General features: G+C 46.2%; 3 protein-coding genes across 6 annotated transcripts; 2 read left to right on the plus strand and 1 right to left on the minus strand.

Annotated features, from left to right (window-relative positions):
• The first annotated feature begins 119,288 nt into the window (after positions 1-119,288).
• On the plus strand, positions 119,289-131,388 carry PLK3 (polo like kinase 3). Its single transcript, XM_088455590.1, has 15 exons — positions 119,289-119,525; positions 122,096-122,203; positions 122,756-122,872; positions 124,422-124,551; positions 124,640-124,727; positions 124,877-124,972; positions 126,260-126,458; positions 126,542-126,668; positions 127,261-127,370; positions 127,663-127,783; positions 127,874-127,957; positions 128,192-128,354; positions 128,475-128,604; positions 129,274-129,384; positions 129,512-131,388. The coding sequence occupies exons 1-15, from the start codon at positions 119,367-119,369 to the stop codon at positions 129,704-129,706; spliced, it is 1,938 nt and encodes a 645-aa protein (XP_088311716.1). The 5' UTR covers positions 119,289-119,366; the 3' UTR covers positions 129,707-131,388.
• Positions 131,389-136,037: 4,649 nt separating this feature from the next.
• DYNLT4 (dynein light chain Tctex-type 4) lies at positions 136,038-160,020 on the minus strand. 2 transcript variants are annotated; one of them, XM_088455660.1, is made up of 2 exons: positions 159,854-160,020; positions 136,038-136,760 (listed from the first exon to the last, which is right to left on the minus strand). In XM_088455660.1, the coding sequence occupies exon 2, from the start codon at positions 136,749-136,751 to the stop codon at positions 136,038-136,040; it is 714 nt and encodes a 237-aa protein (XP_088311786.1). In that variant the 5' UTR covers positions 136,752-136,760; positions 159,854-160,020. The 2 variants fall into 2 exon arrangements, with proteins under 2 accessions (XP_088311786.1, XP_088311785.1); XM_088455659.1 differs by lacking the exon at positions 159,854-160,020 and adding an exon at positions 153,677-153,780 and having other exon boundaries at positions 136,038-136,755.
• Positions 160,021-160,027: 7 nt separating this feature from the next.
• On the plus strand, positions 160,028-217,167 carry BTBD19 (BTB domain containing 19). 3 transcript variants are annotated; one of them, XM_088455656.1, is made up of 8 exons: positions 160,028-160,304; positions 185,816-186,044; positions 196,986-197,039; positions 209,500-209,559; positions 211,564-211,632; positions 215,587-215,718; positions 216,668-216,793; positions 216,881-217,167. In XM_088455656.1, the coding sequence occupies exons 1-8, from the start codon at positions 160,201-160,203 to the stop codon at positions 217,013-217,015; spliced, it is 909 nt and encodes a 302-aa protein (XP_088311782.1). In that variant the 5' UTR covers positions 160,028-160,200; the 3' UTR covers positions 217,016-217,167. The 3 variants fall into 3 exon arrangements, with proteins under 3 accessions (XP_088311782.1, XP_088311784.1, XP_088311783.1); XM_088455657.1 differs by lacking the exon at positions 160,028-160,304 and adding an exon at positions 173,695-174,828; XM_088455658.1 differs by lacking the exon at positions 196,986-197,039.
• The last annotated feature ends 71,191 nt before the right edge of the window (positions 217,168-288,358 follow it).

A 288,358-nucleotide genomic window follows, 5' to 3' on the forward strand; every position in this document is an offset into this window, starting at 1 on the left:
CCCCCAAAGCATAACTGCATCAAAAAAATCCTAAAAAAAAAAAAATGAAGAACATCCCAACAAATGACTTTGAAAAAGGGTGCGAAAAAGACCAAAGTTGGGAGTACAAACTTAAAAACTAGCTAAATAAGCTTTTAGGGGGTCTGCAAGAATGGGGGAGGTGTTTTTTTGATTGCAGGTGTTTGCTGAAGCTGCGTTTTTACGAATTTTAACACTTCACTTTTGCAAATTTTAAATATGCATGCACCCATTTTCATGTACCACAAATTTGCTGGGACTAGTTGCTAAATGCTATTCTTCACCACTTGTACAAAGACGCTAATTAGCAGCTATTGAGAGCATTTAAGTACCCAAAATACCTTCAGCAGGGCTATTCGGGGATATCCAGAGAGTCTTGATATAGGGAAAATATTTATGGAAATCAGACAGTCTGTGCAAAAACATATATGTTTTTTGTATGTTTCCTTCCAGCTTTTAATAAACAATCTCTGTAGATTAAATCATGATGTGATGTCGGCTCCTATTAACATATTCAGAAGCATGTATTTCAAACTGCGCCTGTTAGCACTTCCACCGCTAATCCGAAAATTGAATAAAAATAAAAATAGTTCTCTTTGCAATAAATACAGCCTTTCAAGGCAAAGTGGTAGGTGCTTTGTAGGCAATTTGAAATTAGATACAGCTCGTGCAGCTGATTAAATAAAGTCTCCAGCCAAGACTTGTGAGTAAAAACTTAGACACGGATCGTCCATAGATGGAGGAACTCACGGTATGTAGAGAATGGGGGCCCCCTTTATTCTCCTCACCTCCTCCGTCTTCTGTGTTCCTCCTCACCTCCTCCGTATACTGGTGGTTTTACATCTTTTGGGTGATGGCAGGCTGAATTCCCTAAATCTGACAGCACTTTTCACCTGTTTGCGTTTCGCCGGGTCCCGTTTTCGCGTCCTTTGGAATTGAATAGGGTGAATAGCGGGGTCACGCCCAATAAGTTTCCACGTCCAAAACACTGCTCTTCCTGCAGCATGTAATAGAACGCTCTTCCTGCAGTATGTAATAGAACACTCTTCCTGCAGTATGTAATAGAACGCTGTTCCTGCAGTATGTAATAGAACGCTCTTCCTGCAGTATATAAGAGAAAGCTGTTCCTGCACTATGTAAGAGAACGCTGTTCCTGCAGTATGTAATAGAACGCTGTCCCTGCAGTATGTAAGAGAACGCTGTTCCTGCAGTATGTAATAGAACGCTCTTCCTGCAGTATGTAATAGAATGCTCTTCCTGCAGTATATAAGAAAAAGCTGTTCCTGCAGTATGTAATAGAACGCTGTTCCTGCAGTATGTAAGAGAACGCTGTTCCTGCAGCATGTAATAGAACGCTCTTCCTGCAGTATGTAATAGAACGCTGTTCCTGCAGTATGTAATAGAACGCTCTTCCTGCAGTATATAAGAGAAAGCTGTTCCTGCAGTATGTAAGAGAACGCTGTTCCTGCAGTATGTAATAGAACGCTCTTCCTGCAGTGTGTAATAGAACGCTCTTCCTGCAGTATATAAGAAAAAGCTGTTCCTGCAGTATGTAATAGAAGTAGAACGCTGTTCCTGCAGTATGTAATAGAACGCTGTTCCTGCAGTATGTAATAGAACGCTCTTCCTGCAGTATGTAATAGAACGCTGTTCCTGCAGTATGTAATAGAACGCTCTTCCTGCAGTATATAAGAGAAAGCTGTTCCTGCAGTATGTAAGAGAACGCTATTCCTGCAGCATGTAATAGAACGCTCTTCCTGCAGTATATAAGAGAAAGCTGTTCCTGCAGTATGTAATAGAACGCTCTTCCTGCAGTATATAAGAGAAAGCTGTTCCTGCAGTATATAAGAGAAAGCTGTTCCTGCAGTATGTAATAGAACGCTGTTCCTGCAGTATGTAATAGAACGCTCTTCCTGCAGCATGTAAAAGAACGCTCTTCCTGCAGTATATAAGAGAAAGCTGTTCCTGCAGTATAATAGAGAAAGCTGTTCCTGCAGTATGTAATAGAACGCTCTTCCTGCAGTATGTAATAGAACGCTCTTCCTGCAGTATATAAGAGAAAACTGTTCCTGCAGTATAATAGAGAAAGCTGTTCCTGCAGTATGTAATAGAACGCTGTTCCTGCAGTATGTAATAGAACGCTCTTCCTGCAGTATATAAGAGAAAGCTGTTCCTGCAGTATGTAAGAGAACGTTGTTCCTGCAGCATGTAATAGAATGCTCTTCCTGCAGTATATAAGAGAAAGCTGTTCCTGCAGTAGGTAATAGAACGCTGTTCCTGCAGTATGTAATAGAACGCTCTTCCTGCAGTATGTAATAGAAAGCTGTTCCTGCAGTATGTAATAGAACGCTCTTCTTGCAGTATATAAGAAAAAGCTGTTCCTGCAGTATGTAAGAGAACGCTCTTCCTGCAGTATGTAATAGAACGCTCTTCCTGCAGTATGTAATATAACGCTCTTCCAGCAGTATGTAATAGAACACTCTTCCTGCAGTATGTAATAGAACGCTCTTCCTGCAGTATGTAATAGAACGCTCTTCCTGCAGTATGTAATAGAACGCTCTTCCTGCACTATGTAATAGAACGCTCTTCCTGCAGTATGTAATAGAACGCTCTTCCTGCAGTATGTAATAGAACTAGTGATGAGCGGTTCGGATTCTGAGGAATCCGAACCTCTCCGAACAGGTGGAATCCGAGTCCACCCGAACGCAAGTTCGGGTGTTCCCGCCTGACTCGGATTCCACCTCGAGGCCGAACGTCACCCGTCCGGCGTCGGATTCTCGCGAGAGCCGAGTGACGTTCGGCCTCAATAAAAAGGCGCGGCGCCCGGCAGTCGGCGCCATTTCTCGCGTGACGCGTAGTTAGGTAGTTAGCTAGTGCGCTGTCTGTTCTAGTGTTAGATAGATTAGAGTAGGCAGTGCTCTGTGACTTTACTGGGCATAAGCCCTTGTGTGTGCTCCGTGACTGGGCATAATAAGCCCACTGTGTGTATGTGTACTCTACTACTCACTGTATTATACAAGCTCCATGACAACTGACAGGGCATAGCCCACTGAGTGTATTATACAAGCTCCGTGACAGGGCATAGCCCACTGAGTATTATACAAGCTCCTTGACAGGGCATAGCCCACTGTGTCTATTATACAAGCTCTGTGACAGGGCATAGCCCACTGTGTCTATTATACAAGCTCCGTGATAGGGCATAAGCCCACTGAGTGTATTATACAAGCTCCGTGACAGGGCATAAGCCCACTGAGTATTATACAAGCTCCGTGACAGGGCATAGCCCACTCAGTGTATTATACAAGCTCCGTGACAGGGCATAGCCCACTGAGTATTATACAAGCTTCTTGACAGGGCATAGCCCACTGTGTCTATTATACAAGCTCTGTGACAGGGCATAGCCCACTGTGTCTATTATACAAGCTCCGTGACAGGGCATAGCCCACTGAGTGTATTATACAAGCTCCGTGACAGGGCATATGCCCACTGAGTATTATACAAGCTCCGTGACAGGGCATAGCCCACTGAGTGTATTATACAAGCTCCGTGACAGGGCATAGCCCACTGTGTCTATTATACAAGCTCCGTGACAGGGCATAGCCCACTGTGTCTATTATACAAGCTCCGTGACAGGGCATAGCCCACTGGGTCTATTATACAAGCTCCGTGACAGGGCATAGCCCACTGAGTGTATTATACAAGCTCCGTGACAGGGCATAGCCCACTGTGTCTATTATACAAGCTCCGTGACAGGGCATAGCCCACTGAGTGTATTATACAAGCTCCGTGACAGGGCATAGCCCACTGTGTCTATTATACAAGCTCCGTGACAGGGCATAAACCCACTGAGTATTATACAAGCTCCGTGACAGGGCATAGCCTACTGTGTCTATTATACAAGCTCCGTGACAGGGCATAGCCCACTGAGTGTATTATACAAGCTCCGTGACAGGGCATAGCCCACTGTGTCTTTATACAAGCTCCGTGACAGGGCATAAGCCCACTGAGTATTATACAAGCTCCGTGACAGGGCATAGCCCACTGTGTCTATTATACAAGCTCCGTGACAGGGCATAGCCCACTGGGTCTATTATACAAGCTCCGTGACAGGGCATAGCCCACTGAGTGTATTATACAAGCTCCGTGACAGGGCATAGCCCACTGGGTCTATTATACAAGCTCCGTGACAGGGCATAGCCCACTGTGTCTATTATACAAGCTCCGTGACAGGGCATAGCCCACTGAGTGTATTATACAAGCTCCGTGACAGGGCATAGCCCACTGTGTCTATTATACAAGCTCCGTGACAGGGCATAAACCCACTGAGTATTATACAAGCTCCGTGACAGGGCATAGCCTACTGTGTCTATTATACAAGCTCCGTGACAGGGCATAGCCCACTGAGTGTATTATACAAGCTCCGTGACAGGGCATAAGCCCACTGAGTATTATACAAGCTCCGTGACAGGGCATAAGCCCACTGAGTATTATACAAGCTCCGTGACAGGGCATAGCCCACTGTGTCTATTATACAAGCTCCGTGACAGGGCATAGCCCACTGAGTGTATTATACAAGCTCCGTGACAGGGCATAAGCCCACTGAGTATTATACAAGCTCCGTGACAGGGCATAAGCCCACTGTGTCTATTATACAAGCTCTGTGACAGGGCATAAGCCCACTGTGTCTATTATACAAGCTTCGTGACAGGGCATAGCCCACTGAGTCTATTATACAAGCTCCGTGACAGGGCATAAGCCCACTGAGTGTATTATACAAGCTCCGTGACAGGGCATAGCCCACTGTGTCTATTATACAAGCTCCGTGACAGGGCATAGCCCACTGAGTGTATTATACAAGCTCCGTGACAGGGCATAGCCCACTGAGTGTATTATACAAGCTCCGTGACAGGGCATAGCCCACTGTGTCTATTATACAAGCTCCGTGACAGGGCATAGCCCACTGAGTGTATTATACAAGCTCCGTGACAGGGCATAGCCCACTGTGTCTATTATACAAGCTCCGTGAAAGGGCATAGCCCACTGTGTGTATACAAGCTCTGTGACTCCAGTTCATAGTGATAAAGTAATATGGATCACGAGAATGAACTGAGAGGAGAGCAGAAACAACATGTAAATGCTAGCATTGCAGCGGCTGGAAGTCCATCACTTTTATCTAAAGCTGATGCTCAAGGGCGTAGAGGCTTTAAAACCTTAGGGAACCTGAAATCAAAAAATTTAGATTTTACAGGGGTAAAGACAAAAAAAAAACCTCTAAAGACTACTACTTTTGCAGAGAAACAGAAAATTGGCAACATACCATTCACCACACGTAGCGGCAAGGAAAGACTCAGGCTTTGCCCTTTATTTCTGAGTGGTGGTTCTGCAGCTGTCAGTGAGGCATCTTGTGCCTCTCGTGATGATAAAAGACCTTTTCAATCAGACTATAGAAGTGTGAAAAAATTTAAAACCAATAAGGCAGTCGAACAAACTGTGTTTTTTGAAACACAAATGTCAGAAATCCCTGAGGAGAGTCTAAGTGGGTCCACAAGTGGCATTTCTATGTGTAAGCCTGACCTTTCAGAGAAGCCGCCCTCCACAGTTTCTTTTCCATCTGTAGTTGTGGGGATGAGCAGTATTGCCGAGGACATAGAAATTGAGGATGCCACCGTGGAATTGCAAGAGGATGAGAGGAATATATGTGCAGCTGATGCTGGCACTAATGAGGATGTTGAGGATGAGGATATTATTTGTATAAGTCAGGCACCAGTGGAAGCAGCTCTTGGCCAAGATAAGAAGGCCATTGCCATGCCTGGGCATAGAACCAAGAAATCCACATCTTTTGTGTGGAATTACTTTTACCCAAACCCTGACAACGTTTGTCAAGCCATTTGTAGCCTCTGTGAGACCACAGTTAGTAGAGGTAGGGACGTTAAACATCTAGGAACCTCTACGCTATTACGTCATCTGCAGCGAGCTCATGACAGGTGTTTGATAACAGAAACTACTGCAAAAAAAATAACAACAAGCAGTCCAGCATTAGCTAGATGCCTTCTCTCTACTAAATCCCAGCACCTGCAATCTCCACCGACAACACCTTCCTCCTCAATATCCTCAGGAATGATCAGTGGTAGTACAACATCAAATTTATTAGTGCTAAGTCACGGTGACTCCTCCAATTTCCAGGACACCTCAGAAGAAACTGAATCTTTGAGCGCTAGGCCTGCTGCTGCTGCTGCTGCTGCTGGTGGATCTTCATCCCAGAAGTGGACAAAGAAGACTACTAGTAGTATACCAAAAAAACAATTGACTGTTAAAGAATCTCTTGCAAGGGGAAGCAAGTATGACAGCTCTCACCCTGTCGCACAGCGGATCACTGACGCCATGACAGCTATGCTAATATTAGATCTGCGTCCAATATCCTCAATTAATGCAGTGGGATTTACACAGCTAGTTGAGGTCATGTGTCCCCGGTACCAAATTCCATCTCGGTTTCATTTTACCCGAAAAGCCATTCCTCGGCTGTACCAGGACGTTAAACAGAACCTAATTATTGGTCTGCAAAATGCTATTGTACCCACTGTCCACTTAACCACAGATATGTGGACAAGCGGTAGTGGACAAACTAAAGATTACATGACTGTGACAGCCCACTGGGTGGGTGAATCGCCTTCAGCAGCAGCAGTATCTAACAAACAACACCAGCTCATTCAGAGGCAGGCAACTCTGTGCATCACCGGATTCAATAAGAGGCATACCGCTGACAACCTCTTAGAAAAACTAAGAGATGTCATAGAAACATGGCTTACCCCACTTGGACTCTCCTCAGGATTTGTGATTTCTGACAATGCTACAAATATAGTGAAAGCATTACAGCTGGGTGAATTCCAACACATCCCCTGTTTTGCTCACACAATAAACTTAGTGGTGCAGGGTTTTTTAAAAAACGACAGGGGCGTTCAGGAGATGCTGTCTGTGGCCCGAAAAATTTCGGGACATTTTCGGCATTCAGCAACAGCGTGCAGGAGATTGCAGCACCTGCAAGAGCAGTTTAATTTGCCCTGCCATCAACTGAAGCAAGAAGTGGTAACGAGGTGGAACTCAACCCTGTATATGCTTCAGCGGATGGAGGAGCAGCAAAAAGCCATCCATAGCTATACGACAAGCCATGACATTGGGAGAGGAGGGGGAATGTACCTTACCCCAGCACAGTGGAGAGTACTTTCTGTCTTGTGCAAGGTGCTCAAACCATTTGAAGTTGCCACTTGTGAAGTGAGTGCTGACACTGCTAGCTTGAGTAAGGTGATTCCCCTGATTTCGCTTTTGGAAAAGCAGCTGGAGAAATTGAAGGATGATATTAAACAAAGTGATTCCGCAAAGTATGCTGGACTGATAGATCAAGTCCTTTGTTCGCTTCGCCAGGATCCACGGGTGGCCAAGATCTTGAAATCTGATCATTATATTTTAGCAACCATTCTTGATCCTAGGTTCAAGTCATATGCTGTGTCTTTCTTTACAACTGACCCAGATCTTAAAAGAACCAAAGCGCTCCTGGTGAGCAAGTTGGCAGCTGAAGTGACACATGGCACTACGATGACGTCTCCTCCTTCGGTTTCTGCAGCAGCAGCCAGAAAAAAATGCACCTTTTCCAAAAGACCCAGTGGTGATGCAGATAAGTCAAGTCAACATTTTGACATCTGGTCGGGTCTAAAAGATTTGCCCAACACCAGTGACACCTCTACCGCAACTCCATCTAATACGATTACCATCCAAAGAATGGTGGAGGATTATTTTCAGGACACCATACACGTAGACATGTCACAGAGTCCCTTCGAATATTGGAAGAAAAAAAAGGCAATTTGGAGACCCTTGTATAAACTGGCTTTGCATTATTTAAGCTGCCCACCCTCCAGTGTGTACTCGGAGAGAGTTTTCAGTACAGCCGGGAACCTTGTGAGTGAACGACGAAGGAGGCTACTTCCACAAAATGTAGAAAAAATGATGTTCATTAAAATGAACTGGAAATTTCACGAGGAAAACCTTTCCCACCAATCACGTCACAGTACAGATACTTCTGTAATGGTAGATTCCAGCGGGGATGAACTGATATTGTGTGAGGAATCGGATGATGTACACACTGATGAGGGTGAGGATGGCAATGATGGTGACATCATGCCACTGTAGACCTGTTGCCTTTAGTAGATTGGAAGATTTTTTTGTGGGGGCCCAAACAAACCAAGCACTTCAGCCACAAAGTGGCAGTACCTGTCGCTGAAATGCTTTGTTTGTTAAAGTGTGCATGTCCTTTTTAAGATCCAACATAAAGGGTGGGTGGGAGGGCCCAAGGACAATTCCATCTAGCTCTACCTTTCATTTCTGCCACTGCTGTGTGGCATAGTTTCATAGATGTGCTTTAAACTGTGGTGTCTGTGCCACTGCGCCGCTGCTCTGACGCTTGGTCACCAGTCAGCTCACTGCAACCTTTGGCCAATAATGGTGAAACGAATAATTTAAGCTGTGAGGTGGTCTAAATTGACTGTAAATGACTGGAAATTAATGTTATTGAGGTAAATAACACTCTAGGAAGAAAAAAAAGCCCAATTTATGTAATTTTAGCTTTTTTTGCCAATTTTGGCAAAAAATCCAAATCCAAATCCAAATCCAAAGCCAGTCACCGCAGTTTGGCAAATCCAAATCCAAATCCAAAGCCGGATGACGAATTAGAACCAAATCCAAATCCAAATCCGCCAAAAATGGTCCGGCGCACATCCCTAAATAGAACGCTCTTCCTGCAGTATGTAATAGAATGCTCTTCCTGCAGTATGTAATAGAACGCTCTTCCTGCAGTATGTAAGAGAACGCTGTTCCTGCAGTATGTAATAGAACGCTCTTCCTGCACTATGTAATAGAACGCTCTTCCTGCACTATGTAATAGAACGCTCTTCCTGCAGTATGTAATAGAACGCTCTTCCTGCAGTATGTAATAGAAAGCTGTTCCTGCAGTATGTAATAGAACGCTGTTCCTGCAGTATGTAATAGAACGCTCTTCCTGCAGTATGTAATAGAACGCTCTTCCTGCAGTATGTAATAGAACGCTGTTCCTGCAGTATGTAATAGAACGCTCTTCCTGCAGTATATAAGAGAAAGCTGTTCCTGCAGTATGTAAGAGAACGCTGTTCCTGCAGTATGTAATAGAACGCTGTTCCTGCAGTATGTAAGAGAACGCTGTTCCTGCAGTATGTAATAGAACGCTCTTCCTGCAGTATATAAGAAAAAGCTGTTCCTGCAGTATGTAATAGAACGCTGTTCCTGCAGTATGTAATAGAACGCTGTTCCTGTAGTACGAAATAGAACGCTCTTCCTGCAGTATATAAGAGAAAGCTGTTCCTCCAGTATGTAAGAGAACGCTGTTCCTGCAGTATGTAATAGAACGCTCTTCCTGCAGTATATAAGAAAAAGCTGTTCCTGCAGTATGTAATAGAACGCTGTTCCTGCAGTATGTAATAGAACGCTGTTCCTGCAGTATGTAATAGAACGCTGTTCCTGCAGTATGTAATAGAACGCTCTTCCTGCAGTATGTAATAGAACGCTGTTCCTGCAGTATGTAATAGAACGCTCTTCCTGCAGTATATAAGAGAAAGCTGTTCCTGCAGTATGTAATAGAACGCTGTTCCTGCAGTATGTAATAGAACGCTCTTCCTGCAGTATATAAGAGAAAGCTGTTCCTGCAGTATGTAAGAGAACGCTGTTCCTGCAGCATGTAATAGAACGCTCTTCCTGCAGTATGTAATAGAATGCTCTTCCTGCAGTATATCAGAGAAAGCTGTTCCTGCAGTATATAAGAGAAAGCTGTTCCTGCAGTATGTAATAGAACGCTGTTCCTGCAGTATGTAATAGAACGCTCTTCCTGCAGCATGTAATAGAACGCTCTTCCTGCAGTATGTAATAGAACGCTCTTCCTGCAGTATATAAGAGAAAGCTGTTCCTGCAGTATATAAGAGAAAGCTGTTCCTGCAGTATGTAATAGAACGCTGTTCCTGCAGTATGTAATAGAACGCTCTTCCTGCAGCATGTAATAGAACGCTCTTCCTGCAGTATGTAATAGAACGCTGTTCCTGCAGTATATAAGAGAAAGCTGTTCCTGCAGTATATAAGAGAAAGCTGTTCCTGCAGTATGTAATAGAACGCTGTTCCTGCAGTATGTAATAGAACGCTCTTCCTGCAGTATGTAAGAGAAAGCTGTTCCTGCAGTATGTAAGAGAACGCTGTTCCTGCAGCATGTAATAGAATGCTCTTCCTGCAGTATATAAGAGAAAGCTGTTCCTGCAGTATGTCATAGAACGCTGTTCCTGCAGTATGTAATAGAACGCTCTTCCTGCAGTATTTAATAGAAAGCTGTTCCTGCAGTATGTAATAGAACGCTCTTCTTGCAGTATATAAGTAAAATCTGTTTCTGCAGTATGTAAGAGAAAGAGAATGCTGTTCCTGCAGTATGTAATAGAACGCTCTTCCTGCAGTATGTAATAGAACGCTCTTCCTGCAGTATGTAATAGAACGCTCTTCCTGCAGTATGTAATAGAACGCTCTTCCTGCAGTATATAAGAGAAAGCTGTTCCTGCAGTATGTAAGAGAATGCTGTTCCTGCAGTATGTAATAGAACGCTGTTCCTGCAGTATGTAATAGAAAGCTGTTACTGCAGTATGTAATAGAACGCCCTTCTTGCAGTATATAAGAAAAAGCTGTTTCTGCAGTATGTAAGAGAACGCTGTTCCTGCAGTATGTAATAGAACGCTCTTCCTGCAGTATGTAATAGAACGCTCTTCCTGCAGTATGTAATAGAAAGCTCTTCCTGCAGTATGTAATAGAACACTCTTCCTGCAGTATATAAGAGAAAGCTGTTCCTGCAGTATGTAAGAAAACACTCCTCCTGCAGTATGTAATAGAACACTCTTCCTGCAGTATGTAATAGAACGCTCTTCCTGCAGTATGTAATAGAACGCTCTTCCTGCAGTATGTAATAGAACGCTCTTCCTGCACTATGTAATAGAACGCTCTTCCTGCAGTATGTAATAGAACGCTCTTCCTGCAGTATGTAATAGAACGCTCTTCCTGCAGTATGTAATAGAACGCTGTTCCTGCAGTATGTAAGAGAACGCTGTTCCTGCAGTATGTAATAGAACGCTCTTCCTGCAGTATGTAATAGAACGCTCTTCCTGCACTATGTAATAGAACGCTCTTCCTGCAGTATGTAATAGAACGCTCTTCCTGCAGTATGTAATAGAACGCTGTTCCTGCAGTATGTAATAGAACGCTGTTCCTGCAGTATGTAATGGAACGCTGTTCCTGCAGTATGTAATGGAACGCTCTTCCTGCAGTATGTAATAGAACGCTCTTCCTGCAGTATGTAATAGAACGCTGTTCCTGCAGTATGTAATAGAACGCTCTTCCTGCAGTATGTAAGAGAAAGCTGTTCCTGCAGTATGTAAGAGAACGCTGTTCCTGCAGTATGTAATAGAACGCTCTTCCTGCAGTATGTAAGAGAACGCTGTTCCTGCAGTATGTAATAGAACGCTCTTCCTGCAGTATGTAATAGAACGCTCTTCCTGCAGTATGTAAGAAAAAGCTGTTCCTGCAGTATGTAATAGAACGCTGTTCCTGCAGTATGTAATAGAACGCTGTTCCTGCAGTATGTAATAGAACGCTGTTCCTGCAGTATGTAATAGAACGCTCTTCCTGCAGTATGTAATAGAACACTGTTCCTGCAGTATGTAATAGAACGCTCTTCCTGCAGTATGTAAGAGAAAGCTGTTCCTGCAGTATATAAGAGAAAGCTGTTCCTGCAGTATATAAGAGAAAGCTGTTCCTGCAGTATGTAAGAGAACGCTGTTCCTGCAGCATGTAATAGAACGCTCTTCCTGCAGTATGTAATAGAACGCTCTTCCTGCAGTATATAAGAGAAAGCTGTTCCTGCAGTATATAAGAGAAAGCTGTTCCTGCAGTATGTAATAAAATGCTGTTCCTGCAGTATGTAATAGAACGCTCTTCCTGCAGCATGTAATAGAACGCTCTTCCTGCAGTATGTAATAGAACGCTCTTCCTGCAGTATATAAGAGAAAGCTGTTCCTGCAGTATATAAGAGAAAGCTGTTCCTGCAGTATGTAATAGAACGCTGTTCCTGCAGTATGTAATAGAACGCTCTTCCTGCAGCATGTAATAGAACGCTCTTCCTGCAGTATGTAATAGAACGCTCTTCCTGCAGTATGTAAGAGAAAGCTGTTCCTGCAGTATATAAGAGAAAGCTGTTCCTGCAGTATGTAATAGAACGCTGTTCCTGCAGTATGTAATAGAACGCTCTTCCTGCAGTATGTAAGAGAAAGTTGTTCCTGCAGTATGTAAGAGAACGCTGTTCCTGCAGCATGTAATAGAATGCTCTTCCTGCAGTATATAAGAGAAAGCTGTTCCTGCAGTATGTAATAGAACGCTGCTCCTGCAGTATGTAATAGAACGCTCTTCCTGCAGTATGTAATAGAAAGCTGTTCGTGCAGTATGCAATAGAACGCTCTTCTTGCAGTATATAAGAAAAAGCTGTTCCTGCAGTATGTAAGAGAACGCTGTTCCTGCAGTATGTAATAGAACGCTCTTCCTTCAGTATGTAATAGAACGCTCTTCCTGCAGTATGTAATAGAACGCTCTTCCTGCAGTATGTAATAGAACGCTCTTCCTGCAGTATATAAGAGAAAGCTGTTCCTGCAGTATGTAAGAGAACGCTGTTCCTGCAGCATGTAATAGAATGCTCTTCCTGCAGTATGTAAGAGAAAGCTGTTCCTGCAGTATGTAATAGAACGCTGTTCCTGCAGTATGTAATAGAACGCTCTTCCTGCAGTATGTAATAGAAAGCTGTTCCTGCAGTATGTAATAGAACGCTCTTCTTGCAGTATATAAGAAAAAGCTGTTCCTGCAGTATGTAAGAGAACGCTGTTCCTGCAGTATGTAATAGAACGCTCTTCCTGCAGTAAGTAATAGAACGCTCTTCCTGCAGTATGTAATAGAACGCTCTTCCTGCAGTATATAAGAGAAAGCTGTTCCTGCAGTATGTAAGAAAACGCTCTTCCTGCAGTATGTAATAGAACACTCTTCCTGCAGTATGTAATAGAACGCTCTTCCTGCAGTATGTAATAGAACGCTCTTCCTGCAGTATGTAATAGAAGAACGCTCTTCCTGCACTATGTAATAGAACGCTCTTCCTGCACTATGTAATAGAACGCTCTTCCTGCACTATGTAATAGAACGCTCTTCTTCCACTATGTAATAGAACGCTCTTTCTGCAGTATGTAATAGAACGCTCTTCCAGCAGTATGTAAGAGAACGCTGTTCCTGCAGTATGTAATAGAACGCTCTTCCTGCAGTATGTAATAGAACGCTCTTCCTGCAGTATGTAATAGAACGCTCTTCCTGCACTATGTAATAGAACGCTCTTCCTGCAGTACGTAATAGAACGCTCTTCCTGCAGTACGTAATAGAAAGCTGTTCCTGCAGTATGTAATAGAACGCTGTTCCTGCAGTATGTAATAGAACGCTCTTCCTGCAGTATGTAATACAACGCTCTTCCTGCAGTATGTAATAGAACGCTGTTCCTGCAGTATGTAATAGAACGCTCTTCCTGCAGTATGTAAGAGAAAGCTGTTCCTGCAGTATGTAAGAGAACGCTGTTCCTGCAGTATGTAATAGAACGCTGTTCCTGCAGTATGTAAGAGAACGCTGTTCCTGCAGTATGTAATAGAACGCTCTTCCTGCAGTATGTAATAGAACGCTCTTCCTGCAGTATATAAGAAAAAGCTGTTCCTGCATTATGTAATAGAACGCTGTTCCTGCAGTATGTAATAGAACGCTGTTCCTGCAGTATGTAATAGAACGCTGTTCCTGCAGTATGTAATAGAACGCTCTTCCTGCAGTATGTAATAGAACGCTCTTCCTGCAGTATGTAATAGAACGCTCTTCCTGCAGTATATAAGAGAAAGCTGTTCCTGCAGTATGTAAGAGAACGCTGTTCCTGCAGTATGTAATAGAACGCTCTTCCTGCAGTATGTAATAGAACGCTCTTCCTGCAGTATATAAGAAAAAGCTGTTCCTGCAGTATGTAATAGAACGCTGTTCCTGCAGTATGTAATAGAACGCTGTTCCTGCAGTATGTAATAGAACGCTGTTCCTGCAGTATGTAATAGAACGCTCTTCCTGCAGTATATAAGAGAAAGCTGTTCCTGCAGTATGTAAGAGAACGCTGTTCCTGCAGCATGTAATAGAACGCTCTTCCTGCAGTATGTAATAGAACGCTCTTCCTGCAGTATATAAGAGAAAGCTGTTCCTGCAGTATATAATAGAAAGCTGTTCCTGCAGTATGTAATAGAACGCTGTTCCTGCAGTAAGTAATAGAACGCTCTTCCTGCAGCATGTAATAGAACGCTCTTCCTGCAGTATGTAATAGAACGCTCTTCCTGCAGTATATAAGAGAAAGCTGTTCCTGCAGTATATAAGAGAAAGCTGTTCCTGCAGTATGTAATAGAACGCTGTTCCTGCAGCATGTAATAGAACGCTCTTCCTGCAGCATGTAATAGAACGTTCTTCCTGCTGTATGTAATAGAACGCTCTTCCTGCAGTATATAAGAGAAAGCTGTTCCTGCAGTTTATAAGAGAAAGCTGTTCCTGCAGTATGTAAGAGAACGCTGTTCCTGCAGCATGTAATAGAATGATCTTCCTGCAGTATATAAGAGAAAGCTGTTCCTGCAGTATGTAATAGAACGCTGTTCCTGCAGTATGTAATAGAACGCTCTTCCTGCAGTATGTAATAGAAAGCTGTTCCTGCAGTATGTAATAGAACGCTCTTCTTGCAGTATATAAGAAAAAGCTGTTCCTGCAGTATGTAAGAGAACGCTGTTCCTGCAGTATGTAATAGAACGCTCTTCCTGCAGTATGTAATAGAACGCTCTTCCTGCAGTATGTAATAGAACGCTCTTCCTGCAGTATGTAATAGAACGCTCTTCCTGCAGTATATAAGAAAAAGCTGTTCCTGCAGTATGTAAGAGAACGCTGTTCCTGCAGTATGTAAGAAAACGCTCTTCCTGCAGTATGTAATAGAACACTCTTCCTGCAGTATGTAATAGAACGCTCTTCCTGCAGTATGTAATAGAACGCTCTTCCTGCACTATGTAATAGAACGCTCTTCCTGCACTATGTAATAGAACGCTCTTCCTGCAGTATGTAATAGAACGCTCTTCCTGCAGTATGTAATAGAACGCTCTTCCTGCAGCATGTAATAGAACGCTCTTCCTGCAGCATGTAAGAGAACGCTGTTCCTGCAGCATGTAATAGAACGCTCTTCCTTCAGTATGTAATGGAACGCTCTTCCTGCAGTATGTAATAGAACGCTCTTCCTGCACTATGTAATAGAACGCTCTTCCTGCAGTATGTAATAGAACGCTCTTCCTGCAGTATGTAATAGAACGCTGTTCCTGCAGTATGTAATAGAAAGCTGTTCCTGCAGTATGTAATAGAACGCTCTTCCTGCAGTATGTAATAGAACGCTCTTCCTGCAGTATGTAATAGAACGCTCTTCCTGCAGTATGTAGTAGAACGCTCTTCCTGCCGTATGTAATAGAACGCTCTTCCTGCAGTATGTAATAGAACGCTCTTCCTGCAGTATGTAATAGAATGCTTTTCCTGCAGTATGTAATAGAAAGCTCTTCCTGCAGTATGTAATAGAACGCTCTTCCTGCAGTATGTAATAGAACGCTCCTCCTGCACTATGTAATAGAACGCTCTTCCTGCACTATGTAATAGAACGCTCTTCCTGCACTGTGTAATAGAACGCTCTTCCTGCAGTATGTAATAGAACGCTCTTCCTGCAGTATGTAATAGAACGCTCTTCCTGCAGTATGTAATAGAACGCTCTTCCTGCAGTATGTAAGAGAATGCTGTTCCTGCAGCATGTAATAGAACGCTCTTCCTGCAGTATGTAATAGAACGCTCTTCCTGCAGTATGTAATAGAACGCTCTTCCTGCAGTATGTAATAGAAAGCTGTTCCTGCAGTATGTAATAGAACGCTCTTCCTGCAGTATGTAATAGAACGCTCTTCCTGCAGTATGTAATAGAACGCTCTTCCTGCAGTATGTAATAGAACGCTCTTCCTGCCGTATGTAATAGAACGCTCTTCCTGCAGTATGTAATAGAACGCTCTTCCTGCAGTATGTAATAGAATGCTTTTCCTGCAGTATGTAATAGAAAGCTCTTCCTGCAGTATGTAATAGAACGCTCTTCCTGCAGTATGTAATAGAACGCTGTTCCTGCAGTATGTAATAGAACGCTCTTCCTGCACTATGTAATAGAACGCTGTTCCTGCAGTATGTAATAGAACGCTGTTCCTGCAGTATGTAATAGAATGCTCTTCCTGCACTGTGTAATAGAACGCTGTTCCTGCAGTGTGTAATAGAACGCTCTTCCTGCAGTGTGTAACAGAACGCTGTTCCTGCAGTATGTAATAGAACGCTCTTCCTGCACTATGTAATAGAACGCTCTTCCTGCAGTATGTAATAGAACGCTCTTCCTGCAGTATGTAATAGAACGCTCTTCCTGCAGTATGTAATAGAACGCTCTTCCTGCAGTATGTAATAGAACGCTCTTCCTGCAGCATGTAAGAGAACGCTGTTCCTGCAGCATGTAATAGAACGCTCTTCCTGCAGTATGTAATAGAACGCTCTTCCTGCAGTATGTAATAGAACGCTCTTCCTGCACTATGTAATAGAACGCTCTTCCTGCAGTATGTAATAGAACGCTCTTCCTGCAGTATGTAATAGAACGCTGTTCCTGCAGTATGTAGTAGAACGCTCTTCCTGCCGTATGTAATAGAACGCTCTTCCTGCCGTATGTAATAGAACGCTCTTCCTGCAGTATGTAATAGAATGCTTTTCCTGCAGTATGTAATAGAAAGCTCTTCCTGCAGTATGTAATAGAACGCTCTTCCTGCAGTATGTAATAGAACGCTCTTCCTGCAGTATGTAATAGAACGCTCTTCCTGCACTATGTAATAGAACGCTGTTCCTGCAGTATGTAATAGAACGCTGTTCCTGCAGTATGTAATAGAACGCTCTTCCTGCACTATGTAATAGAACGCTGTTCCTGCAGTGTGTAATAGAACGCTCTTCCTGCAGTATGTAATAGAACGCTGTTCCTGCAGTATGTAATAGAACGCTCTTCCTGCAGTATGTAATAGAACGCTCTTCCTGCAGTATGTAATAGAACGCTCTTCCTTCAGTATGTAATAGAACGCTCTTCCTGCAGTATGTAATAGAACGCTGTTCCTGCAGTATGTAATAGAACGCTCTTCCTGCACTATGTAATAGAACGCTATTCCTGCAGTATGTAATAGAACGCTCTTCCTGCACTATGTAATAGAACGCTGTTCCTTCAGTGTGTAATAGAACGTTCTTCCTGCAGTATGTAATAGAACGCTGTTGCTGCAGTATGTAATAGAACGCTCTTCCTGCAGTATGTAATAGAACGCTCTTCCTGCAGTATATAATAAAAAGCTGTTCCTGCAGTATGTAATAGAACGCTGTTCCTGCAGTATGTAATAGAACGCTGTTCCTGCAGTATGTAATAGAACGCTCTTCCTGCAGTATGTAATAGAACGCTCTTCCTGCAGTATGTAATAGAACGCTCTTCCTGCAGTATATAAGAGAAAGCTGTTCCTGCAGTATGTAAGAGAACGCTGTTCCTGCAGTATGTAATAGAACGCTCTTCCTGCAGTATGTAATAGAACGCTCTTCCTGCAGTATATAAGAAAAAGCTGTTCCTGCAGTATGTAATAGAACGCTGTTCCTGCAGTATGTAATAGAACGCTGTTCCTGCAGTATGTAATAGAACGCTGTTCCTGCAGTATGTAATAGAACGCTCTTCCTGCAGTATATAAGAGAAAGCTGTTCCTGCAGTATGTAAGAGAACGCTGTTCCTGCAGCATGTAATAGAACGCTCTTCCTGCAGTATGTAATAGAACGCTCTTCCTGCAGTATATAAGAGAAAGCTGTTCCTGCAGTATATAATAGAAAGCTGTTCCTGCAGTATGTAATAGAACGCTGTTCCTGCAGTAAGTAATAGAACGCTCTTCCTGCAGCATGTAATAGAACGCTCTTCCTGCAGTATGTAATAGAACGCTCTTCCTGCAGTATATAAGAGAAAGCTGTTCCTGCAGTATATAAGAGAAAGCTGTTCCTGCAGTATGTAATAGAACGCTGTTCCTGCAGCATGTAATAGAACGCTCTTCCTGCAGCATGTAATAGAACGTTCTTCCTGCTGTATGTAATAGAACGCTCTTCCTGCAGTATATAAGAGAAAGCTGTTCCTGCAGTTTATAAGAGAAAGCTGTTCCTGCAGTATGTAAGAGAACGCTGTTCCTGCAGCATGTAATAGAATGATCTTCCTGCAGTATATAAGAGAAAGCTGTTCCTGCAGTATGTAATAGAACGCTGTTCCTGCAGTATGTAATAGAACGCTCTTCCTGCAGTATGTAATAGAAAGCTGTTCCTGCAGTATGTAATAGAACGCTCTTCTTGCAGTATATAAGAAAAAGCTGTTCCTGCAGTATGTAAGAGAACGCTGTTCCTGCAGTATGTAATAGAACGCTCTTCCTGCAGTATGTAATAGAACGCTCTTCCTGCAGTATGTAATAGAACGCTCTTCCTGCAGTATGTAATAGAACGCTCTTCCTGCAGTATATAAGAAAAAGCTGTTCCTGCAGTATGTAAGAGAACGCTGTTCCTGCAGTATGTAAGAAAACGCTCTTCCTGCAGTATGTAATAGAACACTCTTCCTGCAGTATGTAATAGAACGCTCTTCCTGCAGTATGTAATAGAACGCTCTTCCTGCACTATGTAATAGAACGCTCTTCCTGCACTATGTAATAGAACGCTCTTCCTGCAGTATGTAATAGAACGCTCTTCCTGCAGTATGTAATAGAACGCTCTTCCTGCAGCATGTAATAGAACGCTCTTCCTGCAGCATGTAAGAGAACGCTGTTCCTGCAGCATGTAATAGAACGCTCTTCCTTCAGTATGTAATGGAACGCTCTTCCTGCAGTATGTAATAGAACGCTCTTCCTGCACTATGTAATAGAACGCTCTTCCTGCAGTATGTAATAGAACGCTCTTCCTGCAGTATGTAATAGAACGCTGTTCCTGCAGTATGTAATAGAAAGCTGTTCCTGCAGTATGTAATAGAACGCTCTTCCTGCAGTATGTAATAGAACGCTCTTCCTGCAGTATGTAATAGAACGCTCTTCCTGCAGTATGTAGTAGAACGCTCTTCCTGCCGTATGTAATAGAACGCTCTTCCTGCAGTATGTAATAGAACGCTCTTCCTGCAGTATGTAATAGAATGCTTTTCCTGCAGTATGTAATAGAAAGCTCTTCCTGCAGTATGTAATAGAACGCTCTTCCTGCAGTATGTAATAGAACGCTCCTCCTGCACTATGTAATAGAACGCTCTTCCTGCACTATGTAATAGAACGCTCTTCCTGCACTGTGTAATAGAACGCTCTTCCTGCAGTATGTAATAGAACGCTCTTCCTGCAGTATGTAATAGAACGCTCTTCCTGCAGTATGTAATAGAACGCTCTTCCTGCAGTATGTAAGAGAACGCTGTTCCTGCAGCATGTAATAGAACGCTCTTCCTGCAGTATGTAATAGAACGCTCTTCCTGCAGTATGTAATAGAACGCTCTTCCTGCACTATGTAATAGAACGCTCTTCCTGCAGTATGTAATAGAACGCTCTTCCTGCAGTATGTAATAGAAAGCTGTTCCTGCAGTATGTAATAGAACGCTCTTCCTGCAGTATGTAATAGAACGCTCTTCCTGCAGTATGTAATAGAACGCTCTTCCTGCAGTATGTAATAGAACGCTCTTCCTGCCGTATGTAATAGAACGCTCTTCCTGCAGTATGTAATAGAACGCTCTTCCTGCAGTATGTAATAGAATGCTTTTCCTGCAGTATGTAATAGAAAGCTCTTCCTGCAGTATGTAATAGAACGCTCTTCCTGCAGTATGTAATAGAACGCTGTTCCTGCAGTATGTAATAGAACGCTCTTCCTGCACTATGTAATAGAACGCTGTTCCTGCAGTATGTAATAGAACGCTGTTCCTGCAGTATGTAATAGAACGCTCTTCCTGCACTGTGTAATAGAACGCTGTTCCTGCAGTGTGTAATAGAACGCTCTTCCTGCAGTGTGTAACAGAACGCTGTTCCTGCAGTATGTAATAGAACGCTCTTCCTGCACTATGTAATAGAACGCTCTTCCTGCAGTATGTAATAGAACGCTCTTCCTGCAGTATGTAATAGAACGCTCTTCCTGCAGTATGTAATAGAACGCTCTTCCTGCAGTATGTAATAGAACGCTCTTCCTGCAGCATGTAAGAGAACGCTGTTCCTGCAGCATGTAATAGAACGCTCTTCCTGCAGTATGTAATAGAACGCTCTTCCTGCAGTATGTAATAGAACGCTCTTCCTGCACTATGTAATAGAACGCTCTTCCTGCAGTATGTAATAGAACGCTCTTCCTGCAGTATGTAATAGAACGCTGTTCCTGCAGTATGTAGTAGAACGCTCTTCCTGCCGTATGTAATAGAACGCTCTTCCTGCCGTATGTAATAGAACGCTCTTCCTGCAGTATGTAATAGAATGCTTTTCCTGCAGTATGTAATAGAAAGCTCTTCCTGCAGTATGTAATAGAACGCTCTTCCTGCAGTATGTAATAGAACGCTCTTCCTGCAGTATGTAATAGAACGCTCTTCCTGCACTATGTAATAGAACGCTGTTCCTGCAGTATGTAATAGAACGCTGTTCCTGCAGTATGTAATAGAACGCTCTTCCTGCACTATGTAATAGAACGCTGTTCCTGCAGTGTGTAATAGAACGCTCTTCCTGCAGTATGTAATAGAACGCTGTTCCTGCAGTATGTAATAGAACGCTCTTCCTGCAGTATGTAATAGAACGCTCTTCCTGCAGTATGTAATAGAACGCTCTTCCTTCAGTATGTAATAGAACGCTCTTCCTGCAGTATGTAATAGAACGCTGTTCCTGCAGTATGTAATAGAACGCTCTTCCTGCACTATGTAATAGAACGCTATTCCTGCAGTATGTAATAGAACGCTCTTCCTGCACTATGTAATAGAACGCTGTTCCTTCAGTGTGTAATAGAACGTTCTTCCTGCAGTATGTAATAGAACGCTGTTCCTGCAGTATGTAATAGAACGCTCTTCCTGCAGTATGTAATAGAACGCTCTTCCTGCAGTATATAATAAAAAGCTGTTCCTGCAGTATGTAATAGAACGCTGTTCCTGCAGTATGTAATAGAACGCTGTTCCTGCAGTATGTAATAGAACGCTCTTCCTGCAGTATGTAATAGAACGCTCTTCCTGCAGTATGTAATAGAACGCTCTTCCTGCAGTATATAAGAGAAAGCTGTTCCTGCAGTATGTAAGAGAACGCTGTTCCTGCAGCATGTAATAGAACGCTCTTCCTGCAGTATGTAATAGAACGCTCTTCCTGCAGTATATAAGAGAAAGCGGTTCCTGCAGTATATAAGAGAAAGCTGTTCCTGCAGTATGTAATAGAACGCTGTTCCTGCAGTATGTAATAGAACGCTCTTCCTGCAGCATGTAATAGAACGCTCTTCCTGCAGTATGTAATAGAACGCTCCTCCTGCAGTATATAAGAGAAAGCTGTTCCTGCAGTATATAAGAGAAAGCTGTTCCTGCAGTATGTAATAGAACGCTGTTCCTGCAGCATGTAATAGAATGCTCTTCCTGCAGTATATAAGAGAAAGCTGTTCCTGCAGTATGTAATAGAACGCTGTTCCTGCAGTATGTAATTGAACGCTCTTCCTGCAGTATGTAATAGAAAGCTGTTCCTGCAGTATGTAATAGAACGCTCTTCTTGCAGTATATAAGAAAAAGCTGTTCCTGCAGTATGTAAGAGAATGCTGTTCCTGCAGTATGTAATAGAAAGCTCTTCCTGCAGTATGTAATAGAACGCTCTTCCTGCAGTATGTAATAGAACGCTCTTCCTGCAGTATGTAATAGAACGCTCTTCCTGCAGTATATAAGAGAAAGCTGTTCCTGCAGTATGTAAGAAAACGCTCTTCCTGCAGTATGTAATAGAACACTCTTCCTGCAGTATGTAATAGAACGCTCTTCCTGCAGTATGTAATAGAACGCTCTTCCTGCAGTATGTAATAGAACGCTCTTCCTGCAGTATGTAATAGAACGCTCTTCCTGCAGTATGTAAGAGAGGCTGTTCCTGCAGTATGTAATAGAACGCTCTTCCTGCAGTATGTAATAGAACGCTCTTCTTGCAGTATGTAATAGAAAGCTCTTCCTGCACTATGTAATAGAACGCTCTTCCTGCAGTATGTAATAGAAGGCTCTTCCTGCAGTATGTAATAGAAAGCTGTTCCTGCAGTATGTAATAGAACGCTGTTCCTGCAGTATGTAATAGAACACTCTTCCTGCAGTATGTAATAGAACGCTCTTCCTCCACTATGTAATAGAACGCTGTTCCTGCAGTATGTAATAGAACGCTCTTCCTGCAGTATGTAATAGAACGCTCTTCCTGCACTATGTAAGAGAAAGCTGTTCCTGCAGTATGTAAGAGAATGCTGTTCCTGCACTAAGTAACAGAACACTGTTCCTGCAGTATGTAATAGAACGCTGTTCCTGCAGTATGTAATAGAGAACGCTCTTCCTGCAGTATGTAATAGAATGCTCTTCCTGCAGTATGTAATAGAACGCTCTTCCTGCAGTATGTAAGAGAAAGCTGTTCCTGCAGTATGTAAGAGAATGATGTTCCTGCACTAAGTAACAGAACACTGTTCCTGCAGTATGTAATAGAACGCTCTTCCTGCAGTATGTAATAGAACGCTGTTCCTGCAGTATGTAATAGAACGCTCTTCCTGCAGTATGTAATAGAATGCTCTTCCTGCAGTATGTAATAGAACGCTCTTCCTGCAGTATGTAATAGAACGCTCTTCCTGCAGTATGTAATAGAATGCTCTTCCTGCACTAAGTAACAGAACACTGTTCCTGCAGTATGTAACAGAATGCTCTTCCTGCACTATGTAAGAGAAAGCTGTTCCTGCAGTATGTAAGAGAAAGCTGTTCCTGCACTATGTAAGAGAAAGCTGTTCCTGCAGTATATAATTGAACGCGGTTCCTGCAGTATGTAAGATAATACTGTTCCTGCACTATGTAATAGAACGCTTTTCCTGCAGTATGTAATAGACCTCCCTTCCTGCAGTATGTAATAGAACGCTCTTCCTGCAGTATGTAATAGAACGCTCTTCTTGCAGTATGTAATAGAACGCTCTTCCTGCAGTATGTAATAGAACGCTCTTCCTGCACTATGTAGTAGAACGCTCTTCCTGCAGTATATAAGAGAAAGCTGTTCCTGCAGTATGTAATAGAACGCTCTTCCTGCACTATGTAATAGAACGCTCTTCCTGCACAATGTAATAGAACGCTCTTCCTGCAGTATGTAATAGAACGCTCTTCCTGCACTATGTAATAGAACGCTCTTCCTGCAGTATGTAATAGAACACTGTTCCTGCAGTATGTAATAGAACACTGTTCCTGCAGTATGTAATAGAACGCTCTTCCTGCAGTATGTAATAGAACGCTCTTCCTGCCGTATGTAATAGAACGCTCTTCCTGCAGTATGTAATAGAACGCTCTTCCTGCAGTATGTAATAGAACGCTCTTCCTGCAGTATGTAATAGTACGCTCTTCCTGCAGTATGTAATAGAGTGCTGTTCCTGCAGTATGAGACAGAGATCAGATAGGTGACAGAAATTAAAAGGTCTCCACTCTGTTTGTCCCATCAGCACAGTATTGGCACAATGTAAGCTGATATTCTGCTTTATATTCCAACATACTGAAGATAAGTTGTAAATGCCGCCTATTCAATAATCACCGACTGATAATAAGAATATTTGTATTTACACTTATCTGCTTTTTCAAAGGTGTAATTTAATCCGAACTTATAAATGAGTCCAGGTTTACAGCCCACCTCCCCTCAACTGTAACTGATATATTACAGCAAACCTTGCTAGCATCCCTCAGAGCTGTCCGATTACTGCCCACTGTGGAATAGAGGTAACAGTGACTGCCACAGATTGCATAAAAGGTTTATAAAACTTTCATAAGTACTGTAATTCATACAATTAGTAACTAAATCCAATTGGATATACTCAGGGCTATTTTTCTGGAAAAAAAAGGTTCAGGAACTGTGCGTTGAGCTACTGGTGGTGGAGCTATATAAAACACACACACATAAGTATATATATATATATATATATATATATATATTATATATATATATATATAACATCTGCAAAAAAGGTTTAATCACATAACAGTCAGCAACGTTACAGTGCCACCTAGACTTAGACCTATGTGTAGGTGGCACTGAAAAGTTGCTGACTGTTATGTGATTAAACTTTTTTGCAAGAACCGTGAGTGCCGCATCCAGGTGTTAAGTATATACTTTTTTTTACTTATGAGGGCACCCGGTCACTTACTACTTATATACCTGGGAGAGCCGGACCTGGAGTGATTATATATATATATATATATATATATATATATATATATATATATATATATATATATATATATGGAAAATTAGTGGATAAAGCGCCAGTGAATATTATACCCCTAATCTTATATACCCTAGATAAGATGACTCAACTGCAAACAAGCCCCAGGTGCGGGCGTCAGCTCTTTATCAATTAATAATTAGTAATGGTAAATTACTAGCCATAAATATTTGTACATAAATGTTGACCTTAGAGCGACTAGCTAGTTGGTTAAAAGTTAAACTAATAATTTGTGAAAATCAATCTGTGTAAAAATACATGTACATAATATGTATAATGTACTGAACCAAAAAGTGCAAGTGCTATGAGTGCAATATTAGTGCAAAAATGTGCAATACAATGTTCAATGTATGAGCATATACAAAAGTGCTAGAATTCTCCTGTAGTATAAATAATACACTTATTTAATAAATGTGTAAAATGTGTAAATTTCAATAAAATAGAGTGCAATCAAATAAATATTTAAAATGTAAAAAGATTTAAATGTTGCAGCTTAAAAAATAAACATCACGTGCATAATAAAAGCAAGATACAGAAAAGATTAATTCCAAAAAAATATAAAAATAATTTAAAACACCAAAAAAAGGGAAAGTAGGTAGAGCAGCTTATCTGAGGTAGAAAGTTAGTAGTTCATGTGGCAGGCAATACACAACAGGCTTGTTGTGTATTGCTAGGTAGTCTGGAAAGACAAAATGGTGGCCGCATGAAACTACATGCTGCAGTCTGTGGACCAGTTTCGGACACAGATACGCTTTTAGGAGAGGCAGGACCAGTTTCAGACACAAACACGGAGGCAGATCTTCAACAGTTCCTCTCCACTCGTGGTGACCTGCATACAGCCTTGATAAAGAGCATCCAGCTCGAAACGCGTCGGCGGTAATCTGCAGGATCACATCCATTAAGCTTGTGAGTGTCTGGACCAGGGTGCTATCCGGATCCCCTGTCTCCTCACCTTTATAGACACTCACCTACGTTTTATGGTATGCATTGTTTTTTGTTATGGAACTGATGCTTTATTAACTACCTTGTTCCAGTGACTCAGTGCACATTGCATCAGCCTATACAGTTACATTGATTTTTGCTGCTATACCTTCATTCATTTCTGCTGCTATATCTTCATGTACTGTATACCTTGTTTTTGCTGCTATTTGTTTTTAATTCGTTTTGTGTTAAATCTTGATTTTGTTTTGTTTTTTCATTAAATATTTTACCTAAGCGCTAGTGTCACTTTAAATATTTTATATTGTGTTTTTTACCTTTGGGGAAAGGGATTACCCCATTTTTAAAGTGTCTAAGCTGCTGAAGGTTTTGTTTGCGCTAAGAGATCCACCTTCTTATTTCACTATCAGATAATTCCATATGTGTTCTTTCATAGTTTTGATGTATTCAGTATTAATCTGCTATGTTGAAAATACTTTAAATAAGCAAAAACCATTGAGTGAGAAGGTGTGTCCAAACTTTTGACTGGTACTATATATATAACTGTTAGTAAAAAACAGCTGCCCAGGTATATGTGTCGTAGGTGTAGATGCTTGCGAAGCCGTCCTACACCATACTGCACTCCGGGACTTGGTATAAGAAATTTATTACTACAACATTTCGGAGCGACTAGCGCCCTGTCTTCAGGTATACATAAACAGTAAAAGTGAAAAAAATCTTACCTTATAACCCCACCAATAGTTAGTGAATGGTGCACAGACGCTACATCTGCATTCACGCTGCCGGAGGGTGAGCGGCGCATCTGGATGGCGTCACCGCTGCACACCTTAGGGTGTTGCCATGCCAACCCAAAGCACTTGTACAGACACAGCTCCCAAATAGACCGTGGAATGTGTTACAAATGATAGAAGAATAAATACTAGAAAGAGATGAAGAAACATAAAAACAGACCATAGGTCCGTGTGTACAAAAAGGGAAAAATAGAATTACAAATATATAACTAAATAGCAAACTAGTGTAATCAAAGACATAAAATTAATAGTTATTAGATCAAGTATATGTACCACAAAACACTGTGGGAACAGGGCTCAGAAACTTAAATAGGAAAATTACTGAAGAAAGAGTTGAAATAGCTAAGGAACCCGGCATCAGTAGCTGCTATATTGAGAAGCCCTTAGTCAAAAACAAAATGCAGGGAAGCAGAACACAGTCACTGCATGTTGAAGCTCTATAAGAAGGCATTCCATGTAATTCGTTCGTTAAGACCCTTCGGTTGTACTGTATTAAGGCGTAAAATCCAATGCGCCTCCAATTTTAATAATGCTGCTCCTCTATCATCTCCTCTTCTCAATGGTGGCATGTGGTCGATGATTTTATATCGGAGGGACGCTAGTTGGTGCCCCATCTGTTTAAAGTGCCGGGCTACCGGCTGATCTATATCCTTTCTGGCAAGGGCTGCACGTATAGATGATCTGTGAAGTGCCATCCTTTCTTTAAACATGCGGGTGGTCATCCCCACATAGTAGAGACCGCACGGGCAGTAAATGATATAGACCACATATTGTGAGTTACAGCTGAGTACTTGTCGTATGTTGTACATTTTGCCTGTGTGTGGATGTTTGAATGAATCGCCTGTTTGCAGATAACTGCAGGTGACACAAGACGGGCATTTGTAACACCCTGTTTTTTTTGTAATTTAAAACAAGGGTGGTTTAGGGTCATAATATGCAATGTCCGTACAAACCAGAAAATCGCATAAGTTCTTGCCTCTACGGTAACATGCCATCAGCCGTTTGTTATGGAAAACTGGGAGTTCGGAGTCACTAGCCACAATTGGCCATAGGGCTTTAGTGGCACAGGGGATCCCCGGTACTGGAAGTAGTAAAGGACGTGGTCCATGGGAAGCACTGTAAGTCCATAGAACGATATTTGAATTCCAGCAGATTGTTTCTGCCCAAAGATAATACTTTTTCTTTAGTAGTTAAAAAGTAATTTTAATTTGTAACCTCTGTTTCTGAATTTAGCAACAATTTCATCCAATTTAGCAGGTAGCTCTTCTTTGTTACTTGTGATACGCGCTATCCGTACCATCTGAGAGAAGGCTAATCCCTTTTTTAAGGAAGGTGGACGGATGGTGGCTGCTTGATTGCTGGAGAGTATTCCTGTCTGTTGGCTTTTGAAAAACAGAAGTAGAAATGTTGCCATTATTTACATGTACCATCACATCCAAGAAATCTATGCTCTCTTTGCTCCATCTGTATGTGAATTTGATGGAGGATGAGGAGTTTTTAATCTGTTGCATTATAGTTTCAAAGCGGTCACTGCCACCGGACTACAAAAGGAATAAATCGTCTATATATCGGGAATATAAGATGATATGTTGTTTGATGTCATCCGATGAAAAAAAGAGATCGTGTTCCTGCTGAAACATAAAGACATTGGCATACTATGGGGCCACATTGGACCCTATCACACACCCGGAGAGCTGTAGATAATATGCCCCATCGAAAGTAAAGTAATTTCGAGTTAAGGTCAGTTGTAGAAGGGACAGATACAAATCTGCATCTAGATCTAAGGGAATGGTTAGATGTTGTATGAAATGTTTCATAGCTGATAAACCTGCCTCGTGGGGTATAGATGTACATCCATAACACACAGGATGACATGATCCTGCACCTGACCAGTGTCTCTTAAAAGTTTCAAAAAAGACGTGGTGTCTTTTAAGCAGGCTGTTTCATCACGTGAGGCTGGATAAGTACATCCAAGAACTGTAACTATGGGTTGATACATGGACCCACGGGCTAAAATAATGGGCCTGCCCGGTGGATGATGTTGGTCTGTATGGATTTTAGGAACTGTGTATATGACTGGGGTAATGGGGTGCTGTTGATTTAACGTATCAACGTTTTTTTGAGAAATAAATTTGCGGTCCAGGGTGTCGGTTAACACACTCTTGAGTTCTTGATGAAACATCAGCATGGGATTTGCGGCAAGTTTGGCATAAGTGTTGGAATCAGATAGTTGTCTGATGATCTCTGTTTTATACGGCTGAATATCCTGGATCACAATACCCCCGCCCCTTGTTTGCCGGCCTAATGATAATGCTTTTATCCATGCTTAAGTTTTTTAATGCTGACCTTTCTGCCTTAGACAGATTACAGTGTTTATTGGAGCCTGCTGCATTGAATTTATGTACTGAATCGTCGAGTAAACGTATACATGCTTTAATGGATGCATTGGTCGAGACTCGATACAGGATCATAGTTTGATTTATGGTAGATCTCATGGCATAAAAAGGGTCTAAGGGACCAATTAAATTACTCTGGGGTTGATTTTAGAAATGTTCCACTAATCTCAATTTGCGACTTTTCTTATGGAGATCCACTTGTCAATTTAATTAATTGTGACCTTGTGTGGGTAAAAGGATAAACCTTTGTTTAAGACTCGTTCCTTTGTAGTTGTTAAAGATCGCGAGGATAAATTATATACTAATTCTTCTTTCTGGTGGGTGGCTTTGTAGATCCTCTTGTTTTTCCCGCTGCATCTTGTTTTAATCCTCTTCCTCGTGTTTTTGCCCCTAAAGGGACCACAGAGGTGGCTGCTGGTTCATCGGAGTCAGGGATGGTGAAATCACTATCGTTTCGCGTCGACTGATGGTCTGTATCAGAGTTGTCTTTCCGATTGCGCCAATGCATTTGTCAATATGGGCGGTTAACTCCTTTTGTGTTATCAGATCCAGTAAGCCATCTGTATACTCCTCTATCCTCATAGTCTTGTTGAACTGTATGTAATTTGTTATTTTTAAATTTGAGGAGGTCCCTTTTATAGATGTCGCATTGGGAAATTAATTTAGACCACCAGGCTGAATATGAGGAGTCCGCTAAGATTGAAGCATGTGATGTTTAAACAAAGTCAAGTTTTTTTCGGACATTTGTTAACTCCTTCCCAGTTTCCTCAATGACTAACAGCATAAGATCCAGGCTGCATTTATTTAATACAGCCACCCAACGTCTGCAGAATTCAGGGTTAGTCCTTCCAATGGTTGGAGTGTTTCTAACCCTGATCCTGGGTATCAGTTTTTGTCGAAAGTAATCTGATAAGTATGTTCCATGTAGTAAAAAGTAGGGATGTGCAGGCTCAGATTTACTCGGATCTCAAAACGGCATTTTAGTGGCTATCGCCTATCATGTGTTTTGGATAGCCAATATAATAAATCCGAACTTGCGGTAAAGTGGCGATAAGAACCAAGTAATTCCGAGTAAAACCGAGCCTGCACATCCCTAGTAAAAAGTCGATTTAAGGCTTCTGTGCTTTCAATAACAGATGACAAAGATCTTCAGTACGGTTGTCCGAGTCCTCTTGGCAAGCTCCTTCCGTGAATATGCTACTTGCTTGAGCTTCCGTATAACTTAAAGTCTCTCCAATAGGCAAATCCAGGCCCACAAATTCTGTATTGGTGGGCATATAGGTGCTGGATTACGTACCTTCCATCTTACTACTAGTATGAGTAGTGAGCTAAAGCACAACTCGCTTAACCAGTGGAATGCTGGAAGAGTAAGATGTAATAACTGAATAGTCAGTGCCTTGGCCCGATGGTTCCTCTGAAGGTTCCAAAAGTATATATATGGCAAAGGTCCGGCACTCTAACTGTTAGTAAAAAAATAGCTGCCCTGGTGCCAGTGTCAAAGCAGGTATGTGTGACTTAGGTGTGAAGCCGTCCTACACCACACTGCTCTCCGGGACTTGATATAAGAAATGTATTACTACAACGTTTCGGAGCGACTAGCGCCCTGTCTTCAGGTATACATAAACAGTAAAAGTGAAAAAAAATTCTGCTTCCCTGCATATTATTTTTGACTAAGGGCTTTTCTATATAGCAGCTGCTAATCCCGGGCTGCTTAGCTATTTCAACTCTCTCTTCAGTAATTTTCCTATTTCGGTTTCTGAGCCCTGTTCCCACAGTGTTTTGTGGTACATATACTTGATCTATTAACTATTCATTTTATGTCTTTGATTACACTAGTTTGCTATTTCATACCTCCCAACATGACCCTCTCCAGGAGGAACACAATGCTCTGGTCCTGGACTTCCCTGGTAAGAGGTGGGGCTGCAGGGCAGTTCAAAAGTCAAATAGGGGAGTCACACCAACTGTCATTATACACGCTGCCCAACATCACTGGCTGGGACTCACTGGCAGTTGGTGTGACTCCCCTATTTGAAGCCTCTACCAATCATAAATAACCAGGGAAGTCCAGGACCAGAGCATTGTGTCCCTCCTGGAGAGGGTCATGTTGGGAGGTATGCTATTTAGTTATATATATATTTGTTATTCTATTGTTCCCTTTTTGTACACACGGACCTATGGTCTGTTTTTATGTTTCTTCATCTCTTTCTGGTATTTATTTTTCTATCATTTGTAACACATTCCACGGTCTCTTTGGGAGCTGTGTGCGTACAAGCGCTTTGGGTTGGCATGGCAACCCCCAAAGGTGAGCAGTGGTGATGTCATCCAGTGGTGCCGCTCACCCTCCGGCAGCGTGAATCCGGATGTAGTGTCTGTGCACCATTCACTAACTATCGGTGGGGTTATAAGGTAAGATATTTTTCACTTTTACTAGTTGCTCTGAAACGTTGTAGTAATAAATTCTTATATCAAGTACCAGAGTGCAGTGTGGTGTAGGACAGCTTCGCAAGCATCTACACCTACGACAGATATATATATTTCTACAGATTTAAAAGAGACACAGGGTGCGCCCCATAGTGCATCAAACAACACATTTAATAGGCAACTATAAAAAAAACAGGTTATAGACCAAGTACAAACGGTGGCGTTCAGACCACCGCGAGTGTAAAAGCTTGATTAAAATATACATTGGCATATACAGCATCAACAGCTCGGTACCTCCACCACGGTATGCTCCACAGGATACACCTGCGACTCAATGTCCATACACTAGGCCACGCCCCTATGCGTTTCATCACTGGGACTTCATCAGAGGGCCTCGACCTCTGACAAAGTTCCAGTGATGAAATGCGTAGGTACGTGGCCTAGCGTATGGTCATGGAGTTGCAGGTGTATCCTGTAAAGCATACCGTGGTGGATGTACCGAGCTGTTGATGCTGTATATGCATAAGTGTATGTTTTAATCAAGCTGTTATCATAGGGGCGTGGCCTAGCGTATGGACATCGGTCTGACCGCCACCGTTGGTACGTGATCTATAACCTGTATTTTTTATAGTTGCCTATTAAATGAGTTGTTTGATGCACTATGGGGCGCAACCTGTGTCTCTTTTAAATCTGTAAAAATTTGTTACACCTGATGTGGATTCGAGAAAAATCTTTGAAGGGAAGACGTCGACCTAAGAGAAAAAGGTCTGAGTGCAATCACACCGGCTGTGAGACTTATTATATGAACTGGTGTGAACGAGAGCAACTTGCTATTTTAAACTTTGATTTCATGAAGGAGGACAAATCAGTGTAAGCTGACATTTGCGCACCTATTGTGATACCTATATATAAATTTATATATATATATATATATATATATATAAAAAAAATAATATATATATATATATATATAGCAAATAGAGAAGTCCGGCACTCTCCAATATGTATCCAACATGCCTGGGTGCCAAACCAAATGAGTAGTTTGTGTATATAGAAATTATGGAAGGCACTCAACAGGACTACGCAGCGTGAAGCAACAAACCAGATGTAGCCAGTATCACTGTCAACGTTTCAGCAAACAAGTGCTTTTATCAAGACATACAGATTGGCAAAAATATGCAATTTAAATAACAGGTTACTCACCCATGTGTCCGCCACCTCCACAATCTCCCCAGCCGCAGCGCCTGCTGATGACGTCACCACCTGGGACACACCAGCGTTCGTGCTGGCTTGGGGTGCATGGTCCAATCACCCATGCCATCACCATAACAACCAGATGACAACAGTACAGGACGTCTACACAAAGGATATACAATAAGAGATAATTAGATATCTGAATGTGCGGGGCAGCACAAATGCCAATAAAACTTTACTGTATAAAACTTCAGGAAATCCGAGCGAATATACACAATAATATGAACTCTAAATAGCAAACAATGTGATAGTCAAAGTAATCTGCAGTGTTATCCGGATGGCCACTAACCTAATGGGTCTAGTGTGTGTTAAGACTATGAATAAGTAGGTATACAACCGCACTAATTACAGATAGCAAGTTAGAGATAGATTCCCGTTAAGAGAAGACCCATTGGCTGTACAGTCTGTAATGTATAGATCTATTTGGCCTCTTTCTCTATCTCCTCCTCTGATACTTGGGGGCACCCAATCTATCATTTTGTATCTTATGCTAGATAGATTGTGTTGGTGCTCCAGAAAATGGCGTGCGACCGGCTGATCACAGCCCTTACCCTCCAAAGCAGCACTAATGCTAGAGCGATGCATCGCCATTCGCTCCTTTAGTTGTTGTGTAGTTTTGCCGATGTACATACAACATACTACAGGGGCATCTAATGTAGTACACTACATATTTACTGGAGCAAGTCAGTGCGTATTTGATCCTGAATTTTTTACCCAATGTGGGGTGTGTGAACATGTCACCTATTTCCAGGAAGCTACAGGTAGTGCATCCAATGCACTGATAATTATCTGGCTTCCGAGTCAAGAAATGGCTCGACTTACTTACTGACAGATGACCAATGTCGTTGTGCACTACAATGTCCCTGATACATTTCTCCCCCGTTTAAATGATGGTAGAATGGAAGATCCTAACAATGCTGGAATCTGTTTATCAGTTGATACTATGGGCGTTATTTCCTTAGCTGTTTGCATCACGATATTACTACCTGCAGTGTACATTTGTGTCCAAACATCACGGTTATCTGGCTCCTTTAATGGAGCCGGCAATAATGCATCTTTACGGCTAACCGCTAGTGCACGCTCTCTAGCTTTTATGAGAGCTTTATGATGATATCCTCGTTTAAGAAACTTAATCATCATACTTTGGATTTGTATCCTAGTATCATTAGGGTCACTGCAAATCCTTACCACTCTCAAAAATTTAGAGAATGGTAGGCCAAGACTTGGGATGTTGGCTGTCGGATGATAGGAGAGTATTCCTATCAGTGTTTTTATAGTACATGGAGGTTTTAATACCGCCATCAAGTTGGAGGTGAATGGAAAAATCCAAGAAATGGTCTGAGGTATAGCTGCTTTCCGAGGTGAGCTTAATGGGACAATCACGCTTGTTGATGTCCTCAATCAATTTGTCGAAATCCTCCTTGGTAATAGGAAAATGTTGTCATGTACCGACAGTATCCACAAATCTGTTGTGCAGTGATAGAATCTGAAAAGAAAAAATCCTCCTTGATAGCCAACATGTATATATTAGCAAAGCTCGGCGCTACGCATGATCCCATGGTGCACCCCGAGCGTTGCAGATACTTTTTTTTATCAAAGATAAAATAGTTCCTGGTGAGAGTCCATGTAAGCAATTGAATAAAGAAATCTATTTGTGGACCTTTGCACTCTGATTTCCGTAAGATGTATCTCTGAACTGCTTCTATCCCTTGTGCCTCGGGAATTGCGTTTATAGAGACTAGAGACATCTATAGTACTGTACACATTGTGATTCCTGTAGAGGTGACAACGCCTGGAATTTTAGGATAAATGATGTAGTATCCTTAAGGAAGGTTTTTTCTTTTTGAATGAGAGGCTGTAGGAAATGATCCAGGTATTGTGAAATACTATAAAATAGTGAATCACGGGCAGCTATAATGGGCCTCCCGGGTGGGGAGGTGGCATTTTTATGCAATTTGGGGATGGTATATAGAACCGGAATCTTGGGGTGAGGTTGGACCAGAGCATCCCTCGTATATTGATTGATAATGTTGTCAAGTACCACCTGAGCCAGCAGTGTATCTAGCTCTTCTTGAATAATTTCGTGGGATCCTCAAATAATGCCTCATAGACTGCAGTGTTGTTCAATTGACTGTATACTTCAGTTTTATAGAGTACTAGGTCTTGCACTACAATGCCACCACCTTTATCCGCTGGGCGAATGACGATGTCCTCATATGAGCCCAGATTTCTTAATGCCTGCCTTTCCAAAGAGGTGAGGTTCGGTCTTTTGACAGGACCTGGTCTGTAATTCTCAATGGTGTTGTCCATATAGTTGGTAAAACATTTGATGTTAGCATTAGATGAATGGGGAACAAAAGAAGACTTCTTCTGTATTGGACATTGTTCTCTTGTTGTAGATGTCGAAGCTCGATAATTGGCTGAGACACAATCTGTTTAAAATTAAATCTACACGACACCATTTTACGAATGGCAACAAAACGCCATTTTGCAACTGGCCGCCCAGCGCCATTTTAGCGAATCTAACTCATTATAAGTACATACGGTGATGCTATTATTTAGTGTCGTGCGATTCCCACGCAATAGAAAGATGTTAAAAGTCCGCATTATATAAATACAGACAGTTACTAAAACATATAATATGATCAACCCTGCAAAACACGTACCACGGTGTACTCCACAAAACACATAGTCGCACAACACTAACTAGCATCTTTTCTTAATACCCCAATACACACTGCACATTTACATAAAAAGGTTCCCTGGCATTAAGGTTAATATTTAAGGTTTTATTCATTATCAGTAATGTTGTGAAATACATGTTATTTGATATCTAAGGTTTAGTACATGATAAGCAGACCGTGTTTGGTGTCATTCTAAACCACTATGTCTTTGCAGATTTCCGGTTCCATCGGGGAAGAAATTGCAAGATGTGTCTGCAAGTTATGGATCATAGAGAGTTAGGCATTGAAATGTATCCTGTAATGTAGCCTGTCTAATTTGTTATGCAGCGGGAAAATGGACACAAAGAGCTGTTGGAGGCTGGAATGTGACCATACGAATTGTCCTATGAACTGTACTGTAACAGAAGAACCAGGAAGAAGAACCAATGGAATCATGCCAAACTGTTCTATTGTATTGCCTATCTCTGTAAGAGTATATATGCAGGCTCTCTGAAACTAGATGCTAGTCTTCTTGCTTTGCTGTTGATGGAGGTTTCATCTTTGATGCCGGGATCTGGGTCCAGAGCGCGTGCGTATGTAACGACTGTACCTTGTGTGTATGTATAATTTGTTTGCACTAATTGTATTTAGATCACAGCGTGTATTTATCTATTTTTATGGTGAATAATAACTTTTGTGCTTTGGAACCACAATCAAAGTCTGAAAGCAATTATTTTTTGTGCGACTCATAACGCTAAACAGCGACAATTTTAGAAGGTATAGATAGGTAGGAATCCATATAGATGACAGGCCAAAGTGTTCTTTTAATTTGATGTGACATTCAAATTTAAATAAATCTATCTTATTTTGAAAGACATGCAGTTCTTGGGTGGGGACTAAAGACAGTCCTTTATTGAGTACTTTGAGCTCCATGTCCATCAGTACTCTTGAGGATAGATTGAAAACTACCGTCTCTGATTGTACACTTTCCTTCGCCTACCTCGCCCACTGACCAGAGTGCCTGGTGCAGATTCTCTGGTGAGGTCCAGGGTGGCTCTCATGGCTACCCCTAAAGGGGGCCTGCTGCTGGAGGGGGCTTTGGCTTGGTCTGCACATTCTGCCTCACTGGATGAAGCTACAGCACCTGACTGGTCCGTCTCAAGAGGGAATCTCCTGGATTTTCGAAATTTGGGTCTTCTGTCACGGTTAGATCCACTATTGTATACCCAGCTGTACACTTTCAACTCTGCGTAGTCCCTAAGGACTGTTTGATATTTACATATTTTGAATTGTACAAGATCCACTCTGTATTTATCGATCTGATCCTGTAATTTCTTGCACCAATCCTGTGTGGTGGCAGTTTTGATGTTGGTGAGATGTACAGATTCAAAACCATCAATTTGACCAGACATAGTTCTCTCTGTGATTCCTCTATGACTAATAAAATTAGATCATAGGAACATTTATTTAGGACTGCCGCCCATCGGCAACAGAAATCAGGATTGTGTCGACCAATGGTCGGTATATTCTGTACCCGGAATCCACCGGGAATTTTCTTATCTCTATAATAGTCCGACAGAGATACACCATGAAGGTAGAAATCCACTTCTCTTTACTTCAATCGGACAAGTTGTGCCACCAATTGTTCCACTGTGTCTATACCTGATGAATCTTGCAGTTTGGCTTGAAACAATGGGTCTCATTCAGACCCGGTCGCAAGCACCAATGTGCTCGCAACCAGGTCGATGGGTAGCCCTGCGCACCCGCAGCGGCCCCACTGCGCGTGCGCAAGCCCCGGAGCGAGAGAGAAACTCTCTCGCTCCGGAGCTCGCTACAAAAGGGGCGGCTGTCGATGTTGATCGTCAGCTCACCCCTTTTTGTAGGCGGGCCGGGGGGGAGGTTAATAATAGCATAGGAACAGAAAAACCCACAAATTCTGTGATTTTAGCTGGTTTTATGCTTTTTTCCCAAAAAATACAAATCTAAAACACAAAACCCAGAACCCAAAACACGGAAGGGTGGTTTTGGCAAAACCAATCCAGATCCAAAACACGAAGAAAGATCCAGATCCAAAACCAAAACACAAAAAGTGGCTGGTGCACACCCCTAGATTGTGCATATAGAAATGATGGAAGGCACTCATCAGGACTACGCAGCGTGAAGCAACAAACCAGATGGAGCCGGTATACCTGTCAACGTTTCAGCAAACAAATGCTTTTATCAAGACATGCAGATTGTCAAAAATATGCAGTTTAAATAACAGGTTACTCACCCATGTGTTCACCACCTCCACGATCTCCCCAGCCGCAGCGCCTGCTGATGACGTCACCACCTGGGACACACCAGCGCTCGTGCTGGCTTGAGGTTGGGTACATGCTCTCGCTGCATGCTACATGCTGCAGCGCAGTTCAAAATTCAAATAGGGGAGCAACACCAACTGTCATTTCACACACTGCCAAACATCACTGGCTGGGACTCACTGGCAGTTGGTGTGACTCCCCTGTTTGGATTTTGGACTGTGCTGCAGCCCCACCTCTGGAGCCTCCACCAATCATAAATCACCAGGGAAGTCCAGGACCAGAGCATTGTGTCCCTCCTGGAGAGGGTCATGTTGGGAGGTATGCACCTCATTTATCATGGCTCATTCATCATGGCTCCCTAACAAAAATATCACTTCCAAAAAGCTGCTCTCTTTGCGGAGTCAGCTTTTCGGAAAAGTTATACCTTTCCCCCCTACACCTGCCATGTCCTATGGATTTCCCCACAGCCGGTGCCATCGCCCACCCGCCCGACCAACCATCGCTGCTGTCTCCCCCCCAGTGTCCTCTCTCCTCAGAGCCGGCCCTAGGCGTAGGCATTCTAAGCAAATGCCTAGGGCATCTGGAATGCCTAGGGGCATTCCACGGCCCTGCAGCACACACCCCTCCGCTGCCCGTATCGGAGCTCAGCTCTGATCGGCAGCGCTGCAGTCAGTCAGGTGTATGTCAGAATGAGCTTCTGCAGAGAAGCTCATTCTGACTACACAGGAGACGGGGAAGATGACCGCGGCCGTGGGAGTGCAACTCACGGCTCCACCTCCATAGTAGCTACCGTCCAGTGCCCGCCACCCATCGGACCAGTCCACTCCAGGGCCAGGCAATAAAAGAGAAGACAGACACCAGTCCACTGGCCCAAGAGTCAAAACACGTCCCGGCGACTCCCACTCCAGCCTGGCTGACCTGAGACCACCAGGTAAGAGCAAAGTCTCGGGGTGAGTTAGCTCAGGCTGAGAGACGGCCGGAGCACTCACTGGACAGTGTGTGTATATGTGTAATATATATATATATATATAAAATGTGTGTGTATATATTATATACAGTATATGTGTATATATAATATATGTATGTATATATATATATATATATATATATATACACATACAGTATATATGAATATACATGTTTGTGTATGTAGAGAGAGAGAGAGGACATCGGGGACAGGCTGCAGGAACGGAGCAGGGGGACAGTAGACATCGAGGATAGAGGCTGCGGGCGCAGGGAGAGGAGACACAGGGGACAGAGGCAGAGGGCATGGATAGGAGACACCGGGGACAGAGTATGCGAGCACGGAGAGGAGACACCAGGGACACAGGCTGCGGGCACAGAGAAGAGACACCGGGGACACAGGCTGTGGGAACGGAGAGAAGACACGGGACAGAGACTGTGGGCGCAGGGAGAGGAGACACGGGACAGAGGCTGTGGGCACAGAGAGGAGACACCGGGGACAGAGGCTGTAGGCGCAGGGAGAAGAGACACGGGACAGAGGCTGTGGGCGCAGGGAGGGGAGACACCGGGGACAGAGACTGGAGACACAGGGAGAGGAGACACCGGGGACACAGGCTGTGGGAACGGAGAAGAGACACCGGGGACAGAGGCTGTGGGCCCAGGGAGAGGAGACGCGGGACAGAGGCTATGGGCACAGGGAGAGGAGACACCGGGGACAGAGACTGGGGACACAGGGAGAGGAGATACCGGGGGCAGAGGCTGCAGACGCAGTGAGAGGAGACACTGGGGGTAGACGCTGCGGACGCAGGGAGAGGAGACCGGGGTCAGAGGCTGCAGGCGCAGGGAGAGGATACGTAGGGAGCAGAGGCTGCTTCCAGGGAAAGAAGGCACTGGGCAGAGGATTTAACAACTATGGCAATATAGAATCTTATGCGAGAATGGCCCATATATATATATATATATATATATATATATATATATATATAAAATATCTTTTGGTGTCCACGTATAAACACTAAGATTGGTGGTGAGATTAAATGTTAGGGGGCACCAGCCAAAATCCTGCATAGGGCACCAAAATGGTTAGGGCCGGCTCTGTCTCTCCTCCCCCTGCTGCTGTCTCACTTACCCCTCACTCCTCCCACCGCATCCTCTTCCCCCCAGCTCCCTCTCACCTGCCGCTGCCACCGGGGACCTGGTGGGAGCAATCTAATCCACCGGCTCCCTCTCACCTGCCACCGCCAGGAACCTGGACAGAGCAATCTCTCCCCCAGCTCCCTCTCACCTGCCATCGCCGGGAACCAGAACAGAGCAATCTCTCCCCCAGCACGGGAGCAGATCCCCCTCCCTCTCGCCTACTGCCGCTGCTGGGAGCCTGCATCTCCCGAGCATTCTTTCCCCCCGCTTCCTCTCACCTGCCACCGCCGTCGCCAGGAGCCTGGACTAGAGCCTTCTGTCTTCTGCCAGTGAGTCGGAGCAGAAGCCAGTGTGGGCTGCACAGTCACAGGTCTGCGGTGCCCCGGAGCTCCCAGCAGTGCAGTTACAGCAGGGAGGGATCTGAGTAGATCCCTTTGCTGGCTGCAGTGTCTGCCATATAAATCTTCACAGGCTGCCGTGAGAACAGCAGCATGTGAAGATTATCGGGGGGGGGCTGTACATCATCTGAGGATGGCGAACATTAACACCAAATCGTGCAATATTGGCTCCGTCTCCTCCGACTGTCCCGCTAATCGCTGCATTTTGCCAATGAGGGGGATGGGGCATAGTAGTCCAAAATTAAAATAGGGGAGCCACACCAAATGCCAGCGAGTCCTGGCCAGTGATGTTTGGCAGCGTTTGGGGTGGCAGTTGGTGTTTCTCCCCTATTTGAATTTTGGACTGTGCTGCAGCCCCAGCTCTGGAGCCACCACTGAATCCAACTAAACATGGACTCTGAGGCTGAGGATTAACATCAGCATTCCCAGTGACGCTCCCATAATACGCCCATGAAACTGACCCTTTTTTGCATTCAATTTAGGACACCTCCCGTTCTACACCCTGATACGGCCAGGGATTGTAAACCCCTTCGGACACTTGGGTTTGCACGTGCGCAGTAAGTGTTTCCAGAACTTTTTGCACATGTGCAGTAGCAAAAAAAAAATCGCTGAACTGCAGGGAACATCGATGCCGCGTCCATCTCTGAATCAGGCCCTCAGGCCGGTGCATTCCTGGGTGTGCAGTTATCATATAGAGTTGTACACTAATGCCGTCACATCTGCAAAATTTGTACACAGCTGCAAGGCAGAAATAGACCAATGTCGCAGTCGCCGGGAGAAACCCAACTGCAGCTTTGCAAATCCGAGCATCTACTTAAAATGTTGCAGCATCTGCGTACAAAGATGCAGCATCAGTTGCACATCATTCGAGAGCCCTGAGTAAGCTTACGGTCCCGCAGAATGGCGATGGAAACTGAGACTCTGGAGTCATTCCTTGCGTACGGGATGGCAATCGCACCGTGTGACACGCCCCTGAAACTGTGGTGACACGCCTGCTTTCTTTGCCACCACTTCCCGTTACCTCCCCCAATCTGTCAATCACACTGCGAGTAAATAGTAAATAGTTGCTGTGAGAGACTACAGTAATGGTTCTTGACAGTGGCGTAACTTCATCCCAGGTGCCCGGAGGCAAGATAAATGTTGGTGCCCCCCCCCAAATTAAAATGTACCACCCCCCCAGCACCTATGCCAGCCCCAGCTGTCGCCCCCCTATGCAGATCCCCCAGTAGTGGTCCCACTGTGCAGTACCCTCTGTAGAGGTCCCCCTATGCAGTGCCGCCTATGTAGTGCCCCCCAGTAATGGTGCCCCTATGCAGTACCTCCAGTAGTGGTCCCCCTTTGCAGTGCCCCAGTAGTAAGGGCACCTGTAGTGCCCCCAGTAGTAAGTCCCCTGTAGTGCTCCCAGTAGTAAGCCCCCTGTAGTAAGCCCCCAGTAGTAAACTCCCTGTAGTGCCCCCAGTAGTAAGCCCCCAGTAATGCCCCCTGTAGAAAGCCCCCAGTAATGCCCCCTGTAATGCCCCTGTAGTAAACCCCCCAGTAATGCCCCCAGTAATGCCCCCTGTAGTAAGCCCCCTGTAGAAAGCCCCCTGTAGAAAGCCCCCTGTAGAAAGCCCCCTGTAATGCCCCCGTAATGCCCCCTGTAGTAAGCCCCCATAATGCCCCTGTAGTGCTCTCAGTAATGCCCCCTGTAGTAAGCCCCCAGTAATGCCCCCGTAATGCCCCCTGTAGTGCTACCAGTAATGCCCCCAGTAGTGAGCCCCCAATAATGCCCCCTGTAGTGAGCCCCCAATAATGCCCCCTGTAGTGAGCCACCCAGTGGCGGAACTCCCGGAGACAATGGAGTCATTTGCCGCCGGGCTCCAGCCCTTAAGGGGGCACCTGGCTCCATTGTCCCACGGGACGTTCCGGGCACTGCTATGGAGATGGAGTGCTGCTGATCGGCGCTCCACCTCCAGCGGCGTCATTACAGGGGGTGCGGTCGCACCCCCTATTTGCCGGGCGCCCTCTGAGTGTGTTACCAGCGGGCGCCCGGCTCCTTCTTTCCTCCCCGGCGGTAGCCGGAGGAACGGAGCTCACTCCTGAGCTCCGCTTCTGGGTCCCGCAATGCACTATGGGAGTGACGTCACTCCCATAGTTCTGAGGAGCGGGCGCCGGGGACGGAAGGCAGTAGCACTGGAGCGGGGTTTCAGGTAAGTATTGGTTTTTTTTTGTATGTGTGTGCGCTCGCGGGGGGGGGGCTCACTACAGGGGGCATTATTGGTGGCTCACTACAGGGGGCATTACTGGGGGCTCACTACAGGGGGCAATATTGGGGGCTCACTACAGGGGGCATTATTGGGGGCTCACTACAGGGGGCATTATTGGGGGCTCACCACAGCAGCATTACTGGGAGCACTACAGGGGGCATTACGGGGGCTTACTACAGGGAGCATTACGGGGGCATTACAGGGGGCTTACTACAGGGGGCATTATGGGGGCTTACTACAGGGGGCATTATGGGGGCTTACTACAGGGAGCACTACAGGGGCCCTTACTACTGGGGCACTGCAAAGGGGGACCACTACTGGAGGTACTGCATAGGGGGACCATTACTGGGGGGCACTACATATGCGACACTGCATAGGGAGACCTCTACAGAGGGCACTGCACAGGGGGACCACTACTGGGGGAACTGCATAGGGGGGCGGCAGCTGGGGCTGGCATAGGTGCTGGGTGGGTGGTAGATTTTAATTTGGGGGGCATCAACATTTATCTTGCCTCCGGGCACCTGGGATGAAGTTACGCCACTGGAGCCACCAATAATGCCCCCTGTAGTGAGCCACCAATAATGCCCCCTGTAGTGAGCCACTAATAATGCCCCCTGTAGTGAGCCACCAATAATGCCCCCTGTAGTCAGCCACCAATAATGCCCCCTGTAGCGAGCGCACACACATACAAAAAAAAAAATACTTACCTGAAACCCCGATCCAGTGCTACTGTCATGACATCACTCCCATAGTGCATTGCGGGACCCGGAAGTGGAGCTCAAGAGTGAGGTTCGTTCCTCCGAGACCGCACCCCCTGTATTGACGCCGCTGGAGGTGGAGTGCCGGTCAGCAGTGCTCCATCTCTATAGCAGTGCCCGGAACAGCCCGGGGGATAATGGAGTCAGGTGCCCCCTTAAGGGCTGGAGCCCGGCGGCAAATGACTCCATTGTCTCCGGGAGTTCCGCCACTGGTTCTTGACTCACCCACATTGTGACTTAGATGCATGTGCAGTTTACTGTTAATCACTCACTCCGTAAACATCGGAATAGCGTAGAACTGTGAATGAAGGCCCTAATATGACAATAGGAGAGGCCAATGTTTTCTCTAATACACTGGTGAAGATACATATCAGGATGTTATAAGTCTGGCATTCTCGGGGGAGGGGGTTAATATCCTGAAAGCATTTTTGCAGCTTCTTCACATTAAAATTTATATTTTCTGCGTGCTATAGCAATTTATGCTTTTATTATATTGGCCATGAATACATATAGGCCACTGGTCAGCTATTAATGAGATAGAGAATAGTTATGTATTAGCCCCCTAGGGATCCAGAAGATAAAGTCACGGAAGCGTTGAACAAGCCATGTATTGTTGGTAGAGTTCTGTCTAATGCTATAGAATATGCACTTTGAATCTCTGGCTAAGGAAGGATAACAACCAAACTTCCTGTATAGTGCGGAACCAGAACTATTTCCTGCTGAGTGTCTATGCTTTTTTTTTATGGTACATACATAGTAAAATTTTATTTATCTTTTATATCATCTACAAAGTAATTATAGTTGCTATTATGCTAACTAAAGATTATTATCATTTAGGGTCTAGCTAATGTTCATATAAAACATTCCTTGAAGTTTATCTCCCTCTAGTGGATAATAAGCAGAAGACAAGGACAAGTCAAAAAAGATAATTGAGTTCTGTGTGAAGGTTCCTGGGTCCTGAATAAATAATCGGAAGGAAGGCAGTACTCCAGAATTCTCCAACCTTTAGGGGTATGTTTACTAAAGGTCGATTTTGGCTTTTTGTTGTTATAGGTGTTTATCAAAATTGACTATAAAATCAACTATAAAACCAAAATCGACCATCGACCAAACATTGATACTTTCATATAGGGCCTGATTGTGCAGAGGACGCAGAATGGGGTAATCTTGTAGATTGCCGATTATTGTTAATCTGCGCATGTACAGAATGGGTCCTGTGTGATCGCATGCAGGCCCCCCACGCCTCTGCCTGATTGACAGGCAGAGGAGATTGCGGGGTGGTGCGGGAACGGCATGCGTTCCCGGAAACGGCGGTTTAATTCCTTTGACCCGTTCCTCATACTCATTATAATCCGCCCCCACAGGTGACCCTCCTCCAGTGCTCTGTGTAGAGCGCCTTTCCAGGGTCATCTTGGATTTGACACGGCGTCGGATGTCTGAAAAACGCTTCACACACTGGCGCTTGTCGCATTTTGAAATGTTCAATAGAATTCACCATATGAATTGCTGCCTGCCACATGGCTCGCTTTCTTCTCGCAGATGTACATAGGGCACGGAGACAAAAATAACTGCAAAGTTAGACAACAATTAGTTTACCAACGCACAATTCTCCTCACAGTTAAACCTGACGTTGCGGCCAGATTTAGTTTTGCCAGGTTGAGGCTCTTCTGCTGAATAGGAGTCCTGGCCCTCTGCTTCCTCCATCACACTGTACTGACCAACTGGATCCCTCTCCTCACCTTCCTATCCTCTCTTGCCCTATTCCTGGCAGCCTCCATAACAAATAGGAAAATAAATACAAAACCTACACTTAAAAACTAACACAAAACTACTAAGCCTTGGATGGAGATAATAGTGAACAGAGATAAGGTACCAGCCAATCAGCTCCTACCTGCCATGTCACAGGCTGTGTTTCAAAAATGGCAGTTAGGAGCTGATTGGCTGGTACCTTATCACCGTTCACTTTATCTCCTACCACAGCTTAGTAAATAGACCCCTTAAACACACACAGAAACACTAACAGACTATATAGGTGGAGATGCACTAAGCCTTGTGGAGTGGAGAGTGATAAACTGCCAACCAATCAGCTCCTAACTGTCACTTTGCAGGCTGTGTTTGAAAAATGGCAGTTAGGAGCTGATTGGTTGGTACTTTATCACTTTTCAAGGCTTAGTACATCTGAAGCCTTGGAGAGTGATAAAGTGGATGGAAATAAAGTACCAACCAATCAGCTCCTAACAGTTATTTTTCAAACACAGCCTATAAAGTGACAGGAGCTGATTGGTTTGTACTTTATCTCTCTTCACGTTATCTATCTCCAAGGTTTAGTGAATAGATAAAAATATTTATACAAACTTCAAAATGACAATAACAATACAGAAATTGACAGGAAAATTGCTCAGAAATCACTTTTTAAGCAGCTATATGATATCACCACACTCCTGCTAAACACTCCCTCCTCTCTCTCCTTGAGTGTGCACCAGCCTTCTTATAATGACTTTCTGCGGCTTACAGTGCATGCCGTATGTTTTGGCCATATAATACATAAGGAAATCTAGAAACCCATGCCCTGTCTAACCATTTTAAAACCTGTCATACCTGTAATAGTAATGTGTCAGCCATTAAAAGATTCATAGGACTACAAAATGTAAAGGGTCATTGGCGAAGGAGGGATCTGGCCAATCAATTAGCTCAAGCAGAAATGAAGGATATCTTTAGATGTGGGACGTTGATACCGGGAGGGTTAAACCTAGATTTTGAAGTAAAATGGTTCATTTAACGTGGCACTGCTCTAATTTAGCTTATTTCACTTTTTCATTGCACGCGATTTGGGTTTAAATATTTTAACATTGAAGTATTTTTTTAATTTATTGTATTAATTGATTTTATCTCTATTTATTAAAGATATGTAAGATATGACACCAAGGGCGGACTCCATGTGCAATCCACAAATACTAATGAGTTATTGAAAGAAATACAATAAGCACGGAGGAGTTCTCTGTTTATCATTTCCATGACAACGAAAACGAAAGTGAGACAATAAGGATCTGCCCTTGGGAAGTTAAATACATCGTGATTACTAAGGATACCGGATATACTGGGACCTTTGGACATCTCATTGGCCGGACACAGCAAAGGATCATGGGACATGTAGTTCAGCCTCTGTCTAGGGATCAGCTGTGCCCGCGTCCATATGATTAGATAGAGTATTTAAGGGAGATGAGAAAGTATGAAGGCATCCGCTACCACCTTGAAAAAGACCCCAGCACGGGGTAGAAACGCGTCGGTGTACGAGGAGACGGAGTTACCGCTCAGAGGCAGGCAGCACGTGATCCGGCAGTGGAGAGTGAAGCAGACAACCAGTGAGATATTCCGGACATCACACGTGGTTGTTTTTACTACGAACTCTGAAAAAGACACTTAGCCGGTAATTGCAGCCTTTCCAGCCATTTGGGGATACTCTGTTTTCTCTTTATCTTTTGGATGCCCATTTTTTATGTCTAATTTTATATCTATGTTTGTTTCTATGTATTAAATTGTACTTCACTGTATGTACTTCACTATATGTACCATTTCCCCTTATTTTTGGGTATCAACCCGGGGATTTACACTGAAAACAACCTCACATTTCCTGTGGGGACTTACCTGGGAGAAACCCCAGAGGGAATCTGCAATTGTAATGTATTGTCAGCGCTAGAAAGGAGGTTTCAATATTTTCTGTTGTGCATGTATATCTTGGTGAAGGTGTGGGGACACTTTCGTTTTTGATACCACCTACCAGCAGCTGAATAGCGCACACGTCCACATATCTATCCTTGTTGTTTCTATTATATTGTTACTCTTGATATAGTGGTGGTGCAGCATGTTTGATTATCGTGATCACAGAAAATGTTTTTAGGGAAGAGGGTGAATTGAATCTTATTGATGACAATCTAGAAGGGATTATGAAGAAACTTGAATCTGTCCTACTTAAGGAAAATCGGATCTGGTGGGAAACTGTTACACTGGAGAAATATATTGCCCACCAGATTATCCCTAAAGGTTTAGTTATACATAAAGCAGCCTCCTTTTCATCAGCAAGTGAAAATTTTAAATTAAAATGGGAGAGTATTTTACGAACTTGCTCTTTTTCCCTTATAAATTTAATTATTAATGATAGACGGGAAGATCTAAAGAAATTAGAAGAAGAGATCTCCTCATATAGAGAATTGATCACTCCATTTGCAGATACAATGGAATATAAGGATCTTGATAAGAGAATAGAAAATAGTCTGAGGAAAAATGAGATAGAGGAACTTCTACTCCGACTATCAATATAGATTCGGCTAATAAAAAAGAAACACTTAGGTTTACAACAAATAATACCAAACCCAAGACCAACAGGCCCTATATCCATAGGTACAGATCAGTAAGAGGAATTAGGGGTGAGGAAGAAGATATGATTAAAGGGAGTAGGAATGAAGAGTCTGTCCATCTAGATAAATGGAAAAAGGAAAATTCCAGGAAACAAATGGGGTAATAAACCTTATTTAAGAAAGACAGACAGAAATGAGCAATCCACTCCCATCTGGAGAAATAGGGGTAAGAACTTAAGATGGGAACCAACCCAATATCCACAAAAATTTAGATCAAATTATAATGTTGAAAATTATTTTCCAACAAGAAATAGATATCAATAGCTTGCTGAGGAGTACGAGTCTCCTTCTTCCCCCACTTTTTTATCTCGAGAGAGAGGGAAATACTCCCAAAGATAAACCCCCCCAACCTTTCTCAAATACATGAGAAAACGAGGAAGTAGAGGGGGGAAAAAGAAGAAAAAAATGGATTGTAGGAAGAGAAAAAGAACTGTGAAAAAGCAAAAAGAAACCCCTGTTATAACATATCCAAATGATCCAAATGGGGGGAAAGTTAAGATTTTTAATCTAAGCACCCACATCCTTTCTCTAGAGGAAACGAGGGTTTTGGAAAAAGGTTTAAAATATGCCCCCTCAGTTCCACTAAATAAATTCACAACATTTGTGGATTTAAATAAATTTATAAGAAAATTGACCATTAAAAGGTTCTTTTTAGCTAAAGATGGGAACTTGGATCTGGAAGAAAATAATAGTAGGACCCCTTTCAAACCTAAGTCCATCTTTAATCCTACACATATGAAAGGAAATTTTGTGGATATGTTTTATAATATGGTATATGACGATATCACTAAGATGGAAACAAAATAAATTAAGCACAATTTAACATATAAGGAACGACAGGCATTGAAATCCTTAAAATTAAATACAGATATAGTGATAAAACCCACCGACAAAGGCGGCAGGGTTGTAATTTTAAATAGAGAAATGTATGAAAGAGAGGTCTTAAAGCAGCTGGAAGATAGAGGCATATATCACAAATTGAGAACAGACCCCACAACTGGAATCCTAGAAAAACTTAGGGTGATGCTAGATAAATATAATAAAAATAGTGCTACAACGGAAAAAGAACTAATGTTCTTATTTAACCCTCAACCAGTGATTCCGGTTATCTATGTATTACCTAAAATACATAAAAACCCGATACATCCACCGTGGAGACCCATTGTCTCTTGAATCGACTCAGTGACAGCCAATCTGTCAGAATACATTGACTATTACCTGCAACCAATAGTTTTAAAAAATAAATCCCACTTAAAGGATACAAAGGATTTTTTAAACTTACTAACAACATTGATATGGGAAGAAGGTCTGATCATGGTGACAGCTGATGTCCGGTCATTATACACCATCATTGACCATCAAAATGGAATTAATGCCATTACTAAGAGTCTAGAAAATAGTGATATGGATCAGACCTTACAACATTTTATTGTAGATGGAGTTCGTTTTATTTTAACTAATAATTACTTTGTTTTTAAAGACGTCTTTTATCTGCAGAAGGTCGGGACTGCGATGGGCACCAGGTTCGCTCCGAGTTATGCGAACATTTTTATGGGACAGTGGGAGAATTATTTTATCTGGGACCACAACCCATACGGAGCGAACCTGGTGTCCTGGTCTAGATATATAGACAACGTCTTTTTTATTTGGAAAGGGGGCAGTACTCTTTTAAACAAATTTTTTAATTATTTAAACACTAATCTATTAAATATAGAGTTCACTTTTTCCAGCAGTGAAACAACAGTAAATTTTTGGGATATTACTGTTTTTATTCTCAACAATACTATACAAACTAAAAACTTCACCAAGCCTACGGATTCCCATGTTTACATCCGAGCAGACAGTTGCCATCACTCCATTTGGCTTAATTCAATCCCAGGAGGCCAATTGAGGAGGTTGAAACGCAACTGTATACAGGCGGATGTATATGATATTCAGGCTAAGGAGATGCATGATAAGTTTGTGGCATCTGGATATTCAGAAAAGGGAGTGGGCAAGGCACTAAAAGAAATAAAAGACGTTCCAAGAGAGAATTTGTTGAGGAATGATAACAAAGAAAGAAACAAATCCATTAATTTTGAATGGGCAGAGAAGTCTCTACATAAACATTGGGAGATTTTGCAAAAAGATCCGATAATTGGTACCCATTTACCACATAAACCTAGATGTATATATAGGAGAGCACCTAATATAGGCAACAGCCTAGTTAGAAGTGCTCTTCCACGGGTAGACACCTCAGTAAATAAAAGCAAAGGTTTTTTTAGATGTGGATCGTGTATAGGATGTAGAGAAATAAAAGGAGATTGACAAAATAAAACCATTGAAGCAGTAATAAATAAATCCAATTATAAAATAACAGACTTCATTACATGCAACACTAAAAGCGTTGTATATGCAATAGAATGTAGTTGCAATTTGTATTATATTGGGAGAACCTCCAGACCTTTGAAGACACGTATCGCTGAGCATCTCAGAAATATTAAAAAGGGTCTAGAAACCCATGCCCTGTCTAACCATTTTAAAACCTGTCATAATAGTAATGTGTCAGCCATTAAAAGATTCATAGGACTACAAAATGTAAAGGGTCATTGGCGAAGGAGGGATCTGGCCAATCAATTAGCTCAAGCAGAAATGAAGGATATCTTTAGATGTGGGACGTTGATACCGGGAGGGTTAAACCTAGATTTTGAAGTAAAATGGTTCATTTAACGTGGCACTGCTCTAATTTAGCTTATTGCACTTTTTCATTGCACGCGATTTGGGTTTAAATATTTTAACATTGAAGTATTTTTTTAATTTATTGTATTAATTGATTTTATCTCTATTTATTAAAGATATGTAAGATATGACACCAAGGGCGGACTCCATGTGCAATCCACAAATACTAATGAGTTATTGAAAGAAATACAATAAGCACGGAGGAGTTCTCTGTTTATCATTTCCATGACAACGAAAACGAAAGTGAGACAATAAGGAGCTGCCCTTGGGAAGTTAAATACATCGTGATTACTAAGGATACCGGATATACTGGGACCTTTGGACATCTCATTGGCCGGACACAGCAAAGGATCATGGGACATGTAGTTCGGCCTCTGTCTAGGGATCAGCTGTGCCCGCGTCCATATGATTAGATAGAGTATTTAAGGGAGATGAGAAAGTATGAAGGCATCCGCTACCACCTTGAAAAAGACCCCAGCACGGGGTAGAAACGCGTCGGTGTACGAGGAGACGGAGTTACCGCTCAGAGGCAGGCAGCACGTGATCCGGTAGTGGAGAGTGAAGCAGACAACCAGTGAGATATTCCGGACATCACACGTGGTTGTTTTTACTACGAACTCTGAAAAAGACACTTAGCCGGTAATTGCAGCCTTTCCAGCCATTTGGGGATACTCTGTTTTCTCTTTTATCTTTTGGATGCCCATTTTTTATGTCTATGTATGTTCTATGTATTAAATTGTACTTCACTATATGTACCATTTCCCCTTATTTTTGGGTATCAACCCGGGGATTTACACTGAAAACAACCTCACATTTCCTGTGGGGACTTACCTGGGAGAAACCCCAGAGGGAATCTGCAATTGTAATGTATTGTCAGCGCTAGAAAGGAGGTTTCAATATTTCTGTTGTGCAAATACATAAGGAAGTGTTTGTCGATTTTGTAGGTGATTTTGGAATAGGTGATCTTGGGGGATGTAGTCACCATTCCGGGCGGTCGGGATGCCAGCGCTCAGAATACCGGCGCCAGAATCTCAACAGCAGTCAGAATCCCGTCTCCAAAATCCAGACGGTACGTGTTAGGGGGAGGGTTAGGTTCAGGGTTAGGGTTATGCACTAGGGGGGGGTTAGCCGGCAGCTGTGTTTGTTTTAGCAGCCGATGAGCGTCAGACAGACTCATTAGCTGCTGCGCCCACTGCGGAGCCAGGCTGGAGCTCACTCATGAGCTCCATTTTCCAGCTCCCGCAGTGGGTGATGGGAGAGACGTCATGATGTCTCTCCCATCATGCACAGCGGGCCGGCACGGGTGGACGCCGGACAGAGGAGCAGATGCCGGTGCGGGGATTAAGGTAAGTGGAGTTTTCTTCTTTTTTTTTTTTCTGTGTGTGTGTGTCTGTCTGTCTGGCCGGGGGGGGGGACTACTACTACTACTACTACTGCTACTACTACGGGCACTGCTGGGGGGACTACTGCGGGCACTGCACACTGGTGGGACCACTACTGGGGGCACTGTCTAGAGGGGGATTACTACTAGGGGTACTGCTGGGGGGATTACTACTGGGGGCACGGCTGGGGGGGGACTGCTACTGGGGGCATTGCTGGGGGGACTACTACTGGGGGCACTGCTGGGGGGACTAATACTGGGGGCACTGCTGGGGGGACTGCTACTGGGGGCACTGCTGGGGGGGACTGCTACTGGGGCACTGCAGGGAGGACTACTGCTGGGGGGACTACTACTGGGGGCACAGCTGGGGGGGACTGCTACTGGGGGCACTGCTGGGGGGGACTGCTACTGGGGGCGACTTCTACTGGGGGCACTACATAGGGGGGGGACTACTACTAGGGGCACTGCTGGAGGGAGGAGTACTACTAGGGGCACTGCTGGGGGGGGACTGCTACTGGGGGCACTGCTGGGGGGGGACTGCTACTGGGGGCACTGCTGGGAGGACTACTACTGGGGGCACTGCACTGGTGGGACCACTACTGGGGGCACTGCATAGGGAGGGATTGCTGCTGGGCACTACTATTACTAAGGGCACTGCTGGGGGAGGGCTGCTACTGGGGAGATTACTACTGGGGGCACTTCTGGGGGGGGAGACTACTACTGGGATCACTGCATCTGGGGGACCACTACAGGGGGCACTGCATAGGGAGGGTTACTACTGGGGGCACTATATAAGGGCACTGCATAGGTGGGGGACTACTACTGGGGGCACTGCATAGGGGGCCACTACTGTGGGCACTGTATAAGGGTCACTATATTTGGGGCACTGCAAGGGGGGACAACTACTGGGGGCACTGTATAAGGTACACTATATTGGGGGCACTGCATGGGGGGACCACTACTGGGGGCATTGTATAAGGGGCACTGTATAAGGGCTTGTGTAGCTATCGAGGGTGAGGGGGGCGTAAGGCTGAAGAAATGCCTAGGGTGCCAAGAAACCTTGCACCGACCCTGTATACATATATTGTATATAGGTATATACATGTTACTGTATATAATATACTGTATATAATATAATAATTTAATAGGCATATTATATTTATAAAGAAAATATAAATTAGAGATTCATTAGCAGGCTGTCAGCAGCACAGTTTGTGTCACTCACAGACAGTCACTCCTTTAAACACTGGCCCCACTCCGAAGCTGCTGCCTGCTGTGCCACACGTCCCTCCCACTACCAGTCCCTGCCTGCAGCCCAAAGAAGAGAGAGACTCGTGAGATGACCAGTAGCTCTGCGCATCTGGTGGAAGCCGGACAGTGTCAGTGAGTGACACACAGGTCCTCTCTGTCTAGCGTTTGCCTGCAATCAGCGGAGTTTAAATAAACACCGCGATTTTAAATTGATTTCAGTCGATAAAAATCGTCTCATAAATGGACCTTTAGTAAATATACCCTCAAGTCTCAAGATGTGTGGGTTATTTTACAAAACAAAAAAAGAGGAAAACAAATATAGTGTACACTGTGTGAGGCCAAAAACATTCACTTAATATGATATATGCTCCCCAATTCTTGAATGTAATCAAGCTTTGGGTCATATTGCACCGTTACCCACTGGTGATTGCATTCGTGGCAATTGGGCGCAAGGTTTAGCGAGGAATAAGCCTCTCGCCCAATTTTGGATTACCGCTGGTATGCGCGCTCCCGATACCCACGGTATCCAATTTTTAAAAAGTGGTCACGGGGTTTTCAGCTCTGAAAACCCCGCACCACGTAAAAAAATAAATTAAAAAACTCTGCACTTACCTGCCTGAGGGTATCTCTGGTGGTCTCCGTGGCTACCAGTGACCTCCCCTCTATCTTCTCACTGGAGAGGAGGGGGCTGCTGTGAGTCCCGGGGGCTGCTGGGAGACTCCAGGGGCTGGTGGGAGGGGCAAGGGCTGCAGGGAGATGTAGTTCTCCCAGCGCCTATTCCGGGGGGGCACACTGAACTTGGGGGGGTACACATACACAGGGGGTCACACACATACACACTACATACTCACCACTGCTGCAGGAGACTGGGTCCCAACACTGGATGCAGAAGTCAGCACTTCGGAAGGTGAGTAATTACTGACCAATTATGCAAATTGGAAAATTCCAATTGCTTAATTAGTCATTAGGAGGGGTGCCGCCGAGGTCCAAGAGCAGTTATCGACCCTTTTTCCTAAAATTGGGGATTTTAGGATAAATTGGTCGTGCTCTGGAGGTGCACATAAAAAAGCCTCCTGGCGCGCAACAATCCAAAACCCCCGCTCCTGATTGAATAGCAAAAATCCCGGACCTGCAGGCAACACCCCCCAGGTGTGGGATTTTTGCTATTCTCGCACCTCATTGAATATGCCCCATAGTGTCTGCTGTTGCATATGGTGAATAGGACAAAATAAATCTTTCAGGATCATATTCACCCTTTATAAATGTGTTATTAGCCTTGGACATTCATTTATAATCCCAATGTCTGTCTGTTTAATAGCTGTGGAATAAAGTTCTGTTATCTCATTACCGAGAAACATAAGGACTTAAATAATCTTGAGTGCCACCACGGGCGTTTCCAGAAATAAAACAATTCCCAATTAGGGATGGTCCTACCAATTTAAGAAGAGACAACCAATATATAAATATTTACTATTTATTCAAAGGTGAAGAGACTTCAACCCCAAGTATAAAATAATTGCAATTAACATATTAAGCTGCATACACACACAACGATTGTTTTAATGATTATCGTTAAACGATATCGTTTAACGATAATCGTTTGAAAAAATCGTTCACTTTCTGACTCAAATGATGAACAATTATCGTTCATACGCGTTCACGTTTGTAGTTTGTAGTTTGTAGTTCAGTCAGACTTGTCAACTGAACGATTTTCATTAAGGGAATATGCAAAAATCCTTTGTAGTTCATAAAAATCGTTCATTACACTTTAAAAAATCTGAAAGATAATCTGACAGATAATCTGACAGAAAATCGTTCATAAAATCGTTCATTAAATCGTTGGTAACAAAATCGGTGTGTGTATGCAGCTTTTAAGTATTTAAATAAGGACAAAATATACTGAAAGCAAATAAAAATAATTATTATGAATTAGAAGATGCAGGGGTGAATGGAAATATAGGGGGTCATTCAGACCCACTCGCGAGCGGCAGTACGCTCGCAAGTGGCTCGATGGTCCCCACTGCGCATGCGCACGACGGAGGGAGCTCCGTCGTGCACATGCGCGAGACCCGGCGAGCGAAGGACTTTCCATCGCTCCGGGTCTCGCACCAAAGTGAGGCGTGCTGTCGATGTTGATTGACAGCACGCCCCCTTTGGTGGGCGTGCCGGGGGCATGCCTGCCAGACGGAGGCGTTCCCATGGGAACGCCTACCGTCTGAAGCCGGACCCACTGACATCACTAGTGATGTCAGTGGGAGTGATTTTGGCTCTGATAGAGCCAAAATCACTCCTGGCCTTGCGGCTGGGAAACCCAACCGCAGGGTTTCCCTCGCAAGTCCGATGGTCGCGATGGTCAAGACCATCGCGACCATCTTTTTGCACGATCGTATATGCTGTGGGTGGTGACCCACAGCTATACGAGAGTCAAGGAGGACGCTCCATATTAATGGAGGAGGGCCCTGATTCAGAGCGAGCGCTCTGGTCAGAGCGTCCGGCTCTGAATCAGGGCCATAGTAAACTCAAAATAGCTGCAACACATTTTGCAGATCTCTGCTTTCTTGCCTGAGGAATCTCTCCCCAATCTGGTACCATACATGAAATTAGGAACTAATCCCAGCGTGACTACAGTGGGACCATACTGTATTTCTTCATTACCACAGTAACTTAATAATGAGTATCACCGTGTACAGGTTACACCAACATTTTTCCCTGACGTTTGGAGGGGTTCACCAATTTGGCTTTTACAAAAGTAACCAGGCTACCAAAATCTAACATAGGGCCTGTTTCAGACCCGGTCGCTATGAGCGTACGCTCGCTCGATGCGTATGCAAATATTTGAAAGTGACGCGGCGGGGAGCGATCGCTCGCCAAGGCATAAGCACGCCCATCTTACCTGTACGAGAGTTCGCTTTGTGTATGCAGACTCCCCTTTGCGAATGCAGAGGCGCCCACTGCCCCACGTCATCTCTTGGAAGTTTGCGAAAACATTGGTACATCGACCACTATCGGATGTGAACGCAGTGCTTGTGGTAGCTTTTTTCTACCGCAAGCATTGCGAGGAAAACAGTACAAAAATGGCTGCTGACGTGTACTATGACGCTGCCTGTTAATTATGCACGCCTCTAAAACGGCGTTTAAACAATCAGGCACGCCTGCATTCACACCTCCACTCCCCCGTTTTTACTGGACTGCCCCTGTTACCACCCACAAACGGCCTCTCCTGTCACTCACTCTGCTGGGCTGTCTTTGATCGTCCGGGTCTGAATCAGGCCCAGAGTCTCTGGGCCTCATTCAGAGGCGGTCGGAGGATGCAAGCGGTCGCTCAGAAACTTGGCGGCCGCTTGCATCCTGACCGCCCGCCTCTGTTGCGGTCGTTAGGCTGTGGGTTGACACCCACAGCTCTAACGACCGCTCCGGTGATGTGACCATCGGGGCTTACGACGAGACCCTAGGGTAGGGTCTCCCTTGTCATAAGCCCCGGAGAGCTTCTGGCTTTGTCTGATGGGAACGCCTCCGTTTGGGCTGCCACCCCCCCGGCCCGCCTTCCAAATGGGGCGAGCTGTCAATCAACATCAACATCGACAGCTCGCCCCCTTTGGATCGAGACCCGCTACGACCGGCGCTGCCGGTCGTAGCGAGTATCACGCATGCGCACGACGGCGCCTTCGCCATCGTGCGCATGCTCTGTGGGAGGCCATCGACCCGGTCCGAGCGCATCGGCACTAACGACCGGGTCTGAATGAGCCCCTCTATCCTTTAGCCTTCTACAGTGATCAGGACCGAGCAGTCAGGGTAGGCGGAGCCTCCCCTTTCAGACTCCTGAGATTTGATATAAAAATGATTAGGATAATACAAAGAAGATATTTATAACTTATAAACATCTTCTATGTTTATTGTAATGAGAGCACATGCACGTGTATATCAGTTTTACACTATTCGTGTTGTTTTATTTTCCTTCTATGTTTCCACATTGCGAGAATTATACTATGAAGATCCCCTGAAATCACCAACAGGGAGGCATTGGAATCTCAAGGAACAAAGTGGAACTTTTGTTTTACAGTCAAAGGCCCTGATTCAGACCCACTCGCAATTGGGCGTACGTACGTTCGGCGTACGTAAAAAAATATTTAAATTCAAGCACTCGCTCGTATTATCGTACGCAGCTAAAAATCCGCCCCAAACTCAGCCGACCCCTCCTCTAACTAACGAGCGTGCCAAATAGCAAGCGTACATCCCCGAAATGGCTTGAAGGGAACGCACGCACAAGTACAAACCGGAAGTGGGCCTGTCAGATTCCGATTACCTGCTCATTTTTTCTGCCTACCTCCCTCAATCGTATCATGCCAATCAATGTATCAATTAGCTTAATAGTTGTTTTTTTTTCAACACAATGCAATAAACTTTCATCTTGTCCGTGTTTGTGTTTACTCGCAGAATACGTACGGCTGAAACCTTCGCTTTTATTGTTCAAAAGACATGTTAGCCCCAATTAAACAATTGTTCTATTTGTTTGTATCCCCACAAATTTTCTGTGGTTCATTTCTTTATTTAAATTTGCCTACGCATGTCACTGCATCAAGCCTATCATAACTCTCAAGAGATTTGTGGCCCTGTCGAACACATGACTCATACACTAACCAATAGAATTTGTCCTGTTAATTTCCCAAATACATTAGCCAATCAAATTTTTTTTGGGTGCTTTATTAAAAATAATTTTCTAAAAAAACACCATTGCCATCATGAGATCCGCCGCATTCACCAGGCGCGAACTGCTGGTGCTGACGGAGGTGATGGACAGGCGGATCACCAGTCAGCCTCCACCCATCTCAAATAGCCGAAAGCGTTCCGCATATGCGGAGGTACGTCGCCGCCTGCGCTCCTTCGGCTCACGCCGACATATTGGCCAGCTGGAGCGCAGGTGGTCGGACCTGCACCGGCGTACGCCCTGCTTGCTGGCATGCTTTCGCATGCAGATCGAGGAAAGTAAGTTTTATGGACTGTGGTTTTCAAGTTTATCTTGTGGGCCCTAACTGCGTGTGCATGTTTTCATGTCTGTCCTATTTAGTCATTGTAGTCATATCTGCATGTGCATGTTTTCATGTCTGTCCTATTTAGTCATTGTAGTCATATCTGCATGTGCATGTTTTCATGTCTGTCCTATTTAGTCATTGTAGTCATATCTGCATGTGCATGTTTTCATGTCTGTCCTATTTAGTCATTGTAGTCATATCTGCATGTGCATGTTTTCATGTCTGTCCTATTTAGTCATTGTACATTTTTATTTTTTTATTTTTTTTATTTTGGATTCCTGTTGAAACTAACCACAATATTTTTTTCATCTTTTAGGGGCACAGCAAAGACTACGGCGTCATCGCCAGACAAGACGCCGGTCCCGGCCCCTCTCTCCAACCCCCAATTCCTCAATTACCCCCTCCTCCCCAGACCCTGTGGCCGAGATTTCTGGTCTACTTCCCCTCCAGACCAATTCCCCCTCTCCTCCATCCGCCCCTCCTCCAAATACCCCCTCCCAGGATTCTTCAAACACCCTGCCCCTAGGTTTGGGGAATGTAGCCACCTCCGAGGTGGTCCAGGGAGTGGCTTCTCGCTCTGGCGTTTTGCCGAACGGTATGTTTTTTTATTTTATTTTGGGCACCACAAACTGTTTGTATGTAATCATGTGTCGTCCCCATTTTTGTTGGCTTTCTGTCGCCTTAGGGTATTTTTGGGGGTTGTCTTTACCTGTTCCTGCTGATTTCACCATACACATATCACACCTGTGTGCATTTTTTTAGGGCCCTTGTATTTTTGGCCTAGGACATTTTGGGGTGCTGGGTTTTATCCGTGTAATGTTTTTTTTGGCCACAAGCTTTTAAGTTTTGGTTTGCTTGTTTTGTGTTTTTTTAGAATGTTGCTTCATTATAGATTTATTAATCCCCAATCTTTTGTCACCCACAGAGGAACAGAGGCGTCGGGCAGAAATCTGTCAGTGTGTGGCACGTATGCGGGAGCAAGTCACCGGGCTTCTGCAGGGCCTTGACCATCTGGCGGTCCTCCTTAGGAATTAGTTTTTTTTTTGTTTTTTTTTCTAATTGTTTCCTAATAAATCAGTTTTAATTCAAGCTCTGTCTCATGCGTTTTTAGTAAATCCAAGATTCTTTACACTGACATAAGTAGACTCTTCAAGCAAGGATTGCCACAGAATCTCACTACAGATTGTGTGTTGTATTTTGAAGGCAAACAGGCACAAGAAACCCCTCCCAGTACCAATGTCATTTTCCTTTTTTGGGGTGGACAACATGATAGTTTACAACATTTTTCAGGTTCCTATTTGGTGGCCAATCTGCTTAGGACAATCTTACGAAGGCAACTGATTGTACAGGATTCCTTGGTGTGTTGGTTAGTACCCCGAAAACATATTACATTTTAGCTCCACTTGCTTCATTACTGGGTTACCCCTTAGGTAAAATTAACGTTTGGGAGTTTGTTTACACTTGCTTCTAACGTGCCCAAAAAGGAAACAAATTACACTCTCCAAATATTTATTCACAACAGAAATCAAAATACAAAGTGGTCACTCACAAACAAAACACACAGTGATAATCAGAAATACACCACATACCAAAAACAGGAAACAAACACACAACAAATCAAGAACTGGTTGACGAAGGTCCATGCCCACATGATTTAAAAAATATGGCGTTGCAATATGGGTGTCATAATATATTCCAGAAGTTTCCACATAAAGGTTTTTGAAGGGTAGCAGGAAGTAGTCATCGTGGGAGTGCCAAAGATTATGCAAACAAACAGAAGATGGTGCAAGAATTAATATAAAAAAAGATGAACGCCAAAAAACCGTAACACATTGGGTATACACACTGTTGTTTGGTCAATAATTACCTAAAATATCGGGCCACCACATCATCGCGTAAGGCCCCCCCACATACTGACCTCCGACCAACCTCGGGGGGGCCATCCTCAGGTAAGGCATCCTCTGGCTGCATTGGAACACCACTCCTTATGGTGATGTTGTGAAAGATCCCACACAGGACCACAATTTTCGAAACCATATCTGGCAAATACATGAGCTCGCCACCAGAGTGGTGGAGGCATCTGAATCGGCCTTTTAAAAGGCCGATACAGTGCTCCACCACTTGCCTGGTGGCTGTAAGTGCGGTATTAAACTCACTTTGTGGACCTGGTGTGGGAGCCAAATAAGGAGTGAGCAGCCAGGGCATGCAAGGGTATCCACTGTCTCCTGTGAAAAAGAATAGACAACATCAGGATCACTGTGTATCAAGCTTAACATTGTTATGTACTAAAGGTCTCCACTTACCCAGAAGCCACGCATCACCAGCTTGTAGGTTGTTTAATTTGTGCCATATCCCTGATTGCCGGATGACGAAGGAGACATGTGCACTTCCTGCTAATTTTGCATTCAGGGACAGGATCTGGAGGGAGGCATCACATACCACCATTACATTCAGGGAATGATAGTGTTTACGGTTGCGAAATATTGCCTCCAGCCATGCTGGAGGCTGAAGTGGTATGTGAGTACCATCCACAACCCCTATGATGTGTGGGAAGCCAGCTATTTGGTAAAAATTGGCCTTGGCCACACTAAGGGCACCCATATCCAAAGGCATTTTAATAAAATGATGGAGGTGCTTGAAAAGTGCCTCCATCACTGTCCTCAGGATCCTTGAAAAGGAGGATTGTGAGATGCCCGCCACTATTCCCACCGTTGTTTGAAACGATCCTGAGGCACAGAAATGTAACACCGCCATAAATTGCGTAAGTGGTGGTATTGCTGTAGGACTGTCAATTTGCCACTCAAGATCACTCTCTATTAATGAGAGAGTGTCTATGATGATTTTGGGAGGAAGACGGTAGCGTCTTAAAACCTCATCATCGGGCATTCCAAAAAGGGTGACACGTGTTCGAAATATCTGGGGCCTTGCACGCCTACGATGCCTACGCCTGGGACGAGATTGAGGTTGGTCGGCTTCCGGGAGCATGGCCAGAACAATCCGCCCAAGATCAACCTGAAATGGCAAGATTTGAATGTAAGGCTTTGGACCCACCCCAAAAGAAAATTAAGAACAACTTAGCTTGATGATACCATCCATTGCTGCTTACATGCCGGGGTATTGTCATGATACGTCCAAACTGAAAATAATCCCAATATTAATTTGTAAAAGTTTAGTCTGTGCATTTATGTTTCTAAATTTTGTGCTAGACAAAACATAAAATAGGCGAAACACACATTTGGGCAAAGAGCAAAACGACATTGCACACAGTACATCAAAATGGGTTGAAATGTAAGCCAAAAATGCGAAAGGGCAACCACAAACAATTTTACAGGATTAATAAGCATTTAAAAATGCGCTAATTAGTTTGCCAATACAAGTTAAAAAACAAACAGAGAAAAATGCGCTAATTAGTTCGCAAATACAAGTCACTATACAAACAGAGAAAAATGCGCTAATTAGTTCGCAAATACAAGCTAATAAACAAACAGAGAAAAATGCGCTAATTAGTTCGCAAATACAAGTTAAAAAATGGACTTACCAAGAGCAAATATATAAGATTCCAAATCAAAAGGTCTTTGGGTCCGAAATAAAAAAAAACCTAAAAGAGATGAAATTATGGATCAAAAAATTAAAAACAAGAAGAAACACAATGAGACACCAATTGAACCAAAGTTAGACTTCACAAAACTTACCAAATCAAGAAACGAGGCAAAAAAAAAAAAAGCGAACGGAAAATAAAAACGCAAATCTAGCAAACAAAATAAACTCCAAACGCCAACTCCTTAATCCGCAAACAAGAAACTCCAACCAAGGTAACCTCCAACAATCCAAAAACGCCACCTCGACTCGAGACACACCAAGCCATAAATAGTGTTTCGTTTCCCGCACAAATTAAGGAGGGATCATAGGAACGCACAATCAATGATGCGGCCGCAAAATAAGGACGCATGTATAAATACGTCACGAAAACACATTTAAATTCTGGTGTATTTCTTGTTTGGACCTCAGACATGGCTACAGACCAGGGAAACAATGGACAAGAGTCAGGCGGTAAGTCTTTCATGCATTTTGTCTCAATGATTAATTTGAAACATAAGATTGGGAAAGTTGTGAACAAGAGAAATCTGCATATTTACAGAAATAGGTGAGGAGGATGACATGGAAGAGGCTGCTGGGCCCAGTATTCCGGCCAAAGCTGCAAAAAAAAAAAGGCAGCCACATTTCACAAGAAAGGAGATGGAGGTTTTGATTCAGAAGTGTGTGGACATCCTGCCACAGGCAGACAGGAATATGAGTACAAGCCAGAAGTGGAGAATGTGGGAAGTGGTAGCCGTTGCTGTCAATAGGGTGGGTGATTATGTCCGTCTAGCCCGGGATGTCAAACGGCGGTAAGTAAACACTTGCCCCCCCTAAAAACAAACCCCATTTTAAACAAAAGGATAATGGTTTCCATTTTATCCCACAGATGGGGCGACTTCAAATATCGCCTAAAGCAAAAACTCGCGGACAGGGCTAGGCATGCAAGGGGGACAGGTGGGGGTCCCACCCCTGTGTCATTGGAGTTGACGGATTTAGAAGAGCTGGCACAGGGGTGTGTGCAGCCTGTGGAGGTGTTTGGCGTGTCCAACATGGATACGGACATGCCAGACTTTGCGGCTCCTCATGTTGTCCCAGGTAAATCTTGTGATGTCACCAACTCTGAAATGTTAGTGGGCCAATATGTAGATTCTAATGTGAGTCTTTTCTCATTTTTCCTAACAGAGACACAGGCGGATGAGTCTGCTCCAGAGGGGAGCCTTGGCCGCCGAATTTCTGCTGGCTCTGCAGGGGAGGAACCAGTACATCCGGCTGAGGACCCTGCAGAAGCCAGTCCAGGGCAATCCCCCTCGCAGGCAGTGGCCCTCCTCACAGAACTCAATTTCAAATCGGATTTCCATACGGAGATTCTGCAGAGGATGGACGCCAGTCTGCTACGGGTGGCTGAGGCCCTGGAGCAAAATGCTGCGGCCAATGTGACCATTGGTCAGGCCCTGGCGGAAAATACCAGGGCCAACATCCGCATCGCCAATGCCCTGGAGCAGGTCGTTCGCCAGCACATGGTGGAGCCGACCTCCCTTCCTGCCGGAACATCAGGATCCTCCACCTCTGGCACAACATCAGCCAATCCTCCAAATGTGCCTAGCCCTGTGCCTAGTCCAGAGGCCACAACATCTGCCTCTGGACAGGCAAGCCCGATGACATCCCGGACCCGGTCTGGCGCCCTCCCTCCCCCAGCCAAACGGGTGAAAAAACGGTGAAAACAATGGCGACTTTTCCCACACTCCTTCTGTGCTTGGCTCATATTCCTTTCTGGTCAAAACTTCCCTCTCCTTTCTTGTGAATTGTTTTTAAATTTGTGTTCTACATTTCATAAATCTTTTATGTTTGCCCAATTATTGTAACTTTGGGAATGAACCCTGCAAAAAAACTGCCAAAAATTGTTTTTTTTTTTATTTTTTGTTTGAGCAATAAAAAAATAATAAAAAACTGACATTGTATTCTCACATTATTGTCAAAATGGATTACATTTAATCCTGGGCCAAAAGGCACAAACTGGCAAGAACCACATTTTACATGCCCCCCCAAAAAAGGGCTCTTTAAGGAACGTTTCAAATTTAACATAACGATGCAAATTCAACAGGCCAAAAGAAAAAGGTAAAAACCAAAAAAACATGATGACATTATTGTTACAATAGGCCCTAACCAACAAATTGAGCCCAAAAGAAACTACCACAAATGTACGTAAATTGATTGTGTAATCATCACATTAGCAGCTATGATTTCCACCTGCGTACGCTTTTGTGCTAACACAAAAAACTACTTTCAAAACACATACCAAGCCGGTTTTCAATCCACCACTAATTGCTGTTCAGACCACCCGCGATTAATCGCAGCAACATCGAGGAGTGCCGGGATGGAGGAGAAGGCCATCGCCAATGTGGTCGAGTAATCCAGACCCTAAGCTGTGCGAGCATTTTGAAGGGAAAGAGGACCATCCAGTGACGTATGAGTCGGTCCGTACACATTTTACGCTCGCATCTGCTAATGTATGTACGCCCCAAAAACGCCTCGCCTGCGTTTTTCCATCTCCACCCCCGTCAACACCCAAAAACGCCCTGTTCTGTCAATCACATTTGACATGTCACTTCCTGTACGCTATTTGACGAACGAGACCAAAAAAACTCGCAATCTGCCGTACACACATGCGCAGTATTACACCGACGCAGGCGCGGTTAGTCAACATCGGAACGCAACGAGCGTACTGCTGTTTGCGAGTGGCTCTGAATGAGGGCCAAAGTTTTTTAAGAATTGAAGTTTTTTTGATAATTGGACATTTGCACTACAGGAGCTATTTCTCCACTATTGTTTAACTATTCTACCAATGATTTTCTGAATATATCATTACTTGGAAGTACATAGCAGCCACCTCAAGCATATAGAGGGTGTGCATTTATACTTATAAAGGTGCATACACACACAACGATTTTTTGAACGATTATCGATAACAATATCGTTTATCGTTCAATCATTGAAAAAAATTATTCACTTTCTGAGTTAAAACGATGAACGATTATCGTTCATGCGCGTTCACGTTTGTAGTTTGTAGTTTGTAGTTCAGTCAGACTGACCAACTGAACGATTTTCAGTAAGGGAATATGCAAAAATCGTTTGTAGTTAAAAAAAATCGTTCATTGCATTTAGTAATTGAACGATTTTAGTAAACGATTATCGTTAATTTTTCCCTTGAAAAAATGAACGAAAATCATTTACTAAAATTGTTCATTTACTAAATCGTTGTGTGTGTATGCAGCTATATTCTTAAGTTACACAGTAGTCATGTTTTATTTCCAATTCTTATATATATATATAATGTTTTCCTAGTTGCGCAGTTTTTATAGCTATTTGCGCCACTTACACTATTTAATACCTATATAAATAAATAAATATATATATTGGATAGATATCTAGTATACATGGTAATAATGTGAATCCCTGGCTAACACATATAAGAATATGAATATGTAAAGTTTAATTTACATGGTGGATTAATATGTCTCCATTTTCCAGCCGACTGGGGCCTCAGCAGCCGGATATCCCCCCATTCATTAATGTGAAGCTCTGCATTCAGCTGCTGTCCCCGTGGGTCAGGATGTGGCTGCATACAGGATTTTCCTCGCCTCTTACTGGGAATCTGTAGCTATAATAAATCGCAGAGTGACTCCTTCGGGGCCCCAGATAAAATGGGTTTAGTTCAAATCAGGGACCCTGCTGTGAGTCCTCCAGCAGCCCACCAGCCAGAACAAGGGGGGAACACGCGAAGCTTACAGAGTCCTGTGAAATTATTCCGGCAAATCCTAAATATCTAAATATCCTGCATAAAATGTATGTAATCTCTGGTTCATGACGGCCACACTTACATGGGTGGTCGCTGCGATTGATGTAAAGAGATTGAAAGAAATAAGCAACAGGCGAGATTTAATGGTGCAACATTATAGTCAGACATTTTGGAGCAGCACAATGCAGGAGACCGGACAACACAATAATCTACTATGCTGTGCAATCACCCGCTCCTAGACAAAAGCCTGAAACAGTCACTTGTCTGCAGCAATAAACCCTATTGAGAAAGCATGAAACTCGCCTACAATGGCCGTAATCTCTGGCAGAGGAGACGCTTTCGCTCTTTGTTCCTTGGTCTGAATTTATCTCTATCACTTGTGGTTACAGGGCCTGATTCACTAGAGATCGCTATTCAGCTTATATGCACGCAACGCAGTTGCTAATATCAGCGTGGATATGTAAACGTTAGCATTCGCATTGCGATCGCAGCCTAACATTAAGATGCCCACTTCCCCTTACTCACATCCATATACTTTGCCAACATAGTGAAACAATCGGTAACATCGAGTAACATCGGATCCATACACACAGTTAAGGCAGGTCAGGCCTCACTCAGGAATTGCTTACATCAGCGCACGCTATGAGGCCTCAGGCTACGTATGGTATCACAGTGGCTAATTTATGCACGCCCCTGCAACGCCGTTAAATCTCACTGGCAGGCCTGCATTCGCCCGACTACCCCCCGTCACCACCCACAAACGGCACTTCCTGTCAATCACTCTGCCATGGGTCTGCATATCCTCTGTGATCGCTGTCCTGGTCGCAGTGGCTAGTTTGCGCACGCACACTGCGATGCATGCACAGTACGAAACAACCGGCCAATTGCGTGCGTATAAGCAACTGCGTTCCTTGCTGAATCAGGCCCATAATCCCTATCTGTGTTTATTACAGTATTCGCTGTGCTTACAGGAGACAAATATTACAATGTGACAAAAAGCAATACAGAAAGTTTAATGTTCAACATAACAGATGTATATTCCTTTATATGCTGCACTACTCTTAACAAAACATTAAGGGGTCTATGTACCAATAATCACGGACCAGCTGCGATTATTATCTATCCACCTCGCTGGGGAAATTGTCATTTTTAATAAAAATACCCCCGCTATGTGCAATGGGGAGCTCGGGGGACAGCGGTTTCGGTAACCGCTATCCCTGTGAGTTATATCCCCGGCAAATTGTAGAAGTCTTTCACAGAAGTGAAAGATTTCTCCTGTGGAAACTGACACTGCACATGCGCACAGTGTCAGCTACCGGAGCCGGCCGGGACCTGCGAGTCTAGTACATAGGGGTCAGATCATAATCCCCATTGATAATAATGGGGACTGCGATCTGAAGTGTTAATTAGCAGTTTGCCGGAGATTTCTGTGATATCTCCTGCACTGTCCCATTAGTACATAGGAACAATACATAAAATTATGTAGAAACTGCAGAGCTCTTGTTGGAAAGAGTTCAGAGCACATGTGAGGACAGAGCAAGACTAACAAATATAAAACACCAATTGTTTGCAATGTGATTTCTATATTTTAGACCACCTAAAGATGAATTGGAGGGCACAGCTTAAGCCACCACAGAATTAATACCTACAGTATCACCAAAGCCAGGAAATCAGGAGATTTATTAACAGACAGATACTGGATAAATATACCCCTAAAAAAGTCATTTATATTTACGAAACGCGTTGGTTTTTACTGTAACAGCCTCAAATTGGAGGATTCCCTGCTGCCATAAAAGAGGTACCTACCCAGAACTGGGCTGTGGTAGCAGTTGGAATTTTAACCATCCATGAGATTGCATAAGCTCTGTTGTAAGTGTGATGTAAGAAAAACATTTTATTTTTTAATAAATACATAAAATTAATTTTTAAAATGATAAAGATTGCATCTATTCTCACGTGTTTGGTAAAGGGGGTTTGTTTTCAGAGGAAGATAAGTTGGATTTGTCTCCCACAGTCCATCACCAGAAAAAGGAAAGAGTGAATTTTACAAACTATTGGTTCCTCAAAGTGGAGTTTATCAGTGAATACTGATTATTAAGCCTAAATATTGAAGGGCACCCGAGACATTAATTGTATTTTACCTCTTGGGTCTTTAACCAACAAAATACCACTTGCAGGGTAGCAGCTGAATTATCTATTTACTATCTACTGTTTAAATCTGTTTTCATACAATTAGTGCATACATAATAGGGTTGCTTTAATAAATATATATATGAAATTTCAATAGTTAATAGCTACATTATATATATATATATATATATATATATATATATATTTATAATTATATATATATAATGTAGCTATTAACTATTGAAATTTTTTAATCAAAAAGCATTTTAAAAAAAATTTCAGGAATTTTCTCTTGCTGAAATACGCTCTGGAAAGTTATCGTTGGCGGCAGTAACCTTCTCCTAGATAAGATGAAGCCCCATTTCACTGGAGATAGGGCTTATCTCCAATTAATAAATAGCCCCGCTAATGACAGAACTAGGCATTTGTGTATATTTTATAGCTTTAAGGGGCCAGCACAGATGATGTAATGGTTAGCATTACTGCCTCACATCACTGAGGTTGTGGGTTCAATTCCCACTACGACTCTGTGTGGAGTTTGTATATTCTCCCTGCGCTTGCGTGGGTTTCTTCTGGGTGCTCCGGTTTCCTCCCAAAAATATACTGGAACGTTAATTGGTTCCCAACAAAAATTAATCCTAGTGTGTATGCGGTAGGGAATATAGCTTGTAAGCAGGGGCGCATCTATAATAGGTGCGGGGAACACGGGCCCCTGCGTCCAGCACTGTAAAACGACTGGAAAATGGCCGTGGTGGCCATTTTCCCCTCGTTTGCGCATGCGCAGTACAGGGAAAATGGCCGCCACGGCCATTTTCCCGGTGACCTGTGCATACACTATAGACTGTGCATATACTATAGACTCTGGGCACACTCTAGTGCCCAGAGTCTATAACTCCGGCGCTGGCCGCGCACAGCTCAGTGCGCTGCCGGGCGGAGAGGAGGGGGTCCGTGTCGGAGATTGCACACGGGCCCTCTCCTCTCTAGAAACGCCCCTGCTTGTAAGCTGGGGCAGGACTGATGTGTATGGCCAAATATTCTCTGTAAAGCGCTGCGGAATATTTGTGTGCTATATAAATAACTGGTAATAATTTCCCAGTAACTTCTAAAGTGCAAATTCAGATCATGCGCTAATGTTATTCTAACATCTGTCCAGCACATATAGATTTATTAAACTGTGGAATTAAATCCAAGCCCTTTGCAACACATTCAAGCTCTTTTTGTGAATACATTTTAGATATAAAATGTAGGCCCTGCCCTGATGTGATTGACCAACTATTCTCTGTAAAGCGCTGCGGAATATGTGTGCACTATATAAATAACTGGTAATAAATAATAAATAAATAAATATAATTTTAATTGCATTTCTTCTAGAGTAGTTACAGTCAGTCGTAAAGGATTTTGATGGAAGAACTGGAATTACAGGGACGTTATAATGTCTATTAATGCTCTGTGGAATCGTTCCGCAGAGCAGAGGTTATGCAGCTGTCACCAGGGCAGCGATTCATTCAGTTCACAATGAACTGCTTCCATCATTTATATATGAGGCTCTCTGTGTCACTGTAGGCTGCCATCTTGCGTGAAAGATTAGGGTGTGCTCTAAAATAAAGGCATTAGAGGGCGCTGTTCCATTAATGTTTATGGCTGGTGTTTCACTATGTGTCGGCAATGCTTCTGCTATTCCTGTCCTTTTTCTGTACAGCCATTCACAGCACATGACAGGTTGGGTATTCCCTCATTTCCTTTTTAAAAAAAAACATATTTCATACATAAGGCAGAGCATCTCTGTGCGTCGGCTAAACCGCCTCCCAGGAACGCACAATACATTTTCAAAACATCTCTGATGCTGCGTGTCTCCGTGCTCCTCAACTGCAACTGCCACTCTGCGCACACAAACTCTGGAAACGTGCGCAGAAGAAAAGTATCGCTCCACAGCGTCCGACTCAGAATTAGGCCCCATTTCTCCTGCAAAGTTTTTAGTTTTGTGTTGAATTATGTTTAAACTTTGAGCACTATGAAAATAATTTGCGAGCGGATTAATTGCATCTGAAAAGCGCCATGTGTGACCAGTCCTGTTAGGACAAAATGGCCTCCTATGGCGCAGGATATCACCCCAGTGCTTTTATATCTAGCAGTTAAAAATCTTTGAGCGATTATCAGTAAATTGCGAGTCGCATGCGCTAAGGTACCTTACCATAGTTGCTCTCGTACTGTGATTAACAGTCATGGAGTGTTTGGAGGAGGTTACGGGGAGTGGCAACAATGAACACAGGCGTGTTGTGGCCATTTTGTGGGACGTGTAACATCCTGCGACTGCGATCCCATACACAAGGAATATGGCTTTGCGTCTCAGTTCCCGCGGCCATTCTGCGGTACCATGGGCTCACTCATGACTGCGACAATCGAATGATCTGTGACCGATGCTGCGTCTTTGTACATGGATGCTGCAACACTTTACGCAGATGCTTGAAATTGCGAAGCTGCAGGTGGGCATCTCAATACATCTCCCGGCGGCTGTGACATTGGAATTTTTTCGCATAGTATCTGCATACACAGACGCAGCAGAGGCAGCATTAGTGTACATCTCCGAATCATGCCCTTTGATCCAGAAAATAATATGCCAATATGCCGACTTGTGCGCATCTCACGTGTCTGCGCTCATCTGGTTGACCACAAGTCGTATACAGCAGTGTTCCATTCCTATGCTAGGCATAAGCTAAATGCCTCCAGGTGTATTTTCTCTTTCGTCCACCTCTGCGTTGCCCATATTTGCGCCATCGCGCCCTCACTGAGCTATTCCTACGGCCCATAACAAACTTAGGGCCTGATTCAGACCCGCTCGCTAGCGCTGTGTGCTCGCAAGCGGCCCGATGGTTTGTGAACGCCCATGCACATGCTTCATACTGTGCGTGCGAGAACTACTCTGTGCGATCGCAGCCCGCTCGCTCACCCAGAAAAGACAGCCCAGTGAAATGAGTGACAGGAGAGGCCGTTTGTGGGTGGTAACAGGGGCAGGACACTAATAACTGGGGTGTGGAGGTGCGAACGCAGGCGTGCCTGGGTGTTTCAACGCCGTTTTTAAGGCGTGCATAATTAACAGGCAGCGTCATAGTACACGTCACATGCCTGTTTGTTACACTGAAGTCCTCGCAGTGCTTGCGGCAGGGTAAGTCAACCACAAGCGCTGCGTAGCTTCCGATGGTGCTCGATGTACCAATGTTTTAATACACTTCCTGGAAATGACGTGCGCTAGTGGGCGTCTCAACATACGCTAATGGGTGTCTGCATACACAGAGCGATCACTCGCACAGCCAAAGTAAGTGTTCTTATGCCTTGGCGAGCGATCGCTTCCCATGTCGTCACTTTGAAAAATTTGCATACGCTGGATGCGAGCAATCGCATCTAGCGAGCGGCTCTGAATCAGGCCCTTATTCCGTAGTCTCTTTACCCATTAGTATAGTTGTCATTGAAATACTTCAAACTCTGTATGTGTGTGTGTATGTATATATGTGTGTGAGTCTATATATGTGTGTCTCTATGTGTGTGTGCCTGTATATGTGTGTGTGTCTGTATATGTGTGTGTCTGTATGTGTGTCAGTGTGTGTGTGTATATGTGTGTGTGTCTGTATATGTGTGTATATGTGTGTGTTTGTGTGTGTGAGTCTGTATATGTGTGTGTGCAGGGTTGTATCTAGGGATCCGAGCGCCCCTGGCAAGGTAATGGACTGGTGCCCCCTACCCCCATAATTTCAGGAAATGTCCCCAGTAGTAGTCCCCCCTATGCAGTGCCCCCAGTAGTAGTTCCCCCCAATGCAGTGCCCCCAGTAGTAGTTCCTCCTATGCAGTGCCCCCAGTAGTAGTCCCCTCTATGCAGTGCCCCCAGTAGTAGTCCCCTCTATGCAGTGCCCCCAGTAGTAGTCCCCTCTATGCAGTGCCCCCAGTAGTAGTCCCCCTATACAGTGCATCCAGTAGTAGTCGCCCTATACAGTGCCCCCAGTAGTAGTCCCCCCTATACAGTGCCCCCAGTAATAGTCCCCCCTATACAGTGCCCCCAGTAGCGGCCACTCCCCCCATAACATGCCCCCAGTGGCCCTAACAATACAGTGCCCCCAGTAGCGGCCATCCACCCCCCATAACGTGCCCCCAGTAGCAGTCCCCACAATACAGTGCCCCCAGTAGCGGCCACCCCCCCAGCATGCCCCCAGTAGCAGCTCCTACAATACAGTGCCCCCAGTAACGTCCATCCCCCCCACAAAGTGCCCCAGTAGCCACACAGTGTTCCTATACAATTCCCCCTAGTAGCCACACTCCCCCCTCCGCTGTGCCAGAAAAAAAATACACACAGGAAAAAAAAAAGCAACTTACCTGATCCCCGCTCCTACCGACGACTGACCGCTGTCCACTCCTCAGGGCCCGCTCTCGCTCTGCACTATGGGATGGGAGAGACGTCTCTCCCATCACCCGCTGCAGAGGGAGCCGGAAGGCGGAGCTCATGAGTGAGATCCAGCCGGCTCCCTCCGTGGACGATGCTGCAGCCAATGAGAGTCTGTCTGACTCTCATTGGCTGGCTGCTATAACAAACAGACAGTCGCCGCTGGCAGCTGTGTGTTTGTAACTGTGTAGGGCAGACCGCTCTCACTGCGGTCTGCCCTATACTTGGGGCCCAGGGGACTAGCGGGGCTAGTTCAAGCCCTTGAGGTAGTCCACCCATTGGCTGCTGGTGGCACTGCCGGACGGCGCCCCCCCCCCTTTGGCCGGCGCCCCTGGCGAGTGCCATCCTGGCCAATGGGTAGATACGCCCCTGTGTGTGTGTCTGTATATGGGTGTGTGTGTATATGTGTGTGTGAGTCTGTATATGTGTGACTGTGTGTGTCAGTGTGTGTGTATATGTGTGTGTGTCTGTATATATGTGTGTGTCTGTATATGTGTGTGTTGTGTGTGTGAGTCTGCATATATGTGTGTGTGTCTGTATATGTGTGTGTGTGTGTATATGTGTGTGTGAGTCTGTATATGTGTGTGTGTATCTGTATATGTGTGACTGTGTGTGTCAGTGTGTGTGTATATGTGTGTGTGTGTCTGTATATATGTGTGTGTCTGTATATGTGTGTGTGTGTGTGTGTGTGTGTGTGTGTGTGTGTGTGTGTGTGTGTGTGTGTGTGTGTGTGTGTATATGTGTGTGTGAGTCTGTATATGTGTGTGTGTATATGTGTGTGTGTGCCTGTTGTCTTTCTGTTTTTGTGTGTGTTTGTGTGCCTTCCAGACATGACTGGGAAGCCCCGCAGATTTCAGTAACTAATGACTAATATGATTTATAGGTAATTTTTTTTCTTCATGTGTAATAAAAAGCAAAAAAATGTGACAAATTCATATTCTGTAATGGGACCTGCAATGTAATGAATGTATCACTTATTGATAATGGAATCAATCACTCAGTTTAGATTAATACACACGGAACGAGCATGGAAACTAATGGTGCTTTCAGGCCTTACGGAACAATCTGCATTATTTCTAGACGTTATTTGTAGACTGTATGAAACTCTGGTACATGTAAAGTTAGTGGTTGGTAAAGAAAAAGTACCAGATAAAAAGATGAAAGAGAAAAGAACACATTGAAGATAAAGCCATTTCCTGCCACCTTATATGGTAAATATACAGTATATACTGCTTAATCTGGGGTTCTAAGTACTGGTTGAGTCTCCCATATCCAAATATTCCGAAATACGGAATATTCGGAAATACGGAATATTTTTAGCATGACTGAGATAGGGAAACCTTTACTCTTTAATGATTCAATGTACACAAACTTTGTTTAAGGCACAAAATTATTCAAAATAAAGTATAAAATGACCTATAGGCTGTGTGTATAAGCTGTATATGAAACATAGATGAATTCATGTATGTACACAAACATTGTTTGAGCCACAAAATTATTGACAATATTGTATAAATTGACCTTCAGGCTGTGTGTATAAGGTGTATATAATACATAAATACATTCTGTGTTTAGATTTGGGCCCTGTTCCTAAGACATTTCAATATGTTATGCAAATATTCCAAAATACGAAATAATCCGATATCCAAAATACCCTTGGTCCCAAGCATTTTGGATATGGGAGACTCAACCTGTACAACACACAGTCCCGTCTCTGGCGATAACATGTTCTTATTATTGACAAGCATTGTGGTCTAATGTTAGATACAGTAGTTCTATTCAGATAAGGATTAGAGTAGATTCCCTTCCAGATAATCCAATGTACACTGGGCCTCATTCGCATCTGCACGCAATGCCGATATATACATAGATTGAGCGACTGTTAGCCATGAACGTCGCACTGCACATGAGCAGTGATTGTATTGCGATTATGCTCACACAGACAGTGTCGGACTGGAGCATGTAGGGCCCACCGGGGGAATGCAGTCCTAGGGGCCCATACTTAGGGGTGTGGCCAGCCTCCAGAGAGGGTGTGGCCAGTCTCAACAGAGGCTTGGCTAAGCATTAGAGAGTGCATGATCTGGGTCCCTTTAAAAATACATTTAGTAAAAATACTACTACCAGATTAATAACAGCAATGCATTGTTGAAAATAGTCCTGTGCAGTATAATTGAACATAAGTATAATGTCATTTCAAATGCACAGTCTGGAACCTGATCCTTAGAGTAGAGGGTGAGGCCAGTCCAACCCTGCACTCAGAGGATTCACTCGCAAAGTGAGTGACAGGTAGTCAGTGTTTGGTGGAAGCAACGGCGGTGGTTAGGAAAACACCTGACCATTTAAACACTGTTTTCAGGGCGTGCATAAATTAGCCACTGCGTCCTTGCTCGCACCAGGAGAGCCCTCTGTGTGTCTGGAGACCCACTATGTCTGCGGCCCCTTAGATTTACTCAGAAGGCTGACGGCCGCCGGATTTGCACTTCATGTTTCCGGTTTTGTGCGTGAGCAGCGGGTGTGAGATGCTTTCAGTGGGCGTCTCTAAGCACTGGACGGCAGGTGAGTCACTAGCATATTTTCGCAATTGCGATTCGTGAGATATCGCAGCTGAGATGGTATTTGCGTGCAGATCTAAATTCCTTCTCTTAATGTGCACGATGTAAGTGCAGGTGGATACATTTACTAATATATGATGGGTGTTATGGGGCAGCCGGGCTGAAATGTACACTGAGCTTTACTATTTGGGGATAAAATGGATTTCTACTACAGTAGTGCCTCATATACTGTGGCCCCAGTAGTGCCCCTTATGCAGTGCCCCCAGTAGTGCCCCATATACAGTGCCTCCCTATGTAGTGCCCCCAGTAGTGGTCCCCCTATGCAGTGCCCCCAGTAGTGCCCCTTATAGTGTGCCCTCAGCAGTGCCTCTAATACAGTGCCCCCAGTAGTGCCCCATATACAGTGCCTCCCTATGTAGTGCCCCCAGTAGTGGTCCCCCTATGCAGTGCCCCCAGTAGTGCCCCTTATACAGTGCCCTCAGCAGTGCCTCTAATACAGTGCCCCCAGTAGTGCCCCATATACTGTGCCCCCCTATGTAGTGCCACCAGTAGTGGTCCCCTTTATACATTTCCCCCAGTAGTGCCTCTTATACAGTGCCCCCAGTAGTGCCAGTGGGGTAGTGCCCCTTATACAGTGCCCTCAGTAGATCCCCTTATACACTGCCACCAGTAGAGGTCCCTCCTATGTAGTGCCCTCAGTAGTGGTCCCCCTATGCAGTGTCCCCAGTAGTGCCCTATGCAGTGCCCCTTATACAATGGCCCCAGTAGTGGTCCGCCCTATGCAGTACCCCTTACATATATATAAGACACACACAATATACTTACCTGAATCCCCCGCTCCTGCGCCTGCCACCATCCCCTCCTCTGTCCCTCCGCTCGGCACTATGGGAGAGACGTCATGACATCTCTCCCATCACCCACTGCGGGAGCTGGAGCTCATGAGTGAGCTCCAGCCCCTTAAGCCCCTGTATGATATTACCATTCATAATTTGATGTGGGTGAAGCAGTTATATGAGTTTATTCTGTAAGTTTCATGTCTGGTTTCTGGGCAGGAGATAATATCAGAGCTGGAGACACAGCAGAGATTTCATTGTTCAGAGTTCACTGGGTTTCGGGCAGTTTCTAAACTCAATCACAGGACATTCTCCCATAGGAGATTATCAGAAACTTTGGTTTCTTAAATTAGATTCTGTTTTTTTTTTTTTTTTAAATGGCAAATAACATTACAGATCGTTAACTTTCTTTTTTTAGATGATTTTTTCCATGTAAACCAGGGATAAAATTATAGCAGATTGCTTGAGAAAAAGTAGAACAGTCTGCCCAGTATTGTAAATGTGAGATCATCTGTCTGCTCTTCTACCCTCCAGCAAAGAGAGAAGATGACCGTGTTGTGATCATTTGTATTGTGCCGTGTGCTTATCATTGTGTTATAATAAGTGTTACAAGCCCCTTCATATCACTATATATATTAATAATGTCCCCTAAATGTATTTGTACATTCAGGGCCTGGTTCAGCAAGGATCGCAAGTAAGAATTTGCTCGCAGTTGGCCGATGTTGCGTCTCTGCGCATGCGAGTGCGTTTCAATACAAATGCGCAAGCCAGTCATTGCGATCAAGTAAGGGATCGCATGGCATATGCAGTTAGCACGGAGAGACCTCCGATGCTGATTGACAGGAAGTTCCGTTTGTGGTTGGTGACGGGGAGAGGTCGGGCGGACGCAGGCGTGCCTGTGCATTTGAATAGTGTTACATGGGCGTGCTTAATTAAGCTCGTGCGGCAGCATACGCAGCTGTACGTCTCGATGTACACAGGAAGCTGCCACAATCCTGCGGCAGGTCAGGGGTACCATAGCTGTGCGTATGGGTTCGATGGTTCTCGATGTTACCAATGTTATCACAAGCCTGTGTACTGATCTAACATAGAGTAAAGGGAGGTGGGCTGGCTTTATGTAGTGCTGGGCGTCTGCATCTCGTGTTGCGATTGCCGTGCGTATGCAATCATTAGCATATTCTCGCAGCGGCCAGGTACGTGCAATCTCTTACTTGCCATCCTTGCTGAATCAGGCCCTCAGTTTGTGCCCACAAAATAAATAGTAACAAATTTGTTCCCCATAAAATTAATATGTAATCAGTAATGACTGGCCTCATTATTAATTTGTCTATTGTCTAATTTGCCACCTCTGATATTGTGCATGAAGATTCTTAGCAGGATAGCGGGCAGTCATTTGGAATATACTCTTTGCATGTTGTCAATTTCTGTTTAGAGCCATAGGGGTAAATTTACTAAGCGGTGGGTTTTAAATCACAACTGGATTGCGGCAATTTCTGGCAGTTTTTTGCATCCTGTCACTTTACTCAAAACTATCGCAAAACGGCTTCTAAAACACACTTTAAAACCTAAACCGCTGTCCCAATTTTTGACGGCTGTTCCCTGCTCTGACCAATCGGAGTGCACTATCAGTCTAGGCTTAAAGGGCTTGTGCTGATTACTAATTTGCAGGGAGACCACACCTTATTACTATTATTATTATTATTATTATTACTATTATTATTATTATTCACAAAAATATATATACAGGGCTTTATGGATCCCAAGCATCCATGCAACACTACAAAACCGCCACGGCAGGATTGAAGCGCATTTGTGGCAGGATGGGAGTTTAGAAACCAATGGTGAATGATGCTGGATTCAGATCAGAGGGTCAAAATTACCTTTATTAAATACAGTGGTTTTGAGCATCGATCTGTGGTGGACCCCACTGTTTGTAGACCCCTGCACAACCAATCGGAAGTAAATTTAGCACCCCACAAAAATCATGCAGAGAGGTTAGACCAGGGATTCCCAACCACGGTCCTCAAGGCACACAAACAGTCCAGGTTTTAAGGATAGCCATACTTGAGCACAGGTGACTTAATTAGTACCTCAGTTACTTTGATTGAACCATCTGTGCTTAAGTATGGATATCACTAATTCCATTACTGTTGGTGTGCCTTGAGGACCGAGGTTGGGAATCACTGGGTTAGACAGTGTCTGCTTCCAAAACCAAATTGAGGCACGCTCTTATGAACACAGTGGGCGACAAGCTAGCACATATGAGCATGTGGATATTACGGACATTACCACCACTACCACCACTATAATGCTGGTCAGCTAACCCCCATTACCCTCCCTCCCCCCAAGCGAGCAACTGGGGGCCAGCACATGAACAGTGAAGTCCCACACAAGTTCTACACCAGTGCAAAAACTTGGGTTTTTGCTGGGTGTCCCAGGTCACAGCTCAGTGTAAAAGGGTCCCTAAAAAGTGACCCAGCAATAAAAACCAGGTAGCAACCAGGGATGGACCTGGGTAATCGTGCAGTGTAAACTGTGCGAACCGGGTTATCTGACCTGGGTCATGCCTAAAATGAGCTGATTGGTGGTTGTGGTGCATGCACCTCCCACTTTTTATGATCTCACAGTTTTAGCAGGGCAGACCTGGGTTCAGTGCGAACAGGGCTGACCTGGGAGTAACCCAGGTTGAAGGTGAGTATTATACCCCTTTTACACCTAAATTCCGGGTCTGACCCGGAGTTGGAACAAAGTTCCTATCCGGATCAGACCCGGAATTTTGAATATCCCGAGTCAGCGCCGCTCACACCGCAGTCGGGTCTGCATAGACCCGGCTTTTGCGGAGTGAAAGTGGACGCTTGGAGATGACGTCATCTCCAAGCGCCACTGAAGCCGGACCAATCGGCCGGCTAGCAGCGCACTCCAGGTCTTCGTGACCCAGAGTGCGCTGTTCCCATAGCAGGGTTTCACGGGCTAAGCCCGTGTTAAACCCTGCTAGTTACCTGGGTTGGATTGCCGGGTCACTCGACCCGGCAATCCAACCCTCTGCCCTTTTACACCAGGGAGCTGCCCGGGTTAACCCTTCAAAAACCCGGGTTTTAGCTCCGGTGTAAAAGGGGTATAATTGGGGTCTGACCTGGGTTGGAACCATGTCCAAAAACCGAGGCCGGACCCGGGTTTTGGTGGAAAAGAGGTATTAGAGAGCAGAGAGGGGCTGACAATGCCATATTCAGACCTGACTGGAGATACAAACTAACAGCTGAGACCTAAGGATGGTTTATGGGAGTTGTGCAGTTCATTACAATGGGGCCCATTTATCAATAATTGCATACTCAATGCTATCTGGGCACGATATTAGTACCCATGATCATATTGCAGTATGTGATCATACTGGCCTGATGTACTAAATAGCACCTGCAGGGACAGGGACTCCGATGTGCTGGGAGTGAAGTGACTGCGTCAGCGGTGTCTTCACTGTTGTGCCGGGGCTCCTGCACATGCACTGTCTGCAGACCACGCATGCACTGTGGGTATGATTCAGACCCAGTCGCTATGAGCGTACGCTCGCTCGATGTGTATGCAAATATGCACGCGGCGGGGAGCAATCGCTCGCCAAGGCATAAGCACGCCCATCTTACCTGTACGAGCGTTTGCTTTGTGTATGCAGACTCCCCTTAGCGAATGCAGAGACGCCCACTGCCCCACGTCATCTCCTGGAAGTCTGTGAAAACATTGGTACATCGACCACTATCGGATGTGAACGCAGTGCTTGTGGTAGCTTTTTTCTACCGCAAACATTGCGAGGAAAACAGAGTAAAAAAATGGCTGGTGACGTGTACTATGACGCTGCCTGTTAATTATGCACGCCTCTAAAATGGCGTTGAAACACTCAGGTACGTCTGCGTTTGAACCTCCACTTTCCCGTTTTTACTGGACTGCCCCTGTCACCACCCACACACGGCCTCTCCTGTCACTCACTCTGCTGGGCTGTCTTTGCTGTGCGAGCGAGGGATCTGCGAGCGCACTGTGTAGTTCGCACACGCACTGCGATTCATATGCATGCGCAGATTAGCAACCATAGGCAATAGCGAGCGCACTGCGGATAGCGTCTGGGTCTGAATCAGGCATAGTGGCCATTGCCTAGAAGGGCTCCTCTGGACCCCTCTCCCGGGTAGTTTTGCAATGTATAGCCCATAGGCTACAGCAGCACAACGCCATCTTCTGATGGCGTCAACTGTGGGGGCCAAGCTCCGGAATGCAAAGTATTACGGAGCTTAGTAAATATGACTGCATCGAATCCCCCAAAACCCTGCTGTTGGAAATGGAAGGACCAATATCTTCTACAGTCCCTACGCAAGGGTGCCGAGAGGGGTGGGGGAGCGGGTACATATTACCCGGGCCCGGGCTTCCTGAGGGGCCTGACGCCGCTCCCCCTCCCTCACAGCAGCCCAGCACACAGCGTGTGCTGAGCTGCAGTGGAGACTGCTCGTGGCTGCTAAGCAGCAGCCACAGCAGTCTCCTATGCCTGTGCAGGGGAGCGATCACACTGATCGCGCCCCCCCTGGCTTTGCCCCGGGCTGAGAGGGCTCAGAGCGCCCCCTCTCCCCAGCGCGCTGCATATCTTTGTTTTTTTCCCGGGAATGGGGTGTGGCCACACCTCCTGTGATTAGGCCACGCCCCCTATTACCCGGGCCCACCGCAGCTCTCAGCGGGCCTGTCCCTACGTAATACATCTGGGGGATACTTAATATTTGTGGCTATCCCCCGAAAACAGGTGTTTTTGAGGAATATGCCTCAAATAGTTAATGATAAATGGGCCCTAAAGACACATAAAGAAATCTATGTGATTAGCTGTAACCATAACTGCTCTGCGTTCTACCTCTCTACACTTAGCTCAATTGTAAGCTCTTGGGACGGGACACCCTTTCCCACCTATATACTTGTTGCTCTTTCGCAAATACTTTTATACTTGCACTGTAAACCCACATACGGTATATACAGCGATACACACCAGACTTGCCTACTCTCCCATAACGTCCGGCAGACACCCGAATCCCTGGTGGCCCTCCCAGACGAACCGGAAACGTGGACAAGTATCCTGGAGACCACCTGCGGCCACCAACTTCCCAAATGAAGTGGGCAGCCCGGAGACTTGATGATGCGATTTGCGTTAAATTGCATCACTGTGGGCCCCCCCACACACACACACTTTACAATGCCGATAATCACATAAACATATCGGAAGAGGGGGGGCACAGGGTGTCAGAACGATTTTATGTTGTCCCCCAACATAAAACTGATGCCCCTTCCCCCATATACTGTACACAGAACCTATATACACACATATTCACCTATATAACATATATACACCTTCACACATATAAACACAAATGCTATATTTGTATACTATATATCAAGAGCGTCTTAATAGAGGAGGGGGCCCGTGTGCATTCCCTGTCCGGGGCCCCCTCCTTCCTCCCCGGCGGCCTGCAGCTGACTGACGCGGCTGGCCGGCCACCACAGCATCTGTAGACTCTGGGCACTAGAGTGTGCCCAGAGTCTACTGTCCATGGGCAGTTCGCCGGGGCACTGCCACCATTTTCCCTGCGATTTCATTACTGTGCATGCGCAAAATGCCGGAAAAATGCCCGCGGCTGCCATTTTCTGGTGCTTTGAGCAGCGCTGAGACACCCGATGTGGGACCACGGAGAGGTAAGTTTTAGATAATATGGCTACAGGGTGTGCGCACACCCGGCGCCCATTATAGATATGCCCCTCATATATATATATATATATATATATATATACTTACACATGCATGCATATATACTACTACCTTATAAATACCTATGTATACACTCATATAAACAGCAATATATACACCTAAAAAAATGTCCGTGGAAGACATCATTAGGGAGGAGCTGGTGTTTATGTCTGGAGTAGGATGGAAGAGTCTGATTGGCGATAACGAGGAAATAATTAGACATTTATAAAAGGACAATGCACTAGATGTGGATGTAACATTGCTGTGATGATTGGGTTCTATTGTCATACAGGAAAATGGGTTTCAGCCATGTCCCTTCATTATGTGTTAGTCCAGCAAACACCGGTCCTGTGTGACAGTCACTCTATAGGCCAGGATGTTATTACACCTGCCAGCATTACAATATGAAAACTTCCTGTGTATTGCAGTCACGCATAGACCTCACTGTGTTGTAACCCCTCCAGTGCCACAGACACTCTCCTGACTTTTAATGTTAGGTGTGACTGGGAAATGCAAATCCGCTCTGCACATTACCCTCTATGCCAGTTATCTTTCAGTTGCCCTATCAGTTTAATAATTTTTATTCCAAATAGCTTGTTACGTCCCTTTTCCTTAGACAGAGTTTTCATGGTTAAAACTAATTTTTAAACTGGACAATTTGCTTTCAGCCTAGTGTTAGTTACCCCCCAAATCATGGAAGAAACTGAGGTGGGGTCCCATTGATATCAGGATAACAACTATGCTGGTGAAACTATAAAGGAGGTACCCGTAGTGGTGGGGTTCCCCTACTATGGTTCCAAACCAGCCACAGGTCAGTTGGCACCATGGCTAGTTCCCCAAGGGGTGTCCAGCCTGCAAAACGCGTGTGGCTCTCCCTCCCGGGTATAACTAGCTCTGGTGCCAATAGCATGTAACCTACTTATTTATAATTAGAGTGGGTTTATTTTAACCTTCTTTTTTCCTGAATATATGCAGTTGTTCATAAGCTATATTTACTGTCCTCTCTCTTTATATTAAAACCACTATTTTTCCTTTTCTATTTTTTATATATTTTTATAAGAACGTACATGTCAAAAATAGACACAAATATGTCAAACATACACAATAAATATTTGACACAAACACATCCAATTTTCCTAAATAATATTATAAAACAATCAATACAAACATGGGGCCTGATTCAGACACGTTCGCGAGCGCACAGTCGATGGTCCCCCACTGCGCATGCGCACGTCAGAGCCGGCTCCGGCATGCACATGCGCGAGACCCGGCCAGCGATGGGCGCTCCGTTGCTACGGGTCTCGCACCAAAGCGGGGCAGCTGTCGATTGTAATTGACAGCTTGCCCCGTTTTGGAGGCGAGCGGGGGGGTGGCTGGAAAAATGGAGGCGTTCCCTGCCGTTTGGGGGCGGCCCCACTGACTTCATGAGTGATGTCAGTGGGTGAGCTTCTGGCTCTATTAGAGCTGAAAGCTCACTGGGGCTTGCGGGAACGAGACCCTATCACAAGGGTCTCGTCGCAAGCCCCGATGGTCATGACCATCGCGACCATCACCTGGCCGCTCGCCAAAGCTGTGGGTGGTCACCCACAGCTTAGCTAGCGGCCAGGAGGCCGTCTTTAAAAAAAATCAGGGACGCCCTAATTCAGAGCGAGCACTCTCAAAGAGTGTCCGGCTCTGAATCAGGCCCATAGTTCAAAAACAGAATAACAACAAAGAGAAAAATAAAGGAATAGACGGGAGGGGATGAGGGTGGGATTCCTAGGTCTCCAACAGATATAACAGTCAATTGGTAGAACAACTTCAGCAAATAATATTTTTCCTTCTCTTGTATAATTTTATGGAATGATTATTTCATAGATTTTGTAATTCAGGTAGTGCTTTCAAAAATGGAACTTCTGCCATGTGTTATAAATGATATACTGTATGTGATGTCTAATCCTCTTTTCCATTACATATAATGAGAAAAGAACCGTGGCATCGTTGCCATTTTAAACGGACAAAGTCAGAGCCTTTGCCCAAAGCTTAGGCGGCATTTGCAGGCTCATTCTATTATGTGAACTCCTCTGTCCATCAAAATATATGGAAAAGTTGTGACTGACGTTATGGAGTAGAAATCAAATATACAGGATCACTCAAAGCACTAAAACTACTTTATTCCCCACTAGATTATATAAAATGTTTCCTACTATTTCCCCTCGGTGTTGGAGAGGTTGCGGTGCCCTAGGTTCTTTTATTTATATCTGGTGGACTTGCCCCCAAATAGCGTGCTATTGGGACATGATAGCAAACTTATTATGTAAGGTAGTTAATATTCCCATAATTAAAGTCCCTTGCTCTTTTCTCCTGGGCTTGCCAATGGCGATGTTAGACACAATCTCCAGTAAGTTGGTGGTTCAAATATTGAACGCGGCCAGATGCCTCGTTGTGTATATTGGAAACGTTTAGACATCGCTCCTCTCCGCCTAGTTACTGATAGAATTTGGTACTTGGCAAGTATGGAAAAGATCACTGCGTATCTTACTAATAGGTCATCTAATTTTGTACAGATTTGGGGCCTCATTCAGAGGCGGTCGGGGGATGCAAGCGGTCGCTCAGAAACTGGGCGGCCGCTTGCATCCTGACCGGCCGCCTCTGTTTCGGTCGTTAGGCTGTGGGTTAACACCCACAGCTCTAACGACCGCTAGGGTGATGGTCGCGATGGTCATTGACCATCGCGACCATCGGGGCGTACGACGAGACCCTAGGGTAGGGTCTCACTTGTCGTAAGCTCCGGAGAGCTTCTGGCTCTGTCAGAGCCGGAAGCTCTCCACTGACATCACTAGTGGTGTCAGTGGGGCCTCCCCCAAACGGCAGGCGTTCCCATGGGAACGCCTCCATTTGGGCTGCCACCCCCCCGGCCCGCCTTCCAAACGGGGCGAGCTATCAATCAACATCGACAGCTCGCCCCCTTTGGAAAGAGACCCGCTACGACCAGCGCTGTCGGTCGTAGCGGGTCTCCCGCATGCGCACGAAGGAGCTGGCTCCCTCGTGCGCATGCGCACTAGACAAACATCGAGGCGGCCGTGCGGTCGTAGACCATACGGCCTGCCTCTGAATACAGCCCTTGGAACCCTTAGTATAATTATCAAAACCCCTCAGATAGCTCCCATTTGCTGGGTGGTCTTTCGGCCCTTCTGTTCTGATCAGTTGCTTTTATATATTCACCTATCTTGTCTCTTTTTACTTTATAGGTGTTTCTTACAGACTCTTTTGATTTTACTACAGTTATAGTTGCTCACATGACAATCGTGTATGCGATGTACCAGCGAGGCCTCCTACCCCACCCCCCACCCCTTCTCCCTCTCTTTTTTCTCTCCCCCCCTCATTCTCTACTTTTCTTTTCTCTTTTCTTCCCCTTTCTCTTGTGTCTTTTTTCTTCTCCTACCTTTGTTTTTGCAGCTATTGTTGTACAATCGTCTACAATTTCTTGTTGTACCACATACGATTTTCTGTGTTTAATATATCCTTCGGAGGTCTATTTTGACTCACAATGTTCTCCCTTTTTTCTGCGGAAGGGTTATGTTCTGTATGTCTTATATATTTTAATTAAAAATAAACTAAAAAAACTTTATTCACAAATGTTTATACAATAAACTCTGCAATATTACTATATACTGTACATTGATATCGGGAACAAACTAGAACCAGAACTGGTCTGAATAACTTGGAATCCTCAGGAAAGCATTGTGCCATATGGTGGCAAAATATAAATACATTATTATAGATGAGAGACTCTTATGGGGAAATTCAATAACTATTGATGTGCCGACATCAAGATCGCAATGTCCACACTTTACATTTTTGTGCAGTATGAATCTTATTATTCCTGTGCACCTCCAAGGGGCTCAGTTCGAGAGGCACTCTGAGGCACATCGCTAGTAATTGAATTACTCCGTTAAGGTGGGTACACATTAGGATGACCGGCCTTTGTGCGGATGGTCGTGCGATTTCCCCTCGCCCCGGACCATCATAGATTGCCGGTACACACTAGACGATTTAATGAATGACGAAACAATACCTTGTTCTGTCCTTCATTGAAATGCACTGCCACACACGATATCATTTGATTGACCGCGCAGCACGGTCAATCAAACGATCTTGCATGTCATCCGCGCAATTGTGCGTACACACTAGCCGATGTAGATGATTCCAATACGGCAAATCATCCCGATATCGTTCTAGCATGTACCCACCTTTATGCGTCAAATTATGACTACCCATCTACCATGATAAGATGACCTCTCTCTCTTGTAGTACATAGGCCACACAGGAACCTTCCCGGGGGCAGAATTTGCATATGAACCAAACTTTCATTGTGTGGGATAAATTCTGAGGTTACTCACTTTGATAAACAAGCCTAAACGAGATTAGTCCTTTAACCCCCACGCCCCATGCTTTGAAAGCAGGGATAAGGCTCTGTGGCAGTATTACACTCCTTATACTCAGCTAAGTGTGTAACAACAAGCACCTGGCTGTGTAATAACAGAGCCAGTCACTCCTACCTGTTCCACACTCACACTAATGCAAATTACAGCTTTTGTTTCCGGTTCTAATTAATTCTCACTGAATTGAGGATTGAGCTATTGTCTGACCACAACAAACCGACCAATCGTTACAGTGATGTGCACCTCCATGTACCCACATTTGGTGCGCCTCAAGAAACTCCGGTTAGGATTTTGGTTTAAAGAGCTGTAATAACATCTGTCCTCCATTCCTGACAGCTGAAAGGAGAAGCACCAAAGGTCACTTGCTCATTGGTTTATGGAGAGACTGTGGTAATATACACACAACTATCTTATCAAGGATGGAACAAGAATGGGGTCTGACTTTACCCTCTCTCTGATCCATCACCCTCTATGATAAATCCACTGTGTGCATTGTAGTTTCTCAAGGTTCTGTCAGAAACAGAATGAGGAAAAGATGGAATTAATACAACTAACGCCCATGTGTATGGAACCTTCATTGTAGTTATATTATGTATTGTGATTGTTCAAGATCTTTACTTATCGGAAAACAACACTGGAAGTTTACTAATTAACTAACCACTAAATGCAACAATATTTCATCTTTTTGTACCTATTGGAATAAGCAATTAAATATATATTCAATTACAGCACAAACATTGCAATCATTGTTTTTGCTAAATGATCAGATTAAGAACAAACAAATTAATGCTTTTATAATATTGTTAGAGCACGGTCAGTGTAATGGTTAGCATTACCGCCTCACAACATTGACATATTCGGGGTTAAATACCACCAATGCCCTAACCTTGTGGAGTTTGAATATTCTCCCTGTGCTTGTGTGGGTTTCCTCCGGGTATTCCGGGCTCTTCCCACAATCCAAAATAATACTGGTAGACTAATTGGCTCCTGACAAAAATGAACCCTAGTGTGTGTAGATGCAGTGGCATCATGAGGGTAGTGCGGTCCACACCCAGGAGTCAATCTTGGAGGAGGTAATACACCAAAATGCCGGCTCCCCTGCAGTGACAGGAACCGAAAGAACACAGTGCTCTGATGAAATGTCGACATGATTGGAATGTCAGCAAAACATTCTGTGTGTGACATTCTCCTGCAGCACCCGGCTCTTGTCATAGAAAAGGAGCCAACAGTGCAGACTGCCCAGTCTCCAGGGGCAGCCCAGCATCACCGGAGTGATGTTATTGGGATCCCCCATGAGACTGCACCCCCTTCATTTAGGCGACTCCCCCCTTTTCGACCGGGCACGCCTCCGGCACACAGGGGGTATCCAGAGTGCGCACCAGGTGTCACCAGACCCGATGTCACCTCTGAGTACATGCGGTAGGCCAAATATTCTCTGTAAAGTGCTGTAGAACATGTATGTGCTATATAAGTAACTGTTAGTAAATAATAAAAATGCTTCGGAGAACTACGATTCAGCCACTTTTGATTAAATGTTTCCAATATTCCCGATCATCCTATCCACTGATAAGTATACTTACACACCTCATCATGGGGGTGATTCTGTGTCAGGTGCAGGGAAAGCTTGCGTCTGATGTTTTCCCTCTGCGCTTATGTCCTGATAGTTACTGCCGGGGGACACAGATCGAAATTGCACTGAAAGTCATGCAATATTGATGGGCATTTCTAGGTGGTAACTAGAGGGGAGTGGGTGGCTAACAAGCAGGGGCATGACGGTGACAGCAACTGTGTTTAAAGATGCAGTTCCATAAGCAGGTGCAAAGTCCGATGGGGGAAGTAGTCAAAAAGTCTACATTTATATGACATTTTAACTATGTTTATATCATAACTGTCATCATAACTGTCGACATCACAATGTCGACAGTTATGATGTCAACTTTGTTAAAATGTCGACATTGAAATACAGTTTGGGGCTAGGCATACTCATCGCCTCTGGATCCATCAGAAGTCTTCATTAGATGACCGCCGGACCCAGGAGACATCACTGGAGCAACCGTACCAGGTAAGTCAGCTCTAGAAGTTTTCCCGACATTCCAATCATGTCAACATTTCACCAGAGCACTGTGTTCACCAGATATTGTAGCTGACCATGAAATAATGATCTCTCAACCACTACGGGGTCAGTGTATTCACTGCACATTTTCCAAACATCGGACGGAACCAGAACACAGGAGTAACACCGAGACTACAGCTACCCAACCGCTGAAGAGCCCCAAATTATTTATCTAGGATTTAAGGGTTCACAATTACTATTTTAGGGTAGATTTATTTATTACAGTTTATGCAGCACCAGAATATTATGCAACACAGTACAGAGAATATTGAATCAGTCAGTCCCTGCACCACTGGAGCTTACTGTCTAAATTCAAAGGGCCTCAAATAGCACAAACAAAGTTTACACTTACAGCATTGTGCATACACTAAGACACAAGCCTCTGGGTTCCCCAGATGTGTCAGAAAATAATGTCTGTATGTTTCACTTCTCTTTCCTTTTGTTAAAAACAAACAAAAGTAGACTCGGGACCAGCTGAAAACCCCCATCTGAAATCAAATGATAATTTGTTTCCAAAGGTCATTCTAGTAAATCTGGAATTTTATCTGAAACTGATTAATTTGCAGCTTCTACAATTATTCATTGCTACAACCAAAATTAATTGTATCACAGACACATTGGCACTTCTTACTCGCAAAATATGAACAAATCAATTATAGTGTTGTCTTTCTTTCTTTCTTTCTTTCTTTCTTTCCCATATCTATCTATCTATCCAAAATCTATCTATCTATCTATCTATCTATCTATCTATCTATCTATCTATCTATCTATCTATCCCATATCTATCTATCCCAAATCTATCTATCCCAAATCTATCTATCCCAAATCTATCTATCTATCTATCTATCTATCTTTCACATATCTATATATCCATCCCATATCTATCTATCTATCTATCTATCCCATATCTATCTATCTATCTATCTATCCAAAATCTATCTTTCGCATATCTATATATCCATCCCATATCTATCTATCTATCTATCTATCTATCTATTTATTCCATATCTATCTATTTATCTATCTGTCTATCTATCTATCTATCTATCTATCTATCTATCTATCTATCCAAAATCTATCTAACTATCTATCTATCCAAAATCTATCTATCTATCTATCATCTATCTATCTATCTATCCCATATCTATCTATCTATCCAAAATCTATCTATCTATCTATCTATCTATCTATCTATCTATCTATCTTTCACATATCTATATATCCATCCCATATCTATCTATCTATCTATTTATTCCATATTTATCTATCTATCTATCTATTTATCTTCTGTCTATCTATCTATCTATCTATCTATCTATCTATCTATCCCATATCTATCTATCTATCCAAAATCTATCTAACTATCTATCTATCTATCTATCTATCTATCTATCTATCTATCTATCTATCTATCGAGTGGCGTAACTTCATCCCAGGTGCCTGGAGGCAAGATAAATGTTGGTGCCCCCCCCCAAATTAAAATGTACCACCCCCCCCAGCACCTATGCCAGCCCCAGCTGCCGCCCCCTTATGCAGTTCCCCCAATAGTGATCCCCCTGTGCAGTGCCCTCTGTAGAGGTCCCCTTATGCAGTGCCGCCTATGTAGTGCCCCCCAGTAATGGTCCCCCTATGCAGTACCTCCAGTAGTGGTCCCCCTTTGCAGTGCCTCCAGTAGTGGTCCCCCTTTGCAGTGCCCCAGTAGTAAGCCCCCTGTAGTGCCCCCAGTAGTAAGCCCCCTGTAGTGCCCCCAGTAGTAAGCCCCCTATAGTGCTCCCAGTAGTAAGCCCCCTGTAGTAAGCCCCCAGTAGTAAACTACTACTAGCACCCAATAATGCCCCCTGTAGTGAGCCCCCAATAATGCCCCCTGTAGTGAACCATCAATAATGCCCCCTGTAGTGAGCCCCCAATAATGCCCCCTGTAGTGAGCCACCAATAATGCCCCCTGTAGTAAGCCCCCAGTAATGCCCCCTGTAGTGAGCCACCAATAATGCCCCCTGTAGTAAGCCCCCAGTAATACCCATTATAGTAAGCCCCCAGTAATGCCCCCTGTAGTAAGCCCCCAGTAATGCCCCCTATAGTGAGCCCCCCCCCCACGAGGGCACACACATCCCAAAAAAAACAAAAAAACAATACTTACCTGAAACCCCGCTCCAGTGCTGCTGCCTTCCGTCCCCGGCGCCCGCTCCTCGGAACTATGTAAGTGATGTCATGACGTCACTCCCATAGTGCATTGCGGGACCCGGAAGCGGAGCTCAGGAGTGGGCTCCGTTCCTCCGGCTACCACCGGGGGGAAAGAAGGAGCCGGGCGTCCGCTGGTAACACACTCAGCGGTTGCCCGGCAAATAGGGGGTGCGCACGCACCCCCCGTATTGACGCCGCTGGAGGTGGAGCGCCGATCAGCGGCGCTTCATCTCCATAGCAATGGAGTCAGGTGCCCCCTTAAGGGCTGGAGCCCGGCGGCAAATTACTCCATTGTCTCCGGGAGTCCCGCCACTGTATCTATCTATCTATCTATCTATCTATCTACCTTTGTTTATTCTATCATGGTCTGTAATGCTGTGTAGGCACTAACACGCCGACAATGTTTGCAGACATACTGGGTGTACACAGCCGGCGATGCACTAGCACTATATCGCTTGTTGATAAAGAGCAGGAATATATATCACAAGTGTGTACCCAGCATATCACAACCACACTTTGCTCTCGCTTGTTTTCCCTGTGTTTGGTAAACCACAGTTTAATAAACTTAACATTTTGTAAACGTAACATACAAAAAAAAATCGGAACAGCCATGTCTAGAGCGGGGAGTTGAAACTCCTTTAGGAGATGTGATAGTATATGGGCCTGATTCAGAAATGGACGCAGTTAGCACATGCACTGTATCCTTGTACTCAGCAACTGTGCTAAAATATGCAGGAGCCGCAGGAGGCGAATTGAGTTAAAAGATCCACTGCCGGCTACAGTGATCCGCTGCTGTGTCCGAGCACTCAGCATCGGATCAACTGCGTGACCATTGGACATCTCAGCATATTTGACTACTCTCCTGGAAAGGCCGGCAGGCTCCCAAAAATCGGATGGCGCTCCTGGTCGCCCGGAAAAGTGGGAAAGTGTCCCAGACAGCCGTATTCTCCCCCCCCCCCACACACATCCTCATGGCCCCGTCCCCTGCTTCACAATTAAGACAATCTTGGCACTGTGTAGCGAGGGGTGGCACCACAATGATGCAATGGCATGGTCACGCCCCCGCTCTGCCCAAATTCTGCATCATGTCCTACACCCCCCAATGCCACACCACGCCCCCCCCCCTTCCCACGCGCTGTGCTGACCTGGCTGCCCCCCTTAGGTTACTCAGTATGTCCGGTTAAATAACGCAGCCAGGGCCAGTGAAGCTGTGTCCAAGTAAGCGTCCACTTCGGCCTGCACAGAAAACGGGGACGACACCCTCCCCATTTTCCGTAACGCTTCCTGTCGCCACTGGGTCGCGAATTCCGGGGGGGCACGCATGTATTATTATTATTACATTTTATTTATAGGGTGCCACAAGTGGTCCGCAGCGCCGTACATACAGTAAAGGGTACACAGAACATTACATTACAATACAGTAACCAAAATATAAACAGAACACAAGTAACAATTAGCAACACAATTCTCCATACACAGTACAGCTCTGAGGGTGAAGGCTGTCATAGAAGTGCTAGAGAAGAAGGCTGTGAGACAGTGGGGAGGAGGACCCTGCTCCTAGGAGCTTACAATCTAGGGGAAAGGGGAGACAGACAGATGACATGAGTGTGTAGAGGGGGACCTGAGTGCAGGAAGTAAGCAAGGTAGAGATGGCTGAGGCGGGAGGGACAGAGACCTGGTAACATGGTTATGTGGTGGAAGGGTATGCTATGGTGAACAGGTGGGTTTTCAGTGTATGTTTCAAACATGCTGCAGGGTTTAGGGCACTGTAAGCAACATTGCAGCCCCAGACATGCACATGCGCAGTGCGGCTTCTGCACATGCACAGATATGAAAACATCAGGGATGTGCAGAAACATCGGGTTTACGTACATCTCTGAATTAGGCCCTAAAAACGGTCAGTGAGGTTTTCCACAAACTATTATTTGTGTACCAGTAGGGGGAGCTAATGAGTTGAATTTCAAATCAATGTTTAACCTAAATGTCTTCTTGTAGAGAATGGGCTCAGCAGTGGCTTAACTATAATTTATTTATTTATTTATTTATTAACAGTTTTTTTTATATAGCGCAGCATATTCCATTGCGCTTTACAATTGTAAGCATTAATAGAACAAAACTGGGTAATAACAGACAGATATATAGGTAGGAAGGCCCTGCTCGCAAGCTTACAATCTATAGGGAAATAGGCATTGATACACAAGGATAGGTGCTATATATTGCATTTTGGTCCAGCCAGAATGCACAGTTTCTTGGTTGGCTGCATGATCCAGTCACACAGGAATGTCGACCAAATGTCGTGAGGATGTGAGACAAAGACGATCTGTGAGATTGTGTGTGGACTGTAAAAGGGGATGTAATTAGATATGGAAGCTATGAAGGTTATGTGGGAGGTTCTGGAATCTGATAAGCTTGCCTGAAGAGGTGAGTTTTCAGGGAACATTTGAAGGATTGGAGACTAGAGGAAAGTCTTATTGTGCGAGGTAGTTCATTCCAAAGAGTGGGTGCAGCGCGAAGAAAGTCCTGTAACCATGAATGGGAGCAAGTAATGCATGGGGATGAGAGACGCAGATCTTGTGCTGAGCGGAGAGGTCGGGTTGGGAGATATTTTGAGATGAGTGAAGAGATGTATGTTGGTGTGGTTTGGTTAATAGCCTTATGTGTAAGTGAAAGTATTTTGTATTGAATACAGTAGAAAACCGGCAACCAATGGAGGGACTGACAGAACGGGGCAGCAGAAGAACGTTTCGCAAGGAAGATAAGCCTTGCAGCTGCATTCATAATGGATTGTAATGGTGATAGCCTGTTTTTGGGAAGACCAGTAAGGAGGCTATTGCAATAGTCAATGCGGGAAATAATAAGTGCATGGATTAGAGTTTTTGCAGTGTCTTGTGAGAGATATGGTCGAATTTTGAATATGTTTTTTAAATGTATGTAACATGATTTTGAGACAGATTGAATGTGGGGAACAAAGGACAGTTCAGAGTCAAGGATGACACCAAGGCAGCGAGCTTGTGGGGCGGGGTGGATGGTCGAGGTATCAACAGTGATAGAGAGATCAGGTTGGTAACTGTTATTGGCCGGTGGAAATATAATTAATTCTGTTTTAGAAATATTAAGTTTCAGGTGGCGAGATGACATCCAAGATGAAGTGGCAGAAAGACATTCAGTGACACAGACCAATACAGATGGAGATAAATCTGGAGAGGATAGGTAGATTTGAGTATCATCCGCATACAGATGGTACTGAAATCCAAAAGAGCTGATTAGTTTGCCAAGAGAGGTGGTATAGATTGAGAATAGCTGAGGACCTAAGACAGAACCTTGCAGTACTCCAACTGATAGAGGTAGCGAAAGGGAGGCAGAATCAGAAAAATGAACAGTAAAAGAGCGATCAGATAGGTAGGAAGAAAACCAAGAAAGAGCTGTGTCCTTAATACCTAGGGATTGCAGTGTTTGTATGAGAAGAGAGTGGTCAACAGTGTCAAAAGCAGCAGAGAGAGCTAGAAGAATTAGGAGTGAGTAATGGCCTTTAGCCTTGGCAGTGACAAGATCATTTACTACCTTAGTCAGTGCTGTCTCTGTGGAGTGTTGGGAACGAAAGCCGGACTGAAGTGGGTCCAATAAGTTGTGTGAGTTAAGAAAGTGTGTGAGGCTGGTGTAGACAAGTCTCTCAAGTAGCTTGGAGGGACATGGGAGCTGGGAGATAGGTCGGTAATTTGAGAGAGTATTAGGGTCAGAATTTAGTTTTTTCAGAATGGAAGTAATCACTGCGTGCTTGAACAGTGATGGAAAGTTGCCAGTAGAGAGAGAGAGATTACAGATTTTAGTTAGGGTTGGGATAAGCACAGGAGACAGAGCTTTACTGATTTGTGAGGGCATAGGATCTAGAGGAGAAGTAATAGAGTAGGAGGATGAGAAGAGGGAAGATACTTCATCTTCGTTTGTGAGATCAAATGAAGAGAATGTGCCAGAGGGTTCAGGTAGGGAATTGAGCAGGTCACTAGCTGAGGAAGAGCCTACCATTTCATTTTGGATCTTATCAATCTTGTCCCTAAAATAGGAAGCAAGATCTTGTGCACAGATAGTAGCAGGTGGTTTGGGTGTTGGAGGGGTAAGAAGCAGTTTAAATGTATTAAAAAGTCACTTGGGGTTAGAAGCTTGAGCAGAGATTAGAGATTGGAAATATGTTTGTTTGGCAGTGTCCAGAGCAGTACGATAAGAGTTGTAGATAGTCTTATATGTGAGGAAGTCACTTGGAGTATGAGACTTTCGCCACTGACGTTCAACTTTAAGCGAGAGTTTTTGTAGATGCCTTGTTAAGCTAGAATGCCATGGTTGATGTCTAACTCTACATGGTGTGTGATGGGTAGCTGGAGCTACTTCATCGAGGGATTTTTCTAGAATCTGGTTTAGGTGTGATGCAGCAGTCTCAGCAGAAGTGAATGTAGAAATTGGTGAAAGTTGTTGTAGAGAGGTAGATAGTTGTTGAAGGTTAATGGCATTAATATTTCTACGGGTTTTAGGTTTAGGTTTGGTTGATTTCAATGATGTTGATGTAATGGAGGAGAGTGTGCAGGTGATGAGGTTGTGATCTGAGAGAGGGAAAGGAGCATTAGTGAAATCAGAAACTGAGCATAGTCTGGTGAATACAAGATCAAGACAGTGGCCCTCCTGATGAGTAGAGGAGTCAGTCCATTGGGAGAGGCTAAGAGAGGATGTTAAAGAGAGTAGTTTGGAGGCATGAGGAGATTGTGGACTGTCAATGGGGATATTGAAATCACCCATAATGATGGTGGAGATGTCTGAGGATAGAAAGTGAGGGAGCCAGGCAGAAAAGTGTTCCAGAAATTGTTGAGGTGGCCCAGGTGGGCGATAGATAACAGCAACTCACAGAGAGAAAGGGGTGAAAGTCCTGATAGAATGTACTTCAAATGATGTAAATGTGAGTGAAGGTACCTGTGGGAGAACTGTGTATGTGAAAGATTGGGAGAGTAATATTCCTACCGCACCTCCTTTACAATTACCAGGCCTGGAGGTGTGTGAGAAGTGTAGGTTACCATGTGAAAGTGCAGCAAGGGAGACAGTGTCTGATTGTGTAAGCCATGTTTCTGTTATTGCCAGAAGGTTGAGGTTGGTTGAAATAAAGAGGTTGTGGATGGATGTTAGCTTATTGCAGACAGAGCGTGCATTCCATAAGGCACATTTTAGTGACTTGGATGGTGAAGGGAGGCACGCAATGTTTATGAGGTTAGCTGGATTTATAGTTCGTTGTAGGTGTGGAATGTGGGTTGGGCCTGGATTTGGTGATATGTCACCAGCTAATAGAAGCAGTAGGAGAGAGATATAAATATAATTGTTGGATTTGTCCGAAAGAGTTTTATGGCGACAGATTGTAAATGTTATTGTCAGTGTATATAGATAAGTTAAAAGCTCATGTGTGTTCATAAGTGGAGAGTAGATAAATGAGGTAGCAATATGTACAGAAGGGTGAGCTGCAGGAAGAGATAAGGATGTAGTAGCCTTAGAGATGATTCCATGGAGTGAGATTATAAAGAGAAGTTTTTGATACATTATCTTTTTTGTATTTGGAAAAAATAAAGTTGTGTGCCATAGCAGGGTTTGTGGTGCATCATTATAGATAAGCCCATTGTTAGGGTAACGCAAGGGCAAGTAAGTTTTAAGACAGAAGGGGTTCCTTGTGCTGATGTTAGTGGATCCGATGCGCTGGTTGTGGATACACCTGGTGCAACACCTCCAGACCTGTTGTGCGCCTTTGGTGCACATGGGAATGGGGGTGTGGCCTCGTGCCCGCAAGACCATGCCCCCTGGTATGTCCCGTTACTATACACACCCAGCACCCATTGCATTTACCCACCTGCCTGCACTGCCACCCGCCTACACCATTATTCCTGCCATTTTTTCCCTTTAAATATGGCGTCAGGTCTTAAGATATTACTTGAAATGGAAAATGTTCATGAATGTCCTGCGCAATATGACAAAAGTTCAGCAATGCTCATATCCGTCTATATTACTGGAAATATTTAAACATCTTGCATGGATGCAGGGGCATCACTATGGGGTTGCAGGTAACACCATCCTAGAGGGTGACACCAAAGTAGCAGAGCTGCTCTGCTATTTTGGTGTCATCCCCCCCCCGAATGCGCATGTGCACATCATCCACTCCACATTCCTCTTTGTCTGGAGAGGCTAGGGGCTTCACAGCAGCTCCCGGAGTGCTGGGCAAGCCCCCACCTTGACGTCAATAGGGGGACATGACACACAGTCACGTACCCATAATGGGACATACCAGGGGGCATGGTCTTGCGGGCACGAGGCCACACCCACATTCCCAAGTGCACCAAAGGCGCACAACAGCTCTGGAGGTGTTGCACCAGGTGTAACCACAACCAGTGCATCTGGATCCACTAACATCAGCACAAGGAACCCCTTCTGTCTTAAAACTTACTTGCCCTTACGTTACCCTAACAATGGGCTTATCTATAATGGTGCACCACAAACCCTGCTATGGCACACTTTGGAAGGAGTCATGTAAAGTAGACAAACCCATTGGGAGAAGTCATGCTAAAATTTTGTGGACCCCATATCAACATTTTGAAGGGGTTCCGGCCAAATGCTTCAAGAGAGACACATCTCTCCATATTGGTTGTTCGTTTTATGCCCTATAGTAGTGACCTGGTTAATTTTATGTTCCATAGTAGTCATAGGCAAACGCAGAGGGGGGGTTCTGGTTGCCTGGAAATCCCCCTCCCCAGCCCACCCATGACCACAATAGAAATATTAATATAATATAATTTTACTAGTGCTGCATGTTCTTCTCAGTATCACACATTTAATAATTAGCACACCTGTGGATCTTTTAACCTGTGTCGGCCTGTAATAAATACACCTATGCACTAACTAGGAGATCTGAAAGACAAGCACTGTTAGGGGTGCACTACTATAGACCATCAAGAGTGTTAATTATTAATACTGTATAATAATACACTATCCAGTGCATATAGAGACCTATAAGTACATATAAGTCCAGGACAGTGCTAGGTTCTTCTGCTGCTCCCCCAGACTCCCAGACTTGCTCCCATGCTCTGGAATGGTGCCTACATCTGAAATAAAAACTTCAGCTCAGGCAGGATGTCCCTACTGTCCCATTTAATGGATTACTGTGATTGCTGCTCCTGCTGGAATTATGACACACAATACACTTTCGGCCTGATTCAGACCTGGGCGCTAATCTACGATTGTTCGCTATGGGCGATTTTTACTCATCTGCTCATGCGTGTGCATCACAGTGTGCGTGCCAGCCACTGCGATTGCCAAACGATCGCTCTGTGCAAATTACCAGTGCGCTATTTTGAGTGACAGAAAGGGACGTCTGTGGGTGGTGACCAGGGCAGTTCTGTGTAAACAGGGTGTGCTTACACTAGCACGGGCGTGGCTGGGCATTTTTACACCAACATACGAGAGTACATAATTAAATTGCATCGTCACTGCACACTTCACCTGTGTTTTTCTTTGCAGCACTCACAGTGCCTGCGATAGCCTAGGGCCTACCACAAGCACTGCGTTGCAGTCGATGGTTCTCTTCGCTGCTGATGTTTGCGGGCACAAATAATAGAGCAGCAGGTGCAACTCATTGCATTGTATAATTGCTATGTAGATGCATTCTTAAGCCTATTTCAATTACTTTTCAGGTTACTCTTTTTATGAATGTGATGTGTTTACACATACCAAATACATTTCACTGCCCTGACAATTGTCCCCATATTTTATCATATTAAAATACAATCAAAATTGTGGTTTTTTTTGTATTTAAAGGGTAATATGGGAAACTGTGGGGGGAGGGGTTTATACTTCCTTCAAGCTGGTGTGGAACATCCCAGCATGCCATTCCAGAGTATATGCAGTACATGCCTAAATAGCAATACTGTGCCAGGCCAGGCTTGGATTTGTAGTTCCATAGCACCTATAGAGGTTTTGTTGTAATTTTTAGAAAGTAAAAATGCATATAAAAAAGACAATTCACTGATTTTGTATGAATTTTAAACAGTAAGTTTTTATTTGTTCATACAAACAAATATTTTTTACAATTATGGCTTTTTGAATAAAAAAATAAAAAAATCCAGAATAAAATTAAATTAATAGATACACGATTTTCTGGAGGAATTTGGAATGGATACACACTTGCAAATGTGGGTTGTGACTTTTGTGCCATCACCAAATGTCCCTCCTTCACCTCCTACAAATCATAATTCACCTCCAAATATGTATGGCACATATGATGGCAAGATACAAGCTCAAATTATTATTTGTATGGTTTCCAGGGGCACTAACCAGATCTAATTTTTGGCCATAAACTTCCATAAAGTTGGTGGAGAAATCTGGGTGGTAAAAATCCAAGATCATCAATTTTTGCGCTTCCGCTTTGCAGCCGACTCCGGAGACTTCAATTTACGGATCCGGGTGGACCGTCGTGTACCCTGCATGGAGCTCGTTCCAGCCACAGCAGGGCACTGGTCCACCTCACCTTCTCTTGGGCCACTGAGTTGTTTCATCTCCCTGACATCTTGGCTAATTGTCCTTAGAATGGAGGTTTGCTCCACCATGCTGGCCTGGACTGCCTCAATGGCTGCAGATTGGCGTTCCACTGCCACCCTAAGGCCATTGATGACTTTGGCAAGGGTGGCAGTTGTGGATGAGGGAGGCACAGTTTATGGAGGTTGTGCCCTCACCCCATCTGACTGCAGGCTTTTATCCATGGCAAGTCCTTCAAAATGAAGAAGTAAACATTAGTATTTATACTTTACACATAAATAGACAGCTACAGAGACAGGTGTATGCAAATAATTACCAGACACATTATGTTGGCCATCTTGTTGAGGCACCAGATGGCGTAATTGGGCCTCTGATAATATCCTCCATTCTATGGACCCCAACATATGTTGTTCTCTTTGGGTCAAAGCCAATCTGTCAGGGAGGGGTCCCCCTGGCCCATTAAGGTGTTTGATCCGCAAATTGATTTTTGTCTATAGAGTCAGCTGCAAAGTTCACTCCATCTAATAAGATATTTATTGTTATTTTTTAGTTTACAAAAACATCTTGCTATGTCACAAATCATATCTTGAACATTGGGCTTACAACATTGGGACAACAAAATATACTTTGATTTTTATATTTTTTAAAGAAAAAAACAACTAAAAACAAGATGCATTTTTAAATTTGTATATAATTTCAAAATATACACACCTAAGGTAATACACAGTATAATGAGTGGAGTGCTTCAGATTGATGATCTTGCTTATTTCCACCCAGATTGCTAAATGATCTTCTACTGGAATGTCATGGCCATAATAGAATCTGGTTAGTGCCTCATGGATGAGGGTATCCGTAACCATACAAGGAATAACTTGACATTGTATCCTGCCATCTGTTGGGGCAGACACATTTGGAGGTGATGTGTGTTGTAGGAGGTGGAGGAGGAACATCTGGTGTTGGCACAGGCACACTTTCCACACCCACATCTACATTTTCAACTGCTAGTCCCAATCCAAATTCGTCCAGAAAATCGTGTATCTTCTTCATGCAGTCAGACATACAGCAATCCTGATTATCCATTACGGCAAAAACCTAAAAGCCAGGCGTTGCCATTTATACGCATGTGTGTACGCAGATGTGGTTGTGCGCCACTCCCATGCAGTGCCCTACGCAGTACACATGCGACCAACCGACACACACGCCTATAAAACCGCACCTCCAAGTTACACTCAGTTTCACAAGGAACTGCGGAGTGTTGGGAGTGTACAAAATGCCGCACAGGCATATGTCAGCTGTGGGATTAGGTAAGACACATGCTGTATGGAAGGTGTTATGTTGATATAGATGTAGTAAATTAAAAACTCTCCTGTGCCCATCTGCCATTTTTGAGGGGCCCACCAATCCTGTCAATTTTCTGTTTATTATCATTCTCACTTATAGCTTCCTCTTCTTTTATCCCCAGCATCTTCTGGCCTCCCCTATCTCTTCCCTGGCCCTTCCCCATGAGGCCATGGCCCTTTTTTGGGTGCGTGTCTTGTGTCCCTATTTGAAAAATAATGGGTGGACACCAATGCACTTTTTGGCACAGGGCACCAAAAAGTCTAATTACGGCTCTGCCGTCGAGTTCCCATTTTCAACCAGGCAACAGGCTAATTGCTTAGTGGCCACTTCCGGGAACTTGGTAGACAACTATTTGACCTGGGTCCAGGTCCCTTAAGCCTCTGGGCCCCATAGCAATGGAATCCCCTGCATCTCCTATAGCTACGCCCATGTGTGGGACCCTAACCAGTCTTCCCATCCTAAATATAGTACACCACACCATATACTGAAAACTCGCTACACCAGTGGTTCCCAAGCCTTCATGAATCATGACACCCTAGAGTATCAGCATTTTTTTCAACCCTAGGCGTTAAGTTTCTTATTGAGAAATTCAGAAAAAAATAATAAATGAAGTACATTGTGCTTACCTGCCATCATTAGGATTACTTATGCATTGGTGGGCAGGGTTGTGCTTCTGTTTGTCCACATATTTTATGATTGGCAGCCACCTGCTCTGGTGTTATCTATGTCGAAGCCGGATAATTGGCTGAGACAGGATCAGTTTAAAATTAAATCTGCGCAATGCCATTTTGCAAATGGCAATGAGACGCCATTTTGCGACTGGCCGCCCAGCGCCATTTTAGTGAATCTCGCCCATTATAAGTACCTACGGCGATGCTATTATTTAGCGTCGTGTGATTCCCACGCAATAGAAAGAAGTTAAAAGTCCTCACCATATAAATACAGTCACTAAAACATGTAAAATGATTAACCCTGCAAAACACATACCATGGTGTACTCCACAAACACGTAGTCGCACAACGCTAACTAGCGTCTTTTCCCAAAAACCCCAATACTTACACACTGCACTTACATAAAAGGTTCCCTAGTATTAAAGTGTAATATTCAAGGTTTATTCAGTATTATTGTTGTGAAATAAATGTAATTTGATATATAAGGTTTAGTACATGGTAAGCAGACCGTGTTTGGTGTTGTACTGATCCACTGTGTATTTGCAGATTTCCGGTACCATTGGTGAGAAGATCGCAACATGTGTCTGCAAACTATGGACTATAGAGAGTTAAAAATTAAAATGTACTCTGTAATGTAACCAGCTTAAATTTAGTATGCAGCAGGAAAAAAGGACACAAAGGGCTGTTGGAGGCTGGTTTGTGTCCATTCGAATTGACCTATGAACTATACAGTAACAGAGGAACCAGGAAGAACCAATGGAATCATGCCAAACTGTTCTATTGTATTGCCTATCCCTGTAAGAGTATATATGTGGGCTCTCTAAACTTGGATGCCAGTCTTCTTGCCTTGCTGTTGACGGAGGTTTCTATATTGATTCTGGTATCTGTGTCCAGAGCACGTGCGTATGTATCAACTGTACCTTGGGTCTGTATGATTTATTTGCACTAATTGTATTTAGATCACAGCGTGTAACCATCTGTTGTTATATTGAATAATAACTTTTTGTGCTTTGGAACCACACTCAAAGTCTGAAAGCATTTATTTCTTGTGCAACTCATTACGCTAAATAGCGACAATTTTAGAAGGTATAGATAGGAATCCATATCTATCACATTGTACATAAATAATTTGATTTGTTCCTAAACCACTAACAACGTGGCACCCCTGCAAGTGCCCCGCCAGGGTGCGAGGCTCCTAGTTTGGGAACTACTGCACTACACAATAACAAGGTGTCCTGACACTAGAACCATGGCAGTAACTAGATATATCCAGCAGGTATTACATCCTTCAGAAGAAAATGTTTGATATATTTACAAGGTGGAATGTGACCCTAAGTCCACAGTCATCTTATCTCAGCTGTCCTAAGTTTTGCTGGTTTTTCAGGCCTGTTACAGTTCTGACATTCCAGTCTGCGCCAAGCTCCAGTCCGACTGGAATTACACTACAGTGACCTTGATAAAGTCACCTTAATTATGTCAGTTTTCATGCAGAAGATTCCCTTTCATTTATTTCGAAAATCACCAGAATTTTAAGTGGAGTAAATTATATTAGATAAAGAGAAAAACTACGATCTACTAGCACGGGATGCAGTCAGGATGCCGAAGGTGGAAATGCCGACTGCCGGCTTCCTGACTGTCAAATCCTGGCAAGGTACTAATGACAGGCGTCGAAATCCCGATGCCTGTCATTAGACCTACGCCAGGAGCCCGATGCCCGGCATACCAAACGAAGGTAAGCCGGGTGCCGGGCGTGTACAGCCGTGGGGGGGTTAAGTTTTAGGGCTCCTGGGGGGACTTAGGGTTAGGCACCCCCCCCGAGAGGGTTACATTTAGGCTAGGGGAAGGGGGGGTTTGGGTTAGGCCCCCCCCGGGGGTAGGTTAGGGCTAGGCACCACCCTCTGGGGAGACTTAGGTTTAGGCTGCGGAGAAGGGGGGTTAGATTTAGGCACTTAGAGGGGGGTTAGGCACTAGGGAGGGAGGTTAGGGTTAGGCACCCCTAAAGGAGGGTTGGGGGGGTAAGGTTAGTTATACTTACCTTTGGAGCTGTCGGGATCTTCACTGGTGCCGGTCTTCGGTGCCGGGATTTGAACCGCCAGACATAGCACAGTATATTCCACTTTTCCAGAATATGAAATGCAGAAATCTCAGGGTTTATTTCAGATTAAGTTTTGTATCATCAGTACAACAACTGGAAAAAAACATATATAACAACTGCATTTTTCAGTGACAAATTGGGGCCGATGCAGAGCTGTAAAATGGGAGTGTTACTCAAAAGACATGTAAAAATGCATATTTCCACACACATGTAGAGCTGCATGCATCTGGAGGTGGTCTGCTACTTCCTCTATGTCAGGTGCAAGTCAGCGTATATACACTTACATGCTGATCTGTATGGGCAACATTTTCATGAATGCGCTCTTACTAAACTGTGCCTAAAAGAGAATACCCCAAAACACCCGTTCCGCCTCTGCAGTTGTAAGGTTTGATATGTGTAAAATATATGCATGCCTGCCTACAGGGCCGGCTCCAGGCACGTTCTGATAGTGCGGCTGCACAAGGGCGCCAGGTCCGCAACCTGGCCGGCTCTGGAATAAGAACTCCATCCTCCCCTTATAAGCTGGAGTTATTGGTATGAGCTTAGGGGGAGGGCAGTGGCGATAGTGTAGCACAGGACGGCGCTAGGTGCCGAGAAACCCCGGACCAGCCCTGCCTGCATAGCCCCCAATATGTGCGTGCGCTATGCTAATTCACGGTACACTGTGCAAACAGGTATATGTTTCATACCGCATCTTCCCCATTATTTATAAAATATAACAAAATTACATAATCAGAGTCAAATTGTCTGAGAGTGTGAAAACAAAGGGTTAATAATACTAATTGGCCCCAATCACTGACAGAGAGTGTATTGTAGTTAATGCTGGGCATACATTGCCAGATAAAATGCCTGTCAGACCGACAAACATGTTATCTGGCAGCCTGTCACCCTGCAGATATCGTGGGCATACACTTTGAGATTTCTCACATTGTATTGGTCCCGATATCTGCGATCCTCCCCGGGGAGGAGACATTTCCCCGTTCCTTCCATGGAAAGGCGCAGCACGGGGGGGTTGAGATTACTGTCATTGACCAGCGGAGGGCATGGCTACAATGACGCAATTGAGTGCGAATCGCGTCATCTGCCGTCCGGACCGTCCACTTCACTCAAGCAAGAGGCCGAGGGTGAGAGGTGGCTTGCTCCGGGAGACTTGCCCACTTTTCCGGGCGGCCGGGAGTGCCATCCGCTTTTCGGGAGCCTCCCGGCCATTCCGGGAGGGTAGGCAAGTACACTCCTCGTCTGGTACCGGACCATGTAATGTGAAAACACGTAATATACGCTCCGCAAATGAGCATACTCTCCACTCTGCAACAGCTTCTGTGACTCTATTTAAACACACATTAAAAAAAAAAATTTGTGGTGTGACCCTATTTTTTTCTTATGGGCATAAGTCTCACTGCGCCCGCGCCCAGGTTCTGTACGCACAGCGTCAGAGTTGCGAATAAAGTGCACCGGAGACGAGCGTTCTCAGAAATGTGTTGCAAATGCATCGGCCGTTCCTGGGAAGTGACAGGGAGGTGGCTATGCGGAGGCAGGCAGATGGTCTGTCTTATGGGTGTGTTACGTGCCGCTGTGGGCGTCTCAGTCCAGGAACATTTGGAAGCATGGCTGTACACCAGGGCAGGGCTTTGTAGAGGAATTTGCATACAGTTGCAGACGTGCGATCAGAAAAAGACAAAGGGACGGACGCAGCTGCATCCAACTCCAAATCAGGCCCCGAGTGAGGAGTTTCTGATCCGCAATTTTCCGTGAGACCATCCCAGCCCCTTAGAGACAGTTTCTGACTAAAAGAATGAAATATAACAGGTTTGAAAACTAGCTCTGTAACAACGACCCAGTGACCAGCTAAAAGGGCCAGCTACTGAGAGGTCACAAAGTAATAGTCATACTAAAAATAATAACATAATAACACACCACTTTTGCTGGGGGGAAATTCTCTCCACCCCTCACTGACTCCTATTCAAAGCCACAGACAGCAACTTTTACTGAATGATGTCTGATAAACCAAATTCTAATACACAAACTGAGACTGACGAAGCTAATCCACATATAAAAGACACTATTGTGGGGTGAGGATTCGGTCATTGTGTTGGTTCTTCTCACATGTACAGACAGCTCCGTAACAAGCTGGCCGGACGCCCTGTGCCAGCCGTGCCCCCTGAGCACATGATGTAATGACGTTGCTCAGAGGGGGACCCACTGGGAACTATAGCACTGCCTGGAGTGTCGAGTGGCTGCACAGTCCTGAGGAGGCTCCGAGCGGCTGCACAGTCAGGGCCGGAACGGGACTAAAAATAGGTCCTGGCATTTAAAACACAGGCCCACCTCGCGTCAGCATCTGGTTCCTGGCACAGATGCCTCCCCTTAATATTCCTGACTCCTCCCACTTCCTAGTCTACCTCTTACACACATAATTAATATTAGAGCGACATACAAGTATAAATTATTCTCTGTATTAAAATATACACACTACAGAGCTCATCCTGCAGGGGATTCATACATGTGCCATAGTCAGACCTTTGGTATTTGGTTGGTTCTGTTAGGTAAAGCTGGCCCTTCAAAAATGGAAGGCATTTTCCCAATTGGTAAAGCCCTATATTAAGTTGTAGAAGATTAGATAGCGTTCATTGTTGGAAATTGTTTAGAGCAGGGGTGCTGAGTGCAGAGGATGATACATCTGTGCACACCAAAGCAGAGCCATAATTATAAATTTTGGTGCCCTGTTTACATAAAGAGCATTGGTGCCACCATCCACAAGTGAAGCAGGCAAAGTGCGCACCGAAAAAAACATGTGTTCTCTGGGAAGAGGCGTGAACACACAATAGTACCCCCAATACAAATTATGCTACACAGCAGTGCCCCTTTGTCACATTACACTGCACAGTAGTGTTCCTTAGTCACATTACACCGTACATTAATGACCCTTATTCACATTACGTCACACAGAGGGTTCCCTTAGTCATGTTACATTACATAGTAGTGCCCATTCACATTACACTACAGTGAACCCATTCACATTACGTCACACAGAGGGTTCCCTTATTCATGTTACATTACATAGTAGTGCCCATCCACATTACACTACAGTGAACCCATTCACATTACGTCACACAGAGCCCATTCACGTAATGCCACACAGTAGTAGTGTCCCTTATAACACATTATGCCACACAGTAGTAGTGCCCCATATGCATTATGCCCCTTATAACACATTATGCCACACAGTAATGCTCCTAACACATTATGTCATGCACAGTTATGCCCCTTATAGTACATTATGCCACACACAGTAATGCCCCTTATACATTATGCCACACACAGTAATGCCCCTTATAGTACATTATGCCTCAGAGTAATGGCCCTTACACATTATGCCTCACACAGTAATGCCCCTTATAACACATTATGCTACACACAGTAATGCCCCTTATAGTACATTATGCCACACACAGTGATGCCCCTTATAGTACTTTTATGCCACACACAGTAATGCCCCTTACACATTATGCCTCACACAGTAATGCCCCTCATTACCCCTCCCCACTTCACCCCCTCACCTTGTCCTTTTGTGTCTCCAGTAGCCAATAGGACCCGGCCTGTGTCACGGAGGGGGGCCCGGGCGGCAGCAGCTTTGAACTTGTTGCAGAATGCCCAGTCGTCCACAGCAGCCCTTGAGAATGACAGCGTCGTGCCACCCTCATTCTAATCTGGCCTCCCCGGGGACCCGTCCCAGCCGCCCTGCAGAGTGAGACAGGTGATCCTGTCATTCATATAGGTGCCGGACACCAAGCCAATCGGAGCTCGCAGACCGGCTTCCAATCATCAGCGGCTGCCAGTTCACAAGCTCCCATTGGCTCGTGACCAGCACTAGATTTGAATGAGAGCAGAGCTGTCATTTTTAAGGGCTGTTGCAGACGCCTCGGCAGCCGTGAGGCAACAAGTTCAAAGCTCCTGCCACCCGGGCCCCCCTCTCAAAATTGGCAGGGCTGGACCAGCCCATCTAGCCATCGGCCCTTCTGGCATTTGCCAAAACTGCCAGATGTGCAGTCCAGCCATGTGCTCAGTCCTGAAGACACTCTGAGCGGCTGCACAGTCCTTAGGCTGCTCCAAGTGGCTGCACAGTCCTGAGGACCCTCCGAGTGGCTGCACAGACTGCACAGTCCTGAGGATGCTCCAAGCGCTGCACAGACTGCAGTCCCGAGGACGCCCCAAACAGCTGCACAGACTGCACAGTCCTGAGGATGCTCCAAGCAACTGCAGAGTACTGAGGTCGCTCCGAGCAGCTTCACAGTCCGGAGGACACCCTGTGCGGCACTGCAGTAGCGATACTGGCTGCAGGATGCTGTTCCTGGCACCCTGCTAGCCAGTAGCAGGGGCTGTGGGGCAGCGACTGTGCCGCCCCCAGGGCCCTCCACTCAGTGTGATGGCATATCGCACACCCCTAGTTACAGCTCTGTGTACAGACCATCAACCATGGGTGTAAATACTGTACCATAGTAGTGGTGCAGATACAATGGGGCCTAGAGCTGAGGGAGGCCCATCTTCCTTGGCAAAGTTACATGTGTTATATATACATACATAGGGGCCCTTACAAACTTTTGCTATGGGGCCTTTAAATACCTAGTTACGCCCCTGCCATCACCACTGACAAACAGCACAATTTCCATTATGCTTATTAGTGATCTGGGCATTAGCCATTCCAGTGGCCCATCAAAAGCATGAGGTTAATGGTCTGACACCTCTGAGCAATCTAAAGAGCACGGTCATCGAGAGCGGGGATGGGCTGGGTACTGGGGGGACGTGACAAAATCTGGGAGCCTAGGCCATATCCCAACACCCTCCAAAAAAAAGCAAAACAATTGTATGTGCATTGCTAAGTGGGGCATCGCACGCAGCAAAGGGGTCATTTGTCCCCCTCAGTAGAGTCGCTCAGCAACTGACCTGGGGCCACACGCTGCAAAGCGAGACATTTCCCACCCTCGGCAGCACTGCATTAAGGGGACAAAGGGCCTGATTCAGAGCCGGACGCTCTGACCAGAGCGCTCGCTCTGAATCAGGGCCCTCCTCCCTCCACTTGGAGCAGCCTCATGGACGCTCGCATAGCTGTGGGTTACCACCCACAGCTATAGCGAGCGTCCATGATGATGGTCGCGATGGTCAAGAGTCAAGACCATCGCGACCATCTGGCTTGCGACGAGACCCTGCAGTAGGGTCTCGGTGACCGCAAGCCCAGGACTGATTTTGGCTCTATCAGAGACAAAATCACTCCCACTGACATCACTACTGATGTCAGTGGGGCCGGACTCAGACGGTAGGCGTTCCCATGGGAACGCCTCCGTCTGGCAGCCACGCCCACCAAAGGGGGCATGCTGTCAATCAACATCGATAGCACGCCCCCTTTGGTGCGAGACCCATAACGACGGCTTGGCCGTCGTTATTCGGGTCTCGCGCATGCGCACGACGGAGCTCCATCCATCGTGCGCATGTGCAATTCGGCACCATCGACCCGCTTGCGAGCGTCCTGCGCTCGCGAGCGGGTCTGAATGACTCCCAAAATCCCCCTCAGCAACTGACCCGCCGGGCCCCCACAAACAAACCTGGGCCCAGGTAAACACTACCCATTCCTCCCCTCCCTGCCAAGGAGAAGTTAGGCAGGGCCACAACCTCACGCTCAGAGGAAGTGTGTTTACGTCCAGTCTGAGAAGCATAGGAGCCGTACCATAGCACCCTGCAGAGCAGCACATCAGCAAGAGACTGTTCCATAGTAAAAAGCAAAGCGCAAGGACAATGAGGGGCTAAGACAGAGATATGAATTGGGCTATGAAAGATGTGAGGGGATATTGAGACATGGAGGGAAAGAGCAATGAGAGACCTATGGAGGGGCAAGCACAACACAGCATAGTCCCTGGCTCTCGGTTCAGACAGCCAGGAATTGGGTACACAAAAAAAAAATGTTTTTTCTTTTTCAAACTGCTGGTGCCACTGGAAATGTATGAACGGCACATGCGCAGATTCAACACAAACGCAGGTCAGATGCCGATAGAGGGAGAGCGCAATTCGCCGGACAGGTGAGTTAGCGCTCTCCCTCTTCTGCAAACCCAGTAATAATAAATGCAGTTGGTGTCAGGACCTGCTTCACCGTGATAATGGGCAAAGCAGGTCCGGACATTTAACGCCCGTTAGCTGGCTTGTCATACATGTCCCCCAATATGTAGAATGTAAGGCACTTTAACGCTGAATCCGTTTTCAGGAGGGTGTGAGGCTACTTTGTAACAGGATGTTTATATAATGACGTTATGGGATTGTGGACCTCATTCAGAGTCGGTCGTAATCGGCCGCTCGGTCGCATTCGATGTTTCCAAACCACGCATGCGTACGGTTAGTTGTGCGCACAAGACCTTGCGATTCAAAATGCTGTCGATCGTACGGCTTACGAGCAGGAAGTGGCTTCCGAGAGTTGATTGACATGAAAGGCCGTTTGTGGGTGATGACGGGGGTGGTGGTCTGAAAACGCAGGCGTTCCGCACCATTTTCAGGGTGTTTTAGGGGCGTACAAAAATTATCTGCTACAACCGACATAGAAGGCCGGAAGTAGTAAAACGTCACTCTGCGAGCAGGTTAGAGGCCTGGCTGATCGTACAGCTTAAGGTTGGGTACGTGCTCTCTCAAGCCCCAGAGTACAATCGATACTATCGAATGTTACTGATGTTCGGAGTGATGTTTCAATTTTGAGCCACACAATGTAAGCAGCTAATAATCGTTTGTTGTAGCTAATAACACTGCTAATTGGCATGTAATTGATTCAGCTGCATTTGCATTAGCGAATAATAAGAATAAATAATTTCATGGGGATGGCTTATTCTATGCTATTTTTTGGTAATTTTTGGAGTAATTTGCACACAACACAAGCTGCCGCAACCATCAGAAGAAAATTAACATATAGCGACTGACAACGATTGACAGCGATTGACTCGATCGTTAGCTGCTATCACTCGTTAGCTAGAGGAGGTGCATTGTTCACGTATGGGCGTCACTTTGGTTACGACCGACCGGCCGTGCGATTGCTTCCTTTTTCAGTTTTGCGGTCGTTAGGCGTACGACCGAGCGGCCGCTTACAACCAACTCTGAATGAGGTCCTGTGTCTCCTCAGTCATCTTATTTCACAAATTCCTCTTCTGATTCCGCCCCTTTGCCAATGTCGAATCAGTAACAATAAGGGGATCGGTATGAAATACTGCCGGATGCCCCAATGCTGGAAGACCGTCAGTGAAGAACCCGACAGGCAAGTATTTTATGTATTAACTAACCTAACCCCCCGCCAATCCTAACCTCCCTTAGGGGTGCCTAACCCTAACCTTCCCCCGAAACCTAAATCTCCCGGGGGGGATGCCTAACCCTAACCTCCCCCCACCGAGTGCCTAACCCTAACCCCCCCTGTAAGTGCCTAAACCTAACCCCCACTTCTCCGCAGCCTAAACCTAAGTCTCCCAGGGGGGCGCCTAACCCTAACCTCCCCCAGGGGGTGCCTAACACTAACCCCCCCTTCTCCTAGCCTAACCCCAGGGAGGGTGCCTAACCCTAAGTCCCCCCGGGACCCCATAGCCTAACCCTCCCCCCCGCGCGGCTGTCCGCGCCCGCCGCCCGGCTTACCTTCAATCGGTATGCCTGGCGTCGGGCTCCCAGTGTAGGTGAAATGACAGGCATCAGGATTTCGATTTTCGATTTCGAAAATTAGTACCTTGCTGGGATTAGACCGTTGGGAAGACAACGGTCGGCATTTCGACCGTCGGCTTCCTGACTGCATCTCACAATAAGGGGAATAAATAATTCAGGGGTCTAGTTACTAAGCAGTGTTAGGAGACAGAGTGAAAACTGATAAGAAAATGATAAGGTGCCAGCCAATCAGCTCCCAACTGTCATCTCACAGGCTGTGTTTGAAAAATGACAGTTGGGAGCTGATTGGCTGGCACCTTATCACTTTTCACTCTGTCTCCTAACACTGCTTAGTAAATAGACCCCTAAAGCAGTTAACGTTCCCCTTCACAGCCCTTGTTTTTTGAAATAAGCTAATATTTAGTCTATTAATTCACAAGGAATTAGCAAATATACTGTAATGTTGGTACGAGGCACAAAGTGAAGGCATTACTCACTAATGAATAGGCTGCATTCTCATGAATAATAGTGTGTGTAAGTGATAATAATAATGTTATTTATATAGCGCTCCTTCTCCAATTGGACTCAAGACGCTTGATGGAATCATGAGAAAAGATTCTACTGACCCAAAGAGCTTACAATCTAATTACGAGACATACATTGATTTCTAACTCCACAATGGATCTTATTCAGAAACGTACGCTAATGCAATCGCAGTTGCTGTGCGCAAATAAGCTAATGCTGTAGCCGGCTGGAGACGACCACAAGCAGCTACGCTGATCCAAGCGTACAAATACGCAGCCGCCCCATGGTAACTTGTCACGTGCGCAATGTGACCATGAGGAATGTGCAGTTGACCGACAATTGCTCATCTGCGTGAATATCGGAGTAACGCGCATCTGTGAATCAGGCCCAGTGTACGCTGTAGCGCTATATAGTAAAACAAAGCATCGTGCATTAAGACTGAATGATATATAATAAACATGATACAAAAATGATATTACATAATAAACTATTATCAGGATTGCATTATCCAAGGACTGTTTTTTTTAATCTCTATATATAATAACCCTAAAATGATAGCCATTTTGTTTATGGAAAGTGGTGTGGTATAATAGATCGACAGTCAACAGGTCGACAGCAGATGGTCAAAATGTCGACTGACAAATGGTCGACAGGGCAGGTTGACAGTGTTAAAAGGTTCAAATGGTCAACTAAAAAAAAAGTCTACGTTTTTGTTAATTTAACCCTAACCCTCCCCCAAGTGCCTAAACCTAACCCTCCCCCTAGTGCCTAACCCTTAAAAGTGCCTAAACCTAACCCTTCCCCTAGTGCCTAACCCTCCAAGTGCCTAAACCTAACCCTTCCCCTAGTGCCTAACCCTAACTTAAGTGTCTAAACCTAACCCTTCCCCTAGTGCCTAAACCTAACTTAAGTGCCTAAACCTAACCCTTCCCCTAGTGCCTAACCCTCCAAGTGCCTAAACCTAACCCTTCCCCTAGTGCCTAACCCTCCAAGTGCCTAAACCTAACCCTTCCCCTAGTGCCTAAACCTAACCTTTCCACTAGTGCCTAACCCTAACTTAAGTGCCTAAACCTAACCCTTCCCCTAGTGCCTAACCCTCCAAGTGCCTAAACCTAACCCTTCTCCTAGTGCCTAACCCTAACTTAAGTGTCTAAACCTAACCCTTCTCCTAGTGCCTAACCCTAACTTAAGTGTCTACACCTAACCCTTCCCCTAGTGCCTTACCCTCCCCCAAGTGCCTAAACCTAACACTTCCCCTAGTGCCTTACCTTCCCCCAAGTGCCTAAACCTAACCCTTCCCCTAGTACCTAACCCTCCAAGTGCCTAAACCTAACTCTTCTCCTAGTGCCTAACCCTAACTTAAGTGTCTAAACCTAACCCTTCTCCTAGTGCCTAACCCTAACTTAAGTGTCTAAACCTAACCCTTCCCCTAGTGCCTAAACCTAACCCTTCCCCTAGTGCCTAAACCTAACCCTTCCCCTAGTGCCTTCCCCTCCCCCAAGTGCCTATCCCTTCCCCTAGTGCCTAACTCTAACGTCCTCTTCGGTAGCCTAACCCTCCCCCAAGTGCCTAACCCTCACCCCTAAAAATGTTGAAAAAACAAGTTGACCATTTTTTTGTGTCGACCATTTGAACCTGCCGACCTTCTGCACTGTCGACCTTTTGTCTCTGTCGACCTATTGCTTGTCAACCATCTGGTGTTGACTTATTGACTGTCGATCTAAACAATGTCGTTCTTCCATCCAGATACCTTTATAAAGTATAAAGTTTAAATACTCCCAGCATCATCAGTGTTAAACTCGCTGTAGTGCCCCCAGTTATTATACTTTATTTATATGGCGCCACAAGGGTTCCACAGCGCCTCACAAAGTATAATAACAAATGAGAAAACACGTAAAACAGCGACTTACAGTACAAGACAATACAGAATAAGTTTATAAACATTGCTGCAGCGATCACAACACTCAAAAAAGCAGCAGGGCATCAGCTACCAAGTGTAAAGTGCCCTTGTGGAGAGTTTTGAGTAGATGATCGTATGAGTGAGGGAAGGAAAAACACATAAGGGAAGAAGGCCCTGCTCGTGAGAGCTTACATTCTATAGGGGGGGGGGGAGACAGACAGGGGTGACATAGTTAGGGTAGACAGTGAGGAAGAAGCATGTAAGCAGCAGGTTAGGATGACAGGCGTCAAAATCCCGATGCCTGATATTAGACCTACACCGGGAGCCCGACACCCGGCTTACCGATCGAAGGTAAGCCAGGCGCGGACAGCCGCGCGGGGGGGGGGGTTAGGGGCTCCTGGGGGGGACTTAGGGTTAGGCACCCCCCCGGGAGGTTAGGGATAGGCTAGGGGAAGGGGGGGTTAGGTTTAGGCACTTAGAGGGGGGTTACTGTTAGGCACTTGGGCGGGGAGGTTAGGGTTAGGGGGGGGAATTAGGTTAGCTATACTTACCTTAATGGACGATCAGGGTTTCCACCTCTGCCGGGCTGCCGCTTTTGGGATTAGAACCGCCGGCCGCATAAATGATTCCTCATAAATGACTGCACCTTGCTGAATTTATTTCTAAAATAATTACTGCAATAATGAATCACTCAGCTCAGGAAAATATATTTTTCATGTACACAAAGAGTTATCGTAAAGTCTGTTGGCTGATATTGTGCTTTTTATAATCTCAGCCACCTCCCAAACTCCAGTCTGCTCCATGATCTTTTGTTCCACACACAATGTGAGCATTAGAACTAAAAATGAGTCTGAAAGGTCTATTTACTTAGGAATGTATTGTGAGTGCACAGCCCCCAGGCCAATCATATTACACAGCACCCGTGTCCGTCCTGGATAGCCCTGCCACCCTGCCTGGTAACCAGATGATTAATGCTCGGCCAGTATGGAGATACAGAAACAAACAAAAGTTGACATAAAATCCACAATTGCTACTACATTGGTATCTTCCTGCCCCCATCCCACTTAACGCTCCATCAGCTCCACACTGAGGACCTCATTCAGAGTCGGTCGTTGCGGCCGCACAGTCGTAAGGGAAAAGGGGCCGGATATGCAAATGATGCACTCGCAAGTTGCGTCCTTAAGATCGGATCGGTAGCTGGACGACCAAGGGGAGGATGCGGCCGTAAGAAAAAAAAATACGCCCCCTTCTCGTACACATTACACGTCATCTCCGGGCATATAAGGATTAATCGAGACCATCGGAACTGGTCGTAGAGCTTAAGGTTGACCATACCCTCTCTTAAGCACTACGATCATGTCAGTGCAAAAACCTCCCATGTCACGTGTGCTATGACACTACTTTGTTAATTATGCACTCCCATTAAACGCCGTTTGCATAATTAGGCACGCCTGCGTTCGGATCTCCACTCCCCCGTTTTCAAGCACCTTCCCCTGTTACCACCCACAAACGCCTCATCCTGTCACTCAAACTACCGACCTGGCTGTGTTCAAGGAGAGAGAAATTTCTGATCGCAGCAGCTAGCTTGCGCACGCGCATTGCGAACTTTACGCATGCGCAGTTTAGCGAACATCGGTGGCGTACGACCGCAACGACCGACTCTGAATGAGGTCCTGAGTGAAATGAGCCTGGGGGCCTTATTCTCAGTCGGACGGATCTTTGTGCATAGGCGCAAGTGACTGATTTTTGCAAACAGTGGGATGAGACTTTGGGCTTGATTCACTATGGATCACAATATAGCGCACGCACACAGGAGCTCATTCAGACCCTCTCGCTAGATGCGTTCACTCGCTCCCTCCCAACGTGTGCAAATCCAGCGCACGCCCAGCAAGGCAGGCGATTGCACGTCAAGGCATTAGCACGCCCACTACGTCTTGGCGTGCGATCACTTTGTGTATGCAGACGCCCACCAGCCATTCATAAGACGCCCACTTGCGCACGTCATCTCCTAGAAGTGCTTGAAACCATTGGTACATCGAGCACCACCGGATGCGATCACAGCGCTTAAGGTTGACCATACCCTGCCGCAAGCACTGCGATCACTTCAGTGTGTATTTCAACCAGCATACGCACGGAGACCGCAGCACAAGATGCAGCCGCCCATCTCCCTTTACTCACAGCCTGATCAGCACGCAAGATAGCGTAAACATTGGTAACATTAGCTTAATAGTGGTTGACCTGACCTGCCACAGGATTCTGGCCGCTTCCTGTGTACAGCTTACGGTATGGCTGCGTATGCCGCAGCATTGCCTTAATTATGCACGCCCCTATAACGGCGTAATAGTGCCTGCATTCGTCTGACCACCCCGTCACCACCCACAAACGGCACTACCTGTCAATCAATATCGGAGAGGTCTGCATACACACTGTAGGCTTGATTCAGACCCGGTCACTGAGCGCTCGCAACCGGGTCGATGGTGGCCCAGAGTGCATGCGCACGACGGAGCCGGCTCCGTCTTGCACATGCGCGAGACCCGGATAGCGACGGGCAAGCCGTCGCTCCGGGTCTCGCACCAAAGGGGGCGTGCTGTCGATGTTGAGTGACAGCACGCCCCATTTGGTGGCCGGGCCAGAGGGTGGCTGCCCAGACGGAGGCGTTCCCATTAGAACGCCTACCGTCTGGGGGCGGCCCCACTGACATCACAAGTGATGTCAGTGGAGAGATTCCGGCTCTGTTTGAGCCGAAAGCTCTCTGGGGCTTGCGGCAACAAGACCCTACCACAAGGGTGTCGTCGCAAGCCCGATGGTCACGATGGTCTTGACCATCGCGACCATCTTCCTGGACGCTCGCTATAGCTGTGGGTGGTCACCCACAGCTATGCGAGTGGCCAGGAGGCCGTTCTAAAAAAATTAAAAGACCGGCCTTGATTCAGAGCGAGCGCTCTGTCAGAGCGTCCGGCTCTGACTCAGGGCCAGTTTGTAGTCTGCATACCCTAACCCGATCGCACTGGCTAGTTCGCGCACACGCAGTGCGATGCATACGTATGCGCTTTGGAAATTGATGGTCAAAAATACAACACAGCCATAATATTCAGTGTAGCCACGTTTCGCCATAGCCGTCTATCTGTCTGAAGGTATCATGGTTGCCCACATTTCCTGTACTCTTGTGAACGCTGCATTTGCCTAAACATTATATTTAACGTGATTGGCTTTCTCTAATACTGACAACCGTCACCTTCTGTGTCATGTTATTTGTATGGTATACAATCGGGAAGCCGACTGCTTTAATACCGGTAGCCGGCTTCCCGACTGTCATATCCCGGCGAGGGTGAAATGCCGGGCGTCTAGATGTAGACGCGCGGCATTTCCCCGACGCCGGGAGACCGGCGCCCGGCATCCCGATCGTAGTGATGCCGGGCGCCGCAAGCGGACAGCCGCGGGGGGGAGGGTTAGGTTTAGGCCACCTGGGGGAGACTTAGGTTTAGGCAGCGGGGAAGTGGGTGGTTAGGGTTAGGCACTTAGAGGGGGGATTAGAGTTAGGCACTTGGGGGGGAGATTAGGGTTAGGCACCCCTAAGGAGGGTTAGGGGGGTTAGGTTAGTATATACTTACCTATCCACGATCGGGCCGGCGGTATTTCATACTGATTCCATTTGTATGTACCTTGTTTTTGACAAGGTCCAAAACTTTGAAATATGTCCATGCTTTATAAATGATGATAATACTGTAATATGGACTATTTCATATCATCCATCTACAGTAGTAACTGGAGAAAACTTCTACAGCAACAGCTTCAGTATAGAGAATAATGTAGCAATGTCCCATTACCAGATCATATGTAAAGGGGCCACACACTGTGATTTGGATAGTCAATTAAGCAGGTTTAAACAAGAGACATGGGGCCAAATGTAATAAGGTGAGAGTTTTGAAAATGCGACATTAAACTCTCACATTTTTAAACTCGGCCAATGTAACGGGGCTACGGGAACATGCAAACTCACGTTTTTCAGGGGATGTAGTTATCAAACCGGTGGACAGCATGCCGCCAATCTGAATCCCGACGTTGAAAGTCAGACACGGGAATTAAGATAGGCTACGCCGGGATCCAGGACGCCAGCCCGAACAAGGTAAGTCCGGGGCGCTCTTAGCCGCGCGGGGGTGGGAGGTACCATATGGTTTAGGTGCCATAGCGGGGTTGTTTTTTTTTCTTTGGGGGGGGTTAAGGTTATACACCCCTAGGGGGGGATTAGGCCCCACTGGCGGGGGGGGGGGTTGGGCACTAAGGAGGGAGGATTAGGTTTAGGCACGATGGGGGGAGACTTAGGCACTAACGGGGAGGGCTAGGTGCAGGGTCGGGAGAGTTAGGCTACAAGAAGGGAGGGTTACGGGGGGAAGGGTAAATATACTCAGCTGCTGTCCGTATTTTGACAGGAGGCGACAGCCGGCATTACATACCGATTCCGTTTTTCAGACACTGTCATGATTTAAACTCTCATTCATATGTTTTACCATTTTAAAAATACAACTCCAACAATGTAATAGTGTGAGAGGTTACTACATTTTTTTAAACTCTCACCCTATTACATTTGGCCCATATAGTTCCATCATTGTGCCATTTATTGCTCTAAAGCAGGGTACACACTAGAGGATATGCCGTCCACATCGAGCAGTGTGTACCCGCTATGTCACCGACGATGCACACTCCCGAGCATCCTCAGCGACATCGCCCGTCGAACCTGCATGCCACTTACCGATACTGGCAACCCCCCGGGACCTGGCGTTAACGAGGTCGGTACATACTAGACATCATGGCACACGGGCCGATAGGGGATACCGGTGACACTGTCCAACCACATTTTACGCCGGGTCCAATAATGATAACAGGATGCTGCCGCATCTATGGACCTTTAATGCAGTGCCATATCTGGGCATCTGGGAGACCCTGGCAAAATTAACTACTTCATCTTGGAGGCTTCATGACAGAGTCCAAGCAAGGAGCTCAAGGGCCTGATGTAGAGCCACTCACTAATTGCGAGCGCACACTCTGAATCAGGGCGGGGAGTTTTTTTTTTTTTTCTCTGTCCGCTCGATAAGCTGTGGGTGCCCACCCACAGCTAGTGCGAGCGGGCAGGAGATGGTCGCAATTATCGCGACCATCGGCATTGCGAGGAGACCCTAAGGTAGGGTCTCAGCACTCGCAATGCCGAGTGGACTTCCAGCTCTAACAGAGCCGGAAGTCCACTACTGACATCACAAGTGATGTCGGTAGGGACGCCCACAAACATCGACAGCCGCCCCATTTTGCTGCGAGCTCCGGAGCGAGTGAAAGTCTCACTCACTGCGGGGCGCGTGCGCACTGGGCCACCATCGACGCGCTTGCGAGCGGGTCTGAGTCAGGCACTCAGAACAAAAGCCCCCATCCCCCTTAACTGATGCCCCTAACGTGCCATCCTGGCCAACCGGTAGTTAGGGCCCTGCTTTTAGACATAATTGGCTGGAAAACGCCTCATGTATGAGCACAAAAAAACCCAGCTGATCCTGTATGTGGGAAGTAACAACATAGACATGAATCTATGCACCTGCCCTGCAGTGAGGCTGGGTGTAGGAAGCAGTTAGGCCTGGTGTGGGGAGCACTGAGGGTGGGTGTAGAGAGCGGTTAGGGTGGGTGTAGGAAGCAGTGAGAATGGGTGTACAGAGTGGTGAGAATCGGTGTTGGGAGCAGTGAGGGAAGGTGGTGTAGTGAGAAGCACTGAGGATTGGTATACTAGTGAGGGATGGTGGTGTAGTGAGAAGCACTGAGGATTGGTATACTAGTGAGGGAGGGAGGTGTAGTGAGAAGCACTGAGGATTGGTATACTAGTGAGGGAAGGTGGTGTAGTGAGAAGCACTGAGGATTGGTATACTAGTGAGGGAGGGAGGTGTAGTGAGAAGCACTGAGGATTGGTATAGCAGTGAGGGAGGGTGGTGTAGTGAAAAGCACTGAGGATTGGTATAGTAGTGAGGGAGAGTGGTGTAGTGAGAAGCACTGAGGATTGGTATAGCAGTGAGGGAGGGTTGTGTAGTGAGAAGTACTGAGGATTGGTATAGTAGTGAGGGAGGGTGGTGTAGTGAAAAGTACTGAGGATTGGTATACAGTGAGAGAGGGTGGTGTAGAGACAAGCACTGAGGATTGGTATAGCAGTGAGGGAGGGTGGTGTAGAGAGAAGTGAGGGTGGATGTAGGGAGCACTGAGGATCTGAATAGCAGTAAGGGTGGCTGGGCGTGTAAAGTAGTGAGAGAAGGTGGGTGTATAGCGCAGTAAGGACAGGTGGAAGTAGGGAGGACAGATATAGAGAGCACTAAGGATCGGTGTAGGGAGTACTAAGGATCAGTATAGAGAGCACTGGGGATCGGTGTAGGGAGCAGTGAGGGAGGCTAGGTGTAGAAAGAAGGAAGGGTGGGTGTAGGGAGCACTAAGGATCGATATTGCAGTGACGAGAGGGTGGGTGTAAAGAGAAGGTGGGTGTAGGGAGCACTGAGGATCGGTGTAGGGATCAGTGGGGAGGGTGGGTGTAGACAGAAGTGAGGGTGGGTATAGGGAGCAGTAAAGATCGGTGTAAGGTACACTGAGGATTGGTGTAGGGAGCAATGAGGCTGTGTGCAGGAAGCAGTGATTGTGGGTGTAGGAAGCAGTTAGGATGGGTGTAGACTAGCACTAAGGATCGGTATAGCAGCAACGGGGGGGGGGGGTTGTAGAGCCGAGTAAGGGTACTGGGGAGCAGAGAGGAGGGGAATAGGGAGCAGCTGACTCTGAGTCCAGTGTGTGCTGAGTAGTACTACTAGACTAGACTAGTGGTGATGAAGATGAATAGAAGACACGTGGCTTGGTCCTCTCTCCGTTCTCTGCTGCTGCTGCTGCTGCTGCTCTGCCAGACCACGCCTCCTCGGGGGGCACTGCGCATGCGTGTGACGTCAGCCGCCCGCCCATTGATAAAAGCTCCGGGCAGTGCGGCTTCGGGGACAGTCAGCCGGTGAGTGAGTGGATCTGAACTTTGGCCAGAGACTGGATGGTTGGAACCGGTCATGGAGTCTGCGTGTTATGTCCAGTCACATCCCTATCAGACCAGCCTCCTGGCTGCCCCCAAGCCCGAACCCCCACGAGCTGGGCACCAGAGCCCCTGCAAGATCATCACAGACCCTCTGGGCGGCCGGAGCTACAGGAAGGGACGGCTGCTGGGAAAGGTGAGACCTCCAGACCCATATTGCCTGTATATACAAGAGGGGGCTCCCGGGCAAGATGAGACCCCGGGCCCCACACCCGTTATTATTTTAGCTGTGTATATACAGGAGGTGGCTGCTGGGCAAGGTGAGAGTCCCAGACTCTTGATTGTTACCTGTATATACAGGTGGGAGCTCCAGGGCAAGGTGAGACCCCCAGACTCTTTATTATATTACCTGTGTATACAAGAGCGGGTTGCTGGGCTAGGTGTGAGTCCCAGACCCTTTATTATGTTACCTGTATATACAGGAGGGGGCCTGATGTGTACGTGGAGGCCCCCAGACCCATTGTATTGCTCGTGTGTAGGTGTGTATCCTATTGAATCTACCTACTATGTTGGGCATAGGGATACCCCCAGTCATGTTACCTGCATGTGCATTCTAAATGGGGAAGGGGTGGGGGGGGGGGGGGGGCTGCTGTTGGACTAAAGGTTCACACCCCTGTGTGAATATTATGTTATCTATATAATGTATGTACAGTTTGGTGTGAGCTTAGTGCACCTGGGTAAAATGACAGCTATGGGTATTTTTACTATTTATCTATAAATCTATGGGGAGTTGGGCTGCCACATGCGATAGAGATATATATATATCTCATGACATTGGGGGCTGTTGTGTAAAGGAACACTGCCATAATGTATATCTAATGGTAGGGGCACTGCTGCTGCAGACCCTTGTGCATGGCACTGCTGTAAGTCATTGTAAAGTGTTCATAATCTGCCGCTGCAGAGCCCTTTCTTCTGTATGTCTTGATTGACAGCTGGATTCCTGTGTATTCTCTGCAGAGCCTGGGCTCTTGTTTGGCTCATCTCCTGGCTGTGGATTATTCTGGCAATTACTGATATTGTGCAGAGCTGTACAGCGTGATGGATAGTGTCAGAGCTTTATTAATGCTGTTGGTAGTCTGCCTCCTGTAGCAGTGAGTGTCCTGGGAACGAGCCAGGAATATCAATGTCTGCACTAATCCTCTGAACCCACCAGGCTTGTCCTTGGTCTCTGCAGTGTTTCCTATTGGCTGTACGTGGTTCTCCTTAGCCAGTGGCTTGTCTGTATAAGGGTAGTTACTTGGCAAGTGTGTGGATTTTAGTCTGTAGCTTTGTGGATGCCTTACACTAGTGATTTTAATTGCTTTGTTAATATTACATTAATGGCTGTACAGTTTGCATGCACAGGGCACAGATTCATCTAGTGTGTGTGTGTGTGTGTGTATAATTTTTTTTCACCCTCCATGCAGCCAGTATTTGTATACTGCAGAGCGACTTGCCCGCTTATTATTCTGCATCCATAGCTGGCATTTTTGGGGCCTGGTGGAAATTATGCAGCTGGTCAACAGGTGTTGCACTAGGTTACCAGCTATCTAACACCTCAGTGTCTGAGCTCAGCAGCGCATTTATTCTGCAGTAGGATACTTGGCTGAGAATGAGCTCACTGTGACTGGGTTGGAGTATCTGAGGGATTTGCGTGTATTTGTTAGTATGCAGCTGCCAGGCTCAGACACTGTTGGCATCCTCCACGTTACCCTGCTCTCAGCCTGCAGACACCTTCCCTGAGTCATGTCCTTTCCCTTTGTACCTGAACTTGGCCCTGCTTGTCGATGAGAGGTGAGCTACATTCCTGGATTCCTTATCATGCTCTAAAGTGAAACCTGCGAAATACCATATAAGTGCGGTGTTAAGATGGCTTTATGGTTATTCCATGATGTACGTACTCTGCTGGTAATTTCTGAGCAGGACCTAGCCTGCTGTCGGAGGAATCTGTGCTGCGATTATGGCCAGGGCCCTAAAAATTCCCCCATTTTCTGTCCCTTTGTTAGTCTGCGGTGTGCAGCCTCCTCTTCTGCAATGTCTGTGACGAATGCTGGATTGGGATCATTGAGGGAGACAGTCTCCTGTACTCTGCAGCTGTTTATGGTACTGGATGGCTGTTAATCTGTTGCCTTGGACAGCCAGCGGTCACACTGCAGATCTTGCGATATGAGGAAATGATTCAGTGTTTGTGTGGCTAGGGAATAGGCATTGTCTCCTATTACTACCAATAGTGACGGTGAGAGCTTTTCTATAAATAGTCTGTACAGTGGAAGCTCTCACTGCCTAAGTTATATTGGGATCAGCATTGATTATCAGCCACGGCAGGAAGGATCTGTATGGGGTGTTCTGGATGAGTCTGTTACATCCAAGGGTGTCCATCACACCGCCTGAGTCATCCTGTACCCCCCTGTCTGACTAATATGCCATTGTGGATTGCTCTATTAAACTTGACTATGCATTATGGGCAAATGGACTCTGCTAACTCTATGTATATTCCTTTTCAATGTATAATCATTTTTAAATGTTTGCATATTGACTAAAATTGCTCCTCATACAGCTTATATTGTTCCCCCAGCTGACAGGCACCCATCTGTCTGTGATGTATCACTCTGTATGGATATTGCTCCCTATAGAATATGGTGCCAACTTAACCCTTACATTCAGGGTTCAGTGTTTTTTGTTAAATAATAAGTGTACACATTTTGTCGATCACACATTGTTTTTCAGGGTGGATTTGCTCGATGCTATGAAATGACTGAAGTTTCCACGAATAAAAGCTATGCCGTGAAAGTTATCCCCCACAGCCGTGTCTCCAAACCTCACCAGCGGGAAAAGGTGGGTGACTCACCAGGGCTCCCAGGGTTTACAATAATGTGACCCCTGAACTCTAATCTGGCATTAGACCAACCAAGTTCATAGAACCAGTGACCGTCCTAAACCCAGCCCTGCTTGGCCATTCTAGGGTTAACATGTGCTTTTACAGTCTGCTGAATGACTGGAGACCTGTAACACTTAGTGTTTACATGGTAATAAAACTATACCAGATTTTGTGTTCAAAGTAATACGGTCACCTTTAAAGTAAACATCCGCTTCTCATGAAAGCTGTGCGATAGACGCCTGTGGTTAATAGGGCATACGTGTAGAAGTTATATTGTGTTCCATTATTTTTTTTCCACAGTAGGGCTGTTTGCATGATCCCACCACTGATGACAGGAAAACTGTCCCTGTAAATATCCTATAGGAGTTTGACCCCCCCCCCAAATAATAGATTGCTCGATCAGCCTATGACCTGGTGTGAATACTACCCAGGAAACAGCAGACTGGACTCAGTACAGGGTGGTCTGTAAACGGAAAATCTGTGTTAACGTTCCCTGCTTTCCTCTACAGATTGTAAATGAAATCGATCTTCACAGAGAGCTTCATCACAAGCATGTCGTAAAGTTCTCTCACCATTTCGAGGACTCTGAAAACATCTATATTTTTCTTGAACTATGCAGCCGCAAGGTGAGTCTCTGTTATGGTAATACCTCTTTCAGGTGTATTGTTGGAACCTGTAGAATAAGAGCTTCAGCACAAGAGGCTCTGCTATCACGCCACTGCCTGACTCTGATGCTAGAGAGCCCACCTTCCAGTACAAAGCAGCAGGCTTCCTGAGCGTAGTAAATCTGCCTCAGCATCTAGCTGCCTACTCTCACAATGACTGTACTTGGCGGCTTCACAAGATGCTGGGAATATTACCACCTCCAAGTTGATGCTTACAATGTGTGTAAACCGGCCGTGGGATGCTTTGGTGTAAGAGTAGTGCTGCAGGGAAAACTGCTGCACTTATTCCAATGCATCCTTATAGATAATACGGTTCACCAAGTGGTGGCAGCTTGTTCCCATATACCCCTTTGTAAAGTTCACAGCACCACACGACCTGCCCCCACTCCTGCAGAGAATATGTAATCTAACCTGTGTTCCGGGCAAATGACAACCAGCTGTGCAGTCTGTGAGGGCTCTTTGTAATATTTTTGTGTCTGAAAATAAGTTCCATCCCTTTCTGTAACACTGAATCTCTCCAGACTTCACATACAGACGTGTAGTGCACAAAGGCGCTCACTGTACAGCTTAGTTCATTGACATTCCCCTTCCCTGGTCCTGGCGGTCTCACAGATAAGGCCTCTATAAACTAGTATCTCAGTATAGGTTGAGTCTCCCATATCCAAAACGCTTGGGACCAGGGGTATTTTGGATAACTGAATATTCCGTATTTTGGAATATTTGCATACCATAATGAATTATCTTGGGAATGAGACCCCGAATATACACACAGAATGAATTTGTTATATAAACCTTATACACACAGCCTGCAGGTCATTTTATACAATATTTTCAATAATTTGTCGCTCAAGCAAAGTTTGTGTACAGAAATGAAATTAATTTGTTTCATATACACCTTATACACAGAGCCTGCAGGTAATTTTATACAATATTTTTAATAATTTGCGCCTTAGACAAAGTTTGTGTACATTGAACCCTCAAAAATCAAAGGTTTCATTATCTCATTCAGGCCAAAATTATTCCGTATTTCGGAATATTCTGTTTTTCGGAATATTTGGATATGGGAGACTCAACCTGTATATACAATTTTGGTTACATTGTGGGCTCTACTTGCTCTGTAACAGTTTCCAGTCTGTAACACTGTTATACTTTGATTGCACTGCAGTAGGCAGCCATGTTGGGAGGGAGGGGCTTCTCTAACACAGCAGACAGTGACAATTTCTCAGACTTGCTGTGCAAAAAAAGTCCTATATTGGATAAGTCTATAATTTGACCCATAAACTCATATCTACACTTTTTGGGGGCAGTTTGTTGGGTCTGTAAGCAAAATAACCAATTTTTGAGAAGTAGCTTTTTAAATATATTGTAATGTAATTCAGTAGTGACCTGTGACTGAACAGTAGATATATGGAATCTTACATTTACTGCAGCTTACCATGATTTTGACTATAATTAGCACAGATTGTTTGACTTTGGGGCTTGACATTAAGGGTGTGTTTCCCGTTTGCAGTCTCTCGCTCACATCTGGAAGGCGCGGCACACTCTCCTGGAACCTGAAGTCCGGTATTACCTGAAGCATATCATTTCTGGCCTCAAGTACTTGCACGTGCGAGGCATTCTTCACCGCGACCTCAAGCTAGGTATGTAAAGACTATCAGCCTTTGGGCCATACATGCTTATAAAGATACAAATCCTTAAATGCTTAATTTCATATCTTTATATCTGTAGGTAACTTTTTCATCAATGAAAACATGGAGTTGAAAGTTGGTGACTTTGGATTGGCAGCCAGACTAGAACCACTAGATCAAAGGAAGAAGTGAGTGGTGTGACCTTTCTTTGTGCATGTTATAAGAAATCTGTCTCTGGACCATGTACTTTACGGCTCTTGCAAGTCTGACCTGTCCTCTCTGAAGACTGAACCTACTTGTTCTGCCATCTAACTGGTCATTTTCTCTCATTATCCAGAACAATCTGCGGAACTCCGAATTATTTGGCCCCTGAGGTGCTCTACAGACACGGCCATGGTCCGGAATCTGACATCTGGTCCCTGGGATGTGTTATGTGAGTTTTGCTGCCTGTTTATCATATAACGCACTTCAAGCTGTTCATTTTAAAAGAAAGTTTTTGATCTGGAAAAAATAAATGTGGGTTCTGTGGCCAGGCCTGGGTGGAAATTAATCACCGCCTGCATCTTTTGTTTTTAATGTCACACAGGAAACCAATGACATTACTGTGCTAGTTATGCAACTCAGCCCTAGTTCCTGCATTAAGCCGTTTATTTTTATTTTGCATATATTGTCAACTGTTTGGGACCCATATTGCACCTGGAAAAATCCAGATCTTTGTCCCTGTGGCCCTTGGTGTAAAGATCCTTTAATGTCTGCACTTCATTCCAGTTAGTGAAGATGGCAAATCTCTCTGTAATAAATGGTCCTGTTGTCACAATCTCTTGTGGTTTCCTGACCTATTTCTTTGCATAGGTGTTAAGTGGATCATGTAACCTTATCTCAATCTATGTATACTGCTATACATCATCCATCTATGCCCCACTTCCCACCATCTGGTTTCCAAACTCTTCTAACTAAACAAAAATAGCATTGGTTTACCATGACCTCTTACAAGTGGTGACATGTTAAATTTCCCCATAATGTTCTGGTGCCAATGCATTAAATCCAGGGGCACTTTAAGAGGAGCGGCCCTGTGTGTGGTCTTCATCCGGGGTTCGTTCTCTCTCCCCTGACTCTGGCCACTAGTCTATGCATGCCCAGGTCACCGGGAAAATGGGGCGGCAGCCATTTTCCAGGCTACTTTATAGTGCAAACGTGAGACGCCCAAGAGGTAAGTATTAAAAAAATATGGGTGCAGGATGCATGGGGCGGGCCCCCTGGACGCAGGGGCCTGTGTCCCACAAACCCTGCACCCATTATAGATACTCCCACTGGTTTAGATCTACTTATAAATCCGGCCATACACTGCGAGTAGATGTTGGTAAGATGTGGTTAGATTGCCTTTGAAATTCTTCCCTTGAAATTTTCCATACGATGTGGTTAAATAGTGTATGATTGTTATGATCATACGATAAGATGCATAAGTGTATCATATTGTACAAATTAGATGGTAATCTTACGTTTTGCAGTAAGATCTGTGATCCAGCTAATAGACTGCGCGGACGCGCATCATAAACATACACATGATGTGCAAGATTAATCGTTACGATTGATCGAAATCGTACCATGTAAGGGCCGATTTATGCTTGGACTTTGTGCTGTTGCCTGTCATATGAATTAGTTTTTGGATGTGTCTTATGTATTTGCACATGGAAAATAAAGTGCGCTCTTTCTCCCGCAGGTACACGTTGCTGTGTGGCACCCCGCCGTTTGAGACTTCTGACTTAAAAGAAACCTACCGCTGTATTAAGCAGGTGAAATACACTCTGCCAGCCTGTCTCTCTTCTGCTGCTAAACAGCTCATAATGGGGATCCTGAAGCGCTGCCCCAGTGAGCGTCTAACATTGGACCAAATCTTGGAGCATGAGTTCTTCACCAAGGTGCATATACCCCTCCTGGGCTTCTGTTGGGTTAATTAATGCAGGGAAAGAATTTGGCTAACGCTCTCTATATTCTCTTTCAGAGTTACACTCCGGACAAGCTGCCCCCTAGTAGCTGTGTGATGGTCCCAGAGCTGCATCCACCAAATCCCGCCAAGAGCCTCTTCACCAAAGTTGCTAAGACTTTGTTTGGGAAAAGCAAATCCAAAGGTAGGTTGTCTTCACTTCCCCATGGGGTTATAAGTAGGTGCAGGGGGAGTCTTAAAAGTAGGAGGTCTGTGTGCAGCCACCGTCTGGGTCCCCCTCTCATCCTGACGGCGCGGTAGACTCTGAGCACAAGAAACGTAGTAGACTCTAGCACTGTGCCAGTCTACAGCGCAGATCTCTGGGGAAAATGGTGCAGCAGCCATTTTCCTGGTGACGTGCAGTGCTGCTGCCGCCGATGTGGTAAGTCTTGAAGAAATAGGTGTGGGCACTGCACACCCTGCAGCCATTATAGATACCCACTGTGTAGGTGACTGGTCAGTACAGTAAGTTTTGACTTCTGCCCTCCTGAGCTGTTAATCGAGTGGCCAGACTGATGCTAGAGATTTGGGGAAATGGTAAATATGGCTTAATTACTAGTGACCTTTCTGGTGCCTCACTGGAACACTTATGCAAGATCTTGTATGTTTGCATACAAGTCTGATTAAACCTGAGGCCATCTTGCATCCTGGGCTCCCAACATCCTGTTTTATCTCTAGTGAATTCCAGAAAATCCTTTTTTCTTTTGTATCTGAAACATCTGGTTCTCTTCCTTCAGCTAAGAAAGGACCCTCAGAGGAGAAGGAAGAAATCTCTAAGCTGGTGACTGGTCTGATGAAAACGTCAATCTGCCGACAGCTGAGCTATAAAACTGTGGATGGCAACGAGGTTGGTACCCTGGCATGTCTAAAATGAAACTGTCAACCGTGTTAAAGGGTCACTGCTGTTCGCTCTTGTCCTGGTCTTGTAGACTATGATAATCTAAAATGTCTTATGAATCCTTGTAGCATATTAGGGCCTAAAAACCTGAGACTGTTGACCAGTGATAATGTAGCTATCTGGCATCTTGGTTTTTGTTCTACACTTTTCAGTGTTTTTGGTTCTAGATTTTCCTAATGTGCCATTTTTACTATATATTCACAGGTGACCAATGAATTGACTTTTTCTTTTGTGCCTACAGGTTGCCCCAGTCGCTGGCCATGTCCTAAGTGGCACTTACAGCCCTGTAGAAACCCTGACGGAAGATGCTTCTGGGAAGTCTGTTTCTCAGTCAATCCGTGGGAGCCTGGTTAGCAGCGATGGTAAGAGACCTTGGCACTATTATATACAGCGTGTACACTGGCCGTTTAGAATATATGTAATAGCTGCTAATGCTGTTCCTGTCTCTGCAGCCTTTGAAGACTGCATTACTGCATCAGGCGTTATGGAAACTGCGCTCGAAGTCATCAAAGACTGCCTGTCCTCCATGCCGACAGGTAAAAGCTCCTACTGTTCCCTGCAGTGTGCACCACAACCCCCCTTGAGTCAATGGAGTTTACTGCCCAATACATTCCCGAACCAAATTTGCTGTGCTCCATAGCTAGGCAACCTGTGACTCTCCTGCTATTCTGGGATTTGTAGTTCTACAACAGCTGGTGAAGCAAACTGCCATAACAGAAATATGAACTGTGAATTTATGATTTTTTTTTTTTTGTTTCCTTTTCCCCAAGCTGAGGGGAAGCCGACCCCTCTCTCCAGACACGAGAACTTCGTATGGGTGAGCAAATGGGTGGATTACTCAAACAAGTATGGGTTTGGATACCAGCTGTCCAACCGCTGCATTGGAGTCCTCTTCAACAATGGCACACACATGGTGCTACCGGCAAGCCACAGGTCAGTAGAATAATCTGAAATCATAGTGAACTCACAATAGCCAAAAAAAGGACTAGCTACAGCTATTGATGCTCTTTATATATGTATAACAGATTATTCACTTTGTTCTTCCTTTCTCAGGAACGTCCATTACAATCTGACAAACAGCCGCCACTTTGTGTTCCCCGTTACAGCGGTGCCAGAGCAGCTCCAGGGCCAAATGAGCGTCCTGCAGTACTTCGCTACCTACATGGAGAAAAACCTCATGAAGGTGAGTAGAGCCGCCTCTGTGCACTTTGCGGAGCTGATGCCCTGTCAGGGACTGTTACCCCCAGCTAGCTGGCTCTTGTGTTTCTGATGACTGGCTGAGCACTGGCAGCAACATTTGACTGCTGCACACTTGCATTGCAAATATAGTAATGATTTTACATAGCTGTCACAGTAAGGCCGCATAGATGCAAATCTGTTCATGTGACCTCTTCCAGCTGCTCTGTGTAATATCCAGTAACTTCTGCAAATGTTAATCTAGTATACTGGGAGTGACACTGACTGATCTCAACATCAGGAGTCAGGTTGCTGCTGCCAGTTGCATCACTCCAATTTTGCATACATTCTGTAATGTCTGGGTGAGACTGCCATAAGCCGTACATACTCCCTAATTCTGATGAAGCACAAGGAAGGGTATCGGGAGAGTCCTGACATGCTGCATGGAGTCTCTGGGTGTGGTGAGAGCAGTTGCTTGTATTCCTGCTACTTGGTGACCAGTTTCTAGTGCTCATTGTCAGGAATGCTGCACAACCAGGGCATGAGACTTCGGAAGTTGGTGGAAAGAAATTGTGGCTACTTGGGAAAGTGTACTAAACTCTTCCCCTGTAATACAACACTCTGCATAGTGGCTGAACTCTGCGCTGGTGACTAAAACCTATTCTTGTGCCCACAGGGAGGGGATCTTCCATGTCATGATGAGGGGAGCCAGCCCCTTCTGCTGCTCCTGCAGTGGGTGAAAACAGAACATGCCCTGCTGATGCTCTTCAATAATGGAACCCTCCAGGTAAGATGCTTCTGTTTTGGTTATAATGGCTAATTTATTATTAATAATCATAATAATAATATTTATTTTATTATGTTGATTTTATTATGTTTATTTATTTTTATTTATTATTTTTCTTCTTCTCCAGGTGAATTTTTACAATGATCACACTAAGCTCATTCTCAGCAAACCTCAGGATGTCTACCTGGTCACTTACATTAACCGGGACCGTAACTCCCAGACGTTCCTGCTCGATTCCTTGCGGCAAAGCGGCTGCAGCTCTGATATGTTCCACCGCTTGAAATATACTCTGAAACTCCTCCAGCAGAAGGCAGAGTCTTAAACCTCATCCCTGCAATGCATCCTATATGTTTGAGCTGCTGGTGACTGACAAGGGGGCACTTTACCACCTATGGGGTTCCTCAGCTGACTACACATTTCTTCTGCTGATACAGTATGGCAGTGATCTGCGTTCTTGTCGGTTTATCTGGATAATTATAATGGAATTATTCTCTAAGGAGAGGCCTAAGCCTTGCTAAGGGTCCTTCACTCCTATAATACAATCCAATGGCTCATCTGAGTTTTTTGGTGCTTGAAAACCTGAAGCTACAAATTGTAGCAGAACACTTTAGCCTACCATCACCTACTAGTTAACTGTATCTTCACGTGTCACACGTAAGGTGCTTCTTACCACTATCTGGGTTATGGGATGTGCACCCTGGGACAGCTGCCCAGCTCGTCCTTCAAGCTTTGACTGTTCTGTGCCTGGCACGTTCCAAAAAGGAATCTCAATCCACTGAAGTTGATAAAGACTCATTAATAGGTTTAAGCCGATCATTGGTATGAGGCAGCTCGGTGGCAGGATTAATCCCATCGTCCTAAACTTCAGTTGAGCTATTAAAGTGCTGCCTCTAACTTCTATGTAGGTCTTATGGTCACTGCGACTGTTTAACGTGAGCCCCCCTCCCCCCATTCATCAGAGCCAGTGTCAGTTACACAATAGAACCAGCTGCCGGGGGTTGCCCCTTTGAAACATTCCAAAGTTTATTAGGTGAAACCTTCCCAGCAGCTGCTCCTGTGTGATCGGTAGGAAACTCCCCTCTGGCTTTGTGCAATGTTTTGCTGTACGTGTCTTCAATAAGGACGTTGCCCGTGAAATTCACATCCGCAAAACAAATAACTGCTCTTGGAGCTTATTCATGAGATTATATGTGAACATCATATACAGTAGTAGGCTTGTCTGGTTCTCCATCTGAAGTTAATGTCCTGCACTGTGGAGGTAGTTTAACAATGACTAGTCATGATTAGTCGGGTACGTCTCCTTATGGCTTTCCACCTGCGCTGGTACACAGAATCGGGACATGAGGCTTTAACTAGACTTCATTCTCCTCAAACACCTGTATCCGTCCTATATTAGTTTCCCCACCCACTGTCGCACTGTTACTACCAAAGGTATACTTTATTTTGGTGGTTGCTGTTCTAGGCAATCTCCATATTTTTGTTGCGTGTTCTCACCAAAAATTTAACACAAGCTTTGATTTAATGTATCTGACATTCTTTACCAAAGACCATTCAGAGATGAAGGTTGGACTTCGCATCATTGTATACCATTATAAATGGTGCTGGAATCCTAATGGCACTTTAAGTTGTTACACCCCACAATCACCCCCCCCCCCCTCCCCCCATATGTTTTTCTAAACGCTACATATTGAGGGGTCTGACTCCTCTCTAGCTGCCAATGTTGGCAGATGTCTCGCTCTCCAACTTGCGCTGAAATGTCTGCAGGTTTCAGGTGGTCCATTTTCATGGTACTGGCCCCACTAGGTTTCTGTGGGGGCCAATAATAAAGCTGTTGTGTTTAATTTCATTGTCTAATTGGAACATTTATTTATGTTTTATTTATAAAGTTGTATTTATTTTAAAAATTATTTTTTTTTTTTTCCTTAAATCACATTGAACAGGGAAAGTGAAGAAACTTGTTTTATACAAAAACAACAAATAAATAATTTTGGTTTGACAAATGCATTTTCTGCGTGTTCATTATTATTTATATAGTGCACACATTCCGCAACGCTTCACAGTGAATATTTGCCCATTCACATCAGTCCCTGCCCCAGTGGAACTTACAATCTATGTTCCCTATCACACACTAGGGTTAATTTTTTTGTTGGGAGCCAGTTGGCCTACCAGTATATTTTTGGAGTGTGGGAGGAAACCCACGCAAGCACAGGGAGAATATACAAACTCTGCACAGTTAAGACGTGGTGGGAATTGAACCCACAACTTCAGTGCTGTGAGGCAGTAATGCTAACCATTACACCGTCTGTTCTTTAAATATCAGTAACACTTTACATTGAAAACCATGAATGTGCTTGTACCAAACACCTGACTCTCTAAACTTGTATTTAACCACTTACCTGGCTAATATATTTAATAAAAATATAATATATATATATTTTTTTTTTTATTGAATTGGTCAAGAACAACACCATTTTATTAAATATATAAAAAAAAATATTTTTGTTTTTATGTTCTTGACACCTAGCACAATATATTAGATATTGATGTTCTCGATCAGGATATTGTGACTTTGCATTTTCTTGGCGGCTGTTCAGAGAAGCCGGGTATACACTGAAGGGCTGCTATATTTAAATTTCCCCAGTGACTGCTCCTCTCTGCAGACGCCAGTTAGGGGGTCCTGTTGTGCTGCCCGATCAGCAGTGTGGCAGACACTGGCGGAGGGTTTACTGATGTAGCGGGACCAGCATGTTACTCTGCCATTGGTGGCGGCTGGAAGATTATCTTCCGGCAGCCGCCCAGGGTGCGTTTCTGACTGGCTGCATTGTTTGACAATGTCGGGTAACTTGCAGCCTGGTGTTTGCAAATGACGCAGCCATGCCAGGCAACTGGCTAAGGACACTGCAGCAAGGATAAGGTGGACCCCTTTTCCTTAAACCAGTGTTTGTCAAACATGAATGGTGCATATTATCCAGATCCTCTAGCTGGAGCACAGGTGTGCATTTGACTATCACAATAGATTGGTACTAATTATTCCTGAGGATACCTTTAAACACTCAAGGCACACATCCACTAGACAGGCAAGACTGCACAATTACAACATTGTAATCGTGCAGTTGTTTTCTCGTTCAGTGAAGGCACATCAATCATCTGCAAACATGTTGAACATGACTATCGTCAGGTTGTACAACATATTTGTACGATGATTGATGTCTAAACGACCATGGAAACCAAGTTTGAGAAATACTCCCATTAAACTATCAGGATTTTTTGGCTGGTAATCTCTCCAATGGGGTTTGCCTAGAAATCAATCCTTGTACAGCTAGGTACTTTTTTTTTTTTTTTTTTTTAACAGTCCTACTTTGAGATGCAATATTTCTTCCAATTACACTTTGTATTAACATGCGAGCGTGCAGATTCCTATGTACCCACTATTGCCCTCTACCTTGCAATCTCAACTCAAATACAACTGTTAAGAAGATTGTGACCCAGAAGAGCAGTAGTGTTGGAAAGAATGGTTGGTTGTGTGTACACACTTCCTGGTTGGCCGGACATTGGGCCTGATTCAGAGCCTCTCGTAAGCGGCCGCTCGTTCGCTCCGAGCGATGTTTGCCCAACTGCGCATGCGTACGGATCGTTATACGCATGCGCGAACCAGTCAGTGCGGCCAAAATTCATGTGCTCGCAAAATAGCGAATGCCTGAAAATTTGAGTGACAGAATGAGGCGTATGTGGGTGGTAACAGGGGAAGGTGCTTGAAAATGGGGAGTGGAGATCCGAACGCAGGCGTGCTTAAAGGTCAAAACGGGCATTTTATGGGTGTGCATAATTAAAACAGCAGCGTCATTGACCACGTCACTGGGTTTATTTAATAGCCAGAACTGCTCGCAAAATTGTGGTAGCAAAAACCAACCACAAGAATAGCGAGCAGTTCATACCCTGGTCGATGTACTCGATTAATCTAATAGCGGACATGACGTAGGATGCGAGCGGCCAGGGGGCGTAGTTTCCCAAAAAACGACCGCAAGTTTTGTTCGCTCGTTCAGACCTAGAGGCGTGAACAGACAGTGAACGGTTCATTTGAATAGCCACCCCTATTTTCAGGACGAGTGAGCGCTAATTGCGTCTGGCTCTGAATCAGGCCCATTGTTCCATCTTGTCTCCAATCTTAGGAATCCCATTAAAAGCAGATGAGAGCAGTTTTCTTGAGAGAACCGAATAGTGGGTGCATACACACTCTGTATATATCTTGGTGAGATATTGTAAATATTCTTGCTGCTCAAAAGGTTGACAAAGTGGGTGCACACCTGTGCAATCACACTATTGATGCGATTTGACTTTCTTTCGGAAATCGCGATCACAGTGCTGATAAGTGTGTACACCCCTATACTGTACAACGTAACTGTTGGTAATGCTGCTGGAGGGGTATGGGCAGAAGCATCAGACACCGGACTAAAAGCCGTGGTGCCCAAACTTTCTCGTTTTGAGGCATCCTTAGGGTCATGTTTTTAAGTTGTCAGGTCAAAATAACGTAATATCAATTTAATTTTCCCCCTCCATATCTCTCTATTGCCCTCCCCCCTTTACTTTTAGTTGTGACAGTCAGCGCTGTTCTGCAGCATTGCTCCTCGGATCAGACACTTCCTGCATTGTAGGACTGCATTCTGCAACAGTCAGCCACATGATTCACTGCCTGTTGATTTACAGTGACTGCTTTCTCCCTGCTCTATCAACCCTTCTCCCATCCACTGGCCGGGCTCTTTAGGCCAGCAGTCGCTGAGGCACCCCAGTGACAGCGACGCACAGTTTGGGGAACACTGGTCTAAAGTGTGAACACTTCACTTTAGTTATTTTTACCAGCAAATTTTATGAAAATTAATCACATACACTGGTTGCAACAAAAAAGTCTTTTGAAAACCTGAGTGAAGGTTTGTACTAGGGATGTGCAGGCTTGGTCCTACTCGGTTCCGTTCGGTTTTTTAAAGATCTCCTACAGGTGTGTATTTAGGCAACCTTTTTATATTTATTTCCCCCCCCTCCTTAACTGGGCGGCACAGACGGTATAATGGTTAGCATTACTGCCTCATAGCACTAAGGTTGTGGGTTTGGTTCCAACTATAGCCCTAACTGTGGAGTTTGTATATTCTCCCTGTGCTTGCGTGGGTTTCCTCCCACACTCCAAAAATATACTGTTAGGTTCATTGGCTCCCCTAGTAATATAGATCGTAAGCTCCACTGGGGCAGGGACTGATGTGAATGGCCAAATAGTCTCTGTACAGCGCTGTGGAATGTGTGCGCTATATAAATAACTGGTAATAAATAACTCATGCAATACAAATATGGAATGGAAGTGTAACCTAAGAGTACTAGACATGGATTGTGAATACAAGCCACCTACTAGTTGTTACAGCTCCAGAATTGATTCAGTTCTGAATTTTAACACATTGTACATGTAACCGGTATGTTCTCTTCAGATATCAGGTTTAATGTGAATTTTGTTCCATTTTAAACTTCAAAATATTGACACAGGGTTCCATTAGCCATGGGTGGAAGATTAAGCAACAATTGCAGGCATTTGTACTTGTTCAATTCTGTTAGGTTGTGGAAATAGTTACATAAACATTTGACTAATGCAGGCCATACACCAACAATCACAATGAACGGCTCACTGATCCCATGATTTACAGATTCTCATAGACACAATTTTTTGGCAAAATCCAATATGTTGGAAATTCTAACTTGCAGATTCCAATCATTTTATAGTCTGAATCGGTGATCAGTGAATCCCATGCATTGCAGATGCATTTTTTTCCTTTGCAAAATCATCGGCAAAAGGCAGATTTGGCCTGATTAATCGATGTATCAGCCCCATAACCGTTATTCTAAATCAGAGGGGCCCATTTATCATGGTTTGCTTTTGCAATCCAGTCTTGGTGCCCAATATTAGCCCCCAAACTGTATTGCAGGATGCAATCATATCTGCTGTATTAATCACTGAGCACCAATAGGGGCTTTGAAAGGAACCCATCCCTGCGATGTGCCAGGAGTGAAGTGACCGCGTCAGCCGTCTTTTCACTCCTGTGCTGGGACTCTAGTGTATACATGCACCGTGGCCATTGCTGGGGGCTGGTTCCTATGGAACCCTCTCCCAGATAATTTTGCGATGTGTAGCCTGTAGGTTGAGAGGGGCCAATCTCCGGAATGCGTCACATTCTGGAGGTTGGTAAATATGGCAGCATTGCATCCTCCATAGAAACCTATGGGGTGTGCAGCTGCCGGTGGGAATGTAGGGATTGCAGTAGGTATCGGAGATATCTGCTGCAGTCCCTCTGTCATACAGTTGGGGAGATACTAAATATTTGCATTACTACAAATATTTATTGATAAATGGGCCCCTGAGTCAATCTCATTTCAGGAATCCACCCAACACCCTTTCTATCAAGGTGAGCATAGTTTGTTCATGGAAACTGCTATACCCAACACAGTACTGTAATCATTGAGGGTAACAAAGTAAAATAACTTTAGAATATTCACAATGCTTTACACATCCTACATCTAGTCTATATGTAATGAACTGGAAATATACATTTTACACTGTAGCCCATTGATTCCCCTCCCCCCCCTAATTCCCCCAGTCCACTGTGAATCTATCAAAATTATTCATAATATGACCCATGCACCAAGGCTACAGCGAATAAAGTTGCATTGGAATATGTAGCAGAGGTGAAGTTATCATTCTGGGGGTCCCACAGGGAGCGACTGGCCACCTTTATCCCTTGATGGCCCATCTGCCCCAAGAAGACGCTGCAGACCACTTTGTAGCGGATAGGGGACAGTTCTTTTAGCTTGCAGCGTATGAGATCAGACAAGTTCTGGGTCAGTTGACTGCTGGTAAGTGGGTTGTATTTGGTGTCCACCAAGTAGTTTCTCAGAATGGTCTCCAGAGCTTTTTGGGCCCTGCATGGGTTGAACCGACTGCCTTGGTCTGGGCCAGTCCTGTATGTGTTCTCGTACTGCACTTCCTTGATGGGTTGGTATAGGGGTAGTCCAGAAAAACTCACCCGCCCGTAGTGAGCCCATGGTCCCAGGGACAAACGTTTGTTTGGACCCACTGCACACAAGGAGTTCTTGCGGGAGAAAGGGGCATTCATGTTGCTGACAATGGAACTCCTGCGGGAATACATAAGGGGGTGCTCCTCTATGCTTCTCAGTCGCATTAGAGGTCGAGGGGTCACTTCCATGGAGTGGGAGCTCTGGCGCATAGAAAGGGGGCCTGACTTTGATCCTGCCTGGTCCAATCCTTCTGCACCAGCTGCCTGGGATAACTGTGCCAGGACCTCATCAGAAAGAGATGGGGGAATAGTCGCCATTGATCTGATCTGTTCAGAAAGCAAAAGAACAATGCAACGAATACAAGTCTCATTATAAAAATGATCTCAATAGATATCATATATATATATATATATATATATATATATATATATATATATATGGGGCACTCCTAATTGTGCAAACAGAAGTTTCGGTTCAGTTCTTTTATTAAGAATGTGTTTTTCACAAGGTCTTCTTCATCCACTCAACCTCAAAATGTAAACAAACTCATAGTGTAAAGCTGGCCACACACTAGACCAACTTACATCCAACCATCCATCTAGATGATTGGTTGGAATGAAAATCTGGGGTAAGGGATGAAAGCAAATGACAATCAGCAATTTGCTCCCAAATGCCGGAAAATGGACAAAAACTGTTTGAACAAATGTTTTGATCAAACATTTAACAAATTTGTCTGAACGGCCATTTTCATCTGTTTTCTGGCATTTAGGAGCAAATTGCTGATCATCAGTTACTCCCATACCTTACCAGATTTTCATTCCAACCAATCAACTAGTTGGCTGGTTGGATGAAAGTTGGTCTAGTGTGTGGCCAGCTTTACACAGTAATGACATTAAGCCAAAAGGTAAAACTCAGATCAAACTTAATTACCAAGAATAATGGTCTACCATACGGAGTAGACAATCAGGTATTTTAGACAATAGACAATGGCAGATGGTCTCTTACCAAGCAGAATGGTCTACCAGTGTGAAACAAGGTAGACAAATATCGTTTAGCGATACAGGCGAAAAGCCAGGCGTCTCCAGGGTCCACCAACCATCTGCCAGGTAAGGTCCAGTAATGTCTAAATCACCTCTGCCCCAACGCGTTTCGATACATGATGTGTATCTTCCTCAAGGTGAGTTTGTTGTTTACATTTTGAGGTTCACACTTTGAAATTGAGTAGATGAAGAAGACCTCGTGGAAAACACATTCTTAATAAAAGAACTGACCTGAAATTTCTGTTTGCACAATTAGGAGCGCCTCCTGGATATACTTGGTGATATTTGGACTTTTTTATATGTTTTAAGTGTTGGGTGACACTTTCACTACTAAGGAATCTAAGGGGCTGCTATTAGTGCGCACGTATGATTTTCACATTTGTTTTATTATATATATATATATATATATATACACACACATATATATGCAAGGATTATATAAACATCCCTTGTGTATTATAATTATAGAACTGACTCAAACCCCAAGAGAGGAAACATTTAAAGATAGATATCATGATGGGAAGACAAATAAAAGCGTACCATGAGATTGACTTCCTACAAAGTAGACAAAAGAAATATCAACAAATGATTTATGGAAAGAGGCAACATAAGATCTCATCAATTAACATCTCATTAGATACTTATAGTAACAATAAACCACTGTACCTGGAGTTGTGTAATTACCCGGCACAGTCGTTGTTTGTTCAGATGTGCAGAAAGAAAATATTTATTGTATCATATAAGTATCACCTTTGATAAATCAGGCCACAGCTTTCCCTCACAGTGCAATATGGTATTATATAATGAGAAAGAGATCTCTCTCTCTCTCTCTCTCTATATATATATTATATATATATATTATATATAGACATGATTCTACACACTGACCTAGAAATAAACACAAGATCAGGGACCTCTGTGGCTTCTCCGGTTTAGGCTGGAGATACCAGAGCGTTGCAACAAGTTCAAACATGTTTAATATTTGCAGAGATGACTTTGATACTTAGAGGATTAAATATACAAAGTAAGAAGCTAGTCTACCTAGCAACAGACCCCCCCCCCTTGTCAATGTCATCACAAGGGCAAAACAGTGTGTCCCTGAAATATATGTTCTCCAATATGTTACAAAATTCACCTCACACATTGGTCATTTAATATGAATATTTTCATTTATATTTAATTTTTGAAGATACTTAAACTCATTTATGTCAGTAAAAACATAGGTATCCTGGAATTTATGGATATATTAATCCTATGGGTGACTTTCTGTGTAATGATATGAATGATATAAAGAAGGGTAAAATATATATATAAATATATATATATATATATATATATAAATGTATGAGAAGTTGCCCATAGCAACCAATCAGCTGCTGGCTGTCATTTTATAGGATGAACTTGATAAATTATAGTAGCTGATTGGTTGCTATGGACAATTTCTCAACTTGTCTATATTATTACAAAAATTAGTGAAACCACTGACCTCCATTCCCCATACATAGAGGTCAACTAGCTCTTTTGTATGTCTTTGCACTATAAATTTCCAGTATTTGTGGATCAGCCCCAATATGACCCATGCACCGAATCTACTATGGACATCATGCACAATGAGCAGAACTGGTTCACTCATTACGCAACCTAGACTTCCGTCTCATAGGCAAAACCAGGGGGGATTTCCGGTTGCCTGGAAACCCCCCTCCCCAGCCCAAACCATGACCACAATAGGTAAAGTAAATTTTATAGAATTTTACTAGTGCTGCATGTTCTTCTCAGTATCACAAATTAAATAATTAGCACCAACTGTGGGTCTTTTGACATTTGTCAGCCAGTAATAAATACATCTGTGCACCAACTAGGAGATCTGGAAAACATGCACTGTTAGGGGTACACTGCCATCAATAGGGTTAATTATTAATACTGTATAATAATACACTATCCAGTGCATAATGAGACCAATATGTACATATATGTCCAGGGCAGTGCTAGGTTCTTCTGCTGCTCCCCTAGACTCCTGGACTTGCTCCAATGCTCTGGAATGTTGCCCACATGTGAAATATGCTGGAATTATGACACACAATACACTTTGTATGACGCATATTAAAGCTGGATAAGTGTTAATTATGGGCCTGATTCAACAAGGAATGCACGCTAGCAGACGCACGCACCCAGCCACTGCGAGGATATTTTTATTTATTTATTAACAGTTTCTTATATAGCGCAGCAAATTCCGTCGCGCTTTACAATTTGAATCAACATTAACATTATACTTGGTTGTAAAAGACATACATACATACATACATACATACATAAAAGATATACATAAGGGTAAGAGGGCCCTGCTCACAAGCTTACAATCTATAGGGAAATAGGTGTTGATACACAAGGATAGGTGCTACATATTGCAAATTGGTCCAGCCCGTTTGCAGATGTTCTTGGTGGGCTGTATAATCCAATCACACTGGAAAGTTGGCCTAGGGTTAGGAGGTTGTTAAATTGAAGAAAGAGAAGATGTGACAGGTGTTTACTATAAAAAGATAATTAGATAGGGAGCTATAAAAGGTTAGGTGGGCGGTCCTGGAATCTGATAAGCTTGTCTGAAGAGGTGTTTTCAGAGAACGCTTGAATGTTTGGAAACTAGTGGAAAGTCTTATTGTGCGTGGGAGGGCACTCCATAGGGTGGGTGCAGCCCGAAAAAAGTCCTGTAACCGTGCATGGGAACAAGTAATGCGCGGGGATGAGAGACGCAGATCTTGTGCAGAGCGGAGATGTCGGGTTGGAAGATATTTTGAGATAAGTGAAGAGATGTATATTGGTGTGGTTTGGTTAATAGCTTTATGTGTGAATGTAAGTATTTTAAATTGAATACGGTAGAAGACCGGCAGCCAATGGAGGGACTGACAGAGTGGATCAGCAGACACTGAACGTTTGGTGAGAAAGATCACAGACAGCACAAATGGTGTAAATGTTAGCATTACTGCCTCAGAGCACTGAGGTCGTGGGTTCGATTCCCACCACGGCCCTAACTGTGTTGAGTTTGTATATTCTCCCTGTGCTTGCATGGGTTTCCTCTGGGTACTGCGGTTTCCTCCCAGACTCCAAAAACATACTGGTAAGTTAATTGGCTCCAAAACATAACAAATTAACCCTAGTGTGTATGTGTGTGAGCATGTGATAGGGAACATAGATTGCAAGCTCCACTGGGGCAGGGACTGATGTAAATGGCCAATTATTCTATGTAAAGCGCTGCGGAATATGTGTGCGCTATATAAATAACTGGTAATAATAATAATAAAGATCAACCTCGCAGCTGCATTCAAAATGGATTGTACTGGGGAGAGCCTGTTTTTGGGAAGACCAATAAGGAGACTATTGCAATAGTCAATGCGGGAAATTATGAGTGCGTGTATTAGAGTTTTTGCAGTGTCTTTCGTAAGATATGGTCGAGTTTTGGCTATGTTTTTTAGATGTGCGTAACAGGATTTAGAGACAGATTGAATGTGGGGAACAAAAGATAGTATATGCTAATCAATGCATACGCACGGAGACCGCAGCATCAGAAGCAGACACCCAGCAAAACATAAAGCCGCCGTGATTGACAGAGTGCCATCTAAGCTGCGTGTAACCTAAGGGTAGACCTGACCCTGCCACAGGACTTGAGAGATTCCTGTACGCAGAGAGGCGCCCAGCTGCGTGCGGCGCTGCTGAGGTTAATTTAAGCACGCCCCTGTAACGGCATGCGAATGCACAGGCATGCCTGCGTTCGGCCGTCTACCCCCATCACCACCCACAAACAGCACTTCCTGTCAATCAACATCGAAGGTCTCTGCAGGCTCCCTGCATACTCTGAGAAAGCCCTTACCGTACTCAGCAACCTGTTCACGCACGCGCAATGCATACTTATGCGCAGATCGCAAACATCGGCTTGCACCGTGCGCTCTCTCACTTGCGTTGCTTGTTGAATCAGGCCCTATGTCCTCTGCATAGACTGCCCACACTCACTATAAAATCAAGCATTTGGAAAGCCCCTTTAGAAATCCGGCGTTTGCCACTGTGTCTAGGACCCAGTGGGCAATGAAGAGCCCGGATTACTATGCCACATTTTTATGAGTGTTTGTTGGCAAACAGGTGGGAGGAAAAAGGAGCCTCATGGGGTCTTAATCAGACTCTGTCAATGTATTTCCTTTCTTTACCATCTAGTAACAATTGAACAAAACATGTTTCAGTCACTTGAATATATTCCATATCAATAAGTAATTGTTCAGTATCATGTCTCTCCCACTATTGTAAGCCTCTGCTCACAAGCCAGCTCTTGCTGTACATACACTGGACATTTCCATCAATAATTGTGCTAAACAGCCAAGTAATGCGCAGGCCATTAATCTCATCATCCGTCTGTTGCACAGTCAGGCGCCAGCTAAGGATCCCAAAACAATTATTTATCTGTTACTATTTCTAAAGCAATATGTAAGACTGTAAAAATCAATGGAGGTGCCAGGTATATTGCTTCTGATTTGGTACATGATGAGGAATGATGCTATTCCTGTGTTGATCGTTTAATTACATTTTGAACCAGGGATATATTTTTGAACTTAAAAATTATTATTATCGTTTATTTATAGAGCACCACCAATTTGTGCAGCACTGGACAGAGAATATAGAGTGGTGCAGCCAGTGCCGCTGAAGAGAGAGCAGGATGCCCTGAGGGCGGAACTGGCCGCCGGTGCAATCTCCTCTTGCCAGGCGCCCACGGCGATGTTGTTACTAGTGGTGCGTCCAGCTCCTTTCCTGGTTCCCCCCATCCCCACCGGGCCGATTCCTGCTTCTGGGATTTGCGTTCTACTGTGGAACGTAAACCGTAAGCTGTCATCTGCTCCGGCTAGCGGGCACTTCCGGGTGCTGTTAGCCGGGAGATGGACCACCCAGGAGCCCTGCAGTTACCCTTGACATTGGCTTGAAGGCCAGATGGGGCCCGCAAGGCATTTGGGTCTGGCCTGATTCATCCTGACAGGTCTGTCTTCTTGCGGGGATTGGGGCATACAATGTGGAGAGGACAATGGCCCTCATTCAGAGGCGGTCGCAAGAAGCGATCGCTCTCTCTGAATGAGGGCGGCCGCTTGATTTTTTAAGATCAGAGGCCACAGCTGGTCGGTAGCTATGCTGTGACCTCTGATCGAGCAGGAAGCTCCCCACTGACATCACTGCTGATGTCAGGGTGGCTGCCCACAAAACGGCAGGCGTTCCTTAAGGAACGCCTCCGTTTGTGAAACCACCCCCCGCCCCGCCTACAAAACGGGCCGAGCTGTCGATCAACATCTATAGCCGGCCCTTTTGTAGTGAGCTCCGGAGCGAGAGAGTTTCTCTCTCACTCCGGGGCTTGCACACGCACAGTGTGGCCGCTGCGCGTGCGCAGGGCCTTAACATCGACCCGGTTGCGAGCGCTCAGTGCTTGCGACCGGATCTGAATGAGACCCAATGTGTTTGTGTGTGTGTGTTTTTTTTATACTGTGGGGGCCAATATGCTTTTATATTTTTCATGTGGAGGCCAATGTGTTTTCTTTTTTTCCTGTGAGGGCAAATGTGTTTTTATGTTTTTGTCCTGTGGAGGTCTATGTGTTTGGATTTTTTTTTTTTCTCTGTGGGGGTCAATGTATTTTATTTTTTTTTCCAGTGGGGCCCAATGGTTTGTTTTTTTTCTCCTGTAGGGGCCAATGTGTTTTATTTTTTTCCTGTAGGGGCCAATGTGTTTATTTTTTGCTTGTGCAAAGTCTTCTGCCTGCGCATACATCTGAGTTGCACCGTGCATACATCCTAAATGGTGTTTGTACAGAGTCGCAGTACAGATTTAGATGCAAACACAAAGAACTTTTTTAGAAGTGTGTTAGGCGCTCCTGGACGGACTGGCTAATCAGACACAGATGTAACATAGTATGGTCGTGTTATGTATGTATTAGCGTGCTAGTATGGGAGCGGAGGCCCTAGGTACTGCAACCCACCCACAGCCAGGCTGCGCCAGCACTTGTGGGTACACGACAGACCAGCTGCCCCCATTAGCTGTTACTGCACTGTCAGCATCTCCTGTAGTGCTGGACACACCCACAGAATGATGAACATGGAGGTGTGCCATGAGGCCATTTTTTGGGGGCGCATGCCTAATACCCCTCTTTGGGTGATGGGAGGCACCGATTGCTGGCACAGAGCACCAAATTGTCTACTTATGGCTTTGATACATATATATTGCATACATTACATATATATGTGTCACAAGCATCCTGGTTATTGCTAAGCAAACGTGACACCGCGTCTTCCAGCCGCATGGTCTGATGGTTCCCCTGGTTGACGGGCAACAGGGACGCTGTGGTTGCCAGACGACGAGGAAGCCGGCCGGCCGCAGGGACTTCTTCTCACTGACAGGGGTATGCTGTAGACCAGGGATGGGGAACCTCAGGCCCAGGAGCCGTATAATGCCCGCGAAATCATTTGGTCTTGCCCTCTGAGCTTTTTTCTGCTAGCCTCATCTGGCTAGCAGGGTGCCTAGAATGGCATCCTGCAGCCAGAATTTATGCAGCAGTGCCACCTGGAGCGTCCTTAGGACGCTTCAGACGGTCACACCGCTGCCTTTACAGCTCCCCGGAGCATCCTCAAGATGCTCTGGGCATTGCTGTAATCACCGGCGATTGTGACCCCGCCCCGTGTGACATCACACTTGGGGGGCGTGGTCTGCACCAGGCCTGCGAATAAGGTTACATATATCAAATGGCCTTCGGCAGAAAAAAGGTTCCCCACCCCTGCTGTAGACGATGGAGGCTCTCCTTCTCAGGCTGCAGTTGATTCGTGGATCTTCCTGCTTTAAGTAGGGATGAGCGGGTTCGGTTCTCAGAGAACCGAGCCCACCCAAATTTTGCAGATCCGAGTCAGATCCAAGCAGGCTCGGAGTTTCCCGCCTGACTTGGATCTCAAAGCCGAGGCAAAACCATAGAGTCGGAAATCTTGCGGTTCACGAGCTTACATCTCTATGATGAATGCAATATATAGGGACCACGCGGTGGACGCCATTTCACTCCGGCTGTGGAGCCTGAACAGGGAGGGTGGGTAGTGTAGGGCTGGGAGAGTGGTGCTGTCTGCTTAGTCCTGTGTCCTGGGCTGGTGCACTGCTAATCCATTCTGGGCTGGTGCTGCTGAGTGCTGATCCATTCTGGGCTGGTACTCTGCTGTCTGCTGTGTCCTGGGGTGCTGCAGTGATGATCCATTCTGGGCTGGTGCTCTGCTGTCTGCTGTGTCCATCTGGGCTGGTGCAGAATACATCTGGGCTGGTGCTGCGTCCATCTGTGCCCAAGTTCTGGACTCCAAAAATATATATATTGTAAAAAAATAAAGGTTCTTTTAGTGTAATATTTTTCTGTGTGTGAGTGTTAGGCTTAACCGCACAAGATCCAGCCAGCAACGCAAGTTGCAACCTAGTGCTGCCCGACTCCAGTTGTGATCAATCGCTGCTCTGAGCCCAAGTTCTGGAGCATAAAAAAAAACAAATTGTCTTTTTTTTTATCTTTAACTTTAACTGTGTGTGTGCGTGTATCCAGCCAGCAACGCAAGTTGCAACCTAGTGCTGCCCGACTCCAGTTGTGATCAGTTGCTGCTCTGGGCCCAAGTTTTGGAGCATAAATTTTTTTTAAATCAAATGTCTTTTTTTTTTATCTTTTACTGTCTGTGTGTGTGTGTGTATCCAGCTGCAATGCAAGTTGCAACCTAGTGCTGCCCCACTCCAGTCGTGATCAATCTCTGCTCTGGGCCCAAGTTCTTGAGCATAAAAAATTTTAAATCAATTATCTTTTTTTTTATCTTTTACTGTCTGTGTGTGTGAGAGTGAGTGTATCCAGCCAGCAATGCAAGTTGCAACCTAGTGCTGCCCCACTCCAGTCATGATCAATTGCTGCTCTGGGGCCAAATTCTTCAGCATACATTTTTTTTCAAATCAATTGTCTTTTTTTTGATCTTTTACTGTTTGTGTGTGTGAGTGTATCCAGCCAGCAACGCAAGTTGTAACCTAATGCTGCCCCACTCCAGTCGTGATCAATCACTGCTCTGGGCCCAAGTTCTTGAACATAAAAAAGATTAAAATCAATAGTCTTTTTTTGATCTTTTACTGTCTGTGTGTGTGCGTGTATCCAGCCAGCAACGCAAGTTGCAAACTAGTGCTGCCCGACTCCAGTCGTGATCAATCGCTGCTCTGGGCCCAAGTTCTTGAGCATAAAAAAAATTTAAATCAATAGTCTTTTTTTTGTCTAATATTTTTGTGTGTGCGCACGACTGCACGTGTGTGAATTTTGTAACCGCACCTTGGCTACACTATTGGTGCTTGTGACACTGCTTCAAGACCACAGAAAATATGGAGGGCTGTCACATGACAGGAGAGCAAGGCCAAGAACCACATGTTGTAGCTGCTGCCAGCAGTGCAAGGCCGTCAACTTCCTCATCCTCTATGAAGGCCCATGCCCCAGGGCTTAAGTGACGCCATCGATATAGTAAAGCAAGTTTTACTGAAGTTAAGAAAAAAAATTGACAGGATATTTGCCTTTAGATAAACAAAAAATTGGCAATATGCCATTCAGTACACAAAGTGGCAAGGAAAGGAAAAGGCCTTGGCCTTTCTTTATGAAGACTGCTGATTCTGATAGCTCTTCTGCTTGTAGTAGTAGTGGTGGTGGTCCAATTAAAAATGTAAAAGTTGTTAAGACAGCTCCGGAAAAACCAACTGTGTGCCCTGAGAAATGGAAATCACAAATCCCCGAGAAGAGTGCAAGTGTGTCCACGGTTGCCATGTGTGAGTCAGACCTAAATACTAGTGTACTGGAGGAGTTCCAACATTTTGTGTGCCCTCTGTAAATGTGGGGAAGGGCAGTCAACATCTTGCAGACGTAGTCATTGAGGATGCTTCTGTGGAATTGCACATGGAGGATATTTTGGCAGTTGAAGGCGCTAAGGATGATGAGGATTTTGATGATGAAGATGTTGGTGATGAGGATGTTGATGCCGAGGATGTCCTTTGTGTAAGTAAGGCAACAGCTGTTGCCCATGGATTGAAAAAGCCAAAGCCCATTGTTATGCCGGGGCAAAAGACAAAAAAAATCTACTTCTCACGTGTGGAATTATTTCCACCCTGATCCAGACAACAGTTGTCAAGCCATATCTGCCCGTTGCCATGCAAGAGTGAGTAGAGGCAGGGACCTAAACCACCTAGGAACCTCCTCCTTGTTACGTCACTTGGAGCGCATTCATCAAATATCAAAGTGTATGTCGCCAAGTTCCAAAACTCAAAACATAACAAGCCCAGTGTCACCTACCTGCTCCCTCTCTGTGGGATCCAAGCACCTTCGATCTCCAACACCTGCATCATCATCATCAACATCCTCATTCGTGATCGGAAGTAATTTAAAAAAACAATTGACTCCTCCTCCACGTCATTTGCAGCGAGTTCATGCAATTTGTTTAACAAAATGATAATTTGTAAATTAATAACAAGCAGTCCAGTATCCGCTACCAGCAGTTAGGACCAGCACATGCAATCTCCACCACCAACACCCTCATCATCAACCTCCTCCTTAATAATTGAATGTAGTCCTTCCAAAAAATGTTTTGTGGGGGCCCAAACAAACCAAGGAGTTCAGCCACGAATGTGTCAGTCCTACTGGCTAAAGTGCTTGGTTTGCATGTCCTTTTTAATATCCCACATAAGAGTGGGTGGGAGGGACAATTCCATCCAGGGGCGGAACTAGCGGCGGTGCAGCCGGTGCATTGCACCGGGGACCGCTGTGGTGCAGGGGCCCATAGCCACTCCTGCACCGCCGCCAGTCCCCCGGGCCCCACAAGTGTAGGGCAGACCTCAGTGAGAGCGGTCTGCCCTACAGAGTTTACAAACACACAGCTGCATAGCTGTTTATATCATTTTTTGAAAAAAATACAGATCCAAAACCAAAACCTATGAACAAAACACCAAGGAAAAAAAATCCAAAACCAGATTCAGATTCTAATCCAGGGGAGATCCAGATCCAAAACCGAAACACGGGGTTCGGTGCACATCTCTAGTTTTAAGGCAGCCAGGCCAGTTCCTCCCTGCCGGTTATAACTTATGCATACTGTGTAAGTCGCTGGTCCTTATCAAGTCCCTGTGAACACTCTATGTTGATCCAGTGTATACGCTGCTCGATTTCTCTGAACATTTTGCTCGGATTGTCCGTGCCATTCTGCCTTGTCTGTAACCTGAGTCTTGTCTAGTACCTGTATTGTTTACCCCGTGTCTGCTCCTGCTCCGTGCAGAGCTGTCTTAACAGCAGTGTGGGCCCTGGGCAACGCAATGCACTGGGGCCCCTACCCACCTATTCTATTCTAGCCTGGTGGTATTTATTGCACTTTTTTTTTTTTTAGTGGGAGTGGAGAATGTAACATCCATTCCCCCTTAGGAAAAAATAAAACACATTGGCCCCGACAAAAAAAAAGATTGGCCCCCATGTGGAAAAAAACAAAACCACACAACAGCCCCCAAACCACACACATTGTCGTACACAGCAATAAATCATCATATCACAAACATTGATTCCCCCCAGGCACTGAGCACCGCCCTAAGCCCTTGTAAACTCACAACCATCCTCTGCTCCTCAGCCCCTGACCACCATCCTCTCCCCCTGACCACCATCCTCTCCCCCCTCAGCACCTTCCGCAGCCCCGTGTCTCTTAGCCTCTCCATTCCCCATCCTCACCATTCCCCAGATTTTCCTAGCCCCTTGTGTATCCAACACCCCCCCTCTCTCCCCCCCTTTGACACTAGTCGGACAGGCAGATTTGTTAAAGTTTACTTACTGGCCGGCGCTGGCTCCTGCTCCTCCTTCTGTGTACACCGTGGGCTGCCGGCTACCGCTGCTGTGCGTGCAGGGAACGGCTGGGCTGCACTGCAGATGAAGAGGGTGATGGAGGCGGGCCGCGGATGGACTGGAGGCGGAGCCGTCAGTGGTGACTGACGGCTCCGCAAAGGCTTATGGGAGGAGCTGCTGCAGGTGGGCATGCGCAGCAGCTGCCCTGTCGGCCATTTTTCTTTAACTACAGTACGCTGCTCGATCGGAGCTAAACTCTGATCGCAGCAGCGGCCAGCCAGGCCGGCGGAGAAGAGCAGTGGGGAATGAAGGGCGGCCACACAGGGAGCCCAATCCTGCCCTGGTGGTGAGTACTCATCAACCGCGGGGCGGGGGGGGGGTTGTGGTGTCACTCGTCACGGAGGGAGGGTTGGGGGGAGCTGGCGGATCGGGACACAGTGCTAAAAAAATAACATTTACCAAGTGGCCGTGGCAGCAGGGGGGCTGGCGGGCCCTTTGAAGTTTAGGGCCCTTGGGCAACTGCCCATTAAGCCCAATGGAAGAGACGGCCCTGGCTCCGTGTCTCTCCTCAGCTCTGCATGCAAGTTATTCATCTGCTGCACTGCGTTCATATCCCACCTCGCAGTGACACTTCTGCCTACGCTGAAGATCAGACCCCTACCTGCCCTTACCCCCTGTGTTCCAGTCTAGTTTTGTCCGTTATACATACAGTAAAATGCCCATCCAGTTGTGATGTCTGACCAGACATATTGAGCAACTGATTGGTAAGTGTCTACAGGGTATGCAATCGGGAAGCCGGCTGACATTATACAGACAGTCGGCTTCCCGACTGTAATATTCCGGCGAGGGTGAAATGACCAGCATCTAGATGTAGACGGCGGTCATTTTACCGACGCCAGGAGAGCGGCGCCCGGCATCCCGATCGAAGTAATGCCGGGCGCTGCTGCGGACAGCCGCGGGGGGGGGGTAGGTTTAGGGCTCCCCGGGGGGACTTAGGTTTAGGCGGCAGGGAAGGGGGGGCTAGGTTTAGGCACTGGGGGGAAGGTTAGGGTTAGGCACCCCTAAGGAGGGTTAGGTTAGGTTAGTTCATACTTACCTGGGAGCGATCGGTATTTCCAGCAGTGTCAGCCTGCCACTGTCGGGATTTGAATCGCCGGACACAAGTTCGTAATTCGTATGTATTCCGTCTACAGCTTACCAAATCAGCCGCTCAAGTCAAGTGTGTATCCAGCAGTACTGTACTCACTACCCACTACCTCACATTCAGTCTCTACAGCCGTTCAAGTCAAGTGTGTATCCAGCAGTACTGTACTCTCACTACCCACTACCTCACATTCAGTCTCTACAGCCGCTCAGGTCAAGTGTGTATCCAGTAGTACTGTACTCACTACCCACTACCTCACATTCAGTCTCTACAGCCGCTCAGGTCAAGTGTGTATCCAGCAGTACTGTACTCACTACCCACTACCTCACATTCAGTCTCTACAGCCGCTCAGGTCAAGTGTGTATCCAGCAGTGCTGTACTCACTACCCACTACCTCACATTCAGTCTCTACAGCCGCTCAAGTCAAGTGTGTATCCAGCAGTACTGTACTCACTACCCACTACCTCACATTCAGTCTCTACAGCCGCTCAAGTCAAGTGTGTATCCAGCAGTACTGTACTCACTACCCACTACCTCACATTCAGTCTCTACAGCCGCTCAGGTCAAGTGTGTATCCAGCAGTACTGTACTCACTACCCACTACCTCACATTCAGTCTCTACAGCCGCTCAGGTCAAGTGTGTATCCAGCAGTGCTGTACTCACTACCCACTACCTCACATTCAGTCTCTACAGCCGCTCAGGTCAAGTGTGTATCCAGCAGTACTGTACTCTCACTACCCACTACCTCACATTCAGTCTCTACAGCCGCTCAGGTCAAGTGTGTATCCAGCAGTGCTGTACTCACTACCCACTACCTCACATTCAGTCTCTACAGCCGCTCAAGTCAAGTGTGTATCCAGCAGTGCTGTACTCACTACCCACTACCTCACATTCAGTCTCTACAGCCGCTCAGGTCAAGTGTGTATCCAGCAGTGCTGTACTCACTACCCACTACCTCACATTCAGTCTCTACAGCCGCTCAGGTCAAGTGTGTATCCAGCAGTGCTGTACTCACTACCCACTACCTCACATTCAGTCTCTACAGCCGCTCAAGTCAAGTGTGTATCCAGCAGTGCTGTACTCACTACCCACTACCTCACATTCAGTCTCTACAGCCGCTCAGGTCAAGTGTGTATCCAGCAGTACTGTACTCACTACCCACTACCTACCATTCAGTCTCTACAGCCGCTCAGGTCAAGTGTGTATCCAGCAGTGCTGTACTCACTACCCACTACCTCACATTCAGTCTCTACAGCCGCTCAAGTCAAGTGTGTATCCAGCAGTACTGTACTCACTACCCACTACCTCACATTCAGTCTCTACAGCCGCTCAGGTCAAGTGTGTATCCAGCAGTGCTGTACTCACTACCCACTACCTCACATTCAGTCTCTACAGCCGCTCAGGTCAAGTGTGTATCCAGCAGTACTGTACTCACTACCCACTACCTCACATTCAGTCTCTACAGCCGCTCAAGTCAAGTGTGTATCCAGCAGTACTGTACTCACTACCCACTACCTCACATTCAGTCTCTACAGCCGCTCAGGTCAAGTGTGTATCCAGCAGTACTGTACTCACTACCCACTACCTACCATTCAGTCTCTACAGCCGCTCAGGTCAAGTGTGTATCCAGCAGTGCTGTACTCACTACCCACTACCTCACATTCAGTCTCTACAGCCGCTCAGGTCAAGTGTGTATCCAGCAGTGCTGTACTCACTACCCACTACCTCACATTCAGTCTCTACAGCCGCTCAGGTCAAGTGTGTATCCAGCAGTACTGTACTCACTACCCACTACCTCACATTCAGTCTCTACAGCCGCTCAGGTCAAGTGTGTATCCAGCAGTGCTGTACTCACTACCCACTACCTCACATTCAGTCTCTACAGCCGCTCAAGTCAAGTGTGTATCCAGCAGTACTGTACTCACTACCCACTACCTCACATTCAGTCTCTACAGCCGCTCAGGTCAAGTGTGTATCCAGCAGTGCTGTACTCACTACCCACTACCTCACATTCAGTCTCTACAGCCGCTCAGGTCAAGTGTGTATCCAGCAGTACTGTACTCACTACCCACTACCTCACATTCAGTCTCTACAGCCGCTCAGGTCAAGTGTGTATCCAGCAGTACTGTACTCACTACCCACTACCTCACATTCAGTCTCTACAGGCATAGGGAGACAAGAGTGTGAGTTACGAATTAAACTTGACATGGACATAAGCATTTACATTTGTATGAAAATACAGCTGGAAACAGTTTACATATCATATTAACAAAATAAACATTTTAATGTCCCATTGATCACTTTGGATTTAATGAATATGGCTCATTACATTACAATAGATATATACAGTATATATAATTTTTTTTTGGTCATCTTATGTCATTTGATCAGCTTTGAAACAAGATAAATTGGCCCATTTATCATTAACTATTTGCATCATATCCCTGGAAAGGCTGCGGTCTCTTCACTCTGAGCACCTCGCAGGGATGGGAACCCTGCAGGGGCTATTTAATATGTGCCTGCGCTATGATTGCATCCTGCATTGCAAATGCGTTTGTTGATAAATGAGCCCTATAGTGACAAATAGCTGTAGCTGAACTGTAGATCTTAATGAAGGTGCACATTATCTCTAAAATAACTGGTATCCTTTTAAAAAAACACAATTCAATAATGTGCATTTAAAAGGATATTATAACTGGTTTATTAATAATAAATGCAGAGCTCACTAGGGCCAATTTACTTTTTTGGGGATGATATAAGATGAAAAATTAAATGACATGAGAAAAAGACAGTAAAACGGGTAGGGTGAGCCTATGTTTGGATGCTCCATTAAATCCCCTCTTCCTTGCACTGACAGGTGAGCTCATGCAGATTTACATTTCCTGACATCTAAACAAAGAGATATTTTAAAATAGATCCAGTAGCCAGGGAGATGGCGTAATGTCCTTTTTATGTATATTCAACATTGGAACATCTACTGGCAGTTTATAAATATATCAGATCCACCTGCATCTCCTAGAAGGGTGCTAACACAGAACCTCTGTCAGAACTTTTGTTGCAGTGACCAGGTCTATGATAGGTCATTAGTGGAGAATCAAAGCTCCTTAAGAACACAGGAATCAGAGATTGCATTGTAGAGACACTGATGAAACTGTGGGCCTGATTCAGAGACTGAGGCTAATGCGATCGCAGCTGCGATTTCGCCATACATGCCTACCCTCCCAGAATTCGCCGGAGGCTCACGTTTTTCCGGGTAACCCCCCGCATCCTGGAAAGCACTTCTCCCGCATTCTACCCACTTCCTAGTGAAGTAGGAAGAATGGGAAGCATTTTAGCAGGGATTGGTGGGTCCGTGCGCTGGGGGTAGGGCCTAATGAGGCGATTATGTGAGAATCGCGTCGTTTAGCCCCACCCCCTTTTTAAAATATGTGTTGTCACAGGCAAATTCCTGTTAGGTGGTGGGGTTTAATGGCACTATTTCTGTTGACCCCGCCCCCAACTCTGCCCACATGCTGCTCCTCCCCGGGCTAATGTCTAAGTCGGAAAGTATGGATTCCGCACAGGATGCAGCTGCAAAAATATACAGTTCCAAAGCTTAACCGAGCATAAGGGCGCCCACTGCTGCCTTCTCAACAGCGTCCGTCACGTACCAGGGCAAAATATCGGTAACATGGACCAGCAATGCAGACCTTGCGGCATGTCTGACCTGTCTCCATACAGTGACTCTCCTGACACGCTGAGAGCTCTGATCGCAGTGGCTAATTTATGCAGGCCCATGTAACAGCGTTTAAACAGTAAGACACAACTGCGTTTTTCTGACCACCCCCCGTTACCTCCCCCGAACGCTAACTTTCTGTTGATTACTTCTCTGTGTGTGCGGAATCGTAAGACACATGCGCTGTGCGGGTTATTCGTATGTGCAATGGAAAACAATTGCTTGATTTGCGTAAAAAAAAAAATCGCCATTGCGTACATATCTAAATCAGGTCCTTTATACACTTTACTGAATACATAGTAACCAGAGAGGCATTTGCTTTAATTCTCTAAAGCCTACTAATCCATAAGACAGAATGTGATGGCTAGAGTTTACAGTTTCCCTAGATATCAGCTATATATTGCAGGCTATACTATACAGTGTGTGCACCAGGCACTATAATATAGAAATGGTTAATAAAGACTCGTACCTCCTCACCTGGATGGGACAGGCGTCTGTGGGCCTCTGCTATCCAGATTGGATATTATAAGGCCCGTGGAGCAGCATGCCCAGGCTCGCCCTCCAGATCCAAGTTTAATCATCTCTGGACATTGTAAATTATTGCCAGGAAGGAGACAGCTTGATGCCAGCTGACTGAGCAGAGCGCCTGGGCACAGGGCCAGTGTATATACCGGGTCACCCTGGAAACTTACTGAGCGGTTGTCGTTCTTTTGTTTTCAGTCTTTATCTATTATTGAGCTGTTAATCGAAAAACTGTTGACATTTCATTAACATCCCTTTGCGAGGGATAAAGTTTACACTGACCGGCTTGTGTTTTATTAAGAGTAACAATAGGTTTCAGATACAGTAAATCAATATGGTACTCTCAGGACTTATAGTGGCAGCATGTATGTGTGTGCATGTAAGATTTTTTATATATATATATATATACATACATACACAGTATATATACAGTATATATATCTATATATAGTATATACATAGCATACTTGCCTACCCTCCCGATATGGCCGGGAGCTCCCGGCCCCCGGAAAGGCAGGCAAGTTTCCGGGCCCAGGCAACGTGTCCGCACCCCCCCTGTGGTTGTAAGTATAAATGCCAGCAGCGGGGGGCCGGTGACGAGATTTGTGCTGAAACGCGTCTTCGTGGCTCCGCCACCGGCTGCACAATGCCATTAATCACGGCATTGTGAATAGGGGGCGGAGCCATGATGACGATATCACGCTGTTACACCCCATGCTCCACCCTCAATGACACGTTACCTGCCGGGCCCTGCCCCCTTTCACTGCGTCACACCCCCAGCAGTGTAAGCCTGACAGCTCCCTCCCAGAAGGAGGGAGCTAAATGTCGGCAAGCCTGATACATCGTTCAGTGTTATACAGGTAAGCATATGAGGGTTATATCCATTCTGGGCATGTTTGCCTACTCTCCCGGTTTGGCTGGGAACCTCCCGAAAATCGGGTGCCGCACCCGGCCCCCGTAAGGGTAGGCATTTCCCTCGCATTTATGCCCACTTCCTAGTGCCTGCTAGCCGTGAGCCGATGACAATGTCCGGTTTGCGCTCCACAATGTGGAACACAAATCCCGTAAGTGCTGCATCTGGCCGGGCAGACGAATGAATTAGCCCGGGTCAGTATGCAGGGTGAGCTGGCCTGTCAATCTGGGTAAGCCGGCCCGGCAGAGGGGGGATGGGACCGACCCAGCGGGAATTACCCGCTGTCCTAGTGGCCCAATTCGCCCCTGGTGTCTTCATGATAAATATCGACATGGTCAATGTCGATAGTATGACCATATTATGACTGTCGACAGATCATACTTATCCCGTGCTCAAGTGTATTTAGACTGTAAGCTCCAATGTGGCAGGGACTGACATAATGCCACCTCCTTATGGGATCATAGGCTGTTTTGTGCTATGTAACTGAGCCTAAGCAAGGGATATACATTAACACTGTTTAGAAGAGAAAGCGCATTGTGGCTAAACACCTTTACTTCATCCTAACTCACCCACTGCATGTTCAAGTCGTAGTGCTGTACCCTCCTGAAATGTAACCCCTATACCAGTAACAGAGCTTCCACCTTAGCAGATGGTGCAGCACAGACGGTGTAATGGTTAGCACTGAGGTCGCAAGTTTGCTTGCTACTACGGCCCTGTGTGGAGTTTGTATATTCTCCCTGTGCTTGCGTGGGTCTCCTCCGGGTACTCCGGTTTCCTCCCACACTCCAAAAATATACTGGTAGGTTAATTGTCCCTCAACATAAATGAACCCTAGTGTATAGGTGTGTGCATGTGGTAGGGAATATAGAGTGTAAGCTCCACTGGGGCAGGACCTGATGTAAAAGGACTAGATATTCTCTGTAAAGTGCTGCGGAATATGTGTGCACTATATGAATGATTGTTAAGAAATAATAAATAAATTGTGCAGCGCCTACGGAGTCCACAGATGAGGAGGAGCCTGTAGCTGCCGCACGCCTATCAACGGTGTTCGTTCTACCACTATCCTCACCCACAGCCATCTGCACTGTAAAGTCCAAACCAAGGGCCTGATTCAGAGCCGCTCGTTAGCGGCCGCTCGTTCGTTCTGACCGATGTTCGCACATCTGCGCATGCGTACGGATTTTAATACGCATGCGCGAACCAGTCAGTGCGGCCGAAAATCGTTTGTTCGCTATATAGCGAATGGTTGCTATTTTGAGTGACAGGAGGAGGTGCATGTGGGTGGTAACAGGGGAAGGTGCTTGAAAACGGGGGTGTGGAATTAGATCGCAGGCGCGCTTAAAGGTCAAAACGGGCGTTTTAAGGGAGTGCATAATTAATACAGCAGCGTCATTGACCACGTCACTTGTTTTTTTTTTACACCGAACTGCTCGCAAAATAGCGGTTGAAAAAACCAGCCACAAGAATAGCGAGCAGTTCATACGCTGTTCGATGTGCTCGATTAATCTAATAAATAGCGGACATGACGTAGGATGCGAGCGGCCAGGGGGCGTATTTTACAAAATTACAACCTCAAGTTTTACTCGCTCGTTCAGACTTAGAGGCGTGAACAGACCGCAATTAGCGAACGGTTCATTTGAATAGCCACCCCCTTGTTTTAGAACGACCGCAAATAGCGAGCGGCTCTGAATCAGGCCCCAAGTACCAATGCACATGTGCAGGCCCCAAGAGGGGAGCCCATGGGAGGATTGAACACAGCAAATATATTGCTATGGGGCCAGGTGAGGTGATGTAGTGTTCCCCACCTGCTGCCCAAAACAATGAGTGCTCCTTCCCTCAGCTACAAGCTTTAGCCTGATACTGCTGCATTATTTATAACATGCATCACTTTGAAAGGGTGGCCTGAGGCCTACGTCGGATATAATCACACCAAATGGGTTAGGGTCTGCTTTACATTCTAATTCCCAACTAGTATAATCACAAACCATGTAAGAACAGCACACGTGTTGGATAACCTATTGGGTTGACCACAAACACTGTGATATTGGTCAACTGGCTCAACTCTAGCTGATAAAAACATATGCGACAATCGCTGGCCATAGAGACCCACAATTACTGCTTTATTTGTCTATTTCTTACATTTGCACTTTCACCGAAAATGATCTTAATCCCTACATTATATTTCAGACTAAAGCGAACAGTGGTATATTAATATCACTCTGATGTTTATAGCTTACAAGGGGGGAAAACTTCAATTATGATACAATCCCCTGAAAACACTGGTCTAGCAGTACTAGTAGGAATAATCCCAGCAAGCTGGCTGCATAACCCGCTAAGCAGATTTCACCATACGCTGCACACTGACTTGTCACTGACAGCTAACCGACTATCGCATTTCAGTGTAACAGAGACATATCTATCATGAGGAGCAGGCGGGTCTGTCTCAGACATGAATCACTGGGCTACACCTGCTTGTATGGGACAGTCATATCTGTAATATTTATTCTGTCATTGTGGCCTCAGCTATTCTCCTAGCAACAGTAAGTGAAAACTATTCATGTCCTGTTAGCCACCTCACTCATACCAATGGCATGTAGTCTATGGAAGAAAGCAGATTTCCACCCATTGGTCTAAATTTATATCTGTTATTAACATAATATAATTTGCTTTGCTGCATTTTTATGATGCATATCGGCTTTCATTACACTGACAAATGCTCATATCTGATTCCTTATTGCTGGTAAAACTACATCATTGTTCAAATAGTATCATATTATTAAACTAGAGTAGAGGTTCCCAAGCTCTGCCTCTACAGTCCAGATTTTAAGGATATCCATGCTTGAGTCCGGAAGGTTAAATCAAATTGACCAAGGTACTAATTAAGTCACCTATGCTCAAACAGGGATATCCTTAAAAGGTGGACAGTAATGGTGGAGTTTCAGAACTAGAGTATTGGATCCACCAGGTCGAGGGGTCTCTCCTCTTCTCCCCTACTCTTACCTCGGCTGCGAATCTCACGGGAAATCCTGGCACGTGGCCCCGCCACGCATCAATCCTTACTCTGCTTGGGCAACACCTTCACTCCGTCCCCTGGATTGGGAGCTGTAGCTGCACCACCCTCGTCGTTGGTGGCATCTTCTGATCTGCTGTGCATGCACGCCAGATCAAAAGATCCGGCGGCCGATAACATACCTCTGGATGAGGAGGGGGAATGATATATCGGGGTCATACACCAGATTGTGCAGTGTGTACGGGCCGCCCGATATATCGTGCCATCATATCTACCGTCCCTGGGTGCACACATCGTCTAGTGTGTACCCAGCATTAGAGTCTAAAACATGATACATAAGATTTTCAGCATAGAAAAACGATTTTGCTATTGTGATTGTTAAATCTGCCCACGCATTATACAGGTTTTCCAGTAATAGGTGATCAACATGATCATACAGGTTGAGTCTCCCATATCCAAATATTCCAAAATATGGATTTTTTTTTTTGAATGACTGAGATAGTGAATGAATCTTTGCCTTTTGATAATTCAACGTATACAAACTTTGTTTAAGACACAAAAATATTGAAAATATTGTATAAAAGGTTTATATAAAACATAAATGTATCCTGTGTTTAGATTTCGGTCCAATTGCCGATATTTCATTATGGCGTGCAATTATTCCAATATACGGAATATTCCGAAATCCAAAATACCCCTGGTCCCAAGCATTTTGGATATGGGAGACTCAACCTGTACCTGGTTAACATTACAGAATTATCCTATAGATAGAGGCTTAATTTTAGATTGTTTGGGTGCTGCACACATCATAGCAATAATTGTAATATCAATTAGATCACAAGTAAAAATTGTGTTGGTAACGTAAGTCTATATTTACATTAGTAATGTTAAATATTATTTACACAGTGAAATGTACATTCAGGCACCAAATGACTTTAGTCAACAACACAGAAAAACCCACAAACTCAAAATTAGAGCACTTTTATATTATTTTGTGCTGGCAAGCCAGATACTACTACTAAGAAACATGTCATACAGTGGAGCCTGGAAGTTGTCAGGGACAGCGTGGGTACAACTGACCCATGGGCTGTCAGTTGGAAAATATATATATATAAAATATCAAGTAAAATTAACTCTTATATTTGGAGAGTAGTGACATCAGCTCATTGTGAGAATGAACACACCAATCACCTCCTTTAAGTAATACAGGTTGACTCTTCCATATCCAAAATGCTTGGGACAAGGGTTATTTTGGATTTCGGAATATGCCGTATTTTGGAATATTACGAATAATGGCGAGGGGGCCATTGAATAGGAACGGCATTGCCACCATCACAACATTCCTTGCAATGGCAGGGACGGACTGGGGCTGTATATCAGCAATGGCAGTCCGCCCTCCACTCCCGCGTGAAGTGGGGCGTGGTTAATGCAAGGGGGCGCGCCGCGAGTCACAGGGGCTGGCCCCATCTCTTCCCGGCCCAGCACAGCTGCCGCCGGCCCATACACGCCTCCTCCCCTTCCGTCTCTGTGATATCTTAATGATTCCGAAGATGTTGGGTGGAGGGCAGGGGACTCTTCCGTCCCCCCTCCTCGAGTCGGCCCTAAGGCCATCGGCCCTTCTGGCATATGCCAGAAGTGCCCGATGGCCAGTCCGGCCCTGCATGTAGCCATAGCATATTAACCATTTAATGGTTTATTAGTGTGCATGCACAAAGGAGCTCTGCTATGGACTCTCCATCCTGGTGTCCGCAGCAGAATGGGGCAATGAGCGTCAGCAGCCATCGAAAACAAGCATGCTATGGTGCCAACTATCGCAATCTTGGAATTGAATGGAAAAAGCATCTCCATTGCATCGGAAACATCGATGATTGCCAATCTTTGGTTACTAATGGCTTTCCTTACTTAAGTTCACATTGGGGAAAGTGCGTCGCAGGGACGGACTCTTTTCTGATACGCTGTCTTGGTAAACACTGCTAAATAAATCGGTGCTAAACAAAGTGAAATGGATTGTTATTTATAGGAGATAATCATAAATAGGCCCTTGAGTGAGAGGCTGCTGCTGGAAATGGAGTGAACACTAGGCCAGCTCTATGCAGCAGCAGCACAGCTATGGGAGTAGTGACTATAGGTCTCATCCAGCCCCCACACCTGGAATTCCCTGACAATGATGTCACTAGTGTGGGGTCTCAGCGCCGGATCAGTTACTCACATGACGGCATATAAGGGTTGAGTGGCCGGGGGTGCTGTACTGTTTGGGTGGCGGTGGTATAGGATAGCGGTGTGCTTTGTCTAAAGGCAGTCTGACTCTGTGGGGTCCGGGAGTGAGCCTGGTGGGATGGGGAGGAAGCCGGTCCAGGGGATCCCGGCTGTGGGGGGTTGGGAGCCGGTCCGGGGGTGGGAAAGTTCAGGCCTGTGTGTGGATAGGGCGATTGCCGGCCTGTAGGAGTGCTGGTGCAGCGTTCGGCCTCGAGTCTGTGCGGTACAGCTCAGCAGCTGCAGTAACTCTGTATCACTCATCTCCAGGGCCCTGAGTCCCCTGGCAGCTGCACTCCCGCCATGGCCAAATCCCCCCTACCGTCCGGAGCATCAGCCCCACTGCCCGGGAACAGCTCGGCGCTGGCCGCTGCTCTGAGAGGTCTGATAAACAATTCACAGTTCAGGTGAGCGGCTGTGTGACCTGAGGGGACAGTTCAGGTGAGCGGCTGTGTGGCCTGTAGGGGACAGTTCAGGTGAGCGGCTGTGTGACCTGAGGGGGCAGTTCAGGTGAGCGGCTGTGTGACCTGTAGGGGACAGTTCAGGTGAGCGGCTGTGTGACCTGGAGGGGACAGTTCAGGTGAGCGGCTGTGTGACCTGTAGGGGACAGTTCAGGTGAGCGGCTGTGTGGCCTGTAGGGGACAGTTCAGGTGAGCGGCTGTGTGACCTGAGGGGGCAGTTCAGGTGAGCGGCTGTGTGGCCTGTAGGGGACAGTTCAGGTGAGCGGCTGTGTGACCTGGAGGGGACAGTTCAGGTGAGCGGCTGTGTGGCCTGTAGGGGACAGTTCAGGTGAGCGGCTGTGTGACCTGAGGGGGCAGTTCAGGTGAGCGGCTGTGTGGCCTGTAGGGGACAGTTCAGGTGAGCGGCTGTGTGACCTGGAGGGGACAGTTCAGGTGAGCGGCTGTGTGGCCTGTAGGGGACAGTTCAGGTGAGCGGCTGTGTGACCTGAGGGGGCAGTTCAGGTGAGCGGCTGTGTGACCTGAGGGGGCAGTTCAGGTGAGCGGCTGTGTGGCCTGTAGGGGACAGTTCAGGTGAGCGGCTGTGTGACCTGAGGGGGCAGTTCAGGTGAGCGGCTGTGTGACCTGGAGGGGACAGTTCAGGTGAGCGGCTGTGTGACCTGAGGGGGACAGTTCAGGTGAGCGGCTGTGTGACCTGTAGGGGACAGTTCAGGTGAGTGGCTGTGTGGCCTGAGGGGGACAGTTCATGCGAACGGCTGTGTGGCCTAGAGGGGACAGTTCATGTGATTGGCTATGTGGACTGGGGATGTGGCATGGTTCAGATGAGCCGCTGTGTGGCCTGGGAGGGGCACAGTTCAGGTGATGGTTTTATGGCATGTGACACAGTTCAGTTGAGCAGCTATGTGAACTGAGGTAAAGAAATAGGAATAACATCAATTATACTGCAAACTTTATATAAAAAAAAATGATATTTTTCTATAGAACATAATTTTAAAATCCCTGCATCAACATTTGGAGTCCTTATACTTGTACAAAAAGACTGAGGTGTCTGTCATATGTCATATTGGGGCCCATTTATCATTCTATATTTGCAGCTATGTCCCCGAAAACAGCCGTTTTGGGGGGTTAACCGCAAATATTAAGTTTCCCCCAGATGTATGAAGGTGGGACCGCAGCAGTTATCTCTGATGCCTGCTGCGATCCCTCCATTCCCGATGGCAGCCGTAGGTTTCTATGGGGGATGCGATGCTGCCAAATTTACCAACATTCAAAGATGGCGTTAGCAGCAGGGTTGTCTTAACAGCAGTGTGGGCCCTGGGCAAAGCAATGCACCTTGGCCCCTACCAACCCATTCACGGGAAAATCAGACCTCCCACACATGCAGAGAGACTCTGGGCCTGATTCAGACCTGGTCGCTAAGCTGCGAACGCTCTCTAGGGGGTGATTATCGGACATCTATGCATGCGTATGCATCAAAGAACGCATGCGTGAACCAGTCACTGCGGCCGGGAGTCGTGTGCTCGTAGCACACAGACTGGACGCTACTTTGAGTGACAACACCATTTGTGGGTGGTGACAGGGGAAGGTGCTTGTGAACGGGGGAGTGGATGTGCGAATGTAGGCGTGTCTGAGCATCAAAACGGAGTTTAATGGGTATGCATAATTAGCAAAGTAGTGTCATTGAACACGTCACTTGGTTGTATTTTAGCCTGAACTTTTTGCAGTGCTTGCGGTGGGGTAGGGGTCTCGATCTTCCCGATTAATCACACACTTCCTGGAGATGAGGTGGGTGGCTTTATACTCCTGCGTACGCTCACTGCCATCGCCCTCTAAGACATAGTCCTTAAGCCAGACAGTGCGATTGCGGGATTTGCATACCCGGCCCCTTTTGGCAGCAACCGGGTCTGAATCAGGCCCTTTGACTGACTGGTCTGAAGCCGGTGGATGAAGTGATACTGGGACTGAGGTGAGTACTCGTCATGGGGGGGGATGTGGTGGGGGAGGGCAAATTGGAATACAGTGCATCGGAGGCCATCTTATAAAAATATCACAAATTTACCAACTGGCCATGGGTGCAGGGGGGCGGATCGGTGGGCCCCTACAAGCTTCGGGTCCTTGGGCAACTGCCCAACAAGCCCAATGGAAGAGATGGCCCTGGTTAGCAGCTGTAGCCGATGGGCTACACTATGCGGAATTAGTCGGCAGGAGGTTCCTCCGGAACCCTCCCCGGCAATGACGGCCGCTCATGTGCAGTCAGCAAGACTTCGCATGCGCAGAAGCCCTTGCAGCTTTCCGTGCACATCGCAGTGACGGGCCGAATGATGGTCAAATCTGTGTGTCCCGCATTGTCCTGGAAGATGCCACATACATGATTTTCTGGCATTAGGAGCTGACGTGTATTACACTGTTTCTTCTGTGCACCAAGGCATCTTTGTACTTCATGTGTCCCTATTAAATGGCTATAAGTTGTAGCGGAAGTTTCAAGCCATTTTATTGTCCTGGGACATTGTATTAGGACTCTAGGGCCCATTTATCATTAAATACTTGCAGCATATTCCCTTTAAAACACCCATTTCGGGGGGGTACCATGCAAATATTCATTATCCCCTGAATGTATTGTGGAGGGATCACAGCAAATATTTCTGATATCTGCTGCTGGCCCTCCATTTCTACCAGCTGCTGCAAACCCCATAGGTTTCTATAGGGAATGAGATGCTTTCAGATTTACTAAGTTCCGGTGTGCTTCGCATTCCAGAACTTGGGGCCTGATTCAGAGCGGACGCTCTGACCAGAGCGCTCGCTCTGAATCAGGGCCCTCCTACATGAAAATGGAGCGTCCTCCTGGACGCTAGCATAGCTGTGGGTGACCACCCACAGCTTATGCGAGCGTCCATGATGATGGTCACGATGGTCAAGACCATCGCGACCATCGGGCTTGCGACGGAGACCCTGCGGTAGGGTCTCGCTGCCGCAAGCCCTGGAGTGATTTTGGCTCTATCAGAGCCAAAATCACTCCCACTGACATCACTACTGATGTCAGTGGGGCCGGCTTCAGACGGTAGGCGTTCCTATGGGAACGCCTCCGTCTGGCAGCTACGCCCCCGGCATGCCCACCAAAGGGGGCGTGCTGTCAATCACGCTCCCTCCGTCGTGCGCATGCGCAGTGGGGTAACATCGACCCGCTTGTGAGCGTCCTGCGCTCGCGAGCGGGTCTGAATGACCCCCTTGGTCCCCACAATTTACGTCATCTGAATATGGCGTAAGCTGCTGTAGCCTACACATCGCATTACTGTTATTATCATTTTTATAGCGCCAAGAGTGTCCTTACAAAGTACTTAAACAAATAAGTGTACAAGAAACCAGTGATTTACATTAGAAAAAAATGCAAGACAAGGACATGGTTTTTACACATTGCTGCATAAGCAATCATAACATTCAAAATAAGCAGTTGGGCATAAGTAACAAAGTGTTACGCACCTTGTGGGGAGTAAAGGTGCATTCAGACGTAACGATTTTGTTACCAACGATTTTCTGTCAGATTATCTGTCAGATTTTTTAAAGTGTAATGAACGATTTTTTGAACTACAAACTATTTTTGGAATTTCGCTTAATGAAAATCATTCAATTGCTCAGTCAGAATGAACTACAAACAGGAACGCGCTTGAACGATAATCGTTCATCGTTATAACTCAGAAACTGAACGATTTTTTCAACGATTGAATGATAACGACATCGTTATAGTTGAATCGTTAAAAAAATTGTTACGTGTGTATGCACCTAAAGGAGTAGATGAAATGAGAAGCACATGAGGGAAGAGGGCCCTGCTCGTGAGTGCTTACATTCTAAAGGGGAGGGGCAGACAAACAGGCGTGACACAGACTGGGTAGACAGGGAGGAAGGAGCAAGTAGCAGCAGGTTAGGATGAGAACTGGAAGGCTTTGATGAAGTAGTGGGTCTTGAGAACCCGTTTGAAGATTTGTAGAGGTGGAGAGTCTGATGGGCAGGGAGAGAGGCCCTGATTCAGAGCCGGACACTCTGACAGAGCGCTCGCTCTGAATCAGGGCCGTCCCTGCTCCTTTTTGGAGCGGCCTCCTGGCCGCTCGCATAGCCTTACCACCGCAAAGGAGGACGTCTTGAAAATTCAAGAGGTCGTCCCCTCATTCAGACCGACCGCACGCTCTGTGCGACCGGCTCTGAATGAGGTCCTGAATGTGTGGTTTGAAGGAGAGGGAGGAGTCCAGGATCACTACAAGACTGCGCATTTTGGGGCTAGAGGAGATTGTTGTGCCATCAATCTCCTCTAGAACACTCCTTTTTGATAATGAAAATGTGGGAAGTAAGGTTATGCGGGAGGGTGGGAAGACAATCAGCTCAGTCCTAGATGTGTTAAGTTTAAGAAAGCGTCGGGATATCCAGGAAATTATAGCAGAGAGGTAGTTATACGAGTGAGGAGAGAGGTCAGGGGAGGAAAGTTAGATCTGTGTATCATCCGCATAGAGATGATATTGGAGGTCAAAGATCTATAGAGTTCACCTAAAGTGGACGTATAGAAGGATAATAGGAGAGGTCCAAGAACAGAACCTTGTGGACCACCTACAGTTAGTGGAAGTGGGGGGTGGGATGCGTAATGAGAGGAGACAGAGAAGGAACGTCCAGAGAGGTAGGAGGACAGCCAGGAGAGGGCAGTATCACGTAGACGGGAGTGAAGGATTTGCAGGAGGAGAGGGTGGTCCACAGTGTCAAAAGCAGCAGAGAGATCAAGGAGAATGAGCAGAGAGTAGTGGCCCTTGGATTTGGCAGCAAGGAGGTCATTGCTGACTTTCTTGAGGGCAGTTTCAGTGGAGTGGAGAGAACGGAGGCCATACTGAAATGGGTCAAGGTGTGAGTGGGAGGAAAGAAAGGCGGTAAAGCGATTGTAAACAATATGCTGAAGGAGTTTGGTTGCAAAAGGGAAGAGAAAGCTGTGTCTGGAGTTGGAGACAGTGTAAGGATCATGGGTAGGCTTTTTAAGAATAGGGGAGACAAAAGCATGTTTGAATGCACAAGGGACAGTGCCAGATAAAAGGGAGAGATTGAGGAGGTGGGCAAGATGGGAACAGGCAGAGGGAAAGAGGTAGCGGAGGAGACAGGAGGGTCGTGATTTTCTCTCCAGATACAGGGGAGAAGGATGTCAGAGTTGGTAAGATAGATGTGGAGGGGAGATTCCGGGAAAGGAATGAGTGGAGTGCTGAGGGTCTGGTGGGATATGATGTCCTGTTGGTCTGGTGGGATATGATGTCCTGACATATGTAGTCAATTTTACATGTAAAGTAGGTGGCAAAGTCAAGGGCAGAGAGCATAGAGGGGAGACAAGGAGGAGGTGGGCAGAGGAAGGAGTTGAAAGTGGCGTAGACATGCTGGGGGATTTAAGGACTCTAAGGAGATGAGGTTCCTTAAATATGATTGTTTGGAGAGGGAAAGGGCAGCTCTGTATGATGAGAGCATAAATTTTAAATGGAGGAAGTCTGCCTTAGATCATGATTTCCTCCACTGTCGCTTGGCGGTTCGTGAACAGTTTTGCAGGTATGTAGTGCATTTGGAATGCCAGGGTTGAGGTGTGGATCTGCGAGGGTGAGTACTGATAGCCGGACAACAGAGTCAAGAGCAGAAGTAAGGGAGGCATTATATAGGGAAGTGGCTTGTTCAGGGCAGGAAAGAGAGGATGGGGAGAGAAGTGAGTCAAGCAGGGAGGAGAAATAAACTGTTGATAGCCTCAATGTTACGCTTAGTGATGGTGGCCTTAGGAGGCAGAGGAGGGGAAGTAAAGAGGGATAAATTAAGATAGAATGGGAGCGTGATGAGGTTCATTGGAAGAGACCAAATGAAGGTGTGAGGGTAAGGAGTTTAGAGGCAGAGGATTCTGTGGGGATACCAATTGGAATATTGAAGTCACCTAGGATAATGGATGGTAGATCTGAAGAGAGAAAGTGAGGGAGCCAGAAAGCGTTGTCAAGGAATTTGGAGGGAGGGCCAGAGGGACGGTAAATGACAGCTACTCGTAGGTGTACTGGTTGGAAAAGGCGTATAACATGAACCTCAAATGTGGAGAATGTAAGGGATGGCTCTCAGGGTTTGAGTTGGTAGGATTAACTGGGGGGATAGAAGGACCCCAACACCACCCCCATGGCGACTCCTAGGGGTGTGTGAGAGAGGGTTAGGCCCCAGAGGAAAGAGCTGCAGGAGAAGTTTTGTCAGAGGGCAAAATCCAGGTTTCAGTAATGGCTAGGAGATACAGGGAGTTGGAAGGTCACGGGTATGGGTAGGGTCCAGTTTATTACAGGCCTGTCTGGCATTCCAGAGGGCACAGGATAGAGGGACAGAGTTTGTGGGAGAGATGTGAATGAGATTATCAGGGTTGCCGTAGCGTGGAGGTGAGATTAATCTGGGGGACCGAGATGAATAGAGTGTAGCGATGGTGCAGGTCTGAAACCCTCCCCCGGCAATGGCCGCCACGCATGTGTGGTCTGTAGAGCAGGAGTCCCAGCACAGGAGTGAAGAGACTGTTGTCGCGGTCACTTCACTCCCAGCACATCGCAGGGATGGGCTCTTTTCGGACCCCCCCCCTGTCCCTGCAGGAGCAATTTGTTACATTTGGGCGCTATGATCACATATCACTAATATATAATTAATAAAATATAAAGCTAATATCATGCCCAGATCGCATTGCAAATGTTAAATTCAGTCCAGACTACTTATTACAGAGAGTAAATGGAAAATGACGACAGTTTTAAAATTATTGACGTTACATGTGGATGATAAAAATAAAAACCTTTTCCAGTGGGCCAACTAGACACAGGTGCTATCCAAAAACCTGTTCCTGTCAGTGTGGGTAGGAGTTCATTCTGATGGTCCCACAAACTCTTCCTCTTCCCTGCCCTATCTTATTTGCATTCATGACAGTCTTTGTGGTATGAGTTCTGTGAAGTTTACAGCCGGCTTCACATCATAAGATTTGCATTGCAGAGGGAAATGGATCAGGCCAATACTTCTCATCCATCTGTGAAAGGGCACTACGTCATCAGTCCTCTGCAATTAGCAGCGTTCAGCCATGGAGATCGAAGGGTCACACAGCTGTTCTATAAGGAGAGGGACAATTTATTCTTGTTTTACCCAACCAGAGTGCAGGCGGGAGGGGGGTTGTGGTCACCTATCTCCAAGGGAGTCTCAAAGCAGCGGTTTCTTTTTCTACATTGAAGGCATATGTGTCGGTGTGCGTTCGGCATCCCGGGAGTCTGGATGCCGATGCTTACATTACTGGCGCCAGAATACCGACGCCGGTCAGAATCCCGGCGCCGGCATCTTGACCGCAGGGATGATGAAGGTACGTAACGGGGTTGGGGAGGGTTAGGGTAGGGAGAGGGGGAGGGTTAGCATACAGACCAACAAGTGTCGGTTGGTTAACCCTGTCGGGATCACGGCGCCGGAATCTGACCGGCCGGAATAGCGAGCGCCGACATCCCATGCCCAACCCATTTTTTAGAGGTCAGCGTGACTAAACTAATGTCCGCACAGGTGCTGTAATCCTGGCACATTTCATCTCAACATGGTCAGTGAGAGATCGGTGAGCAAAACACCAGTGACTGGAGCTGGGGAACTGAGCGGCTCTGCGCACTACCCTAACCTTGCACTGTGGGAAGAGAAACCATCTCTCAGCTGGATTAGGTAATATGAAGGTCAAATAGCTCAGCCTGGGAATATATGTCGGTATTTTACTGATAACTATGTGTCATATGTCTGTTTTACTGAAGCAGAAAACTCAGGCACCTGTATATGATGCTGTTTTGTCAGTCCATAAAGGCTTTTACAGGTGAATATTTAGTCACAAAATAACACAGCATAACAACCACTTTGAATGTTGTGCAGGTCTTGGGATCCTGGTACCTCCGGTCTCTGCTGCACGGACGAGCAGCAGCGGGTCATCCCCAAACCCTGGAGAATTGTGTATGCTGTCTTTATATTCTGACTCAAGTCACATCTATCACTGTCTGCGTAGTCTGTAAAGCCGCCAGGGCATAGAGATCAGTCTATGCTGCGCTATTTCTCCATTTTTTTGGCCTAAAGGATACCGTTTGGCCACTTTTGGGTGCATAATCCATAGTATAAATTAATGCATATCCAGCAAGTGTTTAAGTCTTAGTACATACAGTACTACTAGAAAACTTGTGAACCCTTTAGATTTTTCTGAATTTTGGCATAAATGTGTCCAAATCTAAGTCACAAAAATAGAGAATTCAATGGGGTTATTCCTATCGACTGCAAGTTCCCTCGCGGCACAAGGGTTCCTCCAGACTCTCGGATCTTTGTTCGCAGTCCCACCTCCACTAGTTCTCTTTAGAAGGTCTGATAAATCTCCCTTAAAGTGTGTGAAAGTTTAAACAGCAAGTTAGAGCTAAATTTATATGTGAAGCTGAAAAATATACATGAAATAACTAGAGTTTATACTTATCCTATAACTTTTTTCTACAGTTAATGTATGAACTCTGCTGTCAGTTGATCATTAACATCTCGGGTGGAGACCAACAGCCATTCTGGCCTTTTTATCGTCCATCTGAGTGCAAGGAGTGAAATTCTGCTGCTGTTTGTTAAAATGTTGCTGCTGAGACCACAAGAAGTTGTCAGGTGAATAGGGCTGAAACTTAGAACAAAGCGTGGGCGTTCAGAGAAACACCAGAAAGTGACTGTTTGTGCAACTCTCCGTGACATGACGCAGTTCTTGTGTCAATGTTTGTCACGGCTGCAGTGTGCTCTAAAAATAATTTGGTTCCATATGTGACTTTGTGTGTGTAAGTGCCTATAGAGACAGACAGACATCCTATGCTGGGTAACAGCGAAAAAAAAACAAAGCTTGCAGCCATCTTTTAGAGGCCTTGTTTTTTTATTGTGTTCATTCTAGCACCCTGCAGATAATCAGTAAGGAGGGCATAGTTTAGTTTTGAAGGGCAAAATTTTATACGTGACGCATCGCTACAGTAGATATAGTGATACCACTAAAATGTTGCCCTTTAAAATTAAAATATGCCCTCCTTACTGATTACATGCAGGGTGCTAGAATGAACACTACTGCTGATGTACTTACATACTTGTCTACCCTCCCGATTTGGTCGGGAGCCTCCCGAAAATCGGGTGCCACTCCCGACCTCTCGGGAAGGAAGGCAATCCTCCCGGCTGCCACCCACCCCTCCTATCCCCCCCGCAATTACCTCTGAATCCCCCGCAGCGTGGGGGGGGGGGGGGTGTGATGACGCGATTCACGCTGGATCGCGTCATTTTGGCCCTGCCCCCTGCTGCACAATGCCTGTAATATCGGCATTGTATAGCGGGGGCTATGACGCAATCTCGTGGCTCAGCCCCCGCTTCACTCACAAATACTCACAGCCTGGCCGGCCCCGCCTACATGAGCTGACCACGCCCCCCTGTCATGCCGATCTGACTGCTCCTTCCCGGAAGGGGCAGCCAGAAAGTCGGCTAGCCTGTGTACTTACCTTCTGGCCGCTAGTTATTGTTGTTATTATTATTTATACAGGGCCACCAGTTTTATGCAGTGATGCATAGAGAATATTTGTCATTTATATCTTTATGGTCAGATTAGGAGCCACAAGAACCTGGAGCTGACAAGGGCCAATTGTGGGGAGTGGTGGGGGCGTGACTGGTGCTGTGTGGGCGTGACTGGTGCTGTGTGGGCATGGCCAGTTCCATAGACTATATAGCTAGATCTTTTCTCCATCTGTCACACATGGTGAGACAGGGAGATTAACTGGCATAAACAGGAATGGGAGAGCGTTGCAAAGACATGAGAGACTGGCAAAATAAAGGGAGCATAAAAGAGGCTGGCACAGACAGAAGGGCAGAGACTAGTGTAGACAGAGAAGAGCTGCACAGACAGGACAGGGAGACTTCTAGGAAGATGTGTCCTTCTTTGTGCTATCAGTCCCTCTGTGGTCCAATGGCTCAGGCGCTGCAGTCCAATAGAGGAGGGGTCAGGTGGCTTGCAGCCAAATCTCTGGCACTCACTGACTGAGTGTGCAGGACTATGATACTGGTGGTGACCTTGGCAAAGCCAGAAATTCAATTTTAAGCTAACAAAAAAAGGTGACCAAGCAGGCTAACAGAAGTACAGGCGCCTCTGAACCATAGCACCCCCTGGTGTGCTTACCATGCGCCATGGATGCGACCTAGTTGATGATGGTGAGTATGCATGCTGACGAATGGGTGTTGTGTATTGGAATTCTTTGATGGGAGATAGTGGGTGCTGTAGCCTAGTTGATGGGTAACAGTAGGTGCTGTGTCCTGGCTGATGATGGATAAGAGTGTACCATATGCTGGGTGCCATGACCTGCCTGTTGGTGACAGTGGGTGCTTCTTCCTTGATGCTGGATGTGTCCTTGACATGAATGGCACTAATTGTGATGCAGATCAGGCTGTTGTATAAGTGATCCTTACTGTGTTATAGATTTGGGACTCTCTGCCAATAAAATGTCCTTTATAGTCAGACGGAAGTTGGGTGTTCACATTTCAGCCGGGTGCTGTGTCAATTATTAGCTATATGGCCAGAAAATGCAGAGGAGTGCTGACAGGTGGCACTAAGCGGGTGCTGCGTCCTCAACTTGAGAATGACATTCACCAAGTGCTATTTAGTAGAAAGAGATGGACACGTGGCGGTGCAGGGCTTCGGGTTGTATATGATGTCACTGCCCAGCCCACATGTCTCTGACATACCAGGTGCAGGACGGACTTCCCAGGCTGAGCTATTTAACCTTCATTATTACCTAATCCGGCTGACAGACAGTTTCTCTTCCCACAATGCAAGGTTGGGATAGTGTGCAATGCCGCTCAGATCTCCAACTCTAGTCACTTTGTTTTACTCACTGAATCCTGACTTACCATATTGAGATGAAATGTGCCAGGATTACGGCGCCTGCGCGGACATTAGTACAGTCACGCTGTCCCCTGCATGGACATTAGTACAGTCACGCTGTCCCCTGCATGGACATTAGTACAGTCACGCTGTCCCCTGCATGGACATTAGTACAGTCACGCTGTCCTCTAGAAAATAAATGTAATCTTAAAAAAAAAACAGGTGAAAGAGCGAGTGGTCAGATGAGCGAGTGCCTTCAAAACATGGCCCCCCTGCCATGCTTCTCATGGTCTGCAGGCCCTGTAACTGATGGGCCTGTATCTGTATGCCGGCCTGGGGCTGTAGTCCCATTAGCCCCATTATTAATCTGGCCCTGCGTATCAGTCCCTGCCCTATTCACTAACATACAAGCTCACATACAATTTGTGCAAGGGCCAATATTCAGGCACCGGGGAGGGAAGGTCAGGATAGGGAGAGGAGGAGGGTTAGAATACCGACCAACAGGTGTCTGTAAGATTCCTAACCCTGTCGGGATGCCGGCGTCGGGATTCTTACCGCCGGCATCCCGTACCCAACCCCTTTGAAGGCATTAGTTTGGATCTGTACAGGCAGAAAGCAGTTGTCAAATTGGTATGAACATTTTTCCGGTTGATTCTAAAACTTCCTGGCGACCGTCGTCATTAGCCAGTGACCTTTCTCCAAGATAAGAGTTCATGGTAGTCTGAAAAGTCTTGATGCCTCAGATCCACTACTGTAATTCTTACATTTACTTCAATGGATTAAAAAAAAAAAAGTTTTGTTTTGTTTGTTTTAAGAAAATGCCACGTACCAGAGTTCTCACGGTGGATTGCTTTATTTTCCAAATTTCTGGACAAAACCTGTATTCTGTGTAAAAAGGGTGTGTGCTGCACTCCGTTCACTGAATAAAGAGCTACAGGAGATTGTAACATATTTTCCAATAGACATAGGGATTGGTGATCCTTAGTGCATTCTCAGTAGGGCTCCATGTAAGGTATGCTATGACGTAAGCAGAGTACGATAGAGTACTCTCACATGTTACCCAAACCTGTATAAAGCCCTATGTTATCTGTAATATCTGAGAGGGGTTGGGTACGGGATCCTGGCGGTCAGAATACCGATAGTGGCGTCCCGACAGTCAGAATCCTGACTAGGTAAGTTTGCTAACCCCTAACCCTCCCCTCTCACAGCCTAGCCCTAACCAGCCCCCCCTGCAGCCTAACCCTAACCCCCCTTTCCAAAGCCTAACCCTTCATCTAGTGCTTACCCTAACCCCTAAAGCTAACCCCCTTCCTAACCCTAATACTTATCATTGGCATGCCAGCGGTCGGGATTCTGGCGCCGGGATTCCGACTGCTGTCAGGATTCTGGCGCCAGAATTCTGACCGCCGGGACGGTAACTACATGCCTCTGAGAGCATGACCGGGCATTCCCTATTCCAGAAAAACATACAGAATACTTTCCACTGGCGCTGTCATAAAAGTCATTCAATTCCTTGGAATAATGATCTCCTGTATCCTCTTCCAGTCTTTCCAACTCAAATCCTTCACAAATTGAGGTCAGTCCGCACGGTATGCAGTCGGGAAGCCGGCGGTCCTAATCCCGACAGCCGGCTTTCCGACTGTCATATCCCGGCAAGGGTCTAAAGACAGGGGGGGAGGGGGGGGGTGTTAGGATTAGGCACCCCCCGGGGGGAGGTTAAGGTTAGGCACCGCCCGGGGTGGGGAAGGGGGGTTAGGTTTAGGCACTTGGGGTGGAGGTTAGGGTTAGGCACCCCTAAGGGAGGGTTAGGGTTAAGGGGTAGAATTAGGTTAGCAGTACTTACCTGAGGACGATCGGGATTTCCACGATCATACCGATTCCGTCCCCACAAACGGAGAATCACTGTTTCTTCTGTAAGTTTGTAAGTCCCAAACAATCCTCCTTAAGTACCTCTAACTACACATTTTTCCTCCAAAGTTCCATCCCCAATTGCCACCAATCCATACAGAGAACCCATCCATGTGACCTTGCTGTGTTGTGGTCACCATGGTTTCTGCGGCATTGCACGTGCTCTCTCCAGGATAGAGATCAATGATCAAATAATTTACCCTGCTTCTGCTTTATTTTCTGCTGCATGAGCGGAACACAGCTTGATTAACGCCTGGAATAGTCTTGTGTACATAGCTTCAGTAATTGGTCATTGATGACTTTGGTTTTGCCCTTGATAAGTCCTGTTAATGTTTACCATATTTGTACCTTTGTACCATATTTGAAGTAGTAGCTATAACTCCCCTTCTGAGAGATTGTAATATTAGCTTGCACACTTACAATGCTCAGATACCCCCTGGCCCTGGTTAGTTTCATTGAATCTTTAATGGAGGCTATAGAGCTGAAATTGTTTACTTTACGTTACTCTCTCTAGGCCTGATTCAGGGTAGTGGGCAAAGTGACTGCATCTGCAAATTGTGCTTTGCTTCATGCAGGCTAACTAGGCCAAATGAGGCGTACTATCGCACCTCTGTGAATCTGCGGCACTATTCAGAGTAGCAGGGAAGACAGACGCTGGCGTAATGCCATGCTGACGCCTACTCTTACAAGCGAATGTATAGGGGCGGTGTAACAGCGTAAGTACAGCTGACTCTGAATACTGGCGGAAATCTGCAGCTATTTTCAAGCATGCAATGCAGCTGCTTTTCTGTATGCTCTCATAACCATGCCCTGCATCTCTAATTCTTTGTATGGCACAATTGTAATGTGTGGCACCATATTTTAGCAGCTGCCAGGACATGTGGACAGTGTTTCAATTTCCCGGCATTGAGGGAAAACTTGCTGTCGGCACTACTGTAATTGCGATATACAAGCAGCCAGGCATCATGCCGAATTTTAATTCCCTCCATTCAGTAACAGTTGGCAATGTTACGGGTTGCACAAGGCTGGTTTTCTAAACAGCATTGGTCGCAGAAGGTTTAGGTGTGTGAATCATTCATCTGTGACAATAGGGAGCTGAGCAGTGACAATTTTACTGACGCAAGTCACAGAAATAACTGGGGTGCTGTGTAAGTGGCTGCTGTTGCTGCAGGGGTGAGGGCTGTGCTCTGATTGGCTCTTTGAGACAGTGAGAGCCAATCAGAGATAGCAATGTGCGCTGTTGCTTAGCAGCAGCCCAGAGAGGGGAGGGAGCCAGGGACTGAGAAGGGTCATGTTTGAGGCAGACAGAGAGTAAGAGAGAGCCTCCAAAGATCCCATGAAGATGCCCTGATCCAGTGACAGTATCCAGGAAGGAGCCAGCGGAAGCATAGCTATCAGGAATTTAAAAAAAACAAACAGTCATCGGGACACCATCGAATGATTTCCATTCAATTATGGAAAACATCGGAATTAAAACATCGATTGTTAGTATCCATCGGATTCCGATGTCCATCCCTAAGCTGAACCTGCAGGAGGACCGTGAAGTGCTCCCTCTGTAGCTTTATCTTTCTGCTCAGCCATACCCCCCGGTGAACAGGAGGCACATCCCATGGAAGTCAGCTCTGTTTTCGGACAGGTGCACCACGATGAGGAAGCTCAACAGGAACACCGGTAAATACATGGTACATTGTGCAAAGAGGACATTGCTCATCATGTTTGGCAACCTGGGAGGGGTGTGCATGGATGCTGCAGAAATATGGACAGATGCCCCAGCCCAGGGACATACTGCTGATAATGCTTATGGGAGCTGCAATACAAATCTCACATCCATGATACACCTGCCCTTCCCAGTACAACCCAGTCGCCAAGGCCCCAGCCAGCTGCAGGGCAGCAGCAGGGGGGGTTATGGTGACAGGGGTGAGATGCAGGTTGGCAGGAGTGAGAAGCAGGGGGGTTTGGTAAGAAGCAGGAGTGAGAAGCAGGGGCCTGTGGTGAAATGTAGGATGCTTTGGTGAAATGCAGGGGGTAGGTGTAAGAAGCAGGAGGCTGTTGTGAGATGCAGGGGGCTGTGGTGAGATGAAATGGATGCTTCCAAAGATACACTCTGCTATATTGGACTTTGCACTTCGGGGCCTTCCTTCTAGTTCAGGGGTGGGGAACCCTTTTTTTGCTGAGGGCCATTTTGATAGACAGTATATAACTTTATTCGTGGACCCAGTGCAGGCCACGCCCCCTCCGTGTGATGTCACACAGGAGGGAAGGGGCCACAATCGCCAGTGATTACAGCAAAGCCCGGAGCATCCTGATGAGGCTCTGGGGAGCTGTAAGGGCAGCGTTGTGATCTTCTAAAGCATCCAAGGGACACTCCAGGTGGCACTGCTGCATAGATTCTGGCTGCAGGATGCCATTCTAGGCACCCTGCTAGCCAGATGAGGCTAGCAGAAAAAAGCTGATTCTGCGGGCCTTATACGGCCCCCGGGCCTGAGGTTCCCCATAACTGTTCTAGTTGCTCATTTCTAGGTTCCTGTTGTACAGCATGAGAGGGGCCAATGGGGGAACCTAAAACTATTCAGGGAGCGAATTATTAATAAAAAATATTACTACTACTAAAGTGGAAATGAGGTTTCAGACCAAAACATTTTGATGAAGTGAAGATTGTGAAGGTACCTCTGACCAATGGACATGTTCTATTGATAATACTAATAGGTTACAATGTATAAAAATAGAATTATCCCTACAATTTAACAAATGCTTAACTGACACAGAATACTGCAGTCCCCATTATTCGCAATTGAGCGTATTGTCTGCAACCGTCTAACCGCCTTTCTTTCCCACACTCCCTCCTTGACCCATTTCAGTCTGGCTTTCGTCCTCTCCACTGAAACTGCCCTCATAAAAGGGTATCTGGACCAAAGATCTAACTGTACAATATAAAGGTAGAAAATGTCTTGATAGACACCAGATGTTAGACAGGCAAAAGGATGACATGAAAATGGTCGACACATGATTTTGAAACTTTTTTTAGAGTTACCGGAGGGTTAGGGTTAGGCATCAGGAGGGAGGGTTAGGGTTAGGCACCAGGAGGGTTAGGCACTAGAAGGGACGGTTAGGATCAGGCACCGGGAGGGTTAGGGTTAGGCATAAAGGGGAGGGTTAGGGTAAAAAAATTAAAAACATAGGTCGACCATATGTATGTCGGCCTTTTGACCCTGTCGACCATTTGTACCTGTTGACCTTTAGTGTGTCAACCTGTTGTCTCTTTCGACCTATTGCCTGTCTAACATCTGGTGTCTATCTAGACCAGGGGTCTTCAACCTTTTACACAGTGTGGACCACATTAAAAAATTCAACGAATCCCGAGAGCCACTAAGCTATACGCCACACAGTAGCACAATCTTGATTCACCCAATTCACATTACACCACATAGTCGTGTCCCTTATTCATATGACACACAGCAGCACCCCTTTTACACAATGCCCACATTTGTACCCCTTATACACAATGCCCACAGCAGTAGTGCCCCTAATGCAATGCCCCCTGTGGTGCCCCTTATGCAATGCCCCCAGTAGTGGTAGTGCACCATGTGCAGTGCCCCATATGACATGCCTGCAATAGTGGTACTGCAGCGACCCTTATGCAGTGTCCACAGTGGTAATGCCTCTTATGTAGTGCCCCCAGTAGTGGTAGTGCCCCCAGTAGTGCTTCCCCTTATGTAGAGCCCACAGTGGTAATGCCCCTTATGCAGTGTCCCCAGCAGTGGTAGTGCCCCTTATGTAGTGCCCCCTATGCAATGCCCCCATTAGTGGTGCCCCAGTAGTAATGTCCCCAGTACCAGTGCCCCTAATAGAAATGCCCCCTAGTATAAGTGCCCCTTATAGTAATGCCCCCAATAGTAATACCCCTAGTAATAGTGCTCCCTAATAGAAATGCCCCCTAGTATTAGTGCCCCTAATAGTAGAACCCCTAATAGTAATACCCCTAGTAAGCGTGCCCCTAATAGAAATGCCCCCTAATAGTAGTGCCCCTAATAGTAATGCCCACTAGTAGTAGTAAAGCCGCTTACAAAAAAAAAAATACTACTATTTACTTTAAACCCTGCTCCCGCATGCGTCTGCTGCCTCCGGTCCGCCTGGCTGCTCTTCTGTCTGAACTATGGGAGAGACGTCAGACGTCATTACGTCTCTCCCATAATGCACTGTACACACTGCAGGAGCCGGAAGTCGGAGCTCAGGAGTGAGCTCCAGCCTAAGGCTGGCGGTGCAGGTAGGGAGCCGGGCTCCTGCTGGTAACAAAATCTCAACGGGCGCCCGGCAAATGGAGCCTGTTGGTTGGCCGTGGGCCACCCGGCAGAGCTCCGCAGGCCACGGGTTGAGGACCCCTGATCTAGACATTGTCTACCTTTTTACTGAAGATCTTTCAATCCATAACAGTCATCAAATTCTTCACTCCCTCGGTCTGCGTGATACAGCCCTCTCCTGTCTGTCGTCCTTCCTCTCTGACCATTCTTTCTCTATCTCCTAACATGACTCCACTCCCCCCGCCCTCCACACACTTCCACTAACGGTAGGTGTCCCCCAAGGTTCTGTTCTTGGACGTCTCCTATGGTCACCTCTCCTGCCAACTGATTACTTCCTCCCACTCCCAAGATTTTGCTTGTGCTGCTCCCTACCTCTGGATCTCTCTTCCTCTTCATATCAGATTCTCCTCTCTACAGAACTTCAAATGTGCTCACATGACCTACTTAGTCTAAACCTTCCAGCTGTCATCGTACCCCACTGCTCCTTGCTTACTGTCTCCCCCATCTGTCACCCCTGTATGTCTTCCTACATTCTCATAAGTAGGACCCTCTTTTCTAATGTGCTTGTTCTTCCCTTACTTTTACTATCATCTTCTCCATATTGCATTTAATGGCAGCTTACCCTTGGTTCGTGCTGCATATTTCAGTGTTATGACCACTAATGCAGCAATGTTTATAAACTATTTCCTTGTACTGCAATGTTATGTACTGTAAATCACTTTTTTCTACTTCAGGGTCCATAGGGTATCCACAGGATACCTTGGGGTATAGGTGTGACGTCAGTCGCAGGGCACCAAAGAGTTAAGCTTTCAGCCTCCCAGGATGCACTAGGTCCCCCTCCTATACCCCGCCCCCGGGCCAAGGCACCTCAGTTTAGTTTGGCCGGATCCAAGGGGGACAAAGGTAAGCAGCGGGGTCCCGCGGTGGGTCCCCGCTGGTCACATGGTCCTGAGTCCCCAGGCAGGGGGCTCCCTGGGGACTGGCTGCAGCGTGGAGCCAGGTACTGAACCTGCGCTTTCCACTACCCCCTGGGACAGCGGACCGCAGCAGAGCGGTAGCGCTGCGGCGTCCCAGGGGTTAAATGCATGCCAGGGGAGCGCGCCTTCCCTGTCTCACAGCCGGCGCCTCCCTCGCTGCACACAGCCCTCTCTGCACTGTGCTGACTGGTCCTGTGTCAGCGCTCCTCCCCCAGGCCACCTTCTCTCTGCTCCTCGGCGGCCATCTTCTCTGCAACGCATGGTGAACGCTGCTGGAAGTCTGGAAGGAAGCATCGTGGTCTGGGTCCCCCCGCATACCTCTCCTCCGCTGTGGCTCAGGTCTGTGTATGCAGCGCTGTGTCCTACCAGGCCCTGTGTCTGTGTAGTTGAGTGATAAGCGCTGTTAGTGCAGGAAATGTTATTTCTCTGCATTGTATGTGACTGTGCTAGCGCTGCCTGTAACTTTTCTTCTCTAAACTGTCAGCTTTATTACTGTCCCTGTTCTTTCTGCTAAAGTCCTTGCGGTGCGGTGCTGCAGGGTGGTCTCTCGCCTATTTAATACTTAATTGGTGAGAGAGGTCACATACGTGGTGCCATCATTGTCTGAAAGTGATTTTCCCCTCCGGCTACAGTGTACCACGTGCAAAGTACCGTTAGCGGAGGGGGAGGGTAGCGCGGAGGGCCTTTGCCGGCAGTGTTTGTCCATGGCGCGGCCTATTACGGTTACAGCACCGGTACAGAAGCCGCCCTGGGCTTGTTTCGCTCAGGCATTAACAGCTTTAGTGGGCCAGTTAGCTCCGCAGCTCGCGTTTACTCCGATGGGTTTGTCCCAGCAGTCTGTTTTGTCGTCACCCATGCAGGGGTTCCCACGACAATTGGTGGTACCCCACAGTCTCCCTATTTCCCCGCTCCCGGGTTCTCAGGAGCCAGCGTGGGTTAACTCCCTGACGAGTTCTGTACAGCACTTGTCGGATGTGTTGCAAGGGGAGTCTGTGATGCGGCCTCATAAAAGGCCGGTGGCGTCTCTGTCCGCTCCTTATGAGGATGACGAAGGGACGTCTGATGATGGGGAGATTCTGGATCCTTACGATCAGGAACCTCTCCATACTAAGGACGCTGATGCTAAGTCCAAAGTATATATTCCTGGACTTATTCGGGCGGTCCGCACAGCTTTGGTGATTGAGGACGAAGTTCCCCCAGCGGCTAAATCTAAGTATGCCTTTTTCAAAGATGTGAAGGGCGATGCCACAGTCTTTCCTCTTTCGGGTCAGTTGGTGGACCATTTAGAGAAGGCGTGGAAACAACCTGGCAAAAGATACCAGCCGCAGAGACGCCTGGCGGTGGCTTATCCGTTCGCGGATAATTATTTTGCTAAGTGGGAATCCCCTCCACAGGTGGATTCTCACGTGACCCGTCTTGTCCGTAGTGCCACATTGCCGATGCCATCCATGTCCTCCCTTAAGGATGCTACGGACCGCAAGGTAGAAATCTGCCTGAAGTCCGCTTATTCCCTTGCAGGGGGGGCAGCACGGCCGGCTATGGCCATTTGCTGGGTTGCCAGAGCGATGGAGCGCTGGGCGGATTCATTAGAGGCTTCTTTTGAATCCGACTGTCCGGCCGAACAGGCGGAGTTGATTAGCAATCTCCGTGATTCGGCCACCTACATCAACGAGGCGGCTCTAGACATTAGTACTCTGGTGTCTAGAATTTCTTCAGCACCTTGTGGCTGCGATCCTGGAAGGCGGACGCAGATTCCAAGAAAGGTCTGGAAGCGTTGCCGTTTACCGGAGAAGTTCTCTTCGGTCCGGATCTGGATAAGATTGTGGCCACGCTGGCGGCAGCCAAATCTGCTTGTCTCCCGTCGGCCGCTGCTCCTTCTGGTTCTGGACCATCGTCCTTTCGGTCATCTAGGGCCCAGGGCAGGCCCAAACCACAGTCGTTTCCTCGACAGGCTGGCCCTAAGAAATCGGTCAAGCCCCGGAAACAGGCATGGAGTACCAGACGTCCGGCCCCCAAGCCAGATGACAAGCCTGCGGCCTGACGGTCCGGGTCTCCCCTTGGGGGATCCCAGGGTGGGAGACCGCCTGCTGCAGTTCTCCCGGTGTTGGTCGTTCACTACGACAGACACTTGGGTTCTGGAGGTGGTCTCCCACGGGTACGCCCTCTCCTTCCGGCACAGACCCCCGGCTCGATTCTTCACCACGGGTCTACCATCAGACCGGAACAAGGCTACGGAGCTGCGGAAGGTATTGCACACTATGCTCCAGGCTGGAGTTATAGTGCCTGTTCCATTCTCCCAGAGGGGCCAGGGTTTCTATTCAAATCTATTTTTGGTACAGAAACCCAATGGGTCATATCGTCCGATTCTCAACCTCAAAGCACTCAACAAGTCTTTGCGGGTCCCGAAGTTTCGGATGGAGACCCTACGGTCCATCATTCTGGCGCTGGAACCTGGGGACTACATGGTGTCATTGGACATACAGGACGCTTACCTGCATGTCCCTATTCTTTTGCGCCATCAAGAGTTCCTTCGGTTTGCAATCCGCAGCGACCACTTCCAGTTTCGGGCGTTACCTTTTGGCCTGGCGACAGCACCACGTGTTTTCACCAAGGTGATGGCGGTCATGGCGGCTTCTCTGCGGCTGCAAGGAGTCCGCATGTTGCCGTACTTGGACGACCTGTTATTGGTGGCAGGATCTCCAGAGCTCCTGTTACACCACTTGGACCTGACCATTGCACTGCTGCAACGGCACGGCTGGCTAATCAACTGGCAGAAGTCCACTCTAATCCCGTCTCGGAGGATTCTGCATCTTGGAGCCTTATTGGACTCGGGACAGCAAAGGATCTTCGTGACGGAGGACAAGATCTCTGCTTTACAGTCAAGGGTGCGCAGTTGTCTGCACAGCCGCCGGGTGTCCTTACACTCGGCGATGAGGTTACTGGGCTCCATGGTGTCGGTGTTCGACAGGGTGGAATACGCCCAGTTTCACTCCAGACCTCTGCAGCACCTGATCCTGTCCAAGTGGAACGGGCTGCCTCAGTCTCTGAAGTTCCAGACGATTGTGCTCACCCCGGAGGTTCGCCTGTCCCTTGCGTGGTGGTTACAGACGACCCACCTCAACAAGGGACGTCCGTTCTGGGTTCCAAATTGGGTCCTGTTGACAACGGACGCCAGTCTTCGGGGCTGGGGAGCAGTTTTGGGTCCACACTTGTTCCAGGGCAGGTGGACGCCGACAGAAGCGGAGCTTCCAATAAATATCTTGGAACTCCGTGCGGTCTTCAATGCTCTCCTGCAGGCACAGCGGTTTCTCCAGGGTCACCCGGTGCAGGTCCAGTCGGACAATGCTACCACCGTGGCCTACATAAACAGGCAAGGAGGAACTCTCAGTCGGGCGGCTCTCGTAGAGGTCTCTCGGATCCTGGTTTGGGCGGAGCGCAATCTTCCGGCCATATCAGCGGTCTTCATCCCGGGAGTGCTAAATTGGGAGGCGGACTTTCTAAGTCGCCAGGACGTTCATCCAGGGGAATGGTCCCTGCACCCGGACGTTTTTCAACTACTGGTGGACAGGTGGGGTCTTCCAGAAATTGACCTCATGGCGTCCCGGCACAACAACAAGTTGCCGGTGTACGGGTCTCGCACAAGAGACGAAGGGGCGTCTCTGGTGGATGCTCTGTCCGTCCGGTGGACGTTCAGGTTCGCATACCTGTTCCCTCCGGTCTCCCTTCTTCCACGGGTAATCCGGAAATTCAAACAGGAAGGAGGGACGCTCCTGTTGATAGCTCCCGCGTGGCCCAGACGGCACTGGTTCTCAGACCTTCAGGGTCTGTCCGTGGACAGTCCTCTGCGGTTGCCGCTACGACCGGACCTTCTGTCTCAGGGTCCTTGTCTTCACCCGGACCTGACTCGGCTGTCTTTGGCGGCATGGCTGTTGAGACGGCCATGCTGAGGTCCCGGGGGTTTTCCAGCTCTGTGGTGCGTACCATGTTACGAGCTCGGAAACCGTCTTCTGCGAGGATATACCATCGCGTGTGGCATACGTTCTTCCAGTGGTGTCGACCGAGAGGTTATGCACCGCGGGAGTTTCGTCTGTCTCGGATTCTCGCCTTCCTGCAAGCGGGACTAGATCATGGGCTTCGCCTTGCTTCTTTGAAGGTACAGGTTTCGGCCCTATCTGTCTGGTTTCACCGTAGGATTGCTACAATCCCGGATGTGCGCACCTTTATGCAAGGTGTTCTCTGTATTCAGCCGCCCTTTGTTCCACCTGTGGCGCCTTGGGATTTGGCTGTGGTCCTGAGGGCTCTCCAAGGACCGCCGTTTGAACCACTGGGCTCAGTGGATATTAAATGGCTAACAGCTAAGACTGTTTTCCTTCTGGCCGTTGCTTCGGCCAGACGTGTTTCTGAGTTAGGGGCTCTTTCTTGTAGACCCCCTTTCTTGGTTTTTTCATGGGAACAGGGCAGTGCTCCGCACTCGGCCCGAGTTTCTTCCCAAAGTTGTTGCCCAGTTTCATGTTAACGAGGAAATAGTTGTTCCGGCCTTTAACTCACCGACTCTTTCCGTGGGTGAGGCCTCTTTGGATGTTGTGCGGGCCTTAAGGACTTATGTTGACCGCACTTCTTCGTTTAGGAAGTCGGACGCTTTGTTGTCCTCTATGGCTTCTGTAAAAAGGGTTGGCCTGCTTCAAAGCAAACTTTGGCAGCCTGGATCCGTATGGCTATTTCTGAAGCTTATCTTCATGAAGGCCTACCGGTCCCTCCTTCTCTGAAGGCTCATTCCACTAGGTCTGTGGGTCCTTCGTGGACAGCTCGACGTGGTGCCTCGGCAGTTCAGATCTGCAAGGCTGCTACGTGGTCTTCTGTCCATACCTTCGTGAGGTATTACAGGTTTGACACCTTCGCCTCTCAGGATGCTTCCTTCGGGCGGCGGATTCTCCTTTCTGCACAGGAGCGTCCCCACCCTTAAAGGATACTGCTTTGGGACATCCCCAAGGTATCCTGTGGATACCCTATGGACCCTGAAGTAGAAAATATGAGATATGGTAAGAACTTACCCTTGTTATCTCTATTTCTACGAAGTCCATAGGGTTCCACAGGACTCCCGCCCTGTCGCACCTGTGCTGCAGATGGGCTTTGCTCTGGTCACCGGTTTTCCGTCTCCCTCTGGTGAGAATGTGATTCTTGTATGTGTCCAGATCTTTGTTCTCTCTCTTCCTTCTCCTCCTCCGGCCTAGGGCTTGGTAACTAACTGAGGTGCCTTGGCCCGGGGGCGGGGTATAGGAGGGGGACCTAGTGCATCCTGGGAGGCTGAAAGCTTAACTCTTTGGTGCCCTGCGACTGACGTCACACCTATACCCCAAGGTATCCTGTGGAACCCTATGGACTTCGTAGAAATAGAGATAACAAGGGTAAGTTCTTACCATATCTCATATTTTTTTCTGGCTCATTTTATTTATGTACTTTCATAGGCAAACGCAGGGGGGTTTACGGTTGCCTGGAAGCCCCCCTCCCCCAGCCCACACCATGACTGCAATATAAATAGTAATATAATAGAATTTTACTAGTGCTGCATGTTCTTCTCAGTATCACAAATTAAATAATTAGTACCACCTGTGGATCTTAACATTTATCAGCCAATGCACCAACTAGGAGATCTGGAAAACTTGCACTGTTAGGAATAATACACTATCCAGTGCATAACGAGACCAATTTGTACATATATGTCCAGGGCAGTGCTAGGTTCTTCTGCTGCTACCCCAGACTCGCGGATGTGCTCCCATGCTCTGGAATGGTGCCCACATCTGAAATAAAAGCATTCAACTCAGGCAGGATGGACCTACTGCCACATTTGATGGCTTCATGTGATTGCGGGTGCTGTATATGCTGGATTATGACACATAATACACTTTGTATGATGCAAAGATGGTTAAGTCCCAATTATGTCCTCTTCATGGACTGGCCACACTCACTCTAAAATCAAGCATTTGGAAACCCCTCTCAAGAAATCCTGCGTTTGCCACTCACTTTGTATGGTGGTGCAGACCACTTTGTGGCGCCATGTAAATAAAGGATAATAATAAATGGAGGCTGCGGTCTGGAGTAATGTAACAAGCTCCTAAAGCTTAGCTCTTTGGTGAATGACCCTGTTAGCTGGTACCATCTTCAGATGTCATTATGTGCTTTGTCCCTATGGAGGCATTATCTCTGGCAAGGGAGCTTTGGGTCCCTCCCCAACCGTATCTAGTGTTCTTTCTAGGTGTAGGGTGCTGATTTGTGTTCATTCTAGGTGTAGGGTGCTGATTTGTGTTCATTCTAGGTGTAGGGTGCTGATTTGTGAGACAGGCATATTTTAATTTTAATGGGCCTAATTGAAGATGTGATGTGTTGCTACAGCTAACGTAGCTTTACATGTGCTATTTTGTGCTAGAAAATTAAAATATGTCCTCCTCACTGATCAGCACCTTTTACATAAACCGAACACCATAATGCTGCCCATCCACCACTAGATTCAGGGACGACGGCACGCTTATGACGCCGTCGTCTCCCGCGGGGTGAAGTGCATACACTGAACGTTCAGCCGTTCAGTGTGTGCAGATCAATCATCCCCGAACATGGTAACCTGATGGCGGTCGTCAGGTTGACGTCATGTTCGGGCGATGATTGATGTTAAAAACAACCAGCGGGCGCGTGCATTGCTGGTCGTGTTTAACATTTTACTGACCGATTTGCGGTCGATTACCAAGCGATTGAGCATTATTGCTCAATCGCAAGGTTTAACCGCCTAGTGGATGGGCAGCATAAGGGGTGTATTTACTAAAGTGCGGGTTTTTAGAAGTAGAGATATTGCCCACAGCAACCAATCAGATTCTAGCTATTATCTTCTAGAAGGTCCTAGATAAATAATAAGTAGAATATGATTAGTTGCTATGGGCAACATCTCCACTTCTAAAAACCCGCACTTAAGTAAATATACCCCTAAGTATTTGTACTCCCCCACCCCCCTCCGACTCTGATACTACGTATTCTCAGTGTCAGAAGAGGCAGTAAAGTGATTTTCTTCATAAATAGTCCCGATACTTCTTCACATTTTAATAGGTAGGGTCCCTAAGTTGTTACCATTTTATGATGGTGAAACATCTCTAACTTCTATAAATGTGGAATATTGCAGGAGATGCATAGCTGGTTAGATGCAGACACAGAGACGCCGTAGCAGGCGTACAGATTTTTGTCCTACATCAACTTAATGAATAAATTGTTTTTTTGCCCTACTACATAAATACTGTGGGATGTCTGACGGTTATGGGGAGTGGGGCAATTTGTCCAGAGAGCTTTCTGAGACATTTTGGTGGAATGGAAATAAAACTTCTTATATTTATTATTTTACAGCGATGTTTCGTTTGTGGTTGGGAAGGAACGGAGGGTGATCCACGCTCACCGGTGTGTCCTCGCTTGCCGCTGCAAAGTATTCCACATAATGTTCAGCCATCAGCTGCAGGCAGCACAGTCCCTCCACGAGTTGCAAGTCCCCTTCGTCTTGGCGGACATCCAGCCTGACGTCTTCCTGGCAGTCATAGAATTTGTCTACACCAATACCGTGACGCTCAGCAGTGCGATCGTGAGTAGAAGTCCACAACTTTAACAGAGTGGGTCGCACAAGGCTTTCATCAGTATCTGTGTGCCCCTCAGGTCTCCAATACATCTTCATAGGCTTTATGGCAAGTTTTCTCAGGATTTTCCAAAAATAGTTGTCCGTATTCTTGCCGTACCCGCACCAGTGTTTCACAGACATGGTGATGGCAAATTTCTTGTCTATCCACACCTCAGCACAGCTTTCCAACAAAATAGCTTAAGTAGTGAGGTGCAACACTATGGGCGGATATCCTGTTGGGTGCGAAAATCTGTAGTTTGTTTGGCTTTTACCCAATGGTTTTTTTTGGGGGGGCTATCCAATTATTCTCAGTTTTTCTTGGCCAAAAAAATTAACATTCTCGACCTGAACACCAATAGAATCTATGATAAGTTGACGGACCTATGTGCTTTCGCTATCGAGGCAGCGAAAAGAGGGCACTTATCAGGGATTGTTTTTCAGGACCTTAGTGGTCCCAAAAAAAAATCCACGATAACTGCCGGCGTCGCAAGGCTAATTGGATAGCCTCGGGGTATCCTTTAGCGCCCAAATAATTTTCGGGGCTAGTAGGATACCGCCCATTAATAGAGGCCATTCTGTTAGAAAATAGTTATCTGGACCACTGCACTCTATAGTGTGAACTAGTTGTAGACAGAAAAATTGCATTGATAAATAGAAGTGCAGCCTAAATCAGTGTAGGCCCAAACAGCCACTTGGCCCAAGCGCAATGATCTGCGTCCAATTTGCCTATACTATTTTATGCCATACTTGCCGACATTCTAAATCCCCTCCCCGGGAGAAGCAACGGAGAGGAGATTCTGTGACTTTTTGTCTGGGAAAGGCCGCGATTTCGGGGCCTCGAGCAAGGGGCGTGGCTAAATGACATGATTTGTGCCCCCTACTCGCGGACCCGAAAATTCCCTGTAAAATCTCCCCATCCTGCCCACTTCACTAGGAAGTGGGCGGGATGCGGGAGATATGCCTACTCTTCCAGGGGAGCGGGGGGTTTCCCAAAAAATCGGGAGCCTCCCGTGACTTCCGGGAGAGTAGGCATGTATGTTTTATGTTAGTTGACGTTTTTAGTATGCACGCTGTCATATCTGGTACTATTATATATGTCATTTCTAACTTTTTTAAGTGTTTGGACACATCCTTGCTGAGTGTCACTACTTTCTGTAGACCTGAAGTTCTATTGAGCTATACAATTGATATTGTAGTGTTTGGCCTGCAAACGACAACTACATAGGAAGAAACGTAACAGGGATAATAGATTACTTCCTGTGCATGATAAACTTGGTATTAAAAATTGGATGGATGAGCAAATATTATAATTAACAGAGAAAACTACAGGTTGAGTCTCCCATATCCAAATATTCCGAAATACGGAATATTCCGAATTACGGAATATTTTTGGTATGACTGAGAATGTGAAACCTTTGCTTTCTGATGGTTCAATGTACACAAACTTGTTTTAAAGCACAATTTCATTAAAATACAGTATACAATAACCTTCAGGCTGTGTGTATAAGGTGTATATGAAACATAAATGAATTTCATGTATGTACACAAACTTTTTTTGATGCTCAAAATTATAAAAAATATTGTATAAAATGAGCTGCAGGCTGTGTGTATAAGGTTTATATAGAACATAAATGCATTCTGTGTTTAGTTTTGGGTCCTATACCCAAGATATTTCATTATAGTATGCAAATATTCCAAAATACGGAATCCGATATCCAAAATACCCCTGGTCCCGAGCATTTTGGATATGGGAGACTCAACCTGTATTTGATTATTAGGCTCACATTCAATGTAATGCACAATCTAATGTAGACAGAGAGACGCTGCATTAGTTGTTGGACTTCATCACCAAAGGCACTTAAATACAGGCTGCATTATCATGCCCGCAATGTCTTCCTCTGCTGTGAGTAGAAGACAGTTATTTATTATTTATTACATTTAGTTATGCGGCACTAACATATTCCTTTTGCGCTTCTCAGTTGTGAACAAAAAAGTGAAAAATTAGACTGACAGTAGATGGGTAGGTCTCCTGTCTGAAGCTGGTCATATACCCTACAATGAAGCATTTGGCACCAACACAATTAGGACCTCATTCAGAGCCGCTCGCTCTGAATGAGGGCGGCCACATCTAAAAAAAGATCCGTCCTCCTGGCCGCCCGCTCGGCCAGGGTGATGGTCGCGATGGTCAAGACCATCGGGGCTTGCGACGAGACCCTTGAGGTAGGGTCTCGTCTGCCGCAAGCCCCAAAGAGCTTTCGGCTATAATAGAGCCAGAAGCTCTCCCACTGACATCACCGGTGATGTCAGTGGGGCCGCCCACAAACGGCAAGCGTTCGCTTGGGAACGCCTGCGTTTGTGAAGCCACCCCCCCGCCACGCCTACAAAACTGGGCAAGCTGTCGATCAACATCGACAGCCGCCCCTTTTGTAGTGAGCCACTGAGCGAGAGAATTTCTCTCTCGCTCCGGGGCTTGCGCACGCGCAGTATGGCCGCTGCACGTGCGCACAGCCAAACATCGACCCGCTTGCGAGCGCTCAAGCGCTTGCGAGCGGGTCTGAATAAAGTCCTTAGCCCAATTGTCACCAATGTGTTTCCTTGGTTGCTTGTTTCATCCCCGCCAGTGATTTCATATGCAGTGTGGCACAGTCATAGGGCAATCACATTACCCACCTGATTGCTTTACATCACCATATCTAGTTTAGCAACCGATGGGGAACCAGCTTCATTGAAATTGTCATGTTAGAAAAAAGAGGGGAAACCTGCTGGCAGGCGGTGTAAATTACGTTGTAACGTCAAGCGTCTGTCTTTGTGCAAAGGTGTCCGTGCCGAAAGGTAGCAGCTGAGGTTGTGCAAAATGTATGTTCTGTGCAGATGGGGGCGTTCATAACTAAGCACGATCGTGCAGATCATTATTAGCCCACATGCAAAAATAAGACTTTGGGCCTGATTCTGAGATGCATCACGGGCAGAATACACATCTGTGCAAACGTGTGCAGAATTCAGCCATCGTACACAACTCAGCCATTTCTCTGCAGACGCTAAATGCGTGTTTCTGGGTGGTAACTGGGTGGCCACAATGCAAACCCTGATAAGAGAACTGGGCATGAAGCCAGAGTTACTCACTGTTTTGAGTTCTGCATACGCATTCTGGACGCCAAATATTGGACAGATCTACTGCACTTAGCATGGAATAGGTTTGAGTGCTGGCATACGGAAAAGTGAGGTATCGAGGTCGCATAGATGTGTACACAGTGGGACGTGCGTATAGTCAAATCAGCATTCTGTTTGCATTTCATTTGCAGCAGACATCATTAAGTTGCGTTGGTATTGCATGTGAATCAGCCAGGAGAATATATCCAAATGTGTCCCATGTGGAGGAGTGGGTAACACCGATTTACTAACAGCCGTTGTGAAATTACCTGTTTTTAACACCTCAGTAGTTTTGGCCTGAACTTTCAAAGAGAAGTTCACTGCATTATCCAGGAGTGCTTCATATGGAAAATATTCTCTGCACAATTCTACCTATGTAATAAAAAACATTTACTTATACGGTCACGGTACAGATTATAAAGGCAGTCCTTATTACTCTCATAATTACTGTCAAAGATATACGAGATAAAACAGAGCAGCTTTTGAAGAAAGAACAAGGAAACGTGTGTGTGTGTGTGTGTGTGTGTATATATATATATATATATATATATATATATATATGTATAACTGTACTTCAACTTAGGGTGCTGGATGCGCTAGTGCAGGTGTTCCCAAACTTTTTTGAATCACAGCACTTTGTAGTATCAGCATTGTTTTCACTGCACCCCTATGTTTAAGTTAGTTATTGAGAAATTCAGAAAAAAATGTAGTAAAGTGAAATAAATTGTGCTTACCGGTCATCCTTAGGCTAAGTTATGTGATGGTGGACAGATTTGCGCTTCTGTTTTATCCACATATTTACATTACATTGACCATAAATAATATGATTTGGTGCTGGAACACCAACCCGAGGCACCCCTGCAAATGTCCTGAGGCACCCCAGGGTGCCATGGTGCACAGTTTGGGAACCACTGCGCTAATGTGTACGTATAAGATAGATGTGCCACGCTCGGGGGTGCGTTCACACTCTCGTATACTCTCTCTCTCTCTCATCTACACAATGGCCGGGATTCAACTCATTGGGATGTTGAATAGCCCCGGGAGGGAGCTCCCGAAGCTATTCAATCCAACGCAATGTTTGGTCGGACTAAAGGTTTTCTTCTCGCACCCCCCAGGGGATGCGAGGAGAAATCCGACAAAAGTGCCGGCCGTGCGGCTGTTTGCCAGTGGCTGGCAGTTTAGTCGGAGAATGCCGGTTCTCGCGACTAAACACCCAGGTTAAGTCGCGAGAACCGCCATTCTCCAACTGAACAGCGCGCTGAATTGAATAGCTCCCAGGGTTATTCAACATGGCATTGAATTGAATCGCTGCCAAAGGGTGTAGATGACTCTACATCCATTGCAGTAAAATGGCGTACACAAGACCTTTTTTTCTCTTTCCCTTGCTGTGGTGCTTGCTCCCTTTCTAGTGTGCCCTGCCCCCTCGCCCTTTTGGTAATACACAGTAGGGAATGTTGAAAGCCACATTTTGTACACTTTGTTTTTTTGTTTTGTTTTTAAAACAATCTGTGTGTTAAGTAGTGGTGAAGTTGCAATATACAAGGATTTCATGTACTGTTGGTAAATCGTACATCCTCTATTACATTATTAGTACTGTTAGTAAATCATACATCCTCGGTTAGGTTATTAGTACTGTTAGTAAATCATACATCCTCTATTAGATTATTGCTTCATACTAAATTCATAAATACTTGTAGTTAAATTTAGTAACCTTTCTGGGAAACTGTTAGTGTACAAAGTATTAGGCTACATTTCCAATGAAATTGCTATGAAAGTGATGTTACAAAATGGATTGTTCTAGTTTATGTGGGAAACCAATGGTACTGGTACAAATGTATGGAAGGAGAAGGAGGCACATCCAAGTTTTAATCCTTAATGCACATATAGCTTATTTTCACATCTATTGTTTTTCTACAAAGTTATTATATATAATATATATATAGTGATGGACAAAATTGCGGACACTTTTTGAAATTTTAATGTTTTTCATCTTCGATTGCTTATAAAAACTGTTACACGTCACGCAGTGCAATGATTCATATATCAAATTAAAGGACATGTAATGCTGAGTTCAACACAATAAACAAAGGTCAAATATTTGCATTACAAGGGAAGTTATGCAGTGAAAACTACACTTAGGGTGAAAATCCCTGTGTACTTATGATGTTACTGTCCTATCAGTATTTCGTTGGGTATCCTTTATTTTTCAAGACAGCAGCACAGCGATGTGGCATTGGGCCAACCAATGTTTGGAGCTCTTCCTTCTTTATTATGTGGTGCCCTGAGACAATTGTTGCCTCAATTAATTGTCCTTTATTGGATGGACGCCTCAGATGTACAAGTTTTTTCAAATGGAACCACAAATGTTCTATGGGGTTCAGGTCTGGGCTGTTTCCTGGCCATCCCATCACCTGTATGTCATTCTCCATGAACCACTGTTTGCATGTCCGTGCAGTGTGGCAGGGAGCTGAATCCTGATGGGAAAAAATGGGGCATTATCTGGAAAAAGATCCCTGATAGAAGGTAGAAGTTTTGGTTGTAGGATGGTGTCAATGTACTTTCTGACGTTCAGTGTGCCATCTATGACATAAAGGTGGCCTACAGCATCTGCTGTCATACATGCCCAGATCATAACACTTGTAGGATTCTTTGTTGTTGCTTGAAAGCAATCTGGATGTACCTCTTCCCCGATGTGACGTCTCACATATTTTCTCCCATAACTACCAAATATCGATATCTTAGTTTCGTCACTCCATATCACTTGTTTCCACTGACCTTCTGTCCATGCAATGTGTTCTTTTGCCCTCTGTATTCGTTTCTGCCGCTGCTTTTTATTCAGCAATGGCTTTTTCCAGGAAATCCTACCTTTTAGGCCAACCTCCGTTAGTCTTCTCTGTACCGTCCTTGCACTGACAAAAACACTAGTTGCACTCAGGTCACTGCTAATGGCCGCAGATGACATCCATCTGTCCCTGACGCAAATTAATTTTATTCTCCTATCATCAACAGCTGTTGTGCACTTTTTCCGGCCTTTTCCTTCTTTGTTTTGTATAGATTGTGTTACCTGATAGCGTAAACAAAACTTTCATACTCCTGATGTTGTCACATTCCCACCAACTTCTCTCACAATTGCTGCATACGAAAGACCATTTTCACTTGACACCACAATCCTGGATCTCTTCCTGGGTGACCAGTCACCACTTTGCCTGGATGACATTGTTATATTTATTTTTTACACCGTCAATAGCACTAAACAATACACACAAACATCCAACAGTAATTGCACATCAGTAACCAACTTTATTCTGCAAAATGAAACAGCCAAACTGACCTTCCCCAGCTCTGAACATGACCTTGCACCTGCTCATAAACGACAGCTGATTGGTCCTCAGAATGACGATTCCGATTGGCTGGTAGTAGCTGTTACTACAATTCGGTTCTTGAATCTCACGCATCTGTGCTTCTTTGTCTGACTGAAAGTAGCATAACTTCGTTTATAATGCAAATATTTGACCTCTGTTTATTGTGTTGAATTCAGCATTTAATTTCCTTTCATTTGATATATGAATCATTGTACTGTGTGAAGTGAAACAGTTTTTATAAGCAAAGTTGAAAAACATAAAAATTTAAAAATGTTTCCGCAATTTTGGCCATGTGTGTGTGTGTGTCTATATATATATATATATATATATATATATATACACACACACACACACACATATACACACTGTAATTATATTATATTATAAAAAAAAAAATTTTTTTTTTTTTTTTTTTTTTTTTTACACTGTAAAATGTTTTCTCTCCGTGGATCTGGAAGTGCCTCATAGTGAGAATGCATTAAAAGTGTTCCTGTTTTTTAGGCAAATGTGTTTATCAGAGAAAAATCATTACAGTGACTTTATAAAGTGACATTTCAAAATGTACTGTCATTATACATGGGTACACGAGCGCATTGCTCCATGCTAGTGAGGAAGAAAATATTGCGCAGAAGTCTGTGAAACATTAGATGGGGAGGGGGGGGGGTGGTTAGGGTGTTATGGGGTTGTACAGAGAACACTTCATATGACTTAATACTGCAGGTTGTTCAATAATTGTGTTAATCTCTCCTGATTAATCTCTAAGGGCTAGATATGCTAAGTGGCGGATTTTGTGTTTGACCTCGAAATTTAAAGCAAAGCTTATATTAAGCAGGGTGTGCTGATTTTAAATCACGATATTAATCATGATTTAAATCACATGATTTAAAAAAAAATAATTGATTTAAATTACATGATTTATTTTATTTTTTTTATCAAAAATCTAAGGTGTTTAATGAATTGTTAAAATTGGTGGAAAATGCACATTGGTTCAGAAACTGTAGCTGTTAATGAAAATATCATGGTGGCAGTAGAGCAATTGCTAATCAGCTTCAGTAGAAAGAATATTTTCAACATGTGGTTTGGTGCAGTCAAAACTGAGAAACCGCTTGGGTACTGACAAAGCTGCGAAACTTGTGTTTCTTTTTAAGGCGTTCAATAAACCTAATGTGTAGGCTTATTCAGATCAGTGGCGTAACTAGGGTATTTGGAGCACAGGGCAAGTTAAAAAAATGGAACACCCCCTCCCCCCCACACACACACAAATAGGTGTGTGTCTGTAAAGTGGGCGTGGTTACATTCATCAAGGGCGTGGCCACTGGAAAATGGGGAGTGGCAACATGACTCACCACCATTTGTCGTCACTCTGGGAACATTCCTTTCCATTCCATATGCACCTTAATGCTCCAAGTAGTAGTGCCCCTCTTGCAATTGCCACTGGATTAGTGCTCCTTATGCAGTGTCCCCAGTAATGCACCTTTATACAGTGCCCTCAGTAGTACCACTTATACAGTGCACCCAGTAATTCTCCTTATACAGTGCCGCAAGTAATGGTCCCCCTATGCAGTGCTCCCAGTAGTGCACCTTATACAGTACCACCAGTAGTGGTCCCCCCTATGCAGTGCCCCTTATACAGTGCTCCCAATAGTGCCCCTCATACAGTGCCCCTAGTATTGGTCCCCCCTATGCAGTGCCCCTTATACAGTGCTCCCAATAGTGCCCCTCATACAGTGCCCCCAGTAGTGGTCCCCCCTATGCAGTACTCCCAGTAGAGCCCCTTATACAGTGTCCTCAGTAGTGTTCGCCCTTATACAGTGCTCCCAGTAGAGCCCCTTATACAGTGCCCCCAGTAGTGGTCCCCCCTATGCAGTACCCCTTATATAGTGCCCGCAGTAGTAGTCACCCCTATGCAGTGCCCCCAGTAGTGGTCCCACCTATGCAGTACCCCTTATATAGTGCCCGCAGTAGTAGTCACCCCTATGCAGTGCCCCCAGTAGTGGTCCCCCCTATGCAGTACCCCTTATATAGTGCCCGCAGTAGTAGTCACCCCTATGCAGTGCCCCCAGTAGTGGTCCCCCCTATGCCCCCAGTAGTGCTCCTTATATAGTGCCCCCAATAGTAGCCCCCCCAGCAGTGCCAGACAAAAACAAACACGTAAAAAATACAAACACCGGAGTCCCCGCTCCTGCTTCTGCGCCCGACGCCGCCGTCCGCTCCTCCGTCCTCCCGGGCTGGCCCGCTCTGCATTATGGGAGTGACGTCATGACGTCTCTCCCATCACCCATTGCGGGAGCCGGTAGATGGAGCTTATGAATGAGCTCCAGCCCGGCTCTGGCAGTGGGTGCAGCAGTCATGGAGAGTCTATGTGACTCTCGTTGGCTGTCTGCGAAATCAAACACACTGTTGCCAGGTAGTACAAGTGTACTAGCCGGCAGCCGTGTTTGTCACTGTGTAGTGCGGACTGCACTCTGATCGGTCCCCATTACACTGACCACCCCCCCCTCGCCACTGGTCTGATTGCACCCAGGGCATGAGCCCAACTCTACACCCCCAACCCCCACCCCTACTTACGCCACTGTTCAGATTTACAAATCAGGCAAGGCAATTGCCAACTATTGTAACTTTTAACAACAGTCCTGTTTCTTTACTTTTGCAGTTTGTGTGATTTGTGTGTAGTTTGCTGTGCCATTGCATGATTCAAGTGACACTGTCAAGTCATTTAAATTAAATATATTAAACTTACAGTATTTTAAAAGAACTTTGTATTATTGTATTTACTTGGTTTATTTGTTTACCTGATCAGTTTTATAAAAATCTAATTTTAAATAAAAAAACTATTCAAATTAAAAAAAAATCTGATTTAAAAAAAAAAAAATTCAGATTATTATTTTATTTTATTTTTTTAAATCGTGATTTTTTTACACCCTGATATTAAGTGTACGGAGCAGCATGTTTTGTATTTAATATTAGCACTGCTATAAATTTCGAGGTCAAACCCACGACCACTTCCTAAATCTAACACTAAATATTTGACCTAAATCTGTCAGATATGAGAGAGGTTTAAGAAGCGAATGGTGTCTCTAGATGCACATGAGGGAAGGAACCCTTGTTTTATTTTGCTGATGTACTTTATTTATTTTGTTTTTTAACTTAAATATTCATTGTAGCTACAGATTTACTAACAGCTATAATCGGGATGCGGTCAATATCCTGACCACTGGGATTCCGGCGGTCAGAATGCCGAAGGCGAAATTCCGACACTAGTCAGAATACCGGCGCCGGCATCCCGAAGGTAAGGTGGAGGGTTAGGGTGCGGGGAGGGGGACGTTAGGTTTAGGCACTAGGGGAGGAGGGTTAGGATCAGGCATGGGGGAGGGAGGGTTAGGGTAGGGACAGGGGGAGGGTTAGGATACCAGCCGACAGTGTCGGTATTCTAACCCTTGCGGGATGCCGGTGTCGGGATTCTGACCGCCAGGATTCTGAACGCCGGCATCCCGTATGTATTCTCTATAATCAGTACTAAAATACTGTATGTATGTATGTCCAGATTTTCAAGTGATATTAAGAATTAACTATATTTGCAAGTAGGGGAGCTTATTATTGAGAGCCCTATTACAGCGGTAAGTTTATGTTTGTATGTTGTTGTTGTTGTTGTAGTGATTAAAATAAATCAATTAATGCCACAATTTATGAAAAAGTGTTTCAACTGCAGCGGTGATAATACGCTCAACAGATGTGTTCATAAGGCACAACAAAACAGAGGGCCTGATTCAGATTTAGGAATAGAGTAAGAAAGAGCAATTAACTGAGTATTGTGGTAAAACCATGTATGGGGGGTGGGCGGACCGTACCCCTAGATGATGTGTGCAGAGAGCATAGTCTACAATTACCAATCCTGTCCTCCCCTTGCCTGTTGGGACAGGCTCTGTCTGTCTGTGTGCTGTGAACTCTTTACCGGCCGTGGTAGAGGTGGGGGTTCGTGTGCTATAAACTCTCTGCTGGTCGAGGTGTGGGGGCCGTGTGACGGCCGGGGTTGAGGTGGAGGGGACCGTGTGCTGTGAACTGTCTGCCGGCCAGGGTTAAGGGGGAGGGAGGCAGTGTCGTGTCAACTATCTGCCGGACGAGGTGGGGAGCCCGTGTGCTGTGAACTCTCTGCCAGCCGCTGGCAAGGTGTAGGGGGCAGCTGGGATCCTCTTTCCGGCGGGGGTGACTCCATGCAGTACTCTGTAAGTCCGTCTGGTCCTGGGTACCGGGAAGTGTAAGAAAAAAAGGGAAAATTGACATACATTGTTTATTGGCGAGTATCACAAGATATATTTTTGTAATGTGTGTACTTTAATGTTAGGTTCTTTGTTAAGGTTTCTTTATGTATCCATAATAGAGTTCTTGTTCTCCGTAGGCACTGGAAGTTCTCACGTCGGCGGTGGAGTACGGGCTGGATGACCTGAGGAAGGTACAGCTGTGGATTGTGGGCCTGGCGATATTTAATGCGTTATAGGGGGTTGTGTAATAGTTGTGGTGTCACATAAATAATAATAATGAGTTTGATACAGAGCTTGTAGCAAGGTGGGCCGAAATGACAGAAAATTTGCGCAATCCGGCACATATGCAGAGCTGTATGCAGCTGGAGATGTGCTCGCCTCTTCATAGGCAGTACATGTATGTACATATATACTAGGTGAAAAATATGCACCGCCTAACCTATATATGATTGGACACACTAAATCACATGACCGTGTGTTATTTCCCAATGACCGCGCAACTCCCAGTGTAACCACACGCCTGAACTACTTCTTATCACTCCACAACTGTAAACAATAGCATCGCTTAGAGAGAAAATACTCAGAGAAAAGTAGTGCCTCACTGACAGCAGCACCTCACTGACAGAAATACACATTTCTGACAGAAAAATGTCACCTGTTTTATTCACTTACACTGTTATCCAGTTACATTTTTATTCATTAAAAATAAATCAAATAAAACAAAACAGCCTATTCTGAACTATTTTGTCCTCCTTTTCTATATCCATTTCACCCTACATCCTCTCCACATAGAACTATTTAGTCACAACAGGGGCCATTTCCCTCCTGCCTCAGCCATCTCTACCTTGCTTACTTCCTGCACTCAGGTTCCCCTCTACACACTCATGTCTCATGTCATCTGTCTGTCTCCCCTCTCCCCTAGATTGTAAGCTCCTAGGAGCAGGGTCCTCCTCCCCACTGTCTCACAGCCTTCTTCTCTAGCACTTCTATGACCGCCTTCACCTTCAGAGCTGTACTGTGTATGGAGAATTGTGTTCTAGTTATATTTTGGATACTGTATTGTAATGTAATGTTCTGTGTACCCTTTACTGTATGTACGGCGCTGCGGACCACTATAAATAAAATTTAATAATAATAATAGATGTGCCACTCTTGGGTGTGCGGGCATGCTTTGATATATGCACGCCATGAGAGGTTAAACGCCTTTGGCCTTGTGCCACCAAGGCGTGTTTATATCAGAGCACAACCGCACACCCAAAACCGATTATATATGATCAGGAAAACCGATTACAATCCTAAAACTTAAGGAGTTTTAAACTATAAACTGAACTTTTATAGTTATATATGATAAGGTAATAGATAGTAGGTAGCGCTTAATGCTGGGCATACATTGTCAGACCGACAGACGTTTTATCTGACTGGCAGAAATCGGCAGATATTGTCCCCATTCTTCCCCTATGAAGGAACAGGGGGAAATGTCGGTCTTTCGGTCACAGCCGTGCATAATACTGCCAGATGCGGCCGACCAATGATCGGATCAGTTGGGCATGTTGGAAGTTTCCAATTACCAAATCTGGCCGCCAGGACTTGGAAACAATTCTTATACGTTGTACGGGTGCCCAAAGAACAGTCAGTGTCTCTCAGCTGACAGATGCATTTCCCCCAAATATCCTGTGGAGAAGCAGCCTCCTGTCTAATAAAAGGAATTCTTTAAATGCCACTGGTTAGATGCCTGAATTCCTGTATGTCACATTGTGTTTATAAGATGCACTCCAGAAGTGTGGTTATTTTCACAGAACACCTAAAGACAATAAGGGAATTTTTCAGCTTAGAAAGAGTTGGGGAAAACATAAAACAATTTTATCTTATGGCATTAAAGGGTAGAAACCCCTCCTTTTATCTTAATTGTGGCAGGCAGATAAACCCACTGTAAAGGTGCCCATCCACTAGACTATTAAATTGAACGGTAACGAGATCGTGTGAAAACCGTTTGCAGATTGTTTAAAAAATATCTAAACCGACCAGCGGTGATCGTAGAAATATGTTGTGCGACCTGACGATATCGTCAAGTTCAACATGTTTGGAGATGATTCATGTGCCTTCACTGAACGACTGCTCGTTCAGTGTAGGCTCATCACAGACAGACAAACGACTGCACGATTACAATGTCGTAATCGTGCAGTCTTTTGCCTGTCGTCTAGTGGATGGGCACCTTTAGATTATAAAAAAAATTAAAGTGAATTTAAAACTGGGTTTTGCAGCCCAGCTTCCTGGGGATGTCTGATATAAAGAGGGACCATGAACTATTGCACACAGTACAGTGTAATTATGTTCATGGGCTGATGCAAGTCCCAACGTGGTAACTATTATATACAGAGAATATACAAACTCCACACAGTTGGGGCATGGTGCAAATCAAACTCAAGACCTCAGTGCTGTGAGGAAGTAGTGCTAACCATTACACCAACCGTGCTGCCCCAATGTCCTCCATATGCAGTTATTTTGTACACTAGTCACATTAACTGAATCATTTTTATAGTTGCCAGTTGTCCCTACTTTCCATGGACAGTCCCGGGTTTTAAAGCCTTTTCAATGGCAATGGGCCTGATCCAGCAGCGTATGCAATTGCTACTACGTACGTAGACTGGCCTATTGTTCAGCACTGCGTAGTCACCGTACCGCGCGTGCACTGCAATTGCACTGCGATTACGCACGCACATAGGAATCCATCACAGAGTGAGTGGCAGGGCGTGAGCGTTTGGGGGTGGTGACGGGGGAGTGGTTGCTTGCAGAAACTTAGGCGTGTCAGTCCGTTTGAACGCCGCTGCAAGGGCGTGCATAAATTAGCCACTGCGATTGAGTACTCACAGCGTGTGACAAAACTTACAGTTTCTGCGACAGGTCAGAGCTGCTGTAATTGTATTACGGATGTGAGAAAGCAGTAGGGGTCGTCTCTACGCTGGCTGAGCGGCGGCAGACGGTTGCATATTTTCGCAGCTGCATTTGTGTGCGATCTCGCAGCTGCCATCGCAATTGCCATCCATACAGTACAATTCCTTTTATGCTGTAATGACCGTAACCTCTGAGCTACTTCAGAAGATGATAATCAGTTCAGTCCTCCCTATCCGTGACAGCTTGTGACACAATTGTGACACAATGTGTATATAATCTGTTATGTGCTTCGCCTATAACCCTTATCTGTGTTCTGTAACGATATGACTTGGGAGAATTCTTGTGTACTTTGCCCCTTATAACAGTAGACAAGTTACCTACAATAAACCTTGTTATATGGTGGATTTGAACTTCATGCCCTTATTTAGTGAAAAGAGAGACAGGGCAATTTTTTTGCAAAATGCTTACATGTGTTATACAGGTTGAGTCTCCCATATCCGAAATGCTTGGGACCACGAGCATTTCGGATTTTGGATTATTCCGGTTTTCGGAATACCTGGGGGGGTGCCCGGCGGGTGTCACGGGAGGCCCCGGCGTGTGCTGCGGGTGGGTCCGTAATGTGTTGCTGTGGTGCGGCTGGTGATACAGTTGTCCGGCGGGTGTGTCGCGCTGGTGTTGTGGTGGTCCGGCGGGTGCTACAGGGATCCGTCGGGTGTCGTGAGGGGTCCGGCGACTGAGGCGGAAGGGTCCGGCAGGTAAGGCGGAAGGATCCGGTGGGTGCTGCGGCTTTTACGAGGGGTCAGGCGGGTGCTGCGGCTGTCACGGGTGGTCCGGCAGCTGCCGCTAGCATTCCGGCGGGTGATGCGGGCGGTGGCCTGGCGTGTGGACCACGCCCACGCCGCTAGTCATTGGCCGCTGATACTAGTGATGTCATGACGTCACATATGCACCGAAATATTCCGGTTTTTGGAATATTTCGGTTTTTGGAATAACGGATATGGGAGACTCAACCTGTAATGGCAAATAATGCTTATCTGCATATATTTATATCTCCCATGCAGCAGAGAAACTAATGAATGAGGATGGAAATCTCCCTGTGATCTGGGTGTAGACTATATTTATACTGTGTGTTCTGCTGTCAGCTCTGAGGATCCTATTAATATTCAGGCAGGAAATGACAACAGTCTGGGATGTGAGTGGTGAGCCAGACTGTACACAGCTGCTGTTACATTGCGCTGTTTCCTCCCCACGGAATGGGACACTTCCTCAATACTTGAAATTTTAGAGCACCCGCTGAAGCGTCTGCTTCTCCATTCGTGTATTTTGCAGGAAAATGAACAACTGAGCTTGGCCGCTCCTCACCATTCTTACACGCACAGAAGTAAATGTTTTTCCATGATCATCACAACTTTCTTTTATATATCTCTTTACTGCTGCTAAATGCCTTCAAATATTTCTAAGTATTTATGAACTGGCAGCAGAAATCTGAAATAGGTGTGGGAAATGCCTGCGAGGAGAGGGGAACCTTTATTACCAGCCAGATCTGATGCAATGGTGACAAAGTTCCCTGACCTTTCCTACAGGCTGCCGCCCAGTCATTAACGTTGCCTATTCATGAAAACTCATGAAGTTCTAAAACATAACTTCTATAATGCCTCTGTCATCTTATTCCTATCATTCCCAGCTCTGCGGACCTCCGTCATCCAAAGTGCCACTCACAATACATACGTGTGCACTACACTGCGCTTTTATGACCAACCTGCTCCCTGAGTACTGCTTGCAGGTCCCCCAGGGAAATAAGGGGGCAAATGGATTTTGTTTTGCCCATTTGCTGTGTTTAATCTTTTAAGTTCAATACTTAATTTGCAAACTGCACGCCAAGCGAATGGTCTGCAGTAAGACTTGTGCCTGTCCCCAGAAGAGAACTAACTATGTACAGTATATTTTAATATCTTTGGGGCCCTTTCTTTTATTTTATTGTTATTTATAAGCACTCCAGGGTGAGAAGGTCATACACGGGTTACACGCGACAGTCATACATTGTGTAAGGGTGTCTATATATCCCTCTCCGCTCTGTTTCTGTTTTTGTGTAGAAATTAAGTGAAAGTAAGGTGTGTGGCTTCCCACGTTTTAGGAAGTTCGGATCCACCCCTCTATTTCATAATCTTTCCGGCATCTTAAGTGTTATGTTCAGTGAAATGACATCCGATCACCTCTTCCTCTTGCAGTCACTGTAACCGACTCACGTCATACGAGCTGGCTACACCATACGTTACAGGTCACACTGGGGTCTCATGAACATTCTACGTCAGTAATAGCTGGAGAGGTGTCATTGCAGGATACAGGTGACCTCTTTCAGTCTATCTGATATGTGAGGGGGGGGGGAATTACTGTTTATCTGAGATCTGAGGGGAATAACGTCTTCTGTGAGGGTTGGGTGGTAATTTGTATACTGTGGTTTGCAGAGAGGAAGAATTGTGTGAAACCATCTGCATTGCAGCTCGTATATTTTCTCCCCATGTCCCCCCCCCCCAGGTGTTCTGATTACCTCCCATATGCCAAAGACATACCAGAAAGTTAATTGGCCTTAATTCGTGAGTGTAGAAAGTGAAATCAGATTGCATGCTCTTGGGGACAGGAAGGGACTCTCTGTACAGCGCTGCATGATACTTTAATGCTACGCAGGGATGGACTGGGGACAGCAATAGGCTCCGGCAGTTGCACAGGGAAAATGGGGGTGGTCATGCAGCAAAAGGGCTATGCCGTGAGTTACCGTAGCGTGGCCTCCTAGCACATCCCCCGTCTCAGCATGCCAGCCGAGCAGAGCACCTGGAGGCGGATCCTCTTGGCCAGTTTATCAGGCGGTCGGACCGGCCCATCAGGCCTACAGCCCTTCTGGCATTTGCCAGATGGCCTAGTCCGTCCCTGGTTCTACATAAATAAGGGGTGAGCATAACATAGGGCATCCTGACTGTGTTATTCAAGAGGCTCCTCTGTAACCTGGGTGAGGAGAATAATTCCTTTCTCCATCCATATTATTGGTGGGCGTGTAGACTACTTCTTCTTCAAGCGAGGGTAAGGAGTTCCCCTGCGTGGTTTGAGGGCAGGGAATTCTATACCATTGTGCGAGTTTAGGCTTATTACTGAAAACTGTTGAGTTTTCGACAAAACACCATAGTGTTCCCTGGATGTGCCGCTGATACATAGGACAAGAGCATGATGCCTAAAATAACACATTTCACTGTGGGAACTGTACCATATGGTTAGTAAGAATCTACCTTCTCAGGTTACATCAATGTGTATTTTATCTTGATATCGGCTGCACATTGTCGTGGTTGTATGAAGAGGAATAGTTCACGCATCGCCCGAAATAGGAAACTTTCAGATGTTACCGCTTACATTTTGTCAAATTAAAGCGATTCCTTTCCCTCGCTCTCCCTGTATCCTCGCTGACTAAGTGACACCTGGGATATCTTCAGCTGAGAGAGCGGGAAAGCCGCTTTGTAGAAAGGGTGGAGGGGACTTGTCAGGAATATCTGTGTCACACCCGTATCCCACTGTGCGCAGTTTCTGTGGCAGATCATACAGTGATGTTAGGGTGTCGGTTACAGATGAAAGTGGAGAGGTGCAGTGTATGCCTGTAAACGGCCCACACCTATTATCGTCTATAATTCTGTCAGGATAAAATATTCTTCTACATTTTATTCTAGAATGGAAAATAAACTAGTTAAGGGCCCTTTCAGCCACAGTTCAGTTACAAATGATCCAGTTGTTTATGTCAATGCCAAAGACATGAATTACAGTTGGTGAACCACAAATCACAGAATGTCTTGTGGGTTGATTGACATTGACTTGCAATGATCCAGTCAATGTTATTGTAACTAGAGCCATTAATATGTACCGATTGCCTACTCACAATGGTGGCATAGATTTTGTGACCCTCAGTAGTGCCTCACGCCTCAATGTTATTACTAGTTCCTAGCGATTTTATGAGCTGCATTTGTGTGTATATAGGCGCATTGCTGACATTGGGGCTGATTCTAAGTCAGATGTGGCAGCGATGTTTTCATCTGCACACACGCCTATGCGCACCGTGCATACGGCCCAATTTTGTGCGTACATAGTCGCAGTGCAGACTTGGACACACGATAGCAGGAATGTGAGACGGGTTCCGGGACAGTGACCGGGAGGTAACAGAGTTGGCAAAAAATACACACAGATGTTGCGGGCGTGTCACTGAAAGCAGTTGCCTGCGAAGATGTCGAACCGTTCGCACATTACGCCACACTCAGACAAAGTGCACCTGTGATGGGGCTGGTGCAAGTTTTGATGGTGCGACCAATAGTGAGTCTACAGACGCACCAAGTGTTATTTCTACAGATACTGACAGTGGGTATCTCAGTCCTTGCACATTCGGACGCATGGATTTCCACTAGGGAAGGGCTTTGTAGCAGCATTAGCATAAAGGCGCACAGGCGACTGCTGCAATAGCCGCGGCGGCGTCCAACTCAGAATCTGTCTAAATGGCTTCCTGCACTCCATGTAGGTAACAGATATTTGTACTTTGATTATGTAGGTAGAGCCCCACATCGCACGTGTCAGGACCAAGAGTACGCAAGTTGCACAAAATCAAATATGGGCTCTAATGGGCAAATCTCATGGTTTTACTCTTGTGCACAAAACAATTACAGCAAAATCTGTTCTAACAGAAAAACACTTGATGACAAAATCGTCAGATATGAGGTTTTTATGGGTCTAGTGCTCCCCTCCTACAAGAAGAGTACCAAGCTCTGCTAGATACAGGAACGTGAAGCTTTACATCGAGGATATCTTGGTGACACCACGTACACCATAAGATAAATCCAAAATACACATGCACTAGCTTTAAACACTGTGTCTTGGTGATCTGTGGGGTAAGAAGTGAAGAGATTTAAATGTGATTATTATATATATATATATATATATATATATATATATAATTTTGTGTACAAAACACCTCCACAGTCTGCTTGTCGTATGTTTTATTGAACTTGTCGTCTGTGCTTTTAGCATGCACAGTTTTAGCTGGGTCCGGCATTCTCTCCGCGCGCTGTAACATTACTTTCATCGCTATCCTCACCACCTGTTTCAGCAGGAAGCCTTTTATACCTTCCTCAGTTTTGACCTGTTCTTCAGACTCTCTGTACACAGGAACCACTGTGGCCTCCGCTTCACAAGGAATGGCTCATTAATCTCAGGAGCACCGCTAGGAATTCATTCACCACAAATTCCACCTGACTGTTTTTTGCTTCAAAGTAGACCAGGTCCTGTCACAATACATGAATCGCGGACGCCTGGATCAGAAACCTTTGAGGAAAATAAATGTTTTGATCAGGGCGTTAAATTGAAAGGCTTTCTCTCGTTGTTTTATGTGTTTCTCTGGTGCAAGTTGCTCTCTTAAGGAACATTTTACAGGGACAAATGTCTGAGTGATAACTTTGTGTAAAATTTAACATTTTATAAAGGCAACTTTACTATTTTTCATGAAAGTCTGACCACTGGGGGCACTGTTCCATTGAAGTCCAATAGGTAATATTTAATTTTACTAACCAACATGGCGACTCAATTTCCATAAACAAAATAATGCAGAGACGTCTAGTTTTTCTTGTCTTGCAAATTCTTCTGATGTCAATACCTTTTTTTTTGTTTACACCAGTACCATGTGTTCTGCTTAACCTGAATGATATAGGGTAGATAAAGCAGCAGGGGGGGATGTCACTTACTGTAGCCAGGGACTGACTGATAACGTGTCATGGGACCGCATCAGGCGTGAATCATCGCTTCGTGGGAACTATTTGATGTTCTGTTGATGAGAAACAGAAAGTTTCAAAAACATCAACGAACAAAGCAGCGCATGTAACATTTCCTGTCCTGTCGGATGCCAAATGAGTGCTTAGAGCTTCACTCTTTACCGGCCTAATGTTAATAGTAGTCTGTAAGACAGCAGCAGGCTGCATCTTGTAATCACTGAGGGTTTTTGGAAAATGAGAGGGGGTCCCGGATTCGTTGATGACATAATTTTTTTTTTCTTTTCTGCTTCTCTGACTTATTCCCAGCTCCGGATGTCTTCTAGGAGGTCAGTCTGAGAGCAGGGAGGCTTTGAAGTAATTATACATGTAGAAGAGGAGTGTGGGGGGGGGGTTGCTCTCCTCTGAGATCATTCCTTCCGTTTCCTCCCATCTGCTTGTCATTAGACTGGTTCCATTGTCCCACTATAACCCTGAGTATAACTTCCTAACTGGAAAAGATTGAGGAACAGTCATTGCTAGAGTGCCTGATGCCAGGAGCTAAACCCTTCTCCAGTGTACATAATCCCGAAAATACAGAGTCATTAATGATTGGTAACTACCACACCTGAGCAATACTGTGTTCAGAAGTTAGTGATCAAGTCCGATATTCCATTAGTTATTTGGGCAGAGTTATCGATATTGGCACCGGTTCTTGCTGTAAGGAGACTGACAGAATAAAACCAGCCACACGTGGGGGTGACCTGCTAACCTGCCCTCTACTCTGGCTGGCAGGGCATTCTGGATGTTATAGTTCCACGACAGGTGGTAAGCCACTGGTTGTCTAAGCCTGATTTTAGCCCTAAATCCAAATGTTTCTTCTGCATTTTTGGAATTCTCCCCTTGTCTGCTGGTGAACGAGGGGTTCAGTACGTGACTACTGGAAAACAATAGGTGCCTTTATTCTTGGGAGAAAACACTTTACCAACAGTCATACAGTCGATACACTGCATCACAGGATAATTAGTTCAGATTCTGGCCCTTTTCAAAACAGCAGAAACAAATGTGGGTGAAAGTGATTATAGTGATTAAACGATGCTCACGGTGACTAATCGCTTTTTAGATGACAGGGGCTGCAGCGATGACCATGCCCGTCAGACTCTGCAGCCCTGGTGCCTCATGATGCCTGGTCACTGGGTGCTTGTGACTCTCAGTAACCCAACGCATACAGCCTTCTCCCCCTTGGCATGACTCACATTACTCCTGCATGACTCTGCTAATATTAACAGCACAACTGTTACTTCTGCCCAGGATAACTGCAGGGAACTCCTGTTGACAAATTCCCTGCACAGCAGAAACCACATCACTTTACTGCCAATAACACATCTCCCCAATGAGTGTGTAATTCCTAGAGAGTAAGTGCTGGCGATCATCCTAACTGCCTCCTGTATAATATATAATCTGTATTTTGGTTTCTATACAGGGAACAGTAGTTACTCTGGGCCTGATTCAGAGCCGGACTCTCTGACCAGAGCGCTCCCTCTGAATCAGGGCCCTCCTACCTAAACTTGGAGCGGCCTCCTGGCCGCTCGCATAGCTGTGGGTGACCACCCACAGCATATGCGAGCTCCCAAGAAGATGGTCGCGATGGTCAAGACCATCGCGACCATCGGGCTTGCGACTAGACCCTGCGGTAGGGTCTCGGTGACCGCAAGCCCTGGAGTGATTTTGGCTCTATCAGAGCCAAAATCACTCCCACTGACATCACTAGTGATGTCAGTGGGGCCGGACCCAGACGGTAGGCGTTCCCATGGGAACGCCTCCGTCTGGCAGCCACGCCCCCGGCACGCCCACCAAAGGGGGCGTGCTGTCAATCAACATCGACAGCACGCCCCCTTTGGTGCGAGACCCGGAGCGACGGCTTCCCTGTCGCTAGCCGGGTCTCGCTTATGCGCATGACAGAGCAGCCTCCGTCATGCGCATGCGCACTAGGGCACCCACAGCATACGCGAGCTCCCAAGAAGATGGTCGCGATGGTCAAGACCATCGCGACCATCGGGCTTGCGACGAGACCCTGCGGTAGGGTCTCGGTGACCGCAAGCCCTGGAGTGATTTTGGCTCTATCAGAGCCAAAATCACTCCCACTGACATCACTAGTGATGTCAGTGGGGCCGGACCCAGACGGTAGGCGTTCCCATGGGAACGCCTCCGTCTGGCAGCCACGCCCCCGGCACGTCCACCAAAGGGGGCGTGCTGTCAATCAACATCGACAGCACGCCCCCTTTGGTGTGAGACCCGGAGCGACGGCTTCCCTGTCGCTAGCCGGGTCTCGCTTATGCGCACAACAGAGCAGCCTCCGTCGTGCGCATGCGCACTAGGGCACCATCGACCCGCTTGCGAGCGCTCAGCGCTCGCAAGCGGGTCTGAATCAGGCCCTCTGTCCTCTTAAAGTGCTATTTTCTTGTTTTCCATTTGCCCATCACCATATAGAAGTCATCAGTGCTAGTTCTGGCATATTTTGGTTTCCAGTTTAGTTTTCAGTGGTTTCCCAGATTGCTGCCAAAGTTTGACTTGTCCAGATCACAGCAAGAGGATTGTCAAATTAACACCAACAGCCAGCAGTAACAGATATATAGCTAGCACAATGAAAGGCTAAGGAATTGGTTCATATATTGATCAAAACATTTAAGCCTGCAGGCTGATCCAGGAGTTCTCAGATTTCTCTAAGTCCTACACTGAGTGTGTCTTCTATAACAATTAAATGCCGGTAACATCGGTTGCAATGGCCCAAATCGTGGTGGCTGGCATGCTAGCTTGTAAACCACACCCAAAAGGGCCTCATGTAGGTTTGATGGACAGCGGCCAAGACAACATTAGGCCGTATCTCGAGCTAAATAAGCCCACAATTAATAAATCCCGTATTTATTTTCTGTGTTTGACTAACCTTATCACACTGCGCATTGAGAAAGCAGCGTTGCGTTTCCCGCCTAATGATGTACAACAGCAATTCCGCCTAGCCTGGGTTAGCAGGCCTATTTTGTAAGACCCCTGTTCCTGAAGAAGCTGCCGCTTGGTAGAATAAGTGTGAGCTCTATGGGCCTGAGTCAGACCCGCTCGCGAGTGCACAGGTCGATGTTCCCCCACTGCGCATGCGCGAGCCCCAGCGAGCGACGGCAGCTCCATCGCTCCAGGGCTCACTACAGGACGAGACGGCTGTCGATGTTGATTGACAGCTCGCCCCGTTTTGTAGGCGGGGAGGGTGGGTGGCTGCACAGGAACGCCTGCCGTTTGTGGGCGGCCCTACTGACATCACTCGTGATGTCTATTAGAGCAGGAAGTCCACTTCAGCAGGGCTTGCGGGAGCCGAGACCCTCCCGCAGGGTCTCGATGCAAGCCCAATGGTAGCGATAATCGCGACCATGGTGAGGCCGCTCGCACTAGCTGTGAGTGGTCACCCACAGCTTTGCGAACGGCCTGGAGGCCGAAACAACAAAAAAAACGCCCTGACTCAGGCCCTGTGTCCATAGTACTGTTAGTGATGTTTCATACTACTGTCACTGTTGTGTGGTGATTCTAGTACAAAATATCATGGAAATAGTGCAACCCCCCTTCCCCCTGCGTTAGGAGCCACTGAGGAGTTTTATCACCACATAAAAACTCACTTCACTTGTTTTACATTCACTACAAGTGTCAGGGTAAACCTGTTAAAGGTTTCAGACTTTTACCTAACAGGTTTACTGACTAATTAGAGGCAGCTGGTGATTGGGACTGTGCTGCTGCGGTCAAGTTTGGAAAGCTTGTACAGTGGGTGGGAACTTTACTAGCCTGACAGGCTCGGCATTGTGTGAAAATACATGTCCCATCATGCCAAAGGCTGGCAGGGCATGTTTGGCACTAGTAGTTCCACAACGGCTGGAGATGAGCGTTAGATGTTGCTTATTACACCCACATTGTGCTCTGACCACTCATTACTGTCGCTTTGTTCATATTGCAGATCTGCGTGGGGTTCATCAGCAAGAAGCTGACTGTGGACATGGCGTGTGAAGCATTGCAGGTATAGGAGCCGGCGGAGCGCACACAATATGTGTCCATTACCTGGGAGGTTTATTGGTTAAATCTACGTGGGCGTACTTCCTACTGGGGTGTTGATGGCAGCCTGCCAGTAGGGCCAGTACTAGAGGACTATTGATGAGTTTATATTGGTTCATTCTATATATACAGCTTGTGCTCCATAAAGAAATGTACGTTTTTTTATGTAGAAAATTTAACTAGAACAAACTATGGTTTTTCATCTTTATTTCTCATACCAAATGTTCATTCCGGGCCCCCAGATCTATGGGGCCACCACAGTGTCATCCTGTTGTAGTTCAGAATACAAAGCAGTTTTGTTCAGCCCTTGAATTTAGTGGCCCCAATATTTGTTTCTTTTTAACTTAACAGACATCATAAGCCCAAATCAGGTAGAGATGGCAGCTTTTATCTTCATGGTCTGACCCCCTACTAACTGAACTGGGCCTCTAAGGTCTGGGTGCTAATAAAAGTACCCGATATTAGCACACGTGGTGCCAAGCCTGTGAATGTTCTATAACAAAAATAGATCACATCATTTTTTTCGACTAGTCAGTAAATCATGTCCCTAGTTGACTCCAAACCGGCTATGTGCGTGGCCATCATAGACTGAAATTGGACCTCTAATTAAGGCCCTGATTCAGAGCTGAACGCTCTGAGCAGAACGCTCACTCTGAATCAGGGCCGTCGTATTTAAATGTGGAGCGGCCTTATGGACGCTCGCATAGCTGTGGGTTACCACCCACAGCTTATGCGAGCGTCCATGATGATGGTCGCGATGGTCAAGACAATCGCGACCATCGGGCTTACGACGAGACCCTTGCGGTAGGGTCTCGCTGCCGCAAGCCCAGGAGTGATTTTGGCTCTATCAGAGCCAAAGTCACTCCCACTGACATCATTACTGATGTGAGTGGGGCCGGACTCAGACGGTAGGCGTTCCCATGGGAACGCCTCCGTCTGGCCGGCACGCCCACCAAAGGGGGCGTGCTGTCAGTCACCATCGACAGCACGCCCCCTTTGGTGCGAGACCCCGAGCGACGTATTTCTCGTCGCTCGCCGGGTCTCGCGCATGCGCACGACGGAGCTCCCTCCGTCGTGCGCATGTGCATTCTCACAACATCGACCCGCTTGCGAGCGAACTTTGCTCGCGAGCGGGTCTGAATGACCCCCTAAGTCCACAGTGATTGTCAAGATCATTGTAAATGATCTGAGACATAAGGAGTTGGGTTTTCCTGACCCATGGAGCTTACATTCTATATGGTTATATAAAGTCATTGCTTATAAAGCTGCAGGTGGTGTAGATTCTAGATAGACAAACAGCGCTACCTGGAATAAGTGTCAGACTGCGTTGTGCTGCCTCTTCCATCACACTGTAACAAGTGTAGATGCCATGCTGACACGTATAGGCTATATAGACGAAGCTACATCCACGTATAACTGAGCTATTTATATTGCATTCCTCTTATTTACAGTTAGCAGTTTAAGTGATACGTAAATTGGTAACAAAGAATTCCTTAAAGGACAAATAAATCTGTTGACACAAATAGATATAAGCCCTTGAATAATATAAATACCCGTAGTATATACTTATATAAAAGCATCGATGATGCTCTCTCGCCCTTGTTGTTCCCACGCCCGTGTAGCTGCACTCGGATCATACATGCAATAAACTGTCATTAATGGAAGACCTCTGCATAGAGAGAGAGAGATATATTTTGGAAGACTAATGGAAATGTTGAACTTAATGAAGTAGGTCGTACTTTGATGTGACATCAATGTTTTCACATCTCAACCTGCAAAATAGGGCTTATTGCTTTAATGGGGTGTTTCCGCGAAGTAGGCATACGCCGTGGATCGCGCTTGGATCGCAAGCATTCTGGGCCCTTAGATTTTTATTTGTAAATTATTTTTGATTTTTTTTATATATATATATAATCCTTTTCCTTTATCCCTCGTGCTGTGTGTGACCTCCGAGTTGTGCTGTTTTCAGGCCGCAGTCACTTATGGACAGACTGACTTGAAGCAGAGATGTCTGGCGTTCATTGAGCACCACACTCGGGTGAGTAGTCTCAATTCGTCAGTCCATCCATCCTCCATGTTGTCTGCATGAAAGCCTTCCAGCTTTCATCTTAACTCGCTGCTACATTCTCCTTCCTCCCCGTCTGTGTCACACCTGTGCGTCTGCCCCTCCCTTTTGGAATGTAAGCTCACACGAGCAGGGCCCTCATCCCTCATGTGCTTCTCCTTACTTTACTTTAATCTACTTCTTACTCCCTACTAGGGCACCTAACACTTAGTTGCTTATGCTCTGTTACTTACTTATCTGGATGTTATGGTCGCTAATGTAGCAATGTATATTATCCTTGTCCTGTACTGTATTGTACTTGAAGTCACTAGTCAACCTATTTGTTTATGTACTCTGTAAGGCGCTGCGGAACACTTGTGGCGCCATATAAATAAATGATAATAATAATTAACTGTATATCAATATGACCCATTGTCATTTGGTCCCCTGAGTCATTGTTCATTTTAAAGTCACATTTAATAGATGATGTTTGTACAGGTCTGCCCTGTGTCTGTCTGACTTGTGTAGTTTTGCGATTGATGAGATGTTTATCTCTTTGTATGTTTGGAAATGTAATCTACACTTATGTCAGACAACGTAGCCTGTGTGATTAGTGGAATATTTATTTACTGGCATAAACTATAAGTCACTGATTGAGCCCCACCATTCCCTGCCGGAACTCTGTGGCCTGATCTACATGACAGATTAGATAAATAGAGGTCAGGGGTCTTCACATCCCTACTTGCTGCACCTAATACTGTGCTGTATCTGTTGGGTTGAGCTGCCCCCGGGGTCTTTTGTCTGTGCTGCTCAATGCTATTGTCTCTCAGGGTCTGACACAGGCCCCTCACATCTGCCGCCTAAATTGCTTTAATGTAGTTTAAACCCCTGTACACTGGTATTGAGTGTGAGGGAGGGATGCAGAGAGGAGAATGGAAATGTATTGTGGAGACGTCTGCTGTCATGTCACTGTGGTCACAATCCTCCCTCAATAAGCAAAATAACCTATGTCTTGCAGCAGATGGAGTCATTTTATTTTGACGCAGACCCCACGTGCTGACTCCTTATTTGTAAAGTGAACAATGCCCGTCTGCTCCACGGGAGGTTTCTGTCCTCCCTGAGCTCGCCTTAGGACACCTGCGTTACGGTTTGACAGGTGTACCGCCCCAGTCAAACTCCCCTGATCAATGAACATGGCAGTAATCTTAAATTAGTTAAAATCAGAATTGTCTTATACACTGCAATTAAGTATAGAATTTGTCACATTGGTGAATTATTTAAAAAAAAATTATTTTGGGTTCCAACATTTACTACAAAGTGGGTGATAGAGCAGGTTTTCTATTGCTGCTTATTGCAAAAACTCCTATCACCATGATTTACATATTACAAAAATATCACCAGAGCAACTGGGCGACCTATTGAGGTCTATGTACTAAGTCTTGGAGAGAGATAAAGTGGATGAAGATAAACTACCAGCCAGTCAGCACCTAACTATTATTATTATTATTATTATTATGCTTTATTTATATGGCGCCACAAGTGTTCCGCAGCGCCTTACATAGAACTAATAAGTGAACAAGAAACAAGTAACTTACAGTACATTACAGTGCAGGACAAGGACACGTTTTCTATACATTGCTGCAATAGCGATTAAAGCACTCACAATAAGCAGCAGGGAGTTGGCAGTCATGTGTCAGGTGCCCTATGGGGAGTAAAGAGTAGAAGAAAGTGTAAGGAGAAGCACATGAGGGAAGAGGTCCCTGCTCGTGAGAGCTTACATTCTAAAGGGGAGGGGCAGACAGACAGGCGTGACACAGAAGGGGAAGATAGGGAGGAAAGAGCATGAGGTGGGTTAGGATGAGTGCTGGAAGGCCTTGATGAAGTAGTGGGTCTTGTGAGCCCGTTTGAAGATTTGTAGAGAGGTGGAGAGTCTGATAGGGAGAGGGAGAGAGTTCCAAAGGTAGGGAGCAGCACGGGCAAAATCTTGGATGCGGGAGTGGGAGGAAATAATCAATTGGCAAGAGAGGCGGAATGCATTTGTTGAGCGAAGTGGATGGGCGGGAGTGTGAAGGGAGAGAAGGTCAGAAATGTATCTGGATAGAGGATTTGGTGAGGGCTTTGTAGGTGAGTGTAAGAACCTTCAATTGGCATCTGAAGGAGAAGGGGAGCCAGTGTAGGGCTTGAAGGATAGGGGAAGCAGATGTAGAACGTCTGATGAGCCGAGCAGCAGCATTGAGAACCGATTGTAGTGGAGAGAGGTGAGAGACTGGGAGGCCAGCTAGGAGAAGGTTACAGTAGTCCAATCTGGAGATGACCAGTGAGTGGATGAGGGTTTATAGGCTGTGCCGCAGATACCGCTACCCCTGGTGTATGATGGCCGCGATGCGTGTTGAATGCCTGGGGTGCTATGCGCCCCAGTCTTTATCGGCGCTTATATCTTTTAGATCGATAGCCGATATTTTTTGCAATGTGTGAATGGTCTTTGAGTAAGACCGTTTTGTTATTTACTTGTTATGATATTGCCATGTTGGTCTCTGGCCTTGTCAGTGTTTTTTTTTTAAATTTTGTTACTTTTCAATAAACCTTATTGTTTAATAAACACATAAATGCAGGGGCTGCTGGGAGAACAACAAGCAGTGCACTCGCTGTCCAATCTCCAATGCCAAAGAGGAGAGCCAAGCATGGAAGGGCGCAGATCACTGGACAGGTGATTTAGCGCATTCCCACTTCAAAAACTGAAATCTTCATACATATGGCCATTATGAGGACACTATGTGCACATTAATACATCTCCCCCTGTATTTGAAAAATGACCGTTAGGAGCTGATTGGTTGGTACTTTTTCTCCATTCACTTTATCTCTCTTCTGCGTTGAACTTTGGTTGCTCTGTGCACGCATGACCGGGTTTGCCCTGAAATGGAGTTTCACTACCACTTGCTTAATGAAAAAAAAAAAAAAACTTTTTGAAATATTTAAAAATAAATAAAATTATTATTTTGCAGGTTTTCCACGTTGATAAAAATGCTTTAAGTAAATCAAGAATTTTTCAATTACTATTGCCTGCTTTGACCATCTTGAAATGATGGCTGTGGTACATGTACCTCCACAATCATTTTACATGGCTTTCACCAGAGATAACAAGCACATCTCTTTGCCAGCAGGAGCTACCACCAGCGATGGCCTTTGTTAGATAGGTAGTAGCCATTTTCGCTAGAGATAGGGAGTTTCTCTCTTTAGCAAATAGATCCTGAATCGAGAAAACCAGTGGGTTTGGACCCCAAACACGGCAACTTGAACGCCACCTGGAAGCAGCACAAGCACCAGGACCTATTTTCTTCACCCCCGCTGTTAGTGTTTGTAGATCATTTTCAATTACTCTCGCAAACAGTACACTTTTCTGATGAAGCGGGCAGCCAACCCATGAAACGCATCAACATCTTTCTGTCATCTCCTATACCTGGGAAATATCCGATTTACTCAAGTTTATTGGGGGGTTTTAACTCTGCATTTAATAAAAATTATATTTTTGGAATATAATCCTTTGGAAAGATTAATACTTCACTCAAGACGTTTTGTCAGGAAAGCAAACCCTTTTTTATTATATTTCCCTTTTTGAAGTGACCCTGGGCTGCCCTGTTACATAAACCCAGTCTTTATTAGTGGCGTGGCGTGTATCATACCCTCTGACATCACAGAAACTTATTCAAAATATATAAGATTCATCCCGTGTACACTGGCTTCATGTATGCACAGAATGTGTCTCCGTACATACAAGAGAGCAGTGAATTTAGAAGCACCATTCGGAAATCTCCCGTATGCATGAGATTTCCATGTTCTCATACACATTGATCCATCTCGGTTAATTCAAACAGGATGCGGCGTGTGAGCAGTGGGATTCAGCATCCAGCCCCGAGATATTTGATAACCCGTCTTTCCTCATTCTCACAGGAAATCATTAAGACACAAAGTTTCCGGGAACTGTCAGACCTGGGAGTCGTGAGCATCCTGCAGAGCGATCGGCTGAATATTGATGAGGTTCCGCTTATCCAGGCCGTGCGGGAATGGGCCCACGTCAGCTCAGTGAGTGTCCCCGACGGGCGCTGTCATATCCCGACCAGTGACTGATAAAATGACGGAATCATGGAAATAGTCTGTGTAATATAAATGAACCTCTTCCACTCCACCTGTCAGCATTGAAGTACTTAGCAATCCATAAACACAAGTGTAGTTTTTCATTTCAATTTATTTTAGAGTAGTAATAATTTGATAATAAGTATCACCGAAATTCATCATCTTTAGGGGTTTAAAAAATCATTCTAACTCAAATATCATTTATATCATTCTGTAACTACAGTAAATCAAGATGTTCCATTCGAGTTTTATCATCATTTCATAAATATTAATATTAATTTACTCTCCCAGTATGAAGGCTGTGAACCTTAAAAAGGCAACTCTTATTCATTTTCTGTAAACTTTAAACCTTGTGAACAATAGCCAGTTTAAAAAGCAGTTTTCTGCATCTCTGCTGCATATCATCTTTTATCTCTTTTCATTTATTGTATCCACTAATATTCTGTACTCTTCCCCCCCCCCCCCCCCAACCTCTATCCCTCTGTCATTCCTTCCCTCTCCCCCTTGTATTACATAAGCAATTAGAGGCGAATGCAATATTCTGTGCAGTATAGTCATGTGATCGTTGCTTTTCAAACAGGATCTCTGAGCTGTGATATATTGCTGACAAATACGATCTTTATTTATTTACTGAGTTACATATACAGTATCCCTGATGCACAATTTTATAACAACAATATGCCATATCAGGCTATCTCATATTCTACTTAATACAGTGGTATAAAGACTCTTCTTAGGGTTGCACATACTTGTCACTTTTCTGCATATCTTTAGCACCAGGTTTTTATAGTGTCGCCAACTATTTTGTGAGCTGTAGCAATAGTCATGAGAATGCAGAATTCCTGGGAGTGCTGCTTTAAGTTGATGTGCATTGTATTTTCTCCTGTTCCTGTCCCAGGCGGTTCTTGGTGTGTCGGTGTCTGTGGTCGCACAGGATGTAGTGCGAGATCTGCGCCTCTGCCTACTGTCCCCAGATGAGCTTACGACTCTTGAGAGAGAGAACACCAAGGATGAGCTCATCCCGGTGAGACCCACCACAGATACATCGATGATATCTAGTGACTTCCTGGCTTTTCCTCATCCTCACTTTCCTGTTTTGTCCATTTATTAGGAGATCCAGATTGCTCAAACATGGAAATTCCATGCCTTGAAGAAAATCAGCAACTCCCAGCCTCATCTGTTCCGTCGTAGGAAGGGAACGCTGGTCAGAGACCATCACAGTTACCTGGACTGTTCATCTAAGTGAGGTAGAGAGAGTCACCTCTGTTCACCAAGTGAGTTAGGGAATGACGGCTCTGATGTTTAAGCTCTTGTGAGGTCCTTGGATACAACATGAAGAAACCATGTGCCACATTGTAAATTATTCCACAAATGTCTATTTTGTGTTTTTTACTTTATTATGGCTAAAGAAATTTATTCCTAAAAATCTTGTCCTTGTCATTTTGTTGTTGTACACTACAAATAGCGTGAGTTCTGCTCAGATAGGGTCCGATTCTCAGTTGGGAGATTAAAGCAATAAAAAAAAGCAAGTAACTTTGCACCTGGACAAACCATGCTGCAATGCAAGGAGTGCAAACACATTTATTATTTTTGTATGTGAGGTAAATACTGGCTACCCACAAATGCTGCACAGCTTTATTTTTACCCTGCAATTTATATTAGAGTTTGGACATGCCCCCTCCTAAAGCTAAACCTCTCTGCACATTTTAAATCTGCCCCACGTGCAGTGCAGCCTGGTTTTGCCAAGGTGCAAAGGTACGTGTTCTTTTTTGCTTTACTACCAACTCGGAATCAGGCCTATAATAAGTGTTTACTCCTGAGACCTGTAATATGGTGAGTATAGGGAATGGATGGACCTCTAAGTTTGGGCTCTAGAATGCACTCAGTATATATGACTGCCCAAAAGGAAGCACCAAAATTCATGTGTAAAATATACTGCTAACTCCATACGCAGTTTCTCTAATTAAAGACTTTAAGGGGTTTTACATTCTTTTTTTTTTTTTACAAAAAGTGAATTTAAAGGAGCAATGGCAAAATTTTATATTTTCACATTCCAGAACGATGATGGTAAAATACATTGTCCAGTGTCATCCCGAGGTTCAGTTGCAGTATTTTTAAAGAGTAAAATATTTGGTTCTCCCTCCAGTAGAGAGCTGAAGCCCTTCCTATATCTTAGAGCATTGTCCTAATGGGATCAAGCGCAGGTCAAAAATCTGAAACTGAGTTAATATCAGCACTGGCCCTCCTCATTGTGTGAATCAACCAATTCACACAATGCATGTCGGCAAATCAAGTATGCCAAGCTGTCACTCAAACTCTACCTTAAGGTGGATTCACATCTATACAATCCTCGTCCTGTTCTCTCGATATTTGTAGAACCGGCCGTCCATTGTATAAGTGTGTACAATTGGCCGACTCCCTGCCTTCGGTCGACCAACGGCTTAAAATGCTGTGCAACAGTCGGCCTCTGCTGGTCGCATCTCATGTTCTGTTTATTTTTCAGGCAATTTTGGTTAGAGAAGCTCCTCCCCTTTAACATGGGAACCTGCAGCGCTGTTATAGATACCGGCGCATAGTTGAGTGTAAGCACACCATCAATTTCATGAGTATTATTATATTAAACCTTTGCATATGTTAATGTAAATGCTGACTTTACTTTCTGACTTTTAAGAATCTTAGAAAAGCATAGGAGATACAAGACTCGTTTATTTTTTGTTTTGTTTTTATTTGAGTTATTTTATTAATTTTCAGAAACAGAGAAAAGAGAAAAAAAAAAAAAAGAACATAACAAAGTCACAATATAAAGGCCCAGCGGATAAGTATAAACTTATGACAGATAGCATAGACAGAAAATATGTAAAACCTGTTACAACTTTAGCATATACTATGTAGACATAGAGAGAATCAACTTGCGCCACAATTAACATTTGAACAATGAAGAAAAATAAAAATATGAATATGAAAGCCACCCAGGGAAATATTATCTGAAAAATAACATTTTCAGAGTGAGTGTCATGAATAATTAGTCAGCGTATGGCACTATTAGTCTCAGCATGGTAGCGCCTTTTATTATTTTTAAAATTGGGGTGTCTAGCCCCCCCTTCCCATCTCTTCAGTCTGTCGCCATGGGGCTCTCTGGGCAGGTCACACAGAGTAGCCATATATTCTGGATGAGAAAGAGGGTCCGTTCAGATGTGGCTATGCCTGTGATGAAGAAGCTCAGATGAGCTCTGTCTGCCCACTTGAAAGTACATCTTTTGCCAGAGAAACAGAAGAGGCCCACTTTGTCCGTGGTGGAAGTGGAGACCTGAAACTGTAAGAGTGGGGTCCCAACTTTCCCTGTGGTTGCAGGGGCAACTGCAGCTGACACATAAGTGATGGGAGTAACAGTTTGTTCAAGGGTCTGGCCCTGGGTCAGGATGGGCACACCAGATGGTCCCAGGGGTAAACTGGTGGGTGGTGCAGTTGATGTAGGCTTGTTTTAGGATGAGACGGTGGTTGGTGGAGGTCCAGGTAAAGCAACTCCTTCCACCACAGCACCAGTAGCTTCTTTTGGTGTGAGGCCATGAGGAGCCCCCACGCTGCCATGCTCACTGAACAGCAACCTTAGCTTCTCCGGAAGAGTCTTGATAATCCCAGGCTTAGTTAAACTGTCTGCATTGCCCTCAACAGAGTGGACATGAGGCAAAATGGGAATTGGGTTGGGTTGTTTTTGTGCAAGAGGCAACATGTGCTGTACATTATGCAACATGGGCAGGATGAACACATTCTTCACCATTATAGAGGCAATTTCCTCAGGATTGTCTCCATCCAGGTCAAATTTGAAGGAGACCATCTAGTGGTTGTGGGTCTACAGCTGGCATCTCACTACCCGATCCCCTTTGTTTGATACATTAAGAAGTCTATGTTTAGGGCAGGTAGCTTTTATCATGCTGCGACCAGCTGTGCACAGACTTCCAGTAGTGCTGCTTGGTGGTGCGTCCTCCATGTCTCCTCTTCTCCTGCTCCTCCAGCCGTAGCTCTCGTTTGCGCTTCATCAGCGACACTCTCTTTGATCGCCTTGGCCACTGTTTTGTGATTGCCTTGACAGATGTAGCCAAATGACACCATTTCCTGCTCTATGTCATTAGGAACATCCCTCTCTAGGTCAAAGGAGAACGCTATGGTCTTGTTATCCTTGTATTTGCCCATTATTTTCTTGATGTCTTCAATGCGCATCCACAACTGGATGGCTATCTTGTTACCGTCATTCTCCTCTGCCAACTCTAGTCTCCTCTTGAAAGAAAACGTGATTTAGGGGGTCTTTGATGGCGTGCCTTTCATCTTTATTCTGCTGGATGCATCCCTCTATGATCTCCCTCACCTCTGGAATGGTGACCTTATTGAAGCTGGCCAGCTTCACACCCTTACTCAGGGATGCAGCTGGGTTAACTGATGGAAAACCCTATGCAGAGCAGCCAGAAAAACATTCCAGCTCCCAGGTCCAATCACACCTCCTCAACTACCAACCTACTGTGACAGTCACAATGGTAGACATGCATCCATAACCCCACACTATACACCCCACACTGTAAACATCACAACACACACCTAGGTACAGCACTGCTGATATGCACCTTCAGCCCTCCACCCCATCCACATATTCTCCCTCACTTACCCCACTATCACTTCATCACACCCACCTACACAGGGAAATGCTTTGAACATCATGCAACCAGATACATGCACACCATTCACTTACCACACACTGCACATCCCACATTAACACCCATTAACCCCCACCCCTGCACCTACACCACAGGGCAAGCGCTCTTTCCCATCCCTTTATTATATGTGTCTAGTAGGGGTGGGCACCCCTACAGTACTGAGCTGCACACCCCATCTGCCCTCCCTGCAAGACACCTCTATCACACCAATATCTGGGTAGCACAATTCACCACCTCTTTCCTCCAATAGAACACGCATTAAGTAGGGAAGGCTCTTGTTCTCATTCTAAAGTTGAAATAAACTGCGAGCCTAACAGATATAGGGGGTCATTCAGACCCACTCGCGAGGAGTTCCGTCGTGCGCATGCGTGAGACCCGACGAGCGAAGGACTTTCCTTCGTCGGAGTGTCTCATCAAAGGGGGCGTGCTGTCGATGGTGACTGAAGCCGGCCCCACTAGTGATGTCAGTGGGAGTGATTTTGGCTCTGATAGAGCCAAAATCACTCCTGGCCTTGCGGTTGAAAAACCCAACCGCAGGCTTTTACTCGCAGTTATGATGGTCGCGATGGTCAAGACCAACGCGACCATCATTCTGCACGCTCGTATATGCTGTGGGTGGTGACCCACAGCTATACGAGCGTCCAGGAGGACGCTCCATATTAATGGAGGTGGGCCCTGATTCAGAGCGAGCGCTCTGGTCAGAGCGTCAGGCTCTGAATCAGGGCCATAATCCCACTGGACAATCTCTACTGCTCTATTCACAAACAATCACTAGCAGATAACTGACAGCCACTGACACTACTGTAACGTAGCATTTCACATGTAGATACAACCGCAGTCGCACACAGAATATAGGCATGCCGCCTATCATTTTAATCAGCAGAAACTGCTTGTGCATCCTATTCGCATTTGCAAATAAGATGCAGTTGAAGGTAAAAAGTGGCACGAAAAGACGCTCAACGCTACAGAGTTGCACAGCGCTCACGCGTCATGTTTAATGCGACTTGTAGCGCACGGAGGAAAGATGTATGTGGACACATCTGTATGTACCAGACTCCAAAAAGCAAAGCCCCTCTTAGTTTGGCCCCTTTGGGCCATCCTCAGATGGAGTAAACTGCTTTGTGCCTATGGAGGCGTATTCGCACACTCTGACTGGCTCCGGCTCCCAAAATGTACTATATTTAATGAACATCACATTATTATTACGTAGCCTTAAATGGATGAAGATTTTTTACATTTTCATGTACCTGTTATTGAAGTTTTTGTACAACAAACCTAAACACACAAATCTTTTTATACAGAGATACTTGTAGCATTAACAAATAGACGTATATGGGAACATTTTCGGGGGTTATCTGAATAGACTATTATCAAATGGGGCTGATTCTTATTGTCCTGAAACGTATAAAAGAAACTTTGTAAAGTTAATTTCATAGATGTTCAGAAAGCATCGTCCTCCTGTTCAGGTCAATAAGTTTGAACAATAAACCTTTGTGTCTTTGAAGCTTGTAATATTGATATAACTTACCATTAAAAGTACTATATCATTTATAAATCATGTTAGTTGTCCTCTTGTTACGAAATAAAAACATGGTCACGTGAGGTTTGTGTGACCTGTGGGGAGATGTACGAAGATAGAAATGACAGAACTCCTAATTGGTAGATGTACTAAGCTCTGGAAAGTGATAAATTGGAGAGCGATAAACTAACTGCCATGTCACAAGGAGTGTTTGAAAAATGACATTTAGGAGCTGATTGTTTGGTAGTTTATTACTCTCCAATTTATCACTTTCCAGAGCTTAGTAAATTACCGTCTGGCATATTCCCCTCCGTCCCCTACATATATGGAAATTAGGTTATTATTATTAACAGTGCTTAAAGTGGTCCTAGAGAGGTGACGTCTCTCCCTTCAATCACTGTGGGAGCCTGAAGGTGGAGCTCGGGATTGAACTTCAGCCTCCGGCTGCCGCTGTAGGGAACGAGCCCGACGCCCGCTGGTAACAAAATCTCTGCCGGCGCCCGGCAAATGGAGTAGGCAGCGGCGGCGCCTCTCCAGACCGGAGCTTCCCTGGGGTGCAGGGCTGGCTGAGCGACTGGCCGGGTAAGGTAGCTCGTTCCGCCTCCAAATAGAACTGATGGAACACTGGGCTCGATTCAGATCCACTCGCTAGATGCGTTTGCACACAGCGAAAGTATGCAAATCCGCGATCGCTCGGCAAGGCATTAGCATGTCCACTATGTCTTGGCGTGTGATCGCGCTGTGTATGCAGACGCCCACCAGCCTGCCTTAAGACGCCCACTTATACACGTCATCTCCAGGATGTGTATGCAACCATCGGTAACATCGAGTACCATCTGAAGCGAATGCAGCACTTATGTTGAACATACCCTACCGCAAGCACTGCGAGTGCTTCAGTGTAAAATTCTGCCAGGTGACGTGTACCATGACGCTGCGTCTTAATTATGCACGCCTCTGAGGAGGTGTTAAGATGCTCAGGCATGCCTGCATTCGCACCACCACTCCCCCGTTTCCTTCAAACAACCCCTGTCACCACCCACAAACGCCTCGTCCTGTCACTCAATCTAGCTAGGTGTCTATGCACAAGGGGCGATCGCACGGACTGGTTCGTGCACTGTGATGCGTACCCATGCTCACATTGCAAACATTGGCAGGCTGCGTGCGAACGCATCCTAGCGAGCGGGTCTGAATCGGGCCAACAGTTCAGCCCCGTACCGGGCCATACTTTAACCCCTGATTATTAAGGTTCTTTTTATAAGCAACAGTTACAAAACTCTGTCTCGGGTAGATTTGCTAAAGCTTCTAAGACAGACAGGTAGTGGAGTTGCCCATAGCAACCAATCAGAGATTCTTTCTATCGTTTTCTAAAGTGCAATAGAGAAATGATGGCTACAATCTGATTTGTTGCTATGGACAACACCACCACTTATCTGTTTTAGAAGCTGTAGTAGATCTACCCGTCCTTTTCCTTTAAATGACAAATTGTAGGATGTGTCCGATTTCCTCAGAAATACCTTATTTAGCGCTCATTATGTTACTGTAGCCGGGATATGATATAAAGACTAACGAGAATAATGTATTCCCAGTCCTGAGAATTGTTTTGCTCTACTTTCCAGAACACGTTCCTTATTGTCCCATAGCCTGAGTCCTGTTTTATCTGCTGAATGTCACTTCTACTAATGTAGGACAATCCCTGAGTTCCTCTTGGACAGGATGTATGTGGGGAGCTGAGCAGAGGAAATGGATCATGCTAATAATGTGCTCAGCCAGCCGCTTGGACGTGGTATAAATAGTCCGCTACCTCCTGACCTTGGTGGCTGTATGCGGCCAATCTACAAGGCTGCAATGGAATGCTGGGGTATATTTACTAACCGTAACCAGTCAGGTGCTTAGTATCCTTGCCGGTCCTCGCTGAATGGTTGCTATGAGTTACCGCACAATAGTAATATGTTGGCAAATAACGGCTACGTGTTACTATTCATCTATAAACCTTTTAACTGCACATTAATGTTTTAGAATACAGAAGATGCTAAAACCCTTAGAACCAATATGCACTTGCTTTTTGCTATCTAAACTACACTAAAAATAACAGATTTTGAGGGAATATTTGTAAATATATATATATGCACAAATAAGCAGTGGATGCAAGTTATATATATATTACGAGTGTCTGGGGTTTATCGTCCTCGTGCATTTGGAAACTGCGGAAAATTCGGTATCCTGTGGGTCATCGCGTTTATTAGCAATGGACTTCTAATATATAGCCATGTTCATTTTTAATAAGTATTTTGCTATATACAAAAGCGGGGGTTTCTGTATCAGTCATATGCTAGATGGTAGAATGAGACCTACTTTCCAACTCAATAAAGGTTCCACAGCCCATGGGATGCACCTACGTAATGAATGGGAGTACCGCCATTTGGTCACACATGTATTTGGTGGTGGAGTAAAGCCTTCTGCAGCCCTACAGTTAACCCATCATATAGGAGGCTGGAGTGTACCAGACAACAGGCTGGGACTAACATCCCTAATACTGACACATTATATAAATCTATCCAGGCCTTACCTATAATAGTGTCCATTCTAATGTGTAGACTGCAATGCAAGGACTTATACTGATTAAAATCAAGTAGGGGCAGATTGGAGGGGTGGTAGTCCAGGAGAAGGAGTGTCACCTTCAAGTGTACATTATATACAGACATACAGAGGAAAACAGTAGGGGGGGGGGGGGCTTGACTGCACCACTGTGCACTTATATATGAAATCACTGAGGAGTCACTAGATATCGCGCCTCACTTGGCGCTCGCACAAATTTGCATAACTGAGTGAAACAATGGTATCACCAGGTTCAGAAGGCAGAAGCCCAGAGGGGTGGCCCGTTGTGTTGATAATAAAATTACTTTACCCCCCTGTTTCAGCAACACACACACACACACACACACGTCGTTGTGTACATTTATTAATGTCATTAGGGACCATTCACTGGCAGTCAGACAGGCAGCTGATATGTGTAGTAACCACTGACCTGTGACCTCTAGACAGCTGGCTAAGGGAAGGGGTGGGGGTGCCATCTGCATCTTTCCCTTGTTTTAAACCCCATGCTCTGCTTTGTTAGGACAAGTGCCCCTAACATTACAAGATTTCATAAATATTCAAGGAGTCACGTTGAAAGGGCTGATTCCATGCAGAACATTAATACATTTGTATATAACACTGGGGAGGAGGGGGGTCTTCAGAGGGACAAGTTTACAAAGATGCTGTAAAAACCATTCAAAGAACTCGCACGTTACTGCTTCTGTTTTATATCGAAAATTCATCATTTATATATAATCATTTTACCTGCCATATCTTGAAACTAGAGGCACAAGGCACTGTGGGCCTGATACAGACCCGCTCGCTAGGAAGCGTTCGCACGCAGACTGCTGATGTTTGCATTGTGCGCATGCGTTCCCATAGCAGTGCGCGAACTTGTCCGAGCGATCGGGAAGCGTTTGCTCGTTGCGCATAGACATCCCAGCTGATTGAGTGACAGGAGAAGCCGTTTGTGGGTGGTGACGGGTTGGTCGATGAAAATGGGGGAGTGGTGATATGAACGCAGGCGTGCACGAGCGTCTTAACGCCGTTTCAGAGGCGTGCATAATTAAGATGCAGCGTCATAGTACACATCACTTGGCTGATTTTTACACTGAAGTGCTCGTAGTGCTTGCGGTAGGGTATGGTCAGCCACAAGTGCTGCATATGCATCCGATGGTACTCGATGTTACCGATGGTTGCATACACATCCTGGAGATGACGTGCGCAAGTGGGCGTCTTAAGACAGGCTGGGGAGCATCTGCATACACAGCACGATCACACGCCAAGACATAGTGGGCGTGCTAATGCCTTGCCGAGCGATCGCCTGCCTTTCTGTGGGCTGGCCGGATTTGCATTCACTCACTGCGTCGAACGCATCTAGTGAGCGGGTCTGAATCGAGCCCTGTATGTCTGTAAGCTGAATACGGTGATCCACACTTGCCTACTTTTAAAAAAGCATTTCAGGGAGATTGTGAAAGCAGCACCTATGAGTGCACGGTAAAGTGGAGGTGTACTGCTACATCTGGGGGGAGTGTCATAATACTGACTTACATCCAACTGTAAATGAGCCCCAGAGCAGTTGGTAAGATCTACATGTTGATGAAAACACACTGATACTTCTCAGAAAATGCATGTAGCCATAGGGATCATTGTGCCTTATACTAATGATCCCATTTGAATGTATATATCTCTGTTTTTTAATAATAAAACAGCTATATAATGGGCTTAAGGTGCAATCAGGGAGATTGCTAGACTCTTCAGGGAGACAGGGAGATTGCTACTATTTCAGTGAGTCTCCCTGACAATGAGGGAGAGTTAGCAAGTATGCTGTGATTCAGTCCTCAAAAGGGATTTAATGACTCTCCCCAGTGACCCGTTGTTTCCACCTCACTACTGGATGCTAAAATTGTAACTATAATCAGTGTGATTTTTAAATATGTTACTTGTTTCTTGTATGTTGGGGCCAGTCCAGTAGTCTGGACAGTTCCTTACTACAATTCATTATAAATAGGAGATACCAGCCCCTCCTGCTGCCTGTCGTACAGAACTGCACCACCAGTAAAATAAACTAAAATGCTTTAATGATTTTCACTGACTTTTTAATTATACCGCTTCCCCTCCGTGTGATTGACAATATGCAATGTATTCATCAAGGGACTACAAAAAATGAATCAGTCCGTCAATCAATATTTGCATTTTCTTTCAGTCATCCTCTGCCCTTAGGCTTAGAGAGTGCATCCTAACTGGTTAAGAGCTTGATTCAGCAAGGAACGCAGTCGCTAATACGCACGCAATCGGCAGGAGGTGCTTTTTGTAGGTGTTAACGGGGGTTGTTAAGGAAACGCAGGCGTGCCAGGGCATTTGAACACCATTGCAGGGGTGTGCATAAATTATTCACTGCGATGCCCTACACGGCATGAGGCCTCATAGAGTGCGATGAAGTCTGCAATTTCTGAGTAAGGTCAGAGCTTGTGCATGAGGCTATGATGGTACTCTATTGTACCGATGTTTTCGCAGTCTTGCTAAACATTACAGATGTGTGTAAGGTACAGTGGGCGTCCTGTTGTACTGCTGCTGCGGCATAGCAAACCGCAATGGATTAGCATACTATCGCAGTTGAACTGCGTGCGTAATCGCTATTGCATTCGCAGTTGCGTTCTGTAATGAATCAGGCCCTAAGTCAGACACACGGGACAATGTTTTTCGTCTGAGTCACATCACGCATGCCTACCGATTCTGTGCGTAGGGTCCCAGTACCCCATTATATAATCCCCCCTCCCTCGCTGTTTATAGAAAAAATGGAGCCTTGCAAAGACCAAGTAGATAAAATGAATACTAAAAGCAAAATATCTGCAGTGCCCCAGACCCGGGTGTAGTTTTCCTATATGGTAAATACAACTCTGATGCAAGAAAAGCATTGTGACTGGTTACGACACAAAAGGGGTTAATTATTATAGTGTTATCCTGGAGCTGAGACCATCTGGTGTTCAGTATAAGACTGTTACTGACACGTCTGCCCCAGGATCCAGAGTCCAAAGGTCTGTGGGTGAGGGGGGAAGCCGGCTGCCTGTTTGCTTCTATTATAAGTGTCGTCAGGCGTTGGAATGTTATGGAGTGAGGAAGGGGAATCCCAGACTCCCCCCTCATGTGTGGAATGCAGTGACTCAGCCCCAACTGTCTGAGTGCCAAGGAGTGGAAGGGAGGGGGGTATGTGCCCACTGAGTGTGACACTGCTCTGTGTGTGTAGTGACACCTACTGGTCACAGCTGCAAAGTGCACCACTACAACATTGCCCAGAGAGAAAAAAAATGTTACATAGGGTGAAATATAATATACAGCGGCTATGAAATCAATCCCTCAGCCCATACTCCCCCTCCTTTAGCATTTTCATCTGGAGATGCAGTCCTGAATGTTTGTATTGGATGAAACGCATTGAGGTTGGACTTCTGTCGGACTGTTTCCATTTATTCCTGATGTCCAGATAAGCTCTACATGGGTCATTCCATGCCAAATCATCACAGTTTTCAACCCGGCCATCTCAAATTTTCAAGAAATTAAGTAGGATGATAGACAGCATAAAGGGCCTCATTCAGAGGCGGTCGGAGGATGCAAGCGGTCGCTCAGAAACTGGGCGGCCGCTTGCATCCTGACCGCCCGCCTCTGTTGCAGTCGTTAGGCTGTGGGTTAACACCCACAGCTCTAACGACCGCTCCGGTGATGGTCGCGATGGTCAGAGACCATCGCGACCATTGGGGCTTACGACGAGACCCTAGGGTAGGGTCTCCCTTGTCGTAAGCCCCGGAGAGCTTCTGGCTCTGTCTGAGCCGGAAGCTCTCCACTGACATCACTAGTGATGTCAGTGGGGCCTCCCCCAAACGGTAGGCGTTCCCATGGGAACGCCTCAGTTTGGGCTGCCACCCCCCCGGCCCGCCTTCCAAGCGGGGCGAGCTATCAATCAAAATCGACAGCTCGCCCCCTTTGGATCGAGACCCGCTACGACCGGCGCTGTCGGTCGTAGCGGGTCTCACGCATGTGCACGCTGGCGCCGTCGTGCGCATGCTCTGTGGGGGGCCATCGACCCGGTCCGAGCGCATCGGCGCTAATGACCGGGTCTGAATGACCCCCAAAGTAACTTTCATATGTAAAATTTTAGCCCTCAGTGATACACGGTGTTCATGCTACAGGGTTGCAAACATGACAAAAAATGTAAAATTTATGCTTGCAAGGTCAACTAAAACAAATCATTACTTTGCTTCTAATTTTGGTAGAACATTCATGTTGGTCTTGTTTTGATGCTAAGGGACCAGAGTTTTCATAAAAAATTGTTTTATATTTAAATGTTGACTTTCACATTTCAAGGTCACATGATGTGACCTTTGACCATGAATATCTTTAAAAATCTTTCCCTTTTTCAATTGATTGTGGCAAATCTGCAATCGATTGTGTATAAATATCTTTTCCTTTTTCAATCGATTGCAGCAATTCTGCAATTTGCAATCGAGTGTGTATAAAAATCTTTCCCATTTTCAATCGATTGTGGCAAATCTGCAATCAATTGCTAATGTATGGGGGCCTTAACACATACATGCAGGTAGGGTAATAGACATAACCTTAATGTGAACCCTGCAGCTTCTTCCTTGGCTACATGCTTCTGTAGCCCCGCCCTCTGCTGGGGTCAGATGAACATGTGCTGAGCTCCACAAATCAGGGCTCAGCACAAGCTCCTCTGACCACGGAGTCTCTCCTAGAGCAGCAGGAAGGCAGGAATCGACGCTGCTGCTCCGTATCACAGCACCTGGCAGACTGGACACGGACCCGGCAGGCTGTCAGCTACTTGACAGCTGCTTCCGGAGTCCGACTTCAGGACGCCCTCTGGCAACTAAGGCGCCTGGAGCTCACACTACGGTGGAACTGCCCTCCCTACGCCCCTGGTTCTAGGGATGGCCATCGGTGGTTTTCCATCGATGGCACCATCAGTGATAACCATCGTTGGTACAATAACAATCTATAGTGAACCATTGCTTGTTTGCACGACCACTCAGTCTGGCTGCATCTTCTGCATTGAGAACTAGTGATACAAGACATGCTTGCCGCCGGGAGGGGGCAGCCAGGTCAGCATACGTGGCTAGGGAAATTACTCGGCATTAGAAGCGGAGCGGGGGCGTGACCAGTGGCGGACTGGGCCGGGGGGCAGGGTGCCATGTGCCCCCCGGGCCGCAGTGCCATCTACTGTCCCGGGCCGCCTCCTCTGCAGTAATGGCCAGAGGCTCAGCTGTCCAAGAACACCCAGTAACAGCGGCTGTGGGCCTGCAGCTAAAAGAAGGAGATAAGAGAAACCAGCAGGCAGATGAGCAGTGACCAGCGAACTGAAACTAAGGAGGAGCCAGCGGGCATGAGTAGCAGGTATGAGTAGGGAACAGGGTTGGTTTGGAATCGGAGTCAGCGGATGCGGAGGAACGGGAGGGGGTGTGTCTAGGTGCAGACCCCTTAGGTCGCCCTTTCCTTACCCACTCCGTTACTTTGCTGGCCCTGCTGCCGCGATCGTGCAGCATTACAGCTACTGTAATAAAGAAAAATGGCAGCCGGGGGAGCTGCTGCGCATGCCCAGCCACAGCAGCTCCTCCCATAAGCCTTTGCGGAGCCTGTCAGTCATTACTGATGGCTCCGCCTCCAGGACCTTCCACAACAAGCAGCCGGCCTGTGCACAGATGGCTGGAAACAGCACCAGCCTGCAAATTCTGACTTATGACAGTCAGTCAGTAAGTAAACGGTTTTGTCATGTTTAAAATATGTCTGCCTGCCAAATATATTATATACATTTTATATATATATATATACACACACATCTACTGTGCTACAAATCCACTTGCTATATATATATATATACACACACACATAAAACTTATATACTATACATACATACATATATATATGTATGTATGTATAGTATATAAGTTTTATGTTTGTGTATATATATCTACATAAATATATATATATTCATCTACAGTGCTACCCATCCACTTGCTATATATATATATATATATATATATATGTGTGAAAAAAAGAGCCAGCACATCCTTTTAGAATGAATCAAATATTTTATCCAGCAATAGTGCATCCATAATAAGGTGCATATCCATATTCTGATATTCCGAGGCAGAGTGCTCTGTATTTGATGGGGACTTGTGATTTTGCTGCTCTGGATGACTACTCTGCATGGCTATATTGCTGAAGTGTATTGTCACAATAATTAGTTCCCTCATACCTCGACATATTGATATGCACTTTATGGATGCAATGATGCTAATTTGCACTAATGCTGGATAAAATATAATGTGCTGTCTCTTTTTTGCATATTGGTAACATTTTATGTGCCTTGCACTCCTTCACTGTATATTTGAAGTGTGTGCTGCTGGTTTCAAATGGAACTATACACAGATGTAGTCACGTTCATCGTTGCGGTGATGCTTCCGCACGCATCACTGCGTAGCACAGCATACGCTAGGCTGCAAATACTCACAGCTGGTGTTTGCCGCATTGAAGTCCATGGAGTGGCGCAGGCACACTAGTCATGCCATCCATGCTGGAATGCACTCGCATTGCGGGATAGATGAGCGTGGCTATATCTGTGTGTGTGTATATATATACATATATATATATATATATATATATCACTGCTATGCTCTTTGCATTTTATGCTGGTTGCTGCGTTGTCCTCTGTATTATGTGGTAGTCACTCAGCAGACCCCACCCTCTCAACAGAGCCTGCCCACATGAGAGCTGCTTCCAAAAATTACCTGGGCTGGTTTTCCATCCCATCCGCCCCGGGTGTCTGTGACAGCTGCCCCCGGGGAGAAGGGGAGGGAGAGATTAGAGCCTCCCCATAAAAAGTTGCTGCAGCTCCTGGATTTAGAGGAGACTGTCAGCCCTGCATGCAGTCAGCTCTGCAGGTCACCACTAGCTACTGCACACAAAGGAGCAATTAGATAAAATGCTGAGGGGATATATATATACTATCTATCTACATGAGTCCGTGACAGCAGCGCAGAGCATTAGAGGCCTTTCCCACACTCACAGAGCAGCACTGAGTGTGAGCGGTTTAAGGATTACATAAATGTATGTTTTTATGTGAAGTCCATAATATTCTTATTTGTTTTTAAACATGGAGAGTGACTTTACTAACTGCATTTACTGTTCATCATTTTTATGATTTGATGATTTGTCTTACTTTGCGTCCGGTGCCAGCGCTCACCTTTGTATGTTTGTAAGAAGACAGTGCCTCCCTCCCAGTGATGCTGAGTTGGACAGCATTCAGGAGCTTGTACTCTTGCGCCTATGTGGCGCCCCTGCTCCCTATCTGTATGTTTAGATTGCTACTAATCTTCAGTGTGCTTCAACCTACACTTGTTGCAATAGGTGTGCATATTTATACTTGCAAACAACTCTGTGGCCTCAGGGCCTGATTCAGAGCCGGACGCTCTGAACGAGCGCCCGCTCTGATTCAGGGCATGTATTTTTTGTTTGTTTAACGAAGCGGCCTTTTGGACGCCCGCATAGCTGTGGGTTACCATCCACAGCTTATGCGAGCGTCCATGATGATGGTCGCGATGGTCAAGACCATCGCGACCATCGGGCTTGCGACGAGACCCTTGTGGTAGGGTCTCGTCTGCCGCAAGCCCGGAGTGCTTTTGGCTCTATCAGAGCCAAAAACACTCCCACTGACATCACTAGTGATGTCAGTGGGACCGGACCCAGACGGTAGGCGTTCCCATGGGAACGCCTCCGTCTGGGCAGCCACGCCCACCAAAGGGGGCGTGCTGTCACTCACCATCGACAGCACGCCCCCTTTGGTGCGAGACCCTTAACGACGGCTACCCCGTCGTTATTCGGGTCTCGTGCATGCGTACAACGGAGGCACCTCCGTCGTGCGCATTTGGGTACCATCGACCTGCTTGCGAGCGTACAGCGCTCGCGAGCGGGTCTGAATGAGACCCTCAGTCCCCTCAACCCATTCATAGTTTTAAGCAATACCGATGTTTATGAAGTGGAGTGATTATCGGTAAATCAGGGCCACTGTCTTTTACTTGCCCCCCAGGCTAAAAGTTGCCAGCCAGCCCCTGGGCGTGACCATGCAATCATGTTATTTTGGCCCCACTACCGATACACACTGCCGAGATTACCGACATTGTGAAGCAGGGGGTGGAGCCATGATGAAGCCATTCAGCATGTGCAGGGGTGTTTTGTGGGAGCTGCAAGTGGGTCCGGGGGGGGCAAAAGTATGATGCAAGGGACTAAGGGCCTGATTCAGACCCGCCCGCTAAGATGCATACTCTCGCTGCTGCCGATGGTATGCAGTGTGTATGCATTGGGTGCATGCGTATGCATCGCAGTGTGCGTGCGCATACCTTAGCGAAAGTTCACAATGCATTTGCTCGCTGCGCATAGACAGCCCAGCAGAGTGAGTGACAGGGGAAGCCATTTGTAGTTGGCAACGGGGGGCTTGCCATTAAAAACGGGGGAGTGGAGGTGCAAACGCAGGCGTGCCTGAGCATCTCAACGGCGTTTTAGAGGTGTGTATAACTATAGGACAGCATCATAGTACACGTCACCTGGCTGGTTTTTACACTGAAGTGCTCGCAGTGCTTGCGGCAGGGTATGGTCAACCTCAAGCGCTGCGATCGCATCCGATGTACCGATAGTTGCATACACTTCCTGGACATGACATGCATAAGTGGGCGTCTTAAGACAGGCTGGTGGGTGTCTGCATACACTATGTGATCGCTCTCTAAGAAATACTGGGCGTGCTAATACATTGCTGTGCGATCGTACTGCCTACGCAATTTGCATACACGTTGTGCGAGCGATCGCATCTAGTGAGCGGCTCTGAATCAGGCCCTAAGACAGTTATCTCAGAGGTTCACAAACTCAGTCCTCAGGGTTTCCTAACAGTACAGGTTTTAAGGATATCCATGCTTGACCACATGTGACTTCCAGTAATTAGTACCTCAGTCAGTTTGATTTAACCACCTGTGCTCAACCATGGATATCTCTAAAACCTGAACTGTTGGGGTGCCTTGAGGACCCCCATTTGGGAACCTTTGGTTTATCTAACACAGTTTATCAGTGAATAGTGGTAGTTTGATCAAGAGCATGGCAAATGGAAGTACATTAGGACTCAGGACCTCATTCGGAGTTGGTCGTTGCGGCCGCACGGTCGTAAGGTAAAAGGGGCCGGATATGCAAATGAAGCGCTCGCAAGTTGCGTCGTTAAGATGGGATCGTTAGTTGGACGAGCGAGGGGAGGATGCGGCCGTAAGACTAAAAATACGCCCCCTTCTCGTTCCCATTACACGTCATCTCCGGGCGTATAAGGATTAATCGAGACCATCGGGAACCATCGGAGCTGGTCGTAGACCTTAAGGTTGACCATACCCTCTCTTAAGCACTACGATCAAGTCAGTGTAAAAACCTCCCATGTCACATGTGCCATGACACTACTTAGTTAATTATGCACTCCCATAAAACGCCGTTTGCATAGTCAGGCACAACTGCGTTCGGATCTCCACTCCCCCGTTCACAAGCACCTTCCCCTGTTACCACCCACAAACGCCTCATCCTGTCACTCAAACTAACGACCTGGTCAAGTCAAAGGAGAGAGCAATTTCCGATCGTAATAGCTAGTTTGCGCACGCGCACTGCGAATTTTACGCATGCGCAGTTTAGCGAACATCGGTGGCGTACGACTGTGCGGCCGCAACGACCGACTCTGAATGAGGTCCTCAGTGCTGCAACCCATTTGATATTAAAGGACATAGCAGCAGTAGAAAAGAATTAAGGAAGATGCTACCATTGATGATTAAAATACAGCTATGTGTCAAAGTGATCAGATTATTTCTGATAACTGTAGGAAACAAATTAAAAGGGATTCTTTAACTGCTGAGGAAGAACCAAGCCCATCAATTGATGAGGACAGTGACACAGAAGTGGCCACCTGAAGTTCGGGGAGTGTATCATGCTTAGGGGCCCATTTATCAAAGTATATTTGAGGTATAATTCCAGAAAACACCCGTTTTCGGGGGTTTATGTCAAATATTAAGTATCCCCCATATATATTAAGGAGGGACCACAGCAGGTATCTCCGGTATCTGCTGTGATCCCTCCATTACCGCCGGCAGCTGCCTCCCCCATAGGTTTCTATGGGGTATGCGAATCTGCCAAATTTATCAATATCCGGAATGCGATGCATTCCAGATATTGGCTTCCGCAGCTAACGCCATCTGAAGAATGCGTTAGCCGCTGTAGCCTATGGGCTACACCACGCACAGTTAACCGGCGGAGGGATCTGCCGGAACACCCTCCCCGGCTATAGCGGCTGTGCATGTGAAGTCCGCTGAACTGCGCTTACGCAGCAGCCCCAGCACTGTTACGATTGCATTTTGCAATGCGATCATGGGCGGTACAGACATGCCCTGATCACATTGCAAAAGCAATCATTAATAAATAGGGGACTGGAGGGAGTCACCTCTGGTTTCAGAGACAGTTATGTTGTTTGTTTGGAACGTAATATCTGATTATCTATATTAGTGCCACTGCTATCACAATTTTTGTGTGTTTTAAGCCTGGTACACACAGGGCCTGATTCAGAGCCGGACGCTATTTGCGCTCGCTCGTTCAGAAAAAGGGGCCGGATATTTAAATAGAGCGCTCGCTCTTTGCGGTCTGTTGACGCCTCTATGTCTGAACGAGCGAACGAAACATGTGCTCGCTTTTTTTAAAAGAAAGTCCCCTGGCCGCTCGCATCCGACGTCATCTCCGCTATTTATTTGATTAATCGAGTACATCGAAAGGCGTATGAACTGCTCGCAGTGCTTGTGGTAGCATTTTCCTACCGCAATCATGCAAACAGTTCAGGCTAAAAGACAACCGAGTGACGTGGCCGATGACGCTGCTTTGTTAATTATGCACACCCTTAAAACGCCCGTTTTGACAGTTTGCCACGCCTGCGTTCGGATCTCCACTCCCCGTTTTCAAGCACCTTCCCCTGTTACCACCCACAAACGCCTCATTCTGTCACTCATATTAGCAGGCATTCGCTATTTTGCGAGCACACAATTTCCGACCGCAATGACTGGTTCGCGCATGCGTATTACGACCCATACGCATGCGCAGTTGTGCGAACATCGCTCGGAGCGAACGAGCGGCCGCTTACGAGCGGCTCTGAGGGCCTAATTCAGAGCCGGGCGCTATTTGCGCTCGCTCATTCAGAAAAAGGGGCCGGATATTTAAATAGAGCTCTCGCTCTTTGCGGTCTGTTGACGCCTCTATGTCTGAACGAGCGAAGGAAACATGTGCTCGCTTTTTTTTAAAAAACGCCCCCTGGCCGCTCGCATCCTACGTCATCTCCGCTATTTATTTGATTAATCGAGTACATCGAAAGGCGTCTGAACTGCTCGCAGTGCTTGTGGTAGCATTTTCCTATCGCAATCATGCGAGCAGTTCAGGCTAAAAGACAACCAAGTGACGTGGTCGATGACGCTGCTTTGTTAATTATGCACACCCTTAAAACGCCCGTTTTGACCGTTTGGCACGCCTGCGTTCGGATCTCCACTCCCCGTTTTCAAGCACCTTCCCCTTTTACCACCCACAAACGCCTCATTCTGTCACTCAATTTAGCAGGCATTCGCTATTTTGCGAGCACACAATTTCCGACCGCAATGACAGGTTCGCGCATGCGTATTATTACGACCCATATGAATGCGCAGTTGTGCGAACATCGCTCGGAGCGAACGAGCGGCCACTTACGAGCGGCTCTGAATCAGGCCCACAGAACGATGTGCTGCATCAACAATATCGCTGAACGATTTCCCTTGAACTTCCTGTAGTGCAGATATCTTTCAGTGAAGTCATCCTGCCACTTCTCTGAACAGGCAATTCTTGACATTTTCGTCCAAATTGGCCTGCATGTACGGACGACCAAAGATATCGTTATCGTCCAGCGGGAGCACGCATCGTTGGTCGTTCATTGCATACACACGGAAAGATATGAACGATATATCGTTGAACGATATTGTTATCATTCAAAGATATTGTCTCGTATCTATGCCCCTTTACACATCTAAGGTAAGATCTTTACTGTATATGTTATGTCTTGATAAAAGAGAGTGGCTTTCTGAAACATTGGCATGAGACACCTGAGTCGTCAGTGGTTTATTTTTCTTTAAGTCTCCAGTATATATATATATATATTATATATATATATATATAATAAGAATGTTGTGTCCATCTGTTTGTTCAAAGTTGACACAAAAACAACTGAAGTGATTTTCATGAAAGCTGCATCAAGTCGAAAATCCTAGAACTAACCTGCACTTTGTTTCATCTCGATCCATCAGGTTAAAGCTGAGCAATAACATAAACAAAATGTATTGACATTATTAAGAGATAGGTGCGGCACCATGAGCGCAGCCGGTAAGGGATGGGGGGAAAGGTGCTTTGGGCCCCTCGGTCACTTGAATAGGATAGGTTACATAGCAGTCTGTGCACAGGGCACACAGTGACATTGGTGTGAGTGGTGGGTGAATAGGAGAGACTACATAGCAGTCTGTGCACAGGGCACACAGTGACATTGGTGTGAGTGGTGGGTGAATAGGATAGGCCACATAGCAGTCTGTGCACAGGGCACACAGTGACATTGGTGTGAGAGGTGGGTGAATAGGATAGGCTACATAGCAGCCTGAGCACAGGGCACACAGTGACATTGGTGTGAGTGGTGGGTGAATAGGATAGGTTACATAGCAGTCTGTGCACAGGGCACACAGTGACATTGGTGTGAGTGGTGGGTGAATAGGATAGGCTACATAGCAGGCTGTGCACAGGGCACACAGTGACATTGGTGTGAGAGGTGGGTGAATAGGATAGGCTATGCAGCAGGCTGTGCACAGGGCACACAGTGACATTGGTGTGAGTGGTGGGTGAATAGGAGAGGCTACATAGCAGTCTGTGCACAGGGCACACAGTGACATTGGTGTGAGAGGTGGGTGAATAGGATAGGCTATACAGCAGGCTGTGCACTGGGCACACAGTGACATTGGTGTGAGTGGTGGGTGAATTGGATAGGCTATACAGCAGGCTGTGCACAGGGCACACAGTGACATTGGTGTGAGTGGTGGATGAATAGGATAGCTACATAGCAGTCTGTGCACAGGGCACACAGTGACATTGGTGTGAGAGGTGGGTGAATAGGATAGGCTATACAGCAGGCTGTGCACAGGGCACACAGTGACATTGGTGTGAGTGGTGGGTGAATTGGATAGGCTACATAGCAGTCTGTGCACAGGGCACACCATGAAATTGGTGTGAGTGGTGGGTGAATAGGATAGGCTACATAGCAGGCTGTGCACATGGCAGACAGTGACATTGGTGTGAGTGGTGGGTGAATAGGATAGGCTACATAGCAAGCTGTGCACAGGGCACACAGTGACATTGGTGTGAGTGGTGGGTGAATAGGACCACTCCAATTCATCCTCCTATTCATCCACCACTCACACCAATGTCACTGGTGGATGAATAGGATAGGCTACATAGCAGTCTGTGCACAGGGCACACAGTGACATTGGTGTGAGTGGTGTATCAATAGGATAGGCTATGAGTGGTGTGAGTGGTGGGTGAATAGGATAGGTTACATAGCAGTCTGTGCACAGGGCACACAGTGACATTGGTGTGAGTGGTGGTGTGTTGGTGTGAGTGGTGGTGTGAGTGGTGGGTGAATAGGATAGGTTACATAGCAGTCTGTGCACAGGGCACACAGTGACATTGGTGTGAGTGGTGGGTGAATAGGATAGGCTACATAGCAGGCTGGTGGTGGTGGTGTGGTGGTGTTGGTGTGAGTGGTGGGTGAATAGGATAGGTTACATAGCAGTCTGTGCACAGGGCACACAGTGACATTGGTGTGAGTGGTGGGTGAATAGGATAGGCTACATAGCAGGCTGTGCACAGGGCACACAGTGACATTGGTGTGAGAGGTGGGAGAATAGGATAGGCTATACAGCAGGCTGTGCACAGGGCACACAGTGACATTGGTGTGAGTGGTGGGTGAATAGGAGAGGCTACATAGCAGTCTGTGCACAGGGCACACAGTGACATTGGTGTGAGTGGTGGGTGAATAGGATAGGCTACATAGCGGGCTGTGCACAGGGCACACAGTGACATTGGTGTGAGAGGTGGGTGAATAGGATAGGCTATACAGCAGGCTGTGCACAGGGCACACAGTGACATTGGTGTGAGTGGTGGGTGAATAGGAGAAGCTACATAGCAGTCTGTGCACAGGGCACACAGTGACATTGGTGTGAGTGGTGGGTGAATAGGATAGGCCACATAGCAGCCTGAGCACAGGGCACACAGTGACATTGGTGTGAGTGGTGGATGAATAGGATAGGCTATACAGCAGGCTGTGCACAGGGCACACAGTGACATTGGTGTGAGTGGTGGTGTGGTGGTGTTGGTGTGAGTGGTGGGTGAATAGGATAGGTTACATAGCAGGTCTGTGCACAGGGCACACAGTGACATTGGTGTGAGTGGTGGGTGAATAGGATAGGCTACATAGCAGGCTGGTGGTGGTGGTGGTGTGGTGGTGTTGGTGTGAGTGGTGGTGTGAGTGTTGGGTGAATAGGATAGGTTACATAGCAGTCTGTGCACAGGGCACACAGTGACATTGGTGTGAGTGGTGGGTGAATAGGATAGGCTACATAGCAGTCTGTGCACAGGGCACACCATGACATTGGTGTGAGTGGTGGGTGAATAGGATAGGCTACATAGCAGGCTGTGCACAGGGCACACAGTGACATTGGTGTGAGAGGTGGGTGAATAGGATAGGCTATACAGCAGGCTGTGCACAGGGCACACAGTGACATTGGTGTGAGTGGTGGGTGAATAGGAGAGGCTACATAGCAGTCTGTGCACAGGGCACACAGTGACATTGGTGTGAGTGGTGGGTGAATAGGAGAGGTTACATAGCAGTCTGTGCACAGGGCACACAGTGACATTGGTGTGAGTGGTGGATGAATAGGATAGGCTACATAGCAGTCTGTGCACAGGGCACACAGTGACATTGGTGTGAGTGGTGGGTGAATAGGATAGGCTACATAGCAGGCTGGTGGTGGTGGTGGTGTGGTGGTGTTGGTGTGAGTGGTGGTGTGAGTGGTGGGTGAATAGGATAGGTTACATAGCAGTCTGTGCACAGGGCACACAGTGACATTGGTGTGAGTGGTGGGTGAATAGGATAGGCTACATAGCAGGCTGTGCACAGGGCACACAGTGACATTGGTGTGAGAGGTGGGTGAATAGGATAGGCTATACAGCAGGCTGTGCACAGGGCACACAGTGACATTGGTGTGAGTGGTGGGTGAATAGGAGAGGCTACATAGCAGTCTGTGCACAGGGCACACAGTGACATTGGTGTGAGTGGTGGGTGAATAGGATAGGCTACATAGCAGCCTGAGCACAGGGCACACAGTGACATTGGTGTGAGTGATGGGTGAATAGGATAGGCTACATAGCAGGCTGTGCACAGGGCACACAGTGACATTGGTGTGAGTGGTGGGTGAATAGGATAGGCTACATAGCAAGCTGTGCACAGGGCACACAATGACATTGGTGTGAGTGGTGGGTGAATAGGACCACTCCTATTCATCCTCCTATTCATCCACCACTCACACCAATGTCACTGGTGGATGAATAGGATAGGTTACATAGCAGTCTGTGCACAGGGCACACAGTGACATAGGTGTGAGTGGTGGATGAATAGGATAGGCTATACAGCAGGCTGTGCACAGGGCACACTGTAACATTGGTGTGAGTGGTGGGTGAAGGCGCTGCTGCCACCAGTCTGTATAGTGCTGCTGGTCATGTGGGCCGCTCCCACCACAGGGCCCCTATGCAAAGTAACTAGAAATAAGAAAAATAATGTCAGAAGCGATTTCATCGTGGGTGAAGCCGCGGGCAACAGCCATTCCATCATGGGTGAAGCCGCGGGCAACAACCATAGGCGTCTTTATAATGTGACCCATGTGCGGTGCACATGGGTCCAGGGGGGGCTACACCTCACACCTGCACCCATTGTTAAAATACTTAGCTCTCTGCAGATTCCGATGTGCTGCTCCGCACTCATTTTTAGAAATTAGGCATAAGCACTTTCATTCCTTATAAGGACATATATTTTTTTACATTTTATTTCTGCCCTTCATGAAACTAATTATTTAAAGCTGTATTCATTAAAGTAACAAAAATATGTTTTCCAGTTTAGAAGAAATATTTTCTCTCCAAAAAAATAAGATTCTGGATCCTGGTAATGGACAGAGGGCCTGATTCAGAGCCGGACGCTCTCACAAGAGCGCTCGCTCTGAATCGGCCCTCCTACCTGAAAATGGAGCGGCCTCTTGGACGCTCGCATAGCTGTGGGTGACCACCCACAGCTTATGCGAGCGTCCATGATGATGGTCGCGATGGTCAAGACCATCGTGACCATCGGGCTTGCGATGAGACCCTGCAGTAGGGTCTCGCTGCCTCAAGCCCAGGAGTGATTTTGACTCTATCAGAGCCAAAATACAGGATTTTGAACCTGAGTGCCGCAGACAATGTAGTGTGTGTGTCTCTCTCTCATTATCTTTCTAACTACTGCCCCCGCAGCCCCCGCGGTGGCTTGCAGGTGCCGGGTAGCTTGGGGGCGATGGGGCAGTGGTTACGCCACTGCAACTGTGAGCGCTGGCCTCTGAAGTGATCGGAGGCTAAGGAAGCCTCCGATCACTTCAGAGGCCAGCGTTCCCAGTAATGCAGTGCGCGGGTTCCCAGTAATGCAGGTGCCGGGTAGCTTGGGGGCGATGGGGCAGTGGTTACGCCACTGCAACTGTGAGCGCTGGCCTCTGAAGTGATCGGAGGCTAAGGAAGCCTCCGATCACTTCAGAGGCCAGCGTTCCCAGTAATGCAGTGCGCGGGTGACGTCATGATCAGCCCGGATGACAGCGCGTGGAGTCAGGTAAGTACGGGGGGGAGGTTTGAAGAAGCCACAACTACAGGGGGCACCACTTGAGGGGCACTACTAAAAGGGGCACAACTACAGAGGGCACTACTACAAGGGGCACAACTACAGGGGGCACTACTAAAAGGGGCACAATTACAGGGGGCACTACTAGGAGGGGCACAACTACAGAGGGCACTACTAAAAAGGGGCACAACTACAGAGGGCACTACTAAAAGGGGCACAATTACAGGGGGCACAACTACAGGGGACACTACTAAAAGGGGCACAACTACAGGGGGCACTATTAGAAGGGGCACAACTACAGGGGGCACTACTTTAATGGGCACAATTACAGGAGGCCCTGCATAATGGGCACTACTACAGGGGGCATTGCATAAGGGGGCACTATTACAGGGGGCATTGCTTATGGGGCACTACTACTGGGGGCCCTGCATAATGGGCACTACAGGGGCATTGCTTAAGGGGCACTATTACAGGGGGCATTGCATAAGGGGCACTAGTATAGGGGGCATTGCATTTTGGGGCACAACTACAGGGGGCACTGTATAAGGGGCACTAACTTGATACACGCAGTTTACAGGTTATAAACTATGTTCCCAATAATCTGGTTCTACACGGACATAAAAACTGTGCAACCTGTCTTGAGCTGAGGTGACAGACTGACAGGAGCAGAGAGGAGGGTTGGTGAAGTATATCTGTCAGGGTGGGTTGTAATGGGCATTACTGTTTGCCATAATGTGTATTTGGCATTACTGTGTGCACAATTTGCTATTAGGGGCATTACTGTGTGGCAAAATGTGATGTATGTGGCATTACAGTGTGGCATAATGTGAAATAGGGGCATTGCAGCGTGGCATAAATTTGCTATAAGGGCATTACTGTATGTCATTATGTGTTATACGTGGCATTATTGTGTGGCATGTGTAATGGGCATTGCTGTGTGGCATAATGTGTTGTAAGGGGCATTCCGCTTTGGCACACTGTGTTATAAGTTGCATTACTTAGTGTGTCATAATGTGTAAGGCACGTTACTGTATCATGTAACCACACACCTTAAATGTCATCTTTGGGTGTGTTTGATCTTTGTGGGGGTGGGGGGGCGCCTGAAACTTTTTTGGCATGGGGGAGCTAAATTTATAGTTATGCCACTGTTCTCTCTCATTGTCTTTCTCTCTCATTGTCTTTCTCTTTCATTGTCTTCTCTCTCTATCTCTCATTCTCTCTCTCTCTCTCTCTCTCTCATATATATATATATATATATATATATATATCACCTACTCTTCTACCACTGAGGTTTGGAGAAGGAAGGTTTAGCTGCTGATCCAGAGACGGGAGCCAAGCAGCATCCGGTCCTTTCAGTTCGCACAGCAGTCATACGTAGTGAGCAGCGTGATGTATAATAATAGCCGTATTATAAATAGCTATTACCAGTGTAATGGAGGCATGTGACTGTTGTCTTTTGATTTAAATGAGGCCTTTGAGACTATAATCAGAATTGTCCTGTTAAATGGTCCCCTGTGTACAATAGATTGTGTAGTCTTTTTCTAGACTTCCTGACTGTGTTGTTCCAGTTAGAACCCAGTGATAGGAGCCCTGGGATGTGTATTTTTTGAAAATTAGTAGCTGTCAATCACATGAGAAGGAACCAGCTTATCTCAGATTCACTGCTCGTGCAACTGGTCAGTATCATAGCTGTGAGGCTTCCAACCCAGTTCCTGATTGTTCTGATTTTCTGATTTTTGTAAGTTATATAAATTTTGAGAGAAGGGGGGTACCGAAGGCTAAAAGGAAGGTGTGTGCGTGGGGGGAGGGGGTGACAACACAATAGAATGCATTATTCTAGAGAATCATACATTGTTGACAGTGGCGTACATGGGAAAACACCAGGACATTGACAAGAAAGAGGGGTCCAACCTCCAGGCCAAGAGAATTTAAAGTAGAACGGAGGTGAAGCTCTATGACAGGGGTGGCCAACCAGTCAGAAGCAAAGAACCCAAAAATATCTGTAGCTATGTCAAAGAGCCGAGGTTATGCGAATGCTAAAGGTGCATGTGCAAAAAGAGAGGTCACAGACGCCGGAGCCTACCTACGTGATGCAGACCGTTGCAACAGGGTAAGAGCTGTGGGTCTTTTTATTTGTTTTTCTTTTTAATGTAATTTGTGACATGGGGGGCTGGAGTGGCCCTTGCAGTGGGAGGGTGTGGGGTAAAGTGGCTGGACTGGGGTGGCCCGGGGAGAAAGGGGTTTGCTGTTGTGACACATGAGGGGCTGCTGGAGTGACAAATGGGGGGCTGCTAGAGTGACACATGAAAGGCTGCTGAAGTGACATGAGGGGAACTGGAGTGACACATGGAGGGCTGAAGTGACACATGGAGGGGCTGGAGTAACACCAGGAGGGGGTTGGATTGTATTATGTGAATCTGTTTTTTTTTTTCCAATGTATTTTTGGTGGATGTGGCTTTTTCAGTGTATTTTATGTGGACGTGGCTTATTCAGTGTATGATGTTTGTAGGGGAATGTAAAAGCGCATGCACACAATCTCCGAGGAGGTAACTATTAAAGGAAAAGAAAAAGCCAGAACAATATTAAAAAACATTGAAAAAAACAGACCCACATAAAATACACTGAAACAAGCCAGATCCACATAAAATACACTGAAAAAGCCACATACACAAATAATACACCGAAAAAGCCACATCCACATAAAATACACTACAAAAGCCACATCCACAAAATATACATAAAAAAACAGATTCACATAATACAATACAACCCCTCCATGTGTCACTCCAGTCTCTCCATGTATCACTCCAGTCCCCCTCTCTCATGTGTCACTCCAGCAACCCCCCATGTGTCACTTCAACAGACCCTCATGTGCCACTCCAGCCCCCCTGTCTCTCCCCGGGCCACTTCAGGCCAGCCACATTCCCCCACACTCCATAGGCCCCTCCAGCCCCCCCCCACATGTCACAAATAAAATGAAAAAAAAAGAATAAAAAAACCCACAGCTCTTACCCTGATGCGGCTGTGTCATGTAGGTAGGCATCGGGATGTGCGACCGCGTCCTCCTTGTGGCTGCAGGTTCAGTCACAAGTTGAGCTCCACCTCCTGTTTGTGGTGTGACATCAATACAACGCCCATACATGCCTCCAGGGCGGAGCAAACTGCTCCACCAAAGGATGACCTTCATCTGAACAGCTTTGCGCCTATCAGAGGAGGCAGTCCGTGTTCGTCAGGGGAGCCGCATCAGAACAATGGAAGAGCCATATGTGGCTCAAGAGCCACAGGTTGGCCACCGCTGCTCTATGATAAACTATCCAATAGTCCAAATGGCCAAAAATGGGGGGGGGGGAATCTCTTCTAGTGTGGGGTATTAGTGCACCTTATTGCATGCCAAATATGTCCACTCAACTGCTGCAAATCTTTCGGGGGTTTTCGGGATTGAGAGTTACTGAAGAGGAAAAGAATGAGGCTGTGGGATGTGTACGTTTGTAATCTTGTATATTAAATTGGTGAACCTCTTCTAATAGGACAACAATAAACAAGACCAGAAGTCATTAGAAAGGTAATAGGGATTTTAGAATGAGGCGAACATTAGTGAAGTTGCAGTGTTATTAGGCCACACGTTTATCACTGTGGTGTCCTGGTGCGCTGTATACCACCCCATTCCAGACTCTGCCGTGTGGTGTCCTGGGGAGCTGTATACCACCCCATTCCAGGCAGGCTCTGCCGTGTGGTGTCCTGGTGCGCTGTATAAAAGCCCATTCCAGGCTCTGCCATTTGGTGTCCTGTTGCGCTGTATACCACCCCATATTCCAGCCTCTGCTGTGTGGTGACCTAGTGCGCTGTACACATGCCATATTCCAGGCTCTGCAGTGTGGTGTCTTGGTGCATTATATACCAACCCATTCCAGGCTCTGTCATGTGGTGTCCTGGTGCGCTGTATACCACCCCATTGCAGGCTCTGCCATGTGGTGTCCTGGTGTGCTGTATACCACCCCTTATTCCAGCCTCTGCTGTGTGGTGTCCTAGTCCGCTGTACACATGCCATATTCCAGGCTCTGCCGTGTGGTGTCCTGGTGCGCTATATACCACCTTCATATTCCAGGCTCTACTGTGTGGTGCCCTTGTGCGCTATAGACCACCCCATTTTCCAGACTCTGCCGTGTGGTGTCCTGTTGCACTGTATCTCATGCCATATTCCAGGCTCTGCCGCGTGGTGTCCTGGTGTGCAGTGGCGTAAGTTCATCCCAGACGCCCGGAGGCAAGTTATAATGGTGCCCCCCCCATCACACCCGCTGACACTGTAATGTAGCACAGACGGTGTAATGGTTAGCGTTACTGCCTCACAGCACTGAGGTCCTGGGTTCGATTCCCACCACGGCCCTACCTGTGTGGAGTTTGTATATTCTCCCTGTGCTTGCGTGGGTTTCCTCCGGGTGCTCCGGTTTCCTCCCACACTCCCAAAATATACTGGTAGGTTAATTGGCTCCCAACACAAATTAACCCTAGTGTGTATGTGTGTGCGCATGTGATAGGGAATATAGATTGTAAGCTCCACTGGGGCAGGGACTGATGTGAATGGCCAATATATTCTCTATAAAGCGCTGCGGAATATGTGTGCGCTATATAAATAACTGGTAATAAATAAATAAAAAATAATGTAGCAATTTGCATGCAGACAGGCTATAGATAGACAAAGGCAGCAGCTGATTGTGTGACATGGAAGCTCTCCACTAGTGTATGGTGGATTCTCAGGTGCCGGGAAGGGGGTGGATTCTCAGGTGCCGTATTGGGCGGCTGTGACAGTACACTCCGGGTACATAGGTACAGCCCTAAGTGGGGTGAACATGTTGTGGACAATGGAGGAGGTGCCCCCTTCAGAGCTGGAGCCCGGCGGCAGGTAGTTCTGCCCCTGCTGGTGTGCTATATACCACCCCATATTCCAGGCTCTGCCGTGTGGTGTCCTGGTGTGCTATATACCACCCCATATTCCAGGCTCTGCCGAGTGGTGTCCTGGTGCGCTGTATACCACCCAATATTCCAGGCTCTGCCGTGTGGTGTCCTGGTGCGCTATATACCACCCAATATTCCAGGCTCTGCCGTGTGGTGTTCTGTGCTATATACCACCCCATATTCCAGGCTCTGCTGTGTGGGGTTCTGGTTTGTTATATACCACCCCATAGTCCAGGCTCTGCCGTGTGGTGTCCTAGTGCGTTGTATACCATGCCATATTCCAGGCTCTGCCGTGTGGTGTCCTGGTGCGCTGTATTCCAGGCTCTGCCGTGTGGTGTCCTAGTGCGCTGTATAACACCACATGATTGCCGTGTGGTGTCCTGGTGCGCTGTATAACACCACATGATTGCCGTGTGGTGTCCTGGTGCACTGTATAACACCACATGATTGCCGTGTGGTGTCATGGTGCGCTGTATAACACCACATGATTGCCGTGTGGTGTCCTGGTGCGCTGTATAACACCACATGATTGCCGTGTGGTGTCCTGGTGCACTGTATAACACCACATGATTGCCGTGTGGTGTCCTGGTGCACTGTATAACACCACATGATTGCCGTGTGGTGTCCTGGTGCACTGTATAACACCACATGATTGCCGTGTGGTGTCCTGGTGCACTGTATAACACCACATTATTCCAGGCTCTGCTGCATTTTGTCCCGGTATTCTGTTTACTATCCCATGATTAAATGCACTACCGCGCGCTGCCCTGGTGCCTGTATACCACCCCATGACTCAGTGCACTGCTCCATGCTGTCCTGATATCTGTATACCACCACATATTTTAGTGCATTGCTGCATGCTGTCCTGGTGCACTTTATACCACCCTGTGATTCCAGGCTCTGCCATATGCTGTCCTGTTGCTCTGTATACCACCCCATGATTCCAGGCACTGTTGCTTGGTGCGCTATTTGCCATCCTATGATTCTATGCTCTGTTATGTGGGGTTCTGCATGCCATACTGGTGCACTGTGTATCACCCCATGATTTCATGCCCCTGCTGCGTGTCATCCTGGTGCGCTGTGTATCACCCCATGATTTCATGCCCTGCTGCGTGTCATCCTGGTGCGCTGTGTATCACCCCATGATTTCATGCCCTGCTGCGTGCCATACTGGTGCACTGTGTATCACCCCATGATTTCATGCCCTGCTGCGTGTCATCCCGGTGCGCTGTGTATCACCCCATGATTTCATGCCCTGCTGCGTGTCATCCTGGTGCACTGTGTATCACCCCATGATTTCATGCCCTGCTGCGTGTCATCCTGGTGCGCTGTGTATCACCCCATGATTTCATGCCCTGCTGTGTGTCATCCTGGCGCGCTGTGTATCACCCCATGATTTCATGCCCTGCTGCGTGTCATCCTGGCGCGCTGTGTATCACCCCATGATTTCATGCCCTGCTGCGTGCCATGCTGGTGTTTTGCATGGGGTCCTAGTGCACTGTACATCACTCAATGATTCATGCTCTGTCGTTTAGGGCCCTGGTACACTGAAAACCACCACAAGATTCTATGCTCTGTCTTGTGATGTCCTTGTGCTCTGTATAACACTCCATAATGACATGCCCTGCGGTGTGTTGTCCTGTTTAATAATTGCTCTATACGGTGATTGACTGTGATGTGTGCCCTGCGATATTTAAGATTTTCGGTGCTGGCAGTGAATTCACAAATTGCAATCCAGTCTCATCTCAGCCAGATACGGAAAGAGGAGGGAGCTGCAGCCAAGGGGAGAGGGTCACAGCTAGGGATTTGCAGATGCGTCTGACTCCGATATCTGCTGTGGTCCCTGCATTTCCGACAACAGCCCCCAAAGGTCTTTATAGATTTACCAAGCTCCGTAATGAAAAGCATTTTGGAGTTTGGCCTCCGCAACTAACGCCATCTTGGCGTTAGCCCGGTTGTAGCCTATGGGCTACATTTTGCAAAAAGTACTGGAAGAAGGTTCCACCAGAACCATCCCGGCAATGGCTGCCGCCGCCGCACATGCATGGTCAGCAGGCCGTGCATGCACAAGAGTCCCGATAGAGGAGTAAAGAGGCCGCTGATGCGGTCACCTAGCAGGGATGGGTTCCTTTCAGAGCCCCTGTCTCTGCATGTGAATGTTAATGCATTTGGGCGGTATGTGATTGCTTATTGCCATGAAGAGACAATAAGAAATTACAATTTGGATATTCCAGTGTCCTTATAGAAAAGTATTTGTTATAGCATATCAACAATGCAGCGAGGGCGTTTTTTTCTGTCCACTGGCGTTCACGACATCCTCCGTCCATTAGCGAATAGTGCTAGAGGATGGAATTTTACATGTCCATGGACGATATTATGCTCTCCCTCATGGATAAGCAGTTGATGTCCATCTGGTTCAGTTGACTTGACATCAAAGACTCCAGTGCATATGCTTTCCATATTACCCCAATATTCTCTTTATACCCTGGATTTTAATGTTGGTGTCATTCGTTCCCTGACTCTTTGCTGTGGTCTGGATTCATGCTCTCCCGGCTTGCCATATATATGACTCGTTATATCATACTGGGATCCCCATACCCCACTCCCCGGGCTTTCCCACCTCTCTTTCCTCAACTTTTCTGTTTCTCTTTATTTTTTCTTATCTTTACTCTTAGCTCATAAGCTCAATAATATGAGTTGATTACTGACACCACATTCTCTTTTGCAGGCATTGTTTAGACCTTTAATCACTTAAATGACGACATCGCATTTGATACGACCAGAGCCAGAAGTGTTTTATCAGATGGTCGCATCACAAGTGCAGAACAGATCTCTGACTCCCCGGAGTACCCTGCAGTGATGCGGAGGTCTATGACCACTGACATCACTGCAGGAATCGCGCCTCAGAATACCGTGTGAACGGAAATCTGGGGCGCATGCATCCAAAGTATGTCACGACCAGGGTTTCTCGGCATGGTAGTCGACGGGTAATACCTGTGAGGACGCTATGGCGAGGGGCGTCTGGTGGTGGCGCTGGTGCCTGGCGGGGAGCATTGGCTGTGCGTGGTTCCGTGTGGGCATACTGTCACTCTGGTCTGGTTAGGCCTGGTGGTGCTTCCGTTCCTTTCTGGCATGGGCGCCACCATCTTGTCTCCGGTCAGGTGACCTAGTTGCTTTTTGCGAGCGGCTCTGAATCAGGGCCTTTATCTCCATCAGCTTTCTCTCTTTCTCCAAAGCTTAGTACATAGACCCTTTGATTTTATAACTATAACTAGGAACCCGCCCCTGCTTCGCACTGTAGCAATTCATCTCACAACAGCCCCCTACATCTCATAACAACCTACGCCATGTCACCACAGCCCCCTACATCTCATAACAACCTACACCATGTCACCACAGCCCCCTACATCTCATAACAACATACGCCATGTCACCACAGACCCCTACATCTCATAACAACCTACGCCATGTCACCACAGCCCCCTATATCATAACAACCTACGCCATGTCACCACAGACCCCTACATCTCATAACAACCTACGCCATGTCACCACAGCCCCCTGCTTCTCACTCCTGGCTACATGCATTTTCAGAGAAGTATCAGTGTGTTTTCATGGACAAATAGCTCTTACTAACTGCTTTTGGGCTTGTTTACTTTTTAATGTAAGACAAATTTATGACACGTCCCTCAGATGTAGCAGTACACGCCCACTTTACCGCTGCACTTATAGGTGTTGCTTTCACAATCTCCCTGAAATTATTTTTCAAAAGTAGGCAAGTATGGTATTTGTCTATGTGTGACCGTCCCTGACTGTATGTATGTGTCTTTGGGGTCTATTCATTATGTTAATTATTGGACCCCGATAATTAAAATATTAACTCGACGTGAGGACCGTAGCAATTCATCATTGCTGCCGCCTGGAGACAGCTGATCTGAAAATCCTTTCGGAGCAGTGAGACAAGTGCACATATATGACTCTCAGGTTACGCATGAGCACAAAGCCCCGGAGTCCGGCTAAAGGAGCCAGACAGGGGCGGAGGGATCCGAAAGGGAAGGAGCAATTTGCGAGCCGCAAGCAGGAGCAAACGCCATCTGAAGATGGCGAATGCTCCCGCAGTCAAGCTCCGAAAATATTGTATTTTCGGAGCTTGATGAATTCTGTCCCCATACTTGTGTATGGGGACAGCGGGCCATTCTGGGAGAGGAAGGTAAGCAGGAGATATGTGTGATACTAGTGTATGGGGACAGCGGGTCATTCCGGGAGAGGAAGGTAAGCAGGAGATATCTGTGATACTAGTGTATGGGGACAGCAGGCCATTCCGGGAGAGGAAGGTAAGTAGGAGATATCTGTGATACTAGTGTATGGGGACAGCGGGCCATTCGCCAGAGGAAAGTAAGCAGGAGATATCTGTGATACTAGTGTATGGGGACAGCGGGTCATTCCGGGAGAGGAAGGTAAGCAGGAGATATCTGTGATACTAGTGTATGGGGACAGCGGGTCATTCCGGGAGAGGAAGGTAAGCAGGAGATATCTGTGATACTAGTGTATGGGGACAGCGGGCCATTCTGGGAGAGGAAGGTAAGCAGGAGATATCTGTGATACTAGTGTATGGGGACAGCAGGACATTCCAGGAGAGAAAGGTAAGTAGGAGATATCTGTGATACTAGTGTATGGGGACAGCGGCCATTCCGGGAGAGGAAGGTAAGCAGGAGATATCTGTGATACTAGTGTATGGGGACAGCGGGTCATTCCGGGAGAGGAAGGTAAGCAGGAGATATCTGTGATACTAGTGTATGGGGACAGCGGGTCATTCCGGGAGAGGAAGGTAAGCAGGAGATATCTGTGATACTAGCGTATGGGGACAGCGGGTCATTCCGGGAGAGGAAGGTAAAAAGGAGATATCTGTAATACTAGTGTATGGGGACAGCGGGTCATTCCGGGAGAGGAAGGTAAGCAGGAGATATCTGTGATACTAGTGTATGGGGACAGCGGGTCATTCCGGGAGAGGAAGGTAAGCAGGAGATATCTGTGATACTAGTGTATGGGGACAGCGGGTCATTCCGGGAGAGGAAGGTAAGCAGGAGATATCTGTGATACTAGTGTATGGGGACAGTGGGCCATTCTGGGAGAGGAAGGTAAAAAGGAGATATCTGTGATACTAGTGTATGGGGACACCGGACCATTCTGGGAGAGGAAGGTAAAAAGGAGATATCTGTGATACTAGTGTATGGGGACAGCGGGTCATTCCGGGAGAGAAAGGTAAGCAGGAGATATCTGTGATACTAGTGTATGGGGACAGCGGGTCATTCCGGGAGAGAAAGGTAAGCAGGAGATATCTGTGATACTAGTGTATGGGGACAGTGGGCCACATTAGGAGAGGAAGGTAAGCAGGAGATATCTGTGATACTAGTGTATGGGGACAGCGGGCCATTCCGGGAGAGGAAGGTAAGCAGGAGATATCTGTGATACTAGTGTATGGGGACAGCGGGCCATTCCGGGAGAGGAAGGTAAGCAGGAGATATCTGTGATACTAGTGTATGGGGACAGCGGGTCATTCCGGAGAGAAAGGTAAGCAGGAGATATCTGTGATACTAGTGTATGGGGACAGCGGGCCATTGCGGGAGAGGAAGGTAAGTAGGAGATATCTGTGATACTAGCTTTTGGGGACAGCGGGCCATTCTGGGAGAGGAAGGTAAAAAGGAGATATCTGTGATACTAGTGTATGGGGACAGCGGGTCATTCCGGGAGAGAAAGGTAAGCAGGAGATATCTGTGATACTAGTGTATGGGGACAGTGGTCCACATTAGGAGAGGAAGGTAAGCAGGAGATATCTGTGATACTAGTGTATGGGGACAGTGGGCCATTCTGGGAGAGGAAGGTAAAAAGGAGATATCTGTGATACTAGTGTATGGGGACACCGGACCATTCTGGGAGAGGAAGGTAAAAAGGAGATATCTGTGATACTAGTGTATGGGGACAGCGGGTCATTCCGGGAGAGAAAGGTAAGCAGGAGATATCTGTGATACTAGTGTATGGGGACAGCGGGTCATTCCGGGAGAGAAAGGTAAGCAGGAGATATCTGTGATACTAGTGTATGGGGACAGTGGGCCACATTAGGAGAGGAAGGTAAGCAGGAGATATCTGTGATACTAGTGTATGGGGACAGCGGGCCATTCCGGGAGAGGAAGGTAAGCAGGAGATATCTGTGATACTAGTGTATGGGGACAGCGGGTCATTCCGGGAGAGGAAGGTAAGCAGGAGATATCTGTGATACTAGTGTATGGGGACAGCGGGCCATTCTGGGAGAGGAAGGTAAGCAGGAGATATCTGTGATACTAGTGTATGGGGACAGCAGGACATTCCAGGAGAGAAAGGTAAGTAGGAGATATCTGTGATACTAGTGTATGGGGACAGCGGGTCATTCCGGGAGAGGAAGGTAAGCAGGAGATATCTGTGATACTAGTGTATGGGGACAGCGGGCCATTCTGGGAGAGGAAGGTAAGCAGGAGATATCTGTGATACTAGTGTATGGGGACAGCAGGACATTCCAGGAGAGAAAGGTAAGTAGGAGATATCTGTGATACTAGTGTATGGGGACAGCGGCCATTCCGGGAGAGGAAGGTAAGCAGGAGATATCTGTGATACTAGTGTATGGGGACAGCAGGTCATTCCGGGAGAGGAAGGTAAGCAGGAGATATCTGTGATACTAGCGTATGGGGACAGCGGGTCATTCCGGGAGAGGAAGGTAAAAAGGAGATATCTGTAATACTAGTGTATGGGGACAGCGGGTCATTCCGGGAGAGGAAGGTAAGCAGGAGATATCTGTGATACTAGTGTATGGGGACAGCGGGTCATTCCGGGAGAGGAAGGTAAGCAGGAGATATCTGTGATACTAGTGTATGGGGACAGCGGGTCATTCCGGGAGAGGAAGGTAAGCAGGAGATATCTGTGATACTAGTGTATGGGGACAGTGGGCCATTCTGGGAGAGGAAGGTAAAAAGGAGATATCTGTGATACTAGTGTATGGGGACACCGGACCATTCTGGGAGAGGAAGGTAAAAAGGAGATATCTGTGATACTAGTGTATGGGGACAGCGGGTCATTCCGGGAGAGAAAGGTAAGCAGGAGATATCTGTGATACTAGTGTATGGGGACAGCGGGTCATTCCGGGAGAGAAAGGTAAGCAGGAGATATCTGTGATACTAGTGTATGGGGACAGTGGGCCACATTAGGAGAGGAAGGTAAGCAGGAGATATCTGTGATACTAGTGTATGGGGACAGCGGGCCATTCCGGGAGAGGAAGGTAAGCAGGAGATATCTGTGATACTAGTGTATGGGGACAGCGGGCCATTCCGGGAGAGGAAGGTAAGCAGGAGATATCTGTGATACTAGTGTATGGGGACAGCGGGTCATTCCGGAGAGAAAGGTAAGCAGGAGATATCTGTGATACTAGTGTATGGGGACAGCGGGCCATTGCGGGAGAGGAAGGTAAGTAGGAGATATCTGTGATACTAGCTTTTGGGGACAGCGGGCCATTCTGGGAGAGGAAGGTAAAAAGGAGATATCTGTGATACTAGTGTATGGGGACAGCGGGTCATTCCGGGAGAGAAAGGTAAGCAGGAGATATCTGTGATACTAGTGTATGGGGACAGTGGTCCACATTAGGAGAGGAAGGTAAGCAGGAGATATCTGTGATACTAGTGTATGGGGACAGTGGGCCATTCTGGGAGAGGAAGGTAAAAAGGAGATATCTGTGATACTAGTGTATGGGGACACCGGACCATTCTGGGAGAGGAAGGTAAAAAGGAGATATCTGTGATACTAGTGTATGGGGACAGCGGGTCATTCCGGGAGAGAAAGGTAAGCAGGAGATATCTGTGATACTAGTGTATGGGGACAGCGGGTCATTCCGGGAGAGAAAGGTAAGCAGGAGATATCTGTGATACTAGTGTATGGGGACAGTGGGCCACATTAGGAGAGGAAGGTAAGCAGGAGATATCTGTGATACTAGTGTATGGGGACAGCGGGCCATTCCGGGAGAGGAAGGTAAGCAGGAGATATCTGTGATACTAGTGTATGGGGACAGCGGGCCATTCCGGGAGAGGAAGGTAAGCAGGAGATATCTGTGATACTAGTGTATGGGGACAGCGGGTCATTCCGGAGAGAAAGGTAAGCAGGAGATATCTGTGATACTAGTGTATGGGGACAGCGGGCCATTGCGGGAGAGGAAGGTAAGTAGGAGATATCTGTGATACTAGCTTTTGGGGACAGCGGGCCATTCTGGGAGAGGAAGGTAAAAAGGAGATATCTGTGATACTAGTGTATGGGGACAGCGGGTCATTCCGGGAGAGAAAGGTAAGCAGGAGATATCTGTGATACTAGTGTATGGGGACAGTGGTCCACATTAGGAGAGGAAGGTAAGCAGGAGATATCTGTGATACTAGTGTATGGGGACAGCGGGTCATCCGGGAGAGGAAGGTAAGCAGGAGATATCTGTGATACAAGTGTATGGGGACAGCGGGTCATTCCGGGAGAGGAAGGTAAGCAGGAGATATCTGTGATACTAATGTATGGGGACACCGGGCCATTCTGGGAGAGGAAGGTAAAAAGGAGATATCTGTGATACTAGTGTATGGGGACAGCGGGTCATTCCGGGAGAGAAAGGTAAGCAGGAGATATCTGTGATACTAGTGTATGGGGACAGTGGTCCACATTAGGAGAGGAAGGTAAGCAGGAGATATCTGTGATACTAATGTATGGGGACACCGGGCCATTCTGGGAGAGAAAGGTAAGCAGGAGATATCTGTGATACTACTGTATGGGGACAGCGGGCCATTCTGGGAGAGGAAGGTAAGCAGGAGATATCTGTGATATTAGTGTATGGGAACAGCGGGCCATTCTGGGAGAAGAAGGTAAGCAGGAGATATCTGTGATACTAGTGTATGGGGATAGCATGCCACATTAGGAGAGAAAGATAAGCAGGAGATATCTGTGATACTAGTGTATGGGGACAGCGGGCCACATCGGGAGAGGAAGGTAAGCAGGAGATATCTGTGATACTAGTGTATGGAGACAGTGGGCCATTCTGGGAGAGGAAGGTAAGCAGGAGATATCTGTGTATGGGGACAGCGGGCCATTGCGGGAGAGGAAGGTAAGTAGGAGATATCTGTGATACTAGCTTTTGGGGACAGCGGGCCATTCTGGGAGAGGAAGGTAAGCAGGAGATATCTGTCATATCCCCTGTTTTACCTTCTTGTTGAATGGCCCGATAACTTAATTTCTACAATTGCTGAGGAAAATGTTCGTTGTCACCTGCTTTTGTAGAAATTTAGTGATCATGAACAGACCTATGTATGTATCATACTTGCCAACATTCCTGGGCAGCTTTCCTGGAGCAGCAGGAGGGGACCTGCTGCTCTCTTCTTCAGGGAGCGGGGCCAGATGATAGACTGCATTTGGCCCCGTCCCCTTTACACAAAAACCCAATGACTCGATTTGCGCCATTTAGCCCTGCGTTCCCTACAGACCCCGAAAATTCAAGGTAAAATCTCCCCATCCTGCCCACTTCACTAGGAAGTGGGAGGGATGCAGGAGATATGCCTACTCTTCCAGGGGTGCGGGGGATTCTCCTGAAAAATCGTGAGCCTCCCGCGATTCCCGGGAGAGTAGGCATGTATGTTATGTATGAATGTATATGTATATGTGACCCTCCCTGTCTGTATGTATGTGTCTGTGTGACCTTCCCTCCCTGTCTGTATGTGTCTATGTGTGACCCTCCCTGTCTGTGTGTATGTGTCTATGTGTGACCCTCCCTGCCTGTATGTATGTTTATGTATGTGTCTTTGTGTGACCCTCCCTGTCTCTATGTATGTCTCTATGTGTGACCCTCCCTGCCTGTATGTATGTCTCTATGTGTGACCCTCCCTGTCTGTATGTATATTTATGTATGTGTCTTTGTGTGACCCTCCCTGCGTGTATGTATATTTATGTATGTGTCTTTGTGTGACCCTCCCTCTCTGTATGTATGTTTATGTATGTGTCTTTGTGTGACCCTCCCTGTCTGTATGTATGTTTATGTATGTGTCTTTGTGTGACCCTCCCTGTCTGTATGTATGTTTATGTATGTGTCTTTGTGTGACCCTCCCTGCCTGTATGTATGTGTCTTTGTGTGACCCTCCCTGTCTGTATGTATGTTTATGTATGTGTCTTTGTGTGACCCTCCCTGTCTGTATGTATGTTTATGTATGTGTCTTTGTGTGACCCTCCCTGCCTGTATGTATGTGTCTTTGTGTGACCCTCCCTGTCTGTATGTATGTTTATGTATGTGTCTTTGTGTGACCCTCCCTGCCTGTATGTATGTGTCTTTGTGTGACCCTCCCTGTCTGTATGTATGTTTATGTATGTGTCTTTGTGTGACCCTCCCTGTCTGTATGTATGTGTCTTTGTGTGACCCTCCCTGCCTGTATGTATGTATGTGTCTATGGGGCCTATTCATCATCGGGGGCTGATTAAGTATTTATCTCGCTGCAAGGGATACTTTACAGTTTACACCTTAGCAGTTCGTCATTGCTCCAGTGCAGGGAAAGCTGCTCCGAAAAGCATCTGTCCCCGCGATTAGTAGCACAGCTACAGATGTATCTCCGTTACTTACCATTCCCCCATTGGCATGTCTACGCATATGTGACCTGAGGTCACGCATGCGCAAAGCCGGTGGGGAGGTAGTGAGGAGGCGGAGGAGCGATCCCTCTTCGCATCCCCGGAACTCCTTCCTATGGGATCCGAGAACAAGCGCCATCTGAATTTTTTGCTATACTTATGAAATGTATACACGTGTGCCAGTTCTTGCTGCTATATGGGATATGTGTAATACCATAAATTATAAATCCAGGATTAGAGGATATTATGATTTTGAATGTATCAATCCTCATCAAAGGTGATTATCTCTGTTGCTAATCAGTATATGGGATATGTGCAGTACTATAAATAAAATATTAAGGACTGGAGGAGACTCTTTTGTGGTGTGAACTTAACAACCCTCATTACTGTGATTCATCCCTGCTACCAAACGGGGTATGTGCAACCCCACTAATTAAGATATTTAGGCCCCCATTTATCAACGATGCATAACCCCTTTAGCGCTCGCTAGGTTTCTGGATTTAACAAATTAGCAGTAATCTAAGATTACCGCTGTTTGTTAAGCATCGCTCTCGCCATCTTTTAGATGGCGTAAGCGATGTGGGCCCCATTTCCTGCAATGCAAACCCGGCGGTGCCTCACCGGCTTCAGCTAAGCCTTCCAGGCACTGCCGGGTCCCCGTGTCATGCACATGCGCAGACGGACCGTCGCGCATTCGCATAACACTGGAGCCCCGTCGATGGCAGCGTTAGGCTGCCAGCAGCTCAGGGGCGGACGTCGCCAAGGACGAGGACTTCATGGGACCTCGACGGAGGGGTAAGTATTGTTAAATGCCAGTAAAGTTTTCGTTTGTGTGATACTAAACTAAAAATGTCACTATTCTTTAATATCGTTGATAAATGGGGGCCTTAATATCAATTAACCGTGTATGTACATACAAATATTTTTTTCCTATATCCATGAAATTAATACAAGTGTAACTTGCTGCTATATGAGATATGTGTAATACCATACATTTCCAGGATTAGAGGATATTATCAGTCTTCATTAAGGTGATTGTGTCTGTTGCTAAACAGGGCATGTGCAAGATATTTGACATTGGTAAACACTTTGGGGCCAATCCAATTAGCCGCAATGATTTCGCGGGTGCCAGTCATCGCGGCAATGGCCGCACTATACTGCAGCCCGAATTTGCTTAAAAGTGCTCGCAGCCCCATAGGGCTCCGAGCAAAATTCATCAAATTCGGGCTCACAGCGGGTTGCGAAGGGTGCGAGGAGCCGGTCCATTGCCTGTGTTTTAACGCCATTGCAACGGCAACTCGTACCCTTTGCATTTAATTGGATTGATGTGCAACTGTTGCAACCCATGTTTTTTTCAATCATTATTTTATGCTAGATGACCAGATAGTGCTAGATAGTGTGTGTACAAGGTAATGCTCCCCATCCATTACTAGATGTTTTGGACGACGGCACGATTACGACGCCGTCGTCTCCCGCGGGGTGAAGTGCATACACTGAACGTTCAGACGTTCAGTGTATGCAGATCAATCATCCTCGAGCATGGCAACCTGACGGCAGTCGTCGGGTTGACCGTCATGTTTGGGCGATGATTGATGTTAAAAACGACCAGCGGGCGCGCGCGTCGCTGGTTGTTTTTAACATTTTACTGCCCGATTTGCGGGCAATTACCAAGCGATTGAGCGATAACGACGGTCGTTATCGCTCGGTTTACTCACCTAGTGGATGGGCAGCATAACACTGCCATCTGTCTGTGACTGGAGGTATTCTTTTCTAGTTGTTTTAGTAAATACATAGTGGGGAATTCATTTCAGCGCGATGATGAATAGCCGCGGGAGAGTGCTCCGGCAGCTATTCAACCTGGGTGTTAAGGCGCGGTAACCGGCATTCTCTGACTAAAGTGCCAGGCGCGCGGCTGTTAGCGCCGCACTAAGCCGGCAAACAGCTGCGTGCCCGGCACTTTTGTGGGATTTCTCCATGGGATGCGAGAAGAAAACATTTGCCCGCCCAAACAGCTCGTTATATTGAATAGCTGCTGGAGCTCTCTCCCGTAGCTATTCTACATCGCACTGGATTGAATCCCCCCCATAGATAGGGGTACATTTACTAAAGTGAGAGTTTTTTAGAAGTGGAGATGTTGCCCATAGCAACCAATCAGATTCTAGATATTATCTTATAGAAGGTGCTATTTAAATGTTAATTAGAATCTGAGTGGTTGCTATGGGCAACATCTGCACTTCTAACAACTCTCACTTTAGTAAATTTACCCCATAATGCTAAAGATTACTTTATTTCAAATATTTCGCCATTTTTAATTACTTTCACTGGTGCTAACCGTATTTCATCTTATAGAGGTATACAGTAATAAAAGTTTTAATTATAACCAATTCATAGGTTCATCATTATATAAGAGTGCCCTAAAAAAGGAATTTTCCTTCATTTTGCCTGTGCAAAATACAATCCAATATTAATCTTCATTTTCACCTGCTTTTGTAGAAATTAAGTGATGATGATGAATAGACCCCTATGTGTATCCTCCCTGTATGTATGTACTCTTATGTATGTATTTGTGTGTCTATGTGTGACCCTTCCTGCCTGTATGCATGTGTCTATGTGTGACCCTCCCTGTCTGTATGTATGTGTCTTTGTGTGACCCTCCCTGTCTGTATGTGTGTGTCTTTGTGTGACTCTCCCTGTCTGTATGTGTGTCTATGCGTGACCCTCCCTGTCTGTATGTGTGTGTCTTTGTGTGACAGTCGTTATCGCTCCATCACTTGGTAATGGCCTGCAAATCGGGCAGTAAAAGGTTAAAAACGACCAGCGATGCGCACGCCTGCTGGTCGTTTTTAACATCAATCATTGCCCGAACATGACGGTCAACCTGACGACCGCCGTCAGGTTGCCATGTTCGGGGTTGATTGATCTGCATACACTGAACGTCTGAACGTTAAGTGTATGCAGTTCACCTCTGGGGAGACGACGGCGTCGTAATCGTGCCGTCGTCCCCCCCATCGTTAAATGGATGGGCAACATTACGGTGCCATTGCCAAAGACAGTTTGTGAACCACTGCCCTAGCCTAAGTAGAGTTTGCACTCTAAATATACTGACCAGCAGGTGGCAGCAAAGAACTACTATTCTGTTGTGAAGTATTTGTGAAGATGTGTCCAGGTGTATATCAGGTTTGACGAGTGTGGATACAAACCACCCAGAATAGCTTAATGTTGCCTTACAGTGTTAGTAGTAAATACTAAAGTCTCATTACCATATCTGTACAAAATAGAAACATGTAATGTGCTGTCTTCTAATAACTGCAAGTGTCTTTTTTTTTTTTTCAGTTCAAACTGAAATGAGACTAAATGCAGGCATCTGTTTTTCCCTGTTAAAAATCAAATGGGAATCTTCTTTCTCGCAGTTTTCTATATGGAATGGACTAATAAGTAATATGAATAGGCAGCCACAGCTTCCCATAATATAGCAGCTATGCTAATGATTTATAGCCTATCATCTGAAGGTAGAAATGCACAAAGAACCAACCAAAATGGTGAAGTGCTGCTGATTGTCAAAATTATAATTGTTTACCTGTGCACAGGGCGTATCTGTTGGATCGTGTACCTGTGCACAGGGCGTATCTGCTGGATCGTGTACCTGTGCACAGGGTGTATCTGCTGGATTGTGTACCTGTGCACAGGGCGTATCTGTTGGATCGTGTACCTGTGCACAGGGCGTATCTGTTGGATCGTGTACCTGTGCACAGGGCGTATCTGCTGGATCGTGTACCTGTGCACAGGGTGTATCTGCTGGATTGTGTACCTGTGCACAGGCTGTATCTGCTGGATTGTGTACCTGTGCACAGGCTGTATCTGCTGGATTGTGTACCTGTGCACAGGGCGTATCTGCTGGATTGTGTACCTGTGCACAGGGCGTATCTGATGGATTGTGTACCTGTGCACAGGCTGTATCTGCTGGATTGTGTACCTGTGCACAGGGCATATCTGTTGGATTGTGTACCTGTGCACAGGGCGTATCTGTTGGATTGTGTACCTGTACACAGGGCGTATCTGTTGGATTGTGTACCTGTGCACAGGGCGTATCTGCTGGATTGTGTACCTGTGCACAGGCTGTATCTGCTGGATTGTGTACCTGTGCACAGGCTGTATCTGCTGGATTGTGTACCTGTGCACATGGCGTATCTGCTGGATTGTGCACCAGTGCACATGTATCTGCTGGATTGTGTACCTGTGCACATGGCGTATCTGCTGGATTGTGTACCTGTGCACAGGCTGTATCTGCTGGATTGTGTACCTGTGCACAGGGCGTATCTGATGGATTGTGTACCTGTGCACAGGCTGTATCTGCTGGATTGTATACCTGTGCACAGGCTGTATCTGCTGGATTGTGTACTTGTGCCCAGGGCGTATCTGCTGGATTGTTTACCTGTGCACAGGGCGTATCTGCTGGATTGTGTACCTGTGCACGGGGTGTATCTGCTGGATTGTGTACCTGTGCACGGGGCGTATCTGCTGGATTGTGTACCTGTTCGCAGGCTGTACCTGCTGGATTGTGTACCTGTTCGCAGGCTGTATCTGCTGGATTGCGTACCTGTGCACAGGGCGTATCTGCTGGATTGCGTACCTGTGCACAGGATGTATCTGCTGGATTGTGTACCTGTGCACAGGATGTATCTGCTGGATTGTGTACCTGTGCACAGGGCGTATCGGCTGGATTGTGTACCTGTGCACAGGGTGTATCTGCTGGATTGTGTACCTGTGCAAAGGGCGTATCTGCTGGATTGTGTACCTGTGCACAGGCTGTATCTGCTGGATTGTGTACCTGTGCACAGGGCGTATCTGATGGATTGTGTACCTGTGCACAGGCTGTATCTGCTGGATTGTATACCTGTGCACAGGCTGTATCTGCTGGATTGTGTACTTGTGCCCAGGGCGTATCTGCTGGATTGTTTACCTGTGCACAGGGCGTATCTGCTGGATTGTGTACCTGTGCACGGGGTGTATCTGCTGGATTGTGTACCTGTGCACGGGGCGTATCTGCTGGATTGTGTACCTGTTCGCAGGCTGTACCTGCTGGATTGTGTACCTGTTCGCAGGCTGTATCTGCTGGATTGTGTACCTGTGCACAGGGCGTATCTGCTGGATTGTGTACCTGTGCACAGGGCGTATCGGCTGGATTGTGTACCTGTGCACAGGGTGTATCTGCTGGATTGTGTACCTGTGCAAAGGGCGTATCTGCTGGATTGTGTACCTGTGCGCAGGCTGTTTCTGCTGGATTGTGTACCTGTTCGCAGGTTGTTTCTGCTGGATTGTGTACCTGTTCACAGGGTATATCTGCTGGATTGTGTACCTGTGCACAGGCTGTATCTGCTGGATTGTGTACCTCTGCACGGGGCGTATCTGCTGGATCGTGTACCTGTGCACAGGGCGTATCTGCTGGATTGTGTACCTGTGCACAGGGCGTATCTGCTGGATTGTGTACCTGTGCACAGGGCGTATCTGCTAGATTGTCCATACTCCCGTGAATACTCACTTACTATACTCATCCATCCCCTGCTGGCAGCTATTTTGCCTCTCCAGGAGGTGAGTTAACAGTACACAAAATGCTATATACAGACATACGTGTGTACATTTTTGGTATGCGTGTGCAGTATGGAAATGCATCTTGGGACTGTTTCTGAGTTGGGAGCAATTCAAGAAAGTGCAAGTAACTTTGCACTTTGCTAAAAGCATTCTGCCCTGCAGGTGGGGCAGATTTAAAAGTTACAAAGAGATTTAGAATTGGGAGGGATGTGTCCAAACTCCAATCTAAATTATGGTGTCAAAATAAAGCTGTCTTGCATTTGTGGGCTACATGCAAAAGCAGCCGGTATTTATCCTGCATAAGGAAAAATAAATATTTGCACCCCTTGCATTGCAACAGGGCTTATTCCAGAAACAAAGGGCCTGAGTCAGAGGTAGATGCGCACACAAGTAGTTGTGCAATTCCGTCCATTTAAAATGCAAATGCAGTTGGAGGTGTCACACACCTCCTTGCTGCATTTGCATGATCCCAGCGCTGCGACCCAGGTCGCAGCCTGGGGTCACCATCGGAAACAATCGCGACCATCGGTTGCGAGTGTCTATGTTCCATTGGGCAGGCTGCGGGAGCTAAAGCTTTCCGCAGCTTGGCCGGGTCCTGGCAGCTTGCGAGGCCAGGAAGTCTGCGTGCACCCATGCAGATCCTGGCCTCGTCCCTCCCGGAAAACGGGAGCGACACGCCCCCGTTTCCAGGAACGCTGCCAGGGAACGCCCCTGCTCCGCCTCCCAAACGCCGCAGCCAGTCAATCAGGCTGCGGCAGCGACACACTGTGAGCGGGCTCGCAGTCGGAGGGCTGCACATCCACAGTACACCTGCTGCACATGCGCAGTCCTCCAAACATCGGAGATGTGCACTAACCATCGGGTTACCGTACATCTCTGAATCAGGCACAAAGTTACTTGCTGTTTTTGATTTGCTTCCAATTCAGAATCAGCACCTATCATATGCAAAAAATAAATAGATATGTGTCCAACGCTAAATGACTCCCTAATTACACCCTTTCCTGGCCAGGATCTGTTCCTTATAACTTGCTCCGCATTGATTGAAGATAATATATGCTACTATGTATAAACACCAGGAAACAAAGGGCCTGATTCAGAGCCGAACGCTCTGACCAGAGCGCTCGCTCTGAATCAGGGCCCTCCTCCATGAAAATGGAGCGGCCTCCTGGCCGCTCGTATAGCTGTGGGTGACCACCCACAGCATATGCGAGCGGCCAAAAAGATGGTGACCATCGGACTTGCGACGGAGACCCTGCGGTAGGGTCTCCCTGCCACAAGCCCTGGAGTGATTTTGGCTCTATCAGAGCCAAAATCACTCCCACTGACATCACTAGAGATGTCAGTGGGGCCGGCTTCAGATGGTAGGCGTTTCCATGGGAGCGCCTCCGTCTGGCAGGCACGCCCACCAAAGGGGGCGTGCTGTCAATCAACATCGACAGCACGCCCCCTTTGGTGCGAGACCCGGAGCGATGGAAAGCCCGTCGCTCCCCGGGTCTCGCGCATGCGCACGACGGAGCTCCCTCCGTCGTGCGCATGCGCAGTGGGGAACATCGACCCGCTTGCGAGCGTACTGCCGCTCGCGAGCGGGTCTGAATGACCCCCAAAGTTCATGGTATTTTGTTATCAATTATATGTCAGCGTTCACACGGGACATATCCATGCTAAACACAAGAGGTGGGAGGACAAAGGGTTCAAGTTCAGAACATGGAGTACATTGGCTTTCTATGCCCCTTTGTGGTCTTTGGAGTTTGCATCATCACAGAGCATAACTGGCCAATATATAGGTAAGTAAGGCTTTTCCTGGAAGAAATGCCTCCTACCCTGGTAGTCAAGGGAGTTCCACCATAATCCAGTAGTTTACAGTAGGATTTACCTCCATCGATGGTCAATGTTTTTCAACTATTGTTTACAAACCATTGATTGCGCATGCACACAGTTATATCAACTATGACTCAACAGACCGCGCCCACGCAGGGGTAGAATGCAGCTGGCACTGGCCATCGGGGCTCCACCACCGATGTTCATCAGAGCAGATTGCTACTGATGTAACTAGCTAAAGAACAAATGCTCTGGACTCATGCCAGAAATATTAAATAGGATTTATTAATCTGACAGTGAAGTTTAAGACCCCAAGGGGGAGACGTATAAAGCCTTGGAGAGAGACAAAGTACCAACCAATCAGCTCCTAACTGTCATGATACAGGCTATGCTAGAAAAATAATCGTTAGAAGCTGACTGGTTGGTACTTTATCTCTCTCTCCAAGGATTGATACATCTTAACACAAGTTTCTGAAGTTAGACGCCGTGTTCAGCCTATCTTGTTTGATAGATGTGGAGCCCAATTAACTGCTTTCTAGGGATGGCCATCCATCGATAGCACACAAACCATCTATTGTGAGCCATCTTTGGTTTGCACAGCGGGCTGCGGGCCACCAAAAATGGGGGCGGAGGTTAGCAAGCACCGTAAGGAGGGGGGGGCTAAACTCCATCCAGTCCAGAAAAGAAAAAAAAAAACATTACAACCATTGGCTCTCTGCCATCGATGATAAAAGCATTCAACATCTGTCATAAACCACCGATGATTTTGAATCATCAATGGTCGAAGGCCATCCCTACTGAATTCCATATATTCAGGCTGCTCAAGATATGGCCCCTTCCCTTGTCCCCCAGTGAGGGCTCTAACCTTGATGAAGGATCTTTCCCTGGTGATTGGTACAGATACTCACTTTCTTAATCCAGGTAGTACAGAAGGCTGCCTCACCCTTCTCTGCTCCCTTTGGAGTGAAGGAGTTTTGGCTGTTTTTCTCCAGATGGCATTTAGATGAAGATTATGACAATGAAGTGTCTCTGACTGGGAAAGTGCTGGCAAAATAACTTCTGGATTAATATAAAATGAAGCGAATTTAAGAAGAATTATGATGTTTCACACGTTTTCATAAACACATAAGTCACTGAAGACCAGCTCTTCAGCTGGCAGAATATACTGGTTGTTCCCCATATTATAGGTGCAGGACACATGGACAATCTTCTTCTATATAAAACCATGACCCAGACCCAATATTTCACTAACGAATTTAGCTGTGATTTTATTACACAGCTTTTTTCCTAAAAATTGTTATAAATTTATATATTTTCTGTAGCTTCAGAACTTTTTTTATTTAATATTATGTTCATTTATTTTTATGCATTATTTCATTGGATTGGGTCATTTTATAAAATAAAGCAACTTTTTCTTATACACTGTACCTCTGAATGGTAAGCTGCCGCCGGTCAGCAATCCCGACGACAGAGTGCCGGCTAGGGATTCATGATCGGCATCGAGATACCGACGCCTATCATAATCCCAATGCCGGAATCCAGGATGACGCGGGCCCGGGCACCCGTCCTCTTAGCCGTGGGGTGGTTGGAGGTTAGAAACTCCCGGGGAGGGTTAGGAATAGGCACCCCTGGGGGGAGGTTAAGGTTAGGCACCCCCCCAGGAGGATTAGGTTTAGGGTTGTGGGGAGGGGGGGTTAGGTTTAGGCACCCCTGGGGGGACGTTAGGGTTAGGCACCCCTAAGGGAGGGTTAGGGGGGGAGAGGGGAGGGTTAGGTTACTTATGTGCTGCTGTCTGGATTTCCTCCCTTTGGCCAGCCGCTGTCGGGATTTAAATCCCATTCCCTCTGAATGAGACCAAATCTGATGACTAGAAAAAGACAATTTAAGCAAACATCTGAGGGCTTGATTCAACAAGGAACGCAGTTGCTTATACGCACGCAATCGGCCGTTTGTTGAGTTCTGCGAACTAACTATTGCGTTTTGGACTATCGCAGAGGCTACGCAGAGTGATTAACAGCAAGTGCTGTTTGTGGGTGGTGACGGGGGGGTGGTCAGGCGAACGCAGGCGTGCCAGTGCATTTGAACGGCGTTGCATGGGTGTGCATGAATTAGCCACTGCGATACCATACGCAGCCTGAGGGCTCATAGTGTGCGCTGAAGTAAGCAATTCCTGAGTGAGGTCTGACCTGCCTTAACTGCGTATGTGTCCGATGTTACCAATTGCTTTTGCCATGTTGCCCAAGTATACGGATGTAAGGGGAAGTGGGCGTCCTTATGTCAGGCTGCGATCGCAATGCGAATGCAAACATTTACATATCACCGCTGATATTAGGCCCTGAGTACTTTCTGACCATAGGAGTAAATGCTAATTTCCCCTTCTAGGCACCCAGACACAATGTAGCACAAGGTAATGTGACTGCCAGACAGTGATGGGAGGGTGTGTCTCTTCCTGACAGCAGCTGTCAATCAGCCGTCCATCCCCCACAACACCTCTAACAGCAGCACCTTACTCACCTGCTGTTACACAAAGACACCTGGGATGGGACAGCTGCTCAGTGCCGACCACCAAGCAGGAAGATTTGGTACCAAACCACCTGTTTCTTATTCTGACACCTCTACCGAGAAGCTATTTATGTGTTATGCTTGAATTTTACATGTTGTATTTTGGTCCCTTCTGTTTGTCCTGAAATGTGCTTAATAAGCTCTATGTACAAATAACCTATATTTCTCCTCTAGAATCTCTGGACCCATCCTGTATAAAGACATAGGTGTGATGGGTAAATATGGGACTCTAAATACGGTCAGTCATAGCGATTAATGTATTCGATGTAGCGAGTGCATGGTGGTCTACACCTCCTGTGACATGTATAGAACAGAGACATCTAGAAGGGGAAAGGGGGGATCTCAGCAAATATTCAAAACTCCCTGGAAGAGTCAAATCTGACACAAGCGCCAGCTTTGTTTGTTTTGTGCCCCCTCCTTCAGTCTGAAGCCCCATGTTGCGTATCTCCAGTGTGTGTGTGGTGTCTATTGACAAAACCGCAGAATAAACTGCAAAGATACACAATGCTAACAATAGTATAGGTGGAAAGTTTGGTATTGGTTACAGAGCGGAGGGTGGGGTAACGTCCCCCCCCCTTCATTCTGGCAACCTGTCCCTCTAAGGGGAGAGGAGCAGTGACAAGACAGTTAATTAGAGGAGACCACCCAGCAAGAAGCTGCTTTCACCCACAGCACAAAACCAGCAATGCTGGGGGTCAGAATCCTGCTGGGAGACGCATTAACCCTGTGCGTGCCACGGAGCACTCTGTACACTACAATGCACTGACACAAATGACAGATATTTACAAAAACACGTTTTCTGCTCCCCTGGCACTGGTTAAGACCAGGGAACCCCCAGAGTGGAAAGCATACTAAGGCCACCCACCCAGAGCTTCGTAGAGAAACCAGCTCGAAATGATTATATGGTACTGTTATAAAGTATTGCTCTGGTGTAGGAGGACCGTCTCTTCTGCGGCCCACAACCACGGTGATCTGTCCCATGTGGCATTAAACAGTCTTGCCTGCTCCAACTGCAATGCCAGGCAGTGACCCCACGGGTGGGGATGAGCATCAGCACCAGATTTCCACCATGATCAAGAACTATTATTGGGATAAATTTATATCCGGTACAATGTGCCCACACATTGCTCAACCAAAATCTTCCTGGGATGACAGAATGACGCAGCCTGGGCAGCTATATAACCATTGGGAGTACTTACATTTTCCCTGGTTATGTGTTTAATTGGAACTGCGGTTTATGTATATCCTCTAGACAAGGGTGGAACTGCGATTTATGTATATCCTCTAGACAAGGGTGCCCCTGGTAAAGTAAGGGACTGGTGCCCCCTTCCCCTGTTGGCAGTTAGTAAACAGACACCGTGGTGGCTGTACAGGCAGCGATCCACCCCATCGTCCGACGCTGATGCTTCTGATTTAGAGATCAGCAGCAGCACAGACGTTTCACAGACCGCGCCCCCCACCGGCCGGTGCGCCTGGCGAGTGCCATCCTGGCAAATAGGAATATACACCCCTGCCTCTGGAGGGCAGCCTGACTGTAGTGCTGTATAAATGGGAATAGTTCAGATGCTTATGATGTAATATTACAGGAATGGTAGCGAGCTGGAGTTTCATGTGGATACAGAAAGCGAATAAATTAGAAATAAATGTTGCTGTCTCCGTGTATGTTGTCTTTATACCATGTCATATTTGTCAGGGGATGTTATGTCACTTCTTTACCTGTCACCCCTAATATTTGGTTCACCATTATAAATATTATTTATTCTTACCTGTTATTTATATAGCACACACATATTCCGCAGCGATTTACAGAGAATATTTAGTAATTCACATCAGTCCCTGCCCCAGTGGAGCTTACACTCTATATCAGTGATTCCCAACCTCGGTCCTCAAGGCACACTAACGGTCCTGGTTTTAGTGACATCCATTGGTCAGCACAGATGGTTAAATCAAAATAACTAAGGTTCTGATTAAGTCAGCTCTGCTCAAGTATGGTTATCCTTAAAACCTGGACTGTTAGTGTGCCTTGAGGACCGTGGTTGGGAACCCCTGCTCTATATTCCCTATCACATGCTCACACACATACACACTAGGGTTCTTTTTTTTTTTTTGTGAGCCAATGAACCTACCAGTATATATTTGGATTGTGGGAGGAAACCAAAATACCTGGAGGAAAGAACATACAAACTCCACACAGTTGGAGTAATGGTAGGAATCAAACCCATGACCTCAGTTGTAGGAGGGTGCTCCTGGCTGTCTGGAAATCTCCTGTGTGATACATTTTGCAGTTTAGGTTGTAGGAGGGCACTTCTGGATGATACATTTTGCTGTTAAGGTTCTTGGAGGGTGCTCCTGGGTGTTTGGGATCCTCCTGGGGTGATAACTGTTGCAGTTTAAGTTGTAGGAGGGTGCTCCTGGGTGTCTGGGATACCCACTCTGTGATACATTTTGCGGTTTAACTTGAGGATGCTCCGCAGTGTCGGAATCCTCCCTGGGTTATACGTTTTCCAGTTTAGGTTGTAAGGGTGTTCCTGGGTGTCTGGGATCCTCCCTTGGTGATAAATTTTTCGGTTCAGGTTGTTGGAGGGTGCTCCTGGGTGTCTGGAATCCTCCCTGGGTGATGCGTTTTGTGGTTTCGGTTGTAGGAGGGTGCTCCTGGGTGTCTGGGATCCTCCCTGGGTGATGCCAGGGGCATATCTACCCATTGGCCAGGATGGCACTCGCCAGGGGCGCCGACCAAATGGGGGGCACCGCCCGGCAGTGCCACCAGTAGCCAAGGGGTGGACAAGTCCCCCGGCCCCACAAGTTTACAAACACACAGCCGCCAGCGGTGGCTGTGTGTGTGTAATAGCAGCCAGCTAATGAGAGTCAGACAGACTGTCATTTGCTGCTGCATCGTCCGCGTAGGGAGCCGGCTGGAGCTCACTTATGAGCTCCGTATGCCGGCTCCCCCCGCAGCATGTGATGGGAGAGACGTCATACGTCATGACGTCTCTCCCATCCAGGAGAAGAGCGGCCGGGACTCAGAGCGGCAGTCGCGTCAAGAGCGGGGATCAGGTAAGTTGAATTTTTTCTTTATTTTTTGTGTGTGTGTTTGTGTGTGTGTAAGCCTGGCACTACAGGGCCCCACGTGGCACTACAGGGCACTGAAATAGGGGGTGGCCGCTACTGGGGACACTTTATGGGGGGGTGTCCACTACTGGGGGTCACTGAATAGGAGTGGCCACTACTGGGGGCAATTTATGGGGGTGGCCACTACTGGGAGCACTGTATAGGGGTGGCCAATACTGGGGGCAATTTAGGGGGGTGGCCACTACTGGGGGCACTGTATAGGGGGGACTACTACTGGGGGCACTGTATAGGGGGGCTACTACTGGGGGCACTGTATAGAGGGGCTACTACTGGGGGGCACTGTATGGGGGGACTACTACTGGGGGCACTGTATAGGGGGGCTACTACTGGGGGCACTGTATAGGGGGGCTACTACTGGGGGCAATACAGTATAGGGGGGATTACTACTGGGGGATTACTATTGAGGGTACTGCATAGGAGGGGGCGCCAGTCCATTACATTGCCAGGGGCGCTTGGATCACTAGATACACCCCTGGGTGATGCGTTTTGTAGTTTAGGTTGTAGAAGGTGCTCCTGGGTGTCTGGGATTCTCCCTGGGTGATACATTTTGTGGTTTCGATTGTTGGAGGGGGCTCCTGGGTGTCTGGGATCCTCCTTGGGTGATACGTTTTGTGGTTTCGGTTGTTGCAGGGTGCTCCTGGGTGTCTGGGATCCTCCTTGGGTGATACGATTTGTGATTTCGGTTTTGTGATACCTTTTTGTAGGTGATATGTTTTGGTTGTAGGAGGGTGCTCCTGAGTGTCTGGGATCCTCCCTGCCTGATACAGTTAATTTTTAAGATTTGAAGCAAAATTTAACTATTAACTTGTAAGTCTAAAGCAGTGTTTCCCAAACTCTTCAGGGAGCACTAATAGTGCATGTTTTGATGTAATTAGATCTTTTAAAATGTGTCAGCCAGTAATGAATACACCTGTGCACCAAATAGGAAAAATGGAAACCATGCACTGTTAGTGCTCCCTGAGGAATTAATTTGGGAATACGATCAGACAAGCCTGAATTCAGTCCACAGCACATGAGGAATTGTATCAGGTATTTGGCCAATATCCAGGGCAAACATTGAAAACATGGGACAGTCACTGGGAATAATACCCTTTTCACACTGCCAGCTATGACCCGGGTTATTGAGGAACAATATAATAGAAACAGCGCTAGAAACAATGATGATCGTAAAAAGTATTAAATATCATATGAGAAACAAAGTATAAATTAAAAGATAAAAACAGCTGTATTGTGCAAAACAAGCAATAATGGACATTAAATATATGAAGCTAGAATTGGTATGTCTGAATGGATACTTGGGTACTAGAATAATCTGTACAGTTCTGGTAAATCAATGGGGTACAGCGGAAAATGATTGTCCAGCTAATTAAAATGTAATTACCGGCTTATGGCAACAATGATGAGGATCCTAATTAGCGATGGTTCTGGTCTGCTTAAGCGTCCAACACAAGTAGTGGAAGACTTGGCCTGCAGTCCCGGTGATAAAGGTGCTGGTATTCCAAATCCGGATAATGGCCCTCATTCAGAACTTTTTGAAGTGCGGCCTTCTGGTCATTAGGTAAGCTGTGGGTTACCACCCACAGCTTAACGACCGACCAGGTTGATGGTCGCGATGGTGAACACCATCGCGACCATCGGGGCTTGCGACGAGACCCTAAGGTTGGGTCTCGGCAGCCGCAAGCCCCAGGGTGCTTCCTGCTCTGAAAGAGCAGGAAACTCCCCACTGACATCACTGATGATGTCAGTGCGGCCGCCCACAAAATGGTAGGCATTCGTTAAGGAATGCCTCCGTTTTGGAAACCACCCCCCCGGCCCGCCTACAAAACGGGGTGAGCTGTCGATCAACATCGACAGCCGCCACTTTTGTAGAGAGCTACAGAGCAAGAGAGTTTCTCTCTCGCTCCAGGGCTTGCGCGTGCACAGTGTGGCCACTGCGCGTGCGCAGGGCTAACTATCGACCCGGTTGTGAGCACATCGATGCTTGCGACTGGGTCTGAATGAGACCCAATGTCCCAAGTGAAGTAAGGGAAACTTCCCATATAGTAATGGCCCCCATACACAGTGCAATTCAAAGTTGGAAAGATGTGTTGTACGATTGCCCTTGAAATTCTTCCCTTGAAATTTTACATAAGATGTGGTCAAATGGTGTACGATTGATCGTTACGATCATAAGATAAGATGTGTAGAAGTGTATCACATTGTACTCAAAAGATCGTAGATCTGTCTGCAAAATCATCTGATCTGCGATCCAACTAGAGCTTCATTAGAGCTCTTGCTTCATTATGTGCTCTTCAATCATATAGTTCCAGAACTAGACAAAGGTATTTGCATCTGAATATAGCAGATCTCTAACCTGGATTTTATATAATTGTATCTAGAGAGCAACTTTGGGCCTGATTCAGAGCCGGACGCTATTTGCGGTCGTTCGTTCTGAAAAAAGGGGTGGCTATTCAAATGAACCGTTCGCTCTTTGCGGTCTGTTCACGCCTCTAGGTCTGAACGAGCGAACAAAACTTGCCGTCGTTTTTTTGGAAACTACGCCCCCTGGCCGCTCGCATCCTACTTCATGTCCGCTATTTATTAGATGATTCGAGTACATGGACCAGCATATGAACTGCTCCCTATTCTTGTGGTTGGTTTTTCCTACCGCAATCATGCGAGCGAGTTCTGACTATAAAATAACCCAGGGACGTGGTCAATGACGTTGCTGTATTAATTATGCACACCTATAAAACGTCCGTTTTGACCTTTAAGCACGCCTGCGTTCGGATCTCCACTCCCTGTTTTCAAGCACCTTCCCCTGTTACCACCCACATACACCTCCTCCTGTCACTCAAAATAGCAGGCATTCGCTATTTAGCGAACAAACGATTTTCGGCCGCACTAACTGGTTCGCGCATGCGTATTACGATCCGTACGCATGCGCAGTTGGGCAAACATCGCTCGGAACGAACGAACGGCCGCTTACGAGCGGCTCTGAATCAGGCCCTTTGTGTCATATCCCTGGGCAATTAAAACAGTACATTTTTCCTGATAGAAACATAACTGAAAAGCACAGATGCCAGCTATTAAAAAAAAAAAACTGTATTAAGAAACCTGGTTCTAGTTGTAATTTAAGACAGACCAGGCACCGACCACCATCAACGATACTTTGCGTCTATATCGGTCATCTGTGTAGACTAAAGGCTACATTTAATAAGCAGTGTATTTTCTGTGGTTTTGGATGCTGGATTTAAAGGGGCAATAGTATTAAGTACAAACCCAGACGTGTTTTATATTTAATATTCTTGCTCCTTTAAATCCAACGGTCAAAAGTTCAGAAGACTCAGAGGGGCCCATTTATGATTGTATATTTGAGGTATAATCCCCAAAAACACCCGTTCGCGGGTTAACCACAAATATTAAGTTTCCACCAGGAGTATGAAGGAGGCACCGCAGCAGGTATCTCCGATCCATCCATTCCCGCAGGCAGCCGCATCCCCCATAGGTTTCTATGGGGGATGCAATGCTGCCAAATGTATGCAATGCATTCCAGATATTGGCACCCGCAGCTAACGCCTGAAGATGGCATTAGCTGCTGTAGCCTATGGGCTATGGCAGTCGTGCATGTGCAGGTTACTACAGTGCCGGATAATACATCTGGGCGATATGATCGCATACTGCAATGCAATCATGGGCGGTAATATCATGCCCAAATCGCATTGCAATAGCTATCATTAATAAATGGGGGCCAGACACTTTGAAAAGTGCGTATTAATAAATCCTCCCCCTAAGTGTCTGAAATACATCTAACAGGATGGAACCCTTCCACTGGGCAGCTAAACTTGTTTTTTTTGTGCACTAACATATGCACTAACTGTGCACTAACATCATATGTCTTCGATGACGGGTCTAATGTGCACTACTAGTGCTGCACATCCACTACCCGACCCAGGGAAGACAGTACGATTACGACATTGTAATCGTACCGTCATTCCCCATCCCCTGCGGTGCTTACACTGAACGATCAGTCATTCTGTGCAGACACCCTCCATCATCCCTGAACATGGTCAATCTGTCGTTATCGGCAGACTGACCAGCATGTTCGGTCGATGATTAATGTCGGAAACGACCAGTGGGAGCGCGCATCGCTGGTCATTTCCGACATTTGCATGCCCAATTGTGCCCGATTAACTAGCGATTGAACGATAACGATGTTGTTATCGTTCAATCGCTCTGTTTGATTGGGTAGTGGACCAAAATTCAACCAGATCCGACAATCTTTCCATCCGATCATGGGCAATCCTATCGCGCCGGCTGTTATGGCGACCTCAGAATCCCTGGCAATTAGACTTACAGTAATCACCACTCCTGATGAGTAGGGCCACAAGCCCTACTGCTGAGGACCACTGTGGCCCCCGACTGCCTGTGGTATAGACTATGGGGCCCATTTATCAAAGTGCATTTGAGGTAAATTCCCCGAAAACACCTGTTTTCGGGGGTTTACCTCAAATACTTAGTAACCCCCGGATGTATGAAAGAGGTACCGCAGCAGGTATCTCCGATACCTGCTGCGATCCCTCCATTGCCGCCGGCAGCCGCCTCCCCCATAGGTTTCTATGGGGGATGCGATGCTGCAAAATGTATCAATATCGGGAATGCGAAACATTCCCGATATTGACCCCAGCAGCTAACGCTATCTGAAGATAGCGTTAGCCGCTGTGTCCTATGGGCACTTACCGCATTTCAGCCGGCAATGGGCACCGCTCATGTGCAGTCCGTGGGACTGCGCATGCGCAGCAGCCCGGAATGCTCTCCGGCCACATCGCAGGGACGGGCTCTTTTCGGAGCCCGTCTCCCTGCATGTGCCGGGTCATACATTCGGCCGGTATGATTGCATTTTGCAATGCGATCATGGGCGGTACTGTATGCCCTGATCGTATTGCAAAATGCGATCCTTAATAAATGGGCCCCTATGACCTATTACTCCCAATACCTATATCTAACATCATTTCTAGACTCTAATTGGTTTCTTTTACAGGCTTTATTAACAAGATTTTGTAGCAAACATCCACAGTTTGTACTCTGTAATCTCATACAGAGAGCACCTGCAAGGGTTCCGTTATGGGTGATTTAAATGTCTCCCACACCTAATTTACTAAAGATCACATTACTGCTCCTTCTGGAACAGAACCCGCTGCCTTGTCACATGCATCCTGTGATGAGACGGTGAATCCCAGGAGGTGAAGGGTTAACGGCTTTGTGTTGGGACAAAGCTTGGTGACATATTGGGTCTGTCTGTCTGCGGGCTGCCTGGGTGGGCTGCCAGCCATTGTTGTGCTAAAGAGCTTCTCTCCCTCCCTGTGGATTATTAGCAGTTCACTCTATCACCCTGCGAGGCCTTCCTCGCTGTACGCTGATATATCCACACTCTTGGGTGGCCTAGGCATGTTTACTGACTATCAGATAATGTGGCCTGCGATAGCTTTCCACAAACACTTGTGTTTATTGCAGCCCCCTCCGGGACGAGGAACTCCCAGCGTCTTGTTTACACTTACTATAGATATACAAGAGAGGAGCTTTGCCTCATTTTCCCAGAACGGTTATTAGGGATATGAATTATTTCGCTTGGGGGGAAAGGGGGTGGGTGCATGTAGTTATTACCCCTCTCAGGTTTATAGTGTGTATGTGATTTATAGGGTCCAGGGGCCACCACGCAGCTTCTTTACTTACATGAGATATTGAAATCCCGCACCATGTGCTAAAGACGGACCTCTGGATGACAAAATGGGGGTCCGATGAAATGTAAACACAGGACCCCCTTCAAATGTGAAATTTGCTCAGAACCTAAATCAATCACAACTAGAATTGTGAGTTCAAGATTTTGGCTGGAAAAATGGGGACAATTCTGGGAAAACAGGAGCCCTAAACAATGTCCCATAACTGCCCAATCATCACCTAGTGGTGCAGTTATTTCGGTAAATCTGGGAAGATCAGACACCTGTAGTAACCTGCCCCGTGTGACATATATGGGATGTAGTTGAAATTCCGGCTGTCGGGGTGCTGGCGCTCAGAATGGCGGCACCGGATTCCTGACACCAATCAGAATCCCGGTGCCAGCATCCTGGGAGTCGGCATCCCGACGGTAAGCAGTGGGGTTAGGAAGGGAAGGGGCTAGGGTTTGGCACTAGGGGGGTGGTTAGGCACTAGGGCGGGAGGGGTAGGGTTAGGATACTTACCGACAGTGTGTCGGTATCCTAACCCTGTCAGTATGTCGGTGTCAGGATTCTGGCTGCTGGGATCCTGTACCCAGCCCACCTACACACGGCCTGATTCTGAGGTGCCAAGGTCCTGTCAGTGTCTTCATGCTAATGCCGCCTCCAATTTGTAAAGAACTGAGATGCCCACTTGCAGCGTCTGAAGACAGTGCACTTCCATCTAGTGCATCTTTGCTACCCCCGTTATCTCCCAGGAATGGCCCCTAAAGTTCTCAGATCGCACGTCCGATCTGTGCTGCCTCTCTGCACAGACAATAGGGACTCATGCGCGATGCGACTCAGAGACAAACTTAAAACATCATCCATTTGTGTGCGCCATCGACACTGTGTCCACCTCTGAAGTGTGATCTTGCTGCAATATGTTTGTATTATCATTATTGGGCCCCTTTACTATGCAGAATGATCTTATATTTGCAATAGAATTAGATGGCACAACTTCTGTACATATACATCCCTGTACAATTTGATCCTAGTCTATTATTTATAACATCAGAAAGTGTGTGGATAACATGACATCTATGAGAGTTATAAAAAGGGCCGACTTCCTGTGTCTGTGACCCAGCAAAGTGTGGTGAGGTCAATGGCTGGGGAGGCACACATGGAGCTGGGTCTGAGTGCTGGGAGCCTGTCTCAACCCCTACTCACTGTAACTCTCCCCTCACTACACTAAGCTTCAGTGTCCATGGATTCTCCTACCTGCATCACTGTGTCTTCTCTTGCTGCTGCTGCTGACTGAGGGCCTGATTCAGACTTGGGAATAGAGTGAGATATCTCTCTCAACTGTGAACCTGAACAATTCATATTGCAATGCAAGGGGTGTAAATACATACATATCTTTACATGTAGGGTAAATACTGGCTGCTTTTGCATGTAGCCCACAAATACTGCACAGCTTTATTATTACTCTACAATTTAGATGTCAGTTTGGAAACACTCCACCCAAATCTATTCTCTCTGCACATTTTAAATCTGCCCCACCTACAGTGCAGCATGGTTTCACCAAGATGATCAGTTGAGAGAGATATGTCACTCTGGCCCTGATTCAGAGCCGGACACTCTGACAGAGCACTCACTCTGAATCAGGGCCGTCCCTGCTCCTTTTTGGAGCGGCCTGCTGGCCGCTCGCATAGCTGTGGGTAACCACCCACAGCTATAGCAAGCGGCCAAAATGATGGTCGCGATGGTCAAGACCATCGCGACCATCGGGCTTGCGACGAGACCCTTGCGGTAGGGTCTCGCTGCCGCAAGCCCTGGAGTGCTTTTGGCTCTATCAGAGCCAAAAGCCCTCCCACTGACATCACTAGTGATGTCAGTGGAGCCGGCCCCAAACGGTAGGCATTCCCATGGGAATGCCTCCGTCTGGGCAGCCACGCCCCCAGCATGCCCACCAAAGGGGGCGTGCTGTCAATCACCATCGACAGCACGCCCCCTTTGGTGCGAGACCCATAACGACGGCTTGGCCATCCTTATTCGGGTCTCGCGCATGCGCACGACGGAGCCGCCTCCGGCGTGCGCATGTGCACTTGGGCAACATCGACCCGATTGCGAGCACGTCTGAATTAGGCCCTCTATTCCCAAGTCTGAATCAGACCCTGAGTTCCGATCCATAAATACTGCAGGACACTTCCTGACCACATGACACATCCAACGTGCCCATCAGTGCTCAAGGCACGCCCCCATACTCAGAGGCATGCCTCTATTAGGTCACTTTTGATGCAGCTTACTGCCCGTGGTGTGGCCCCGCCCCCAGCTCTGCAAGCAGTTTCTGACAGCAGAAGCGAGGCTGAGCTGTTGCTGCCTCATTTCTCGTCTCCCTGCAGTCCCAGGGTGCTTCACAAAGCTGGTGAGTGTTAACTATAAAAATTATTACAATAAACAAAGAAGATGTTTATAAGTTATAAATATCTTCTTTGGATATAAAAATGATTAGAATAATATCAATCTCAGGAGTATGACAGAGGAGGCTTTGTCTCCCCTTCCTATCCTGACTGCACGTCCCTGCTGTGACCGTGTGTGACAGGGGCATCTTAAGAGAGGAAGGGGCCCATGTGCATTCGGGCAGAGCCCCTCCTCTCTCCCTGGCGCCCAGCAGCCGACTGACGCGGCTGGCCGGCCACCGCAGAAGCAGTAGACTCTGGGCACTAGAGTGTGCCCGGAGTCTACTGTGCATGCGCAGAACGCTGGAAAAATGGCCGTGGCGGCCATTTTCCGGTGTTCTGTGCAGTGCTGACACCCTACGTGGGACCACGGACAGGTGAGTTTTAAATTATCTGGGTGCAGGGTGTGCAGTGCGGGCCCCCCTGGACTTGGGGGCCCGTGTGCCCCACACAACCTGCACCCATTATAGATACGCCCCTGGTGTGTGGTTCCCCTGCTCACAAACATAACTAGTATATAATACATTTTAATACGATCCGCAGTTTATAGACGTTATTTGGTCGGATCGACCTGCTCTGACTGATGCCATTGTGTACCCCTGTATGATTTAGCAGCATAGAGTGCCAGGTGGTCATTCACAAAGGTGGGAATGGCATCCATCGGGGGTGCAGTTACCTCCTCCTACAATTATAAGAGCACAAATCCTTCCCATAAATTCCCTCCCCCCATTTATACCATGGGATATCCCATTATCGCTGACCCTGATGGTAGATGTCTCATATTCTTTGTTGAGCTCATATTAGCTCAATGTAAGGATGTACAAAGTATATTATACCTGCACCACTTGGGAAATACGGAATCGGTATGCAATGCCGTCGGATGTGTTCTCTGCGGACATAATACTGACGCCGGAAGCCCGATCAGTGGAGATCCCGTCTGGGCTTAGTAAGTACCCTAACCCTCCCCTCCCCCCCTTAACCCTCCCTTAGTGTTGCCTAACCCTAACCTCCCCCTGATGGTGCTGTCGAAGTCGAATAATTGCATGCGATCGCAATTCAACTGTTATCGGACTATTTGGTTGTTTGCTGTCCGAAATATGTTGGTACAATCCATGGCACACCATTGTGTGCGCATCACCCAGTGTGCGCACGTATCCGCATCGCACAACACTAAATAGCGAATAATATACAACACTCTCACACTGACAAACACAATATTCATGCAGGGTCTAGTTAGTAATGAGAAACAGCTTCTGTATACATGTCTGGGAAAGGTAGTTGAAAGATATATACACCAGGATACTGTGAATGTTTTACATGTGGACTGGGAGGCCCCGCATACAGACAAGTGTGGCTGTGGCAATTAAAATATAACCCAGACACTGATATGCACAACTGAATTTGTCTGAATGAGAAGTTAGGAACAATGGTCGGAGGTTTGCTTAAGAAGTACTGACAAGTGTATTCTAAATAGGCAGAGGAAAACCTTTGAATTAGCTATCAGATGAAGTGGCAACGGCAGTCAGCTGGGGGTATCCACCCTGCTTGAAAGTGAACCTCACTGCTTGTAACACCTTGCACTGTAGTTTTAAAATATGTTAGGAAGGGATAATATATATATTAAATCCATCATAAATACACTGAATTGCATAGCACACACACATAGACTTACATGTATAACACACACTCATAGACTTACATGCATACACACATCAAATAAAACATATAAATATATCAAAGCACAATATACATAAATGCACCACACATATTAGCAAAACTATGCAATATTCTTACACTTACACATTGCACACTTACATAAAAAGGTTCACTAGCATTAAGGTTAATATTCAAGGTTTATTCATTATTAAGTATATAATAAAGCGACTGTATTTAAGATCTCAGGTTTAGTACATGATAAACAGACCGTGTTTGGTGCTATTCTAAACCACTGTGTATTTGCAGACTTCCGGTTCCACCAGTAAGGAAATCGCAACATGTGTCTGGGAATTATGGATAGGCATTGAAATTAGAGATGAGCGGTTCGGATTCTGTGGAATCCGAACCGCTCCGAACATTGGGGATCCGAGTCCACCCGAACCCTGTTCAGGTGTTCACCGCCTGACTTGGATCCTCGTTCGGGGCTGAACGGCGGCAGCCTGATGTCGGATTCTCACTAGAGAATCCGACATCAGGGCTCCTATTGTGTAGGGCAGAGCGCTGTGATAGCGCTCTGCCCTACACAGACACAAACACACAGCCCCAAGCGGCAGCTGTGTGTTTGTTACAGCAGCCAATGAGAGTCACACAGACTCTCATTGGCTGCTGCACGGAGGGAGCCGGCTGGAGCTCACACATGAGCTCCATCTTCCGGCTCCCTCCTCAGCGTGTGACAGCAGAGTTTTTGTTTATTTTATTTTTACTTGTGCAAGGGCCGGGGGCGCTACTGGGGGGGGTCTGCTACTGGGGGTGCAGGGGGGCCATACTACTGGGGGGGCTGCTTCTGGGGGGGTCTGCTACTGGGGGGGCTATACTACTGGGGGGCGGTCTGCTACTGGGGGGGGTCTGCTACTGGGGGTCCATACTACTGAGGGGCCTGCTACTGGGGGGGGCTATACTACTGGGGGGGTGTGCTACTGGGGGGTGTCTGCTACTGGGGGGGCCATACTACTGAGGGGCCTGCTACTGGGGGGCCATGCTACTGGGGGGGATACTACTGGGGGGCTACTACTGGGGCAGCCTACTACTTGGGGGAGCCTGCTACTGGGGCAGCCTACTACTGGGTGGGGCATACTACTGGGGGGGCCATACTACTGGGGGGGCCATACTACTGGGGGGGCTGCTAATGGTGGGCATACTACTGGGTGGCATGCTAATGGGGGGGCCTGCTAATGGGGGGCATACTACTGGGGGCATTCTACTGGGGGCACTGCATAGGGGACCCTACTACTAAGGGGACTGCATAGGGGGCACCACTGCTGGGGGCATTGTGTAAGGGACACTGCTACTGTGGGCATTGTGCAAAAGGGTCACTACTGTGGGCATTGTGTAAAAGGGGCACTACTGCGTGTCGTAACATAAATAAGAGACACTACTTTATGGTGTAATGTGAATCAGGCCCTATGTGCGGTGTAATGTGAATAAGATTGTGCACTGTGACTCCTTGGGCCGTAGCCCACTATGTAAACAAGTACTGTGATTCTGCTAGCCGTACCCCACTGGGTGGGTGCACTACTTTTCATTTCTGCCACTGCTGTGGCAATGTGTCATAGATGTGCTTTATACTGTGGTATCTGTGTCGTTGTGCCGCTGTTTTGTCGCTTAGTAACCAGTCAGCTCACTGCAACCTTTGGCCAATAATGTTGAAAACAATATTATAAGCTGTGATATGGTCTAAATTGACTGGAAATTAATGTTATTGAGGTTAATAATACTCTAGGAAGAAAAAAATGACCAATTTATGTGATTTTAGCTTTTTTTGTAAATTTTTGTAAAAAAATCCAAATCCAAAGCCAGTCATCCCAGTTTGGCAAATCCAAATCCAAAGCCGGACGACGAATTAGAACCAAATCCAAATCCGGCAAAAATGGTCCGGCGCACATCCCTAATTGAAATGTACTCTGTAATGCAGCCAGGTTAGACTTGTTCTTCAGTGGGAAAATGGACACAAAGAGCTGTTGGAGGCTGGACTGTGATCATACAAACCAACCTATGAACTGTAAAACGACTGGAAAATGGCTGTGGCAGCCATTTTCCCATCGTTTGCGCATGCGCAGTACAGGGAAAATGGCCGCCGCGACCATTTTCCGGGTGATCTGTGCATACAGTATAGACTCTGGGCACACTCTAGTGCCCAGAGTCTATAACTCCGGCGCTGGCCGCACACAGCTCAGTGCGCTGCCGGCCGCCAGGCGGAGAGGAGGGGTCCCATGTCGGAGACTGCACGCAGGCCCCCTCCTCTCTAGAAACGCTCCTGTTCTGTATTGTATACTAATCACTAAGGATTGGGCTCTATGTTAGACACTAACCCACTATGGAATTGCTTATATATTGTATGCTAACCTCAAGGGAATGAGTTCTATATTGTATATTAACCACTAGGGAATGTACTCTGTATCCTATACTAACAACTAGGGAATTGATTCTATATTATACACCTGGGAATTGGTTGTATATTGTTTACCTTTAGGGCACAGGTTCTCAAAACAGTACATGTTTTCCAGGTCTCCTCATAGAGTCACAAGTAAAATAATTAGCTGCACCTGCGGATCTTTCAAAATGAGTTAGTAAGTAATGAATACACCTGTGCACCTGGCAAGTGACCTGGAAAAGTGTTTGGGGTCCTGAGAACTGAGTGCTGTGTGGGTGTGGCCAATGTCATGTGGGCGTGTCAGTTATCAGTCCCAATGTCACAATGTCCTGTGAGGAAAATAGAAATACAATTTTAATACTCATGTTTTATGGCTGAGCGTGTAGTTAGCTGGGCATCATCATCATCATCATGCTGTCATAATCATGCTGACCTATTTTTCTGTGGAGGCCTGGAGCTGTAGTCCCATCTGCTCCATTTTAAACTTGGCCCTGGGAATGGGTCCTGTATTGTATACTAACCACTAGGGAATGGGTTCTGTATCCTATACTACTAGGAAATTGGTTCTGTATGCTATACTTACCACTAGGGAATGGGTTCTGCATTGTATACTAATCACTAGCGAATGGGTTCTGTATCCTATACTAAATACTCAGGAATGGGTTCTGTATCCTATACTTACCACTAGGGAATGGGTTCTGTATCCTATACTTACCACTAGGGAATGGGTTCTGGATTGTATACTAACCACTAACGAATGGGTTCTGTAACCTATACTAAATACTCAGGAATGGGTTCTGTATCCTATACTAAATACTCAGGAATGGGTTCTATATCCTACAGTAGGGAATGGGTTCTGGATTGTACATTAACCTCTAGGGAATGGGTTCTGTATCATATACTAATCACTAGGGAATGGGTTCTGTATCCTACAGTATACTAACCACTAGGGAATGGGTTCTGTATCCTATACTAACCACTAGGGAATGGGTTCTGTATCCTATACTAACCACTAGGGAATGGGTTCTGTATCCTATACTAAATACTCAGGAATGGGTTCTGTATCCTATACTAACCACTAGGGAATGGGTTCTGTATCCTATACTAACCACTGGGGAATGGGTTATGTATCCTACAGTATATTAACCACTAGGGAATGGGTTCTGTATCCTATACTAACCACTAGGGAATGGGTTCTGTATCCTATACTAACTACTAGGGAATGGGTTCTGTATCCTACAGTACTAGGGAATGGGTTCTGTATCCTACACTAACCACTAGGGAATGGGTTCTGTATCCTATACTAACCACTAGGGAATGGGTTCTGTATCCTATACTAACCACTAGGGAATGGGTTCTGTAACCTACAGTATGCTAACCACTAGGGAATGGGTTCTGTATCCTACAGTATACTAACCACCAGGGAATGGGTTCTGTATCCTATACTATCCACTAGGGAATGGGTTCTGTATCCTATACTAAATACTCAGAAATGGGTTCCTTTTCCTATACTAACCACTAGGGAATGAGTTCTGTATCCTACAGTATACTAACCACTAGGGAATGGGTTCTGTATCCTATAATAACCACTAGGGAACAGGTTCTGTATCCTATACTAACCACAAGGGAATGGGTTATGTAGCCTACAGTATACTAACCACTAGGGAATGGGTTCTGTATCCTACAGTATACTAACCACCAGGGAATGGGTTCTGTATCCTATACTAACCACTAGGGAAGGGGTTCTGTATCCTATACTAACCACTAGGGAATGGGTTCTGTATCCTACAGTATACTAACCACTAGGGAATGGGTTCTGTATCCTATACTAACCACTAGGGAAGGGGTTCTGTATCCTATACTAACCACTAGGGAATGGGTTCTGTATCCTACAGTATACTAACCACTAGGGAATGGGTTCTGTATCCTATACTAACCACTAGGGAGTGGGTTCTATATCCTATACTAACCACTAGGGAATGGTTTCTGTATCCTACAGTATACTAACCTCTAGGGAATGGGTTCTGTATCCTATACTAACCACTAGGGAATGGGTTCTGGATTGTACATTAACCACTAGGGAATGGGTTCTGTATCCTATGCTAACCACTAGGGAATGGGTTCTGGATTGTACATTAACCACTAGGGAATGGGTACTGTATCCTATACTAACCACTAGGGAATGGGTTCTGGATTGTATACTAACCACTAGGGAATGGGTTGTGGATTGTATACTAACTGCTAGGGTATGGGTTCTGGATTGTACATTAACCACTAGGGAATGGGTTATATACTAACCACTAGGTAATGGTTTCTGTATCCTACAGTATACTAACCACTAGGGAATGGGTTCTGTATCCTATACTAACCACTAGGGAATGGGTTCTAGATTGTACATTAACCACTAGGGAATGGGTTCTGTATCCTATGCTAACCACTAGGGTATGGGTACTGGATTGTACATTAACCACTAGGGAATGGGTTCTGTATCCTATACTAACCACTAGGGAATGGGTTCTAGATTGTACATTAACCACTAGGGAATGGGTTCTGTATCCTATGCTAACCACTAGGGTATGGGTACTGGATTGTACATTAACCACTAGGGAATGGGTTCTGTATCCTATACTAACCACTAGGGAATGGGTTTTGGATTGTATACTAACCACTAGGGAATGGGTTCTGTATTCTATACTAACCTCTAGGGACTGGGTTCTGGATTGTATACTAACCACTAGCAAATGGGTTCTGGATTGTATGCTAACCAACAGGGAATGAGTTTTGTATACTAACCACTAGAGAATGGGTTCTGTATCCTATACTAAACACTCAGGAATGGGTTCTGTATCCTATACTAAATACTCAGGAATGGGTTCTGGATTGTATACTAACCACTAGTGAATGGGTTATGTATCCTATACTAAACACTCGGGAATGGGTTTTGTTTCCTATAAAAACCACTAGGGAATGGGTTCTGGATTGTATACTAACCACTAGCGAATGGGTTCTGTATCCTATACTAACCACTAGGGAATTGGTTCTGGATTGTACATTAACCACTAGGGAATGGGTTATGTAACGTACACTAGCCACTAGGGGTGATTGTTGTATCATATAAAAACCACTAGGGGCAGTGGTTCCCAAACAATTTTGAAAGAAAATCTGACATGTGTGACTGCAATGATGAGCGATGCGCATTCCCGTTTGTCAGATAACAATATCTGACATCTGATGTGTTTGCAGTCAGATTTGGACGATTCCATTCATTTTAATACTGTCTGAAATCGTTCAGTCGTTCAAATGTTCATCTGACATATCTGACCGTGTGTATGCACCATTAGAGTATCAGCATTTCTTTCAAGGCACCCCTTGGCCAAAAGTTTGTTATTGAGAAACTCAGCAAAAATTATTAAAAAAAATATGGTAAATTGTGCTTACCTGTCAGTTATGTGGTGGCGGACAGGGTTTTGCTTTTGTTGTCCACATAGTTCATGATTAGCTACCACCAGCACTGGTTTTACCTATCACATGGAGCAAAAATAATTTTATTTGGTACTGAAATCTGTGGCACCGCTGCAAGTGCCTCGCGGCACCCCAGGGTGCAACAGCACCCAGTTTGGGAACCACTGTACTAGGTAAAGTATTCTGTGACGTATTAAACACTAGGGAATGGGTTCCTTATCGTACACTGGGTCTTATTCAGCAGAGCACGCTAGTGCACTGCCGAATGCAGATTACCGATGATTGGGAATCTGCGCAGATGCCTGACCCGTTCTGCGCATGTGCAGAACAGGTCTGCATTCCCACGCGCTGACTGGCAGCAGACTGTCATTGATTGATTCCCATGCGCAGACTGGCAGCAGACTGTCATTGATTGATAGTCTGCTGCTGATTGTCGGCGGGGAAGGTGAGCGGCGATGTCCTCCATTTCCCTATGGGTCACCTTAGCCGGCCGATGTTCCGCAGAGTATCCGATGCTGTGTTGGACAACGCAGCTCATATAAGTAATGCAGCAGGAGGCGTGATGCCTCCTCTGCATTACCATATCTGCAAGGATCACAATTGCAAAGCTGCCTTGCTGAATCAGGACCACTGACCACTAGGGTATGGGTTCTGTATCACATACTAACTACAAAGGATTGGGTTCTGTATCGTATACTAACCTCTAGGGATTGGGTCCTGTATTGTATACTATTCACTGTCACGTCACTGGGGTTTTGTGGATTCGGGTCGGGACCCCTAGAGCTAGCTATAGGTGCTGGAGAGTAAACAAAGCTAAATGTTCGGATTGTGCTAAAGGCAGAGGTTCTGATTCAGCTTGGCTCGCAAGTAAGAATTCGCTAGCATAGTTGGCCGATGTTGCCTCTCTGCGCATGTGTGTGCGTCTCAATGCGCGTGCGCCAGTCATTGCGATCAATTAAGGAAACGCACGGCATACGCAGTTAGCATGGAGAGACCTCCGATGTTGATTGACAGGAAGTGCTGTTTGTGGGTGGTAACGGGGGGAGTGGTTGGACGAACACAGGCGTGTCTGTGCGTCTGAACGGCGTTACAGGGGCATGCATAAATAAGCTTGTGCGGCGGCATACGCAGCCGTAAGTCTCGATGTACACAGGAAGCTGCCACAATCCTGCGGCAGGTCAGGGATACCCACAGTTGTGCGTATGGGTTCGATGGTTCTCGATGTTACCGATGTTTTCGCTAGCCTGCGTACTGATCAAGCATAGAGTAAAGGGAGGTGGGCTGGCTTTATGTAGTGCTGGGCGTCTGCATCTCGTGTTGCGATTGCTGTGCGTATGCATTCATTATCATATTCTCGCAGCGGCCAGGTACGTGCAATCTCTTACTTGCGATCCTTGCTGAATCAGGCCCAGGGACCGTTATGCAGCAGGATAAAGAACAGATGCAGGTACCAGGATAAGACCTGAGATGGAATTAGTGTGTGGAAATCTGGAACAGTGGGCCTGATTCAGACCCGCTCGCGAGCGCTGAGCGCTCGCAAGCGGGTCGATGTTGCCCAAGTGCGCATGCGCATGATGGAGGCGGCTCTGTTGTGCGCATGCGCGAGACCCGAATAACGACGGCCAAGCCATCGTTATGGGTCTCGCACCAAAGGGGGCGTGCTGCCGATGGTGATTGACAGCACGCCCCCTTTGGTGGGCGTGCCGGGGGCGTGGCTGCCCAGACGGAGGCGTTCCCATGGGAACGCCTACCGTCTGGGGCGGCCCCACTGACATCACTAGTGATGTCAGTGGGAGTGCTTTTGGCTCTGATAGCGCTAAAAGCACTCCAGTGCTTGCGGCAGCGAGACCCTAACGCACGGGTCTCTTCGCAAGCCCAATGGTCGCAATGGTCTTGACCATCTCGACTATCATTTTGGCCACTAGCTATAGCTATAGCAAAATGGTCACTCACAGCTATGCAAGCGGCCAGGAGGCCACTCTAAAAACTAGGAGGGACGTCCCTGATTCAGAGCGAGCGCTCTGTCAGAGCGTCCGGCACTGAATCAGGGCCAGACTGTGAAGACACACTCGAGTCGGGTGCTGGTAGCACAACCTGGATCAGACTGTAGAATTGCCGGACTTGGATGCTGTAACATAACAGAGGCAGGCTGCAGGAGATATTGGAACTGAGCTATGAACAATGGAAGCAGACTGCAGGTGATGTTGGAACTGCGTGCTGTACACAATAGAAGAAGGCTGAAATAAAATATGCTGTGAAGCAATGTTGGTACAGGTTTTCTGGACAGCACTGAACAGGATGCTGAGAATCAATGCTGGAACAGGTTTCCTGGATAGCACTGAAGCTGGATGCTGTGAAA

This window comes from Taudactylus pleione, unplaced genomic scaffold (genome assembly GCF_031769625.1).
Source record: "Taudactylus pleione unplaced genomic scaffold, aTauple2 ptg000662l, whole genome shotgun sequence".
Taxonomy (NCBI): Eukaryota; Metazoa; Chordata; class Amphibia; order Anura; family Myobatrachidae; genus Taudactylus; species Taudactylus pleione.

Coding starts and splice junctions, on each gene's coding strand:
- PLK3 (XM_088455590.1), top strand. CDS start 119,367: ATGGAGTCTGCGTGTTATGTCCAGTCACATCCCTATCAGACCAGCCTC. Junction 126,459..126,541: donor AGCATGAGTTCTTCACCAAG/GTGCATATACCC, acceptor ATTCTCTTTCAG/AGTTACACTCCGGACAAGCT. Junction 129,385..129,511: donor TCAATAATGGAACCCTCCAG/GTAAGATGCTTC, acceptor CTTCTTCTCCAG/GTGAATTTTTACAATGATCA.
- DYNLT4 (XM_088455659.1), bottom strand. CDS start 153,780: ATGATTAAACTTGGATCTGGAGGGCGAGCCTGGGCATGCTGCTCCACG. Junction 136,756..153,676: donor CAGACGCCTGTCCCATCCAG/GTGAGGAGGTAC, acceptor TGAACAGATCAG/ATCAATGGCGACTATTCCCC.
- BTBD19 (XM_088455656.1), top strand. CDS start 160,201: ATGGCCAAATCCCCCCTACCGTCCGGAGCATCAGCCCCACTGCCCGGG. Junction 160,305..185,815: donor ATAAACAATTCACAGTTCAG/GTGAGCGGCTGT, acceptor ATTATTTTACAG/CGATGTTTCGTTTGTGGTTG. Junction 209,560..211,563: donor TGGCGTGTGAAGCATTGCAG/GTATAGGAGCCG, acceptor TGCTGTTTTCAG/GCCGCAGTCACTTATGGACA.